At 42.7% G+C, this 282,570-nt stretch overlaps 3 protein-coding genes across 6 annotated transcripts; 2 read left to right on the top strand and 1 right to left on the bottom strand.

The window, feature by feature from the left end:
* Positions 1 to 66,149: 66,149 nt before the first annotated feature.
* On the top strand, positions 66,150 to 211,009 carry LOC129699009 (extended synaptotagmin-3-like). Its single transcript, XM_055638569.1, has 22 exons — positions 66,150 to 68,023; positions 128,934 to 129,068; positions 138,875 to 138,951; positions 143,278 to 143,347; positions 145,922 to 146,011; positions 148,865 to 148,920; positions 164,099 to 164,219; positions 166,269 to 166,445; positions 166,610 to 166,692; positions 167,243 to 167,291; positions 167,800 to 167,889; positions 169,152 to 169,232; positions 176,704 to 176,772; positions 182,934 to 183,008; positions 184,364 to 184,450; positions 189,324 to 189,473; positions 192,595 to 192,944; positions 197,940 to 198,038; positions 198,494 to 198,625; positions 204,149 to 204,254; positions 209,234 to 209,283; positions 210,162 to 211,009. The coding sequence occupies exons 1-22, from the start codon at positions 67,658 to 67,660 to the stop codon at positions 210,208 to 210,210; spliced, it is 2,562 nt and encodes an 853-aa protein (XP_055494544.1). The 5' UTR covers positions 66,150 to 67,657; the 3' UTR covers positions 210,211 to 211,009.
* An 85-nt stretch (positions 211,010 to 211,094) lies between these two features.
* On the bottom strand, positions 211,095 to 254,200 carry cep70 (centrosomal protein 70). Its single transcript, XM_055638570.1, has 16 exons — positions 254,106 to 254,200; positions 244,855 to 244,988; positions 244,563 to 244,588; positions 243,192 to 243,291; positions 240,465 to 240,588; positions 238,358 to 238,538; positions 236,120 to 236,280; positions 225,976 to 226,033; positions 224,235 to 224,345; positions 222,538 to 222,626; positions 220,861 to 220,951; positions 215,071 to 215,169; positions 213,405 to 213,573; positions 213,195 to 213,309; positions 212,009 to 212,088; positions 211,095 to 211,583 (listed from the first exon to the last, which is right to left on the bottom strand). The coding sequence occupies exons 2-16, from the start codon at positions 244,883 to 244,885 to the stop codon at positions 211,513 to 211,515; spliced, it is 1,506 nt and encodes a 501-aa protein (XP_055494545.1). The 5' UTR covers positions 244,886 to 244,988; positions 254,106 to 254,200; the 3' UTR covers positions 211,095 to 211,512.
* Positions 254,201 to 254,689: 489 nt separating this feature from the next.
* Positions 254,690 to 274,736, top strand: faima (Fas apoptotic inhibitory molecule a). 4 transcript variants are annotated; one of them, XM_055638567.1, is made up of 4 exons: positions 262,202 to 262,342; positions 268,400 to 268,628; positions 270,679 to 270,728; positions 271,979 to 274,736. In XM_055638567.1, exons 1-4 carry the CDS (start codon positions 262,232 to 262,234, stop codon positions 272,126 to 272,128), a joined length of 540 nt encoding a protein of 179 aa, XP_055494542.1. In that variant the 5' UTR covers positions 262,202 to 262,231; the 3' UTR covers positions 272,129 to 274,736. The 4 variants fall into 4 exon arrangements, with proteins under 4 accessions (XP_055494541.1, XP_055494539.1, XP_055494540.1 ...); XM_055638566.1 differs by lacking the exons at positions 270,679 to 270,728; positions 271,979 to 274,736 and adding an exon at positions 254,690 to 254,984 and having other exon boundaries at positions 268,400 to 268,831; XM_055638564.1 differs by lacking the exons at positions 270,679 to 270,728; positions 271,979 to 274,736 and adding an exon at positions 254,690 to 255,371 and having other exon boundaries at positions 268,400 to 268,831.
* Positions 274,737 to 282,570: the final 7,834 nt, after the last annotated feature.

The following is a 282,570-nucleotide window of genomic DNA, read 5'->3' as shown; positions in this document are numbered from 1 at the left end:
GGGGGAGAGGGGGGGGAGGGAGGGGGGAGGGAAGTGGTGGGAGGGGGGAAAGAGGGAGGGAGGGAGGGGGAGGAGAGGGAGGGAGGGGGGGAGGGGAAGGTGAAGAGGAGAGGGAGGGAGAGGGAGGGGGAGGGGGGGATGGTGGGGGGGGGGGAGGGGGGGGGGGGGGGGAGAGAGGGGGAGGGAAGTGGGGGGGAGGGGGGGGAGAAGGATTGGAGACAACTTTTAAGAAGCCAGAGGTACATGAAATATACAGCTGTGAAGTTTGGTGGACATTTAACATTACCGGTCGGTTATCCATGGTTCTGAAAACTCCTGCTTACGTTTTTTTTCCCCAATGCGCCAATGAAAATGACTGATCAGCAAAGGCGATTAACTGAAACTACCTACGACTACCTCGACTACTATAACTACATGGCGACCCCATTACAACTGCACCTTATTGATTTTCTCCGTGGCGACCAATTTTTCAACATGTTGGAAAATTTGCGGCGACCGTACTGAGGCCGCGACTAGTTCCCAGAATGCGGGAACCCCTCGCGATCATGAAGGAGACCCACCAGAGACCACCAGCGAACATGTGGCGAGCGCAGCCATGTGCACTCACCTAAAAAGTCGCCTAAGTGGGACAGGCCCATAACCCTGAACAACCCCTTCAACTACCCTTACATTCATTTAATGAAAGGTGTAACGGTATGCCTTCGCATGGGCCCTAGCTACATTTGGCTTTTTATGGACAATAGGTGCAGGAGTAGGACATTCGGCCCTTCGAGCCAGCACCACCATTCAATGTTATCATGGCTGATCATTCACAATCAGTACCCCATTCCTGCCTTCTCTCCATATCCCTTAACCCCGCTATCCCTAAGAGCTCCATCTAACTCTCTCTTGAAAGCATCAAGAGAACAAGCATCCACCGCCCTCTGAGGCAGAGAATTCCACACACTCACAACTCTCCGTGTGAAAATGTTTTTCCTCATCTCCGTTCTAAATGGCTTACCACTTATTCTTAAACTATGGCCCCTGATTCTGGACTCCCCCAACATTGGGAAAATGTTTCCTGCCTCTAGCGTGTCCAAACCCTTAATAATCTTATATTTTTCAATAAGATATCCTCTCATCCTAAATTCCAAAGTATACAAGCCCAGCCGTTCCTATCTAACAACATATGACAGTCCCGCCATCCCGGGAATTAACCTTGTGAACCTACGCTGCACTCCCTCAATAGCAAGATTGCCCTTCCTCAAGTTTGGAGACCAAAACTGCACCAATACTCCAGGTGTGGTCTCACTAGATACATAGATACATAGAAAATAGGTGCAGGAGAAGGCCGTTCGGCACTTCGAGCCTGCACGGCCATTCAATATGATCATGGCTGATCATCCAACTCAGTATCTCGTACCTGCCTTCTCTCCATACCCCTTGATCCCTTTAGCCACAAAGGCCACATCTAACTCCCTCTTAAATATAGCCAATGAACTGGCCTCAACTACCATCTATGGCAGAGAGTTCCACAGATTCACCACACTCTGTGTGAAAAATGCTTTTCTCATCTCGGTCTTAATGGATTTCCCCTCTATCCTTAAGCTGTGAACCCTTGTCCTGGACTTCCCCAACATCGGGAACAATCTTCCTGCATCTAGCCTGTCCAACCCCTTAAGAATTTTGTAAGTTTCTATAAGATCCCACCTCAATCTCCTAAATTCTAGCGAGTACAAGCCGAGTCTATCCAGTCTTTCTTCATATGAAAGTCCTGACATCCCAGGAATCAGTCTGGTGAACCTTCTCTGCACTCCCTCTATGGCAATAATGTCCCTCAGATTTGGAGACCAAAACTGTACGCAATACTCCAGGTGTGGTCTCACCAAGACCCTGTACAACTGCAGTAGAACCTCCCTGCTCCTATACTCAAATCCTTTTGCTATGAATGCTAACATACCATTCACTTTCTTAACTGCCTGCTGCACCTGCATGCCTACTTTCAATGACTGGTGTACCATGACACCCAGGTCTCGTTGCATCTCCCCTTTTCCTAATCGGCAAACATTTAGATAAGATTCAGATTCAATTTTAATTGTCATTGTCAGTGTACAGTACAGAGACAACGAAATGCATTAATAATAGTCTGTTTTCCTGTTTTTGCCACAAAAGTGGATAACCTCACATTTATCCACATTATACTGCATCTGCCATACATTTGCCCACTCACCCAGCCTATCCAAGTCATCTTGCAGCTTCCTAGCATCCTCCTCACAGCTAACACTGCCCCCCAGCTTCATGTCATCCACAAACTTGGAGATGTTGCATTCAATTCCCTCGTCCAAATCATTAATATATATTGTAAATAGCTGGGATCCCAGCACTGAGCCTTGCGGTACCCCACTAGTCACTGCCAGCCATTATGAAAAGGACCTATTTACCCCTACTCTTTGCTTCCTGTTTGCCAGCCAGTTCACTATCCACATCAATACTGAACCCCCAATAGCATGTGCTTTAGGTTTATATACTAATCTCTTATGTGGGATCTTGTCAAAAGCCTTCTGAAAGTCCAGATATAACACATCCACTGGTTCTCCCCTATCCAATCTACTAGTTACATCCTCAAAAAATTCTATAAGATTCGTCGGACATGATTTACCTTTCGTAAATCCATGCTGACTTTGTCCAATGATTTCACCACTTTCCAAATGTGCTGCTATCCCATCTTTAATAACTGACTCTAGCAGTTTCCCCACTACCAATGTTAGACTAACTGGTCTGTAATTCCCCGTTTTCTCTCTCCCTCCCTTTTTAAAAAGTGGGGTTACATTAACTACTCCAGAATCTAAAGGGTTTTGAAAAATTATCACTAATGCATCCACTATTTCTGGAGCTACTTCCTTAAGCACTCTGGGATGCAGCCTATCTGGCCCTGGGGATTTATCGGCCTTTAATCTATTCAATTTACCCGACACCACTTCCCAACTAACCTGGATTTCACTCAGTTCCTCCATCTCCTTTGACCCGCGGTCCCCTGCTATTTCCGACAGATTATTTATGTCTTCCTTAGTGAAGAAGGAACCAAAGTAGTTATTCAATTGGTCCGCCATATCCTTGTTCCCCATGATCAATTCACCTGTTTCTGACTGCAAGGGACCTACATTTGTTTTAATTAATCTCTTTCTCTTCACATATCTATAAAAACTTTTGCAGTCAGTTTTTATGTTCCCTGCCAGTTTTCTTTCATAATCTATTTTCCCTTTCCTAATTAAGCCCTTTGTCCTCCTCTGCTGGTCACTGAATTTCTCCCAGTCCTCTGGTAGGCTGCTTTTTCTGGCTAATTTGTACGCTTCATCTTTTGCTTTGATACTATCCCTGATTTCCCTTGTTATCCACGGATGCACTACCTTCCCTGATTTATTCTTTTGCCAAACTGGGAAGAACAATTTTTGTAGCTCATCCATGCAGTCTTTAAATGCCTTCCATTGCATATCCACCGTCAACCCTTTAAGAATTAATTGCCAGTCAATCTTGGCCAATTCACGTCTCATACCCTCAAAGTTACCTTTCTTTAAGTTCAGAACCATTGTTTCTGAATTAACAATGTCACTCTCCATCCTAATGAAGAACTCAACTATATTATGGTCACTCTTGCCCAAGGGGGCACGCACAACAAGATTGCTAACTAACCCTTCCTCATTACTCAATACCCAGTCTAGAATAGCCTGCTCTCTCGTTGGTTCCTCTACATGTTGGTTTAGAAAACTGTCCCTCATACATTCCAAGAAATCCTCTTCCTCAGCACCCCTGCCAATTTGAATCACCCAATCTATATGTAGATTGAAGTCACCCATTATAACAGTTTTACCTTTGTTGCACGCATTTCTAATTTCATGTTTGATGCCATCCCCAACTTCACTACTACTGTTAGGTGGCCTGTACACAACACCACTAGTGTTTTCTGCCCCTTAGTGTTTTGCAGCTCTACCCATATCGATTCCACATCCTCGAAGCTAATGTCCTTCCTTTCCATTGCGTTTATCTCCTCTCTAACCAGCAACGCTACCCCACCTCATTTTCCTTTCTGTCTATCTCTCCTGAATATTGAATATCCCTGGATGTTGAGCTCCCAGCCTTGGTCACCCTGGAGCCATGTCTCCGTGATCCCAACTATATCATAATCATTAATAGCTACCTGCACATTCAACTCATCCACCTTATTACGAATGCTCCTTGCATTGAGACACAAAGCCTTCAGGCTTGTTTTTAATAACGCTCTTACCCCTTATACAATTATGTTGAAAACTGGCCCTTTTTGATTTTTGCCCTGGATTTGTCTGCCTGCCACTTTTACTTTTCACCTTGCTACCTATTGCTTCTACCCCCATTTTACACCCCTCTGTCTCTCTGCTCACACATTTAAGAACCCCACCACCTCTTATTCTCTGTTTATTATTGGGCCCTGTACAACTGTAGGAGGACCTCTTTGCTCCTATACTCAACTTCTCATGTTATGAAGGCCAACATGCCATTCGCTTTCTTCACTGCCTGCTGTATCTGCATACTTACTTTCAATGACTGATGAACAAGGACCCCCAGATCCCATTGTACTTCCCCTTTTCCCAACTTGACACCATTTAGATAATAATCTGCCTTCCTGTTTTTGCTACCAAAGTGGGTAACCTCACATTTATCCACATTAAACTTTATCTGCCATGTATCTGCCCATTCCCCCAACCTGTCCAAGTCACCTTGCATTCTCATAGCATCCTCCTCACAGTTCACACTCCCACCCAGCTTTGTATCATCTGCAAATTTGCTAATGTTACTTTTAATCCCTTCATCAAAATCATTTATATTGTAAATAGCTGCGGTCCCAGCACCGAGTCTTGCGGTACCCCACTAGTCACTGCCTGCCATTCTGAAAGGGACCCATTAATTCCTACCCTTTGTTTCCTGTCTGCCAACCAATTTTCTATCCATGTCAGCACCCTAACCCCATTACCATGTGCTCTAATTTTGCCCAGTAATCTCCTATGTGGGACCTTATCAAATGCTTTTTGAAAGTCCAGGTACATTACATCCACTGGCTCTATCTTGTCCATTATCCTGGTTACATCCTCAAACAATTCCAGAAGATTAGTCAAGCATGATTTCCCCTTCGTAAATCCATGCTGACTCGGACCGACCCTGCTACTGCTATCCATGAGATATATCAAATTATATTTTGTCTCAGTTCTACTCAGGCCCACTCCTTCAAATGTCTTTCATATCTTTCAATGACTGGATTGGTGTTGCTTCTTACACAAATGCCAAAATCAAAAGTTTCACCTATTTTGGAGCCAATTTCCTCTCTACTCCCTTTCACATGTTCATCTCTATTTCTCCCCTTCCTTCTCTGATTCTCTGCTCTTTCTTAAGGGTACAAAAATACCCTTGGATTCAAAATATATTTTGGATACAAACATATATTACAAGCCCACAGATTTCTATAGTCATCTTAATTGTTCTTTTAGTTTAGTTAAATTTAGTTTAGTTTCATTTTCTTATTGTCACGTGTATTGAGGTATACTGAAAAGCTTTTACTTGTGTGCTATTCAGTCAAAAAAAAGACTATGCATGAATACAATCAAGCTATCCACAATGCACAGACAGAGGATAAAGCGTACAACAGAAAGTGCAAAGATATAACATTGATGTCTGATAAAGACCAATTAAAGATAGTTCAAAGGTCTACAATGAGGTAGATGGGAGGTCAGGAATATCTGTACACTCTATCTGATGAAAGGACTCTTCAGTTGCCTGATAACAGCTGGGAAGAAACTGGAGGTATCCGTTTTCAAACTTCTATACCTCTTGCCTGATGGGAGAGGGGAGAAGAGGGAGTGACTGGGGTGGGACTGGTTCTTGATTATGCTGGCAGCCTTGTGTGAAGTGTAGATGGAGTTGATGGAAGGGAGGCTGGTTTGTGTGATGTTCTGGGGCACATCCACAACTCTCTGCAATTTATTGTGATCTTTGATGGACCTGTTCCTGATGATGCATCTGTGATGCATCCGGATAAAATGCTTTCTAAAGGGCCTGTCCCACTTGGGCGTCCTGTCACGTCACCATGCACCAATGCGTAATGCGCACCATGCACGCATCATGTGCACGTCACGATGCACGCGTCGTGCGTTGTGACGCGTAAATTTTGGCACTTAAATGATGGGCAAATGACGCCCAGGTGGGACAGGCCCTTAAGGAGCATCTGTGGTGGTCGATGAGGGCTGTTGGGAACATGCGATCCTCCTATGCCTTCTAAGGAAGTAGAGGCTTTGGTGTGCTCCGAAGCTTGTGTTCTCGGAAGACAAAGGAAGTTCAACATCCTGATCTTTCACCCTACCTCATTGCGGTTCTTGGACTTTTTCTCCATAACTATAGTCCTATAGTACAGTAACACCATATTCTGCACTCTTTGCACAACCTGCTGTATTTTTATAGTACCCATGTATAGTCTGATTTGATTTGAGCAGATAGCATGCAAACAAAAGCTTTTTACTGTATCTCAGTACACATGACAATAATAAAACCAATACCAACATCAATCAAGGGTAATTAAGGACGGGCAATAAATACTAGCTTTGGTAATAAAGCTCCAAAAAGTCTGTTAAGACTCTTTAATCTGAAAAGTTAACTCTGTTTCTCCTTCAACATATGTTAGCAGACCTGCTGAGAGTTTCCATTATTTTCTGTTTTCATTTGAAAATGAAGCAGTTTGATTACCAGGACCTGTTGCTGCAAGCTCTCTCAACCTAGAGTCACGAAAATCCATCACAACTGGCAATTAATTATCCTTTCTCTTGTCAACAATAGCCAAAATTATTTAGAGCTACCTTTCATACATTTATTTCATGTTTACAATAAGAAGAAAGTGTATAACGAGTGTTGAAAACTCTATTAATACAGTATACTGCTGTTCTTGCCAGAAACCAAAGTAACCACAGATCACACAAATAAAATTGTTTGCATTTAATAAATCAGTCACACAAATCATCTAATCATGGACTTTTGCATGTCAAAGCTATCAGCTATTTTTACAATTAAACAGAAAAGATCATCAACCGATTTGAGGCACAAGAACCTGCAGATTCTGGATTCTTGAGCAAAACACAAAGTGGCAGTAGAACCCAGAGGGCGGGCAGCATCTGTGGAGGAAATGGACAGAAGATTTACCAGGTTGGGATGCTTCTTCAGGATTAATTTCCTCCACAGATGCAGCCTGACCCACTGGGTTCCTCCTTTTTGCTCAACTGATTTGAGTTTGAGAAATAAAGTGCAATTTAACAGAAGTAATTCCTCCTCCTCTTATCATTCAATTTTACTCACTCTCCCCATTATTTGACAACATGAAGTGAAAAACTCCCCCAATTATTTTGAAAAAGAAATTTACAGCTGTTCATTCTCAGTAAAGAATTTTCCTCAGTGCTTTTATCAACTAATATTTCCTTCAAATGGTTTTTGCAGAATGTTTCTTAAATCCTTATCAGTTTATTTATAGACCCAAGAAAAGAGTATGTGCTCAATGTGTTCTTACATTCAATCTGTCATATCTTGGCAAAACATTTCATCACATAATTGCACGACTTTGGCTTTCTCTTCCAGACTGGACTTTTTAAATCTTGGGAGGATTGCTGCCATTATTCATAATAAAAAAATAATCCATTTAAACTCCTAAAACGTACTTATAAAATATTTTTATTCTGAATCGTTTACAGTTATTCATTTCAAATATTACTTTGTGCATTTAACTCTTTGCTTCCAGTGCATCCACAACATGCCTCCACATCCCGTACATTCCCAATGGAAGTGGGTCGCTCCCATCTACCATTTTGGTCACATTCCACCTTCTGTAAATTTATAAAGATCCAAATGTTTGCTGACACCATTCTAGCTTGCATGGAATCCATGCATTCATCACTCCTTGATTTGTTAACCTATAATAAGCGAGTTCCGTATTCCGACTATGCATGCCCAGGTCATAGATCACTTGCGATAAACATTCTCAGCAGCTGTGCTGTTGCATGTATACAGACCTGCGTTTCATCCGTAGTCAGGATCAAACCCGGGTCTCTGGTGCTGCACGCGCTGTTGAATTGCTACTGGACCCGGCCCGTCCCTTCCCGAGTATCCCATTATTGTCCAGGGGTGGCCGAAGATGTCCGGGGTGACCCTGGACTGACGGGACACCGGCCCGGAGCAATGGCGGCCCAGGCTTTCAACCAGCGCGGAGAAGAAGCGTTAACTCCAGCTCAACTCTGCCTGTCCTGCCGGGTTAACCGAATGCCTGGACTGACAATAGACAATAGACAATAGGTGCAGGAGTAGGCCATTTGGTCCTTCGAGCCAGCACCGGCATTCAATGCGAACATGGCTGATCATCCACAATCAGTACCCCTTTCCTGCCTTCTCCCCATATCCCCTGACTCCACTGTTTTTAAGAGCTCTATCTAGCTCTCTCTTGAAAGCATCCAGAGAACTTGCCTCCACCACCCTCTGAGGCAGAGAATTCCACCGACGGGACTCCAGCCCAGAGCAATGGCGGCCCAGGCTTACAGCCAGTGCGTAGAAGAAGCGCTAACTCTAGCTCAACTCTGCCTGGCCCACCAGGTTAACAGACAGCCCTGGACTGACATGAAAACACTGGCCCGGAGCAGTGGAGTTAGCACTTCTTCTCCGCGCTGGCTGTAAGCCTGGGCCCCCACTGCTCCGGGCTGGTGTCCCATCAGTCCAGGACTGGACTTTTCATGATTTCTATAATGTCACCCCTCAACTTCCTGTGCTCCAGGGAAAAAAAGACCCAGCCTCCATAACTCAAGCTTTACCAGTACCAGTACCAACCTGGTGAATCTTTTCTGCATCTTTTCCAACTTAATGGCATCATTCCTATAGCTGGGCAACCAGCATTGCACACAATACTCCAAGTGTGGACTCACAAATGACATGCAACAATCGTAACATAATGTCGCAGCACCTCTTCTGATTAATGCAGGCAGGAGTGCCGAACACCTTCATCGCCCTGTCTACTTGTGTTGCCACTTTCAGAAAACGATGTAAATGTACTCAGTCTCCCTGCTCTACAACACTCTCCAGAGCCCTTCCATTTACTGTGTATGTTCAGCCCCGATTTAACTTACCAAAATGCAACACCTCACACTTGTCTGCGTTAAATTCCATCTGCTATTCCTTGACCCACTTCCCCAGTTCATCTACAGTAAATCGTGTTGCAATCTGAGATGCCTCTTCACTATCCGCTGCCTGAACTTACAAATGCTATTAACAACATTATTATCCACACCATTAATATAGATTACAAATAATAGTAGAAACATAGAAATTAGGTGCAGGAGTAGGCCATTCGGCCCTTCGAGCCTGCACCGCCATTCAATATGATCATGGCTGATCATCGAACTCAGTATCCCGTACCTGCCTTCTCTCCATACCCTCTGATCCCCTTGGCCACAAGGGCCACATCTAACTCCCTCTTAAATATAGCCAATGAACTGGCCTCAACTACCCTCTGTGGCAGAGAGTTCCACAGATTCACCACTCTGTGTGAAAAAAGTTCTCCTCATCTCGGTTTTAAAGGATTTCCCCCCTTATCCTTAAGCTGTGACCCCTTGTTCTGGACTTTCCCAACATCGGGAACAATCTTCCTGCATCTAGCCTGTCCAACCCCTTAAGAATTTTGTAAGTTTCTATAAGATCCCCTCCTCAATCTCCTAAATTCTAGAGAGTATAAACCAAGTCTATCCAGTCTTTCTTCATAGACAGTCCTGACATCCCAGGAATCAGTCTGGTGAACCTTCTCTGCACTCCCTCTATGGCAATAATGTCCTTCCTCAGATTTGGAGACCAAAACTGTACGCAATACTCCAGGTGTGGTCTCACCAAGACCCTGTACAACTGCAGTAGAAACCTCCCTGCTCCTATACTCAAATCCTTTTGCTATGAAAGCCAACATACCATTCGCTTTCTTTACTGCCTGCTGCACCTGCATGCCTACCTTCAATGACTGGTGCACCATGACACCCAGGTCTCGCTGCATCTCCCCCTTTCCCAATCGGCCACCATTTAGATAATAGTCTGCTTTCCCGTTTTTGCCACCAAAATGGATAACCTCACATTTATCCACATTATACTGCATCTGCCAAACATTTGCCCACTCACCCAGCCTATCCAAGTCACCTTGCAGTCTCCTAGCATCCTCCTCACAGCTAACACTGCCCCCCAGCTTCGTGTCATCCGCAACCTTGGAGATATTGCCTTCAATTCCCTCATCCAGATCATTAATATACATTGTAAATAGCTGGGGGCCCAGCACTGAGCCTTGCGGTACCCCACTAGTCACTGCCTGCCATTGTGAAAAGGACCCGTTTACTCCTACTCTTTGCTTCCTGTTTGCCAGCCAGTTCTCTATCCACATCAATACTGAACCCCCATGCCATGTGCTTTAAGTTTGTATACTAATCTCTTATGTGGGACCTTGTCGAAAGCCTTCTGGAAGTCCAGATACACCACATCCACTGGTTCTCCCCTATCCACACTACTAGTTACATCCTCGAAAAATTCTATAAGATTCGTCAGACATGATTTACCTTTCGTAAATCCATGCTGACTTTGTCCAATGATTTCACCACTTTCCAAATGTGCTGCTATCCCATCTTTAATAACTGACTATAGCAGTTTCCCCACTACCGATGTTAGACTAACTGGTCTGTAATTCTCCGTTTTCTCTCTCCCTCCCTTCTTAAAAAGTGGGGTTAGGTTTGCTACCCGCCAATCCTCTGGAACTACTCCAGAATCTAAAGAGTTTTGAAAGATTATTACTAATGCATCCACTATTTCTGGAGCTACTTCCTTAAGTACTCTGGGATGCAGCCTATCTGGCCCTGGGGATTTATCGGCATTTAATCCATTCAATTTACCCAACACCACTTCCCGACTAACCTGGATTTCACTCAATTCCTCCAACTCCTTTGACCCGCGGGCCCCTGCTATTTCCGGCAGATTATTTATGTCTTCCTTTGTGAAGACGGAACCAAAGTAGTTATTCAATTGGTCCGCCATATCCTTGTTCCCCATGATCAACTCACCTGTTTCTGATTGCAAGGGACCTACATTTGTTTTAACTAATCTCTTTCTTTTCACATATCTATAAAAACGTTTGCAGTCAGTTGGCCCTGCAGGCACTGATCCCTATGGCACATCACAGGTCACAGGTCTCCAATCTTTTTAACAACCCTCCACTACCACCCTCCGAAACATTACACCAAGCTAATTTAGTATCCAATCGGCCAGCTCATCCTAGATCACACGTGATATAACTTCCCAGACCAGTCTACCATGTGGGACCTTGTCAAAAGCCTTGCTAAATTAGTGAGATGCAAAGAGGGTGGAAAAATCACCATCCTGGCAGAAGATTGGATAGTGTCTTCCATTTGAACAGGCCACACACAAATAAAATTAATGGTCTGTGACATTCTCTGAGAATGCAAAGAAAATGAATAACAGCTTAAATGGTAGAGTGTTCTCCAGCAATGATTGATTGATGGCAGAATTGTGCATTGGGAGTTGATGTGAAGCCATCTGTGGCTGTTAAACTATGAGGTTCAAACTGAAACCAGATCTCATGAGATTTAAAAATGGAGCTGCAAAGTAACAGTCATACACTCTTTATTCTCTGTGGGAGTTCCTAGCTCAAAGCGACCGAGACCTAATAAATTGAAAACAATAACAGAGTAATCATTTGGTTGTTGTGAAATGAGAAACTGAAACATACAAGCAGAAGGGCTTGTTGTCACTATGATAATAAGAGAAAACCAGAGGTCTACATTTAAACAGTGAAATACCATGGGGGTGGATCTCAATACCCATCAATTCCATGCTCCACTGGGTCATTGCCTTAGTCGGAGTTTGAGGAGCCACCGCATTCTGAAAAATTAATATAAAAGAAGAAACATCATTTATATCAGCAACAATAACCTGAAAACAACTATCCCAGAAGGAAAACCTTCTCAGAACTTAGTGAAGACTGCGATCTATTAGATTGAGCCCAACCAGTTCATCTCACAAGTAATATCCAAGTCCACAGTTTGCATTATCCTGATACCACAAGGGTATCAGCATTTAATCTGTTTCGTATACAAACCAAAAATCTTTTTAAAAAAGTGCTAAAAGGCACAACGATTTAAAATAAAGTGTGCAGGAGAATAGAGAGTGTCTGTGGACGGAGCTAATTTAAGATATTTAAGATATTGCTATATTTAAGAGGGAGTTAGATGTGGCCCTTGTGGCTAAAGGGATCAGGGGGTATGGAGAGAAGGCAGGTATGGGATACTGAGTTGGATGATCAGCAATGATCATATTGAATGGCGGTGCAGGCTCGAAGGGTGAATGGCCTACTCCTGCACCTATTTTCTATGTTTCTACGTTTCTAATGTTTCTAGCAAATTTGTAAACTTTAAAAATGTGCAAAGGGGAGGGATGAACAAAAAAGAAAGTAGAATATATTGTGGGAGGTACGAGAGGTTAAAGGTCAAAAGTGACGCGGTACATGGTGAACAAATCTTGTAATGAAACAAGGCAAATAAAACATTTGTCTAAGGTAAATGACAACAGTCAAATATACTAAGGAATAAATGGCTGGAATAAAGGAATTGCACTATTCTATTTCTCTAATATCTCCTTGATGGTTGGGGAGATTTACAATGGGTGGAGGACCTCAATCTGCATATTAATATGACCTGCTCCATGCTGAGAGTTGGTTCTGTGCAAAGAGATTATTGATGGAATTCTGCTTGTCATACTCTCATACAAAGAAAACGCAACCAGTAATTTTAAAGATGGCCCATTTTAGAAGAAATATCTGAAGTACTCACTGCAAAATTAAATTAATTGCAATCTTTATCATGATCTTTTTCACACAAAGGGTGATGAGTGTATGTATGAGCTGCCGGATGAGGTAGTTGAGGCAAGTACTATTGGTACGTTTAAGAAACATTTAGACAGGTACATGGATAGGACAGGTTTAGAACGATATGGGCCAAACGCAGGCAGGTGGGATTAGTGTAGATGGGACATGTTGGCCAGTGTGGACAAGTTGGGCCGAAGGCCTATTTCCACGCTGTAAGACTCTGATTCTTTGACCTGTTAAGAATGAACTGATTGCCTATATGTTCCATCTGACTAGTGCCTGCATTATTAGTGGGATGCAGATTTTTAAAGCTTCATTCATTCTAGATGTTGTGTTGGAATTCTGAATCTTCTGGACCTTTCAAATGATATAACAAAAGGACTACATTATGTAAACAAAGATAAAGCAAGTTGCTGGAAATCTGAAATAATATCAAATGAATAGCATCAGTCGAAGGGTCAGTGATAATAACAATGCATTAATACCAATTTTTTCTCAACATATATGCTGGCTGACTTTTGTATATTTTAAGCAGTTCTGTTTTGTACTTATGCATTGTTATATACTGCCTTTTGCTTTGGGTGATCTGTATTTAAGGAAATACAAAAAAATAATTAACATAATTATTTTAAATATTAGAGAAACTGGGCAGTATTATTTCCAAGAATGTGGTTGAAAATAACAATTATTGAAAGGAATACTTTCTCATAAATTACATTCATGTACAACAGGAACTATTGAGGCTCATCTAAGGGTTCAGATGAAGGTTCACTTACAGAGGGGCAGCCAAACCCGAACAAAGATCCAATAATTTTAAGCATAGATTATGTCTAGTGGGACTTACTTGTTTGCCTTTTGAAACATTGACAAGAAAGCCCCCTCCCCATAAACAAGAACACCCCACTTGGTGACACAACACATGGAATTGCTCACATGTCTGCTTTCCCATTGTGAACTGTTCCTCTGACAGAACAGTAAGAAGTTACTTGCAGGACTATTCTATCTGCTGCAAAAATATCTTGAGACAATATCCCCAACAAACACAGCACAACCATTGGCAAGTTCTGTTAGCAAAACGGAAAATACCATTAATTTTCTCCTTCTACCAGACAACTACTGCCTCTTAAATATTATTTATCTGCATCAACCCCTCTCAATTTACAGCTGCATTAAATTAGCATCTAGGCCAATTGTTGAGCACATCGTTAAAGTTTGTCCCTTCTAAACATTTGGTCATTTAAATTATTTAATAATGTTATAGCGGGGACTCACAGGATTCCAGCTAAAAAACTAAGCGGACACAAGTTGTGTGCTTGAGACGTGTTTTAATCGGTCAGTTACAGCTCCCTACTCCTCGAATGGGCACGGGTGTTGCCCGACCTTAAATACCCCTAAGGGTCAACCCCGTGACCAGCGTCTCCCACACCGAGACACCCAACTCCTCTCTCCAGAGCCGAGGGTTCGCTCTGCCAGTGGCCGACCACCAGGTGCGCCACATTACCCCCCTCCAGAACCAGAGGCACCGAACCAGAGGGACGCTGACCGAAACACACGGGGATGAGACGAATAATTAAAGGGGAACGACAGGCGGCCCAGATGGCATGTAGATACGTCCCACGCGCACAGGGGACTTGCCCCAGTGGTCCAGAATAATTAAAGGGGATCCTGCCAGCCACCGCACACGGGACAGTGGCGGATGCCAACCCCAGCGTAAAATCTCCACATTGTGGATCCTGCTCACCCATCCTCCTCTCCTGATTGTTTTGCCTGTGGCTTTTGTGGACGTGGTCTTGGGTCGCTAGCGGTTCGATCTGGTCCAGGGGGGACGCTTACCAGCACGCGTGTCCACTCCGGAGGGGGACAAAATGCTGACCTCTGCCCCAGTGCCCACCAAGAACCTGAGCACACTGAGACACCTAACTCCTCCCTCCAGAGCCGAGGGTTGGCTCTGCCAGTGGCCGACCACCAGGTGTGCCACAATGTATGTCCCGATCAGAGTTCTGAAAATTATATCTTGATTTTCCACATCCCTCTTATCCTCCCAAGCCTGTACTTACCTTGTCCGACATAGCTAGCTAACAACCAGAGTTATGTTTCTCATGTTGATGCTGTGGCTGCCATGGACTGGCATAAGCAAATTTTACTACTGGAGCCATGTGTTTCTGTCTTTGTGGAAGGAGTCAGTTGTGAAGAGCACACCAGCCTCAAGATTAGGGCCCAGGGCAGTGATGGGCCAACCATCACTAATCCCTCTCCTCCCATTTCCTCTCTGGCTAGAGCAAGCTACATAAATTTCACGTTACTGTTTAATGCCTTTGTTTGGCTCCTGGTTGCTTTTTGATTAAACTTTATTTTATTGGGACATCTTTTTTTGAAAATGTTATTAAGAGCAATGCATCTTTAAATCTAGCACACATCCAATTAAAAAAAAATATGAGAAGAATATTTTGAATTATTGTATTCATTCTGCAGATAAATATGTCCTTCTGAAACAATAATTTCTCATATGTATGAAAATATTTGAGCTAGACTGATCAGCATGAAGCTGGTGCACAAATGAACCCAGCAATTCTAGAATAATTTCATTTGACAATTCTCACAGTCAGTCACGTCCCTTTTTTCCTTATAAAATGCTTGGTACAATATTGAAGTGGTGACAGGCCTGTCTCCAACCTTTTATGGTCTAGTTCATTCAATGCAAGGCAAGAAGACAACAGCACCAATGTAATCATTTAAAAAATGTATATGTTATGTTCTTGAAATCCTCCTAAAGTCATAAGGTCATAAGGAATAGGAGTAGGCCATTCGACCCATCGTCTACTCTGCCATTCAATCATGGCTGATCTATTTCTCCCTCCTAACCCCATTCTCCCCATAACCTCAGACACCTGTACTAATCAAAAATCTATCTATCTCTGCCTTAAAAATATCCACTGACTTGGCCTCCACAGCCTTCTGTGGCAAAGAATTCCACTGGCCCTCCAAAAACTCTCGACATTAATTTCCCTCCCATACCCTCCATCAACCAAACTAGTCACCTCATTAAAAATAAAATTAATTAACTGTACCTATTAGTACAACATATTTGTAGTTCTAACTGCCCAAAAGATATATTCATGCTGGCATCTGAAGTGTGTGAACTACAGATATCCCTCATTTAAAAATCATAAAGAATGCAAGGATATCTATCAAACTGCAAGTTGGGAATATGTTACTAAACTTTTTATTTAAGAGCCTTTGCCTGACAGCATTGAATTGATTTTCTTTCGTAGTAAGAGGTACTATTGTAAGATTGAAATCCGGTGATGTTAATCAACGCCATTACATAATACTCGCCCAATGTGCAATGTTCTCAGTTGACAAATATCAACGTATAATGAATTAAAACAATCTCAGGATTAGCCATTAGTAATTCAATGGCTAACCTGGGCAGTCACGGTGGCTCAGCGGTAGAGTTGCTGCCTTACAGTGAATGCAGCGCAGGAGACCCGGATTCAATCCTGACTACTGGTGCTGTTTGTACAGAGTTTGTACATTATCCCCGTGACCTGCATGGGTTTTCTCTGAAATCCTCAGTTTCCTCCCACACACCAGGTTTGTAGGTTAATTGGCTTGGTAAATGTAAAAATTGTCCTTAGTGAATTTAGGATGGTGTTAATGTGCAGGGATCGCTGGTCGGCGCGGACCCGGTGGGCCGAAGGGCCTGGTTCCGCGCTGTATCTCTAAACTAAACAAACTGCAAAATAGAGCCATCTGCTGTTCACTTGATAAACTTCACTTTAAATCAAGGAGTCATGCATTATGGTAAGAAGCCCTTCTGCACATAGAGTCCATGCCAGCTATCAAAACTTCACCCATAATAATCCTAGACCATTGCTCGTTTATTCTCTCCACAATCCCATCAACTCTGCCAAGCAATCTCCCCCTCCCCCCATCATCCTGTCAGACTACAGCACACAAATGTAAATTTACAGTTGTCAATTAAAAACCAATGCACACATCCATGGAAAGTGGGTGGAAACCACACAGGTAGTCACAAGGAGAATGTGCAAGCTCTAAAAGACAGCACAAGAGATTGGATAGGTAGGAAAAGAGACGAGGTTGGGTAGGAAAAGAGATGAGGTCCTGCAGTGTTAAAATAGAAAGTTAGACAAAAAAACGTGACCACGAGTGTAGTAATCCCCAGATTATTCCAGGTGCCACGTGCGAATGAGGATAGAAATAGGAAGATAGGACTGATGAATGCACGGCTCAGAGGTTGGTGCAGGGGGCAGGGTTTCATTTTTTTAATTGGTATCTCATCTGGGGTAGAGGTAACCTATGTAAGAGGAACGGGAGGAGGAGACCAATATAATTGCAGCAAGTTTGGCTAGTGCTGAGGGTTTCAACTAGAGTGGCAGGGAGATGGGAACCAGAATAGTGGGTTTGCCCACTTTACCTTCCCATTACTTTTTTCAATTGAGCAAAGGTTAAGGGCCTGTCCCACTGCGGGGACCTAATTTGCGAGTTTGGAAGAGTTTGCGCTCGACTCAAACTCGCAGCATGGTCGACATGTGGTCCTAGGAGGTGTATGTACCTCACTTTCATGCTCGAGAGAAGTTCCCGCATTTCTGCCTTATGTCTCTCTCCCCCCCCCCAACTCCCACCCACACACGCAAATGCTGGAGAAACTTAGCGGGTGCAGCAGCATCTATGGAACGAATGAAATAGACAACGTTTCGGCCCCGCTGCACCCGTTGAGTTTCTCCAGCATTCGTGTGTGTGGGTGGGAGTTGGGGGGAGGGGATGGATGGGTCGCCTGTCCATTTCCCTCCGTAGATGCTGCCTGGCCTGCGGAGTTCATCCATTCATGCCTGTGTGAGAGGGAGGGAGGGAGAGAGAGAGAGAGAGAGAGGCACACACAAGGTGGATGTGAAATCTCACCTGCCTGTTTCAGTGACAGACACCCACCGCCACTAAATGAAGACACCCCCATCTGTCTCCCCCTCCTCTCCCTCGACTCCCCCACCTTTCCCTCCCAACTCCAGTCCCGTCCCAAGTTCGGTCTGTCAAACGCAACACGCCAGCCCCGACAACCAGCCCGGTGGTCAGTCCTTTGAAGATAGACACCAGTTGCTTGGAGCAACTCAGCGGGACAGGCAGCATCTCTGGAGAGAAGGAACGGGTGGCGTTTCGGGTCGAGAGCCTTCTTCAGACTGAAAGTTTCACCTCTCAGTAGATCATAAAATAACACAATCATCACGGTCAATGTGAGACACAGTCTTTATTCATATTTGACAAAATAAAAAGACGACTTCTTGCACATATTGAGAGAAGGTGCATCACACCAAACAACATTTGTCTAAAAAAACACAGATTATTCTTCAGCTCATTAAAGAGCTCGGGTGAAAAAAACCAATAAACATCATTTGTGCCACGTGATTAACTACACTCCACGATGTTCATTCACGATTAACGGGAAAGATCGGGAGACGGACAAATCACTCGCACAAATGACAGAATTGCCGAGTACCGTGGGAACTCTTTATCTACCCCCCGTTATATCGTGCGGAACTCGTGCTGGACCACGACCACTTCACTCTGGTGACATCTTGTGTCAGGTCGCACCGTGAGAACTGGCTGAAGCTGATGGGCTGAAGTGTGTTTATTTCAATGCATGGAGTATCGTGGGAAAAGCAGATTAACTTAGACCCTGGGTTGGTGCTTGATACTATGATGTTGTGTCCACTGCAAAACGTGATTTGGATGATCAGCCATGATCATATTGATCAGGCTCAAAGGGCCGAATGGCCTACTCCTGCACCTATTTTCTATGTTTCTATGTGATTGCAAGAGGGAGACAATTACCAGCTCAACGTTTCGAGGTATCAATGTTCTTCTCCCTGCCAGGGAAAATGTTAGGGTGGCACTCAGCGAGTACCTACAGAAGGGTTTGTCCACTGAGGCGATATAGGTAGAGCTCAAAAATAAGAAAAGCGCAAAACACTCTTGTGGCATTGTACTATAGGCCTCCCTTAAAACAACAGGAGATAAAGGAACAGATACGTAGACAGATTACTGAAAGATCCCAAAGCAAAAAAGCGCAAAACACTCTTGTGGAAGAGGGATAAAAACCCTTTTCACGGGGCGACTTGACGCAAGAGGTAACCAGAGTTTTGACATCGTGGGAACCTCGTGCGGGTAACAATACGGCATTCGTGGACCACCATTGTACTTGTCCAAGAGTGTCTTGTGCACTTGTGGTTGAGCATTGCAACATTTTATGAACGAAGTATATCGGTAACCTCCCATTTCATTAATGTCAGTGTGTCTCTAAAACAACAAGGAGATAAAGGAACAGATACGTAGACAGATTACTGAAAGATGCCAAAGCAAAAGGGTTGTTTATTCAGAGTTTACTTGGAAGGGTATGGCCCGAGAAGGGAACCCGAGAAGGGAACATGCTGGGCCTTGTGTTGGGAAACAAACCTGACCAGGTGACTGGTGTTACAGTAGAAGAGCATTTTGATAATAGTGATCACAACTCCATAAATGTTTAAGATTATTTTGAAGAGGGATAAGTCTAGATCTTGTGAGAGGGTAGAAAATTGGGGTAATGTAAATTGTAATGTTATTAAGAAAGAGTTCAGGAAATGGAAGCATCGCCGAAAGCCAAATAACGGACATGACGTCTGGTTAGTTGGCTTTTAGGCGTCTTGATCTTTTGGTTATTTGGCTTTTTGGCATCTTTTCCGTTGGTTATTTGGCTTCCATTTCTTCGCTTCGGCATCTCGTCCTTCGACGCCACGTCCACACACGTTGATGAAGAACTGTGCATCTTCTCTAGCCCCAGGCAAGGTCCCAGTGGCCTAGAGAATGAGTAATTTTATTTCTTTATAAGAGTAGTGAGAATCCATGGAATTATAGACAGGTGAGCCTCACATCGGTGGTAAGGAAGCCACTGGAGAGGATTCTTCGGGGTAGGATTTACTCCCATTTAGACAAGAATGGGTTAATTAAGTGGCTTTGTACACACTGCAGGTCGTGTTATACTAATGTGATCGAGTTTTGTGAGAGGTGACAAAGGTGATTGATGAGAGTCGGGCAGTGGATGTTGTCAACATGGATTTAAGTCAGGCATGTCATAAACTCCCTCATTGTAGAGTGATCCAGATTACTAAATTGCATGGGATCCACAGCGACTAAGTTGTTTTGATTCTGAACTGGCTTCCTGATAGAAGACAGTGGAGTTCCACAGGGAATTGTATTGAGACCTCTATTTTTGTAAAATACATAAATTACTTGGACATTAACATAGACGGGCCGATTAGTAAGTTTGAGATGACAGCAAAATTGCTGGGATCACAGACTCTGAAATCAAATGTCATGGGAAGATTTTACAACTAATGGCAAGATAACTGCATTGATGTACAGAGGGACCCTATAGTCCATGTCCATAACTCCATGAAAGAGACAACGCAAGTATATAGAGTGGAAAAAAGGTGTGCTGTGTGCCAGTCTTCTTTAGGTGAGGTATTGATTATAAGAGTCAGGAAGTCATGATATTGCTATATTGGACTTTAATTAGGCCGCAATTAGAGTATTACGTGCACTTCTGGTGCTTGGGCAATTCTCCATTACAGGAAAAATGTGGAGGCATTAGAAAGGGTGCAGAGGAGATTTACCAGAATGCTGCCTGGATTAGAGGATATTAACTACAAAGAGAGTTTGGACAGACTTGGATTGTTTCCTCTAGAAAGCTGGAGGTTGATGTTGGGCCTAATAGAAGTATATTAAATTATTAGAGACATAGAAAGGGTAGACAGTCTGAACCTTTATCCAGGATAGAAATATAAAATACTAGAGAGCATAGCTTTATGGTAGGAGAGGCAAAGTTCAAAGGAGCTGTGCAGGTATTTTTACACAGAGAGTGGTAGGTACCTGGAACTCACTGCATGGAGTGGTGGTGGAGGCAGATACAATAGGGGCATTTCAGAGACCCTTGAATAAACACAAAGATATGCAGGAAATGGTGGGATATGGACTATGTGCATGCACATAAGAGTTGGTCTTGGCAACATGTTCAGCACAGTCATGTGGGCCACAGGGCCTGTTGTATGATCAATATCTTAAATCTAAGTCACTAGAATTGTGACGCAGAAGCTGCACCACTATGCCACCTCTGCATAGAACATTGGACCACATTTTGCTGTGTCAGATTATTTTGTGAAAACTATCTTTATTTGGACAACTTCCTTCAAACCTTTATTAAATTTTCCACATGGCGTTGATAAAAATACAGCCTGATATTGTCACTATGAGAGGAAACTAGGCATCTGTGAGATGAGTGTAGCAAGGGCAAGGAACGGTGCATCCCCTTTACCAAGTAGATTGAAGGAATGGGAAATCAATGCTGCAGAAACAGAGAACTAGATGGAAAACTGGAATCCACTTAAATAGCAACTTTACTTGAAACAACAAGACTTAGCTTTCTGTGGCAAGTTTAGATCACATTTACAATTCAAACATAGCACTTCACCCTTCTCTGAACATTTCAGATTTGGGACAGAATGTGAAATGTTGTTTTCAAGAAACAAATTGTGGAGATTGTGCACATCTGCCTCGGGTCTGATGTCTGATGTCATTCCAGCTTGATAGATAAATTACAAACAACATCACCAACCTAACTGTTGCTTTGACAACGGAAACAAGACCAATCATTGAACTTTGTCAGTTATTTATTGTGTTGAAAACTCAATTCAATTTTCTTTCATTCCGGAAGAGAGGGCTCAAGGTGGATGACAGGAGACCTCCATCACATCAGCTGTGTAACCACTTAATTCCTATGTGTCAAGATTTTCTTATGTCAACCGATTTCAGAGAGTTGACTGATGAGTGGAGGACAGAGCATGTATACTAACGCTCCACTTCCAGCATTTTCTGCCAAAAATCATTGCAACTTTAAATGCCTTGAACCAGGTGTGTTTGAATATAAGTTACTGATGGCAATAACAAATTTCCCAACAGTAATAACACAGCAATACCACACAATCAAACGGTCGCTATGTTCCTTTCTCTCAATGATAATTGATAGCTGGGAAATGAAATAGACTTGGCCAGCATACAAATGTTATTTTTGCTTGACCACATTTAACCGCTGGAATGTTGAACTTCAATAGTGCAGATGTCCAAAACATTCCCTCTTCATTTCCTCATTCCGCTCCAAGGGAAGATCTTCGTTGCTGATTAAAAAAACACACTGTCACACATCCAGCTAATTTAGACAACTGAGAATTACCACAAAATATCTGTCAAGGGACATGTGTTAATTTTGTACTTTGATGGCCTTTGGATAATGGAAGGGATCATTCATGCTTAATTCAGGAATAAATGCCTCAGCTATTATATATCAGCCTGAAACTCTTGGCACTAATCAATGCACCCTTCCAATCTAAGGTTATCATACATAGATTAGGGAATGAATCTATATTAATGAATATCACGTATACTTAGGTTTTACTTAGAGGAAGATAGAAGGGCTTTTCTCAATAAGAAAGTCTAACGTCAATGTTTTTGGATTACATTTCCAATTTTTGCTGAAATGGAAGTTATTCAAGAAAATGACCACACATCCACCCCAGGTTAATCCAGGGTTCTGTTTCTTTCCGAACAGTTTGCCAGTCGGTAATGCAGCTGCAAACCGAGTTTTCATGCAGCAGAAGAATTGTACGGCTGTGCAACAGCCAGCTATTCCATCCCGCCAGTCTTTCAAACGCTTGTTCTTATATACAGGCTGTACATAAGTTGAGCGTTCACAAGATGGGGAGGACCTGGACCTACATTAAGATGTATATATTAAACAAAGTAAATTTACAGTGAAGTTGAATGACCCGACTTTAGAGCTAACAGCAAATGACTAGATTTTAATTATCTGATGAAAATCACAATTCATTGTCCAGAGTTTAAACATTAAATCATCTTTAATTGAATACAGCACACATCTTATTTTATTAGTTCCAAGTGAAAAGGGATTTAAAAGGTGATTCATATTATAGTGATTCTATTGACTTCAACTGCAACAACTGTGAGGTCACAAAGCTTCAGGACAAAATGAACAAATAGCAAATATTTCATCCTGTCTGCCTGTTGCCTAACCTCTATTAAATGAGTCATAACTATTTTCCACATCAGCATGAAGCAGGTTATATGCCAAGCAATTAAAGAAAAAAAACACTTTGTAGTTTTAACACTTCTACTAAACTTACAATTCTAGTTGAGAAAGGGACAACTTTATAGCTATGATGTAAATGGGTAGATGAGGCAATTTGTTATCCAGCACATTGCACAATCAACAGGGGAGTTGATTAGGACACTTTCAAATTGCCATTTATCTTCTGTTTGCAATATTTAGAGTGGTTTGGAATGTGCTCCACCTAGGTTATTTCCCAATCAGGTGATGGGTGATCGACCATGATAAGGTAAAAGCATATTGGTCTTGGTTTATATTTATCACATGTACCAAGATACAGTGAAAAGATTAATTTGCATATTATCCGGGCAAATGACATCATACATGAGTATAATCAAAACATACAAGCTTACAACATGTAGTCCTAGAAGAGAAAGGAAACAGAGTGCATAAGGGGGAAATCCTTTAAAACCGAGACGAGAAGAACTTTTTTCACACAGAGAGTGGTGAATCTCTGGAACTCTCTGCCACAGGGGGTAGTTGAGGCCAGTTCATTGGCTATATTTAAGAGGGAGTTAGATGGGGCCCTTGTGGCTAAGGGGATCAGAGGGTATGGAGAGAAGGCAGGTACGGGATACTGAGTTGGATGATCAGCCATGATCATATTGAATGGCGGTGCAGGCTCGAAGGGCCGAATGGCCTACTCCTGCACCTAATTTCTATGTTTCTATGTTTCTATATAGTGTTAGATCGATGGGAAAACGTACAAACGTATAGCACCCATATTTAGGATCATACCCGGATCTCTGGCACTGTAAAGCAGTAACTCTACTACTGCACCACCATGCCCTCCTTTTTTTCCACAGTTAGTAACAGCTAACATCTAACATGTGCTTGGAAAATATGTTCCAGATTTGTAGTTAAGGGATTTATAGACATAATTGTCTCTTTTTAGGACCTTTGATATGAAAACATCTTACCTTTCATCTGAAGATAAACACAAAAAGCTGGAGTAACTCAACAGGTCAGACAGCATCTCTAGAGAAAAGGAATAGGTGACATTTCAGGTCGAGACCTTTCTTCAGACTTAGAGTCAGGGGAAAGAGAAACAAGAGATATAGATGGTGATTTAGAGAGATATACAACACATTTTTGGATGAGAACATATAGGGCAAGATTAGCAAGTTTGCTGATGATACAAAAGTGGGTGGTTTTGCAGATAGTGAAGGTGGTTGTGAAAGATTGCAGCAGGAACTTGATCGATTGGCCAGGTGGGCTGAGGAATGGTTGATGGAATTTAACAGAAATGTGAGGTGTTGCATTTTAGGACATCTAATATGGGCAGGACCTACACAGTGAATGGTAGGCCTCTGGGGAGTGTTGGAGAGTAGAGGGATCTAGGAGTACAGGTGCATGGTTCCTTGAAGGTGGAGTCGCAGGTAGATAAGGTGGTCATAAATGCTTTTGGCACATTGGCTTTCATCAGTCAGAGTATTGAGTATACAAGTTGGGAGGTCATGTTGCAGTTGTATAAGACATTGGTGAGACTGCATTTAGAATATTGTGTTAGGTTCTGGGCACCATGTTATAGGAAAAATATTGTCAAGCTTGAAAAGGTTCTGAGAAGATTTACGAGGATGTTGCCCGGACTAGAGGGTCTGAGCTATAGGGAGAGCTTAAGTAGGTTGGCTTTCTATTCCTTGGAGCGCAGGAGGATGAGGAGTGATCTTACAGAGATGTATAAAATCATGAGAGAAATAGATTGGGCAGATGCACAGAATCTCTTGTCCAGAGTAGGGGAATCGAGGACCAGATGAGGACCAGGCTCAAGAAGAAGGGGAAAAAGATCTAATAAGAATCTGAGGGGTAACTTTTTCACACAAAGGGTAGTGGGTGTATGGAACAAGATGCCAGAGGAGTTAGTTGAGGCTGTAACAATGCCAACGTTTAAGATACAGTTAGGCATGTACATGGAAAGGACAGGTTTGGAGGGATATGGACCAAGCGCAGGAAGGAAGAGACTAGTGTAGCTGGGACGTTGGCCGGTTTGGGCATGTTGGGCCGAAGGGCCTGTTTCCACACTGTATCATTCTATGACTCTAAATGAATGAAAGATATGCAAAAAAGGAAACAGACCATTGTTAGCAGTGGGCTTGGTGAAAACAAGTTGCAGCCAATGAGATTCATAAAGACAACTTTGAGCCTAGTACCACGACTTCGGTAAGGAGGGACGGAAAAAGATGAGATGCAAGGATTACTTGAAGTTAGAGAAATCAATATTCATACCGTTGGGTTGTAAGCTGCCCAAGCAAAATATGAGGTGCTGTTCCTCCAATTTGCATGTGACCTCACTGTGACAATGGAGGAGACCCAGGACAGAATGGTCAGTTTGGGAATGGGAAGGGGAATTAAAGTGTTATAGACAATAGACCATAGACAATAGGTGCAGTAGGCCATTCGGCCCCTCGAGCCAGCACCACCATTCAATGTGATCACGGCTGATCATCCCCAATCAGTACCCCATTCCTGCTTTCTCCCCATATCTCCTGACACCTCTATCTTTAAGAGCCCTCTCTCTTGAAAGTACGCAGCGAACCGGCCTCCACCGCCCTCTGAGGTAGAGAATTCCACAGACTCACAACTCTCTGTGTGAAAAAGTGTTTCCTCATCTCCGTTCTAAATGGCTTATTCTTTATTCTTAAACAGTAGCCCCTGGTTCTGGACTCCCCCAACATCGGGAACATGTTTCCTGTCTCTAGCGTGTCCAAACCCTTAATAATCTTATATGTTTCACTAAGATACCCTCTCATCCTTCTAAATTCCAGAGTATACAAGCCCAGCCCTTCCATTCTCTCAGCATATGACAGTCCCGCCATCCCGGGAATTATCCTTGTAAACCTATGCTGCACTCCCTCAATAGCAATAATGTCCTTCCTCAAATTATGGGACCAAAACTGCACACAATACTCCAGGTGTGGTCTCACTAGGGCCCTATACAACTGCAGACGGAACTCTTTGCTCCTATACTCAACTACTTTTGTTATGAAGGCCAACATGTCATTCGCTTTCTTCACTGTACCTGCATGCTTACTTTTATTGACTGAAGAACAAGGACCCCCAGTTCCCTTGTACTTCCCCTTTTCCCAACTTGACACCATTTAGATAATAATCTGCCTTCCTGGTTTTGCTACCAAAGTGGATACTGTTAGGTATGTGATATAATTGGCATATATAATTAGTATATGTGATGTCTTGTGCAAGTACGCATGTGCGGGGAGACTCAAGTTGGCATCCTGGAATAAAGAAGCTTGTTAGTTTATTCCCGTGAACGAGCCTTATTAAAGTCTGTTCCGAGCATCCAAATACACAACAGCTACCTCACATTTTGATTTGATTTGATTTGATTCAACTTTATTGTCATTGTCTTCAAGTAAGAGACAACAAAATGCTATTTCCCATACAGTTATATGAATTTTAAAAAACAAAAACACAGAACATGATAGTCCACAACACAAACATCCCCACAGCGGCACCAAAGTTCTCCACTGCGAGGGAAAGCACCAAAGTCCAGTCAACCTCCTCACTGATGTTCCCCGATGTTCACCCGTGGTTGTGGCCTCCCCGAGCCCCCCGCAGTCGCCGCTACGGGCGGCCCAATGTTCAGGCCCTCTCGCCGGGAACGATGGAACCCCGACGTCAAACAGAAGAACGTCCTCAACGGCCCGTACCTCTGAATTGGCCACCTCCCACCTGAGTCCACGGCTCACGAAGTCCACAGGCCGAGCTGGGTGGAGATTCAACGCTGGCGGCCCCCAGCAAAAGGTCCCAGGACTCCGCGATGTTGGTCAGCGCCGCCCGCGCTGGGAGCTACACAAACCACAGCTCCGCGATGTCGATGCAGCAGGCCCAACACTCCGGCATCAAACAGCGACCCCAGGAGAGGCATCGACGGCTCCACAATGTATCCAGCGCTGCGCTGCCGCTGCTGAAGCTCTGGTCCGGTCCCCGGCAGGAAAGGCCGCACCAATCCAGTTGGTAGACCGTGATGAGGGGGGCGAGGGCACGACTCGGATAATAGTCGCATCATCGCCAGGAAGTGACTGAAAGACGGTTCCCCCCTTACCCTACCCCCCTCCCCCACATAAAATACATGGAAAAAAACCTCCAAAAACATACTTTAAACAACTAAAAATAAAAAAGATAAAAAGACAAACAGACTGTAGGCAGAGGCAGTCATCCACATTAAACTGCATCTGCCATGCATCTACCCACTCACCCAACCTGTCCAAGTCACCCTGCATTCTCATAGCATCCTCTTCACAGTTCACACTGCCTCCCAGCTTTGTGTCATCTGTAAATTTGCTAATTTGCTGTGTTTGACAATTTAATCTGATTTAATTTACATGCTACAGTATATGCAGTTGAATAACGTCTTCTCTCTACTGTATTTCCTCCAATCTTTAAACAAGTTACTTGCTTGGAGATCAACAGTCGGAACTTCTTTATTTTGTTCCATTCTGTTCTACTTCAGTGGGATCACACACCTCGCTATCTCTCCATATAAAACCATATAACCATATAACAATTTACAGCACGGAAACAGGCCATCTCGACCCTTCTAGTCCGTGCCGAACACATATTCTCCCCTAGTCCCATATACTCTGCGCTCAGACCATAACCTTCCATTCCCTTCCCGTCCATATAACTATCCAATATATTTTTAAATGATAAAAACGAACCTGCCTCCACCACCTTCACTGAAAGCTCATTCCACACAGCTACCACTCTCTGAGTAAAGAAGTTCCCCCTCATGTTACCCCTAAACTTCAGTCCCTTAATTCTCAAGTCATGTCCCCTTGTTTGAATCTTCCCTACTCTCAGTGGGAAAAGCTTTTCCACGTCAACTCTGTCTATCCCTCTCATCATTTTAAAACCCTCTATCAAGTCCCCCCTAACCTTCTGCGCTCCAAAGAATAAAGCCCTAACTTGTTCAACCTTTCTCTGTAACTTAGTTGCTGAAACCCAGGCAACATTCTAGTAAATCTCCTCTGTACTCTCTCTATTTTGTTGACATCCTTCCTATAATTAGGCGACCAAAATTGTACACCATACCCCAGAATTGGCCTCACCAATGCCTTGTACAATTTTAACATTACATCCCAACTTCTATACTCAATGCTCTGATTTATAAAGGCCAGCACACCAATCACATTTACACGTTATCTCATTTGGGTGGAACCACACCTGGCAGTTACTCTTCCAGTTCAAGCGGTGTATACAAGTTTCTGAATTTCATGAACCTCCACTCTGCATGCTATGTCTCCATAACTTCCATCACTCTTGCGCTAAGATAACAGGTGATGGCTTGAATTTAAGCCCAAAAAATCTTCATTAAACAAAAGAACATTCTGTGAACCAAGCAACAAGTGTCTACTCGTCAAAGTGTACTAGATTCTTATGGAGCTTTGTATGGTGGAAGAAAAGAGAATGTTTTCCCTGTGTGTTGTGCCTGGAACTAACTAATGGTTCCAATTTCACAATGAAGAGTCAGTCATCTCAGACTAAAATGAGTGAAAAAGGATATGGAGGCCTAGTCACTGAGTACGTACAGATAAAGATTGATAGACTGCTGGTGCCACTGGCTATACAACTGTGGAAAGTGTGTCCAGGTTCAGCTCTTGAAGGACGTGTTGGGGCACTGGAGAAGCAACTGGATGACCTAAGGATCATCCGGGAAAATAAGTTTCCTGGGCTGGATTTACAGCAAGATCTTTACACCGAAGGTACCAGAAGAGAGAAGGTGGATGATGATGGGGAAGGGAAGGAAGCTTGGCGTACAGGATACCCCGGGGAATGTACCTCTTGAAAACAGATTCACCCTCTGTCAGGACCGAAGACACTGTCATTCTGAGTGGGGGACAGGTCTGCGAGTCAAAACGTGGCGCTGAGGCAAAGCCTGGGATTCCATCGTGAAAGGTACAGATGGGTCTCTGCGGCAACAGGTGGGATTCAAGGATGGTGTGTTGCCTCCCTGGTGCCAGGATCCAGGACGTCACATTCATTGCAGGGCATCCTCAAGTGTGAAGTTAAGCAGCCGGAAGTGATAGTGCATGTCGGCACAAATTACATCGGGAAGAAGTGGAAAGGGATTCTGCAGCGTGACTTCAAAGAGCTCGGCTGAAAAGTAGGGCCTCCAGGGTGGTTATCTCTGGTTTGCTCCCAGTTCCTCATGCTGGCGAGGGCAGGTCGGGGGGAGTTCCCCCTGACACGGGTACCATGTAATCCCGTACTACCTGCTCCATCGTCGGATAGTCGGCGATTAAACTGTCTCCCCCACCTGGTTTGCCAGGTAAGGAGGGGGCTGTGGACCCCCAGCTGGACCAAAAACAAGACCTGTCAAAGGATGGATGAGCTCCTAGAGAGCCAATGGCCATCCACACTTCAGTAGAAGTCGTATATAACATTGTAAGGCATCGTGCCCGTTGATGTTTTCAACGATGATGATGATGATGTGAAGGCAGGATCAGGGAGATAGGGGATCTGAATGTGTGGCTGAGGAGCTGGTGCAGGGGGCAGGGATTTAGATGGAGTTAAAGGGAAAGAGAGTTTTTAAAAGTTAAGAAAGACACCAGAATTAATGGGGCAGAAAGCTCACAAAGGGACAGGAGAGTATGGCCAAGTGAAATAGGAAAAAGGTGAGGGGTTAAAAGGATTATATATGAATGCACGAAGTATTAGGAATAAAGTCGATGAGCTTCAGGCTCAGTTAGAAATTGGCAAGCAAGTTGTGGGAATTACAGGGGTCAAGGAAAGAGCGTTGACGCCGCGGCCTTGTTTTCACCAATCTTTGCACCACCACGCACAAGAAGCACAAGAAGCGCAAGACAGACACCATTGTATGCAGATGCTGAAAAGTGTGTTCAGATTTGGCTGAACAACATCTAATCTTGTTTATGGACTCGACAAGAAGAAGTGGGAATTACAGAGACATGGCTGCAAGGTGACCAAGGCTGCGAACTGAATATTCAGGGTTATACGTCCTATCGAAAAGAGACAAGTGGGCAGAGGGGGTGGGGTAGCTCTGTTGGTAAGCAATGAAATTTAGTCCCTTGCGAGGGGTGACATAGAAGCAGATGTACAGTCAGTATGGATAGAACTGAGGGTAATGGTAAAAATACCATAATGGGAGTTATCTACAGGCCCCCAAACAATAGCCTGGATATAGGGTGCAAGTTGAATCTAGAGCTAAAATTGGCATGTCGCAAAGGTAATGCTACGGTGGTTATGGGAGATTTCAACATGCAGGTTGAGTTTAGTTTATTGTCACGTGTACCGAGGCAGAGTAACAAACTGTACCGAGCTCTACCGAACTGTACCGAGGTATAGTGAAAAGTCAAGATGGAGTCCACATTGCCTTATGCTGAAGAACTGCCTTTCAACTCTTGTGCCAATTGCAGGGCTGAGGATTTGGTGGCACATAGGATGATGAGTTACTTACTTAAAATTATTTTAATTTAAATCTTTTCATTATTTAGAAATGTTTTATGCATTTTAGTTAACTATATTTTTATTATTTCAATTATCGGTATGCATTGCAATTTTAATCCAAAATCCTTTCATTAGAGTCAAGTATCATATAGTCATCTGTCCCAGATAGAACAATGAAATTCAATGAAAAACAATGTCGAGCAACCACTTAAAAGCACTGTGGATCTGCTCACTTTTGTTGCCTCCATTAATATTCAAAGGAAAATATGGATTCCCATGCACTGACTGAAGTACAACGTTTTGCTTCAGTTATGTGTCTGGCCAAGAACCTCAGCACTGTGTCGATGGATTCTTGGTGATGCCCAACGTAGCAACATTGTCCTCCCCATATTTCCCAAGTCTTAAGTAGCAATGTTACAACATTTTGAGATTTAAAAAATCAAGTCTGCAATTTATCCCATCAGAAAAAGCATAAAAATAAGTTTAATTTGACACCAAATTCACTTTCATATCTCAAGTATTAAAAAAGTGTATGGCCATTTTCATACTCGGAAATTAGGATCTTGTTCCCTATTGCTATTCCATTGACTTATCTCAAAAGCTGTGATCGTGGACAGTCAAAAAAGCCCATAACTTTCTTAAAAATTAAGAGAACTGAATGAAATTTTCAGTTATCTTAGATTGAACCATTCTGAAACAAACATAAAACAATCTTACTTGGATGACCTGAAATTAAAGCATATAATTAGTTAGTTACCCAATTGTAGCTAATTACAAACTTTAATTACTAGATCTAAACATCTATCCATTTCTTAAGAAAACATTAACATTTTTAAATAGCCTAAGTGTCCAAATAACATTCACAAAGAATTCACAATAAAACAAGATTTTAAAATCTCATTGACATTCATTTATAGGCCAAATGGAAGGAATTTAGTGTTCAATTGCAGTAAATTAATGGCCATTAATCAGCTTTCGAGTGGGATCCTGTGGAACGTGCTGGTTTAGAACGTTCACATTGCGGTAATTTTGTGCCCCAAATGCCCAGATAAATACTGCGGGATTTAATGGGGCCCCAAATTAGCTACTCGCAACATTAAACTTTGTATAAAGGGATCTTAAGAAGCCCTTTTTAACGTAAAAATAAACAACCTACCTTCTGTTGTCCCCTGTATGAGATCCGACCCATTGTCGGCGGTCGCGGGTTTAGAGGTTAATTTTTAACTTACTATAATAATTAAATAAACCCCTTAAACGTAAAAATAGCTCAAGCGACGGAATCTTCCAGCGATTTTTCGTCAATAATAATTAACTAGGCTGAACAAGCCCGATTTGAACAGCCTAGGGAAAATCGCGTTTTAAACCCGCCCCCCTCTAAACGGCGCCAAAATCGCTCACACGGGCTTGGACAGATTTTCAGCGACGCTTCAGGTAGGTTTTGCAACATACCTATGCTAAGGATGATAAATCTGCCCAATGAGCCTCTGATACAATAAGACCTGACACAACTATAGTGACATCAACAGGAAGAACCACGACATAGCAGGTAAATCACTTAATTTTATTCAAATGCAAACTCAAATCTATTTCCTTGTTTCTAATTGTGCATTAGGGTTTATGTATGTTTGACACTTTAGAATTGTTAATAAATCATTTAAAGTTTTTTTACTATTTTTAATTTTGTCTTTGACCAATACACTGAATCTCAATGATCGGCTGAAAAGAACCCTGTCAATAGAGGTGAAAAACAAAGGTTACATTCCTCCAGCTGTTCACTTTTTGCTCCAGATTCCAACACCTGCAGTCCCTTGTGTCTCCCAAAAGATGCTGAACAGAAATATATCAGGGTTGATGACAGATGACTCCATCTAATCTATACACTGCTAATCTATACATAACTAAAACTCTGATCTTGTTATCTTCTGGTTTGGCGGTCTTTCTATTTGCACTAAAATAGTTTGCGATAGCATTACGATTTTTTTTTGCCAGTTCACTCACCATTCTCCTGCGCTGCGATTGCAACAAGTTTCGTTCCAATAGGTTGAATGTCGTAAAAGTTAGCGAGGTTTAAAAGGGAGGTTTCAAGGGTCCCAAAGCAGCCCAGCCCAGGCCCAAGCAGCCCAGCCCAGTCCCAAGCAGCCCAAGTAGCCCAGCCCCAAGCAGCCCAGCCCCAAGCAGCCCAGCCCCAAGTAGCCCAGCCCCAAGCAGCCCAGCCCAGCCCCAAGCAGCCCAGCCCAAAGCCCCCAGCCCCAAGCAGCAGCCCAGCCCCAAGCAGTCCAGCCCAGCCCCAAGTAGCCCCAGCCCCAAGACCCAACCAAAGCAACCCAGTCCCCAAGCAGTAGCCCAGGCCCAAGCAGCAGCCCAGCCCCAAGCAGTAGCCCAGCATCAGAGACCCCCTGGCCCAGCCCAGCATGGGAGAGACCAGCCCAGCCCGGAGTCAGAGATGTCGCCGATGTCGCCAAACAGAAAGCGGATACTCTGATCCTGGCAGAGGAGAACGACCAGCGACCAGCGCCTGCTGTGAGTCCCCACCAATTCCAGCCATTACCCCTCTGGTCTCCCTTGCTGGCTCATACACCCCACCCCCATGATGCCGCTCTCTCTCCCATGGCTCTCCCCCCGTCTTTACTCCGAGCTAACTCCCCCCCACACACCACACCCCCCCCCCCCCACAACCCCCTTGGCCCCCACAACAACCCTGCCCCCATTACCCCACCCCCACAATCCCCCCCCACCCACACAACCCACCCACCCCATAACTCCCCTGCCCTCAGAACCCATCCCCCCCCAGAATCCCCCCGCCTCCACGACCCCCCGCCCACACAATCCCCCCCCCAGCCCCCCCGACGACCCGGCCCCGCCCCCCGACCCCCCCCGCCCCCATGAGCCCCCCCGTGCCCCCACAACCCCCCCACCCCCTTAAGCCCCTCACCACACCACTCCCACCTGCTCACACACCCCTAATCGCCACAACCCCTCCACCCGCACACCCCCTTCCACACACACACCCCCCTGCCCACACATATCCCACTCCCATACACACAACCTCCCCCACACACCCCTCCCCCACACACGCCCCTCTCCCACATCCCTGCTCCCACCTCTCCCACACTCTGCCCGCCCAAATGCACACCTCCCTCCCACTTAGTCTAGTCTATGATAGATCTGACCCAGAAAAATCTACTACAACTTTTACAGCCACCAATGATGCACTCAGGCGTTGTCAGCAGTCAAATCCTGTCAAAGATATTGCTGGACCACGTCACTAGAAATCTGGAAATTAGGTTAGCATGATCTAGCCCTGCATATCTTTTTTAGCACATACAACTGTAAATTTTGCTGCCTCAAATGGTGTCTCCCAATCTGTCCACTCAATTCCCTTATTCCTACATGCTTCCCGCAGTTTGTCGTATCTCTTGCAGGATGTTTCTGCTAGTGGGAGGCTCTAGGGCCAGAGGCCATAATCTATATAATTAAAAGTGTCATCTTGACCACTTCCTGTTTGCACTGTGCTTTGATTTTAGAAAAAACACTACCACATATGGCTGTGATTTTTTTGGCCATCTTACTCAGAGTACTCCTCCGCTGCGCAGGTCCCGAATATTTTTCCCCGCGATGAAAAATAAAAGACTTATTAGTGTTTAAAAAATCTTGAGATTCTCTTTCCTGTCAATCACCGCCATGAAGGCCACGCCCCTTCCGGTGGGAGGGGGAGGGACTATAAAACCCAGAAGTGTGGGCGTGGCTCAGTCTGTCTGCAAGATGGTGAGGGAGAGGTCACAACTCTCTGTCTGAGCTGGGAGTATGCAATGTAGTATGTAATCATGAATAAATGATTTGTTAGCCCTTAATGAAAATGAAATGAGTTGTTTGGCCTGCCCTGTGCTTGAAAATGCAATGGCAATAGAAATGAAGTGAAAATGCAATTAGCTGTTTGGCTTGGGCCTGCCATGTACTTGAAACTGCAATTGCAATGGAAATGAAGTGAAAATGCAATCAGCTGTTTGGCTTGAGCCTGCCCTGTGCTTGAAAGTGCAGTAGCAATGGAAATGAAGTGAAAATGCAATCAGCCTGTTTGGCTTGAGCCTGCCCTGTGCTTGAAAGTGCAATGGCAATGGAAATGAAGTGAAAATGCAATCAGCTGTTTGGCTTGGGCCTGCCCAGTGCTTGAAACTGCAATGTCAATGGTAATAAAGTGAAAATACAATCCGTTGTTTGGCTTGGGCCTGCCCTGTGCTTGAAAGGGCAATGTCAATGGAAATAAAGTAAAAATGCAATCAGCTGTTTGGCTTGAGCCTGCAGTGTGCTTGAAAGTGCAATGACAATGGAAATTAAGTGAAAATGCAATCAGCTGTTTGGCTTGGCTTGCCCTGTGCTTGAAACTGCAAGGGCAATGGAAGTGAAATGAAAATGCAATGAGCTATTCGGCCTACCCTGTGCTTCAAACTGGAATGTAATTGGAAATTAAATGAGTTATTTGGCCTGCCTGAAACCACTAATTTCGGCCCACAAGGCTCCTATTTGCTGAGAAACCAGTCCCTTTTGCCCAAAATGCCCGTATTAGCCCAGGAGAAGCATTTTGGCCGAAAAGGCCCGTGCCAGGCCAGGGAAAATCCAGAAAAAGTGCCGTTCACTGAGATTTCACTCAGATTTTTTTTAAAGAGCCCCTTCGGCCCATCAGACCTGTACTAGCCCAGGATTCCCTTCGGCCCATCAGTAAGTATTGCCCCTGCAAGTATTAAACCTCATCCCAGTATTTTTCTCCCTCCCTTCATTTGCTCCCTGTGAGATCCAGGCCAGGATAGACTTTCCTCCTTCATTGCTGTGATCTGCAGAAAAAGATGAAAAATGTCTAAAATTGATTCTCCACCCTTTCCCCCTTCTCTCTCACAAAGTCTCTCACCTGTTTTGGGCAGAATTTCTGGCAGTTTCTGAGCTGCCAGCCCACCAGGCCTGAGTGACTGAGGTGCCAGCCCACCAGGCCTGAGTGACTGAGCTGCCAGCCCTAGAATCCATTCGACCCACAATGTCCATAATAGCCCTCTGGAAATCAGTCAATTCGGCCCACAACACCCATACTAGCGCTCCAGAAAGGAGTCCCACTTAGTCTAGTCTCAGAATAAAAGGAGGTACCTTCAGAAAATAGATGAGGAGGAATTTCATTAGTCAGAGGGTGGTGAATGTGGAGTTCATTGCCACAGACAGCTGTGAGGCGAAGTCAATGGATATTTTTAAGGCAGAGATTGACAAGTTCTTGATTAGTATGGGTGTCAGGGGTTATGAGGGGAAGGCAGGAGAATGGGGTTGAGAGGGAAAGATAGATCAGCCATGATTGAAGGAGTAGACTTGATGGGCCAAATGGCCTAATTATGCTCCTGTGGACATGAATTTATGAACTAAATTTGGCAACTTCAGCAAACTTCAGTGTCAATTAGCTCTTGATTTTTTGTTCAAAATCTTTATTTGATGAGTATTTAGCATTGAATGTTGTAGTGCACAGTTAGAAGTGCCGTTTCTGTTCAAAATCCCAGTGATAGAATTTAGGGCTCCTCGAAGTAAAACCAAACTTAATGGGATAGAGAATTGACTGCACAATGCTGATACTTTGTGCAGTAAATAAATCTTTAAGGATCTCTTGCTGCAATCATATGCTTGATTATGACAGAAATCTGCCACCCACAAGAATCTTCTGGGAAAATTATTGACATCCAGGATGCATTACCTGGGCCAGTAGACACAAATTAACAAAAGCATAGAGCAAAATTGAGTAATTCTGAGGCAGCCAATACTGCCAATAGCCATGCTCAGGAATCCCAGCTTTCCACATAGCTACACAATCCAGAGCAGGCCTCCAGGGAGAAGAAAAGGTTAGTTGATCATGGAACTGGAAAGTGAAGTTGTTCTTTACGGACCATTGTTGGCATCTGCTCACATCTGAGAATGAGGTGAGTGTCAGAGAGCTTTGCAATTAGAGTAATCAAATGAAAATGTAAAGCAGAGAAGGCTCCTCAAAGCCTAATGGGCCTGTCCCACTTAGGCAATTTTTCAGGCGACAGCCGGCGACTGTTAAGTTGTAGCAGGTCATTGGAACGGCGACTATGTGTGTGGAACACACACACACACACACACATCACTTCCTTCACCAGCCAGTTATGCAGGTGGGGGGCAGGGCAAGCGGGGGGAACGCTGTCTGAGTGAAATTCACATGGTACAAAGCCAATGTGATACAGACACACACCACGATGAACAGGAAGGTTGGTGCTGTAATTAAGACGGTGAAAGCACATTGTATGGGAAGGGTCACTTAAGTCCTTTAAAAGATGAGGGGAGAGGGGGGCAGAGAGGGGGGGGGAGGGGGAGACAAGGGAGGAGAATGGGGAGACTGGGTGGGGAGAAGGAGTGGACAACTTTTGTCAGAAATACACGGCTGTGGAGCTCGGAGGACATTAACATTACCAGTCGGTTATCCTTGCTTCTGAAAACTACTGTTTACGGTTTTTTTCCCAATGAGCCAATGAAATTCACCGGTCAGCACCGGCGACGACCTACGAGAACCTACGACAATCTATGACTTCCTGGCGACCCACTACTACTGAACCTACAGCACGAGAATTCTTGCTACTCTCCATGGCGTCAAAATTCTGGTCGCCAGTAACTTTTCAACTTGTTGAAAAATTAGCGGCGACCAGAATGAAGCCGCAACTAGTTCCGAGAATGCGGAAACTACTCATGACCATGAAGGCGACTCCCCGGCAACCACCCGCGAACATGTGGCGACCATGTGGCGACCACATAGTCTCCTGTAGTCGCCTAAGTGGGACAGGCCCATAAAGGTAAGCATGAAGAATATTTGATACGTTGCCTGTCTGAAACCTAACTGTAACAAGATTTTACTGGGCATATAAATTAGGATAAAAAACTGTAATCCCGTTTACCACTAAAATCCTTCACGCTCCTCACCTCACTTACCAATAAGCTGTCTACCTCAGTCTTAAAAATGTTTTACATTTTGTTACTTCCATCTGCCAACGACTCAAAATGCTCAGGGAGAGAATATAACAATAACCTAATCTTTATGATTAATGAGCCACTCCTTATTTTAAACCATGACATCTGGTTCGACTTCTGGTTCAAGGAAAAACATTCCTCCCACATCCACACTGTCAGGAGCTTTTGGATTTTAAAAATGCTTCAAGTTGCCTTTCGGTCTTACAATTCTCACACATATAAAACCAAACAGTCTAATCTACTCATTCCAGATATGTTGGGGATACAGCAGAAACTGCACAACTGGGGGTTTAATCTCTTGCCAGGACTGGTTATACTAGGTTATCAAGCAAGATTAAAATCAGGTCTGTATTTTTTACATATTGAATAACAAATATAAAATATCCTCAAGGGCAGTTTCTGTCCCAAGTGTCTTCTATAAGATATATGGGGATGTTCTGATGAAATGTTTTCTGCTACCCAACCTTCCTAAAGACAGAACATGGCGCTCTATCTTTCAAGAATCTTCTGACTTTGCTTCCACTGCTGTGAAGAATCCAATCAGAGGTTCATTCAGATAGAATGAAACAAACCAAAAATCAATATTGACCAATTTTTTTCAACAATCTAAAATAATGTGAAATATTAATTTCTCCCAGTAACATTATTTAAGCAAACTCAATTTACAAAATCTGGTTTGATAATGTTTAGAGGCATTCTGCATAGTTATTGATGCCACTCTTCGGCATGGTAAATGCATTTTGGTTGTGGCAAAGCCATGTTAGTTGGTGATATTCCTTCCATTTTTTTGTTAAAATTGATTTCCCCACAATTTGCCTATTTTCAGAAATCTATGTGCAGACATATTTCGTACCACAAGGTGGCATTCATGGATAATTTTGCAAAAATATTTCCAAAAACCTTTTTTTTTAAATTATCACAATCATTAGTTTGATTTGCCATCATGTAGAGTGAGATTACAGTAAATTAAGTCTCCTGATGAAAACCCATATAGACCCATATATGCAATGTATGCGTTTAAATTTCAAATTCAATCAAGAGAAAGTGAGTGTTTGGATAATATTGGATTTGAAAACAATTAATATTTTCTAGCTCACAATTTATGATCAGATGGTAAATGCAATAATTAAATCAAAACCAAGTCTTTGAGATTCCCAGGCCTGCAGAGATTCCCCATAAGACTCTCTCCTTCCCTACTGTTTACCTGCCCTGGCAGGGATTGCATAGTGGAACCAATATAATTTCACATCCTTTCTAATTAACTGAATCATCACACAAACACATTATGATAGAACTGAAGGCCTAAAACTCTCTCTTAACAAAGGGGGTCCTTAACTCCATGCCTACGGGCAGGATTTTGGTGGTGATCCAGAGAAACAGCTCTGGAGGCTTTCTTGTTGACAATGTAATTCCTCTAAGGATTCCACCAGGAGAATCAACACCTAAGTTCAAGGTGTGGATAAATATTCACTGGAGTGTATGAATTATCCCCCTGTGATTCTGCTTCTTAGAGTTTAACGGTGTGCCCTACAAGACGTTAGTATTAAATTATGCAGTGACAGTATTTCTACCTTGACAACCTATTGCAGTTCATTAAACTTATTCCCAATGAAAGCAACATACTGGGGATTAAAAAATTAAAATATTAAAATGCAAAATACTCAGCAGGTTAAGGAAAATCCATAATAAAACAATTAAAATTTAAGCAAATATTTATTCTCAGGTGGGACACACTAACTTCACAAGTTCCAAGTTATTATAACTCTTCACATGCTCCAAGATATTATGCATATACCCTAGACTAAAGGGGGCCACATTGTTCCCAAACCACACTCCTTTCTACAGTACTGATACTATAGTGGCATTTAAGATGTTTTAGATAGATACATGTATATATCGGGAATGTAGGGATATGGATCACATGTATGCAGAGATTAGTTTAACATGGCATCATGCTTGGCATACACATTGTGGGCCAAAAGACCTGTTCCTGTGCTGTGCTGGTCTGTGTATAGTATATGTTTAGTACTGTCTGTGCAGGCACATGCATCACAATTGTTCAGAATGGCTCCATTACACCTCTGCACTTTCTTACGTTTAACATGGAGTTAGTTGTTCCTCAAAGATGTGAGACATTCCTTCCCACTCTTCCCTGTTCAACTTCCATACAATTTAATGCTGAATGTACTGTAATATTATAACCCCTCAGCCTGTATTAAAATCATCACAGAATCAAGACAACTTAATGAAAGAATTGGGGTACTCCATGTGGTAATGTTCTTGGTACATCTGCCAAACCACATATATTTTTATTTGGGTCTGAACTTATCTGAAGGGAAGAATGTCATGACTGCTCAACTGGAAGCAGTGTATTGAAAGCAGTAATTCTTCAATATGCATTAGCCTTGGTCAAGGTTACATACTGCTATCACAAATCCAGTAGAGCATTCTGCATTTTTTGACATGGCCCAAATGTATGGCTCTACTTTGTCTTCAGAAAATACTGTTTACTCTGCACTCTGACCTGGTGGATTGCCACACATATATCAAGCTATGTTGATTGGATAAAGCAAAGGATCTCAATGCAAGAAAATATACAATATCAGATAAAATTACAACCATATTCTTGCCTCTCAAAAATTCAATTGCTTCATTACCATATAACCATATAACAATTACAGCACGGAAACAGGCCATCTCGGCCCTTCTAGTCCGTGCCGAACACTTACTCTCACCTAGTCCCATCTACCTGGACTCAGACCATACCCCTCCATTCCTTTCCCGTCCATATACCTATCCAATTTATTTTTAAATGATAAAAACGAACCTGCCTTCACCACTTCCACTGGAAGCTCATTCCACACAGCTACCACTCTCTGAGTAAAGAAGTTCCCCCTCATGTTGCCCCTAAACTTTTGTCCCTTATTTCTCAAATCATGTCCTCTTGTTTGAATCTTCCCTGCTCTCAATGGAAAAAGCTTATCCACGTCAACTTTGTCTATCCCTCTCATAATTTTAAAGACCTCTATCAAGTCCCCCCTTAACCTTCTGCGCTCCAAAGAATAAAGACCTATCTTGTACAACCTTTCTCTGTAACTTAGGTGCTAAAACCCAATTAGAACTGAGAAAGTCATATCGACTAGGGGAATGGTCCAAAAGGTTAGGGCCCATGGGATAGATGGTAATAGCAGAGGGTGACAGTCAAGAAAAACACAAAATGTTGGAGTAACTGAGCGGTTGAGGCAGCATCTCTGGATAACATGGATAGGTGATGGGGAGGTCTTGCTTGACAAATTTGCTGGAATTTTCTAAAGAGGTAAATAGCAGGACAGACAAAAGAGAGTCAATAGATGTTGTTTACTTAGGTTTTCGAAAGCCTTTGATAAGTTGCCACACATGAGGCTGCTTAGGAAGATGCCCACTGTATCAGATACTAGCATAGATAGCAGGTTGGCTGGATGGCAGAAGACAAAGCATGGTAATAAAGGGAACCTTTTCTTGTTGGCTGTCAGTGGCTAGTGGAGTTCAGCAGGGGTCCGTGCTGGGGCTGCTACTCTTCACGTTGTATGTTAATGATTTGGACGAGGGGATTGAAGGCTTTGTGGCCAAGTATGCGAATGATATGAAAATAGGTGGAGGGGCAGGTATCGTAGAGAAAGCAGGGACTCTGCAGGAGGACTTGGACAGGTTTAGAGAGTGGGCAGATAAGTGGTAGATGGAATATAGTGCAGCAAATTGTAGTCATGCATTTTGGTAGTAGGAATAAAGGTGTAGACTATTTTCTAAATGGGGAGAGAATCCAGAAATCAAAGGGCCTTGGGAGTGCTGGTGCAGGATTACCAAAAAGTTAATCTGCAAGTCTCAGTGGTAAACAAAGCAAATTCAATGCAAGTATTTATTTCAAGAGGGCTTGTATACAAAAACAGGGATGTAATGTTGAGGCTCTATAAGGCGCTGCTAAGGTTGCATTTGGAATATTGTGAGCAATTTTGGGCACCATTTCTGAGGAAGGATGTGCTGGCTCTGGAGAGGGTCCAGAGGAGGTTTACTAGAATGATCCCAATAATGAGTAGGTTAATCTATGATGAGCATTTGTCGGTACTGGGCCTGTACTCGCTGGAGTTTAGAAGAATGATGTATTCTTGTATGGCTTGTATTCACTGGGGTATAGAAGGATGAGGGGATATCTTATTGAAACATATAAAATTATAAAAGGACTGGACAAGCTAAATGCAGGAAAAATGTTCCCATTGTTGGGAGAGCAGAACCAGGGGCCACAATCTTAGAATAAAGGGGAGGTAATTTAAGACTGAGGTGAGAAAAATGTTTTTCACCCAGAGAGTTGTGAATTTATGGAATTCCCTGCAGTGGAGGCCAAATCACTGGATGGATTTAAGAGAGAGTTAGATAGAGCTCTAGGGGCTAGTGGAGAAGGGATATGAGGAGAAGGCAGGAACGGGTTATTGATAGGGGACGATCAGCCATCACAATGAATGGCAATGCTGGCTTGAAGGGCCAAATGGCCTCCTCCTGCACCTATTTTCTATGTTTTTAATGAGGGGACCTCATTGAAACATTTAGAATATTGAAAGGCTTGGATAGAGTGGATGTGGAGAGGATGTTTCCACTAGTGGCAGAGTCTCAGAAAAGAGGCCATAGCCTCAGAATTAAAGGATGTTCTTTTAAGAAGGAGATGAGAAATTATTTTAGTCAGAGGGTGGTGCTGTGGAATTATTTGCCACAGAAGGCTGTGGAGGCCAATTCAGTTGATACTTTTAAGGCAGAGATAGATTTGTGATTAGTACAAGTGTCAGAGGTTGTGGGGAGAAGGCAGGAGAATGGAGTTAAGAGGGGTAGATTGATCAGCCATGATTGAATGGTGGAGTAGACTTGATGAGCCCCGAATGGCCTAATTCTACTCCTATCACTTTTGACCTTATGACATGAGATGTTCCGGGTTGGAACCCTTCTTCAGTGATTGCAAGGAAAGCGGGAAAGAAATCTGGAAAGGAGGAGGAGCAGGACAGAACATAACCAGTAATAGGTGAACAGAGGCGAGTGGGTTTTTTGATATGCAGATTGTTGGACCAAAGCCAGAGATGAAAAGACAGGTCTGAGCCCGAAAAGGATAGAGAGTGGCAAAGTATGAAACTTGTGAAGCTGCCCAAGCGGAATATGAAGTGCTGCTCCTCCAGTTTGCTTGTGTTATAGCCAGTTTCCATGGGTGATAGTCAGAGGTTGTTTTTGTGATTTGTTGCCTGTTCCAGTGGGATTGGTGTTGAACCCCTTGCTGTTTGTAATATACGTGAACGATCTGGATGTGAATGTAGGAGGCCTAATCTTGGTGATCTTATCAGAACTGAACGAGGAGGAGGAGGAGGAGGACTCAAATGCAGGCTCAGACACAGGGCAGATCAGTTTTCAGAGTTTAATCGGTCCAAGTCGGTACACAGGTAAGCAAAAACGGAGGCAACAGTACAATCAAGGAGCAGGCAAAAACAGTGGTCGAAAAACAGGCAATGGTCGAGATAACAAGGTCAAAAGATTTCTAGAGCTGGCACGAGGTGATACGAAGTAACATACACAACGAACTGGCAATGAGAACTAAAACACAAAGGGCTTAAATACACAGACTAACAGGGGATAACGAGACACAGGTGAAACACATCAGGGCGGGGCCAACAATCACACGAGGGGAAACGACATGACAGGAAATGGGACCTGAAACGAGAGGAGATGTGAGACACCAAAATAAAACAAGAATGCAAACAAATAATAATAAAAACAATAAGAAACAGAAACTAGATCAAATGTGAGACCTGACAGATCTTCACAGACACACCAAGATTAGTGGAGTTGTTAACAGTGTGGCTGGTAGTCAGAGCATACAGAATGATATTGATGTTGGTGAAATGGACCAAGAAATGGCACACGGGGTTTAATCCAGATAAATGTGAGGTGTTGCATTATGGAAATATCAATAAAAAATCAAACACCATGAATCAGCAGATCCTATGTAGAACAGTATCGGGGAGCAGACGGACCTTGGTGCACGTGCAAAGATAGTTGAAAGTGACAGTGCATGTAGATAATGTGGTAAAGGGGCTTTGGGATGCAGGCCTTCATAAGTTGGGACATTCAATACAAGAGCATAGAGATGCTCCACTCTTTTTAAAACTGATCAGACCACAGCTGAATACTGTGTGAAGTTTTCGTTACCACAATATGGGAAAGATATGATAGTGCTGGAGAGGGTGTGGAGGAGATTTGCCAGAATGTTGCTCAGGATAGACTGTTCCAGTTATGAGGAGAGAATGGAGAAGCTAGGTTTTTTTTTTCCCGGAGCGGAGATTAAGAAAATACATGATTGAGAAATGTAAAATAATGAGGTGTATGAAACTGCAGGAAACGTTTTCCCATATCAGAGGTTGACAAAACTAGGGGATATACATTTAAAATTTAAGATAAGCGTTAAGAGATTGAAGGGGATCCAAGAGAGATCTTGTTCACCCAAAGAATGGCAAGTACCTGTACTATACTGCTTTAAAGAGTGTTGGAATGCAGTGTTACTGACTGCATTTAAAAAGTGTCTGGATGAGCACTTGAAGCAGGCATAGATGTCTACGTGACGGATGCTGAACGATGGGATTCAGCTGGAAGTTGCAGGAAGATGTAGCTCTATAGGCTTTTGGTTAGGACACATTTGGAGTATTGCGTGCAGCTGGTTGCTCCATCACAGGAAAGATGTGGAGCCTTTAGAGAGGGTGTGGTGGAGGTTTACCAGAATGTTACCTGGATTAGAGAGTTTCAACTACTGGGAGAGGTTGGATAGACTTGGATTGTTTTCTCCGGAATGTCAAAAGTTGAGGGGAGACTTAATTAGAAGTATATAAAATTATGAGGCATAGATAAGGTGAGACAGTCATAACCTTTTTCCCCAGGGCGGAAATGTCCAACACTAATGAGCATAGTTATAAAATGAGAGGGGAAAAGTTTAATGGGGATGCGTGGGACAAATTCTTTACACAGAGAGTGATGGGGACCTGGTACGTTTTACCAGGGATGTGGGGGAAGCAAATACGATAGTGCCTTTTAAGAGGCTTTTCAAAAGGCATATGGAAGTGCAGAGAATAGAGAGATATGGATCGTGTCCAGGCAGATGAGATCAGTTCAACAGGGCATCATGTTCAGTACAAACATTGTGGGCTGAAGGGAACATTCCTGTGCTGTACTGTTCTATGTAACTTTGATAGGTGCCCACTGGTCAGCAAGGACATGGTGTACCAAATGACCTGTTCCTATGCTCTATTGCACATTATTTGAATATCCAAAATAACCATATAACCATATAACAATTACAGCATGGAAACAGGCCATCTCGGCCCTACAAGTCCGTGCCGAACAAATTTTTTTTTCCCCTTAGTCCCACCTGCCTGCATTCATACCATAACCCTCCATTCCCTTCTCATCCATATGCCTATCCAATTTATTTTTAAATGATACCAATGAACCTGCCTCCACCACTTCCACTGGAAGCTCATTCCACACCGCTACCACTCTCTGAGTAAAGAAGTTCCCCCTCATATTACCCCTAAACTTCTGTCCCTTAATTCTGAAGTCATGTCCTCTTGTTTGAATCTTCCCTATTCTCAAAGGGAAAAGGTCCAATCAGCGTTATCTTTCATTAGTATCAATAAATTATGAAAATAATTGACTATTATTTCTTTGCTTTATTATCAAAATCTCCACGATAAAAATGTAGGGTAGGGAATAGGCATTTATCGCTGTAATTAATATCCTGCTAATTAAATACTGAATTGAATCACACTGTGTCGAAGAACACCATTCATTTTATGGCTCATTTTTATAATCAGAGGGTTTGGGGAAGTTCTTTGGTTATATTATTGAGAGCTGAACTCACACAACCTGAAATTAGTGAGTACTTCCGATGCCTAAAATGTTCTTAATGTAAGGTAACTCTTCTCCTGTTGGGCCAATTAATTCTACTATTTAGTTGCTCCTGATGGAACTAGGTGCTTTCAAAGTTAAAGGTATTGCCCTCCCCACCGTTGAAGGATCTGCAGGAAATGCTGTGTCATGAAAGCAGCTAATAGCATCAAAGACTAACACCACCCTGCTGTGCTCTCATCTCGCTCCCACCATCAGGAAGGAGGCACAGAAGCCTGAGAACAGCTTCTTCCATTCAACTATCAGGATCTTCAAACACACTGCATGACCCTAACCACAACCTTACCTAAGCAACGATCTACTATGGGCTTTACTTAGTGCTTCAGTTTGCACTATTATGGTCTGGAAACCTAGCATTATCAATAATTTGTGCCGGAAAGAACTGCAGATGCTGATTTAAATCGAAGATAGACACAAAATGCTGACATAACTCAGTGGGACAGGCAACATCTCAAGGAGATGCTGCCTATCCCACTGAGTTACGCCAGCATTTTGTGTCTATCGTCGATTATCAATAATTCATTGGATTATCAATTAGTGTATATTTATTGTTTTGTTGCTGGGTTAATGTACCTGTAAAGCTGCAGCAGGTATGAATTTAATTGTTCTGTTCCCAGTTTACATGACAATTAAACACTCTTGACTGCTGCCTGACCCGTTGAGTTACTGCAGGTTTTTGTGTCTCTCTTCGGTGTAAACCAGCATCTGCAACTCCTTCCTACTTAAGTGGTTTATGCATCCTATTTTAGGTGGTAAAAATTTGAAGAAATCATGGTGAATTACTTTGTGCGTAGTGCACACACCATCACAGTCTGCCAGAGGTTGAACGTTTAAGGTATAGGCATGGGATGACTACTGAGCAGTCTGCTTGGTCCAGAATTATGTTAAGCATAAAAAAAGACACAAAATATTGGAGTAACTCAGCAGGTCAGGCGGCCTCTGAAGAATATGGACAGGTGCTGTTTCAGGTCAGGATCTTTCTTCAGACTTCTGAGAAATGCTTCTGACCCGCACCATCATCTACCCACATTCTCCAGAGATGCTGCCTGACCCGCTGAGTTGCTCCAGCACTTTGCGTCTTTTGTTTATATGCTAGCATCTACAGTTCCTTGTTTCTAAATGATGTTAAGTCTGAAGAGGGGTCTAGACCCGAAACGTCACCTATTCCTTCACTCCACAGATGCTGCCTCACCCACTGAGTTTCTCCAGCATTTTTGCCTTAAGCATTCTCAGTGACTTTGGATTTGTTCCATCACATTCTCAAGCTGTGACGTGGAAAATGCTAGCAAAGCTTTGAGTCTTGAGGAGAGCCTCTCACTGCAGGACTACACCTCTCACCAGCTCTTATGGTTACACTAATTGTGTGGCTTATCCAATTAAATATCTGGTCCCTTCAAACCACCATAACCCCAAACCCTGCACATATTTCTCCAGGAATGTATAAGATTTAATTAAGTTTATGCTGTTTAATTTAATGATGCAGTTAGACCCGCTGTTGTTGAAGATGATCATTTGTAGGTAATTGCATGGTTCTGCCATTTGCCACTTATCAACCCCTGCCTTTTTTGTGTGTCTATAAACTGTTTAATTCTCTAGGGAGCTGAGGATTGACACACGATTCTCTCTTTAGTTTAGTATACAGATACAGTGTGGAAACAGCCCCTTCAGTCCACCGAGTCTGCACCGGCCAAAGATCACCCATACAATGGTTCTATCTGATGCACTAGGGATAATTTATAGAAGCCAATTTACCTACAAACCTGCACGTCTTTGGAATGTGGGAGGGAACCAGAGCACACAGGGAAAACCCATGTGGTCACGGGGAGAACGTACAATAGATAATAGGCAACAGGTGCAGGAGTAGGCCATTTGGCAACTTCGAGCCAGCACCGCCATTCACTGTGATCATGGCTGATCATCCACAATCAGTACCCTGACCTGCCTCCTGCCCATATCCATTCACTCCTCTATCTTTAAGATATCTATCTAACTCTCTCTTGAAAGCCGCCAGAGAATTGGCCTCGACTGCCTTCTGAGGCAGAGAATTCCACAGATTCACAACTCTGTGTGAAAACGTTTTCCTGATCTCAGTTCTAAATGGCCATTCCCCTTATTCTTAAATTGTAGCCCCTACTTCTGAACTCTCCCAACATCGGGAACATGTTTCCTGCCTCTAGCGTGTCCAACCCCTTAATAATTTTATATGTTTCAATAAGACCCCTCTCATCCTTCTAAATTCCAGAGTATACAAGCCTAGCTGCTCCATTCTATCAACATATGACAGTCCCGTCATCCCGGGAATTAACCTTGTGAACCTACGCTGCACTCCCTCACTAGCTAGAATATCCTTCCTCAAATTTGGAGACCAAAACTGCACACAATACTCCAGATGTGGTCTCACTAGGGCCTTGGACAACTGCAGAAGGACCTCTTTGCTCCTATACTCAACTCCTCTTGTTATGAAGGCCAACAAGCATTTCACTTTCTTCACTACCAGCTGTCTGCATGCTTACTTTCAGTGACTGATGAACAATCACCCCCAGATCTTGCTGTACTCCCCCTTTTCCCAACTTGACACCACCCAAGGGTGCGTTCTGTCACCTCAGCTCTTCTCACTTTACACCAACGACCTCATATCCCAATGCAGCTCAGTCAAAATGTTAAAATATGCAGATGACACAACAATAATTGGCCTCATCTCAGACAGCAACGAATCACAATACCATCAAACAGTCAACAGCGCAGTCAAATGGTGTGCCGACAACAACCTCCAGCTTAATTCATCAAAAACCTTGGAAATCACCATAGACTTCAGACGCAAACAAAACCCCAAACCCCCGGTCCATGTCAACTCCCATCCCATAACCTCCACGAACTCATTCAAGTTTCTGGGCACCTATATCTGCAATAATCTAAAATGGCACATCAACGCAGACCACATCTTTAAGAAAGGACAACAACGCCTATACTTCCTCAGACAGCTCAAAAAGTTCAGAATCCACACACACCTCCTGGTCCGTTTCTATCAATCCATTTTTGAAAGCATCATCACCTCCTCAATCACAGTCTGGTATGGAGACACTGACAGTCACTCACTACACAGAATACAGGGCATTGTCTCCAAGGCCTCCAGGACCATCAACTCCCCCCTCCCCTCAATCCATTCCATTTACCTCCAACGTACCTCAAAACGGGCAATAAAGATCATCTCTGACCCCTCCCATCCAGCAAACCACCTTTTCCAGTCTCTCCCTTCAGGGAGGCGCCTCAGATCACTTGCCACAAAATCTACCCGTTTTAAAAACAGCTTCTTCCCCTCAGCAATAAGAACACTCAATTCCCTCCAATGACAGACAACACTAAGGACTCTTGATGTATATAGTGTCTTGTCTATGGTCTTTGTCTGTTCTTTTGCACTATGTTCTGTTAGTGAGATTTGTGATTTGTGATGTGGTATGGATGCACTTTATTACTATGATCTGTGTTGTTATATGTGTTAATGTGACTAAAGCAGTGTACCATCATGTACCGAACCCAAATACCACCAACCCTGGTTGCGTGACAAATAAAGATTCTATCTATCTATCTATTCGGATAATAATCTGCCTCCCTGTTTTTGCCACCAAAGTGGATAACCTCACATTCATCCACATTATACAGCATCTGCCGCGCATCTGCCGATTCACCCAACCAGTCCAAGATACCCTACATAGCATCCTCTTCACAGTTCACACTGCCACTCAGCTTTGCGTCATTGCAAATGTAATAACATTACTTTTAATTCCTTCATTTAAATCATTAATATATATATTATAAATAGCTGCAGTCGCAGCACCGAGCCATGTGGCACCTCACTAGTCACTGCCTGCCATTCTGAAAGGGACCTGTTAATTCCTACACTTTATTTCCTGTCTGCCAACCAATTTTCTATCCATGTCAATACCATAACCCCAAAACCATGTGCTTTAATTTTCGCCCACTAATCTCCTGTATGAGACCATATCAAAGATTTCTGAAAGTCCAGATACACTACATCCACAGGCTCTCCCTTATCCATTTTAATTGGTACATCCTCAAAAATTTCAGAAGATTAGTCATGCATGATTTCCCCTTCGTAAATTCATGCTGACTCGGACCAATCCTGCTACTGCAATCCAAATGTGCCGCTATTTCATCTTTTATAATTGACACCAGCATCTTCCCCACCATCAATATCAGGCCAACTGGTCTATAATTCCCTGTTTTCTCTCTCTCGCCTTTATTAAAAAGTGGGATAACATTAGCTACCCTCCAATCCACAGGAACTGATCCTGAATCTATAGAACATTGGAAAATGATCACCAATGCATCCACAATTTCTAGTCATTTCCTTAAGTACCCTGAGATGCAGACCATCAGGCCCTGGGGATTTATTAGCCTGGGCTATTTACAAACTCTGTTTGTTTGCTTGTCTGCACTTGAAGTCGAATGGATTAATCTTGCACCTCCCCACACATTCTGCAGAATTTAGGGTGCATTCTTAAATGGGCAATAATACCCACTCACTCCTAAGATTGAAGTTTAGCACTAACGCCACCTCCTCCCAGAATTTAGAATAGTCAGATAATCAGGTTCTCCTCACAGCTGCCTAAAATATCTGTTAATTCTGGTCCCAACACCAGTTTCAGAACCCAATCCACAAATACAGGTAAGTTTTACAGAAACATATACAGTAACAATTTTAAGGGATTGAACAGGTTAGATGCTGGAAAAATGTTGGGGGAGTCCAGAACCAGGGGTCACAGTATAAGAATAAGGGGTAGGCCATCTAAGGACTGAGATGTGGAAAAGCATTTTCACCCAGAGAGTTGTGAATCTGTGGAATTCTCTGCCACATGTGGCAGTGGAGGCCACTTCACTGGATATATTCAAGAGAGAGTTAGATATAGCTCTTAGGGCTAACGGAATCAAGGGATATGAGGAGAAGGCAGGAATGATTTTGGATGATAAGCCATGATCATATTGAATGGCGGTGCTGACTCGAAGGGCCGAATGACCTACTCCTGCACCTATTTTCTACATTTTTTAAATGTACTTTCAAGTGTAATTCTGAGGGCCAGGGATGTACCTTTTGAATTTGGAACATTGCTGCATTTTGCAGCTTGCAACTAACTGGAACATCTTGTGATGGTGATAATGAATGTGTGACATGATTCAGAATGGTATACCTTGCAGAGGAAACTAAAAAGGTCAGCAGTTTTTACAATATTACTCAGTTAAGGAGATGCCTTAATCAAAGATAGATTCTGTAGGAACGAACTACAGATGCTGGTTTACACCGAAGATGCTGGAGTAACTCAGTGGGTCAGGCAGCAACTCTGGGGAAAAGAAATGGGTGACGATTCGGGTCGAGACGCTTCTTCAGACTGATGAAACAAAGTTGATGAATGATAGATTGTTATATTCAGCCAAATCATTATCATATCTATATAATTAAAACTCAAATCTTGCACTGCATATTGATTTCAGAAAAAACACTACCACTTACGGCTGTGATTTTTGGCCATCTTACTCGGAGTCCCCCTCCGCTGCGCAGGACAAGAGGATTTTTCCCATCGATGAAAAATAAAAGACATTAATGTTTTAAAAATGTTGTTATTCTCTCTCCCGTCAATCACCTGTATCTGCAGATCTTTCCTACAGAATCTATCTTTGATTAAGGCCACGCCCCTTCTGGTGGTAGGGGGAGGGACTATAAAACCCAGAAGTGTGGACTTCCTCAGTCTCTGCAAGATGGGGGAGTGAGTGGTCACAACTCTCAGTCTGAGCTGTGAATAACATTGAACACATGTCTACTAAACTGTAACCGGTTTTACTGACCTGTGAGTGCCCTTAATGTAGTTTGAAAATGTAGTTTGAAAATGTGGTTTGAAAATGCAAAAGTAGTTTGGTTTGAAAATGCAAAAGTGGTTTGGTTGGTTTGAAAATGCAAAAGTAGTTTGGTTTAAAAATGCAAACGTGGTTTGGTTTGAAAATGCAAACGTGGTTTGATTTGAAAATGCAAAAGTGGTTTGGTTTGAAAATGCAAAAGTGGTGTTGCCTTTGCCTTATTGAAAAGTGGTGGTGCCTTTGTCTTATTGAAAAGTGGTGGTGCTTTTGCCTTATTGAAAAGTGGTGTTGCCTTTGCCTTATTGAAAAGTGGTGTTGCCTTCTATATAATTAAAAGTCTAATCTTGACCACTTCCTGTTTGTGCTGTATATTGATTTTAGATAAAACTCTACCACGTACAGCTGTGATTTTGGCCATCTTACTCGGAGTCCACCTCCGCTCATCAGGTGCTGAGGATTTTTCCGATCGATGAAAAATAAAAGAGTTATTAGTGTTTAAAAAAATTTGAGATTCTCTCTCCCGTCATTCACACCATGAAGGCTATGCCCCCTCCAGTGGGAGGGGGAGGGACTATAAAACCAAGCAGTGTGGGCGTGTGGGCTCATGACTCTCTGTCTTTGGTGGTCTGACACCCTGCTTGAAATGGTATGAAACTGCACTTGAATTTGGTGGCCTTGCACCTTGCTTGAAATAGAAATTTCAAGGAATAGCCGTGAGTTAACTGCCAGCCCACCAGCCGTGATTGAGTGAGCTGCCAGCACCAGGCTTGAGTGACTGAGCCTCCAGCCCAAGAATCCATTCGGCCCACAATGTACATACTAGCCCTCTGGAAACCAGTCCCTTCAGCCCACAACACCTATACTAACGCTCCAGAAAGCACCCCCCCCCCACCACCCCCAATTTTGGAATTGGTGGAGAGGTGGAATATTGCGTTCAGGGACCAGCCCTCCCATGTGAAGCTGAGACCCAATGGGTCCAACTTAGTCTAGTAACTATGAAAACTCTCTTTGTTAGTTCATTTGTTTGCTTGTTTTGTTTGTTTTTACATCAGTCATATCTCCTCGAAAACCCCACGCCGTAACGGAGACATTTTTACAAATTCCGGTAGAGATTTTCCTCATGAATTCAAAAATCTCCACATCTGAAAATGTGTTTAATTAGTTCCTGACTTTTGTATTAAAATTCATCACCAATTTTTCAAATCAAACTGTTGCTGACGTCACAATGCCTTTGCTTGTGGCCCAGCCCCCCCCACCCCCCCGCCTCTGGATTAAAGCGGCTGCTGTCAACGAGCAGGCGCACTTTTTTCTACGAGTTACATCACCACCCTCCTCTCCTCCCCGACTGAAGGTCCGGTTATCATCGCGTGGGCGCGGGGCAGCGCGATGGGAAGGCGCACATTCTGCAGATCCCGAGGTCACCTGCGCTCACGCGCTGAAGAACTTTCTCCTCGTGGCCTGCACCGGGTTTCAAGATTGCGTTGCCGGCCCTCCACTGTTTTTCACAGTCCTCAGAGCGCTGCGGGCCTCACTCTGGTCAACGACGCCGCAGCCTACCTCGGGCCCAACTCCTGATGGGGAGGCTTGTGCTCTACGACTTCGGTAGGTGCTGCCTCTACCCCTCCCACCCTCTGCCCCCCTCCTCCCCACTACCCTCCTCCACCCCCCCCCACTCTCCCGTCCTCCCTCATTCACCCCCTCTCCCCTCATTCAATCTCCCTCTCTCCCCCTCATTCAATCCCCTCTCCCCCTCATTCAATCCCCTCCCTCTATCCTCCCCTCCCCCTCTCTATCCCCCCCTCTCCTCTCCCCCCCCCCCTCTCTCCCCCTCTTCTCTCTCTTCACCTCTCTCTCTCCACCTCCCCCTCTCACCCTTCTCTCCTCCTTCCTATCTCTCCCCCTCCTCCCTCTGCCCCCTCCTCCCCCTCTCCCCCTGTGTGTTTGGGGGGGGGGGGGGGTTAGTGTGTGTGTGTGACGCCCCTCCTCCACCCCCCCTCTCCCCTCCTACAACCCCTTCTCCGATTATATATATATATATATATATATATATATATATAATTGGAGGATTATTGATAATCCAAGCAAAAAAAAGGAAAACATAGAGCTTGTACTTGTGATCAAAAATAAATTACAACTTATTGCGAGTTGGCCTCAGGTGATTTTGGATTTCTTCAGTTAACTGAAAAACTAAAGAAAATAAAACTAAAAAGAAAATAATTATCATAATAATAATAATTGTAACATCAATGTGGCAGAAAGATAGAAAAGGGCAGAACTTGTGTAGATTTTGGAAAGATGATAATATATAAGAAAAGGATTGTTGCTTTCCAAAATCATCTTATTCTCTCATATTGATATAATACTTTTAATTAAGTTTGATAAAATTTGTGTGCTGATGTGTGAGCAGTCGAAACAAATATAACTCTAGGAGTTGGAGCAATTGAATTAAAATGCACTTTAATGAAAACTTAAATTAGTGCCAACCTGTATTGGTAATTGGTGATTTAGACTATATGAAACAAAACAGTTTCTTTAGTAGAGCTGAATTAAAACAAGATTTGTTTAGAAGCTCAATTTAATTAAAACCAGAAACTCCAATTCTGGATTTCAACTTCAAGGTCATATCTTATGCCTAATTCCCTGCAGTGTCAAGAATTCTGCCGGTTAAAAGAAAACATGCCAATGTTTGTAGTTATAATTATCTTTTAAGCTTAACAATTTGAGTGTAGAGAACTAATTTCGCACAATATATTCTTCATATTTAGTTCATAATTCCTTCCAAGTAAAGTTTTAAATAAATTAATATAAAATAATTATGTGGATGTAACAGCCATTAATTCAAACCAAAAACCAGTCTTCAGAATATCTGTTCTAATGTTGTAAACAGCTATAAAACATGTTAATTTCCACTATAAAAACTGACACTATTACCAAAGGACACATGACAAGGATTATAGTGGGTGGAGCCTTCAGGTCTCTTAATTACTCTGCTTCTCAAAGAGACACTGCATTTTAAGATCCAGGATTTTGCAACTTACCATTACACGAGATAACATCTATCATCTTAGTACTTAGTTAATTTAGACAAGATAATGGATTCATTTAAATTTTCTCCCAACAAAAAATCTCTCTTTCTTTCTCTCTCTCTCCTAAAACTCTCATCTTGACCACTTCCAGGCCGCGTTGTAATTAGATTTGTGCATAAAACTATCCCCCATAGCGCTACGATTTTTTGCCACGTTACCATTCTCCTCTGTTGCAAGTCAAATAAGTTTTGTTCTGATCGGTGAAATATTAGAAAAGTTATTGGTCTGTTATTGGCCAGGACGGCGACGCCCCTTCCGGCACCCGCTATCAATCACCGGCCGCGAGAATAAAGCTGAAGGAGCGTAGTGAGCAAAGTGCGAGCGGGGTCTGTGTTCTGTGTTCTGCGAGCGGGGACTGTGCTCTGTGTTCTGCGAGCGGGGGCCCACACCACCCCCTCCCCCATACACCGCCTCCCCTACCACTACTCCCACAACCACAACACCCCCCCCCCCCCCCCCCCCCCCCCCCCCCCCCCACCCCTCCCTCCCTACACCCCTTCACAATGGATAGACTAGCAGGGGGCGGGTGAATTGCAGGTGCAATTGGATTTTTTTTTTAAATCCCGTTTTTGCGCAAATTTAAAAAACAAAGCAAACCGGAAGTGGTCAAGATAAGAGTTTTAGTAGTAACTAGACCAAGTGCAGACCCGTTGGGTCTGTTCCCCCAACGGGTGATTGAGGCACACCACTTGCAGAGACTGATTGAGGCACACCACTTGCAGAGACTGATTGAGGCACACCACTTGCAGAGACTGATTGAGGCACACCACTTCTTGGTTTTATAGTCGCTCCCCCCCTCCCTCCAGCAGGGGCAGCAGAGAGAATGGGGAATGTTGTAAAAACATTAATATATCTGTCAATTTTCATCGACGGGAAAAATCCTCGGCACACACGCGGCGGAGGGGGGCTCTGAGCGAGGTGGCCAAAAATGACGGCCGTAGGTGGCGATGTACTCTCGGAAACCGCAGCACAGAAAACCGAAACTGGTCAAGAACATAGTTTTAGTAATATATAAGATATAGATATAGATAGATAGATGGTGATGTATAGGCTGTTCCCCGCTAATACTTCGGACACTTGGCTTATTTCCCAAGAGGCAGTCGAGTGTTCCCTCTTCTATACATCATTGATTGGGAAAAGTTTCCTGAACACACAAAACACACTTTTCCCCTACCCTCAGTCGCTCCCTCTGCCCCTACATAACTCCTCTCCCCTTCCTCCCCTCTCCTCTCCCTCAATCCCGCCCGTCACCCTCCTCATCTCCCCCCACTTTCCCCCCTCTCCCTCCGTATCCCCTCCTCTCCCTCAATTCTCCCACTCTACCTCCTCACCTCCCCAGGATCTCGAGGCTGCCGCTCCTCTGTACGCAGGTTGCCTTGACCGGAGGCCGCGCCGGGCAACACCGGCAGAGGCGGGCAGGTGCCCGTGACTGACAGCTGATACGGCCGATGGTGCAAGACGAGGCGTCGCCATCCCAGCAGTGACTGACAGGAGAGGAAACCAAATTGCCCATGCGCGGTTATAAAGATTTTTAAACCTTTATAACTTTTAAAATATACCACCAATCGGAACAAAACAAAGTAAGGTGGCGAAAAATCATGTGCCATTTTTGTGCAAATGTAAAAACAGCACAAACTGGAAGATAGTTTTAGTTATGTACTAGATAGACGAAGTGGGACCCATTGGGTCCCTGTCACATGGGAGGCCTGGGCCCCAACGCAACCCGTTCCCCAATGCAATATTCCACACCTCCTCCATTCCCCCAATGCAACCCATCCCACCAACGCAATATTGCACCACTCACGCATAGCCTCCAACTGAGCAGGCACGGCTCATTTCCCCTCATCCCCCAGCATTCCTTCCTCTTCACCCTTCCTCTTCTTTCCCCTCCCCAATCCCTCCCTCACCTTTCCCCTACCCTCAGTCACTCCCTCCCTCCATAACCCCTCTCCCCTCCCTACCCCATCTCCTATCCCTCTATCCCCCACTCACCTCCCTGTATACCCCCATTATCCCTCCTGACCTCCCCCACTGCCCTCCTCTCCATCTATTCCCCACTCCCTACCTCTACCACTGCCCCCCTCCCCCATTCCCCCTCCTCCCCAACTCTCTCCTCACCTCACCAGGAACTGTCCCCTCTCCTCCTCCTCTCCTCCCCATCCCTCCCTCACCTCCCCCCCCTCTCCTTTCCCATACCGTCAGTCACTCCCTCCATAAAAAGCAGCATCTGTAATTCCTTCCTCCATAGGTCATTCATTGCTAGCTGTGGTTTCGATCCTGTTGACTTTACGATTGGACCAGGTGACATTGTGTGTGTGTCTCCGTGTGTGAGTTACTCAAACTCCTCGCAAACTGCTCGGCAAACAGGGCGGGCCGGGGAGAGGTGTGAGTGATGAGGGAGAGAGAGGCGGGACCAGGGCCTTCACTGAGCCTCCACTGAACCCCCCGCGGTCGCTGCCGGTGGTGCGGGAGACGATAGACAATTTACTGTGTGGAGGGGAGAGAGGAATTTGTGAGTCGGGACAGGCCACTGCCCATGGGGCAGGAAGGGGTGTCACCATCCCAGCCATGGCATTGACTGACAGGAGAAGAGACCAATCTGGGTGACGCAGACTGAAGGTATCTGCGCACGAGTGGTTTTTTAAGATTTAAAAAACTCGATAACTTTTACAATATACCACCGATCGGAATGAAACTTGTTGCACTCGCAGCACAGGAGAACGGTGAGTAACCTGGCGAACAATCGTAGTGGTATAGCATAACGTTTTTGCGCAAATGGAAAAACCCCGCAAACCGGACGAGCACAAGATCAGAGTTTTAGTTATGTATAGAAGACAGACAGACAGACAGACAGACAGACAGATAGATAGTTATTGCAGCTATGAGTGATCTCCCAGCATATTGCCTGCTCTAACTCTTGCTGACTATGGGGGCCTGTACCATAATCCCATCAAAGTGATCATTCCTTCTATCATTCAGTTCCACCTTTATAGGACAATCCCCAGAAATATTCTCCAACTACTGCAGTGATATTTTCCTTATCGAAAATGCAATTCCTCCTCCTCACTTACATCCACCTCTAATCCTCCTCGAGCATTTGAACCCTGGAACAATGAGCTGCCAGTGCTGTAACTCACTCAGCCACATTTCTATAGTAGCTGAAATATTGCAGTCCCATGTTCCTAACCGTGCCCTGAGTTTAGTTTCGAGTGAGTTTAGTTTGGTTTATTATTGTCACATGTACTGAGGCACAGTGAAAAGCTTTTGTTTACATGCCATCCAGTCAGAAAAAAGACTATATACGGTATGAATACAATCAAGCCCTCTACAGTGCAATGAGTAAATGATTCAATGATACAATTATTAATTGCTCATTTTCCCCGAGATATATTTTATCTCTATCAAATCCTCTAACCACTTCCAAGAAGTGCATTTGAATGAATAGACATACACTTGTTTGTAAGCCATTCTTTTTGTAAAACATTAACTACTGACATTTTCATTCTTCGGTATTCCCATTGAAAAACTAATTGGTCCCTATTTTTTACTAAATATAGCTTTCACATTTGATTCTCCAGATGAAAGTCACCATGAGCTGTTTCAATGCTTTTGACTGTTCAGAAACTCTTCCTATGGCATTTTCAATTTTTGATAAAATCTTTGCCAATTATTCTCTTATTCTTCAGTGAATATTAGAAGTCAAGTTACAGAAAACAACTTTCCAACAGCTATGAAAATTAAGCTACAGATGCTAAAGATCGGAACTAAAAATCAGAAATATAGTGTTGGAAACAGTCAAGAATTTGTGGAAAGAGAATCAGTTAACATGTCAGGTTGAGTATTTACTCTATTTTCATTTTGGTGCTGCCTGACTAGTTTTGTATCTCTGGGATTTTCTGTTTAAGTGGCAATTCTTAAAACATTCTTCAAATTTTCAGACTAAAGTTAATAAAAATTGGTGTCCTAGCCATCAAGATGAGACCTTTGAAATGAAACATTATAATAATATGCTAATATTCAGAGGTTCAAAGGTCAGTTTATTGTCACGTACCAATTAAATTGATATTCAGAAAATTTAACCCCAGCCTGGGTGATCCTGGTGTTTCTGTTCCACGCAGCCTACTCCTAACCCTAATAGCACACGATCTACAATTTCTATTGTGTATTTTCCTTTCCATAGATCGATGATGAATTAAAGAAGACCCATAAGTTAAAATCATTAAGTCAATGAATAGTGAAGGATTGCAATCCAATCAATGGATCGTTGGATCATGAAACTAAATTTACTGAGCAAATCTACAAAAAGATAAATAATTCAACCCATGCCTTATTATTATTCATCTGTGTTAGAAAAAGAAAACCAATATAGATGACCAGTGAAATCCAGATTGTAACTGTCCCTCTGGAATTGCATTAGAACAGGAACTGCTGCCTTCATAAAACAGGGGCAGGATGATCAATTGCCCAAATACTAACTTTAGCTCCAGTCAACTGCATTTACAGTTAATTGCACATTTCTGCGCCACACCATGATTTATTTATATAATTTAGATTTGTTTCTATTATCCGTCTGCTACTCAAGGGACACCAAATTATGGTGAATTAAATAATATTATATTATTCTTAAACCTTCTTAGGCTTCTTAGACTTGAAACTGAATTGTATTTTAATTTAGACACAGGTAAAAATAAGCAGATGGCAAAATTAAGCAATTCACATTAGAGCACCTGACATTTTCCTATCATCAAATACACACCAAATGTCACTTTTTGCCAAACTTTGCTTTGATATCACTTTTGGCACCCTTTTGAGGCAGCACAGCGTGCAGCTGATAGTGCTGCTGCCTCACAGTGCCAGTGACCCTGGTTCAACCCAGGACTCGGGTGGTGCCTGTGTGGAGTTTGCACATTCTCACAGTGACCACATGGGTTTCCTCCGGCTGCTCTTGTCTCCTCCTACATCCCAATGATGTGTGGGTTTGTAGGTTAAGTGGCATGTATGAATTGATCTCAATGTGTAAGGAGTAAATTAGAAAGTGCGACAACATGGAGCTAGTTTGAACAGATGATGGATAGTCAGCATGGACACGGTGGGCCAAAGGTCCTGTTTCCATGCTGTATTTCCAAACCCTAAACCCTCTTCTGTCCAAGGTGAGATACATAGAAGAAATTCCCATACAACAACTATCATTGGACAGTCAATGAGGAACCAATTGTACAACATAATGCCTTTTGTTCTTTAAAGCAGAACTTATTGGGCACCTAGAAGCCTGGCTACACAGCTTTATAACCCAAGGTGAAACGTTCATTACAGTGAGTGTTTTTTCCAACATTTAGCTGCTGAAATATTCATTCCATGGATGTCTCAGTGGAGACATTGCTGACAACATTCCATTCTTGAAAGCAATTTTTTGAGCATTCCTCACCACTCAAGTTGGGTCAGAGACCTTGGGGTTGAATTGAAAGACACATCCTTCAGTGACGCCTCTGCTCCACAAAATCATTAAAGGTATTACATAATACTTGGAGCCCTTAGGTTTTCCAAGCCTGCCATCTCTGACACCCGCAATATTCTGCAAGAAAACCCTTGGCCACTACCTCATGCCTGGACTGCTCTGTCTGTTGAGATCAAGATTACATTGTCATAGGAACATTCAAAGGTGACATTGCAGATCTTAACTGTGTTTTTGGCAAGCTGCCGCTTACCATAACATCAGAAAAGATAGCCAGGTTTTCTGCGTCTAAAATAATTAGTTCATCTCCTTTGATTTCAGATGAAAACAGGGAAGCCACTGGGAATTGATGAATTGATGAATTTTCAATTGTGTAGATCACCATTGATGTCTGAGTGCCTATAATGGCTCTTCTTACTGCCCAGATCATTTTATGAGCTGGAAAGGTTTCCATTCCATCAATGTGCAGACTGCAGTAGGCCACAAGAAGAACTTTCGCATGATGAATGTCAAGTTTCCAGTGCCATTTCTGACTCCTTCATCCAGAAGGATTCCATGCTGCTGTACATCTTCACTAATGGCACCATCTAAAAGTTGAATCACTCAGCATGTCAGGCAGCATCTGTAAACAGAGAAACAGAGTTAACTTTTCAGGTCTAAATTCCTACAATACATTCCAAACAGGTTACAACGGGAAGTTATTACTTCTTTACATCTACTCAAATCAACTGCTGAATTTTTTCTATGCATTGAGATTTAGACAAAAGGTTATTGATACCATAACAACAAAAAAGTGACAATGGAAAATGAACCAATATTCTCAACAGCTTGCTCCCTGTTGACTTAGCAAGTCACGTACCTCAAGCTTATTCCTCAAGCACTGGTTCTTGAGTTGAGGACAAAGTCTAAACCCAACCGTTCTTAATCTTTAGCATAATTGTTACATTATATTAACGCATCAATACCAATTCATGTCCAACAAGAGATCATTCGCTCCAGTTCTCATTTCTTTAATAAAAGTGCATCGATTTTAAAAACAATCAATATCCAAAATAAATGGTGAATGATATAAACTTTACCGTGCTATTACTTTGTTGTGATAAGTTGCTCCTACAATAATATCCAATGTGGAAGTGGAAATCATGCAAACATGTTTGTTGAGAATCGCAAAAAGCAATCACTGATATCCCGGGTGGAGGTGAGAGTTTGAATTTGTGAATATTACCCTCGAGAAAAGGTAAACATAAGTATTCTTATTAATTTTTTAAAGGTTCATTTTGCTTTTGGCATTACAATTATTGCAGGTTTTGTCACTGAACTTGACAAATTTATCCAAATACTCAATAAACAAACCATTTTTTTCCTTTTTAAAAACAGACCACTGTTGAAATCACTAGAGAAGAACAATTACCAAAAGCTGATTCAATCACTGCATTCCATCTCATTCCTTTTATCATTATCATCTCGAAGCTGTTGCTCTCTTTTTAGGAGGTTTTACTTCAAAGTTAACTGTAGAAAGGAACTGCAGGATTATACAAATATACACAATTGTAGATAGACACAAAGTGCTGAAGTAACTCAATGGGTTTCATAAGAATTTCATTGTCCCATCCGGGACATATGGCAATAAAACACTCTTGACTCTTGGGTCAGGCAGCATCTCTGGAGAAATAGGATGGGTGATGTTTCGGGTCAGAACCCTTCTTCAGACTGTCTGAGGTCTGATGAAGGCTTCTGACTTGAAACGTCACCCATCCTTTTTTCTCCGGACATGCTGCCTGACCCGTTGTTACTCCAGCATTTTGTGTCTATTTTAAATCCATAATGATTCTAAATTCCACCTACATTGTACAAAACAACACAATTGTCACTATATAAATGTTGGTGTGAGTTTAAAAAGATGTAGTTGTTAGAAAGATAGGATAATGAGGACAGTTCTTTGTAATCCCACCTGAGGATTGATAGATTGGGGGAAGGAAGAATAATGAAAAATTTGAGCAACATTGCCTACACCTTCATGAATTATTACTTTTCTCTCACCAAACCTGTCAGGAATACTTTGGTCATTACTTGTACTCTTCAGAAATGACAGCGACACGTGAGCTCTAAGTATCTGAAGAATTTCTCCCCTGGAATTTCATTGACTGCAAGGAGTGGGGAAGAATCTTCCTCCTGATGGTGGGAATCCAGCCAAGAGACAACCATGCACCTGAAAAAGAGTCTCCAACCACAGAACAAATGAAGGTTGAGGTGGATACAGCAGAGAGGTGGAACTGGAATTCAGGAAAGGGAGTCCTTTTTTATGAACCTAATTACTGTACAACTTTTCTCTAATAAATTGAATATCTTAACTGAACCAAGTCATATTGTGCCTTCTAAAATTTCTGACTACAATACTACATATGGTCATAATAATATTTTTTTCTAAGTGCCCATTTGTTCTTTGTCTGAACCCAATCTGGATGAATTTGCCTGAATTATCCATAGAGTATCCCCTAATGGCCCTTTAGCTCCTTTCAGAATACCAACAGCAAATGAAGTTTACAGCTAGAATTACTCTGAATGCACTTACATACTGTTCACAATGTAATAAAATAATAGGTTTATTTTTGAAGATGAAATATATTACTTTTCTGTTAATGGCCCAGAAAGCAGGATATAAAATAAGGAAAATACCCCAGGAAACAACGTGACAAGTATGAGGGATTATCTTGGTCAGTAGTAAATTTCAATTTACACCTGAGCATCATAGCTCTAATATTTCTTGGCATCGTCTTGTCATGCTCTTTCATCTTTGTGTGCCTTTGGTTTGATAATTTAAAACATTTGATAGAAGGTTCAATTTCTAGATAGAAAATTCAACATTTCTAATCTTTGATAGTCCAAAATATTTTGTTGTCAAGAAACAAATTCTGTTTCAAATCACTGTTTTTATTATAGATTTGATCATTTCTGGAGAACAAATTATTATTACACAATAATTTCTTTCAATTTATTTATTTTTCTGCATTTCTAGTCTCACTTCCTCCTTTCCCCTCACATTCCCAAGTGTCTTAATCCCCAAATGATCGATCTTGTTAAATTGGAGAATTTTACCAGAATGGTAACAAATTTACTCTGATCCATTTAACCTTTACCAAATCTAGAGCATTCAGACTGAGATCCATGAATCAAACAGAACTAAACTAAAATACAAATTAATATTTTTCTTGGTGCTATAACTGTACATACATTGAGGCCGGAAAGACAATGCATGTCACTAGGAGCCAAATGAGGCAAGTCTCCAGGGCATTAGTAAAATAATTGCTTAATTCAACCATAGCTGTTTCATCTGGGTATTACAAAACTAGAACATGAAATATCTAACGGCAGAATCAAAATATGTTATCCACAGGAAACAAGGAGATGCAATCTATCTGATTCTATAACTGCCTCTTGGGAGCCTCCTATCTATGTTGCATATCTAAGGGCTGGGAATTCTTCTGTATGGTGCAAGATTTATGATCATGCAATGTAAAAAGGAACAGGTGAGTTCTGGAGGCAGGATGGAAAACAACAAATACCACACAACAAATGGTCTTGTAAAATGGCTATCAAACTATTAATTCAAATTTCAACTTGGCAACACTTATACAGTTTTTTCTTGTTTTGACCTTTGCATGCCCATAAGGCACTTAAGATGCTGGTGAGGGACCTTATCAAACTACTGCAATTTTTCTATATTTTTGACTCAATTCTTTTGGGAAGGTTGCTCAAGATTTAGACCTAACTTCAATAAAAGGACTTTTTTTGCATCATATTACATTGAACAGTACAGCACAGGAACATTTAGGCACATTGACTATCCATAACATCCTTTGAACTAAGCAGCCAAAGAAGAGTCAACCATGTTGGAAGTTGATAATCAAAAAAAAATGCAGATGCTGATCCACACTGCACAACCCTAACCACAACTTTACCTTATTTATAGGATTTCTAGAACAACTATGGATTTTGTACAGATTACTTACGATAATTAAACACTCATATCTTTTGAGATCTAAAATAAAAACAGAAAATTATTCAGCAAGTCAGCCAGCATCTAGAGTCATAGAGTGATACAGCGTGGAAACAGGCCCTTCAGCCCAACGTGCTCACACCGGCCAAAATGTCCCAGCTACACTAGTCCCACCTGCCTGTATTTGGTCAATATCCCTCCAAACCCGTCCTATCCATGTACTTGTCTAACTTTCTTAAACGTTGGGATAGTCCCAGCCTCAACTACGTCTGGCAGTTTGTTCCATACACCCACCACCCTTTGTGTGAAAATGATTCCCCTCAGATTCCTATTAAATCTTTTCCCCGTCACCTTAAACTTATGTTCTCTGGTCCTCGATTCACTATTCTTGGCAAAAGACTCTGTGCATCTACCCAATCTAATCCTCTCATGATTTTATAAACCTCTATAAGATCACCCCTCATCCTCCTGCGCTCCAAGGAATAGAGTCCCAACCTACTCAACCTCTTCCTATAACTCAGATCCTCTAGTCCTGTCAAAATCCTCGTAAATCTTCTCTGTACCCTTTCCAACTTGACAACATCTTTCGTATAACATGGTGCACAGAACTGAACACAATACTCTAAATGCGGCCTCACCAACGTTTTATACAACTGCAACATGACCTCCCAACTTCTATAAGTAATACTCTGACTGATGAAGGCCAATGTGCTGAAAGCCTTTTTGACCACCCTATTTACCTGCGACCATCTTTAAGGACTCCTAGATTCCTCTGTTCTATAACACTCACCAGAGCCCTGCCATTCACTCTGTAGGTCCTAATATGTTAGACTTCTCAAAATGCAACACCTCACATTTCTCTGTATTAAATTCCATCAATCAATCCTCAGCCCACCTGGCCAATCGATCAAGATCCTGCTGCAATTTTTCACAACTATCTTCACTATCTGCAAAACCACTCATTTTTGTATCATAAGCAATTTTGCAGCACTTTTGTATCATCTGAGGGAAATAAAAAAAATAATTTTCTGTTTCAAGGTCCTGTTTTTTCTATTTCTTAGTTCTGTTGAATAGTTGTTTCTGCTTCACTTTACGTAAATGACACCTGACTAGCACTGAGTGTTTCTGGCATTTTCTGTGTTGTTGACGATATTGATAGACCTGCAGTTACATCTATAATATATAAGCCAGACCAGGCAAAAGATGCCAAATATCCTTCCCTGAACAACTGTAGCAAACCACATGGGTATTCTAGCAGTTTCATGACTACTGTAAATAAGACTAATTTTTTTGGTTGTAGAAATTTCAGATGTTTTACTTAATTACTTTAACTCGTGTTGTACTTCCGGTGGCGCTGGTGCCAGCAGCCTCCACCTACAGCCCGGTATCTTTTTGTTTTTTTGTTTATTTAGTTATGTAAAAGTGTGTTTTTTTGTGTTTTTTTGGTGTTTTTATGTGGGGGAAGAGGGCACGGTGCGGGGGATACCGTCCTTCAGCCGCTTCCTGGTGAGGACGCGACTATTATTCGAGCCGCGTCCTCGCCCCCCCCCCCCCCCCCACAGCGGCCTACCTACCTGGATTGGCGCGGCCTTTCCTGCCGGGATCGACCGGAGCTCCAGCAGCGGCGGGACAGCGCTGGAACATCGCGGGGCTGGCGATGCCTTACCGGGGGTCGCCGTCTGGAGCCCGGAGTGCTGGACCTGCTGCACCAACATCCTGGAGCTGCGGTTTGCGGAGCTCCCAACGCGGGCGGCGCTGATGGACAGCGCGGGGTCCTGTGACTCTGCCCGGCTCGGCCTGCGGACTCAGGAGCTGCAGACTCCGGCAGCGGGAGGCGGCTGATCAGAAGGTCCAGGTGCTGAGGAGGAGGATGCTCACCGTCGGGGTTCGGCGTCGGCGTTCCACCAGCCCGGCGTGATGGCCTGAACATCGGGCCACCCGGGGAGGCGACTGCGGGTGCTCGGAAGGCCCCGACCACGGATGAACACGTAGGGGAGGCTGGCTGGACTATGGTGCCATCCTCACCTTGGTGCCATTTATGTTATGTTGTGTCGTGGACTTTCTGTGTTTGTGCTTTTTTTATAATTCAATTTCAATTTTATTTTTAATATGTTTTATTATTTATTTTTTATTTATTTATTTTTTTATGATTTTTTTTATTTTTATGATACTGCCTGTAAGGGAAATTCATTTCGTTGTATCAAATTGAGACAATGACAATAAATTTGAATACAATACAATACAACTTGGTGAATGTGGTACCTGTACCAGTTTTAAGTTGTTTAAATGGAGAATATTCAGAGGAAAGCAAACCTTTTGGAAGCAAGATCAATAAAAATTGCTGGACTAACTCTGTGGGTCAGGCAGCAACTCTGGAGAAAAGCAATAGATGATGTATAGGGTCGAGACCCTTCTGTACTGTACCTGTCACCCGTCCCATCACATTTTTAACCACATCCAACCTTGGCAAAATTGCTAAAGTACTGAGCAGAGCACCAATCCTATCTAAAAGTCTACATTAACGAGTCCAAATATTATTTGGAAGGGAATGAAAGAAAGTTGCATTATGAATACACTGTGAATCCAGCATTGATTCTGCTAGCAATTCATGGAATAGGACATAGTCTGATTATGTATTTCACTGGGCCAGTTTGCACCTGGGATCAAATGTGTCAATGAGTTATGTTTTGGCCTTTTGTGTAAGGGAGGAATAGGAGTGAATTCCACTATTGTTAGAGAGTGATCCTGTGTTTAATTAAAAATTATTTGTATTTTAGGCAACTTTATTTGTAGATACATACAATGGAGTTGGAATAGGGCCTCCCCATTCCAACGACATGTAAATTACAATGACATACAATTCAGAAACTAATATTTTTAAAATAGTTCCTACTCGTTGTTTAAAGAAAATACTCAGATTGCTCATCCACGTGCTGCAAACCGTCAGCCCTCCATTAAATAACGTCTTAAAAATCAATATTGACAGCCAACTGTATGCTTTCACTTTCTATGTTTCAAAGTGGAATATTAAACAATTTCCAGGAACCAAAACAATTATTCTCCTTCAACAGACCAGCTCCACAAACATTTGAAAATTATTACAAACGCCACAACCCAATCAAAAATGGCTGTTTAATTTCTGAACTAAGTTCACCCGCACCTGCCAATTTGCAAACTTCGGTCTCACTTCCACGAATGCACCTGTTGTTTTGATCTGCTGAGTCAGGGGAACTGATTTGCTTGCGCAAACGAACATTAGTAGCGAAGGCAGTGTAATAACTTGCTGCAAAGTGAAGTGCATTTTTAATGGTTTTTCGTTACGTGCGGTTGTGGGAACAGGCAGGACCTTGGGTTATGCACAGACAATACTCAGTGAAGAAGTTACCGAACCAGTCGCCATGGACCGCCCCTTGTTAGCACAGCCGGAGGCGGAGATTTGCGCTTCGCTCGGCGATGAAAGGGTGAAGGGAGACGCTGTGTTTACATCGCGAGTGCAACCAGGAATACTCCCGGAGCAGGAAGAACCGGAGATTTGAGAGGAGGCGAGGCGAGAAAGTCCTAAACGCCGAGGACAGGCTGGAAATGCGGAGGTGCTTATTGGCCAGGAGAAGTTTGATTTCAAGAAGTGGAAGGTGCGCCCGGGAGGAACGTGCAGCGTGACGGTGCTGTCTGCGAGCCGGCCACGGGCATGAGAGGCGCCGCGGAACGGAGGGGGTCCCGGGCCAGGGCGAGCGCCTGGTCCCCGGAGCGACGCACTTCAGGCTCCTCAGAGTTACTTGGTGACGGGACAGGGGACAACCCGGACAACTCCCAGCTTCCGGGCTTGATGGACCTGCTGACCAACTTCGCCAAGGCGTTCGTCTACCTTTTCCCCATCTACCTGACCGGCTACTTCGGACTGAGCCTGACCTGGATCGTGTTCGTGCTGTTCTTCTGGGTTTGGTGGAAGAGGAACAGAGGCTGGAAATTTGCTCGTCTGCAAGCAGCGTTTCAGTTGCTGGACGACGAAAAATTCGTGATCACTAATGAGATCAAGCAAGATCTTCCTCCGTGGGTACGTCTATTAGAAATTAAACTGAAATGAGATCAATTTAAAACGAGTTGTGGCCATGTAAGTGTGAGGGTATGTAAGCCTATAAGTGTCCGTTTTAGGAACCTGCATCACAGTTTCTTGTGTATTGGCCCTTTTCAGTTTTGATGTTTGGGCAGTAGTTGGCAGCACACTGTTCGTGCTTCGCTGTATCCGGGATTCGCCAGCAAGTCATTTAAAACTTTTTAAAGGATTGCGTCTTGTTGATTGCGAAATAGACTCTGCCTCTATCTATTCAACTAGATTTAATTGCTGCAATAATATAGGTCGCTGCAAACACGGGTAGGTTAAGCAGCATTTGTGTGAGAGAGAAAAACACAGTCGACGTTTCAGGCGAATGATGCAAGGTTGGTTGTAAACGCGAGGAGACGAGTGCGTTTTATTGCTCATATTCTTTGTCGCTCTTCTATGGAGATGCGAACTGCTTTTCGTTGTCTCTGTACTGTACACTGCACAATGAGACAATAAAGTTTGAATCTGAATCTGGGGTTTGAAGTTTGGGGCACGAGGGGTATAAGTGATGGGGAACGGACCCACGTTGTCAATGTAGTTACTTTTTTTTAAACAACTGAACAGGAATTGGGGTGGGAGGGGCGGATAATTACCTATAATTGTCGCGTGGAAAATTTAGTCCGAAAGGCAGCAGGCGCGATGCAGCCTGATCTTGCATTTGGACATTGGGACGACGGAATGGGCTGAAAGTGGATTCGAATGGAAGTGGGGCAGAGACTTAATGACAGGAGAATGGAAGTTCGGGTTCGACATTTCAGACTGCGCAGCAATATTGTGTTGCTGTTTGAGAAGGAATGTGTGACATTTCGGGTCGAGACCCTTCTTCAGATTGGGGTGGGGGCGGGAATAAGAAAGGAAGAGGCGGAGAGTGTGCTGTGGGAGCACAGGTAACAATATGTTGCTGTATCATTTTTGAAATGCTGATAACATTAATTCTGGAGATGTGTTGAAACAGCATTTTATGGGAGATTCAGAACGACGTGTCTATATCAGATACCACCAGTTTGACCAAGTGTCTCTTGATTTAACACCCCTTGCTCAAACATTGAGCTGGCATGTAAATTAGAGACCTGCATGGCCGATAATCTTGTTCAAGAAGGAACTGCAGATGTTGGAAAATCGAAGGTACACAAAATTGCTGGAGAAACTCAGCGGGTGCAGCAGCACTGGATAAACTCTGCTGCACCCGCTGAGTTTCTCCAGCAATTTTGTGGCCGATAATCTTATCCATAATGTAACAGTAACCCGGAGGCAACCACGTTGAGAAATGGGAGCATGTGACTGTCCGAAAGTCGGAGGCAAATACTATGTTCAGGAAGTGTTCCTGTGGGAACTGTGTTGTCTAGCAGGTGCAAAAGCCTTGCAGAAAGGGATAGAGAGCAAAATGACAGGGGTTCGATTACTCTGCAATTGTGGACTGCATCAGTGAGGGGAAGGAAGCTAAATACAAAGGTATAGTCAACGACTTTGTTGAGTGGTGAGGGCTGAATCACCTGCAGCTCAACACCGACTAGACTAAGGAGTTAGTGGTGTACTTTAGGAGAAGAGGAACACCCCTATCTCCTGTCTCCATCAATATTATGGATGTGCAGTTTACCAAGGAGTACAAATGTACAAATACCTTGGTGTTTACCTGGACAGTAAATGGGACTAGTCCATGAACTCTGAGGCCCTGTATAAGAAGGAACAGATCTGGCTGTACTTTTTGAGAAGACTCTGCTCCTTCAACATCTGCAGTAAGATGCTACAGATGTTCTACCAATCGGTGGAAGCCAGTACCATCATCTTCGCTGTCATGTGTTGGGGCAGCGGTCGCCAATAAGATTAACAACTTCATCAGGAAGGCTGGCTCCGTCCTGAGAGTGGAAGTGGATGCATGAGAGGTGGGCTTGAAGGGGAGGATGCAGCCCTCCCCCCCCCCCCCCCCCCCCCCCCCCCCCCCCCCAAATCTTTGCACACCCCCCAATCCTTTCCGCTCGTCACTTTAATTTCATGTTTCATGCGTTTTGTGGCTGTTGGGAGATCAATTTCCCTTCTGGGATAAACAGTTCTATCATATCATATTAGGGGGGTAAATGGTCCTTGGCAGACATGAATCATAGCCCATGGATATAATGCATCCACAGGGCTGGGGCGGAGGTTGTGACCTGGTCAGTCCGGAAGATGGGTGTTGCCTGACCTGCTGAGATACTCCAGCACTTTGTGTTTTGCTGCCATTTCGAATTACTTGTACACTCAAACCCCAGGGCCCCCTGCTCCTTTACAGCATCCTTTATTGCCTCTCGTCATTCTCTCTCCACCAACTTTATCTCACAACAAAGACTTTCCATTCTATCAGCGTGTTTATATCTTTTACAATACATACAATTTTGGTCTCCAAATCTGAGGAAGGACATTATTCACAGAGAGTGGTGAATCTCTGGAACTTTCTGCCACAGAGGGTAGTTGAGGCCAGTTCATTGGCTATATTTAAGAGGGAGTTAGATGTGGCCCTTGTGGCTAAAGGGATCAGGGGGTATGGAGAGAAGGCAGGTACAGGATACTGAGTTGGATGATCAGCCATGATCATATTGAATGGCGGTGCAGGCTCGAAGGGCAGAATGGCCTACTCCTGCACCTAATTTCTATGTTTCTATATTATTGCCATAGAGGGAGTGCAGAGAAGGTTCACCAGACTGATTCCTGGGATGTCAGGACTGTCTTATGAAGAAAGACTGGATAGACTTGGTTTATACTCTCTAGAATTTAGGAGATTGAGAGGGGATCTTATAGAAACTTACAAAATTCTTAAGGGGTTGGACAGGCTAGTTGCAGGAAGATTGCTCCCGATGTTGGGGAAGTACAGGACAAGGGGTCACAGCTTAAGGATAAGGGGGAAATCCTTTAAAACCTAGATGAAAAGAACTTTTTTCACACAGAGAGTGGTGAATCTCTGGAACTCTCTGCCACAGAGGGTAGTCGAGGCCAGTTCATTGGCTATATTTAAGAGGGAGTTAGATGTGGCCCTTGTGGCTAAGGGGATCAGAGGGTATGGAGAGAAGGCAGGTACGGGATACTGAGTTGGATGATCAGCCATGATCATATTGATGGCGGTGCAGGCTTGAAGGGCCGAATGGCCTACTCCTGCACCTAATTTCTATGTTTCTATCAATGTCATCTTTGCAGGTCATGATACTGCAAGGTTTTGTGTTATCTGCAAGTTTAGAAATTATGGTATGCACTTTCTAGGTCATTAATATAGATTTTTAAATAGCAAAGGCCATAACATTTAAACCTGCAAGCACCATAATCCAACTTCTGCCAATCCAAGAAACAGTTTATCATCGTGCCTGTTACTTAGCCATCTTTTTATCCTTGCTATTAATAATCACTGCCATTTTATGCTAAGATAGATAGACACTGATCCCATCAACCCCCAGTTTCCAACTCTTATATACACACACACCCGCACACGCGCACACACACTCACTCACTGGGGGGCAATTTACAGTGGCTGGTTATCCCACCGACCCCTCGTGTCTTTGTGATGCGGAAGGAAATCAAAGAACCCAAGGGAAATAAGTAGTGACAGAGATTGTGCAAACTCCACATAGACAACACCTGAGTTCAGGATCAAACCAGAGTCGCTGGTGCTGAAAGGCAGTGGCTCTACCTGCTGCACCACAGGTAGATGCAATGTTAGGAAGGCAGAAAATGGTAGGAACATTCAGCAACCGTAGAAAGAAAACTAGTTAATGTTTATAGTCATGGAGTGATACAGCACTGAAACGGAACCTTTGGCTCAACGTGTCCATCACCAAGTCCGTGCCGAACAATGATTACCCCGTACACTATCACTATCCTACAGAGAATGGACAATTTACGATTTACTGAAGCCAATTAACCTACAAATCTGCATATCTTTGGAGTGTGAGAGGAAACCAGAGCACCCGGTGAAAACCCATGTGGTCACAGGAAGAACATAAATTCTGAACTGATGATACCCATCAGGATTGAACCTGGGTCTTTGGCGCTGTAAGGCATCAACTCTAGCGCTGCGCCACCATGGCGGCCCTTTTGTGATGTTTCGTGACTTCTTCATACAGTCTTCGTGTCTTTTTTTTGTAAAGCAGCATCTGCAGTTTCTTGTGTCCATAAACGCATAGACTTTCCTTTGGAACTGTAAGCAGCAAGAATTGATAACAGATGGAGAAATGTGTGCTGTTGTGGTCACCCTACCACAGAAAGGATGTGACCGTGTTGGGGAGGGAGCAGATGAGATAAAAAATGATGGTGTCATGGCTTGAGATTTCTAGCTATGGGGAAAGCCTACACCTGTGTACCCGCCCCAACTATCTTCTCTGGCAGCTCGTTCCATATTCCCACCTAATTGAAAATGTGCCTGTCTGTCTGTCTGTCAGTCGTCTCCACCCCCAGTCTCTGCCTGTTCTTGCAATTAGAGAAGCAACTATAAAACTATAAATAATTAAATATTCTCTCATTAAAAATCGGCGAAGGCACTTTTATAACTGATTTAATCATTACAGAAAATTGAGTCACTCTTCCCTTTGGGTAGAATTGGGTATAACATGTACTCCACCCTAACCCTCAATACAGGTGCTCCTCACGGTAGACACAAAAAGCTGGGGTAACTCAGTGAGACAGGCAGCACCTCGGATTGACCCTTCTTCAGATTGAAGTTCAGTTTCAACCCGAAAGGCCACCCATTCATTCTCTCCAGAGATGCTACCTGTCCGGCTGAGTTACTCCAGCTTGTTGTGTCCAAGTGATTCCTGGGATGGCAAGACTTTCATATGAAGAAAGACTGGATAGACTCGGCTTGTACATGCTAGAATTCAGGAGATTGAGGGGGGATCTTATAGAAACTTACAAATTTTTTAAAGGGTTGGACAGGCTAGATGCAGGAAGATTATTCCCGATGTTGGGGGAAGTCCAGAACTAGGGGTCACAGTTTAAGGATAAGAGGGAAGTCTTTTAGGACCGAGATGAGAAAATATTTTTTTACACAGAGAGTGGTGAATCTGTGGAATTCTCTGCCACAGAAGGTAGTTGAGGCCAGTTCATTGGCTATATTTAAGAGGGAGTTAGATGTGGCCCTGTGGCTAAAGGGATCAGGGGGTATGGAGAGAAGGCAGCGATGGGATACTGAGTTGGATGATTAGCCATGATCATATCGAATGGCGGTGCAGGCTCGAAGGGCCGAATGGCCTATTCCTGCACCTATTTTCTATGTTTCTATCTTCGGTTTAAACCAGCATCTGCAGTTCCTTCTTACACATTTTGTCTGCTCCTCAGGGTTGTGTGCTCAGTCCATGACTGTTGCCAAGTACAGTGCCAACTTAATCTTCGTTTGCTGATGATACAATCTTGTTGGCCAAATCTACAAAGATGATGAGATGAAGTACAGGAAAGAGATGGAGAATCTAGTGTCATAGTGTCAGGATAATGACCTAGCCCTTGAAGCCAGCAAGCCAAACAGGTTGATTATTGATCTAAGGAAGTGGGAAGTGTCCACATCAACAGAGCTGCTGTAGTTAACAACTTTAAATTCCTTGGCATCCATATCATCACATCACTATATCATCCCAATGATGCAGTAAGCAAAAAAGTGTCAACATAAATATGTACTTGGGCATCTTACAGGAAGCATCTCAGCATGGCATGGCAATTTCTCTGCTCTTGACAACCTGAACCTGCAGAGAGTGGCGAACACAACCCAGTCCATTGCAGGCTCATCACTTCCTAAGTTGTTCTTCATGGTGATTTGCATCATGAAGGCGGCGATTATCGTCAAGACTGCCTGCCACCCTTGCCATTCCTTTACCCCCCCCCCCCCCCCCCCCCCCCCCCCCCTCATGCCCCCCCCCCCCCCCCCCTTTCCCCCCCCCCCCCCCCCCCCCCCCCCCCCCCCCAACCCCGCCGCCCCCCCCCCCCCCCCCCCCCCCCCCCCTCCCCCCCCCCCCCCCCCCCTCCCCCCCACCCTCACTCCCCACCCCCCCCCCCCCCCTTCTGGGTGAAGATGCAAGGTCTTGAAAGCTGCAATGTCCAGATTTAGGAACCGCTTCCACCCCACAGCTATCAGACTCCTGAACCAATCGCCTTTTTCACACCCCCTTCGTGGAGGTGTTGCCATGTATTTTTACTCTTAACTCTACCTTATTCAGTTATTCCGTTGTACTATGCTAAATATTTGTGTAGTGCAAATCTTGCCCCGATCTGAAACATTGCCTATCCATATCCTCCAGAGATGTTGCTTGACCTGCTGAGTTACTCCAGCACTTTCTTTTATTTTTATAAACTAGCATCTGCAGTTCTTTATGCCTAACATTCAGCTGTTTTGCACTTGTATTTATCATTACTGTTTGCATACTATTTAGTCCGTCTGCTTCACCACGTGAACAAGGAATTTCAATGCACCATGGTGTATAGGACAATGAACTAATCTAATCTTTGTCTCCTGATTTGAAAGACTGGCATCTCCATGGGAATTGCTGTGGTCTCTGACCCTGTGCCGAGTTTGAGCGGGTACTCCACCAAGAGGTGTTTGTTTTCCATTTTGCTTTCATCCCCTGCCCCCCCCCCCTCCCTCTAGCACCTCACCCCTTTTCTTACCCTTGCACTGATTATCAGCCTCTGACTCCAAGATACATTTCTGATTTCAAAACAATTGAGGGGATTATTAGGCTTGTGTAATGATTAGCAGGAAAATGATGGCTTCACAAGGTAACCAGTTACTTTAAGATTTTATATATTCTACATACCCTCTAAATGCAAAGTGGGACTATGTGATGTCACTTCTATAATCTTTTCTGTCTGGAGCAAATCTGACCATACAAATCTTCTAAGATTCTTTATCTTTGTTTTTTTTTATACATTCTTTTGTACTGGTGAAACATTGATAAAAGGATGGAATTCAAATAAATAATCCTTTCTTGTTAAAATCCAATGAAATCAACTTTTGCAGTACAGGTAGTTCTGTTGTAACATGACTGTTGTGTTCCTAAGAAACCGTGTGTTAATAGAAAATTGCATTATTTAAAGGTAGACAAAAATGCTGGAGAAATTCAGCGGGTGAGGCAGCCTCTATGGAGCGAAGGAAACAGGCAACATTTCAGGTCGAAACCCTTCTTCAGACTGATGTGAGAAGTGGGGGGGGACGGGAAGAAGAAAGGAAGAGGTGGAGCCAGTGGGCTGAGGGAGAGCTGAGAAGTGGAGGAATAAGTAGGGGCTGAGAAGGGGAGGAGAAAGATGGGGTTGAGAAGGGGAGTAGTAAGTCGGGAGCTGCAATAGGGTGATTTCACGAAAGGTCACTGGAGCGTAGATCCGCACCCACGTGACCGAAAATTTAAAATGGAGTACACTTGGTACATCCGGTACATGTTAGTGAATGGGAAAACATGCACTTTCACATCCGTTAAAAACATCGAAAACGGCCAGTTTTTGAGCTGCAATTTACTGTGCCAGTCAGGGTGATCGTGAGGCATAGCTACCTAAATTTACAGTCCAAAAAAAAGATAGAAACTAAGGTAAATTCAAGAGGGAGCTGAAGGTGCAAAACCAGCGGAAGTGCTTTGCGGACATTTGTCGTGGAGATTTAAAGATCCAAAATATCGGGAATTATCTCGTTTGCTCGCTGCATTTCATCAAAAGTAAGGCATTATTGACTTTTTTATCTTTATTCATTTGTTATATGAAAAGTTTTAAAAGTGAAAAATCCGTCAGTAAAATTGCAAAATCGCCCATGGTTCTCAGGTGGGTTTTAACATGTAAAATGAAAATGCTTCTGAAGCTACATTTACCATTTAAATAATCGTAAACTATCAATGCGTTTTGAAAGAAATTTTACTCAGATGCAAGCTAAGGAATGGGATAATTCTCAGCTGTTAATTGGACAAAATCAGGACATTTTATTATTTGCCAAAATCAGGATTGTTGACATCATTCCATGCTGCAGGCTTGTCTGTTATTAGATGATAAATAAATAAATAAGTAGTTTGGGTGAATGTGCAGGCTTTAAACAAGAAACATTGAGAAATATATTTTGGCACAGTAAATTGCAGCTCAAAAACTGGCCGTTTTCGATGTTTTTAACGGGTGTGAAAGTGCGTGTTTTCCCATTCACTAACATGTACCGGAAGTACCAAGTGTACTCCAGTTTAAATTTTCGGTCACGTGGGTGCGGGTCTACGCTCCAGTGACATTTCGTGAAATCACCCTATTGTGTAGTGGGGTTCGGAGCTAAAGAATTTCAGACTTGCTAACACAAAGTTTTCTCAAAGGATTTTCATTAGCCATAAGTTTAGTTGTGTTAGTGTAGGGTTAAAATATAGGAATATCACTAGACTAAGTGGGTCCCAGCATCACACGGGAGGGCTGAGCCCCCAACGCATTATTCCCCCTCTCCACCAATTCCAATATTGGTGGCCAGTGGAAGGGGGGGGGGGGGGGGGGCTTTCTGGAACGCTAGTATATGCTGAAGGGTCTGGTTTCCAGAGGGCTAGTATGGACATTGGGCCAAATGGATTCTTGGGCTGGCGGCTCAGTCACTCAAGCCTGTTGTGCTGACAGCTCACTCACTCATGGCTGGCAGTTGACTCACGGCTATTCCTTGAAATTCCATTTCAAGCAGGGTGCAAGGCCACCAAATTCAAGTGCAGTTTCATACCATTTCAAGCAGGTTGCAAGGCCACTAAAGACAGTGAGTCATGACCTCTCCCTACTCCATCTTGCAGAGACTGAGCCACGCCCACACTGCTTGGTTTTATAGTTCCTCCCCCTCTCACTAGAAGGGGCATGGTCTTCATGGCGTGATTGACAGAAGAGAGAATCTCAACATTTTTTGATCATGAATACCTCTTTTATTTTTCATCAATGGGAAAAATCCCCGGGACCTGATGAGCAGAGGGGGACACTGAGTAAGATGGCCCAAAATCACAGCCGCACGTGGTAGCGTTTTTTCTAAAATCAATATAAAGCGCAAACAGGAAGTGGTCAAGATTAGACTTTTAATTAACTTTAATTAGGCAACACAGCTTTAGCATTTCCAAACCATAGGCAACACAGCTTTAGCATTTCCAAACCAAAGGCAACACAGCTTTAGCATTTCTAAACTATATTTTCAAACAATACAATACAATTTATTTGTCGTTTGGACCCCGTTGAGGTCCAAACGAAATGTCGTTTCTGCAGTCATACATACAAAACGAAAAAGACCCAAGACACAATTTACACAAACATCCTTCACAGCGCATCTTCTCCTCGCTGTGAAGGAAGGCAAAAAAAAACATATCTCTCCCCTGCACTCCACTCTCCCCCCCATGTCAGAGTCAAAGACAGTCAAAGCCCCCAGCGGGCAATGTTAAATGTCCCGCAGCCATTAAAGCCACGCCAGGTGATGCAAGGCCAAGCACCGGGTCTTGGTGTTGGAGCCCCGGCGGGCTCTTGGTGTTGGAGCCCCGGCGGGCGCTCACAAAGTCCCGCGGCAATTCCAAGCCGTGCGGGGCAGGGATGTAACCAAATTAAGGGCACTGACAGGTCAGTAAAACCACTCGCCGTTTAGTAGACATGTGTTCAGTGTTATTCACAACTCAGTCTGAGAGACGTGACCCTCTCGCTACCCCATCTTGCAGAGACTGACTGAGGCACTCAACACTTCCAGGTTTATAGTCCCACTGGAAGAGGCGTGGCCTTTGGGAGGGAGAATCTCAACATTTTTTAAACCCTAATAATGCTTTTGTTTTTAATCGATGGGAAAAATCCTCTTGTCCTGCGCAGCGGAGGAGGACTGAGTAAGATGGCCAGAAATCACAGCCGTAAGTGGCAGCATTTTGTCTAAAATTAATATACAGAACAACAGGAAGTGGTCAAGATCAGACTTTTAGTAATATACTAGACCAAGTGCAGACCCGTTGGGTCTGCTCCCCCAATGGTGTGATTCCCCCAACCCAATATTCCACCGTACACCTGTCTCGTCCAACGGAACTGAACCCGTTCCCAAAAAATAAGATTCCAGCACTCCCCTGCCTCCCTCAGCAGTGGATTAAAAAAAAATTCCAATGTCACCTCCCCTGCCTGCTGCAGCAGTTCCAATTGCAATACCAATTGGCCCTCCCCCTCCTGTTGAAGCACTTGCTGTGATATCCCATTGAGGTGAAAAGTTCAGAGTGTTCCTGTCTTGCAACTTTGTTTTGAAGTGTGTTGGAAGCTGATAGGAAGGAGCAGCGAATCAAAAGGAAGAAAGGCAGCCGGCCGGACGGCAGGCGGCAGCCACAGACTTTTATATAATATTAGATAGATAGATGGCACAAATGTCAATTGAAGTGATCCGTGTCAATTTCAATGGCCATATGTGGTGAACTGTAGTCTTCATTGACAATAGTGTCTGATTATTGCAGAAAGATTACATAGAAATAGTTTCTTATCCCAGGACATTTTTTTCTACTTTCCATTTTCCCCCGTCAGCTTTTTTTCTACTTTCCATTTTCCAAAGCAACTCTTAAGTGGTATATAGTTCTCAAAACAAATTGAGTAATTGCTAATTTTGCATACACAATACTAATTCATCAATTGCTTTGGGTCCAGTTCATGTCATAAAATGTGTTACGGCAGAAACAGAGATGGTGCCTGACCTGCTGAGTTACTCCAGCATTTTGTGTCCTACTTTATGTGTTTCTTGGTATAAACTTGTAATCTGCAAGACCATAATGGATCTTAAAGGCATGATTAGTTGTGAAACCAAGACTCAATGACAGAATTGTTTGTGCAATGTTGGAATTGCATAATAAATCTTCAACTATGGGAATGTTAGCAGGATATTGTCTGGATAACATTCTACTATTGATCCACTTGTTATGTAATAACTTTCTATCCATCTGGTAATCATGTAATTTGGTATCCTGGACTTTAAAGCATCTAATCGCCACGTTGAATCATAATACACACTTCAATATTGGCTGAGATTTCAGTAATTTTTTACATTAAACTTTATAATGGAACTAGGGGAATCAAGACGAGGAAAGACTTCAAAATTCACCCAAGCCTGTGCATTACCACTTTGTTCAATCTTGTACTTTGAAATTCTTTTTCTTAATGGAATAAATATGTGTTGGAATAACCACAGCAGATGTGAGCAAACAGTTGTTAAGGTTTTGTATGGGCATTTGAACCTATTGAGACAATGACAAGCAGTTTTGGAAGACTTTCCAGATCGGTGAAGGTTTGCAACATTCTGAAACCATGTCTCCCAACAACCTCCTCTATCACTGCATAACGTTGTTATTCTTCTTCACTAGAGTTTCACTGGATATTATATATGAAAGAATGCAAAAAGGCAATTGGCTCAAATTATATTAAACTGTCAGTAGCAGCATTTGGCCAGGTTGCCCATATCAAATCCTTGCTTGTTTCCTTGCACAGTGAATATGTCAACATGGTCAAATTAAGTGACGTTTGTCCAAGGAACTGAGAGCTGCGCAAATATTAAAACCCCCAAATAATCTGTGTGAGATTTAGACAAATGATGCCCATTCTCCCTGTATTGTATCCATAAGTTTCACGCAGTCCCATCAGGAATGTGAGCTTGAGACACCTCAACTATGTTTGCAAGCCTCTACAAACTGTGCATGCCCTCTTTCCAAATGTTTACCGTTTCCCTGGATGCGATTGGGATTGATAGAGAAGTTGTGAAGAATTCAATTCAAGAGCCAGTACCAATCAAAATTACATTAGCACATTATACTGGAAATAATTTATTTTTTATTGTTAACCAATTTTTGTATTTAATTCCTCTCACTAGAACTAATGTTTTATTTTAAATCCAACTGGTTAGTTGATGTGAAATAGCATAGCATTTAATTGTTTAACCCAGTGGAATGCTTTTTGAATTTAGATGGCCGGGATTAGATTCCAGCTTTAAAATATAACCATATAACCATATAACAATTACAGCACGAAACAGGCCATCTCGGCCCTACAAGTCCATGCCGAACAAATTTTGTTCCCCTTAGTCCCACCTGCCTGCACTCGTACCATAACCCTCCATTCCCTTCTCATCCATATGCCTATCCAATTTATTTTTAAATGATACCAATGAACCTGCCTCCACCACTTCCACTGGGAGCTCATTCCACACCGCCACCACTCTCTGCGTAAAGAAGTTCCCCCTCATATTACCCCTAAACTTCTGTCCCTTAATTCTGAAGTCATGTCCTCTTGTTTGAATCTTCCCTATTCTCAAAGGGAAAAGCTTGTCCACATCAACTCTGTCTATCCCTCTCATCATTTTAAAGACCTCTATCAGGTCCCCCCTTAACCTTCTGCGCTCCAGAGAATAAAGACCTAACTTATTCAACCTATCTCTGAAACTTAGTTGTTGAAACCCAGGCAACATTCTAGTAAATCTCCTCTGTACTCTCTCTATTTTGTTGACATCCTTCCTATAATTTGGCGACCAAAATTGTACACCATACTCCAGATTTGGTCTCACCAATGCCTTGTACAATTTTAACATCACATCCCAGCTTCTATACTCAATGCTCTGATTTATAAAGGCTAGCATACCAAAAGCTTTCTTTACAACCCTATCTATATGAGATTCCACCTTCAAGGAACTATGCACGGTTATACCCAGATCCCTCTGTTCAACTGTATTCTTCAATTCCCTACCATTTACCATGTACGTCCTATTTTGATTTGTCCTGCCAAGGTGTAGCACCTCACATTTATCAGCATTAAACTCCATCTGCCATCTTTCAGCCCATTTTTCCAAATGGCCTAAATCACTCTGTAGACTTTGGAAATCCTCTTCATTATCCACAACACCCCCTATCTTGGTATCATCTGCATACTTACTAATCCAATTTACCACACCTTCATCCAGATCATTGATGTACATGACAAACAACAAAGGACCCAACACAGATCCCTGAGGCACCCCACTAGTCACCTGCCTCCAACCCGATAAACAGCCATCCACCATTACCCTCTGGCTTCTCCCATTCAGCCACTGTTGAATCCATCTTGCTATTCCTGCATTTATACCCAACAGTTGAACCTTCTTAACCAACCTTCCATGAGGAACCTTGTCAAAGGCCTTACTAAAGTCCATATAGACAACATCCACTGCTTTACCCTCGTCAATTTCCCTAGTAACCTCTTCAAAAAATTCAAGAAGATTAGTCAAACATGACCTTCCAGGCACAAATCCATGTTGACTGTTCCTAATCAGACCCTGTTTATCTAGATGCTTATATATATTGTCTCTAAGTATCTTTTCCATTAATTTTCCCACCACTGAAGTCAAACTAACAGGTCTATAATTGCTAGGTTTACTCTTAGAACCCTTTTTAAACAATGGAACAACATGCGCAGTACGCCAATCCTCGGGGACTATTCCCGTTTCTAATGACATTTGAAATATTTCTGTCATAGCCCCGGATATTTCTACACTAACTTCCCTCAATGTCCTAGGGAATATCCTGTCAGGACCTGGAGACTTATCCACTTTTATATTTTTCAAAAGTGTCAGTACTTCTTTTACTTTGAACCTCATAGTATCCATAGCTACTCTACTAGTTTCCCTTACCTCACATAATTCAATATCCTTCTCCTTGGTGAATACCGAAGAAAAAAAATTGTTCAATATCTCCCCCATCTCTTTTGGCTCTGCAGATAGCTGTCCACTCTGTCTCTCCAATGGACCAATTTTATCCCTCCTTATCCTTTTGCTATTAATATAGCTGTAGAAACCCTTTGGATTGACTTTCACCTTACTTGCCAAAGCAACCTCATATCTTCTATTAGCTTTTCTAATTTCTTTCTTAAGATTTCCAGATGCAAAGTAAATTTCCAGTTGCATGCACCAAACGTTTTCATTAACTTTTAATTAATAGTGACACATTGAAGCAGGAGTCCAGCCAAAAACTAGTCTGACACTAGTTGTGTGCACTAGACGTGTTTAATCTCTCTAATACAGCTCCCTACTCCTCCAAGGACACGGCCTTAAATACCAAATTAAATCCTCCCCCCCCAGAACCAGAGGCACCGAACCGGACGGGACGCCGAACAGGGTGGCCCGAACGCGTAGATACAATCCCACGCCCCGGGGGCTTGCTCGGTTCGGAAGAATCTCCTGGAGCCCCGGACGGCGGACGCCTGCGACGGGGCGGTCGAGCCACATAGACTGGCTCGCTCAGGTCCAAGTGGGCCGGTTTTAAATGAACCACAGACAGTTTCACACCGGCCTCCCATGTCCAATGTAGTAGGCCCGTGCCGCACGTAAAAGGGACATTCATACGGGCGCTGCAAGGGCAGCCTGTGGGAGGCCTGGTGATGAAAATCGTACGGACAGCCCATCAGCGGCAGTGGCGCATGGAAAGGGCCATTAGGCGACGCGACGTTAGGATGGGAGACTGGGCGCCGACCCTCTCCAGCAAGCGGATCAGCACCGATGACGGGGTTCCTGGGACCCATCAGCAGCAGGGACAAACTCCCCGGGGACGGTGAGTGGAGCACCATATACCAACTCCGCGGAGGACGATGACAGATCCTCCTTGGGGGGCCGTCCGAATCCCCAACAGGCCCCATGGCAACTCGTCCATCCATCCAGGGCCTGTGAAACAAGGGCGGCGATCAGACAGCGGTGGAACCGCTCCACCAACCGCTTTGACTGGGTACGCTGTCGCGTGGTGGGCCATGGCGGACCACAGTTCAGACATGATGTGGAACCCCAAAGCGGGCAATCCAAGTTGCCATGAGGGCACGAGCGCACGACGGAGTGGAAGTGTCCGTGAGCTGGATGGCCTCCGGCCACCGCGTAAAATGGTCAACCATCGTAAGCAGGTGTGAAACACCCTGGGACGGAGACAGTGACCACCTCCCCCCGGTGTCCACCAAGAACCTGAGCTCCATGCGCCAGTGCCAGAAATAGTCGATGGATCCTGCCGGCCATCGCGGTGACTATCGGCGGCCGGCGCCGCTGTTTCCCGGGCAGAAACATGGCTGGCAGCATTGGCGGGCTACTGAACCCCAGTGCTGGTGGTAAAAACACCACATTCTTCTCCTTGGATCTCCTGGGTCCTGCTCGGCCATCGGCCTCTCCTGTGCCACTTGTCTTGTCTGGCTTTTGTGGGAGTGGCCCTCTTGTGGGCGTGGTCCTGGGTCGCTTGGCCTGCCAGTGCGTTGAATCAATCCGGTCCAGTGATTCTGGGGATTCCAGCAGTTCCAGGTATTCCAGCATGCCCATCTGCTGCTGGTCAAAGAGGCACAGCTCATCAGTGCGGACGACTAGCCGGATGGGATCCTCAAAACTCTCCCTTGAGCTGCTGGTGGATGTCTCACGGCAACTCCTGCAGGTAAGTAAATTCCGAGAATGGGCAGGGCAGGTGGTCGCCCATGAGCGTGAGCATCTTGCTCATGAGGGCCGAGGGCATCCATTCGCCAAGCCCACCCATGTTAAGGACCTGACAGGCGCACTGCATTGGGCTCGGCCCGGTCGATCTGGAGCAGCAGCTCCTTGAGGCCTGCGTACTTGCCCACCACCGGCAGATTATCCAGGTAAGGAATGACCTGACTGGTGGTCTGCTGGTCAAGGGCACTTACCACATAGTGATAACGAGTCTTGTCGGCTGTAACTCCGCGGATGTAAAATTGGGATTCGGCCTGTCGAAACCAAACCCCCGGCTGCGAGGTCCAAAATGTCGGTCGCTTTAGGGAGACCGCGTTGAGTCTGGCCTCGTAGGCGGCAGTGGCAGAATGCATTGTTTCCTCAAATTTCCCAGGATTACACTCCTGGGCGTCGGGGATCACCAGTGTAGCGGGGACTCACAGGAGTCCAGCCAAAAACTAGTCGCACACGAGTTGTGTGCACTAGACATATTCAATCTCTCTAATACAGCTCCCTATTCCTCCAAGGACACGGGCGTTGCCCGGCCTTAAATACCAAATCAGGTACCGACCCCGTGACTAGCGCCTCCCAAGACGCCGCCCTCTAGAGCCAATGGTTCGTTGTGACCTTGGGTTGTCAACAGGTGCCGCCACAACATAGTGATTTATTTATTGATCTGAGACACTACTTCACGATTACTTGATATTTTCTATTCACTTCTTTCTGAACTGAAATCTATTCTCTTCTATGCTTAACTTTGCTAGTGTGTACTTTAATGAAATTGGCAGATTAGTTATGATCTGACTGAATGATGGAACAGCCTGAAGCATTGAATTGCCAAGTTATTGCTTTGTATGCAGTGCATAAGTTGAATCAACATTTGCATAATTAACCTTGTGCTATACAAGCAACCTCTTCATTCCCCATCAAGAAACTGTAGATGCTGGTTAATACATAAAATGACTTGGTGCTAGTCAGGCAGCATCTCTGGAGAACATGGAGTCATTTCGATTGAGACCTTTCTTTAGACTGATTCTAGCGTTGGAGCCAAAAGCTCGCAGAGGGGAGAGGCAGGACAAGTGTTCTCCAAGCTATCGGGCTTTTCATCGACAAAAATAAATAATAGGAATGTGATCAACTAGCACTAGGGTGACGTTTCGGGTCTCGACTCGAAACGACGCCTATTCCTTCTCTCCATAGATGCTGCCTCGCCCGTTGAGTTTCTCCAGCAGTTTTGTCTACATTGATTTGTCTATGGTCATATAATTGATGTAATCCTACAAATGTAGAATAAATATGTTCCATGCTATAGTGTAAATTTATTTAAAATCTGCAGACATTCAACCTCTTTGGAGATTAACAAATTTATAAATATTGTTGCTTGCATTTTTTCATTTTTAATGAAAGTATGATAGCCACATGTGTGTGAAATAAACATGTCATTCAAACAGGCACAAATAAAGCAAACAATTGCAGATATTGAATATCTGAAACCAGAAGCAAGAAACACAGATCAGCTTGCATCCAACCATTGAATAAATGAGTTTGCCAATTTTTTTAAACAACTTTATTTACTATCACGATCAATTAATTCAATACCTCCTGTTTTCTGCCTAACAGCTGTGTTGGTATCAAATATCAATTGAATGCTAGTCGAATATCAAATATCAATTGAATGCTAGTCTTAAATTGAATTGAATAAATTTTATTAGCCAAATATATATATACATACAAGGAATTTGCCTTGGTGCTTTGCTCGCAAGTAACAATACGATATACAGTAGACAATTAAAAATGAAACTATTTAAACATGTGAAGAATGAAATAAAATACCAGAGCAAAAGGAGGCTACAGACTTTCGGCTGTTGTGTAGAGCTACTGCTCGTGGGGAAAAAAGCTGTTTTTATGTCTGGCTGTGGTGGCTTTGAGTTAACAATTAATTGTCAATGGGCTGGATGAATGGAAAGTGGATTTCCAACAATAAAATGTGTTTACACTAAGGTAGCATTGCAATTGACATTGATGGTTCAATAAATCTCAATAGGCTTTAATATTCAATGGATTTGGATTAACGCTTCTCTGCCAAAGCCAGCATTTAGTATGCATTTCAATTAACCTTGAGAAGGTGGTGTTGGTGAAGCTGCCATCTTGAGGTGTTGAAAGCTATATTGTAAGTTGCTTCCAACCATGGGCAGGTAGGGATTTCCAGGATTCTGACTCCGTGATGTTGATGGACAAGTGATATTTGTCCAAGTTAGGATAGCTTCATTCTTTAAGGGTGCTCCCATGTCAATCTTGTCCTTCTAGTGGGGCAGGTTGTGAAACTGGGCAGTGTTCCTGAAGAACTCTCAGCAAGTTACTACTTGTGGCCATTGCATAACTCTAGCAAGATTTGCTAGTGAGAGTGGATGTTTAAGAGGATGGTTTAACAAGTATAACTGATAAATATTATGTGCAGTTGGCATGGTTTTGTTAGCATGGGGACTAGTGAGGGTTCAAGGTAGTAGGTGGAGTGCTGTTCATGTTTTGCGCAAGGTGGTGAGTTGGTTGAGTGTTTTTTGAGCTGCACCCATCCAGGCATGTGTATATCAACATAATAATGACATGCAGTTGGTGTAAAAATCACTCTCGGGAAATGTGGTGATGGTACCCAATGTCTGACCCACTCTTCCAGCTACAGTATTTATCTGGCTAGTTAAGTTTCTCATCAGGATCAACAGCTCACTGGTGGCTCGCTATGACATTACTGTGTGCAGTTGGATAGTGGAATGACCCCGCAAAAGGAGGGCCAATGTTAGGGGGAAAGGGTTTGGTTTTGCTTTGCTTTTTCCTCTTTAGTCCCTAAACTCGTTCTTCCCCTTTCTTTTACTATGCTCTTAACCACAACTATCGATTGCTGGTTACTCAGCCATGTTGACAATCGTAAGTGTGGCCTTTCCTCATCAACAGGCCAGACCAGTGTGTAAGACTACTGATGGTAAATAACTTGGAGCTGTGCAAGCAGCAGCTGAAGAGAGGAGAATGGGAGTCATTTGCTAAACATCTGCAAAACAAAGTTCCTTCACTGACCTGACGCTCCAATCCACTGCTAATGTACAACATCACCCTGGGAAATTTTAACCATTTCTCATATCTGGGGAATTGTATCTCGGTCTACGCTGCTAAGAGTAACAGTCATTTGGCCCATCGCGCCTGCTCTGCAGTTCAACCTGATTGAGGCTGATCTTCTTGATCAACAACATTTTCCTGCCTATTCCCATATCCATCGAGTCCTCCAAGCTCCAGATATTTATCAATCTGTTTTGAAAGAATCAATGATGTGTTCCCACAGGGGTAAGAATTTCAGTTTGCCTCTGACATTGAATCCATGACTTCCTGATCAATAGACCACAACCAGTGAGGATAGGTGATAAAACAACCTCCACTATAATTCTCACCACCAGTGCTCTATGTGACTGTGTTCTTGGTTTCTTGCTATACTCCCTGTGATCTGTAACAAAATTCTACTTTATCCCCATCCACAAGTTTGTAGAAGACACCTCTGTTGTGTGTCAGATCTTGAACAATGACGAGAGTAGAGTAGGAGAGTTTAGTAACAGAAGTGGTATCAAGAAAGTGACCTCTCCCTGAAAGTCAACAAAACAATGAAGAGGCAGAGGGTCACCTGCACCTCCTCCAACCTCCTCTATTGCATCCACTGCTCTAGGTGTCAGCTGCTCTACATCGGTGTGACCAAGCGTAGGCTTGGCGATCGCTTCGTCCAACACTTCCGCTCGGTTCGCAATAACCAACCTGATCTCCCGGTGGCTCAGCACTTCAATTCCCTCTCTCATTCTGAATCAGACCTTTCTGTCCTGGGCCTCCTCCAGGGCCAGAGTGAGGCCCACCGTAAATTGGAGGAACAGCACCTCATATTTCGCTTGGGTAGTTTACACCCCAGCGGTATGAACATTGGCTTCTCCAATTTTAGGTAGTCCCTGCTTTCTCCTTCTTTCCCTTCCCCTTCCCAGCTCTCCCACAGCCCACTGTCTCCACCTCTTCCTTTCTACTTCCCGCCCCTCCCACCCCCACATCAGTCTGAAGAAGGGTCTCAACCTGAAACGTGGACTATTTCCTTCGCTCCATAGATGCTGCCTCACCTGCTGAGTTTCCCCAGCATTTTTGTCTAAAAACAAAGAAGCTAATTACTGACTTCAGGAAGTGAAATGGAATACATCTGGGGCCATGAAAGCACACCAATGCCTCTACTCTCTAGGAATACTAAGGAAGTTTGGCCTGTCTCCAACGACTGTTACGAACCTCGAAAGGAGCATGGTAGAAAACAACTTGCTTGGGTTGGCAACAGCTCACCAAGACTGCAAGGAATTGCAGAGAATTGTGGATATAGCCCAGTCCATCACATGAACTAGCTTCCCCACCATCAACTTAATCTACACTTCACACTGCTTTGGGTAAAGCAGTCAATGTAGCCACCCTGGTCTTTCCCTTGTCTCCACTTTTCTGTTGGGCAGAAGATGCAAAAGCTTGAAAGCATGTACGACCAGATTTGGGAGCAGCTTCATCCCCGCTGATGTCAGATTACTGAACAGTCATCCCATAAACGAGGGTGTAGATCCAATCTTTCAACCTACCTCATTGTAGGCCGGACTTTTTCTCTAACTAATGCTAAAAATGCTGTAACACTACTTTTTGCAGTGTGGTATTTTTCCCTTTGTACTATGTTGTACGTTCATGACTTGATTGTACTTATATATAGTACGATTTGATATGCAAATAAAGTTTTTTGGTGTACCTTGGGACTCATTATAATAATGTACCAATTCTCTCTGGAGAAACTTTCCCTGGACTAGACTAGTAGTTTCTAGACTACTGAACGTTATTTGTATTACCCCAACATACCTTCATGCCCTTAACTCCAGACTCAAGTTCTTAATCCCTGATAATGACAATTCCCACTCCATCTCTAGCCACATGTACTCTCATTTGACCATGCGGTGGATAATGTCGGAGTAGCATACTAATGAGTAAGCTAGATGAATACTAGATTATCCAAGTTTTACTGCGTACAAGAATGCTCGCTTGTGATATGGAATAAAGTATTGCAAAAGTCTAAGTTGAATATTATTTTCCTGCGTGGACTTTGTCATACAAACATATGGTCATAAATTCCAAGATTGTAACTAGTAGCATGAGTGAGTTGCACTGGAGTTGGTTGTATGCGCCATCTTGAATCTCTCATGGTCTTTTATTAAATTCTAAATGCAGATTTTCTTGGATTGTGCTAAATTTTAACATGATTACAGTTATCTATAATGTTGGTCTGCATGTTTGACGACGTTGGAGAAGAATAAAATTGAGATTTCCAACCAAAAATGTGCAAAATGGTTTTTAACACGTTGAAAAGAAATAATTCCTGACATTTGTTAAACTGAGAGACTAAAGCAAGTGGTAAAAGTCATTGCTTCTGCATCTAAGTTCAATTGAAGTAATCTGGGTATGTCTCCAGAAAAAATCTGTCCAAACCATATTAGAATTCTCATCCAGATGTGCTTTGTAAAATGTCATGTAATTCCCCTTCTTTTTTGTGGTAACTTTAAAAAAGAATCTGATTTTTTTTTTTAATTGGCCTGTTGAATCGTCCTGACTAGGATTACAATTTGAGAAGCCATGGTAACCAAGTTTTGTTTAGTGTTACAAGACACGCATCACACGAGGGCTGGTTCCCGAATGCAATATTCCACCACTTACACATAGCTCCCAACTGCGCGGGCACGGCTGATGGGTTCCCGTTGTGACATAGATGATGGAGGCATTACTGTGCAGACTAAGTGCATTACTCTGCTCCCCAACATAAGATTCCCTCACTCACCCATTCCACCAACACAAGCCGTTCCCTTAACGCAATATTGCACCACTCGTGTGTTGCCCCCATCTGTGCAGGCACAGCTCATTTCCCCTCGTCCCCCAGCACTCTCTCCTCATCCTTTTCATCCTCCCTCTTCAATCCCTAGAGAGGGAGGGGTGGCAGATGGAGGAGGATGGGGTAGAGAGGGAGGGGGGGGGGGTGGGAAGGGAGGGGTAAATAAGCACGGGGTAGAGATGGAGGGGGGTAGGGAGGAGGGTAGAGAGAGGGAGGGGAGGGGTAGGGTAAAGAGGCGGGGGGGTAGAGATGGAGGGGGGTAGGGAGGAGGGTAGCGAGGGAGGGGGTAGGGAGGGGGAAAGAGGCGGGGGGGGGTAGAGAGGGAGGAGGGGTGGGGAGGGGTAAAGAGGGCGGGGGAGTAGAGAGAGAGGGGAGGGGGATAGGGAGGGAGAGGGGGGCTGCAGCCACGGCACCACCCTCGCCACCAGGTGTCTTGCATCGGAGGTCACGACCCCTTCCCAAACCCCGCGCTCGGCTCGCACTCCAGCTTGAGCACCAGGATCGTCTCCAGCCAGGGCCCGTGGCTTCACCCTCGCCACCAGGTGTCTGGCTCGGGCAGTGGCCGCCATGAAAATGTGCTGGAGTGTTCCTCCCAGAGTGTCCCGTCCTGCCTTGCGTGTGCATTGTGATGTCACTCGGGTGCGCTGGCGTGCCCCTCCGTCCCGGAGTATCCCGTCCTGCCTTGCGAGTTGATTGTAACATAATTCGGGAGGGTTTTTGCCAAAATGGGTGAGTTTTATCGCCTCAAAGGGAAAAATGTGAATAGAATGGTAGAATGTGTGAAAATGGAAGGCTGTGGCTTAGCATTTGGAAGAAAATAGGAAAATAGAAATTGGCACATACACATACAGCCACAAACAAGACAAAGGGTTTCAGTAATGGTATATAGATAGATAGATAAGACACTTTTACTGATGAAGTTTTAAAAACAAAAGATTCACTTTTCTAAGCATTTTAAAGTAGTTATTTCTGCAACACTTAAGTGGTGTTCCTGGTTGTGAGCTTTGAATTGTAGACCTTGAAAATTAGTAAGGTTTAAATAAAAGATGTAAATCCTTGCATTTATCAATTGTTAGAAGTTTCCCAGCCAGGAAGGAGCCAATTAACCAGAGACTCAACAAACCCATATTTGTTAATTACTAAGTTTTAATTAAAGCCTTGAACAAAATATCCGTACTTACTCCACTAAACTTTTTAATGTATGACATCCTTAAATAGGGACTAATTTTGAAAATAATGGGTGTTAAGGAACATGTCTTTAATCTGTGCTGTCAGTGAGGCTTGAGCACATAAATCTACATGTCTGTATTTCTTGTAGACCTTAATCCTTTTGTGCTGGGCATTTGCTTAATGTGGCAATTGAAGAGCTGACAACATAAGCATTAGGGTCTGAAGAAGGGTCTCGACCTGAAACGTCATCTATTTTATCCAGAGATGCTGCTTGACCCGCTAAGTTACTCTTGCTTTTTGTGTGTATCTTTGGTGTAAACCAGCAACCAGCAATTCCTTCCTCCACATAAGCATTAGTACATGGTTAAGCATGCATGTTCAGTGTATTAAAATATCTGTTATTTTGAATGATACATTTGTTATGATATTCCAAGGTGAATACATTTGTAAATAAATATTTATGGTCGCATAATTTTTGGAAAAAGATAGCAATCATAATAAAACAGTAAAGTTTCATATAAATAACTGCTGTGATTTGGCCACAGAATCCACACCTTGGTGACTTAAATATTGCCTGTTTATTATTCAAAGCCAATGGTTTTGAAGGAAATGTTTTGGAGGGAATACATTTTTCAATATGATAGAAACATAGAAAATAGGTGCAGGAGTAGGCCATTCGGCCCTTCGAGCCTGCACCGCCATTCAATATGATCATGGCTGATCATCCAACTCAATATCCCGTACCTGCCTTCTCTCCATACCCCCTGATCCCTCTAGCCACAAGGGCCACATCTAACTCCCTCTTAAATATAGCCAATGAACTGGCCTCAACTACCTTCTGTGGCAGAGAGTTCCAGAGATTCACCACTTCTGTGTGAAAAATGTTTTTCTCATCTCGGTCCTAAAGGATTTCCCCTCTATCCTTAAGCTGTGACCCCTTGTCCTGGACTTCCCCAACATCGGGAACAATCTTCCCGCATCTAGCCTGTCCAACCCCTTAAGAATTTTGTAAGTATGATGAATTGGAACATAGTGGGTGGGCGGCGCGACTCGCGCCGCAGCGGCCTTTGCAGTCCGTCTGTCGCCTTTTATTTTTTGTCTCGTTTGAATGTAGTTTAACGTGGGCTTTTTTAACTGGGTATGTGTGTGGGGCGGGGGGTGGGGAAACTTTTTTAAATCTTTCCCCTGCACGGAGAACCCGACCTTTTCTCTGTCGGGTCTCCGTTGTCGTTGACGCCTAGCACCGTGGAGTGGCCTCCAACCGGAACGACCTGGGGCTCCCGTCGCGGAGCAGTGGACCTACTTACCATCGTGGAGCTGGCCGAGTCCGGAGCGGGAGGAGCGGTGGTGGCGCGCTGCTGTGACCCGACCCCGGAGATTCGGAGGCTCCAACCGCAGGGTCCCTGCTGGGAGACCACTTTTCGGGGCTTCCGCAACGGCGACTTCTCCTGCCCTATTTGTGGGGTTGATAATTACCTGGAGCGGGGCCTTACATTGCCCGGCACGGCTTTAAATGGCCGCGGGACTTGCTAGCGCCCGCCGGGGGCTCCGACACCAAGAGCCGGAGCGCGGCCTTGCATCGCCCGGCGCTGCTTTAATGGCCGCGGGACACTTACCATCGCCTGCCGGGGACTTTGACTCTGACATCGGGAGGAGAATGGAGTGCAGGGGAGAGATAAGACTTTGCCTTCCATCACAGCGAGGAGGAGATGCACTGTGATGGATGTTTGTGTAAATTGTGTTGTGTCTTGGTTCTTTTTCTTGTGTGTATGACTGCAGAAACCAAATTTCGTTTGAACCTCAATGAGGTTCAAATGACAACAAATAAATTGTATCATTGTGTCATCTCCAGATACATGATATCTTTCTGAGGGATGAAAGGCTACTTTTTCTATTTCTTCAGTTTCTTTCCAGAAGAATGTTTTTATTATGCAGTAACTGGGGGTCAGTTAGATTTGGGGATATTCCTGGCTTTGCTTTTGTGATAAAACGACTTTAAAATTCTGCATGTTTTTTGGATTGAATGCATTTACTTAGGAATGAAATTTGTGAATTTTATTCCTTATTTTTTTAAGTGTGAAAATTGTCAAATGCAATTTTTTTAGACAATTGAATTTAACGAACAGCATTGTTTAGGTTTTAGTTGGGCTGCTTTTTACTGGCCGGAGTATCTGCTAAATAATCACTTCATTTATTAATCATTTGATTTTATATTTGACTTTTGTATTTCACCAAGTTTTGTTGGGAATTTCTGTTTTATAAATGAATGTCTCATTGTTATGGACAGCTGAGTGCAGTTGCTATTATACCAAGTGAAATACAGCTTTCTTTCAAAACAGTAACTGTGACTGCAGTTTTTGTTCCATATACAGTGCCCTCCATAATGTTTGGGACAAAGACCCATCATTTATTTATTTGCCTCTGTACTCCACAATTTGAGATTTGTAATAGGAAAAAAAATCACATGCGGTTAAAAGTGCACATTGTCAGATTTTATTAAAGGGTAATTTTATACATTTGGTTTCACCATGTAGAAATTACAGCTATGTTTATACATAGTCCCCCACATTTCAGGGCATCATAATGTTTGGGACATGGTTAAGGATGAAGATGGTTGAGGATGACCTGGCTGAGAATTTTACTGGGTACAGAAATTAGGGTGATCACTCGGTAGTTGTCATGTTTTCTTAGGCCACCTTTTTATTGCAGTTTCACCATGTATTCCCCTGCACATTCTGTGGGTGTCTTTCCCCTTCCCAAATTCTCCCAAAGAAGCCATAGAGCATATCTGAAGAAGGGTTTCGGCCCGAAACGTTGCCTATTTCCTTCGCTCCATAGATGCTGCTGCACCCGCTGAGTTTCTCCAGCTTTTTTGTGTAACAAGCCATAGAGCATGTCTGTTGATAAGTCTATATCTACTTTCAGGGCTTCATGTGGAATATTGTCAGGGCCAGCAGCCTTACCTGTTTTCTGTTGCTTGATTGCAGCCTTTATTTCTGATTTTGTTGGTCTGTCACACTTAATTTGTAGTGGTATCCTGGCTTTGGGAATGTGTGTCTGTACAGCCGGTGGTGGCCTGTTTAGGGCTGTTTCGAAATGTTCTACCCATCTGTCGAACTGCGCCTCCTGGGTTGAAAGCAGTTGACCGTTCTTGTCTGTAATTGGTTTATTACAATGCAGATATGTCCCGGACAATTTCCTTGTGATGGTGTATAATTCCCTCGTGTTCCTTTGAGTCGCCGCAATTTCTGCCTGTTTGGCTAGCCTCTCCACCTGTATTCTCTTGTCCCTCCTGATGTTCTTTTGCACTTCTTTGTGGCTTCTGTTGTATTCCTTTTGGGCCAAAGCCTTTTCTGCTCGTTCTTGAGTTGTTCACTTTCTCCTTTAAATTTCTCTTGTGTTGGATTGTGTTGAGGGTTTCTGGTGTTATCCACTCTGTGCTTTTGGGTCCTTCTCCCTAGGGCCTCCTCACTGGTTGAGCTCCAAGCAGCTTTTAGGTGTTCTCTCTCATTTATTGTTCATCCTTCCTTCCTCCTCCACTGTAGCTCCTCTATGTTTTCACTTGAGATGGTATCCTTGAACCTCTTTACCACTTGAGTACTACTGAGGTATTCAATGTTGTATTTAGCTCTTTGGCATCTGGCCTGGTGGTGTGTCTTCAGCCTGTGCTTGAATTCCCCAGCCAGGAGGTGGTGGGCTGAAGCTACGCCTGCTCCACTTCTTGTACTGACATCTTCCATGGACTTTCTGAACTTTTTACAGATACAGATGTGGTCAATTTGATTTTCTGTGACATGATCTGTTGGCACCCAAGTTGTTTGTAGTTTGTTTTATGAGGGAATACAGTTCCCCCCAATCATTACATTGTTAACACGGGGCTCAGCAAACATCTCGCCATTTTCATTCATATTCCCCACTCCATGCTTTCCCATTACTGCCTCATATCCCTATTGGCTTCACAGGTGTTTGTAATTGCTCAAGTGCATTTAAATGCCCCCTTCATGCAGGTATAGAAGAGCTCTCAGCACCTAGTCTTTCCTCCAGTCTTTCCATCACCTTTGGAAACTTGTATTGCTGTTTATCAACACAAGAACCAAAGTTGTGCCAATGAAAGTCAAATAAGCCATTATGAGACTGAGAAACAAGAATAAAACTGTTAGAGACATCAGCCAAACCTTAGGCTTACCAAAATCCACTGTTTGGAACATCATTAAGAAGAAATAGAGCATTGGTGAGCTTACTAATCGCAAAGAGACTGGCAGGCCAAGGAAAACCTCCACAGCTGATGACAGAAGAATTCTCTGTATAATACAGAAAAATCCCCAAACTCCTGTCCGACAGATCAGAAACACTCTTCAGGAGTCAGATTAGGATTTGCCAATGCCACTATCCGCAGAAGACCTAATGATCAGAAACACAGAGGCTACACTGCAAAATGCAAACCACTAATAAGCTGCAAAAATAGGATGGCCAGGTTACAGTTTGCCAAGAAGCACTTAAAAGAGCAACCACAGTTCTGGAAAATGGTCTTGTGGACAGATGAGACGAAGATTAACTTGTATCAGAGTGAAGGCAAGAGCAAAATATGGAGGAGAGAAGGAACTGCCCAAGATCCAAAGCATACCACCTCATTTGTGAAACACTGTGGTGGAGGTGTTTTGGCCTGGGCATGTTTGGCTGCTGAAGGTACTGGCTCACTTATCTTCATTGATGATACAAGTGCTGATGGTAGTAACATAATGAATTCTGAAGTGTATAAAGAAGTTTTATCAAGGCTAGAAAATGGTCAATTCTTGAGTGGCCAAGTCAATCACCCGATCTGAACCCATTTGAGCATGCCTTTTATATGCTGAAGAGAAAACTGAAGGGGACTAGTCCCCAAAACAAGCATAAGCTAAAGATGGCTGCAATACAGGCCTGGCAGAGCATCACCAGAGAAGACACCCAGCAACTGGTGATGTCAGATTCAGATTCAGATTCAGATTCAATTTTAATTGTCATTGTCAGTGTACAGTACAGAGACAACGAAATGCACAACGAGATGTCCATGAATCGCAGACTTCAAACAGTCATTGCATGCAAAGGATATGCAACAAAATACTAAACATGACTTTACATGGCATTTCTGTGGCCCAAACATTATGGTGCCCTGAAATGGGGGGACTATGTATGAACACTGTTGGAATTTCTACATAGTGAAACCAAAATGTATAAAAATGGCCTTTATTAAAATCAGACAATGTGCACTTTAACCACATGTGATTTTTTTTTTTTTTTTTTTTTTTATTACAAATCGCAAATTGTGGAGTACAGAGGCAAATAAATAAATGATGGGTCTTTGTCCCAAACATTATGGAGGGCACTGTAGGTTGGTATCATATCAATTTATCATTGTACTTGTGTTCAATAAGAACTTTTCAGTATTTTTCTCTTTTTATTGGGGAAAAATAGATATTTATAAAGCCATTTTAGGAACTTATCACCATTTGCTGAAAGTGATAAAGAAAGAATAAATAACTCGGCACTTACAACATCATAAAATAGTTACACGTGATGCCTGGTGATTGACCCCTTTGTTTCTTTATGCTTGCCAAGAATCTTCCAGGGCAGCACGTATTTTTAATGAGATATTTATGGTTAAGCAATGATAAAAGTAGCAAACATGGTAATGTTCAAAACCCTAACATAAAATTGGTTATTTAATAATCATTATTTTTTTTGGGGGGGATATGTTACCATGTATGAAAATGAAACAATCAAACCAGAAGCCCTTTTGCCATAAACCAATAAATTCTACAACACAACTAAAAACTGAATGAAATAGGTGTGTATTTCTGTTACACTCTCTGTGATTTCAGTTTTTCACACATGTTCCTGGAAAACCAGGCAATTGTGTTAATTTTTGGCAATATGCAAGACAATCAAACATTATCCTGCTTGATTTTGTTGAATTATACATTCAAACGCAGATTAGTGTCAATGGTGAAATGATGTTGATCAGTATTAACATCTCAAAGCAGCCCGACAAAGACACGCTGCAAACATAGAAAATTGGGACAGAAGTTGGCCGTTCGGCCCTTCGAGCCAGAACTGCCATTCAATATGAGCATGGCTGATCATCTAAAATTAGTGCCCATTCCTGCTTTTTCTCCATGTCCCTTGATTCCTTTAGCAGTGAGAGCTAGATCTAACTCTCTCTTGAAAACATCCAGTGAATTGGCCTCAACTGCCTTCTGTGGCAGAGAATTCCACAGATTCACAACTGTCTGTGTGAAGTTTATTTTCCTCATCTCGGTCCTAAATGGCCTAACCCTTATAACCCTTAGTCATCTAAATTCCAGTGAATACAAGCCCAGTCGACCCGTTCTTTCATCATATATCAGTCCTGTCATCCCTGGAAGTAACCTGGTGAACCTACGCTGCACTCCCTCAATAGCATTAATGTCCTTCCTCAGTTTAGGAGACCAAAATTGCACACAATACTCCAGGTGCCCTGTACAAGTGCAGTATGACCTCCTTGCTCCTAAACTCAAATCCTCTCGCAATGAAGGCCAACGTGCCACTAGCTTTCTTCACTGTCCACTGTACCTGCATGCTTACTTTCAGTGACTGATGTACAAGCACACCCAGGTCTCTTTGCAGGCCCCCCCCCCCCCCCCCCCCCCCCTTTTTCGTAATCCGGCACCTTTTAGATAATAATCTGCCTTCCTGTTCTTGCCACCAAAGTAGATAACCTCACATTTATCCACTGCACCTGTCGTGCATCTGCCCACTCACCCAACCTATCCAAGCCACCCTGCAGCCTCATAGCACCCTCATCCTCACACTGCCACCCAGCTTTTTGTCATCTGCAAATTTGGAGATGTCAGATTTAATTCCCTCATCTAAATCGTTAATATAAATTGTAAATAACTGGGGTCCCAGCACCGTGATTTGCAGCATCCCACTAGTCACTGCCTGCCATTCTGAAATGGACCAGTTAATTCCTACTCTTTGTTTCCTGTCTGCCAACCAGTTCTCTATCCATGTCAATACCCTACCCCTCATACCATGTGCTCTAATTTTGCACGTTAATTTCTTTTGTGGGACCTTGTCAAAGGCTTCTTGAAAGTCCAGATGCACCACATCCACTGGCTCTCTTATCCATTCTACTTGTTACATCCTCAAAAAATTCCAGAAGATTAATCGAGCATGATTTCCTCATCAAAATCCAAGCTGACTTTGACTGATCCTGTCACTGCTTTCCAAATGCGCTGCTATAACATCTTTAACAATAGACTCAAGCATTTCCCGCACTACCGTTGTAAGGCTAACTGGTCTATATTTCCCTGTTTTTTCTCTTTCCCTCCTTTCTTAAAAGGTATTGGCTACTCTCCAGTCCACAGGAACTGATTCAGCATCAAGAGAACATTGGAAAATGATCACCAATGTATCCACAATTTCTAGGGCCATCTCCTTGAGTTCTCTGATGTACAGACAATTAGGCCCTGGGGATTTATCTGCCACCAGTCCCTCACACCATTTCCTGACTAATGTGGATTCCCTTCAGTTCCTCCCTCCCACTAGATCCTTGGTCTGACTAATATGGATTCCTTTTCAGTTCCTTTCTCCCACTAGATCCTCGGTCCCCTGATGTTTCTGGGAGCTTGTTTGTGTCTTCCTTAATGAAGACCGAACCAAAATACTCATTTAACTGTTCTGCCATTTCTTTGTTTTCCATTATGAATTCATCTGTTTCTGATTGTAAGATACCTACATTTGTCTTCACTAATCTTTTCCTTTTTACATATCTAAAAAAGCTTTAAGAGTCAGATTTTGTATTCCCCACAAGCTTTCTTTCATGCTTTGTTTCCCCCCTCTTAATTGACCCCCCTCTTAATTAACCGCTTCGTCCTATTGAGCTAAATTTCTCCGTCCTCCGGTTTGCTTCTTCCTCTGGCCAATTTAGTGAAGACAGAACCAACAACTAAGTTGTTTCAACAACTAAAGGTTTCAACAACTAAGTTACAGAGGAAGGTTGAATAAGTGGGGTCTTTATTCTCTGGAGCGCAGAAGGTTAAGGGGGGACTTGATAGAGGTCTTTAAAATAATGAGAGGGACAGATAGAGTTGATGTGGACAAGCTTTTCCCTTTGAGAATAGGGAAGATTCAAACAAGAGGACATGACTTCAGAATTAAGCGACAGACGTTTAGGGGTAACATGAGGGGGGACTTCTTTACTCAGAGTGGTAGCGGTGTGGAATGAGCTTCCAGTGGAAGTGGTGGAGGCAGGCTCATTGGTATCATTTAAAAATAAATTGGATAGGCATATGGATGAGAAGGGAATGGAGGGTTATGGTATGAGTGGAGACAGGTGGGACTAAGGGAAAATAATTGTTCGGCACGGACTTGTAGGGCCGAGATGGCCTGTTTCCGTGCTGTAATTGTTATATGGTTATATGTCTTTTCAATGGATTTAACACTATCCTTGATTTCCCTCGTTTGCCACGGTTGAGCCACCTTCCCTGTTGTAATCTTTTCGCGAGACAGGGATTAACATTTTTTTGGAGTTCATCTATGTGGTCTTTAAATCTTTGCCATTGCATCTCCACCGTCAACCCTTTTAGTATAATTTGCTACTCTATCCTAGCCAATTCCTGTCTTATACTTTCAAAGTCTCCTTTCACTTCCCCTCCTAATGCAGAATTCCACCATATTATGGTCACTGTTGTTCGGGGGCTTTGCACCACATGATTCCTAACTAATCCTTTCTCATTACTCAATACCCAGCCTGGGATGGCCTGCCCTCTAGTCGGTTCTTCTACATATTTGTTTAAAAAAATATCCAGTACACATTCTAGGAAATCCTCCTCAGCTCTGCTACAAATTTGGTTGGCCCAATCTATATGCAGATTAAAGTCACCCATGATAACTGCTGTACCTTTGCTGCACCCATTTCTAATTTCATGCTTGATGCTATCCCCAACCTCCCTCCTGCTGTTTGGTGGTCTGTATACAACTCCAACAAGTGTTTTCTGCCCTTGGCTATTTCGCAGTTCTACCCATACTGATTCTACAGAATCCAAGCCAATGTGTCTCCTTGCTATTGCATTATCTCCTATTTAACCGGCAATGCCACCCTACTTGCCACCCTACCTCCTCTACCTTTCTGTCTATTATTCCTGAATATCAAATACCCCTGCATGTATAGCTCCCAGCCTTGGTCACCCTGAAGACACGTCCCTGTAATTCCAACTATATCATATTCCTTAACTACTAACTGCACATTCGATTCATCCACCTTATTGCAAATGTTCCTCGCATTAAGGCACAAAACATTCAGGTTTGTTTTTCTTATCTCCCTTCTACCCTTTGCTTCTGCCCTCCTTTTATGTCCCTCTGTCTCCTTGCATTGGTTCCCATCCCCCTACCCTGTTAGTTTAGACGTGACTTTTCCTATACTCTCCCGTTAACTGCACGTTTACGCTTCAATGTCGTTGATTCCGACTCCACACCCCCGCCCCACTGTTTAATTTAAAGCAACCTGTGTAGCACTAGCAAACCTGCCTGCCAGAATGTTGATCCCCCTCCAATTAAGTTGCAACCCGTCCCTTTTGTACAGGTCACCCCTGCCCCAGAAGACATCCCAGTGATCTGGAAATCTAAATCCCTGCACCAACTCCACAGTCACATATTCAGATCCTCTATCTCCCTGTTCCTATCCTCACTCACACGAGGTACTGGCACTATGACATTCTTCTTCTTGCATATCGCCTCCTTTATATTTTTAACAATAGATTATGATGATAGATGACGTGGATCTTTGTTTTTGACGTCAGATACTGACAGATGTCATTTCTAGAGCAACTTGGAATGCAGCTATCATACTGTTAATCCTGGCCAAATTGGAGCAGCCATGGTATTAAAATTGAGTAAGGGCTGATGTACTGCTAGGCCATTTTGGTCAAGTTAAATGTGCCTTTGCAAAACAAGACAAGATGCTGAATGGTGCCAGTTTGTCTGTGGCCTAGATAAGAACTGCAGAGCAAGAATGGGACATATGCAGCAGTCTTACAATGAGGTGTAAAATGCATGGAACTGATTGGGTCAATGCAAACCAGATATACATAGTTTAAGTAATGTTGCAAAGCCTTGTTTGGATAGTTGTTGATTGGTTGAAATGTTAAGCTTTGTCTGGGTTGCCTGAATCTCAGGGCACACGTTGCATTATTCATATATGTTAACTTCCTTCTAGAAGCTCCTTTCGAATACAATATATTAGTTACTGTGTTATTGGATTGGGGAACTGTCCACCATGTACTGTTGTAATCGATTTGTGTTATTGGACTGTACAGAGATCACCGCCATTTGGTTTGGCCCTGTAAGGTTCGGGGATCTATAAAAGGTAGCTTCCACGAGGTCCGATGTCGATCTTTTGGAGGAACGCTTGGGACTGCGTGAGCTTTTGGAGTGTCTCTGCTTGCACGAGGCTGGAAGGGCTTGGCCAAGCAGATACAAGGATCAAACCCGTGGTGGTTAGGTATTGTATAGGGGAATTGTTACTGTGTTATCCAAAATAAAGTTTAGTTGCTCGTGCTTGATTCAGTATTTTATTGACCGAAACTAGACTGAGGGGAGCTTAGAACGAGCAATTTACAATACCAAAAGTTTTAAACAGATCAAGAGCCAGGACAAGAGTGTTTTAATGTCAAATGTCTGAAACTGAACAATAAAATTCTGATTTGCAGCAGTACAACACATTTGTAAACATAAAACTTAACAAATAATAATAGTGCAAAGACTGAAACAATGTCTCCCAAGTCTCGGTAGTTTGAAGCTTATTTGGAGGTTGTACTATTTAATAGCCTGATGGTTGTTGGGAAGAAGCTGCTCCTGAACCTGGACAATAGTGTTCAGGCTCATATACATCTTTCCCAATGGCAGGAGTGAAAATGAGAGCATGGCCAGGGTGGTGTGGACCTCTGATGATGCTGAGGGCCTTTTTGAGGCAGTGACTCTTGTAGATCCCTTCGATGATGGGGAGGTCGGTATTCCTAATGGACTGGGCAGTGTTCACTGCTTTTTTACAATCTTCTTCATTCCTTTGCCAAAACATGCATGGTGTAACCAACCAATATGCTTGCTACTGTACACTTGTAAAAGTTCAAGGGAGTAATTAATCGTCGACATACCGAGTCTTCTAAGAAAGTTGTCATTGATAGAATGATAAGGAAAACCCATCAATGTGCTGGGTCCAGGATTGATCTTTATTAACATACTCCCAAAGGATGGTGAGGCAGGGGTACAATGAATATTTTCCTTTGAAGCATCATCACAGGCATGTGGATAACAAACAAAATCATAAGTGTAAAATGATACATCATTCTGCTATATTCGATGATCAATTATAAATTTCAAACCCAAATTAGTGTCGGTGATGAAATGATGTTGATCATTTTTGTTTTGCACAAGTAAATGGGATTTGGAATGCTCTGTGAGATAGTAATGGAGAGAGATTTGATTATAACACTCGGGAGGGCACTGGATCAATGCTTAACAGGAAAGAAATTACAGGACAGCGAGGAGAAGCTGGAGAAGTGGGATGAACTGGATTACTCTAACTTGGGCTAAATGCTTGCTCCCGTGCTGTAACTGTTGCGACATATTGATAGTTTTACATATCATCAAGGTGTGGCACCGTTAACAAAAGAACATTAATCATCATTTGACACAAATATTAATCCAATTAAAGACATTCATTAAACACGACTCAACCAAAAGCAGAGATGGCGACGAAAGGAACTGGAGATGCTGGAATATCAAGTAACACAAAGTGCTGGAGTAAATTGGCGGGTCAGGCATTATCTGTGGTGGAAATAAATGGATAGATGACGATTCTGGTCAGGATTCTTCAATCTTGAAGCAGCCTATAAATAAATTAGCAGTTCTGTTAATAAATTAACACCTTCTGTTAATGCAACATTCCAGGCACGTAGACCCAAACAACACACAAAAACATAACTTTATAGATAAATTGCACAAATTCTGAAAAACATTAAAACAAAAAGATTGTGCAAAATGCAATTAGCAAAGAATTCCATTGTAGTGCATGAGGTAGTCTGTAATATTACTTTGCTGAAGTAGGATTGAGCTGTGCAGGTTGTTTTAAGAACCTGGTGTAGGAAAGAAGCCCTTGCTGAACCTCGTGGTGTGAGATTTTGGGCTCCTGTACCTCCTACCCATGGTAGCAGTGAGAAGAGGGTATGGCAATGGAGTTGCCACACCACGCCTTGATACAACCAGTCAGGATATTTTTTTACTGTGTGCCTAAATTTGTTAGAGATAGACACAAAATGCTGGATATTTTCAGTTTGAAGAAGGGTCTTGCCCTGAAACATCACCCATTCCTTCTTTCCAGAGATGCTGCCTGTCCCGCTGTGTTACTAGCATTTTGTGTCTTCTATTTAAACCAGCATCTGCAGTTCCTTCATACACAAATTTGTTAAGAGTATTAGGTGACATGCCAAATCTTTTTGTACTTCTTGGGAAGTAGAAGCACTGGAGCACCTTTATTAGATTACGTCCATATGCTGGGCCCAGGAGAGATCATGCAAGTGTGTAGGAAGGAACTGCAGGTGCTGGTTTACACCGAAGATAGACACAAACTGCTGGAGTAAATGGGTTACTCTAGCATTTTTGTGTCCATCCAAGATGTTAACGCCCAAGATTTTGATGCTACTAATTTTCGCCACCATCAACCTACCAATAGAAACTGGCGCATGATCTCCTGACTTCCCCTTTCTGAAGTCAGCAGTAAGTTTATTTTGCTCAAGTTGAGAAAAGCTGTTGTTGTGGAACCACTCAAACAGGTATTCTATCTCACACCCACAAGCTGACTCATCACCCGTGATTCCTTTAACAATAAGTCACGTTGATTAAATTGTAGGTTACATTGAAGCTGTACGGAGCCACACAGTCATGGGTGTGAAGAGTGTAGAGCAGCAACTAACCACGTAGCCTTGAGGTGCACCTGTGTTAATGGTCAATGAGGAGAAGATGTTGTTACCGATCTGCACGGATTGAAGTCTGCGGATGAGAAAGTCAATGATCCTGTTGCAAAGGGAGGCACAGAGGCCCAGGTCTTGGAACTTAATGATGATTTTGGAGAGGATGATTGTGTTGAACGTCAAGCTGTAAGTGATGAACAGCATGTGTAGCCGTTAACCAGATGGTACAGGTGTGCAACCAGAGTATAGAGCCAGTGAGATAGTATCTGCTGTTGTGGTGACAGGCAAATGAAGTGGGTCCAAATCACATCTGAGCCAGAAGCTAATTTGCACCATATCCAACTTCTTCATTACAGTGGATGTCATTGAGGGTGGCGCCATGCTCCTCTTGGGCAGCAGTAGGATAGATGCCATTTAAAAGCAGGTGGGAACCTCAGACTGCAGAATGGAGAGACTGAATACATATTTTAATACTCCAGCCTGTTGGTCTGCAAAAGTTATTTATCACTCTGCAGGTACGTCGGCTGTGCCAAACGCTTTGCATTGATTTGCCCTCTTGAAAGATGCTCTTCGAAAGCCTCAGAGCCTCCTATTATGGCTGTGGGAGCTCATGTAGGTGGGTAATTTTTCTCCCTTTCAAAGGCATTGAGGTCATCTTGAAATGATGCACCATTGCACTTATGTTGCCTTGTTGGAGGTAATGTCGTGCAAGCCCTGCCAAGGTGTCGAGAGTCTGTCTGTGACGATCTTAGTCTGAATGGCAAATCTGGATGGGAAAAGCACTATTTTTATTTATTTAAATTATGTTAGTGAGTTTTAAGTAAAGTTTAATGTGTGGAACGCACAAACAAATTAGAAGCAAAAAAATCATGAAGTTTTACATATGCATTTCAAATCAATTAAAAAGATTAAGAGGACAGGATAATCTATAATTAAGTGTGAAGTTCAGATGGTGTTCCAAGTTGTAATTGTAGTTTTGACCATTGGTTTTGATTATTTGCATGGATTTCTTGCAAACCAGGGTAAAGATTTTAGGTGCTTTAAGTTCATAAGTTATAGGAGCAGAAGTAGGCCATTTGGACCATGTTGAGAATAGATGGTAAATATTTTTAGTTCACGTCAATTTAATTTTTGCTAATTCATCGGCAAAGGCTCCAAAACAACCGCCTGTGGGAAGCCGATTTGCTGAAAACAACCAATAGGATTTTTTCCATTGTACATCTGGAAACTAAAGTTGCTGTCAAAATATGGGCCAATACTACTACTGAGGCAATACTAGCTTGCAGTATTTGTTATTTCCAAATTGGAGGAAGATATTTTAATTAGAAACATTCAATGGAGACAAACTACTAGGACAGGTGGCAAGTGGTCTTTGTACTAGCTAGAGGAATATGTAGTACCTTTTCAATTTACACAAAAAGAAAGGTGATCTCTGCAATAAAATGGGTCAATCGGTAGGGCACTGAAGAGTACCACAGGTGGTTCTGTTATAACATATTTCCATGCCGCGAATCAGATATAATGCAATTGATGAATTAGAGAACACTATTTGTATCACACGGCTGAATTGGTTAAAGCACGAGTTTGATCTGGAACTCGACACCACTTAAAGAATATGGAAATTGCTGAGCAGAAAAATATTGTCTTGCATAAAACCTGTTTCCATGTAACCTCCCCACAGTAATTGGACACCAATGTTTCTTAAGAATTAATTCCATGCTAGTTTTATCACAGTTTGCCATTACAATTGTCAAGCACTCAATTTTAGTGACATTTATTTATGCAATGATAAACATTTAGCCGATGTAACATGCAGCTTTTAGTATTTATAGCTTGCAGTAACTAAACTAGACTTGTAGCTATTAAAAATACATGTATCTTTTAAAATCCTGCAGGAATAAAACGTTGTTCTTGCGAGTCTAAAATTCGCCAGCCCCTAACACTCTTGTTTTTCTCATGTGTTACATGCATTCTCGTGCATTACAGCAGATCGACCTGCACTGTTTCTCCTGATTTAAACAAAGCAACTTAACATACTGGAGATAGACAGTCCCGGAGTAACTCGGCGGATCAGGCAGTATTTCCGGGGAAAAGGAACAGGTGATGTTTCAGGTTGGAACCCTTCTTCAGTCTGGCAGTTGCCATACTGTGGATCTCCTTACCAGCGCAGTTGATTCATGACTTTGTTGGAGAAATCACAAATTAAAAATTACATCACATCTTTATAATTTTATTTTAAGAATTAATTATTAAATGTGATCAAGTATCACACGTGGAAAATTTGTTGTGGATCTTCCATATCATTTAATCCGTTACAACATTCTTGTGTTCCCATGAGGCCAAGTGGATACTCATTCTCTTTTTAGAAAGTAAACTTCTTTATTAAAAGTGTTATTTGTTAATATTTAAAGTTTAGTTTAGAGATACAGCACGCAAACAGGCCCTTTGGCCCACCGGGTCCGCGCCGACCAGCGATCCCCGCACATTAACACAATCCTACACCCACTAGGGATAATTTTACATTTACCAAGTCAATTAACCTACAAACCTGTACGTCTTTGGAATGTGGGAGGAAACCGAAGATCCCAGAGAAAACCCACGGAGGTCACGGGGAGAACGTACAAACTCTGAGGGGACTGATTTAATAGGAACCTGAGGGCAACTGTTATATTTGAGTGATTGTAGGTATATGGAATGAAATGCCAGAGGACGTGCTTGGATAAGAAAGGTTAGAGGGATATGAGTCAAACACAAGCAAATGGACTAACTTAAATGGGCATCTTGGTTGGTATGGATGAATTAGGCACTCTTGCTTTCTTGTGCATTGGAATTGCCATGCCGGGCCATGATTCAACTAGTCAGGATACTTTCTGCAGTGTACAAACAAACAAAATTATGAGAGACCTCTTCCACCCCTGCAACAGACTGTTCCAGCCGCTGCGGTCAGGCAAACGCCTCCGTTGCCATGCAGTGAGAACGGAGAGGCTGAGAAGGAGTTTCTTCCCAGAGGCAATTCGGACTGTAAACGCCTTTCTCACCAGGGACTAACTGTACAGAACGTTTTTCCTTCTATTATTTATTACGTAAAATAATATGTGTGTTATGATTGTGTTTATAATTTGTCTGGTTGTTTTGTTGTTCCGCGAGCATTGCCACTTTCATTTCACTGCACATCTCGTATGTGTATGTGACAAATAAACTTGACTTGACTTGACTTGTAGAAGATCTGTTACAGTATTCGGTGACTGGACTGGCCATCCAAGATGTTAACACCCAGGAATTTTGAACTGCTAAAGGGCCTGTCCCACTTGCGTGTCCTTGGCACGCAAATTAGGCGGCCTCGTGGTCGCGTTGAGCCGCGATGGCCCTGCGACGGTCGGGCACGATTACATGCGTAAGCACAGCCGTCTGGAGCGCGTGACGTAATTTGAAGATGGACACAAAGCTGGAGTAACTCAGCGGGACTGGCACCATCTCTGGAGAGAAGGAATGGGTGACGTTTTGTGTTGAGACTCTTCTTCAGTCTGAAAAGAAGGGTCTTGACCCGAAACGTCACCCATTGCTTCTCTCCAGAGATGCTGCCGGTCCCGCTGAGTTACTCCTGCATCTTGTGTCCATCTTCAATTTTCTTGGCCCAGCTCTGGGAGTAGAAGTGGGGGCAGATCCCGACCGCAACCTCCGTGAGCCCCAGGCCGAGTTCGGTGATCGTTTGCCTGCTTCTGCTGCTGTTGGAGGTGAGGCGTTGCGTCGCGCCAGGGTCTTGGGCCTGTCCCACTTTGGCCGTCAGTCCCGCGACAGTCCGTTGGCACGCAAAGATTTTGTTCACTACAAAAATTTCGGAGCCCCGCACGATGTAGCGCTCAACTACATACCCCTCCGCGCTTCTAAATGGGACCGGCCCCGTGCGGCCATACGATGCCCGTACACCTCAACGCGACCACGAAGTCGCGTAATTTGCGTGCCAAGGACAAGTAAGTGGGACAAGCCCTTAACTCTCTCCAGATGTGACCCATCAATGAAATCTGACACCTGGGCTCTTAACTTTCCCTTTCAAGAATCAACAGTTAGTTGCTTTGATTTGTTGTTGATGAGTGAGAGGTTGTTGTTGTGCCACCATTCATCCAGTTGTCTATTTCTCTCCTGTAAGCTGACTCATCAGCACTGGTGGTTGGCTAGCCGCAGTGGCGAATTTATAGATGTTTTGGAACTGTGTTTAGCCACACAATTATGGGTGCAAGAAGAGTAGATAAATGGGGATAAGCACACAGCCTTGAGATGCGCCCATGTTGATGGTAAGTGAGATGTTACCGATCTGCACTGATTAAGGTCAGCCAATGAGGAAGTCAAGGATCTAATGGCAATGGGAGATACCGAGACCTTTGACCTTGGTAATGAGTTTGGAGTGGATTATAGCAATGAACACCGAGCTATAGTCGATGTACAGCAGACTAATAGATCCTGGTGGTTCAGAGCAGAGTGGAGAGCCAATGAGACATTGTGGCAATAGGTAAACTGAAGCAGTTCCAGGCCATTTCGGAGGCAGGAGATTGATTGTCATGGTACACCAGTCATTGAAGGTAGGCATGCAGGTGCAGCAGGCAGTAAAGAAAGCGAATGGTATGTTAGCTTTCATTGCAAAAGGATTTGAGTCTGGAGCAGGGAGGTTCTACTGCAGTTGTACAGGGTCTTGGTGAGACCACACCTGGAGTATTGCGTACAGTTTTGGTCTCCAAATCTGAGGAAGGACATTATTGCCATAGAGGGAGTGCAGAGACGGTTCACCAGACTGATTCCTGGGATGTCAGGACTGTGTTATGAAGAAAGACTGGATAGACTTGGTTTATACTCTCTAGAATTTAGAAGATTGAGAGGGGATCTTATAGAAACTTACAAAATTCTTAAGGGGTTGGACAGGCTAGATGCAGGAAGATTGTTCCCGATGTTAGGGAAGTCCAGGACAAGGGATCACAGCTTAAGGATAAGGGGAAATCCTTTAAAACCGAGATGAGAATAACTTTTTTCACACAGAGAGTGGTGAATCTCTGGAACTCTCTGCCACAGAGGGTAGTTGAGGTCAGTTCATTGGCTATATTTAAGAGGGAGTTAGATGTGGCCCTTGTGGCTAAGGGGATCAGGGGGTATGGAGAGAAGGCAGGTACGGGATACTGAGTTGGATGATCAGCCATGATCATATAGAATGGCGGTGCAGGCTCGAATGGCCTACTCCTGCACCTAATTCCTATTCCACTAGCTTCTTGAAGCAGGTGTAAAATATAAAAGGACAGTAGTTATTGAGGCTTATCACCGTGCTATTTTTGGGCACTGGTAAAATAGATACCATTTTGAACCTTGGACCACAGATTGTGCGGCACGGTGGCGCAATAGTAGAGTTAATGCGTTACAGAGCTTACAGCACCAGAGCTCAGAGTTCGATCCTGGCTAAGGGTGCTTGTCTGCCTGGAGTTTGTGCATTCTCCCCAAGACTTGGGTGGATTTTCTCGAATTCCCGCACTCCAAAGACAGGTTTGCAGGTTATTAAGAAGGAACTGCAGATGCTGGAAAATCGAAGGTACACAAAAATGCTGGAGAAACTCAGCGGGTGCAGCAACATCTATGGAGAAGGGTCAGTCTGAAGAAGGGTCTTGGCCCGAAACGTTGCCTATTTCCTTCGCTCCATAGATGCTGCTGCACCCGCTGAGTTTCCCCAGCATTTTTGTGTACCTCAGGTTTGCAGGTTACTTGGCTTGGTATAAATGTTTAAATTGTCCCTAGTGTAGGATAGTGTCAATATGCGGGGATCGCTCGTCGGTGTGGACTCATGCTCTCTAGTTTTCAATCTGCAACACTGGGAAATGAACTATGTGCATTCACCATCTGTTCTGATGATTTTACTCATCTCCAATGTCACTCCTCGGATTCCTACATTCATCGAGTTGTACAGTCAAACAGCACGGAACCAGGCCCTTCAGCCCAACCTGTCCATGTCGACCAAGGTACCCCATCTAAGCTAGTATCATTTGCCCACATTACCCACTCTAAAGCTTTCCTATCCATGTACCTGTCCAGTGTCTTTTAAATGTTGTTATTGTACCTGCCTCAACTACCTTATCTGCCAGCTCATTGCATAAACCTACCACCCTCTGTGTGGAAAAGGTTACCCCTTGGTTACCTATTAAATCTTTCCCCACTCACCTTGAATTCTCTGGATTAGAGGGTTTCAGTTACAAGGAGGGGTTGCATAGACTTGGAATGTTGGAGGTTGAGGGGAGACTTGATAGAAGGATATACAATTATGAGGGGCATCGATAGGATAGACAGTGAAAATCTTTTTCCCAGGGTCGAAATGTCCAAGACTAGAGTATAGCTATAAGGTGAGTGGGGGAAAGTTCAAAGGAGAAGTGTGGAGAGGCAGACACAATAGTGGCATTTGAGGCTTTTATATAGGCACATGGAAGAGCAGGGAATAGAAGCATATGGGTCATTGCAGATAGATGAGATCAGTTCAGCCGGGCATCATTTTCGAATCAAACATTGTGGACTGAAGGGCCTGTTTCTGTTCTATGTTTAAACCTATATTCTCTGGTTATGGCTTCCCCTACCCTTGGTAAAAGACTTTGTGCATTTAACCTATCAATTTCCCCCATGATCTTATACACCTCTCCAAGAAATAAAGTCTCAGTCTGCTCAACCTTTCTCAATAACTGAGTACCATCTGTAATTAATTTCTCTTTCCACTCTTTCCAGTTTAATGGCATCATATAATTTGTTCTTTAAGAATGTCAGCACTACTAGGCCCAGCTTGCGTTACTGATACCAAGTCTCTTTGAGAAGATGGGTAGTTGTGATCAGTGTTGCAGTGCTAATTCTCACAAGAGAGTCAAACAAGATTATGGCCTATCACTACACCCAAGTGTATAACAATAAAATATGTAATACTTTATAATATGACAATATTGCACGGTTGCTCTCACTAATTATCATGAAATATAATTATTAGGCAAGTAAAGTAAAAGACAGTAATCATGTTTTTTTTTACAAATGTGCCGGTCCGGCATCAACTCTCCCGCAGCTCTGGGCCCACACACACACACACACACACACACACACACACACACACACACACACACACACACACACACACACACACACACACACACACACACACACACACACTCACACACATTCACGCACACACCTGCACAACTGGATTTCATTCGACGCCAGATCCACACCCTCAACAAACGGTTCCTCGCCTACCTGGACACAGGCTTGCCCGCCTCCAGACCGGTCCCTCCACCAACACTCCTCGACCTGACCGCCCGCCCGCAGGCAAGGAGCTGGACCGTGGAGCCGCCTGCCCGACCACCCCGAGGCCAAGATGGCCACCACGAGGAGCAGCAGCAACATCCACCACCTCTCCGCCCCTCACCGACTTCCCGTCCAAACCCAGGCCGCTGTTGCAGAGCTTCACTGTCTCCCCGGGGCCCCCGATGCTGCTGCCGCTGACTCGTATCTCTACTCCAGCCCCCCACGGGCATCCACCAGTGATTCCGCCAACCCTCTCCTCTCCACCGGCCACCAGCGGGCCAGAGCCGTCATCTCACCAGAGTTCCAGGCTCAGCACCAGGCCCACAACCTCCACGATGCAGACAGCACGTGATCTGACTCTGCTGGGTCCTATTGTTTTCTCCCTCCCCCTATCTCCTACAGGGAACCTCAGTAGTGATTGGTCTTCCCACTCTTTCAACCAGGTTATCCCGACCAAACACCCATTAGTTAAAATTCCCACTGTTTTCTTATGGCTTTTTTTACAGAGGTGCCAGAGCGGTGCTCCGGCAGCACTGCACCCCTGGTTGTGATTGATCAGCTTCACTGCTGCTACCATCAAATATGCTGTTTAGAAATTCAATAGTTTTTATCCAGTCGTGAATAAATGCAATGAACAAAACTAATGCTTGGTGTGTATTTTCATGTTTTGCAAATGATGTAATTTAGTAAAAGATGATGTTCTGATGACGTATCTATCATTTAATTAATTTTAATATTCTATAAATTTCTCTGTATCCTTCAGAACCATAATTGTGCCTTGTTAGATCCTTGAGTCCATTTGTTTTCAACCAATGTTTTTGAGAACAAAATGTCTCCAATTTTGATATTAACATATTTAGTCATAGGAAATATGTTTTATTCATATCATGTATAAACCAGTGGCTCGGAACAATATCTTCATTCACTGCTTCATTGCCATTGAAGGTGCATTGAAGGAATTCCAAGGTTTTGATCTAATGTTGAAAGAATGCAATAAATTAATGTCTGGTCTGCATTTTTTTTAATTCCATGTATGCAAAGGACCTTGCAATTCACTAAGAGGAGGACATTTTTGGCAATAGATGTACACTTATTTACTCCCGAACAATAGCAAACTTGTCATGAAAAGTAAATGGGGAATAAGGCAACCAAGCTGAAATTTAGCATTTGATATACTTTTTCTAATTGTGATACAATAGTCTGTTGCATAAAACCTTTAAATATGTAATTAGTGACCAAAAGCTTCAAAGATCAAAAATGGCAGTTGAATTCTTGTACGCTTCTTAAATACTGGTGATAGAATCATAATCATACAGCACTGAAGTCGCCCTTTGTCCCATTGAATCTGCACTGACCAAAAACACCAATTTGCAGTAATCCTTCAACTCCTCCCACTTCCTCCAAATCAAAGTTCTAGCCATGGACACTCGCATGGGCCCCAGCTCTGGCTGCCTCTTGGTAGGCTACATTGAATAATCCCTGTTCCAGGTGTGCACTGGCCCTATCCCCAAACTCTATCTCTGTTACATTGACGACTGCATCGGTACTACCTCCTGCACCCATGCAGAACACATAGACTTCTTTAACTTCACTACCAATTTCAATCTTGCACTCAAATTCACTTGGATCATTCCGATACCTTCACGCCCACGTTGGTTTTGTATACAACCTGTCACCGCTGGCGACTCGCCAGCAGCCTCACGAGAAGGTCCAGCCACAAAGGCTCAATAACAACTCCAAGGTCAGATGCACTAATTGGCTTTATCTGCACACGGGTTATGATTGGTGAGAATGTAGGCAAAGGGGGTTTCTGGAATAAATGTCTGGCTCAGCTAAGTGTCGTTTGTTCTTTGCTTTCTGTCGTGGGATTCAAAAGACCCTGCAACTCCATCCGGGGACTCTGACAGTCCTTTCAGATGAGGCAGAGGTGATGGGGAAAAGATTTAATAGGTTTAAAGATTAAACCTATGTCCTTTGGTCCTCGATTCACCTACTCTGGGCAAGAGACTCTGTGCTTCTAGCTGATCTATTCTTCTCATGATTTTGTACACCTCTATAAGATCACCCCTCATCCTTTTGTGCTTCTCATAGATTCTACCATTCACCTCTACATTAGGCCAGTTAACCGATCAAAGAAACATCTGTGGAATGGGGATTAAATTAGAGTACCTAGAAGAACCCCACACAGTGACGGGGAGAATGTGCAAACTCCACACAGGCAGCACTGGGTGTCAGGATTAAACCCAGCTGCTGGAACTGTGAGGCAGCTGCTCTTCTAGCTCTGCCTCCCACAGGTGAATGTAACTCGAGGAAACTATGAATGGTGATCAATTTTCTTGGGAGGGGTTGGTGTTCTATGTTTGCTCACATCTATAGACCTGTGAAGTAGTGCGCAAACCTCTGAAACTTTGAATTGTTTACTTGGAGCTATTTGTACTCACTCTGTCGTCTTGTACACTGATAATGGGATTTGCTCTAGGGGAAAAAAAGGGAAAATTTGCAGTAATTCCAAATTGAGCTGTACGCTGCCCGCAAATATCATTATCTCTCTGAAAGTATTTTTTTTTTCTTCCTTTTTCAGGTTCATTTTCCAGATATAGAAAGAGTCGAATGGTTTGAACAAGGTAAGGTGAAAATAGGTCTCCAAACTAAACCTAAAATAGGAATCATGGCTTTGTTTAAATATTGAGGTTTAAATTTCAGAAAATGTTGTTGCAATACAGTAGAATTTGTTCTCGGTATTTGTCTGATCCACAATGTGAAAACTGCAGTAACATTTCGCTCATAAATTTGCCCTTCAATTTCAAGGCTTTCCTTTCATGTTCAAGCATTTAAGGAAATAGTTTTTCATCACGGCAGACTGTGCTTTCCTCGAGATCGTGCACTGTTTCATTCAATGTGGTCCTGGCTTCTGCCTCATCAATGAGACCTCACTTGGTGCAAGGGGCCTAAGGAGCAGAAACAGGCCCTTCGGCCCACCGACTCCGCGCCAACCACAATCACCCCATACACTAACATTATACTAGACACAAGGGTCAATTTACAATTTTATCAAAGCCAATTAATCTATAAACCCAGATAGATTTGGAGTGTGAGAGGAAAACCCACCAGTCACAAGGAGAACATACAAACTCCATACAGACAGCACTCATGGTCAGGATTGAACCTGGGTCTCTGGTGTTGTGACACAGCAGCACTACTGCTATGCCACTATGCCGTCCTCACTAACCATTTTTCCACCCTCACTTCTGTCCTGACTCTGGCCATCACGTCAACCGATTTAGTTGTATGTCTCTGAATGTTGGAATTTTTTCAAAATTATTTTGGGCTAATTTTTTCAAGAAGAAAAATAACATTTTATAAACAAAATTTAGTTTATAAAACGAGAAGATATTTTTATTGATAATTTCCCCAAGAGCAAAGATTTTATTCCACTTCCAGTTTTTTTTTTTTTTTCTCCTCTGCCACCTCTGGACCCACAATGCAGAAGCTGTTGACTTCCAACAAATGTTGGTGATGCCTCATGGATAAACCAATAAGGTGGTTTGTGAGCAGGAAATTGGCTGAGGAACTCAATGGACCAGGCAACAACTGTTCAAAATATAGCCAGTACACTCCATTTTCAATGTTACCGGAACCTCAGTGGTTAATCTATGCATGCAGATGACATTCATGTTTACACTTATTTGTCAATTGTCAAATTGTTCTCTCAAATATACGTGAGCCTTACACTCAATATTCTCGAGACACAAAAAGTTCTGGGGGGGGGGGGGGGGGAGTGGAGCAACAGTTGGAAAAATATGGGTGGATCCAAGTTATGAGGGGATGATTAGCAGACTAGTCGGGAGTGGTGGGGAGACCACTCCTAGGCTTGAGTTGGAGAAAACGTAAAGATGACAATGGTGGAATCTGAGCAAGGAAACTGGAGAGTGAAATGTAGAACAGGGCGGGGAGAGACAATGGGGGATCCAGGCGAGGGAGAAGTCGCATCCCATGATAAGACTTCCCTAAACCCTAATAGAGCTAGAATTGGGGTTTAGTTTTGGCTGGGGTTGGAAATGCTAATAAGTTGACCTACCCAAGATAGTTGACTGATTGTAATGTAAAGGATTTGGCAGAGACTGTATTGGTACTTTTCCAATGCCCTGAGATATCTGTTGTAGGTAATTTGTGTCTTAGAAATATTTAGGGCAGGGATCACTGCCTTCTGGTAGACCGTGAGTTTTGTGCCAGTTGTGAGAACGTGAATATTCAAATATCCTTCTCAATCAGCCAAAGATGTGATGGCACCTTAAGGCAGTGACAAATTTCATCATCAATATGTGCCTCTGCCAAGAAATGGTTCTGCACATATGGAGAGGGGGGTTTCAGCATAAGCCTTTACAGTTAGAGATCCATGTGCTGCAGGGACAGATTGGTACAGGACTTTTTTTGTCTCGAGAATATTCAGTGTAAGGCTCACGTACATTTGAGTGAACAATTTGACAATTGACAAATAAGTGTAAACATGAATGTCATCTGCATGCATAGATTAACCACTGAGGTTCCGGTAACATTGAAAATGGAGTGTACTGGCTATATTTTGACCATTTTTGAAGATTAACTCCACACCCATAGAAAGTTTGTTGGAGGTGAAATGCAATGTTATGATGATAAAGTCATCCACCTGCTGATCACCCTTCATTGCTAGGGGTGAGATCATGGATAGAAGAGGGAAATGTTCCCACGTGCATGCAAGAGCACACGCATGAAAGCTTTTAAACCAACTTAATGGAATTAAATCAAAAGCTTCACTCATCTTTCTGTTAATACCTAATTTTTCCCATTCCTCTGAATGGCTTTCTATTCTAGTCAGTTAATCTGCTGCAGATTTAGCGACTGAATTTTGAAGCATGAGTATTGGGGAATGTGCAAAGGTTCACCTGTTCCATTAGATTCCCTCATTGGGAATTAGCACTTTCTAGACGTATTCATAAGACTCTTGGGACTAACCTCCAATGTAATGAATTAAAAGATTAAATGTATGCAATTTTGTGTTGATTATTCACCTACTCTCATGCTGATGAATCCAGGGCTCTGCTTGTGCTCGTGTTTATTTCAAGAAAATAGCAAACTGACGGTAAGAATGAGAAAAAATGGAAGGAATTTATCCATGTTTTCTAGAAAATAGAATCCCTATCTCAAGAGTCCGAATTACTAAATTAATTTTCAGTGAAGGTAAATCTGTTAAGATTTTTATTTGTTGTACCTTTATATGGGAATATTCCTTTCAAGGTAAAATGGTAACCTCATTTGCCACAGGTTAGTGTGAACTTAAAGGGAAATTTAGCAGATTGAAAACATCAAGACATAAAAATAGAAAGATGGATAATTTGAATTAACTGGAATATTATTTGAAGTTCAAAGGCCAACCGTTGCCAGTATTCAAACCGCACCTTACATTAAGAGTCATTTCCAGCATCTGACTGAAGTGTCAACACATTTCCATTCTCTCAAGGGAAAACTTCAAATTATCATAGAAACATAGAAAAATAGGTGCGGGAGTATGCCATTCGGCCCATCGAGCCAGCACCACCATACAATATGATCATGGCTGATCATCTAAAATCAGTACCCCTTTCCTGCTTTTTCTTCCATATCCCTTGATTCTTTAGCCCTAAGAGCTAAATTTAACTCTCTCTTGAAAGCATCCAGTGAATTGGCCTCCACTGCCTTCTGCGGCAGAGAATTCCACAGATTCACAACACTCTGGGTGAAAATGTTTTTCCTCATCTCATCCTAAATGGCCTACCCCTTATTCTTAAACTGTGACCACTGGTTCTGGACTTCCCCAGCATTGGGAACATTTTTCCTGCATCTAGCCTGTCCAATCCTTTAAGAATTATAGATGTTTCTATAAGATCCCTTCTCATCCTTCTAAATTCCAGTGAATACAAACCCAGTCGACCCATTTGTTCATCATATGTCATTTCCGCCATCCTGGGAATTAACCTGGTTACGCTGCACTCCTTCAATAGTAATAATGTCCTTCCTCAAATTAGGAGACCAAAATTGCACACAATACTCAAAGTGCAGTCTCACCACGGCCCTGTACAACTGCAGTGCTGCTCCTAAACTCAAATCCTCTCCCAATGAAGGCCAAAATGCCATTAGCTTTCTTCACTGCCTGCTGTACCTCCATGCTTACTTTCAGTGACTGATGTACAAGCACACCAAGGTCTCGTTGCACCTCCCCTTTTCCTAATCTGACACCGTTCAACCTATCCAAGTCACCCTGCAGCCTCATAGCATTCTCCTCGCAGCTCACACTGCCACCCAACTTTGTGTCATCTGCAAACTTTGAGATGTCAAGTTTAATTCCCTCCTCTAAATCGTTAATATATATTGTAAATAACTGGGGTCCCAGCACCGAGCCTTGCTGCACCCCACTAGTCACTGCCTGCCATTCTAAAAATTACCTTATTCTTCGCTTCCTGTCTGCCCAATACCATGTGCTCTAATTTTGCACACTAATCTCTTGTGTGGGATCTTGTCAAAGGCTTTTTGAAAGTCCAGATTTACCACATCCACTGGCTCTCCCTTATCCATTCTACTTGTTACATCCTCAAAAAATTCCAGAAGATTAGTCGAGCATGAATTCCCCTTCATAAATCCATGCTGACTTTGACCGATCCTGTCACTGTTTTCTAAACTCGCTGCTATAACATCTTTAATAATTGACTCCAGCATCTTCCCCACTGCTGATATAAGGCTAACTGGTCGATAATTCCCCGTTTTCTCTCTCGCTCCTTTCTTTAAAAAGTGAGGTTATATTGGCTACCCTCCAGTCCACAGGAACTAATCCAGATTCAAGAGAACATTGGAAAATGATCACTAATGCATCCACAGTTTCTAGGGGCCATATCCTTGAGTACTCTGGGATGCAGACCATCAAGCCCTGGGGATTTATCTGCTTCAGTCCCAACAATTTACCTACTACCATTTCCCGACTAATGTGGGTTGCCTTCAGTTCCACCCTCCCACTAGATCATCGATCCCCGGTATTGACATAGCAATGGGTAGAATGCTATGAGTGCACTACAGTGTCAGAAGCCCTTCTCATAATGCAAGCAGATTACAACTCTCTCTAGAGCAGGCCTGAACACTTGAAAGCCTTGTCATAATTTACTTCTTTACTTTTTGTACCAATAAATAAACAGCAAATATGCCTTGCGAGTTCCAGAGCAAGATATCTCGTGTCGTTTTGCATTCTTCCTCCTTTTTTGCTGAATGGATTCAATAAATTAAATCTTTGTTGCAACTAAGTCAGGCTAATAAGAATAAGAATTTGATTTGCCAAATGATAAGTTTGCTGTGGGGTAAAAAAATATGTGCAGTCTTATATGTACATCAAAATTTGTGTCGGAAACATTGGTGTCACATTATTTTCGCTTTTTTTGTGGGTGCACCATGCAACAGTAGGATCCATGCCAACTTCTATCACTTGACTGGGTAATATCTCCATTGCTTTCATGACGCCTATGTTGATATACGTATTTCCAATACCAATCTCTTGGTCTCCAATACCTCTTCCATTTTCTCCACGCTGCTAATTTCTCAATGAAGCTGTGAATTAACTTTGGTAGGCATAAAAACAGAAAATGCTAGAAACACCCAACAGAACAGGAAGCATTTGCAGAAAGAAACTGTTGAACTTTTGGGTTGAAGACCCAAGTCGGGTCAGTAGATGTATAATGTAAGGCGACAACATTCCTGCTCCATCAGTAAGGGATCGTATTAAATTAGTTTTGGGATGCTCCAAGGTTCAAAATGACAGCGTGTCCATGCACAAGGGCCGGATTGACCTATAGGCTTCATAGGTTGAAGCCTAGGGCCTCAAAATCTAGGGGGCCTCCGGCCAAGGTGTTTATTTCCCAGAGTAAAAAAAATCCCGAGGGAAAAAAAAAAAATTGGAGAGCAATTCCACTTTGACGGAAATTATCCAAAATTCTGGTTCTGGCCCGCTGGGAGTTTTGGGGGGAAAATTGCGACCATCCGTGCCTGCGCAGTTGGGGAGAAGCCGGTGACGCAGCAGCATCACAAAATGATGCTGTCTCTCCGCGCAGTGGGCACGGGCGGGTTCAGATCGCCATTTGCACTCCACACAATCACCTCGATGCCTCGTGTCTGCTCTAGATAAGTAGTGGAATATTGCGTTGCGGGAGTGCCCGTTTCTCCGGGCCGGGGGGGGGGGGGGTGCTGTGGTGTCTGCGGCGTGGAGTTGGAGCCTCACTGTGTGGGGGGGAGAGAGCTGTGGGGGGGGGGGATAGGAGCGAGGGGAAGGGGGAGGGGAGAGAGGGAAGGGGGAGGGAGAGGAGGGCAGGGGGGGGGAGGGAAGGGGGGGGATTATCTTTAGTGAGATTGCAAAATTAAGGTAGGTTTTAGAGCAATTATATTTTCTTCTCCACATGAATAATATCAAACAATTGGAACTGCTTTATTTTCCTTGATACCAATACTGAAAAATATGAATTCCATAGTTTGCGCCTTTTTGCATCATTTTTAATGTGCACACACTAACACAATCGAACAGTAACAGGCAATCAAATCAACACGCAAAACATTTTCCAAAAAAAGGTTTTATTTACTGCAAAAACTTACAGTATTTTATTTGCAACGTTTGCATATTCTTTTATACCATTTTACATAACATTTTACAGTACAACTTGATTATTAAAACAAGGACAACTTTAATCCTTGATTTAAAAAAATGTATACAATAGTGTCCCCAATCATCCCATTCCAACCACTCATTACTCTTGACAACCAAAATTATTTCTGAAATATTGGTCATAAATTTGGTGCAAAAATGCTCCAAAATAAGGCTCAGAATGCACCAGAGAGCTTCTAAAACCCCAGAACCAGGCTTTGAGCTTGCAGGGCTCTCATTTTTTTTTTCCCCGCTGCTAACCGGGCAACTTAAGCAGCATTTTTGTTTGGTTAATTTAAGACAGCTTGCATGACGCATGCGATAATGTGCTCAAATGAATTGCGTAGTTACCAGTCGGAATTATGCTCAATGAAGCATTCACATATTATTTCTGCTTCAAATAATGTCACAAACTAAACATATTCACCAATCAAGCCATGATATATACCACAATGACATGCAGCAAAGTTACAATACAGTATCTCAACTATTTTTACACATTGCAATTAATGCAATTTCTATTATTTCTTTTCACTTCCCAACAAAAATGTGGTTGGATTTTTCAGCGTATGATCAACCAGTGTCAATAAATCTGAGAGGGGATCTTATAGAAACTTACAAAATTCTTAAGGGGTTGGACAGGCTAGATGCAGGAAGATTGTTCCCGATGTTGGGGAAGTCCAGGACAAGGGGTCACAGCTTAAGGATAAGGGGGAAATCCTTTAAAACCGAGATGAGAAAAACTTTTTTCACACAGAGAGTGGTGAATCTCTGGAACTCTCTGCCACAGAGGGTAGTTGAGGCCAGTTCATTGGCTATATGTAGGAGGGAGTTAGATGTGGCCCTTGTGGCTAAGGGAATCAGAGGGTATGGAGAGAAGGCAGGTACAGGATACTGAGTTGGATGATCAGCCATGATCATATTGAATGGCGGTGCAGGCTCGAAGGGCTGAATGGCCTACTCCTGCACCTAATATCTATGTTTCTAAATCCTGGACCATGGTAACATATATACTTAACCATACACACTACAGATTGATGCAAACATGTTTTCTGTGAAGGACCGAAAATTACCATGACATGGGTCGTTATTGCTATTGGTACAGAAACACTCTTGCTTCCCACATAATGTATCCACAACAACATATACAGGTTGCAAGGAAATTTCTAAAGGCATTTTATGATAATAGCTGTTAAAGTCAACTATACTCATCTGACAAGTTAAACATTACACTAACTGCAGCAAATGGTCTTTTGGTAATATGTTTAAAGGTGTCAAAATGCCACATTACCGGACATTCAGATTAAATGTATGTGTTGTGAACAGCAATGAAGATACCCTGTTTGTATGCACCAGATTTTTTTTTAATTATTGATAGACGCTGTTTCCATCATTCCCACTTCAGAATTAATGTTAAAATTTCAACCGAAATATCTCCTGACCAAATTTGTGATGTATATGACCGACTGTAGAAGTAAATCCTGGATAAATCCAACATATAGTTGTGAATGTTGCTCATTAAATAACAGTACTGATACTCCATATGAAGAGCATTGATTTGCCGTTAAAATGAATTGTGTAATAATGTGTCAATGGTAGCAGTGACAATCGATCACTGCGGTTTTAATGTTTCACATGTTCACAATTTAATTAATGCATATCTATGGATTAAAACAAATAATAACATTGGGATTTAAAACACATTTGATTGCATTCCCTTATCAAACTTTTTTTTCTTTTTTGTATGGCTTTGTAAATATTTGATTAGTGTTCAAATGTAAATAATTTGGTGTACATATAGTGGCTGGTGTACATATGGTGTACATATAGCTGCTAAATTTGTATGAGATAATTACAAGCAGTTGAATAGGGGGTGGGAATTAATAAGCTTTGGCTTCTTCCTGCTCCTTTTTGGACACATATGATTTCATTTATTTATAGATATTGTTTATGACACTTTATAAATATTTGTGTTTTGTTTTTTGTATGCTGTTTCACATTTGCTTTTTATTCTTTTATTCTGTCCGAAATAAATAACTAATAAATAAATAAATAAAAAAACAGTCAATTTTCACTCTGAAGACATTTCAGCACAGTAGGGTGGGGGGGGGGGGGGGGGGGGGGGGGCGTCAGGGGGAGGTGAGAAGGCAAGTTGCGGGATGGATGGAATCAGGCTGGGGAATTAGTGCGTGTTGGTTGGAATAGGTAAAATTGTGAGGGGAGAGCGCGGGGGATGTCAGTCGGGTTGAATGGGGTGGATCAGTATGGGATTGATGGGGGCCATCAGTACAGGGGGTCAGTAAAAGATGAATGGGAGGGTCAGTAAAAGATGAATAAGGGGATCAATACAGGATGAATGAGGGGATCAGTACATGATGAATGGGGGGAGGCAGTGCAGGAAGGATGGAAAAGTGGGAGAGCAAAGGATGAATTGGGGGACCAGTGTAGGATGGATGGGGGGGGGTGGGGGTGGCAGGAGAATCAATGCGAGGTGGATAGGGAGATCAGTGCAGGATGAGAGGAACACAGGGGATGTCAGTGAGGACTGAATAGAGGCGGGAATGGAGATCAGTGGAGGGATCCCAGGATAAGGGGGAGGTGGGGAGGAAGGAAGGTCAGCGCGCATCGGATAGGGGCGGTATCATCGACCCGCTGCATTGGCCGTCCCTGTCCACAGCCAAGTGCCACCACCAAAGGGGGAGGCAGTTGGGATCTCCTTGCCACCGCCTCCCCTCCTCCACCAGCCAACAGAAGGTGCGGGGCCGAGCGGTGCAGCTGCTTCAGACGGTGGAAGGAGGCCTCCCCATTTCTCCCTCCCTCCTCCAGGCCTCGGCATGCGGGAGGGTTTGTTTTGAAAGAGGTATCTCGGTTAGCGGATTGGCAAGCAGTGGCCGCTATCAGGGCGGGCAGGATGCTGGAGGAGGAGCCGCTTTTGCTGCTGCTCTCGCTGCCAAAGATCCTATAGGCCGCTGGGGTGCGGGGCCCGTCATTCGCTCCGACCCTCCATCATCCCACACCCCGTATCTTTGCTCCGCACTACGTCGTCGCCGCCGATACGAAACGTCATGTTCCTTTTCTCCAGAGATGCTGCCTGACCCACTGAGTTACTCCAGTTTTTCGTGTCCATCTTCGGTATAAACCAGTATCTGCAGTGCCAAGCCGGGCAAAATGACTCGGCATTTAGGTTGCCCGGCGGCACTTTGGGTGGTCATTGGCAGCCGGGCAACAGCTAATTTCGAGCCCTGGCTTGTGATATGCACTGCGTGCACTTATTTCACATTAAAATTTTGTAATCCTGTCATGCCACCCCCCTTTTTGAAAATCTTCGTACGGGCCTGGTGTATAATATTTTTGACACTGTCATAGGCCTTTCTTACATATGCTGTAAGAAAGCACTGTAGTCTCTAAACAACACTTCAGTAATTTTCCTTGCCCTCCATTTCAGAATAATAGTGCTTTAAGCCGATAACTCGACACTAGCACTGGCAATAAATAAATAAATAAATAAATAAATAGACAGTGCGGCTTTCCAGCCCTTATCTCATTGGCCACGCGCGGCTGCATATCTGGTGGACTCCTCCATCTTCCTCTCATAGAAACATAGAAATTAGGTACAGGAGTAGGCCATTCAGCCCTTTGAGCCTGCACTGCCATTCAATATGATCATGGCTGATCATCCAACTCAGTATCCCGTACCTACCTTCTCTCCTTACCCACTGATCCCTGTAGCCACAAGGGCCACATCTAACTCCCTCTTAAATATAGCTAATGAGCTGGCCTCAACTACCTTCTGTGGCAGAGAATTCCACAGATTCGCCACTCTCTGTGTGAGAAATGTTTTTCTCATCTCGGCCCTAAAAGATTTCCCCCTTATCCTTAAACTGTGACCCCTTGTCCCCAACATCGGGAACAATCTTCCTGCTCATCAGCTCTTCCAAACCCACTACCTGCTCCCTCGACCCTCTCCCCACTCCCCTGCTGAAGTCCTGCCTCCCCATACTCTGCCCCTACCTCACTAATCTCTTCAACTCCTCATTGTCCCAAGGAATTGTCCCCTCCGCTTTCAAAACTGCTGCTGTTACACCAATCTTAAAGAACCCTGGTCTTGATCCCTCCTCTCTCATTAACTGCCGCCCAATTTCAAACTTCCCCTTTCTTTCAAAAACCCTGGAGCGTATCGTTGCGTTGCAACTTCATTCCCACCTCCTTGCGTATAACCTACTTGAACCCCTCCAATCTGGCTTTCGCCCCCTCCATAGCACAGAATCTGCTCTCCTCAAAGTCCTCAACGACCTCCTCACCTCTGCTGACACTGGTTCCCTCAACATCCTCACCCTCCTCGACCTGAGCGCAGCCTTCGATACAGTGAACCATAACATCCTGCTCACCAGACTCAAAGACCTTGGCATTGAAGGCTCTGCACTCAGCTGGCTCTGTTCCTACCTTTCCAACAGATCCCACTTCATCTCTCTCCACAACCACACCTCTGCTACAGCCACAGTCAGTCAAGGCGTTCCCCAAGGCTCCGTACTCGGCCCCCTCCTCTTCATCATCTACATCCTCCCCCTTGGTCAGATACTCTGCCACTTCAACTTGGACTTCCACTGTTACGCTGATGACACCCAGATCTACCTTTGCACCAAATCCCCCCACAACCCCCTCCTCTCCCATATCAACTCCTGTTTGTCAGCTATAAAAACCTGGATGCAACATAATTTCCTCAAACTCAACAGCGATAAGACAGAATTCTTCCTCATAGGCTCCAAAGCCACACTCAGCAAAATCAATAACCCCACTCTCACCATCGACGGCACCACTGTCTCCCCATCTCCCCAGGCCCGCAACCTTGGCGTGATCTTTGATTCCACCCTCTCCCTTTGAGCCTCACATCCGCCATGTCACTAAAACCTCCTTCTTTCATCTCCGCAACATCGTCAAACTCAGACCCTCTCTCACACCTCCCGCTGCTGAAAGACTCATCCATGCCTTCATCTCCTCCCGACTGGACTACTGCAACTCACTTCTCCTTGGCATCAGCTCCACCTACATCAACCAACTCCAACTGGTCCAGAACACAGCCGCCCCATTCATCACCCACACCAAATCCTGGCATCACATCACTCCAGTCCTCAAACAACTTCACTGGCTTCCCATCTCCCATCGGATCAACTACAAAATCCTGATCCTCACCTACAAAGCCCTCCACCATCTGGCCCCCCCCATCTCACTGACCTCCTCCCCCTACCAACCCTCACGGTCCCTTAGATCTACATCAGCCGGTCTCCTCTCCATCCACAAGTCCAACTTCCGCAGTTTTGGGGACAGAGCCTTCTCCAGGGCAGCTCCCAGTCTCTGGAACTCCTTCCCCCAACTGATCCGCAATTCCATGTCCCTCACCATCTTCCAGTCCCGCCTCAAGACCCATCTCTTCACCTCTGCCTATCCTTAGCCCCACGTCCCCCTCCCTTTTCATCTGTGCATTAATTGCCTCATACTGTGTTTTGCATTGAATTCTGTCTTCACTTTGTGTACTAGTCATGTCTCTACTGTTTATTTCATTCCCCTTGCATGTTTTTCCTCTACCTGCTAAATTTTTGTAAGGTGTCCTTGAGACTCTTGAAAGGCACCCATAAATAAAATGTATTATTATTATTAGTCTGTCCAACCCCTTAAGAATTTTGTAAGTTTCTATAAGATCCCCCGCTCAATCTTCTAAATTCTAACGAGTACAAGCTGAGTCTATCCAGTCTTTCTTCATATGAAAGTCCTGACATCCCAGGAATCAGTCTGGTGAACCTTCTCTGTACTCCCTCTATAGCAAGAATGTCTTTCCTCAGATTAGGAGACCAAAACTGTACGCAATACTCCAGGTGTGGCCTCACCAAGACCCTGTACAACTGCAGTAGAATCTCCATGCTACTATACTCAAATCCTTTTGCTATGAATGCTAACATACCATTAGCTTTCTTCACTGCCTGCTGCACCTGCATGCCTACTTTCAATGACTGGTGTACCATGACACCCAGGTCTCGTTGCATCTCCCCTTTTCCTAATCGGCCACCATTCAGAAAATAGTCTGCTTTCCTGTTTTTGCCACCAAAATGGATAACCTCACATTTATCCACATTATATTGCATCTGCCATGGATTTGCCCACTCACCCAGCCTATCCAAGTCACCTTGCAGCCTCCTAGCATCCTCCTCACAGCTAACACTGCCCCCCAGCTTCGTATCATCCGCAAACTTGGAGATGTTGCATTTAATTCCCTCGTCCAAATCATTAATATATATTGTAAATAGCTGGGGTCCCAGCACTGAGCCTTGCGGTACTCTCATCGTGAGGGATTGGGAGGGGCCTCTCTTCATCTAAATCCGGCCCTGCCATGCACATTTCTAGCTGGAAGGATAATGACTGCCAAATTGGCTGAGGTCAAACAAAAGATTTTCTGCCATGTGTCTGAAGCTATGTTTTGCATATCTGTTTTTAATGGCCTCGGGCTGTGAGAATTCCCAATGCAACTCTATAGATAGACACAAAATGTTGGAGTAATTCAGCGGGTCAGGCAGCATCTCTGGAGAAAAGGAAGAGGTGATGTTTTAGGTCAAGACCCATCTTCAGACAAAGAAAGGTCTCGACCTAAACTTCACCTATTCTGTTTCTCCAGAGATGCTGCCTGACCCAAGTTCAAGTTCAAGTTCGTGAGTTTATTATCATGTGTCTCTGTATAGGACAATGACATTCTTGCTTTGCTTCAGCACACAGAACATAGTAGGCATTTGCTACAGAATAGATAAGTGTGTCCATATACCATCGTATAAATATATACACACATGAATAAATAAACTGATAAAGTGCAAATAACAGAAAATGGGTTATTAATAATCAGAGTTTTGTCCAAGCCAGGTTTAATAGCCTGATGGCTGTGGGGAAGTACCTATTCCTGAACCTGGTTGTTGCAGTCTTCAGGCTCCTGTACCTTCTACCTGAAGGTAGCAGGGAGATGAGTGTGTGGCCAGGATGGTGTGGGTCTTTGATGATACTGCCAGCCTTTTTGAGGCAGCGACTGCGATGGAAGGAAGGTCAGAGCGATGATTTGACTGGGCAGTGTTTACTACTTTTTGTAGTCTTTTCCTCTCCAGGGCGCTCAAATTGCCGAACCAAGCCACGATGCAACCGGTCAGCATGCTCTCTACTGTGCACCCGTAGAAGTTAGAGAGAGTCTTCCTTGACAAACCGACTCTCCGTAATCTTCTCAGGAAGTAGAGGCGCTGATGAGCTTTCTTGATTATTGCATTAGTGTTGTCGGACCAGGAAAGATCTTCAGAGATGTGCACGCCCAGGAATTTGAAGCTCTTGACCCTTTCAACCATCGACTCGTTGATATAAATGGGGCTGTGTGTCCCCCTCCTACTCCTTCCAAAGTCCACAATCAGTTCCTTGGTTTTGCTGGTGTTGAGGGCCAGGTTATTGTGCTGGCACCATATGGACAGTTGCTCGATCTCCCTTCTATACTCTGACTCATTCCCATCAGTGATACGCCCCATAACAGTGGAGTCGTCAGCGAACTCGATGATGGAGTTCGCACTGTGATTGGCTACGCAGTCATGGGTATAGAGTGAGTACAGCAGGGAGCTGAGCACGCAGCCTTGAGGTGCTCCCATGCTGATTGTTATCGAGGCTGACACATTTCCACCAATACGAACAGACTGTGGTCTGTGAATGAGGAAGTCGAGGATCCAATTGCAGAGGGATGCGCAGAGACCCAGTTCTGCGAGTTTGGTAACCAGCTTGGAGGGGATGATTGTGTTAAATGCCGAGCTGTAACCTATGAATAACAGCCTGACATATGAGTTTTTGTTGTCCAAGTGGTCCAGAGCAGAGTGGAGGGCCAGCGAGATCGCATCCACCGTTGATCTGTTGTGGCGGTAAGCGAACTGCAGTGGGTCCAGGTTTTTGTCGAGGTAGGAGTTGATTTGCTCCATGGTCAACCTCTCAAAGCACTTCATCACCACCGGCGTTAGTGCCACTGGTCGATAGTCATTGAGGCACGTCACCTTACTCTTCTTGGGCACTGGTATAATTGATGCCCTTTTAAAGCAGGTGGGGACCTCAGATCTCAGAAGTGAGAGGTTGAAAATGTCCGTAAAAACTCCAGCCAGTTGGGCCGCACAGGTTTTTAGAACACGACCGGGTATACCATCAGGTCCAGGTGCTTTTCGGGGGTTCACCCCTCTGAAGGATTTCCTGACGTCGGCCTCTGTGACTGAGACTGAAATACCATCACAGCGAATGGGGGCTCGGAAAGGCACATCAGTGTTCTCCCTATCAAAGCGTGCGTAAAACGCATTGAGCTGGTCAGGGAGTGATGTTTCGCCGACATTGGAGCTGCCTCCTGGTTTCGCCTTGTAGGAGGTGATTGCATTCAGGCCCCGCCACAGCTGCCGAACATCTGTCTCATCCTCCAATTTGGAGCAGAAGTCCCTTTTGGCCTTTTTGATGGCCTTACCAAGGTCGTAACCCACTGAGTTACTCCAGCATTTTGAGTCTATTCTCTGTGTAAACCAACATCTGCAGTAACTTCCTATACCACTTCAGTTCTGATTTGCACAGTGGCAGACTTCTCCATTGTAATCGTGTGCTGAAAGACCAAGCTTGATGGCCCAATGTTAAAAGACCCTGTTGCTGTCATTCCAGCTGGGATATTTACTGGAAGCTTCCCCTTGCCGCACGCATTTCTTGTTAATACCCAGGGCCTAATACCTGTACTGTTTGTAGGCTGTTTCCGACACATTGTTAAAGTTATACACTCATCCATTTGAGGTGTGACGAAAAAGCAATCTGTCTCGCTCATTGATGTATCCCTTGGGTTGTAGACCATTGAGAAGGAAGCTCCTAGGGTAATTTTGTGGTAAGTGTTGAAAATTTGTTTTCCATGCAAATAAGGATATAAAAAAATACAGCTTTACTGGTTTTGATTGGATAGGTTCACTCAGATACTCCTTGTTTTAATGTTAGAAATCTTCAATGGATTAAACCAGAATGTTCAGATTTTCATCTTATGTAGACCACATCTGTGTATTTTTAAAAGAAAAAGACACAAAGTGCTAAAGTAACGTGGATGGGTGATGTTTCAGGTCAAGCCCCTCCTTTAGAATCTCGGCTTGAGTGAGAGCCACAGGTTCTTTTGCTGTGGGGTCAGCAAGCCTGAAGTTTACAATGGAGCAGCCTGCCACTGTGCAAACCAGGGTTGAAGTGGATACTTCTCACAGCCCAAGGCCATTACAAGTGGATATGCAAAGCCTAGCTTCAGAACCATAGAAGGATGGCATTTGTTTGACTTCACCAAATTTGGCAGTTATTCTGTATATGTGCCCTCTAACCTTTTTTTTTAAATTTTTCTGAACTAGATTTTAAAACAAGCATGGCCATATTTTGGGATATACCTGGAAAGAATATTTAAAGACGTCATTGAGCCTTCAATATGTGGATCAAATGTTTGCTTGAAAACCTTTACGTTTGCAAAACTTAATTTTGGTGAAAAGGTAAGGATGTTTTTACTTACTCTTTACTATTGATTTAATTTGCTTCAATGTGATTGATCATAAAATGAAACATCTTCAGATTTTCTTTCTGAGTAGCCATATTTACAGTGACTTGGCCAAGTTTGCACTTAATTTGCTTTACCAGATTGATGAGATGTAGATGTGGAAAATCTTATAATTTCTTGAGATTCTCTGATCATCAATTATTAGACCAGGATTTGCACATTTTTAAAACGTATTTATATTCAAATTATTTTCCTGTCGTTTTCCTTAAATAAAACAGCAAGATCCCATGACATAGGTGGGGTTATTCCATATTGTACAATAATATAACTACATGAAGCTGGAATAAATTTGTAAATTCTCTCTCCTCATTATGTACTTAATGTTGACCCTCTGATCATCCTTGTAAAAAATGTCACCTCAGCATTTTCCGACGATCAAGAATCCTCCCTTTTCTGAACTCCAACAGATCGAGCCTACTCAACCTAATTTTCGCAAAACGAATACCCATTCCAAATATATTCTAATAAACTGCTTCAACACATGTACATTCCTCCTTAAATAAATAAACCAATGCTGTACACAGTTCTTCAGATGTGCTCTCACCATTGCCTTCTATTTTTGAATCTCTTAACTTCTGTCTTCATTCCTTCCAGCAATAAATAAGAACATATTCCCTTATTGGATAATCATGCACAAATCATGGTTTGTAGAGATCTGTGCCAAATGCAGGCAGATGAGGCTAGTGTAGATGGGGAACTTGACCTGCTTAAGCAGTTTGGGCCAAAGATACTGTTTCTATGCTACAGTATATGACTCTATGAACACCAAGATCCACCTGCATCTCAGAACTTTACAATCTCTAAACATGTAAATGATGTACTTTTTTTCCCTGCCATAATGGACAATTTTACACCAATTTCATTTATCACACCTTTACCCACTTGATTAACCAAAAGTACGTCCTATTTGGGGACTCTTATTCTTCAACTTTATTTCCTTGCGTATCTTTGTGCCATTGGAATATTTGCTGATCATACCTTCATCAAAGTCATTTAAATAAATTGTAACAAGTTTTGGCATCTTTACCACTCCCTGGGAACACTCATCTATATCTTGCTTAACAGTCAAGTATATTTTATACCCTGTACTGTTTCTGTTAGTTAGTCAGTAAACCTTTCCAGCCAATATATTATTTCCTATATGATATTATTCTCCTCCATCTTTATGGGATGTCATCAAATGGCTTTGGAAATCTGAGTTGGATACAACTGTCGGTTTCCTTTTAGCAATAGCATTACTTTAAAGAATTCTAATAATTTGGTAAAACATGATTTTTCCTTTAATAAAATTATGTTGACTTTGCTGGATCGCCTCAAATCTTCCAAGTGTCCTGTCATACACATCTTTAATAATAGCCTCTACATTTTTCCAATGACAGATGCTAAATATGTATGGATGTTGGGAGGTCTATGTGTGTGAATGATTAGTCTTCAACCATTTAATCTATTCTTTGTTTTACTACTTTTTAATCCATGCTTCTACTGTATTTAATGTGGACACACCATGACCTATCTAGCAAATGGCAATAAACCTTTGCCATCAATGGCTTAGGCTGCGTTTAAAATGAGTATTCATTCAATTTCCTCGTGTCGTTCTTTTAGTCTCCTTTATTGAATCTTTAAACTGATATATAGGTAGTTGCCTCAGTGATGCTTCTGCAAGTAAGAACGGAACAATTTGGCATATTGATGAACATATCATTTGAAGAACATTGGGTCTGCTTTGATGATTTACTTTACGTCTGTATTCTCATTATACTTTTAATTTAATTGGGGAGACTAAATGGCTTTAAAATTTAAAAAGAGCTTTGAAAATGTCATGTCCTTTGTGATAGTTAATATTTTGAACATTTTTCATAATCCGAGGAACCAATTTCCTGATTTGAAGGCTAAAATGCAAATAAAATGTGAAAGCCAAAGATCTTAGAACAGAGCAAGATGCTCCACTCCTGCAAAATCTAATGGAGCGTAACTTCCACCATCTCTGTAAACCAGACCCGACATCAGTTATGCCTCTCGCAGTGTGATGAGCGTTGCGGGCATACACACACACATACACACACTCTCTCTCTCTTGTTTCTTTCTTGTGATCTCTAATTATTTGTTGAGCAACCTTTTTCTTTCATTCATTCAACCTATCTCTCTCCCTCTATGAAATCCTAATATTGTGAATAAACTATCAATGAACACAAAGGCTGGCAGGACAGGATCAAGAGTTTGGTTTAGTCCAGGGGTCGGCAACCTTTTTTGCATAGGGGCCAGGACCCTCCGGGACTAGCTGTAGGTCGCATGCAAGCCCCGGGTCTAGCTGCAGTTTCCAGGTTGCCTGCGAGCCCCTGGTCTGTTGTCCGGTCCCGGCAGCTGCTCGCAGCCACCCGATCTACTGAGTGAGTTGCTGGCATGATTCCCCGACCCCCTCCTTCTCAACACTTCTGCCCTTCCTGCAACTTTACCTCTGGCGCACCAGCCGTGCTAACCCGGGCCAGATTCCCCACGCGCTGTGAGAGGAACATAGGCACATTTTGGCTTTTTATTGTGATTTATGGATTATGCACCAACCCACTCAATTTTAAATAATTCATAAACAAGGATAACACTTTTTATTTCTGTCATTCATGGTAAGATTTACATAGTTGACATTTTTGTGTGCGTGATATACAGGGTTGCAGTGTTTCGAATATCAGTTAACCAATGACGGTAGTTGACAAGTACTCCGTAGTTCAGTGTAGGAGATCATTTCGACGAGTATTCTGATGACAAGTATTGACAGGTACTCCGTAGTTCAGAGTAAGAGATCTTGTCGACGAGACATATCATATAGGATTAACATAAGAACAATCTTATTATACGATTAACATAAGAATATCATATTGAATTAATTTATAACAACAAATTTGATTATAACTACATACCTGCAGGATGGATGACATCTGTCTATTCTATCTATATATCTATAAAACTCTGGGGCTATCCGTCCGGCTGCCGTCCGGATCCCTTTCTGCCTTTTGATTCGTGCCCGATACTCGCAGATGTCCAATCGGAATGGCCGATGCTCGCAGATGTCCAATCGGAATGGATCCATTTGCATGTGTACGGCTGCCGGCTGCATTTCTTCCTTTGATTCATTGCCACGCCCAATCCAGACGCTCAATCTCCGACATCTTTTCCATTTCGGTAGAGATTTCGCTTTTCTTTCTAAGTATCCGCTCCTCATTACATTTCGTCGTGTTGAAGTACACGTTTTTAATCAAATCCTTCTCTTCTTCTTACACTAGCATGCATGCCTTACAACAAGAACAAAACCAAAAATGTACAGCAGGTACATAAATCCTTCTACAAGGTGGGGCAGGTTAACAGAGCAATTAATGAAGCAAATAGGATGCTGGACCTATTAACAGAGACATTAATAAAAAAGTTAAAAAGTGATGTCATATAATATAATACAATGTTGGGATCATAAGAATAGAATCATATATGGTTATATATTATGTATATGGTTAGTCATCATACATTGGGAAGGAAATTAAGGCTTTAATGTGTGCTCCTCTTGGCATGTCGTTGTTCCCTTAGATGTGGGAGCTGCACAAGTGCAACAGAGTCTAGATCAAAGATCATAGTCCCTTCTATGATGTTTGGTCTAGTGGTTCAGATGAATTTGTATGAGAGGCTGAAAGAAATTACATTATTTAGCCTGCTCGATCTCTCCCACTTGATAGCACAGATAGTCGAGTCCTGGCAACGACTCGACTATCTGAGCTATAGGGAGAGATCGGGCAGGGTAAATAATATTTTCACCACACGACAGAAAGTAATAATTTTTTTTCTCACCTTTCGTTTTTCGCGGGGAACCTGCAGACAGGTCGGGTTGTCTACATTGACGATTTAAGCAAATTATAGCTCCGCTTGTAGGTGACGCCGCCATGACAGAAGCCGGTTAAGGGAATGTCGCTGAAGATGACTTGGACTTGGACTTAGACTTAGACTTAGATCCTTTATTTGTCATTCAGACCTTTCGGTCTGAACGAAATGTCGTTGCCTGCAGCCATACATTTAATAATAAACAACAAAACACACAATAAACACAAATTAACATCCACCACAGTGAATTCACCAGGCACCTCCTCACTGTGATGGAGGCAAAAATCTTAGGGTGACTGTCTCTTCCCTCCTCTTCTCCCTCTGCGCAGAGGTGATACCCCACCGGGTGATGGTAAGTCAGTCCCGCGGCTCACCGAGCTCCGAGATTACCCGTCAGCTACTGCAGCTTTTTTGTGGAGTGAACCATCTTGCTCCGCTCTAAGATCTTTGGTGATAGCTATTGTGGTACAGGTGCACAACCTTTTATCCGGTGTTCCGGAAACCAAAAACCTCCGAAAACCGGCCATTTTTTCCAGGATGTCATCGGCACACCAAAGTTCGCGTTTGGCGCCAAACTTGACCCGAAACGACCCACGGTCAACCCAGGTCTGTACTACTGTAGCGGCTGCCTCCTCCCCGGAGACCGGGGAGACACTTAAACATCTGTAAATCATTGCTTAAATGTTAGTCAGTTAGTTTGGAGGGCTTTTACGTGAAGGGGGGGTTGAGGGGGTAAACTTTAATTCTTAGTCCCCTACCTGGTCGGAGAGACGGGGAGCGGTCAATGCCTTACCGGGTCGCCGTGCAGTAAGCTCCGCAGCGCTGTGGCTGGTGGGGCTGCGAGCGGCGCCGGTTGTAGCTCCGACCCCGGCAACTCTACCCCTGGCTGCGAGACGCTCCAAATCCACCGCCGCCCGCGGCCGGACGCCCCCCACCCCAGCTCCGCAAATGTTGGGAGTCGGCGGCGTCGCAGCGCTGGGATACCAGCGGGGAGCGGACAATGCCTTACCGGGTCGCCGTGCAGTAAGCTCCGCAGCGCTGGGATACCAGCGGGGAGCGGGCAATGCCTTACCGGGTCGCTGTGCGGTAAGCTCCAGGGCGCGGAGGCCGCCTTCTCCCAACATTCGCGGAGCTGGGGCCGCGGGCGGCGCTGGATTTGGAGCGCCTCGCAGCCAGGGGTAGAGTTGCCGGGGTCGGAGCTACAACCGGCGCCGCCCGCGGCCGGACGGAGCCCCCAGCTCCGCGATGTTGGGAGTCGCCGACCAGGTAGGGGACTAAGAATTAAAGTTTCCCCCTTCACCCACCCACCCCACCACCACCACATAAAATCCCTCCAAACTAACTGACTAACATTTATGCAATGATTTACAATGATTCCCCGGTCTCCGGGGAGGAGGCAGTCGCTCCAGACTTTTCAAGCCGCCCGCGCTACCTACCTAATCTACGCTAAAAATCTTCCATTTGGAAATCCGAAAATGTCCGAAATCCGACAAGTGTCTGGCCCCAAGGCTTTCGGATAAAAGGTTGTGCACCTGTAATTAGGCCAAGTTTTATCAAATTGATAAAAAATCTGTAATAGTGCAGAAATAACAAGACAATAGGTTAATAATGATCAAATATACCAAATGCTACTGACTATTGCAAATAAGACACAATTTTACCTTCTGCTTAAGGATGAAACAAACCATTCATCCAATAGCAACCTACTTGGAGGATAGGATGCTCTCCCATCCACTTCCATATGTATTTGCTCCCAAGACAAGTTAAAGTTTTCCAAATTCTTTGCTCTGTACAGAAATCCAGTATGTTTCACATTGCTCTTTGCTTGCATTTTTTTTTTTTAATTTCCTTGATAATCAACTTTAATACTATTGCAAAAATTTAAGTATGTTTTTTGCCAAACCTCTAACTGCTTTAATATTAAGCTGTATGTTATACATTCATGAAAATATCTTCCATGTAAGTTTGAATATTTGAATTCTAAGATGTTTGTGCAGACTCCTTGTAACGTCTAATATAGAGTATGAGCTTTTTGTAACAGTTGAACCTCTGTCCTCTTGACCAGAATAGGCCACTGTTCCCAAGCTCTAGCTAACAATATTTTGCTAAAATTAGATTAGAAATTCTTATGATATGCTTTCTATTTTAAAACTTATTATTTTGTCGCATTGTTGATTATTGGAATAGGGGCACAATGTTTGCTAAAACATGGTCTTTTACATGTTTGCTAAATTTAACAACTTTTTCTTGGAGAATTTGTTGTCCAGTCTGGTGCAGTGGCGCAGTAAGTTACTGTGTAGGAACTGCAGATGCTGGTTTAAACCGAAGATAGACACAAAAAAGTGGAGTAACTCAACGGGACAGGCAGCATCCTTGGAGAGATGGAATGGGTGATGTTTTGGGTCGTGACCCTTCTTCAGACGTGGTCTAGACTGGTTATTGGACTGGTATTCAGAAGTGTGGAGCATTGATTGGAGATGAGTTCAAATCTACTCCAGCAACAGTGCAATTGAAATTCAGATAACTTAGTGCTGGAATCTAAAATATTAGTACAGGTGCACAACCTTTTATCCGGTGTTCCGGAAACCGAAAACCTCCGAAAACCGGCCATTTTTTCCAGGATGTCGTCTGCACACCAAAGCTCTCGTTTGGCGCCAAACTTAACCCGAAACGACCCACGGTCAACCCAGGTCTGCACTACTGTAGCGGCTGCCTCCTCCCCGGAGACCGGGGAGACACTTAAACATCTGTAAATCATTGCTTAAATGTTAGTCAGTTAATTTGGAGGGCTTTTATGTGAAGGGGGGGTGAAGGGGTAAACTTTAATTCTTAGTCCCCTACCTGGTCGGAGAGGCGGGGAGCGGTCAATGCCTTACCGGGTCGCCGTGCAGTAAGCTCCGCAGCGCTGGGGCTGCGGGCGTCCGGCCGCGGGCGGCGCCGGTTGGAGCTCCGACCCCAGCAACTCTACCCCTGGCTGCGGGGCGCTCCAATTCCACCGCCGCCCGCGGCCGGACGCCCGCAGCCCCAGCTCCGCAAATGTTGGGAGTCGGCAGCGTCGCAGCGCTGGGATACCAGCGGGGAGCGGGCAATGCCTTACCGGGTCGCCGTGCGGTAAGCTCCGGAGCGCTGTGCCGCCGACTCCCAAGATTCGCGGAGCTGGGGCTGCGGGCGTCCGGCCGCGGGCGGCGCTGGATTTGGAGCGCCTCGCAGCCAGGGGTAGATTTGCTGGGGTCGGAGCTCCAACCGACGCCGCCCGCGGCCGGACGGAGCCCCCAGCTCCGCGATGTTGGGAGTCGCCAACCAGGTGGGGGACTAAGAATCAAAGTTTTCCCCCTTTACCCCCCCCCACCACCACCACATAAAATCCCTCCAAACTAACTGACTAACAATGATTTATGCAATGATTCCCCGGTCTCCGGGGAGGAGGCAGCCGCTCCAGACTTTTCAAGCCGCCCGCGCTACCTTCCAAATCTACGCTAAAAATCTTCCATTCGGAAATCCGAAAATATCCGAAATCCGACAAGTGTCTGGTCCCAAGGCGTTCGGATAAAAGGTTGTGCACCTGTAACGGTGATTGTGAACCTGCAATGACTGTTATTTAAAAACCTATCTAGTTCCAAAATGTCCTTTGTGAAAGATAATCTGCCATTCTTTCTGCCTCAAATTGTAGGTGACCCCAGCCCCAAAGCATTTTGGTTGACTCATAACTGCCTCCTGAAATGGTTTAACCCCATCAACATCAAAGTTGGCTTAGCATCCTATGAATAAATATTAATTCTCTGTATTTAATTTTATCAGAGATTTATTTTTGTTTTGCTCACTCATTTAAAGTTCTGAAGTTTTAGGCTATCACTTTCTTCCACTAACCCCTTAGATTTGTATCCACTGTGAATGTAACCAAATTAGTAGGGTAGAATCCAAGTCGCTGAACCAAGCAAAAGTCAGTATAGGAGGGAAATGCAGATGCTGGTTTAAACCAAAGATAGATACAAAATGCTGGAGTAACTCACAGCATCTCTGGAGAGAAGGAATGGGTGACGTTTTGGGTTGAAGAAGAGTCTCGACCCAATGTTAGTCTGACAACTTAGCTTGAGGAGTCCATTTGGGTATCCCACTTCTCTGTGACCCATCCTTCCCATTTTCCATTTTCCTATCCATACCCTGGATTATTAGCATCTGCCTAACATTTAGTTGTGGCGGCTCATACATCAACTGCATTTGCATGCATTTTCGCAATCTTTGTTGTAGAATATTTCATAACTGACAGTACCTGAAAGGAAATTTAAATGATTGTTCATGCAAGACCTTTCCTATTTAATGCTTGAATGCTGTTTATTAAAATGATTTTCTGCTGTCTGTATGTGTATTCTTGATTGCTTCCATTCTTAACACAGAAATGCATGCATTTTGGAAAATAGGTTTGTATAATCTATTTTTTCCTATGAGGAACTGTGATGAATTGCAAGGTTATTCTGCAATTGTAATGATTTTTGATATGCTTAATTGCTTTTATCCTACTTATTTTTAGTCAAAATTGTCAATAACAGATATTTCATTTTTATAAAAATTGAATAATAAAGATACCCAACAATAATAGACTGCACAATCTTGCTCATTCTGGCTTCAAATACTTTTAAAAGCGTTGGAACATTAAAATCTACACTGGTCAAAACATATCATAGTAGGATCCATTTAAGGTGTAGCATCCCCTCCTGGTAATACGCCACATTGCAACTCAACATTGTCGTTTTAGCTTATGCTTTAATCTCTCTTGTATTTTAACTTTACAGTACCCAAATGCAATGTAAAAGTAGCTCAAGGGATTTTATTGTTCCATACTCAAAATATATTCCTCAGTGAATTTGTTTCAATTAATTAGATTTATTTGCTAAATTGCAAATTTTGAAAATACTCTTGGAGGGTTAAGTGAGCAGTTGCTCCTGTCCTCAGCACAATCATTTTTACAATTGTGCTGTTACTAATTTATCAGTTTTAAATTCCTTTTTGACTTCTAGGTGTTGGAATGTAAAGATGTAAACTTGCTGCAGTAGTCCATTTTCAGCTTTGGTAATATCTCGCCTTAATAGTTCCAACGCACATGTCTGTACCCAGAAGATGTTTGTTGATCAAGATTGTTCAATAATGCTTGGGTTTATTAGGGCCAGTGGAGAATTGTGCTTAATGTATACATATACATTTTATATAAACATCAGTCAGTGGCTTGCTATTAGGGTCCTCTTAAAATTGTATTTCAATGAATGAGCTAAAGGTTTTCTTCACATACGAACAATTCTGAGAAAAGGGTAGAATAATAACTTGCTCTGAAACACAGAATTGAATTTGAGCCTTGCTTTAAAGCAGATGAGGCCAAGATGTCCCAACTAGCTGTCTACTTGTAGAGGGAATGTGATAGTAGAGGTTTGCCTATCTCCTTTTCACCTCGGTATTTTGGACGTGCAGCTCTGATGAATGGTCATTGAAGCATTAACTCTGTTTCCCTCTTTCTCCATGAAATATAGCCTGACCTATTGAATATTTCCAGCACTCTTTCCTTGACCCCCCACAAAAGAGCCATAACGCCCCTATTTTTTGGCTTTTGTTTCTGACAGACACAAACACCCATAGTGCAAGCAGCCATTACATCAAGGCACATAACCACAAAAGTGCATAATTTTAACACCATGAAGCAACTTTTAAGCTATCACCTTCTCCGGGTTTTCCTTCAAAAATATTAAACGGACATGAATAAAAAAACACAGGGTTAATTGTGCTTCCAATGAACCAAAGTGCAGATTGTTGTTTCAAGATTTTTAAATAAATGACTTGTAGCAATGACCTTTGTATGTGGAACGGTTATTAATAAATGTCTCTTTTTATTTCCAGTCACCTAAAATCACTGGTGTTAAGGTGTACACTGAGGAGGTGGACAGACGGCAGGTGATCATTGATTTGCAAATTAGGTAACTTCTATTTTATTAAAGGTTGCATCTAATAATCTGTTGCATTGTTTATTTAGTAAAGATCCGTGTATATCAAATTTCTTTACCCTTTTATGACCGTAATTATATTTCCAATGTATTGTTCATGACAGCAAACCAATGTCAACAATCACTATTGTTACTCTCTTGGGAAAATCACAGATGTAGGGACTATGCAGCTGAAATGAAAACCCTATTGAATGGATGTGAATTGAAGCTAATCTAATTTAATTTGCCAGTGAGTAGTCTCCATGAAATAAATCATTGGGACCAAATGACAAAATACTTTGAAAATAACCTGATTTTTATTTTGTACTATATACATGATTATATGATATACATGTAGGCTAGTCAAAACAAGCTTAATGTTGGCTTTTTAATCTGTCAGTTCTAAGAACATTTTGTTCTCCCCAATCAACAATATTATTTAATTCATGTTCTATGTAAAATATCCATTAATCACTGAGATTGTTTTGCTTATGTTGTTATACAGAGAAAAATTAGGTTCTGAGGACTTGCTTGGCTTCCGTTTAAAGTACATATTAAATTGTTTCTCACCACGTGGAGTTGCTTATGAAGCTTGGTTCCCTGTTTTGCCACCAAATATTGATGATGTATACCTTATGCCTATGTACAGATTAAATGATAGAACTAGATTTTCCTGGTGAGCAACAAAAAGATTGTAGAAACAGACATGAAAGCTTGCTGTGATGCTTCTGAAATTAGCTGTAGCTGGGTGCTGTTTGGAGATGGTCTCTACCGTTTCAATAACAATTATACAATTGGTCTGATGAACAGATGCAGTCTGATGGCATTAATTTAAAAAAAACAATTAATTTGCTCTCCATAAAATGTTTGAATATCTCTGCTTTTTTTTAAATGGGTAATGGGGTAAAATATTAAATATCAGACACGTAAAACAAAACATTATCTTACAATTCATGGAATTGTGGAATGGTTGCACAAATTAGATTCCACATAGCATTTAGTTTTCCAGTGCCATGCAGAGTAATCAGTAATTAGTTAGTAAATTTATGGACTTGGTTTAATATCATTCATTTTGAAGCAATGTGCTGTGTATTAAAGACGGCTTGAAAATGGGTGAGAACAACAGCACAATTAGAACTTGGAAACAAATAAAACAGAATCTAAAATTAAGAAATCTATCTTTTAATGCCAATAGTCAATAATCCGTCGTTTAAACCTTCAATTATAGATAAATCATTTACACAATGGGAAAGAATGGGAATCAAAACGCTCGGAGACTTGTATGATTTAGGAAAATTATTATCATTTTAACAATTACAACTGAAATATAATTTGAAAAATAATCAATATTTTAAATATCTTCAAATCCGTGACTATCTGAAAAAATACACAAAAGACTATCATAACATGCCCCCAGACTTATTGGATGAAGCCATGAAGACAAAGGCTGAATCAGCAAATCTAATATCATACTTATACAACATTATTTTAAATATAGAAATACCTACAACCGATGGTATTAGAAGAGACTGGGAACAAGAACTAGCTATAAAAATTTCAAAAGAGAGCTGGGATAAACACTTACTATATGTGCATAAATGCTCGATCAACGTACGACATACTTTAATTCAATTCAAAACATTACATAGACTATATTATTCAAAAACTAAAATAAATAAACTTTTCCCCAATGTCTCACCCACTTGTGATAAATGTCAGTCACAAGAAGCTACCATAGCGCACTCTTTTGTTTTTTGTATAAAAATCCAAAAATTCTGGAACTAAATATTTGAAATCTTCACAAAATTAATTAAAATAAAACTTGTACCAAAAGCAGAATGGATCATTTTTGGAATATCGGAAGGTAACCCCGAACTAAACGTGTTTCAAAAGAACTTACTTAATTACGGGCTAATAATGGGAAAAAGCTTATACTCAAATTCTGGAAAAACGCTCCAATACCAACAATAAAAATGTGGATTTCAAACATGTTCGAAACATTACACCCGGAAGAGATGAGACTCCTCCTAGCAGGCAAAGCAGACCACTTCCAAAAGACGTGGTCTGCATTTATGGAACTATTATAAGCATAAGGTGCAATAGTAATTTAAAAAATAAATGGTACCATGATCTGGTAACGGGGGGTAAAAAAAAAAAAACACGGTTGGTATATCCTTTTTTGTGGAGTTTTGTGTTATAATAGAGCGATTGATTCTCCTTTTTTTTTCTTTTCTTTCTAGGGTCCATTTCCTTTCTTTACTTCCTTCTCTAACTTCTTTCCTAAGGGGCTTTCTTTTCCCAACACTTTCATGCACTCTTGCTCACTTTCCCTACTACTTTTATTTCTACCTTTTTTAAAGCTCGAAAAACGAAGTGGTACAACAAATGTAATAAGATGTACGTGATTATATTACTGTAATTTACTGTACTTCTAATAAAAATAAATTAAAAAAGAAAAAAAAAGAAAATGGGTGAGAAGTGGGATAGATTTAATTAGTTTAGAAAAGCTTAAATACGTGGTTAGTACCGAAAAAGCCTTCTACAACTTATCACCATGGCCTATATAAGTAACCTATTGATAACCAACCAATCAGCAATCCATATGGTTTCCTGAGAGGTATAGTATTATGTACAATGGTACAGACATCTCGCGTTTTACGTTGGGGTTACAGGATTGAAAAGCAGCGCATAAATTAAACATGCCCACACTCTACCAATTGAAATAAATTAGGGTAAATTACATCAAACAACTTTATACTTTCCCTTCCGTCTGAACAATGAATGCATGACACTAACTGTTGGAGCAAAACATATGGAAAATTATCCCTTGCTCTGTAATTGGAAAAAGTATTTCACATAGGTTGATACATTTAAACAAACAATATCTGCAGGCAATCGTTTGGGTTTTCTGTCTGTTAAGCAAAACTGAACTTAAAGGATAACTTTGAAAGCTGATTTATGTAAGTTTGCGGGCATGACTATGAGTGCATTCTTTTGAAACTAGGAGTGAGGGCATCATACTTTGGTAGTAATTAGACAAGGTGTTCTTCTGAAAACACATAAACCAGCACACATAAAACATGAGGTGCGTGCACATAATTTATGAATTAACATTAAGGTTAAGGGGGAAATCCTTTCCAAACCCAGATGAGAAGAACCGCAAATTGGACAGAGTGGTGATATTCTGGAACTACTTTGCCACAGAGGGTATTGAACATGACAGTTCTTCAATTTCAGAGGGAGTTTGCTTGTGGCCCTTGTGGCTAAGGGGATCCCCCCCCTCCCCAGCTCTCCCAAGCCTAGGTACGGGCCTTCTTTTTGGATGATCAGCCTTTGATCCCTATTGAATGGCGGGGGAGAAAGTTTGAAATGTGGTGATGATGGGAAAAGTCACATGCAAAACATGAGGTGTCTGCACATAATTTATGAATGAACATGTATCAACTTTGTAGAAAAGTGGATATTTTCAAAATGTTGAGCTCATTTTTTTTCTGCAGTAGTGGAATTAATATCATCATGGCTTGCATTTGGAGATTATTTTTGGAGAATAATAAAACTTCCATTTCCACCCAACAGTAGATAACCTACCGCTTGTTTGTTTGCATTTAGACTACTTTTCTGGTAGCTTTTTAAACTGGTTTTCCAGCTTAAAAGATATATATTGCTTGAAACTTTAAAGCTCCTATTTCATTAAATGTGAACAAACTGGTTCTACCACTATTTGTTGCTGATGATTAATCATCGTTTACAATTTGCCACAGTTTTTCTTCCGATTTTCCTGACTTATATTTCAGTTGTGACGCCCAGCTCATAGCAATTTCTCCTGTAATCTGCATATTAATGTAATTGTATACTACTGATGTTCATAGAGCAACCAATTTTACTAGGGACAATGTTACCAAAGCGAATTAATCTACAAACCTGTACGCCTTTGGAATGTGGGAGGAAACCAGTGCAACCGTAGAAAACCCACAGGTTCACGGGGAGAATGTACAAACTCTGTACAGACAGTATCTATAGTCAGGATCGGTCCCGGGTCCCTGGCGCTATAAGGCAGCAACTCTACCACTGCGCTACCCTGCTACCCGCCATATCGCCCCAATTATTTTTGTAAATGGAAATGGTAGAAATTGCAACGTAACAGTTGTGTAGAAACTGCGATTTCCTTGGGAAATCATATTAAGCACTTTGTAAATCTCGGCATTATTATCTGCAAATTACAAAAGTAAATGGGTTTCACTGGTTTGAGGCATTGTTTTATGCTTCTTGGCATTGATTTGACAAACGTGCATTTCATTTGAACTATTGTTTCTGTTCTAGCTACATAAGTGATTGTGAAATCAATGTAGAGGTGAAGAAAGTATGTAAAGCTGGCTTAAAGGGAATTCAGGTAGGTGAAAAATGTTTAAATCTGGTTCCAGGTATAAGTTATGCTATAATTTATTCATGCGTCTCAAATCTCCTTTAGAGTTCCTTTATCTGTATCTCCACCCCACCTCTCATTCCATATAGGGTTTAATCAATCCTTTCTATTCAAGTGGTTGCTAGGTATAATGTCATGAAGAAGGTTCCTCATTATCCAGAGCTTGAAACTTTGGGAAGATAGATATTCATTATTTTCCTGTCAAGTATTAATTGATAACCAGTATAAAGAGAAGGAGAATAATGAGACCAAACCATTGGCAGTTAATAGACTAAGGAGGGGATGAAGGATGATGGCCAGGTTGGGGAAGGGGTGGACATGGGAGTTGGGAGATGGGGGCAGGTAGATGAATGTGGCTAGAGAACATTAGAAACCACAGAAGGGGAGTATTGAGAGAGGGCCTCGCAAAACCTCTGTTGAAGAGAGTTGGAAAACCTCTTGTCATCATTCTTTGAAGAGACTTTGCAGTGGAGTTTTAAAATTGAGATGTAAGGGACTGCAGATGCTGGAATTTCTAGTTCGGTCACTGCTATATAGTGCGTGTGTCCCTCCACTATTGCAGATATTTTTCTCTAACTCCTATTCATTATTTGATGGTCCATAAAATCCACTACTTTTCGTAATATGTCCTTCAATGGTTTGTCAACTATAGCAAGATATATTTTCTCTGGTTATAAACACTTTGGGATCTCCCATGGTCATGCGTGGCACAAAAATGTAACTAGTGGTGAGATGATGGAGGTGATGAAAATGTCAGGCAATGATGTGTTGGATATGAAGGCTGGTGGGTGAAAGGGTAGGGGAACTCTGTCCTTGTTACATCTGGGGAAGGGGAATCGAGAGTGAAAACTACAGGACCAGAGGAAAAGCAGGTGAGGGATCTACCTATAATAGTAGGGGGGGATACCATGTTTACGAAAGAAAGAGGAAATTTCTGATGTCCAAGAATGGAAAGCTTGTCTTGGGAGCAGATATGACAGTAACAGAGATATTGAGAATAGTGGATAGTCATCTATCCATGTTCCCTAGAGATGCTGCCTGACCCGCTGAGTTATTCCAGCAATTGTATTTTTTTATAACTCCTTGTTTCTACTCTCTCCTTATCGCTAATTCCCTCTATACAGACAGCATTCTGGTAAACCTCTTCTGCATCCTCTCTAAATCCTCTACATTCTTCCTGTAATTAGGGCAACAAGAATTGCACACAATACACCAAATAGAGCCTTACCAAAATGTTATGAAGCTGCAATTAGGTGAACAGTAATGATTGCCTTCTACAGTCTACAATCATGTGGATTTAAACAATCAAAGCATTGGATGATTCTGAAAGAAAAAATAAATATTCCAAGTGTTGATAATTATTTAAACTGTTATTTAAATACAATTTTTTTGAAATCTCAAACTAAAAAGTTGAGTATTCAAAACAATTAAAACATACTAAAAATACTATCATCTAGACACTCGCAGCCACTCTCATTAGTCATAGGAGCAGAATTTGTCCATTTAACCCATCGGATCTACTCCGTTATTCACTTATGGATGATCTACCTTTCCCTCTCAATTCCATTCTGTTGCCTTCTCCCCCAACCTTTAACACCCTTACTCATCATTCCCTTGTATTCAAATCTATAGAGAACTTCCTGCATCCAGATGTAAAATTGGATTAGTGTAGGATTGGTGTAAGTTATTTCTTGGTATCTGTGTGGACATAATGGACCTTTTCCCTGCTGCATGTCTCACGCACTGAATTAACAACATAATTTGCAATTCAGATTTTGCATGTAATTACTATGTTGTTTAAGCAAATTCCCAACCATTGATGGGAAATCTCGGCTACTTCATAGAGTGATGGGGCACAGTGGGAGGAAAATGCATGCCTGGAATTCCTAGAATCGTAGCACTGTTGGTGGGGATTTACTAACAAGTGGAACTCTATATAGTTCCTTGCAAAATCTGGGTCAATGTTTCCACCCTGCCAGGCATTGTGCCAAGAGATGAGAGGCAGCCAACGTGTCTCTACTTCTGCTGTCTGCCATTTCACTGATCTCTGTATTTTTTTCAGTATCTTGTTTGTTTTGCAAAAGATTATTACTATGGTATATATTTTAAAATTACTAGTTAAATGTCATTATGATTTTTCAAGAACAGAAGTTAGCTGCCTCTTTGTATAAACACATTTATTATACCTTAATGCCCAATTACTCCATCTGTATAATCTTGAGAGTGATTTGAACAAGCAGAGCAGCATATTACAATTTGCATTCCATGCATTGAAGTTTATCTTCTTCTTGCGTATGGCGTGCACAGCCTAAAGTTGTAGGACAACTTGTTCTATTTGATCTTATTTTATTGTGCACGCCAGGTTGATTGCATTCGTTGAAACACGTGAAGGTTGCAATCTCCCACCCCGAAGTCTATCTAATGCAGTGCTCAACTTCTATCCTCATTAATTGCTTTGTTTAGCATGCATTATTGTATCACCATTTAGAAAGTAATGTTTTGTAAAGCTGCCATTTGTAAATGCATGTGTTTGTGTTACAGCTGCACGGTACACTCCGAGTGATACTGGAGCCCCTCTCCAGTCAGATGCCCCTGGTTGAAGCTGTGACTTTGTTCTTCCTTCGCCGACCAGTATGATGCTTTTCCTATACATTTCATTTGCTTTGTATTTTATTAATATTCTAACAAAATTGACATCCTTTCATTAAAATTATGCCATTCCTTTTAAAGTCGTTTTCATTGGTAACGAATTGTGATTTCAAAAGTGATTATCACTTATTTCATCCCAAAACGTTGAAGGGATTCCTTTGATCTTTCCCCAAAATTGGCATTAATTTATTACTGTCATGTTCACTGAGATGCAATGAAAACATTTTGTTTTGCGAGCTATACAGTTAAGACACACACACATGAATGCAATGAAACCATGCAGAATACAATGTTACAGCTCAAAAGATGAGGTACTTAATAGAAAGCCTTATTTATCAAATGCATTATTATATTCTAATATGAATTGATATTTTCTAGTCAGAAGGTTGTTTATAATAGTTTATTGTTCATTTACTGTATCTAAAATGACATATCTGGTTATGCTCTTTTGTATGTTGTTTCATGTGTAGTCTTCCGCAGGCTGGATAGCATCCCACAAACAAAAGGTTTTCACTGTACCTCGGTACACGTGACAATTATAAACTAAGCTGAACTAAAAACGTGTGCTTTCTATCTGACATTTTGATTGCCCATGTGGACTACATGCGATGAGATCCACCATCAGTCATGAACCACGAGTGCATGTGTAAAATGCCGCAAAATAAATTCGGCCTTAGCCTTGCCACACCTCGGAAGTACAGGGTGTTGCAATTTATGTACTGACCTTCATTAGAAAATTTCCCAATTTTTGAAAATATGTTTGTCAGGTGTGATAACATTGCTTCCAGCTAAAATGTATTATTTATTCTTTCCCTATCCTGAGCACTGTGAGGTGAGCAAAGCTCCACCTTTTAAAAGAAAACAGAAGTGGCTTGACTATAAACTTGGTTATTCCGGTTTTGAGTCACTTCTCATCAGCTCTTAAGTTGCATGGCAGTATACTTTTTATGTGCATTTGCTGTAAAACATCCTTTTTTTATGCACTAAAGTCACTGCACAGATGCAGGCTATTGCGGCAGAATATGTATTTTAATTATTTATTTGCCTGGATTTTGTGGCCATAGGAAAACAACAGCATTTGCTTTTGCAAAGAAAATAACTAAATAAATAGCGAAGAGGAAAGATTACGAGTATACAGTCGTACAGTGGTCAGGGAACAGGGGGGCGGGAGGTGGATGGGATAGAAGCTGATGGGAGAAACCAGGTGAGATTAAGGACAATTGGAACCAGGTGTGGGAGGGAGATAGGATAAAAGCTGTCAGGTGAATGGTGGAACTGGATGGGGCACGGAGGGTAAATGGGATGGCAAATGTGCACAAAGAAAGGAGAAAACAAACTGAGCCGGTGGGCGGCGCGACTCTCGTCAGCAGTGGCCTCTGCAGTCTGTCCGCGTTTTATTATTTTCTGTCTATGTTTTTATGTAGTTTTTGTTATTTTTTTGTTGGGGTGTGTGTGTGTGGGGGGGGGGGGGGGTGGGGTGGGAACTTTTTAAATCTCTCCCTGCACGGGAGACCCGACCTTTTCTCGTCGGGTTTCCGTTATCGTTGGGGCTGCAACGAGGAGCGGCCTCCAACAGGAAGAGACCGGGGACTCTGGTGCCGACGACTCACCGTCGCCGTCGCGGGGCTGGCCGAGTCCGGAGCGGGTGGAGCGGTGGAGGAGCGCTGCTGCTGCTGCGGCCCGACCGGAGAGTCGGAGGCTTCAGCTGCGGGTCTGCGGACGGCGGCACCGGGAGCCCGCAGGTCCCTGGAGGGAGACCGCTTTTCAGGGCTCTCGCAACGGCGACTTCCCCCGCCCGAGTTGCGGGGTTGAAGAGCTCCTGGAGCGGGGCCTACATCACTGCCCCGCGCGGCTTGGAATGGCCGCGGGACTCTGCGAGCGCACGCCGGGGGCTCTAACATCAAGAACCCGGTGTGCGACCTCGCACCACCCGGCGTGGCTTTAATGGCCGCGGGACAATTGCCATCGCCAGCCGGGGGCTTTGACTTTGACTCTGACATCGGGGGGTGGGGGAGAGTGCAGTGGAGAGATAAGTTTATTTGGCCTTCCATCACAGCAATGTGATGGATGTTTATGTAAATTATGTTGTGTCTTGGGTCTATTTGTTTGTAATGTATGGCTGCAGAAACGGCATTTCGTTTGGACCTCAAGGGGTCCAAATGACAATTAAATGTATCTTGTATCTTGTGTGGGAGGGGAACATTTTCCGGTGTTGGTTAAGTGAAATTGGAAATTTTAGGATTTATTCCATTTGGCTGCAAACTAGCCAAGTGGAATCCGAGATGTTGTTCTTCCACTTCGTGTTTAGCCTTCATTGCAATGCAGAAAGCTGAGGACATACAGTTAGTGCGAGTGTGGGCGTGTGAAGGAGAGTTAAAATGAAATGCAACCAGTAGCTCAAGATGGCCATTGTGGACAGAGTGCAGCTGCTCTACAAAATATCGGCAAGTCAACACTTGGTTTGACTAGTATAGAGAAGGTTACCATACATACATAGCCTAGTCAACCACTTTGTGGAACAGCTGTATTCTGTTCTTATAATCTGCTAATGTTTTTTCTGTTTGATTACGGATTAAAAAAGAAATTTAAGAAAGAACAACCAACTTGAAATGGGAGTTGGGGGAAATCTGGTTAATAACTGAAAAATTAAACTGATTCTATGATTAGAGTGAGAAGTAATGTCCAGATACAGTTAAAAATATCTTTCAATGTCATTTGTAGGTATTTCTCGTATATGGTCAATGTGATTTTAAAAGACCCAAGCAGAAAAAAATGTGAGAATACAATTTGGATATAATATGTTGTGGAAAAAAAAAATGTTCTGTTTCACCTCAGGTGCTGGAAATCAACTGGACAGGACTAACCAATTTACTGGATATTCCTGGACTCAAGTAAGTACAATTGCACGTGTAATTTTGAGAGTGAGAATTTAATTTGACATTGGCTTTATCATGAATTGAAAGATCAATGTATAGTTGGGTAACTCTGCACACAATACACACAAGCTTGCAATCTGATATGTACACCCATATTTGTAGATCATGCATTATTTGTGTATTGCGCAAAAGTTCATTATTAAACAAGATTCATGGTGTGAATGGCCTGATACAAGATTCCTCTTGGTAACAAATAGAACAGTACAGCAAACGAACATGCTCTTCGACCCATCATGTCTGTGCAGACCATGATGTGAATCTAATTCTTCCCATCTGCCCACATTGATCTATCTATATTCCTCCATTCTCTGTCTAAATGTATCCTGAATGTTTCGATCTAATTTTAAAAAATACACTTGACTCGCAGCTCTTCTTTAAACGTTCTCACTTTAACCTTAAACCTATAACCTTCAGAAAAATACTCAGGTTGCCTACCTTATCTATGCTTTTTATAATAATATATGCTTCAATCACCCCTGAACAAACCTCTGAGTTGAGAGAACAATCAAAGTTTATTCAATCTCTCTGTATAGCTAGAGACACAATTAGGGTGGCACAGTTGCGCAGCAGTGGAGTTGCTGCCTTAAGCGCAGGAGACCCGGGTTTGATCCTGACTATGGATGCATGTCTGTGCGGGGTTTGTTCGTTCTCCCCATGACTTGCGTGTGTTTTCTCCAGGATCTCCGGTTTCCTCCCACATTCCAAACACATACAGATTTGTAGGATAATTGACTTGGTATAATTGCAAATTGTCCCTAGTGTGTGTAGGATAGTGTAAGTGCACGGGGATCACTGGTTGGTGTGGACTTGATGGACCGAAGGGCCTGTTTCCGTGCAGTTTATCTAAACTAAACTAATTTTGGAATTCTGACTAAAACACAAAATGCTGGAGTAACTCAATGGGTCAGGCAGCATCTGTGGAGAGAATGGACAGGCAATGTTTTAGATCTGGACTTTTCCTCGGACTGATTGTAAAAGGGGGAAAAAGCTGGAGCAAAGCCTGGCAAGTGACAGGTGGATACAGGTAGGAGGGGGAAGAGTTTGAATGGAGCGATAGGTGGATACAGCGGAGGGGTTTGATTGCAGTGATGGGTGGATACAGGTGATGGCATTTGATTGGATCAATAGGTGGAAACTGGTGAGGAGGGTTTGATTGGAGTGATAGGTGAATACAGCCGAGCCCCCCAACCTCACCTGTAATCACATCACTTGCTTGTCTTTGTCCTTCCCGCACCTCTCTTTTTCAGCCTTCTCTCCCAACCACGATCTGTCTGAAGAAGGGTTCTGACCCACATTGTCACCTGTCCATTATCTTTGTAGACGCTGCCTGACCTGCTGAGTTGTTCTGCACTGTGTTTGACACAGATAGCCAATATATTCTAATCTGGGCAACACTCTGGTGAAATCCTTCTGCATTTCTCCCAGAGCTTCCTATAGTGTAATGACCCGAATTGCACATAATGCTCGACCTGGCCACAGTTTTAGACAGCTGCAACATGAGATATCGACTTTTGTCCTGTGCTTTATTGGATGAAAGCTAATACAATGTCCCAACCACCCTATTTACTTGTGGTGCCACTTTTAGGCGCTAGGGACTTGCACTCCCATGATCGCTCTATGCATTAATGGTCCTGCCTTTTGAACGTCCATCTTTCATTTAATTTATGAAAATGCATCAGGTTAAACATTCTGTTTCCCATTTCATTGCCCAAAGCTCAAACTGATCCATGCCCTGCTGTATCCTTTGACAACACTCTGCACAATGCCAGCAAATTTTCATGTTGTCTGTAAAGTTACTGATTATACCACTTAGATTCATGCATAATTATTATTATCATTATTACACATCATTATTTAACATGCAAATACACCAGTGGCGGGCTTTGAAAACTTTCAAATAGTAAGCAATATTTACTATTTCAAACAATTGATACTAACTAGTGACTAGAATTGTATAGATTTTAAGTCATTTTCAGTTTGATTGAATTGATTGAAAGATAGTCAAGAGTCGAGAGCGTTTTATTTTCATATGTCCTGGACGGGACAATGAAATTCTTACTTGCTACAGCAGAACAGAATATTTGAATATGTAAATATCGTATATAACGGGGGGAAAAAAAGAAAAAGTCCAATAAATAAAATATAGTGCAAATAACAAATAATAATATAGACTTTTGCAGCTCATAGCTTATTCATTTTGTTTAATAGCCTGATGTCTGTGCGGAAAAAGCTGTTCCTGAACCTGAACGTTACAGTTTTCAGACTCCTGTACCTTCTTGCTGATGGCAATGATTAGATGAGTGTGTGGCCAGGATGGTGTGGATCCTTGATGATTTTGGCTTCCTTTTTGAAGCAGCGACTGCGATAGATCCCTTCGATGATAGGGAGGTCAAAGCCAGTGATGGATTGGGCAGTGGTCACAACATTTTGTAGTCTTCTTCGCTCCTGGACGTTCAAGTTGCTGAACCAGGCCACGATGCAATCAGTCGAATGCTCTCTATAGTGCACCTGTAGAGGTTTAGGAGAATCCTCTTCGACATGCCAAATCTCCATAATCTTCTAAGGAAGTAGAGTCACCGATGTGCCTTTTATACAATTGCATTGGTGTGCTGGGTCCAGGAAAGATCTTTTGATATATGCATGCCCAGGAATTTGAAGTTATTGACCCTCTCCACCATCATCTCATTGATATAAACAGGATTGTGGGTCCTCATCCTTCCCCTACCAAAGTCCACAATCAGATCCTTGGTCTTATTGATGTTGAGAGCCAGGTTGTTGCACTGGCACCATTTGGTCAGACAGTCAATCTCACTTCTATACTCTGACTTGTCCCCATCTGTGATTCGTCCAACCACAGTGATGTTGTCAGCGAACTTGATGATGGAGTTCACATTATGACCGGCTACGCAGTCATGGGTATAGAGTGAGTAAAGCAGGGGGCTGAGCACGCAGCCTTGAGGAACTCCCATACTAATTGTTACCGAGGATGAAGTAGTTCCTCCAATTCGAACAGACTGTGGTCTGTGGATGAGGAAGTCGGGGATCCAATTGCAGAGGGATGCACAGAAGCCCAGTTCCGTGAGCTTGGTAACTAGGTTGGAAGGGATAATGGTATTAAAGTTCGAGCTGTAGCCTATAAACAATAGCCTGACATAGATTTTTTTATTATCCAAGTGGTCCAATGCGGAGTGGAGAGCCAATGAAATTGCATCCTCCGTTGACCTGTTGTGGCAGTATGCAAACTGTTCTTGTATGAGGTTCTTGTCGAGGTAGGTGCTGTTCCCGGAGGTTGCAGGTGGTTGCCGGAGGTGGCAGGTAGTGGAAGCAGGTAGGAGGACTGACAAAAACCTCCGGGAACCACATGGAAACCATGGGTGGGGCACAAAGTCTCCAGAGGTTTCCGTTCAGGTTTCCTAAGTGGGACAGGGGCATTACTCTTCTTGGGCTCCGGTATTATTGATGCCCTTTTAAAGCAGGTGGGAACCTCAGACCTCAGAAGTGAGAGGTTGAAAATGTCTGCAAAAACTCCCGCCAGTTGGTCTGCACAAGTCTTGAGAACTGGACTGGGTATACCATCAGGTCCAGGCGCCCCTGAAGGATCTTCTGACGTCGGCCCCTGTGACTGTGACTAACCGTCAGGGCGAATTGGGGCTCGGGAAGGCACATCAGTGTTCTTCCAATCGAACTGTGCGTAGAACGCATTGAGCTCATCAGGGAGTGATGCTTCGCTGTCATTTGAGCCGCCTCCTGATTTTGCCTTGTAGGAGGTGATGGCATTAAAGTCCTGCCACAGTTGCCGAACATCTGTCTCATCATCCAGCTTAGAGCAGGTCCCTTTTGGCCTTTGTTATGGCCTTACCAAGATTGTGTCTGGAGTTCTTATTGACCTCTGCATCGCCAGACCTGAATGCCCGGGATCTGGTCTTCAGGAGAATGCGGATCTCATGGTTCATCCAAGGCTTCTGGTTAGGAAACACTCGGAATGTTTTTGTTGGAACGCATTCCTCCACACATTTCCTTATTAAGTCTGTGACGACTGTGGTGTATTCATTCAGGTCCGTCGCCCAGTCAGTTTGGAAACAGGCCCTTCAACAAAGTAAGCTCACCCCATTGACCATTGATCACCTGTTCATACCAGTCCCATATTATCCCACTTTTTCCTCCACTTTCTGCACACTAGGGGGATTTTACAGAGGCAAATGAAAATACAAATCCTCACGTATGGGGATGTGGAAGTAAACCAGAGCACCTGGTGGAAAACCATGCGGTCACAGGGAGAAAGTGCAAACTCCACGCAGACAGCACTCGAGGTCAGGATTAAACCCAGGTCCCTGGCACTCTGAGGCGGCAGTTCTACCAGCTGCGCTATTGTGCTGCCTTTATTTTCACTTAATTGTTTTTATTGTTACTTAAAAATTGTACTACACAGATATTGTTAACCAAATTGAACTAGGTTTACGCTCTTAAATACATCAAGCAACATTTTAATATAAACAACAAAGAATATCAAAGGTTTCAAAGGTCTTTTAATATCACATGTAGCAATTAAGGTACAGTGATATGCGAATTACCGTACAGCAATACGAAAAAAAAAGCAACAAGATACACATCTACATAAAAGTTTACGTAACATCCACCACAGCGGATTCCTTACATTCTTCACTGTGATGGAATGCAAAAAATTCCAATCTTCTTCCTCTTTATTCTCCCGTGGTTGGAGCAATTGAAACATCCGTCGGGGCGATCGAAGCTCCCACAACCAGCGGTCTAAGCTCCCGCGTTGGGACAGAGTAAACTCCTGCGCCCGGGCGATCGAAGCTCCTGCGGCTTAGAGTTCCCGAAGTCGGTCTCTGACCAGAGACCGCGAGCTCCTTGATGTTAAGCCCGCAAGCACCCATGGTTGGAGTTCCGAGGTCGGTCTCCAGCAAAGACCGGCAACTCCTCGATGTTAGGAGGTAGTGCAGACGGGGATACAATACAGTAAAAATTAGCATCTCTGTCGATATAAGAAATTAGAAAACAGTTGGAATTCAGTTGTTGACAGATTTATTGTTTCTTTCATGAGGGTCACAAGAAATAATGGGAACAGATTATATTTTGGTGATGGATAGTTAAAACCTCAGTTACTTATTTGTGACATTTCAACATTTAATACTAGCCCTTTGTGTCAAAGTTGCATTTTTTTTTAGAAGTTTTGCAGTTTTTAGAAACTTGTTTTATAATTTAGCTACACATGATCTGCAAAGGAAACACTCTGAGGTAAGTGTTTCAGTGAACTATTTCATCACTGAGAGGCATTGTCAGCAGGACTTGCTGCCTATTATCCACTTATTGAAATGAGCCAAGTGTAGCTTTTTCCTTGCCTTGCAATAATTGAATCTTTTTTTAAAGGTTTTTGGATTAGTAATATTTATTTTAAATTTATGCAATGTCAGTTGTCCTATATCCGATTAGAGAGAGAACAACATAGGGAAGGTTGTCTATGGGACCACATCAGATTAATTAATTGATGATTTGGGAAAATTGCAAAATATTGGGTCTTGTGAAGATTACAAAATCATTATTATCAGTTTATGGAATTATTCCTACTTTTGAGAAATTGGTGAAAATAGACATTACAATTCTGCAGTTTATTTTACACGTTACCTGACTTTTCTTACCCATTGCTTTCTAAACCCTGCATTCCCTCCCCACTCAAGTCACCTCACCAGCAAACAGCTAACAATGGTCTGTTTCCCTTATCATCGTTACTTTTTTTGCATATCTTCCATTTATTTGTTCTACATCTCTCTCGTCCCTTTCCCCTGAATCTCAGTCTGAAGAAGGGTCTCCACCTGAAACGTCACCTATTCCTTTTCTCCAGAGAAGCTGTCCGACCCGCTGAGTTATTCCAGCTTTATGTATCTACCTTCCTGGTACCCTAATTATGCCTGTAGAAAAGTGCAGAGCCTATTTTTTTTAATGGACCAAATGTGGGTAAATGGAATTAGTGTAGAACAGCAAAAAGGTTGAAATGGATGTGATGGATCATCTAAGCCAGACTTTTGGAAAAATGTTCAATAATGATAGTTGCTACACTGTGATGCTTTGTTCCTTTCCTGTTATTCCATTGTGTTTACTTTCATTTGTTTGCCATGAAGTAAACATGTCAAACTGGTTGTCAAAAAATACAGTCAAGTACTCTTGAGAGCTTTGAATTGAAAACCCAAGTGTTGCAGGAAAAAATATGGCTGACTGAAAATGCACATTAATTTGCCGAGCTTTTGAGTAATATTCTACAGGGATTCTACTGTTTACAACATTATTTTATGAAATGCAATTGATAATGAGACAATTCACACACAAATTTTCATCTCAAAATACTAGTATGCTCAAAATGCTAGTATGCATTGTATTCATATTTGGTGGTCTGCTGAGTGAAATTAATTTAAATTAATTAGCAGTGCACGTTTCAGCAGCAGTCTCTAGTCCGTATCAAATTACAAAACCTCAAAACAAGACCGGAAGTGGCGGTGCGGTGCAGCTCACCTGGTAAAACATAGAAACATAGAAATTAGGCCCTTCGAGCCTGCACCGCCATTCAATATGATCATGGCTGATCATCCAACTCAGTATCCGGTACCTGCCTTCTCTCCATGATCCCCTTAGCCACAAGGAACACATCTAACTCCCTCTTAATTATAGCCAATGAACTGGCCTCAACTACCCTTTTACTTTTTTATGGTTTTTTTTTTCGTTTTGGCTAGTTAGTTTTTGTTTTTAGGTTGTGTTTATGTGGGGGGGGGGGGGGGGGTTGAAACGGGGCTTGCTGTCTCTCCCTTCAGGGGAATGCGACTTTTTTGTCGTATCCCCCTTCTCTGCCTCCGTCTGCGCTGAGGCCTAATGGCGGAGCTGGCGGCCTCGACACTCCGGAGGCAGAGTCGGTGAGGACTTGCCCTGGGGTCGCTCCCTGTGAGGGCGGCCCAGCTCAGGGCTGAGACTCTCCCGTGAGGGCGGCCCGGCTCGGGGCTGGAACGGCACTCCCGTGAGGTGCTGTGACGCTCCCATGAGGGCGGCCCGGCTCGGGGCCGGAACGGTGCCCCCGTCGGGGCGGCCCAGCTCAAGGGAGGTACGGCGCTCCCGTCGAAGCGGCCCAGCTCAGCTCGAGGGTGGAATGGCGCTCCCGTTGGAGCGGCCCAGCCCAGCTCGAGGGAGGTACGGCGCTCCCGTCGGAGCGGCCCAGCTCGCTCGAGGGAGGAACGGCACTCACGTGAGGGCGATCCGGCTCGGGGCTGGAACGGTGCTCCGGTGGCTGGGACGGCGTTCTGGCGGCGGTGACCTGAGTCCGGGGTTCAGCCACGGGCCGGCGACTGCGTCCGTTGGACTGGAGGGCGGCAGCTTCGACCACCCCGGGCCGCGGTGTTTGAACCGGCCCGTTTGCGGGGTTCGGTGAGCCGCAGGACTGTTTGTACCATCGCCCGGTGGGGTATCGCCTCAGCACAGAGGGAGAAGAGGAGGAAAGAGACTGCAGCCCTAAGATTTTTGCCTCCACCACAGTGAGGAGGTGCTTGGAGGACTCACTGTGGTGGTGTTAATTTGTGTTTATTGTTGTTTATTATTGTATGATTGTATGTATGACTGCAGGCACGACAATAAAGGTATTCAATTCAATTCAATTCAATCCTAGATTTTCAAGTTAAATACAACCATTAAGACTATGGGGGAAAATTATGACCATTATAAATATTATATGTTCAATTACCTTAAAACTGTTTTAACATGGACTTTATTTGTGTGACTACACCAGGTATGGAACTCAACGGGTCAAGCAGCATTTGTGGAGGATATGGACAGGCAACATTTAGGATGGGGACCCTTCAGACTGATTGGAGTGCAGGGGGGAGGGGGAGGGACAAAGGAGCAAATAAAAATGGGGTGTGACAAAACCTGGCAAGTGATAGGTGGATAGAGGTGGGGGGGGGAGTAGTTGACAGATGGGTGGAAGTGAAAGGGGCAAAGGATTGTCAGATGAGGAAAGGGCAGGAGTGTGGTGAAAAGTAGACGGGAGGGATATGGGTTGGAGGGAGGGGGAAAATGGGGGATTAAAGGGAAATATGGGAGGGATGAAAAGGGAGGGGAAAAGAGAAGGGTGATTGCAAGTGATGTGTGACACTTGAGCATGCATGGCTGAGGAAGGGGGGGGGGGATGAGAAAAGTAGCGAGGTTTTTACTTGAGAATTCAATTTTTTCCGACTGTTGGGTTGCATGGAAATTTAAATAGGAAGGAACAGAAGAATACCATCACCATGGGAGCAAATGGAATTAGTGAAGAGGGGCAAAAATGTTTGGTATGGACATGATGCTTTTTGTTTCTCATCATGGACATGATGCTTTGCTTCTTCTGTGCAACACAATTCTATGACTCACTAATCCTTGGATGTTCACTTGTTTTATTCATGGTATATGGATCCTTTCTATTCACCTTGTCAGGGTTCTCAATATTTTTATGTACTTTGTTCTCTGGGCCATTCGCCATCTCCTGCATATCTGAAAGCACGCACTCCAATTCTATATTTCACCATCATGCTTCCACTTTGCTTTCATCTCCATGTCATATTGAGTTTGCCTAACATCATGGAATTACATTTGATCCATTTGAGCAGAACAAGGGTCACGTAATAGATTACCAAGCCCTGTTCACCCTCAAAGCCAACACCAGCGTACTCGACTATGTCATAGAGCAAGCCAGCATAAAGTCAAGCCAACATGGCACCGATTATGATATTGAGAGTGGTAGCATACTATTTGATTCATTGCCGCCCGTTCATCAGACCAAATCTAATCTGGCCATTTTGGGCATACGATCCCAGTAATGTGCAAGGAAATGTGGAGCGTAAATTGGTGGATAGAAAACCAACATCTACCTTTCTGCACAGTGACTTTATCAACTTCCTCGAACCACCAACAATATCAATCCCACCACCATGGATCTCGCCAGATACCTTGCCCGCAGTCAGCTTGTTACAACGGGATTGACGACCTTTAATGACAAGCCTGAGAATTACTGGGCTTGGAGATCCTCCTTCCAAAACGCCATAGCAGGCCTGGGCCTTTCACCCGGAGAAGAGCTAGATCGTTTGATAAAATGGCTTGGAAAATAATCCCTGGAGCAGGCAACAAGAATTAAGGCTGTCAACATGAGGAATCCATCAGCAGGTTTGAAGATGGTTTGGCAGAGGCTCGAAGAAACTTATGGTTCACCCGAGTCTATTGAGCATTCTTTACCAAGCTTGAGAACTTTCCCAGGATCACCATCAAAGAGCCATACAAGCTACGTGAGCTCGGGGACCTTCTGTCAGCAATCGAAGCGGCTAAGGTCGATGGGTATCTACCTGGTTTGTCTTACCTTGACACCTCCAGGGGAGTTGCACCGATTGTTTAGAAGCTTCCTCATAACATCCAGGAAAAGTGGATTGATTTTGGATCCAATTATAAACGCCGCCACCACATCTTTTCCCCCCCATTTAAAGTGTTTGCCGACTTTATCCGCATGGAGGCAAAAACCAGAACGGATCCCAGCTTCAATCTTTGCCTCTCTCATCCAGCAATCGTCCAGAGGGAAAACATAGAGAGATATGGTAAAACTCTCATCTCCGTCCACAGGACACAAGCATCTCCAACAACTCCTGAGACACAGAAATCCAGTGACCCATCCAAGCTGTGTCCCATTCATGCCAAGATTCATCCATTAAAGAAGTGCAGAGCCTTCAGAGAAAAGAGCCTGGAAGACCGCAAACACTTCCTTAAGGAACATTCCATTTGTTTCCGCTGCTGCTCCTCCACAAGTCATTTCGGCAAGAACTGGGTAGCAGAAGTGAATTGTACTGAGTGCGACAGTGACAGACACCTCTCTGCCCTACATCCAGGCCCAGCCCCTTGGAAGTCCGAGCCATCTCCCCACGCATCTGAGCATGGCGGGGAGGAAGAGGTAGCGGTAAACCAGGAGATCACCTCCAGATGCATAGAGGTGTGCGGTGATGGGGGTCAGCGCGAGAGCATCTGCTAAGATATGTCTTATCTCAGTCTATCCAGAAGGACGTTACCAAGAGGCATGCAGGATGTACGCCATCTTAGATGAACAGAACAACCGCTCTCTTGCAACATCTGAGTTTTTCAATATCTTTGAGATCAAAGGAAATCTTAAGCCATATTCACTGCGGACATGTGCCGGGCTCAAGCAGACTGCAGGTAGAACAGCCTGCGGTTACATGGTGGGGTCTGTGGATGAGAAGACATTGCTCCCTCTTCCTCCACTCCTAGAATGCAATCAAGTGTCTAACAACCGTGCCGAGATCCCCACTCTCAATGCTGCGCGGCACCATAGCCATCTCAGATGCATTGCCAACGCGATTCCTCCACTGGACCCAAACGCCAAAATACTGCCTTGGTTTTCTGCACCCCACGGTTACTTCCCTTTCTCTCAGCTACACACCTTCGTTCTTCCTGTAACCTTGGCATGACAACCTCACTGTAGGTCCTGTCCAGGAAACTCTCGTTATCCCGAATCGTCCTGAGGTCATCAAGCTGCTTCTCCAGTGCCCCAACATGGACCTTCAGGAGCTGAACTTGGACACACTTACCACAGTTGTAGCAGCCCGACGATCCATTGGTGTCCCTGGCCTCCACATCCTACAAGCATCACACTGCCTCATCTTACCAATCATGTGTTCATCGCGTCCCGTCCTCTCCAGCTTTTTGCGTAGTCTCCTCTCCTCAACCTCCACGCCGAAGACTCTCGAGCCAAAGACTCACACTTTTCTCACAAGGCATTTCCCTTGACAAGGCGCTCCACGACAGCAAACCTTGCTTATGTTGGCTGCCAAATTGCCCAATTTGCTACTTAACCAATTAACCAATTTGTGAATTGAATTCCTCAGCCAATCACCGAACTCCCTCCTGCCGCTCCCGAACTTGAAGGAATGTGTTCCTAGCTGGTCACGCCCGGTTTTAAACTAACCGTTCCTGAGAAGGAACACAAAGAAACTCCCAAGAAAAACGCCCATGACTGCTTGAAGTCTGCAATTCATGGACATGACCAGTTACTGGGTGTCTTCTCTGGTGAAGCTCTGACAGTCCTGTATTGCAGCCATCTTTAACCTATGCTTGTTTTGGAGGCTAGTCCCCTTCAGTTTTCTCTTCAGTATATAAAAGGCATGCTCAATTGGGTGTTTGACTTGGCCACTCAAGAATTTACCATTTTTTAGCTTTGAAAAACTCCTTTGTTGCTTTAGCAGTATGTTTGGGATCATTGCCTTGCTGTAGAATGAACCGTTGGACAATGAATTTTGAGGCATTTGTTTGAACTTGAGCAGATAGGGTGTTTATACACTTCAGAATTCATTATGCTGCTACCATCAGCAGTTGTATCATCAATGAAGATAAGTGAGCCAGTACCTTCAGCAGCCATACATGCCCAGGACATAACATCCCCACCACCGTGTTTCAGAGATGAGGTGGTATGCTTTGGATCTTGGGCAGTTCCCTTTCTCCTCCATACTTTGCTCTTGCCATCACAATGATATGTTAATCTTCGTCTCATCTGTCCACAAGGCCTTTTTCCAGAACTGTGGTTACTCTTTTAAGTACTTCTTGGCAAACTGTAACTGGCCATCCTATTTTTGCGGCTACCCAGTGGTTTGCATCTTACAGTGTAGCCTCTGTATTTCTGTTCATGAATTCTTCTGCGGATAATGGTCATTAACAAATCCACTCCTGAAGAAGGTTTCTGATCTGTCGGACAGGTGTTTGGGGATTTTTCTTTATTATAGAGAGAATTCTTTTTTCATCGACTGTGGAGGTCTTCCTTGGCCTGCCAGTCCCTTTGCAATTAGAAAGCTCACCAGTGCTCTCTTTCTTCTTAGTTATGTTCCAAACAATTGATTTTGGTATGCCTAATGGCTGATGTATCTAATGGTTCTGTTCTTGTTTCTCAGTCTCATAATGGTTTCTTTGGCACAACTTTGATCCTCATGTTGATAAACAGCAATTAAAGTTTCCAAAGGTGATGGAAAGACTGGAGGACAGACTAGATGCTGAGAGCTCTCTTATATCTGCATTAAGGAGGCAATTAAACACATCTGAGCAATTACAAAGACCTGTGAAGCCATGTGTCCCAAACATTATGGTGCCCTGCAATGGGGGCACCATATGTATAAACACAGCTGTAATTTCTGCATTTTGAAACCAAAATGTAAAAAAACTGCCTTTATTAAAAGCTGAGAATGTGCACTTTAACCACGTGTGATTTTTTTTTTCCGATTACAAATCTAAAATTGTGGGGTACAGAGGCAAATAAATAAATTATGCGTCTTTGTCCCAAACAATATGGATCGCACTGTAAATTGGAACCAGTGCTGTATACCATATTGATGCAAAGGTGGTGACTACTGATCTGATGTAGACTGGTAAATGCTGCCACCTGAACCATATGAGAAATGTGTATTCACCATTATGAAACTATTAATTCATTCAAGGCTCTTATCTACAATATTTATCAAACTTTCTAGAAAATGGAAGTACACTGTGGAATCAGTCGATTAAGCAGCTGGTCCATTAATTTCAATGGAGAGGAAAAATTGTAAGGGATTAAAATTTGGCTACCTTTTTTCTAATTAATTTGTCCGTTTTCAATAACATTTGAATGTTTCCGTCATTTCAGTGCAGGGGTTATTCAGAAGCTCTCAAGGCTTTTTTTTTTACAACAGATTAAATGTGGAGGAGTTGCCTAGCCTTTGGTTTGAGGGGCATCTTGTTCCAAACCACCCACATAATGGGGTTAGGCTTTTTTCCACAATTACTTTCAAAATAAAGATGCAGCATAATCTTGCTACTGGTCGGATAGATGTCTCGGCTCCAGAGACCAGTTTTGATTTTGATAATCACTGGCGCTGTCTTGTGAAAAGTATAACATTCTCTCTGTGACTACATGGGTTTTCTCAGGTGCTCATGTTACCCACCTATCTACAGATGTGCTGGGTGCCAGGTTAACCGGTGACTGCAAATTGCCCCTAGTGTAGGTAGTTGGCATGAGAATCAGTGGTTTGTTGATAGGTATTTGTGAAAGATTAGGATGCAGTGAAATAGGTGGAGGAATGGGATTGTTCTGAAAGGTGGCGTGCATGTGATGGGCTGATTGGTCTCCTATATCATAAGTAAATTTGACACTAGGTGGCATTGTGCAGCAAATTAACATGCTATTCTGAAGCAACTGATTTCTTTTCAATTTAAATAAATATGGATTATCACCTTATGAATTCGTGCCATCTGCAAATTAGCCATTGCATTTCTTTTGTCATAACAGTAATTACATCTCGAAGAAAAAAAAATGCTTTGGAATGCCTTGAAATAATGAAATGAACTCCATAATAACAAATTTGTCTGTCTTGAATCTGATGAGGGCACATCAGTATTTATCCAGTTTTGACAAAAGTAGTATTGGAAAGCAGCCATGATAATGCAAGAGACTGCTTATCTTATAGCAAATGTATATTTTAGATTTGCTTGCATTTCAAACTGAGAAAATGTTTATTTTTATTATTTTTAATATCAATGAAAATTTGAAATGATTTCTAAGGAAACAAGACCATATATGTTTTTCGATTCGACACATTGTTCTGTTCTTTAACTCAGCACTTCAACTCCCCCTCCCATTCCGTATCCGACCTCTCTAATAATAATAATAATATATGTTATTTATGGGCGCCTTTCAAGAGTCTCAAGGACACCTTACAAAGATTTAGCAGGTAGAGGAAAAACATGTAAGGGGAATGAAATAAATAGTAGAGACATGATTAGTATACAAAGTAAAGACAGAATTCAATACAAAACACAATATGAGGCAATTAATGCACAGATGAAAAGGGAGGGGGACGTCCTGGGCCTCTGTCCTGGGCCTCCTCCATGGCCAGAGTGAGCAACACCGGAAATTGGAGGAACAGCACCTCATATTCCGCTTGGGGAGTCTGCACCCTGGTGGCATGAACACTGATTTCTCACAATTTTGTTAACCCTTGCTGTCTCCTCCCCTTCCTACCTCAGCCCTCGGGCTCCTCCTCCTCCTTTTCCCTTTCTTCTCCCCGCCTCCCCCCACCCCCTATCAGTCTGAAGAAGGGTTTTGGCCCGAAACGTTGCCTATCTCCTTCGCTCCATAGATGCTGCTGCACCCACTGAGTTTCTCCAGCATTTTTGTGTACCTTCGATTTTCCAGCATCTGCAGTTTCTTCTTAAACACTTGTTCTGTTCTGGTACAAGTCAGTCGACAGCCAATTCAAATTATTAATTTCATTGATAGGAATTGAAAATGTATCCAATTGCTTCTTAAGATTCATCTCTAGTATCACCTGGTACCCCCTGCTGTGGTTTATGTTTAAAAAATGCTACTGTTTACTGTAGGATTTGACTGACTGCTGCATTGCCTAGTTTCCTGTCTCCCGATAAGCAAACAGCCTGTTGTGAACAGGTTTCACTCTGGCAGGTTACCATCTGTGCAATGATTAGTGTTGTTCCAGATAACCGCAGGCATGTTGCACAGGCTTCTCTGTGTGATATTCCTCAGGCCGTGTACAAACAATTGCTACAGATGACAATTTTGTCCCTGGGTATCTATAGTAATAATTTTAATGCTTCATTTATTCTAAAAGTAAGAAAAATAATTTCTGCAAATCCATAAATGAAATAAAGCAGAAATTATTGGGAACAGGTGTCAATTGGCTTCAGTAAAGATTGTAAATTGCCCCTAGTGTGTAGGATACTGCTAGTGTATGGGAATCGCTGGTCAGCGCAGACTCAGTGGGCCATAGGGCCTGTTTCCACAGTGTATCTCTAAACTAAACAAAAGCAAAAGGATTTATTCAATTTTATTATTTTCAAATACCAAAACCTTTTATTTCCAGGATTTTCTGATTTTACTTCAGTTATATTATTTTTTTTAAATGTGGTGTGAATGGTGGAGATTAATTATAATTACCCCTACTCATCCCAGCGGTTGCAATGAGAAGAAACATTTTAAGCATACTTAGAGATACAAGTAGAGTATATTGTCGGACATGAGTCTAGCTGTTTTGCTGCTTCTGATGGCTGTTATTTTTCCTTTCAGTGGGTTGTCAGACACAAAGATTCTCGACACTATTGCTTCATATATGGTGTTGCCAAATAGGTATACTTGCCCATTGATTGATCAAGTCAGTGTTTCTCGGCTAAGATTTCCTTTACCACATGTAAGTACTTTATGAATTTGTAGTCACATCTGCTTATGACTACAAATTATATTCTGTGACTAATGCAACTACCGGTCGATAAGCTAAAAATATCTTTGCCGCATTTTCCAACATCTCATAGTAGTTTTGATTTATACATTTTTCAGTTGTGTCATAACTGAAAATAATGAGTCAACTTCTTGGGTCACCTCCGATTTATTTGTAAGTTGAATACAGGTACATTGATGTCTCTGAAAGAGTGAAGAAATTGTAGCAACAGTCAAGGATTTGCAAAATGTTTTCTCTTAACTGAAAATATCTACAAAAAATATATTCTAATCAGATTAAATTGTAACATTTCAAGCACTCCAGAATTTGAATAGGATACAAAATAGTTACAAAAGTAATCTACTTCAAATTCGTTATTAAAAAAGTTACATTGAAATAGAGCAAAACTCCATTAGTCCGCACCTTTTTGACTGGCATATTTTTCTGAACTACTGGATATTACTTTCATTAATATATCAACACAGTTTTATTTCACTTTTTAAATTACTGACAATAGTTTGATAACTTTTTCAGTAAACCAGGTGAGTTTAAAAGGGTGCATGGGAAACTGGGCCCCAGTGAGTTTAAAATGAGCAGGGGATTAGTGACGGGCTTTAAAAGGAGATTGAGAAACAGGCGGTGAGCCAGCTGCCAAACTTTCTGAATACCAGATCAATCAGATAACAGATTATTGTCCTCACTATTCAGGGAACGGGGGTTCCCTTCCGCCACCATAAATGAGGCTCGCACCAGGGTCTCTTCCATACCCCGCAACACTGCTCTCTCTCCCCATCCCCGCACTCGCAACAAGGGCCGAGTCCCCCTAGTCCGCACCTTTCACCCCACCAGCCGTCACATACAAAAAATAATCCTCCGTCAGTTTCGCCACCTCCAACGTGACCCCACTACTCGCCACCTCTTCCCTTCTCCCCCCATATCTGCCTGCCGCAAAGACCGCTCCCTCCATAACTCCCTTGTCAATTCTTCCCTTCCCTCTCGGTCCACCCCCTCCCCGGGCACTTTCCCTTGCGGCCGCAGGAGATGCAACACTTGTCCCTTGCCTCCCCCCTCGACTCCGTTCAAGGACCCAAGCAGTCGTTCCAGGTGCGACAGAGGTTTACCTGCATCTCTTCCAACCTCATCTATTGCGTTCGCTGCTCTAGATGCCAGCAGATCTATATCGGTGAGACCGAGCGGAGGTCCGGCAATAACCAAGCTGACCTCCTCGGCTGGCTCAGCACTAACCAAGCTGACCTCCCGGTGGCTCAGCATTTCAACTCCCCCTCCCCACCCGCCTCCGACCTCTCTGTCCTGGGTCTCCTCCATGCCCACAGCGAGCAGCACCGGAAATTGGAGGAACAGCACCTCATATTCCGTTTGGGGAGTCTACACCCCCGGGGCATGAACATCGAATTCTCCCAATTCTGTTAGTCCTTGCTGTCTCCTCCCCTTCCTCAGCTCCCCTACTATCTCCTCCCACCCTCCAGCCTTCTGGCTACTCCTCCTTTTCCCTTTCTTGTCCCGACCCACCCCCACCCCCGATCAGTCTGAAGAAGGGTTTCGGCCCGAAACGTTGCCTATTTCCTTCGCTCCATAGATGCTGCTGCACCCGCTGAGTTTCTCCAGCTTTTCTGTGTAACCTTCGATTCTCCAGCATCTGCAGTTCCCTCTTAAACAGATTATTGAAGTTATACTGCATTATTTAAGTCCTGTCGTTTGAGTTTTAATTAGAAAATAATTCTTATGGTGTTGCTTCTGAACAATTCTTTGACAGTGGGAACAAAAGTTAAAATTACAATGAGGATTCTAGAATAACACTAACAAAAATACAAAGTGAATTTTTGCTTTGCTATTCAAAATAGAGATAATTATTGATGCTTAAAGTACAGTCTATTTGCCAATGTATCAGGGATGACAGAAATTGGATTTGAATGCTTTGTCAAATAATTTAATAATTTTGACGGAGAAACATTATTCTTATTTGTCTGACAAAACATTGGAAGGTTCCTTATTGTTTTTCAGGGTGTTGTGAGAATACATCTTAATAAAGCTGCTAATTTAATAAGGAAAGACACATATCTAATGGGTATGGTGCAAGGAAAGTCTGACCCATATGCTGTTATTCGAGTTGGGACACAGACCTTTCGCAGCAAAACTATCAAAGCAAATTTAAATCCCGAATGGTATGAAATGTATGAGGTAGGTTTTTTTTTAATCAAAACATTTACAACTGCCCTTCATTTATCATTCCCCCTTCCCAACAAGCTATAACATAATGTTTTTCATTTTTACTTTAAAGTATAATCACAGACATTTCTTAAGAACAAGGGATGGCCTCTAATTCTTTTATTTTTTATCTTTAGGCTGTAGTTCATGAGGCTCTTGGTCAAGATTTGGAAATGGAACTTTTTGATGAGGACCCTGATAAAGATGACTTTCTGGGAAGGTCAGGTGTAATGTCAATGTTCACAATATCACTATCGTTTTCTGCATCTCCCGACGGTGGTGAATTAATAATTTGCTGAGGCATTCTAATGCATGGCCTTTGTGGAATATTGCCAAGGAGCCCTGCCAAGGAACCCAATGTTGTCTCACCAAAGCCCTTCTCTCCATCACCCCAACAGTCACCTTTCCGAGAATCATGAAGGATACTGCAATATTTCTTTTTCCATCTACTTTTCATGTATGAACCTTGAAAGTGAATATCCGTACATTATTTGGGTGGGAGGGAAATTTTACTCGAGTTTTCTTGCAGTAATTTTATTCTGACATCTATCCACTCGAAGTGCACAGGAACGGATTCATAATGAATAATTAGAAAGCTCTGTTATAGGATATTTGAGTAGCATTCAAACTGATGCATGTGTCCACACATTATGAGAACTTATTAGTGCACTCTGTTTGGGCTATTGTTATTTCAACAATTAAAGCATGAACATGTTAATTAGTATATGTATTTTGTGGTATAGTAATTTATTTTATATTCTGATTTACAGCCTTGTTATAGATCTTGGTGAAGTCATGAAAGACAGAATTGTGGAAGAGGTAAAGAATAGTAGCTGCAATATTGATGTTTTAGTTTGGATAGGGAACATATAGCAACTGATTGATGCATAACTGATAGATACCATTTCATCAGGTTCTATTATTTGGATTTTGAAAGCAATTCCCACTAAAAGTCATGCAAAAATGACATTCATAAATAGATCTATATAACGATTCACTTTTGAGAACCAATTGTGCTATCTTTTGTGTTTTATTAGAGCCGGAAATTTCATTTTATGGACAAACAAGGGTACATTTTAAATTTTGCATCTGAAAAAATAGTAGAAATAATTATTTTTCATTTCATGTATTTAAAGTGGACCTTTAGTCCAATAAAGTATGTATGACTGTGCTTTGATATTTTCCTTGCAAGTTATTGTTCCAATGGATGCAGTTAGTCTATATCTTCAATAGAGATTCAGTGTGAGCAATCTCTTGCTTTTTAACAAGACTGTTTATTATTGTCACTGTATTAAACTCATATAAATCTTCCTTGTCTTTTGACCAGTGGTTTCCTCTGAGTGATGTTGAGCATGGAAAAGTTCATCTAAAACTTGAATGGCTGTCCTTGCACACTGCCTTCGAAAACAAATCTGTGGTATGTTTTAATAGCATGGATCTAGATTTTTATAATACTTTTCCTGTCACACTTCCTTGGTAGATCTCTTGGTTTTGAATACTCCATACCCTACAATTTGTAAGTAACGATACTATGGAGACCCATTAAGCTTTCTTACAATAGCATTTAAGATACCATTGCTTTTGGACGCACAGAACAACTCTCCCCAAGGTCAAAAGACCAATACCTGATCTCTATATAAGTAAAAAATTGTTCATGAATACTGAACTCGTATTTAAAACGTAACATTTGAAATAATGAATCAAAATGTAATAATGTCAATGTACATATTTCCAATCATGCATATTAATTGAATATGATTAGCAGACAGAGGATTGCGGTGGACGGATAATATTCAGTTTAGAGGTCTGTGACCAGTGGACTTCTGCAATGATCTGTGTTGGGACCTCTGTTCATGATATATATAAATGACTCGGATGTAAGCATAGATGGTTATTTTGTACATTTGCAGATGACACCAGGATTGCTGGGGTCATGGATCACCCTGAACAGTATTGATGTACAGAGGGATTTTGGGGTTCAAGTCCATAACTACTTGAAAATGGCAACACAAGTAGATGGAGTGGTAAAGAAAGCGTGTGGTATGCTTGCCTTCATTGGTCAGGGCACAGAGTATAAAAACCAGGAAGTCATGTTGCAACTTTATAGGACTTTGGCTAAGCCACATTTGGAATATTACGTGCAGTGCTGGTCCACCATTACTGGAAGGATGCAGAGGATTTGGGTAGGAGGCAGAGGTTTACCAGAATTATGCCAGGATTAGGGGGGCATTAGGTGAAAGAAGTTGTTGAACAGACGGATAATTTCCTGTGGAATGCTAGAGGTTGTGGGGAGACATGATAGAAGTACATAAAATTTTGAGAGCCATGGATAGGGTAGAACCTTTTTCCCTTGATTGAAATATCAAATACTCCAGGGCATAGTTTTAAGGTGAGAGGGGAAAGTTTAAAAGAGATGTGCAGGGCAACATTTTATTTTAAGAGGTTGATGAGTTCCAAGAATGCACTGCAGGGGTTGGTGGTGGAGGCAGATACAATAGTGGCATTTAAGATACTTTATAGGCACATGAATATGCAGGGATGGAGGCATTCCGATTGTGTATAGGCAGATAAAAGTTGGTCATAGCATCATGTTTGGCACAAACATTGTTGGCTGAAGGGCCGTTGCTGTACTGTTCTATGTTCATGTCAAATAGGAAAATCTTATCTTATCATCAATAGGAAAATGCTCTGAAGCAGACTATACCTTGCAAATCGAACGCGGTACTGGTTGTTTATCTGGATAGTGCGTATCATCTGCCTGTAAGTAAATCTGTATATACTTGCAAATATACACAATATTTATTACGGAAGAATATTTTAAAATAATATTTATTTGATGCACACCATTATTGTTTGCAAATTACCCTGGAACAGTTGAGGGAGCAATACTCCCTAGATTTTGTGTTGTTGCAGTTTATGCTTAATATTGTTCTCGCCCTTCCTGTGACTTTCATTTCAACCTATACCATGAAATAGTCACTATTAAATTAAATTTAAATTTAATTAAATCTAATATTATCTATTTTACGGAAGCATTCATTAACTTAACCACCGTTGGGTGGTATTCACCAGCAGCATTCTTATATGCTGTGATTTTTGTTGTTTCTCTTTTTCACTTTCTAATTTCTTTACTAAATATCTCATCTATCTTTATAATGCACATTTTTCTTGGAGATATCTCTGGGGGAAAGGAGAAATGCGGATAGGGCTCACCCACCCAGCATTTAAAGGAAATATTTCAAATAATGTGTTGGACCATTTAAATCAAAAGAGACTATGTAAGCTTTAAAATGCAAGATGATGTAGCTAGGAAAATAGGAGGAATCACATTTTGTAGTTGGAACGTTAGGGGCGTTAATGAACCAATTAAAAGGGGTAAAATATTAGCCCATTAAAAATCTATTATTACTGATATAATATTTATTCAGGAGACGCATCTCAAAAATGGAGCTCACAACAGACTGAAGGATAGGTGGATTGGACAATTATATCACTCTACGTTTTCTTTCAAACCAAGAGAAACAGCAATTCTAATTTGTAAAGGTACACCATTCAAAGATTACTCCATTATAGCTGATAAGGAAGGCAGGTACATTATAATATAATGGGAATTATATTCAACTCCATTGACCATGGTGAATATTTATACTCCTAATTGCGATATCTCCAATTTTTTAAATAAAATATTTAATACAATTTCAGACTGGTCAGCATAATTTGATAATTGGGGGACATTTAAAATGCGTATTAGATCAATACTTGGATAAATCTGCACTTCAAAGGAAAAGTACATCAAAATCGAGTGACCTTTTAACATCTATATAAACAACACAAACAAACAGAGACGTATGGAGGATTGCCAATCCGTCTGGAAGAGAATACTCTTTTTATTCAGGTGTTCATAAAGTTTATACACGAATTACTATTTCATGGTTGACGCCAAACTTATCCCTTTTACCTACACCCAAAATATCACAACATTATTATTTTGGATCACTGTTCTCTTACTTTTTCAGTAAAATTGTAAGGAATGTATAATAAACAACCATTTTGGAGATTTAATCCACAAATACTAGCTGAGGCAAGTTGTTGTGACTATCTGAAGCTACGGATGAAAACATTTTTTGAGACAAACGACACCCCCGGTATTTCTCCATCTTTGCTGTGAGAAACTTTTAAAGCCAATGTCAGAGGTTGTATTATCGCATACCAAGCTTTTCAAAACAAGAAAAATAAGGCTGAACAATTGGAATTAGAAAAACAGATTCAATTCAATTCAATTCAACTTTAATGTCATCGCACAAATACAAGTATCAGTACAACGAAATGCAGTTTTGCGTCAGTCCGTAGTAGTTGTACATAAAGAAAAACAAAAAAAAATAGAAAGAGGGAAGATACAGAATAATCAGGAAATACAGAATGATTAAACAAAGGGGAGAGGGACAAAAATCAATCGTCGGGACTCCGAGTTCAGCAGTGTGATTTTGTTGTTGTAGAAGCTTTTCCTCATCTACTAGCACGTGACCTGAGGCTCCTGTGCCTCCCTGATGGGAGGAGGGCAAACAGTCCATGTTGGGTGTGTGAGGGGTCTTTAATCTTCCCAGCCAAGGGCATCCATGAGCGGGGCACCGATGATGTGCTGCGCGGTTTTCACCACCCGTTGTAGTGCCTTCCTGTCTGCAGCAGTGCAGCTGCTGTACCATGGTACAGCTTTTGGTCAGGATCTGGTGGGAAGGTGGGCTTTCTTGAGCAAGATAAAGGTAATAATGAGCCTCCTAAGGAAGTAAAGGCGCTGCTGTGCCTTTTGATCACTGAACAATTGGAATTACTCCGAGGAGCTGGAAAATGGATGGCGGTATGACAGCCCCCTCTGGTCTGCCTGAAAACAATAATCTCCTTCGTCTTTTGGAGAGGACGAGGTATTGTTGGCAACCAGGTGGTCAGGTGCGGATCTCATCCCTGTACTGACCATCGTTGTCGCTGATCAGTCCATACCGTGCAGCAAACATAATAATGGCGTTGGATCCGTATATGCAGTGTGGGTGACTAGAAATTTTCAGTGTTATAGTGGAGGAGGTGAGGTTATTGACCCTAACAGACTGAGGAGGTGGAGATGCCAAGTCCACTTAGTTTGGTGGACTTAAAACAGTTAGACCTAGAAAATGCGGCTGACCCAACCAGTGCAATACATAATAAGATAGCTGCACTAAAATTTAAATTAAACCAGATTGTCTCAGCAAAAATTATTAGGGTATTTCAATATACTAAACAAAAAATGTTGAATTTGGTGATAAACCACACAAGCTACTAGCACGCCAACTTCGCAAATTAGAGAATGACCGTACTATGCACAAAATTAGATCAGAACAAGGAGATATGCTTACATTGCCTAAAGATATCAATGAAAGATTCTTACAATTCTACCAAACACTATATTCATCAAAAATAACAGTCGATTCTGCAGATGAAAAGCTTTCTTGAGAATTGCAATCTCCCATCTCTTAATGAGGGGGAATGGGATGAATTAGGCCAAGAGATAACAACAAAAGACATTGTAGAGACTATTAAATCATTGAAAAGTGGAAAAAACCCTGGCCCGGATGGGCTTAATAACGAATTTTATTAAAAATGTAATGATTTAATTTCTCCACGCTTACAAGCCCTTTACATTCAAGCATTTAAAGAACAGACTTTACCACAAATTCTTGCTGAATCAACTATTACTTTAATTCCAAAAAAAGTTAAAAATCTCGAGGAGCCTGGATCCTATAGGGCAATAGCCCTTTTAAATAGGGATCAGAAGATACTAGCTAAGACTTTGGCTCGTAGATTAAGCCTAGTTATCGGTAAACTAATACATCCAGATCAAACTGGGTTTATACGTAAACGACACTCGTTTTATAATTTGAGACGTTTGTTTAACATAATATATTCGCAGAGAATGCCAAATGAAGATCTATCAATTATTTCTCTAGATGCAGAAAAAGCTTTCAACCAAGTGGAATGGTCTTATCTTTTCACAGTCTTGGAAAAATTCCAATTCGGAGAAAACTTTACTTTATGGGTGAAGCTTTTATACACTAATCCGACAGCTAGAATACTGACAAATCAAATGCTTTCACCTAAATTTTATTTATCTAGGGGTAACAGACAAGGATGTGCTCTTTCTCCAATGTTATTTGCTTTCGCCATAAAACCTCTTGCCGAGAGTATCAGGTCCCATTCAGGCATTTATGGATATAATACCAAATATACCCAATAAAATCTCATTATATGCAGATGATGTACTTTTATACATTACTAATCACCAAGTTAGTATTCTAAATGTTCTAAACATTATAGAATAACTTGGTTCTTTTTCTGGATACAGAATAAATTGGAACAAAAGTGTAATCATGCCAATAAAAGAACAAGACCCTTCTCAACGCCAACAATTTCCTTTCAGAATCGTTACTGAAAAGTTCAGATATCTTGGAATTTACGTGACAAAGGTATTCCTCTCTGTTTAAAATAAACTTCTCACCATTAATCACTAAATTATATGCCTACATCCAATTTTGGAAAACATTTCCTATCTCCCTTATTGGTAGATTAAATGCCATAAAGATTATTTTCCTTCCGCAACTTTTATACTTATTCCAATCAATACCGATATATCTCCCTAAAAGCTCTCCCTAAAAGCTTTTTTTTTTTTAAATTGACTCTATTGTCACTAACTTTATTTGGGACTACAAAACCCACAGAATACACAAAAGATATTTGTGCAAATCCAAAGAAAATGGAGGATTAGCTAATTTTCTTTTTTATTACTGGGCAATATTAAAAATATAACTTTCTGGTTGGACGATACATGTCAACATGTAAATTGGGTAAAAATGGAGAGGGAAGATTGTTTGCCTTTTAGTATAGGCTCGATCCTCCTATCTCCAATACATTTGAATAAGTCAACGTATGAGCAAAATCCGATAATACAGAGTACCATCCATATCTGGAAACAGCTGAAGTTCAGTCTTAAATTGAGAAATATCTCTCTCCTTCTTCCTATTGCAAATAATTCCTCGTTTAAACCGTCTACTTTAGATGTGGTGTTTGTTCAATGGAAGAACCTGGGGATCAATACTGTGGGAGACCTCTATAAAAAGGGGACTCTCTCGTCTTTTCAAGAACTAAAAGAGAAATATGACTTGAATGCCAATAATTTTTTTAGATTCCTTCAACTCCAAGATCACTTGAAAACATATACACGAGACTGTCCTCTTATGGGTCCAGATATATTAGACGTTTGTATACTGTGGGACCTTGTCGAAAGCCTTAATAGACCCCATGCCATACTGCAGTTACATCCTCGAAACATTTAGTAAGTTGATATCTTTGTCATTTATAACACTATCTTCTAAATACTCTGACACCCCACCCTCTCCAGAGATTTATAGGCGGAACTACTCCAGCATGGGTTTTGAAAGGATGAGCTGGGTTCTGGGGATTTATCGGCCTTTAATCCATTTCGAAAGATATATTTCCGGGGAATTTTATATGTCTTCAAGATAGACCTAACAATACATACCACTACTGTTCCCATTTAAATGCTAGGCATCTGCCTGATACAATTTAAAGTATTGCATAGGCAAGAAGCCACCCTAACATTCTTTTGTATCCTGTATATAATTACAAAACTTCTGGACGGAAATATTCAATATAATTTCTAAAACATTTCAAATTCAATTGGAGCCAGATGCAAAACTAATAATATTAGGAATGTCAGAGGGCTGCCCTAATCTAATGATATCTCAAAGACGCTTCCTTGACTATGGTTGAATAACTGCGAAAAAACGTATACTTAAATTATGGAAAAAGATAACAGTCCCCACAGTGAAGATGTGGATTACAGAAATGACCGAGACTCTACATCTAGAAAAACCAGGTCAATTTTCCAAAATATGGTCTCCTTTTATTGAATTTCTTCAACAACATAATGGTTGAACACAAACTCAAAACCGACGCTAGGGTCGGGTGAGCGGGCATATGGAAGGGCAGTGGGATATATCTCCGCTTCTTTCACTTCTTCTGGGGTTAGTTCTGGGTTTTTCTTTTTCGTATCTTTCTCGAAATTCTTTCTTCTTTTTAATTTCTTTCTTTCCCTCGTTTTCCTTTTTCCTTTTTCAGATTTAGCTATTAGTTTATAAAATGTTAAAATTGAAGCAGTACGAAAATTGTATAACTGTTATGTTGATTACTTTCTCTTTGTACAATTGTTTCTAATAAAATAAATATTAAAAAATTAATTTAAAAAATTAATATTGTTAAAAGCAATCCATCGCCATCTTTTTGCTCCGAAAATAAGCAACTGTGGTTCTGATAGATTTAGTTAATTTTTACATTTATTTGAAAATGGTAAATCTGTACATGGTTTTCTTATCCGACATGAAAACCCACACTGACATATCTCAGCTGCGTCCCTATTTGTAGTGGATATAGTTATAAGCGCCTTCCCTAGCATAATAATTGACACACCCAAGAACCATGGCCAAGGGTTTCCCTATTAGTCATCTGAGAAAATACTATTACATCATCAGTATGCTCTATGTGAGATGAGGTGAGGGTGGGTGTGTCCACAGACACCCCATCCCACCCTATGCACTAGTGTTCAGCATGTAGTAGATCCCATGAGTAGACATCAAGTGGACAATCTGGCCTCGTCTCAAGCAATAATTGAATTGGAAGTGCACAGCTTTGTCAAGCTCCTGGTGGTCCACAAATTTACAAAAAAAGATTTTTAATTTGAAACTTGAAATTGTTGCATCCAAATATTTAAAAAAAATAAGCAATAAAAGGCATGAAAGAGGGGATCAATCATATTTGGACAATTCTTCTTAAATGATACCGAATTAACAAAATAACTTATTGAAAACAGAGATAAATATGCAGTAAAAGTACACCCAATAAATATTAAAAGGCATGAATTAAGATGTGAAGATAAAATATAACAATGTGTTATGTCTTTGTGGAAGAAGAATGGGCAAGAGAATTAAATTGTAACATTGATTATTAATAAAAACATTTCTTTCAGCCTTTCTTAATTGACTCCAGTAACACTATCTGCATCCTTTTTTTCCTCAATGGTCTCTTGAACTATTGTGGAGCTTCCGTCTCCACGAAGAAGTCCTTTTCAAGTTTAATCATGCCACGCGTGGGGAAAAACTCCTTTTGATATTTGTCCAGAAATTGCATTTAATGAGGATTGAATGAATTAAAGGACACTCCGTTAGGAAGCAGATGACGATGAATTTCTCTAGTCAGAAGGTGGTGAATCTGTGGAATTCATTGCCACAGAAGGCTGTGGAGGACGTCAATGGATCTTTTTAAGGCAGAGATGAATAGATTATTAATTAGTATGAGTGTCAAGGGATATGGGGAGAACGCAGGAGAATGAGGTTAGGAGGGAGAGATAGATCAGCCATGATTGAATGGCAAGGTCGACTTGTTGGGCCAAATGGCCTAATTTTGCTCCTGTCACTTATGACTTGAACTTTGTGTGCTTGTCCTATTCCTACTAATTTAAGCAAATTTTTTTAAATGTATATTTATTTATTTATTTTTAAAAATAAAATACATTGGTACAAAAATTATGTTAACATATTACATTCTCTGTACAACTTCCTTTTTTTTTAAAGAGAGAAATGAGAAAAGAGGAAAAACAGGTTGTGAAAAGTGAAGGATAGACTAGTGAACGTGAGTAAAAACAGATAAAGAAAAAGTGAAAAAAGGAATAAGTGAAGAAGGAAAGCAGGAGGGAGATTATTCAGTCGCCACAAAGAGATGAATTTTTAATATTCTGAATCATCTTTCACCCATACCTGAAACTTTTAGTTTTCATGATACTATGTCACCACATGAATCCAAGAAATCGATAAATGGGGACCAACTCATTAAGAATTGGTCTTGTTTGTCTATTAGGAGGAGTCTAATTTCTTCCAAATTTAAGCAATGTTATAGATTAATATCTTTTCCCACATTCGCTACAGTCAGTACCTCTATATGTTAATCTCTCCACAGCTTCTTTTGCATTATTGATAACTTTAATCTATTCAGATTACTTTGGAGCACAGAACTCTGCCACTAGAGTTTAGTCTCTGGGTTTTCACTGCTCTGTGTATTAACAGAATATATTCCAACTGAAATTTGGCTTTATTTTCTTATGTATGTTGAATAATATAATTTGTTTTTGTTCAAGAGAAATCAGTTTGAATATACAAACAATGAATACAGCATAAAGAAAAAGAGCAAGCCAAAATACATCAAGGTAATTTTGTTGTGTTAGTTCACGGTTTGATTGTCATATGCACCATGAATGGGACAATGCAATTCATTTGCCATGGCTTTTAAATGGACGTTATTACAATAAATGTCAGAAATCATCATTTCAAGTTCAAAACTTGATGTTCAATGCAAAGATTGAATAGAAAATCACAATCCAACACTACTACACTGGTGCCAACACACTATCCCCATTAGATCTTTGCTGACTCATAGCAGGCGTGTCACTAATATCCCAGGGATACACTCATGAGACCTGCTTCATATTTTCCTCTGTTCTCCCATTACATAGTTCTGGAAAACTGTATGTTTACTCAAAGCACCAATCCATGTAATTGCTTTGCACTTGTCTCTAACTTCCCACCATGCAACTAGATCTGATCAGTAGGCTCCAGCCCCGGGTCCGTCACGCTGCTGATGGAGTATCCTGTGGAAAGGATCTCTGGTGTTTCTCATGAAGAGTGTTTCCAACCATTTTCCCTGCTATACCACTGCCCATTTTCTTATACAGCACCCTGCACCTTAAATGCTAAGGCTGCCATTTTTTTAAAGAGCTTCTGCTGTGAAGATTAGTTTGTTCCTCAGCAAACCATGATTCAGCGGTACATCATTGACAACGTCATGCGCAAATAGGACTAAATAAGAGGAAAAGACCCTTGTTGGAAACCTTTGCCCTGCTTGTAAGGCCAATCCTCTAGTAACACTGGTTGGGCCATTGGTACGCACTTCGACGTTTCAGCAAACAGATTGCAGAAATCTGATAATACCTTTAGACACTGTAATGATTATGTTCTATTCAGATATGCAGGCGGATATCTTGTTATTAGACATTAATCATCCAAATGTGTGGGCATGGTTTAGAAACATAGAAAAACAGGTGCAGGAGTAGGCCATTCGGCCCATCGAGCCAGCAATATGATCATGGCTGGTCATCTAAAATCAGTATCCCGTTTCTGCTTTTTCCCCATATCCTTTGATTTTTTTTTTTCACTTAAATTTTTATTGATTTTTCACAGAGAGATATATACAAAACAGTGCAGCACCATCACCATAAATAAAACAAAATAAGAAAAACAACAATCAAAATAAAAAAAATAAATAGATAGGGGAAAAAAAAGAAGTAAATAAATAAAAAATTGTTATAAGACCGTGTGTTTCACTTACCAAATCAAAAAAAACGTTACATTGATTAGTTATCTGGAGATATTTAAATATTCACACAAACATACCATCTATTTCTATATAACACAATCTTCCCATAAATAGCTCGGCATTTATCTAGTTGGTCATGGCTCAAATAAACGGTCCATTTTTCCCAGATCTTCTCAAATGAATTCTCCTTGACTCTCAAGGAATATGTCAGTTTCTCCATAGTAAAGATGTCTCGCACAATTTCTAACCACTGTTCCTGTTTTGGACTTTTTTCGTTAAGCCACTGCCTGGTAATGGCCTTCTTACTTGCTGCAAGCAAAACTTTAATCAAATAGGTATCCTCTATCTTTACAATATCTTTAATGTGCCCCAGATACATCACAGGGCAGGTATTTGGGATTTTATAACCCAAGATATTTTTAACAACTACGTTAACATTTTCCCAGTATGGCCTTATCTTTACACAGTTCCAGAAAATATGCTTCCATACTCCCGCACAGGCTCCAACAGTGTTGTTGTACAGCAAGTTGTCTGCTTTTTATTTTGGATGTTATAAAAAAGCGAGATAGATTCTTCCAGCAAAAATCTTTCCATACTAGTGAGCTTGTGGATGAACATTGTGTTTCACACATTTGATACCATTCTTCTTCTGTTATTTGAATCTTTGATTCTGCTTCCCATTTTATTTTTATGTAGAGCGTTGATTCTCCCCCGCTTCCCACCAGAGCTTGGTAGAAAGCAGATGACCCAAGACCCCTTCTGTTGTATGCATCCACAATCACCTTGATCACATTATTTGAAGTTTCATCTAGTTCTGGCCTTATCTCTTTAGTAAAGTAGTCTCTTAATTGCAAGTAACTAAAAAAATCTTTGTTTTCAAGACCGTACTTTGACTTTAAATCTTGGAAGCTCATAAACTCGCCATTTTCTGAAACTGTATATATTACCGTTATGCCATTTTGTGCCTTTTTGTGCCCATTGTTTGAATTTTGAATCATACACCCCTGGCTTAAACTTTGAGTCATATGCAAACCACTTCAATGCGTGAACCCCTCTTTTTAATTTGTATTTTTCCACTATAACATTCCATATTTCTAACGTAAATGCTACTATTGATCCATAGCTTGTCTCAAAGCTCCTCTCAGATATTTGTCTCCCACTAAAATCTGGGTCTGGTAACCCTGTATTTTCCTTTCCATTTCTTTCCATTGAGATTCATAATCAGCTCTACACCAACAAGCCAGAGGTCTGAGTTGAGCTGCATAAAAGTATTTCCTCAGTTTGGTAAAGCCATTCCACCCTTGCTTTTCGGCAGTTGAAGTGTTGTTAGTTTTATTCTTGTTTTTTTGCTATTCCAATGAATCTAGAGATCATCTATGAATTTGTCTTGGGGAACGTTAATTGGTAGAGATTGGAATAAATATAGTAGTTTAGGTAGGATATTCATTTTTATCATTTGTATTCTGGCACTGAAGTCTAGAGGAATGGTAGACCACCTTTCAACATCCTTTTTTGATGTTTTCTTCAATTTTGTTATAATTAGTTTCAAACATGTTGGAAAGTGTTTTGGTTATAGTTACACCACGATACTGCATCGTTTTAGAATTCCATTTCAGATTATATGCATCTCTGATTTGTTGGGATGGAGAATAATTGAATGAAAGAATTTGTGTTTTTGTTATATTCAGTTTATACCCTGAGTAGTATCCTTATGTTTCAAATAGGTTCATTAGATTTGGGAGACATATATCTGGTCGTTCAAGAAAAATAATGACATCATCAGCGAAAAGACCAATGATATGTTCTTTCCCCCCTATTTTGACCCCTGCAGGTCTTCTCTGCCTTATTGCTTGTGCTAAGGGTTCAATGTACAAAACAAAGAGAGTAGGAGAAAGGCAGCATCCTTGTCTTGTGCCCCTCTCTAACTGGATCCTTTTTGATAGGTTTCCATTTATCTTTGTCCTAGCTATAGGCTCCTGATATATTGTTTTATTACACCAAATTGCATATCCCTTGATTTAGCCCTAAGAGCAAAATCTAACTCTCTTGAAAACTTCCAGTGAATTGACCTCCACTGCCTTGTGTGGCAGAGAAATCCACAGATTCACAACTCTCTGCGTGAAAAAGTTTTTCCTCATCTCAGTCCTAAATGACCTACCCCTTATTCTTAATCTGTGACCTCTGGTTCTGGACTCCCCCAACATCAGGAACATTTTTCCTGCAACTAGCCTGTCCAATCCATTAAGAATTTTATATGTTTCTATATAAGATACCCTCTCATCCTTCTAAATTCCAGTGAATACAAGCATAGTCGACCCACTCTTTCATCTTATGTCAGTCCCGCCACCCCGGGAATTAACCTGGTGAACCTATGCTGCACGCTCTCAACTTAAGAGACCAAAATTGCACACAATACTCCAGGGGCGGTCTCACCAGGGCCCTGTACAACTGCAGTAGGGCCTCCTTACTCCTAAACTCAAATCCTCTTGCAATGAAGGCCAACATGCTATTAGCTTTCTTCACTGCCTGCTATACCTGCATGTTTACTTTCAGTGACTGATGTACAAGCACACCCAGGTCCCATTGCACCTCCCAGTTTCCTATTCTGACACCATTCAGATAATAATCTGCCTTCCTGTTTTTGCCACCAAAATGGATAACCTCACATTTATCCACATTATACTGCATCTGCCATGCATCTGCCCACTCACCCAACCCATCCAAGTCACCCTGCAGCTTCAGCATCCTCCTCACAGCTCACACTGCCACCCAGCTTTGTGTCATCCACAAATTTGAAGATGTCACATCTTCATCTAATTCCCTCATCTAAATCATTAATACAATACAATACAATACCTTTATTTGTCATTTGAACCTCACATGAGGTTCAAACGAAATGTAGTTTCTGCAGCCATACAATACAATAAAAGAACCAAAACACACACCAACACTATTTCACATAAACATCCATCACAGTGGCTCTCCTCCTCACTGTGATGGAAGGCAAAGTTCTTGTCTCTCCCCTGCATTCCATTTCCCTCCCGAAGTCGAGGTCAAAGTACAAGGGCGGCGCGACAATATATATATTGTAAATAATTGGGGTCGCTCAGTGAAGAAGGGTCCCGACCCGAAACATCACCCATTCATTCTGAGATACTGCCAGTCCCGCTGAGTTGCTCCAGCATTTTGTGTGTATCTTCACTGTGGATGATATCTGAGCTCCACAGTTACAGTTCAAGTCAAGTTTATTATCATGTGCACAAGTATGGTGAGGTCCAACTACAATTAAAATGTTGATTGCAACAGCATCGTAGGCCCTTAGATTGGACAAACACATAAAACATAAATTATACGTACACTACACATAGACAGTGAAAAGAACGTCACCAACAATCTGTCAAGGTCCAACAACAAAGAAGCCACTTCAAAAGAGCACACTGACACCTCTACATCCTCAGAAAACTGAGGTAACTTGGCATGTCAACAATGTCTCTTACCAACTTCTACAGATGTCTCCTAAAAAGCATATTGTCAGTTTGCATCTCAGCTTGCTTTGGGAACAGATCGGCCCAAGATTGCAAGAGAGTGCAGACAGTAGTGGATATAAACCAGTGCATCACGCAGATCCGATTCCCCATTATTAACTCCATCTACAACACTTCACACTGGCTTAGGGAAGCAGCTAACATAATTTAGGTTCTTTCCCACCCAAATCTTTCCTCCTTCTCCATTTTCCAGTTGAACAGAAGATACAGAAGCTTAAAAGCACACATCTCCAGGCTCAGGAACAGCTTCTTCCCTGCTGTTATAAGTCTTCTCAACAGTCCTTCCATGAGCTTCTTTCAGGCTATATATAAAGGACATATTATGGTATTACATGTGAAAAGACAAAGCTTGATCTACTCATAGGATATTGGGATGGGCAAGTGACTGAAGTCTGTGGGCAAGCGTTTTGGGATCAATGTTACAAAATTTTGAGATTTAAAAATTCAAGTCTGCAATTTATCCCATCAGATAAAGCATAAAAATAAGTTTAATTTGACACCTAATTCACTTTCAGTATTAAAAAAGTTATGGCCATTTTCATGCTCTGAAATTAGCACCTTGTTCCCTATTGCTTTTCCATTGACTTAACCCAAAAGCTGTGATCAAGGACAGTCAAAAACCCATAACTTTCTTAAAAATTAAGAGACCTGAATGAAATTTTCAATTATTGTAGATTGACGCATTCTGAAACAAATATGAAACAATCTTACTTGGATGACCATATAATTAGTTAGTTACCCAATTGTAGCTAATTACAAAATTCAATTGCTAGATCTAAACATCTATCCATTTCTTAAGAAAAAGTTAACATTTTTAAATGGCCTTAATGGTTCAAATAATATTCACACAATAATTCAGAATATGACATGATTTTTAAATCTCAATGTCATTAATTTATAGGCCAAATGGAAGGAATTTAGTGTTTAATTCCCGTAAATTAATGGCCATTTTAATCATCTTGCGAGTGGGTTTTTGTGGAACGCGCTGGTTTGGAACGTTGCATTTGCTGTGAATTTAAACCTCATATCGGCAGGAAAAATACTGCCGGTTCGTATATTTACATAATGACATTTTTGCAACGTGAAATTTAGATTAAAGAAGCAAATTTATATATAAAATAAACGGCTTTCCTTTACCTGTGAATAGGCTGGAGAAACAAGGCATTTTAAACCCGCATTTTAAAATTTTGAAATGGGGCAAGGCTAACTTTAATAATATTAGACAGGAACTCGCTCGTTGATTGGAATATGTAGTCTGCGGAGAAACGGAGGTCCGGAAAGCAGGATGCTTTTGAAACTGTGATATAAAGAGTGAAGGGCATCAAGAGTGAAGGGCAACAAGAGTGAAGGACATCAAGAGCTCAGGGCATCAAGTGCAGCTGGGAGTAAGGTTGGTTGATGAGGGAAATTGAGATTTTGCTGAGGATTGTGCTTTTTTTTCCATTCATAGTCAATAAAGAAAACAAACCTGGAACCTAGCTGCTCTGTTCAGCTTGTGGTTGAAAATATCATGCAAGAAAGTAAGGTATGTGATATCCATTTTCAGAACTGTTCATTTGTGTAAAAAGTCATATAACGATAATATAAATTAATTGAGTTGAATTTCTCAGAATTCTTAACACCAGAATAATTTTTATATGGAGCACAGTAGTTCAGCAGAAAGTGCTGTTGCCTCACAGCTCCAAGGAATCAGGTATGACCCTAAACATAGAAAATATAAAAGGAATCGGCCCTTCGACCCACAATGTTTGTGCTGAACATGATGCCTAGCTGAACTGATCTCATCTGCCTGCAAGTAATCCATATCCCTCCATACCCTGCAAATCTATGTGCCTATCTAAATTCTTCCTAAACGCCACTATCATATCTGCCTCCACCACCACCCTTGGCACCTTTGACAAGTGCTTTTTTGAAATTGCAATGTCAGGTAATTTATGTACTTATTAAGCTTTTAAAACTTGATCCTTTCAAAGATTGTGCATGATATGTAAAGGACTGTCCCACTTGGGCGACCTAATTGGCAAGTTTAGAAGAGTTTGAAAAAATGACGTTAAAGACCTCCTTCGACTATGTTGAAGACCAGCTACGACTAACTTCGGGAAAATTGGACAGTGGAGAGTGAAGACGACCTCCTTCGATCTCCTTCGACCTCCCTTCGACTATGATGAAGACTATCTACGACTACCTTCGACTACCTAAAGGGCCTGTCCCACTTTCACAACCTAATTCTCGACCTTTTTTACTCGTGGACATTTTTCATCAGGCTAGAAAAACGCCCCGACCTGCTTGATGCCACGAGTACCTACGACTAGCATCACGACCTACCTATGACCTCATGACGACCATGCTACGAGTATGAGTCAAGGGCAAACTCGGCAGAGGTCCTGAATTAGGTCGTGAAAGTGGGACAGGCCCTTTAGACTACGCTCGATTACCTACGACTAACATGCCGACCTACTATGACTAAACCTACGAGTAAATAAAGTATCTATTTTTTCCATGGCGACCTTTTTTTACTTGCGGGCATTTTTTAACATATTGAAAAAAACGTCGCGACCTAGCTGAGGCCTCGAGTACGCAGAGACCACTCTTGAGCATGTAGGAGAGTTACGAAGACCTCCTAAGACCTCGTGTCGACCATGCTGCGAGTATGAGTCGAGGGCAAACTCGCCAGAACTAGCGGAATAGATCGTCCCAGTGGGACAGGCCCTTTACTGTTTAACTGTGACTCCGATTAATGACTTATTCATTAGATAGTCCTTTCCTTGTCACTGGAATGTTCATGCCACTGTTTAGCAATTTAAGTAAATCAAGTAACTATTTAAAAAAATGTTAATTATTGAGTGAGAGTTGAATTAACACACAATTCTGAATTTGCAGATTTGCTACAATACAAGTGCACCAGTCTGGGAACAAGCGTTTACATTCTTCATCAAAAACTTGCATTCTGAGGGGCTAAACATAGAGGTAATACATGATTTCCTACATTAAGCTACCACTTGTAATTGGTGTGGAACAAGAAAATAGCCATTATATATATTCAGGCTCATTTTCATAACTGGCCGAAGGGCCGAATGGCCTCCTCCTGCACCTATTTTCTATGTTAAAATGTGTGAAGTGTGAAGGAAATTTAGAAAATGTTGAAATATTTTTGGATTGCAGGCCCTATCATGATTACTTAGATATATGCATTTTGTTTGTCATATTGGATTGTACTTCCTATTTGTAGGCAGTCTCTTAGAATTGAGGACAACTTGGTTCCATTTCACTTCTGTGGATTGTGCAATGGCTAGTGAAATAAATGTGAGATTGCCAGATTTCAGCAGGGGTATTGAAAGGCAGTGATTGGCAGGATGGGTGGGTTATGGGTAGGGAGGTGTTGGGGTCCTGCTCATTATGTTGGCCTGCTGTGAGCTCACATTCTTCTCTAAGAGGTTGAGGGCCAATGATATCCAGATTGTCAATGAAAATGTTGCAGCTTTGCAACAAGGTTTTCAATCCTCTGTAGATAAAGTATATCTTCTTGTGACTGAGTTCAGATTAGAATCTGTTTTGGGATTCTACCCTTGGCCATTGCAAATGGCTGAGCATCATTCAGGCCTGGGAGAGTATACTGATATTGGTCTACTTGTGCCGCCAGTGGATTTTGCAGTGACAGCATGGATGGTATTTTCCCACTGCTTTGAAGTTGTCCAAGTCTCATAAACAATCTGAAAGGCACAGGCCACTGCCAGCTGGTAGTCAACAGGTTTTGTGTTGGGGTTTAGGCCTTAATTCCCAAACACTTTTCCTAAGATGGTGGAAGACTGTCTGGTGCAACTGAAGGCACTGGTGAATTTCATCATCAATGTCTGCCTTTGAGAGATGATTTCTAAGATTTGGGTATTAGTCCCCTTTTTGTAGGCCTTTTTAAGGATATTTATTGTCAGAGAATGGTGTATAACCTGAGCTGGTTGGTAGGGGCCCTTGTTTGGTGAACGTTGAATTTAACACCCATCCTCTCTTCAGTGATTAAATTGACGAGGGCAATTGGTCTATGATCAGTGAAATTGCAATGGTGTTTTTTTTTAAGTAGAGGTCAAAGATGTTGAAGATTTTGTAATGGAGAGAGTACATCAAACGTCTGTTCTCACAACTGCTGGCCAGGAGCCTGGGTACTGAGAACCTGTCAATGTTGTTGCCTCTCCTTTGGCACTTTCTCTGCCATTAATTACCCCACAGCTCAAGATGGAGAGGCTTCCTCTGAGCGCTGCTAGGTGAATTGAGGTAAGCAAATATATCGAAGTGGCTGGTGTGTGAGTGCAGCCATTTCTATTAGCAGCAACTTGATCCTAGTCTCACTGATCTTGGATGTGATGAGAGATGCTACATTCCCTCCCATCTGTGAGGCAAAACAGCTCTAACCAGCCTGGAGACTTCTATACGGTAACAAATTCAAATGGTGGTCATTGGTCATTGACGTTATTACCATAGAGATAGCAAGCTGCACAGCTCTCTGCAAAAGGAGGGATAGCAGTTTGAATTGCATCTAAGAGGAGGTACTGGAAGAGAGAAGGTGGGAGACAGTGAGAAAGGGAGGGAAGCATCGAATGCCAACGTCCCCGGGTGTTGTACCTCTTGTGAACAGGTTCACCCACTTAGAAGCTGTCGGGACAGAAGACGTGTTTGCACTGAGCGGCGGACTGGCTTGCGATGCGAATAGGGCTGTTGAGCCAAAACCAAAAAGGCCTAAGGCAGGCAACGCCATTGTAGTGGGAGACTCTATTGTGAGAGGTACGGACAGGGGTTTCTGCGGCAACAGACGGGATGCGAGGATGGTGTGCTGCCTTCCTGGTGCCAGGATCCAGGATGTCACGGACAGAGTGCAGAAAATCCTCAAGGGCGAAGGTGAACATCCGGAAGTGGTAGTGCATGTCGGCACAAATGATGTCGGAAAGAAGGGGATGAATATTCTGCAGCGTGACTTTAGAGAGCTCGGAAAAATGCTGAAAAGCAGGACCTCCAGGGTTGTTATCTCCGGTTTGCTTCCAGTTCCTCGTGCTGGCGAGAGCAGGAACAGGGAGATACGGGACCTGAACGTGTGGCTGAGGAACTGGTGCACGGGGCAGGGATTTAGATTCTTAGATCACTGGGATCTGTTTTGGTGTAAGGGGGAACTGTACAAAAGGGACGGATTGCATCTTAACAGGTGTGGGACCAGCATTCTGGCAGGCAGGTGTGCCACTGCTACACGGGTGGTTTTAAACTGAATAAGGGGGGTGGGGTGTCGAATGGGATAGTGGAGGATGGTGTTAAAGGGAAAGGGTTTCTTAAATGTGTGGGCGTAGAGACAGAGGGGTGTAAAATGAGGGTAGAAGCAATAGGTAGCAAGGTGAAAAGTAAAAGTGGCAGGCAGACAAAACCAGGGCAAAAATCAAAAAGGGCCACTTTTCAACATAATTGTATAAGGGGTAAGAGTGTTGTAAAAACAAGTCTGAAGGCTTTGTGTCTCAATGCAAGGAGCATTCGTAATAAGGTGGATGAGTTGAATGTGCAGATAGCTATTAATGACTATGATATAGTTGGTGTCACGGAGACATGGCTCCAGGGTGACCAAGGCTGGGAGCTGAACATCCAGGGATATTCAATATTCAGGAGGGATAGAGAGAAAGGAAAAGGAGGTGGGGTAGCGTTGCTGATTAGTGAGGAGATTAACGCAATGGAAAGGAAGGATATTACTTTGGAGGATGTGGAATCGGTATGGGTAGAGCTGCGAAACACTAAGGGGCAGAAAACACTGGTGGGTGTTGTGTATAGGCCACCTAACAGTAGTAGTGGAGTTGGAGATGGAATCAAACAGGAAATTAGAAATACGTGCGACAAAGGCAAAACAGTTATAATGGGTGACTTCAATCTACATATAGATTGGGTGAATCAAATTGGCAAGGGTGCTGAGGAAGAAGATTTCTTGGAATGTATGCGGGATAGTTATCTAAATCAACATGTAGAGGAACCAACGAGAGAGCAGGCTATTTTAGACTGGGTATTGAGTAATGAGGAAGGGTTAGTTAGCAGTCTTGTTGTACGTGCCCCCTTGGGCAAGAGCGACCATAATATGGTTGAGTTCTTCATTATGATGGAGAGTGACATTGTTAATTCAGAAACAATGGTTCTGAACTTAAAGAAAGGTAACTTTGAGAGTATGAGACGTGAATTGGCCAAGATTGACTGGCAATTAATTCTAAAAGGGTTGACGGTGGATATGCAATGGAAGACATTTAAAGACTGCATGGATGAACTACAAAAATTGTTCATCCCAGTTTAGCAAAAGAATAAATCAGGGAAGGTAGTACATCCGTGGATAACAAGGGAAATCAGGGATAGTATCAAAGCGAAGGATGATGCGTACAAATTAGCCAGAAAAAGCAGCATACCGGAGGACTGGGAGTAATTCAGAGACCAGCAGAGGAGGACAAAGGGCTTAATTAGGAAAGGAAAAATAGATTATGAAAGAAAACTGGCAGGGAACATAAAAACTGACTGCAAAAGTTTTTATAGATAAACTTCTACAGGTGCATGGTAGAGAGCATTCTGATTGGTTGCTTCGTGGCCTGGTTTGGCAATGTGAATGTCCAGGAGTGAAAAAGATTACAAAAAGTTGTGACCACTGTTCAGTCCATCACTGGCTTCGACCTCCCCATCTATCGTAGTCGCTGACTCAAAGGTAGCCAAAATCATCAAGGACCCACACCATCCTGGCCACACACTCATCTCACCATTGCCATCAGGAAGATGGTACAGGAGCCTGAAAACGGTAACATCCAAGGTCAGGAACAGCTTCTTCCCTACAGCCATCAGGCTATTAAACACAACAGCGAATAAGCTCTGACCTCTGAACTGCAAAATACTATATTATTATTTGTTATTTGCACTATATTTGTTTATTGAACTTTTTTTTCTCTTCCCCCGTAATGTACTATGTTTACATATTCACATATTCTGTTGTGCTGCAGTAAGTAAGAATTTCATTGTCCCATCCAGGACATATGACAATTAAACACTCTTTACTCTTGATATTACTGTATCTAATTAGCCAAATCAGTTCAGCCTCTTTTAAATGGAAGTCACTCATTTTTGTCAGGTGGTAGCAGAAAATATAAATAATAAGCAGCAGAGCAATTTATAGATGTTCGTCAGCAAAAGTCAAGATGTTTGTGCTCAGAAATATTTGTATGAAACACAGTAATTGCTTGTTTAAATATTTAAATATTCAATGTTTAATAATATGAAGGATTTTTGCAAAAATACAATTTATTCTAGCCAGTCTTACACTAGCACAGTTTATGCAATTTATCTTTCAACACATCACATTCAATTAAGTATTTTTAGAATATATTTAATTTAATCCTCCTGCATTGACTTGTTTATGAATATCCTGCATTTGCAGCCTCAAGATGTGCTCTAGAGTAGCATTCTACCCCTTATCTAAAATGGCTTTCTATGATTTAAAATTTTTTAATTGGTTTTTCTAAATAATTGACATGTCTTTGTTTCAGAAAAATAACAATTTCCAAATTATTAGAACAGCTCTGAACACCCGTACCCATTTGGTAGTATTGAATTTGATAACATTCAGTTTTCTATTCCTTCAGAATTAAAAATTATTTGTCTGTGTGTATTTTAAGGAAGTGATTTCATGTATGAGCGATTAAAAAAAAAAGCCCAATATTTTCAGGAATTGAAGGGTATTGGCTACTTCTAGATAGAAACATACTAAATGTTGTATATTTGGAATAGATGTATTAACTGTTCAGCTGTATAATGTATGCTTTATAAACGACATGCAAATTATTTTGAATAGATCAAAGACAAAGACCGGGAATGTGCTCTTGGGGTCTTGACTGTCCTTTTCTGCCATTTGTTGAAAGCTTCTGATATGACCCTGGACCAAAGGTTCCCACTAGATCATTCAGGACCCAGCAGCCTTATAAAATTGAAGGTGGTTCTTCGGGTAAGTTAAATGTACCAATGAAACCAATATTAACCAGAACCAGGGGCCACATTTTAAGAATAAGGGGTAAGCCATTTAGAACTGAGATGAGGAAACACTTTTTCTCACAGAGAGTTGTGAGTCTGTGGAATTATCTGCCTCAGAGGGCTGTGGAGGCCAGTTCAGGAAACTTTCAAGAGAGAGCTAGATAGGGCTCTTAAAGATAGCGGAGTCAGGGGATATGGGGAGAAGGCAGGAACGGGGTACTGATTGGGGATGATCAGTCATGATCACGTTGAATGGCGGTGCTGACTCAAAGGGCCGAGTGGCCTACTCCTGTACCTATTGTCTATTATTTTAAGGCATTCTGCTTTTATGGTCATATATGTTTTTGTGAACGTGGATATCATAATGTATTTAATTACCTTATCTGAACTGGCATATATGCTTCCTCAGCACTATGGCAGCTGCACTTTGAAATACTTTACGAATTCTTAGTAAAATAAACAATGGGTAGACTAGCCGACAAATACAAATTCTTTATTGAATCCCTCAATTCTCTAATGGTAATAGAATTATAGAGATGCAGCATTAAAACAGGCAACTTCGAACATCGACTTAGCATGGACTGATCAAACAGCCAATTTTCATTAAACCTATCCTAACCCATTTTATTCTACCCATACTCCCATCAATAGCCAACCCCCACATCCCCAGATTTTAGCACTATTTTGCTCGAAACCCAAACGGAGAACTCAGGCAGCAATCAGGACTGAACCCAGGTTGGTGGATATATAGCAGGTGCAACTTAAATTAATTTTAATGTTAAATGATTAACAAACAAATTTTGTGAAACTAGAAATCTGCACCTACAACAACCAGGCTTTATAACTGTTTAAGAAGGAACTGCAGATGCTGGAACAATTGAAGGTAGACAAAAAATGTATCCAGCATTTTTGTCTACCTAGGCTTTATAACTGATTCTGTTTAATGGTCAGAAACTAAATTTACCAGCTAACAACTGAATCTCGTTACTCCATGTGGAAATTTGTGTCCAGCATGTTAATTAAAGAGATATAGAAACATAGAAATTAGGTGCAGGAGTAGGCCATTCGGCCCTTCGAGCCTGCACCGCCATTCAATATGATCATGGCTGATCATCCAACTCAGTACCCCGTACCTGTCTTCTCTCCATACCCTCTGACCCCCTTGGCCACAAGGGCCACATCTAACTCCCTCTTAAATATAGCCAATGAACTGGCCTCAACTACCCTCTGTGGCAGAGAGTTCCAGAGATTCACCACTCTCTGTGTGAAAAAAGTTCTCCTCATCTCGGTTTTAAAGGATTTCCCCCTTATCCTTAAGCTGTGACCCCTTGTCCTGGACTTCCCCAACATCGGGAACAATCTTCCTGCATCTAGCCTGTCCAACCCCTTAAGAATTTTGTAAGTTTCTATAAGAATATACTGTAAAATATCTAATTAACAGTAGTTCACCATTAAATTCCTCATTCAATGTTCTTGCATTTTGGTGTGTTCCATTTAAAATAATTCTGTAAAGAATTATATATTACAAGTTGAACGCTGATTTTCCGCCACCCTCAGTTCCAGAGCCTTTATGGATTGTCTGTTTTTCCATCAAACAGAAGTCACATGATAATTAAACGACAATGCACCCCTCGCCCGCTACCGATACCGCTCCTGTGTGCACCATGGAGTGCCAGAAACTAAATGTACCTAGAGAGTTGGAAAGGGAATGATACCTTTGGAATTTTGAAAAGGGTGAGCAGAGAGTACATTAGATGGTGAAGTCCTACAGGAGATGCCAGGGAATAATTTGTGATTTTGAAGACTAGTGGGCAGAAGGCAAAGATACCAGGTTCTAGAAGGTAAACATAGACTTTATGATGGATCTTTCAGGGCACATCCATTCATTCGTAACTATGATTTGAAATTTCCAATGACCAATCAATCCTCCTTCAGATTTCCTCCGCTTCATTCACTAATCCAATGATACCCAGTATAAATTCCGGAAACAGCACCCCATCCTTCATACTCAATATGGGTTTCCACAATATTTGTTGATTCTGCTCCTCTTTTGAAGTCCATCTTTAGCTTTGTTTCCCATCTTCATTCTTTTTTGACCTTTAATTGATTGCCTTTCACCAGACAAACCCTTTCTGTTAAAGTCCCCCCCCCCCCCCCCCCCCCCCCCCCCCACCTTCTGTTTTTGTTTCTCTGCTTCTTGAAAAGTACTATCTCCAGCTTCATTTTTCAGCATTTCATTTATTTCATCATCCTCTGTTTGCCTGGAGCAAATTGCTTTGGATTTGTGATGCTGAATATTTAAAACAATGCAATGAATTGTTGTTGCTACTACTGTAAATTACTTTTGCCATGTTGATGTGAATTGTTCCATAATACTGAAAAGATTGAATGTTATTCAAGCATACATTGTAATTAACCTGATTTACAATTATGAATATGAAATGTTAAGAATTTAATTTTCTTTGTGCTCCTCTGGCAGTATCTCACAGCAGTGCTACGCTTCCTACAACATAGAAATAAGCTATTTTAGCTCATTGTGCAATCACATTGACCACTAATGTTCCCTGTAACCTATTCTTCCAACTTTCCCATTAACCTCTCCCAGATTCTACCAGCTGCCCAAACTAGGCACAATGTTCAGTTAATTTACCAACATTTGGTATGTCTTTGGATTGTGGGAGCACCACAGGGAACCTGCACACAGAGAGAAAATGTGTAAACTCCATGCCAGGATTGAGCATGGGAATAGCTTCAGTTATCTTCCTTGTAAAACACGATCATCAGGAATAATAACAAAATATGCACAAACCCCTCCTGACACTTTCTCCCTTGCTTTGTTTAAACATTGATTTAAGTGAACGGTTATATGCTGCTAACTGGATAAAATTGGATAATACCACAGACTGGAGCATAATCCATGTGATGCCTCATTAGTGTCATGTCCCGCCACATGGTGGATTTATCTCAAAACTGCTGCGGTGATCAATCATTCATGGAAAATAAGTATTAAATTGTTCGGAATATTAGTGCTTAAATACCAAAACGTATGACTGGGAGTTGCTTGTTGAAGTTTGTTCTATTTGAAATACACACAGGTGCTAACTAATGAGGAACCCGATGCTGACAGTGTCTACGCAGGCCTGAATGCCCTTAAAAAAGGTCCCATTTCAGTGAAGAAGAGGAAAACTGGAAACAAACCCAACACTCCTCCTTCAACACCAATATTACCAAATGTTTCAAAGATGTTTGAAGATAGCATAGCATGTGACCAAACGGAGAAAATAGAAGATAATAAACAGTCTAAAAATACTGATGAAATTATACCAAAACTGCAAACGGCCCCAACGCAAGTCAGTGCCTCAGAGGCCACAACCGAGAAATCCAGTACTATAAAAACTGCCAGTTCCATTGTTAATCTTCAAGATGGTGATCTTCATCTGCAAAAGTAAGGCTTTTAGTATATATTAGTTTTTCAAGAGATTGAATCAAAATTCATTTAGCTATAAGCATTTGATTAGTAATACAAATCTAGAATGGGCTAAGCTGAAATTGTTACTGCAACACATTAACTTTTAACTGCAAGAGCCATAAAACAATTCATACAGTGGATTATGGTCACAACAGACTAAAATATGTTACTCTGATCACCACTGATTATAACAAGTTATAAGCTCTAAGAGTTGTTTTTGTGTATTATCTGTTATAACATACCCTTCTCATTAGATGATCCTTCAGCAACGAAAATAACTTGCTTCCTGTCATATTTTATGGGTTTCAAGGTGTTTGATCATGTCAATGTGAAACCGCAGCGCTTCCACAGATGGGATGGGTAATGGCTGGGAAGGTGGGTGGGTAGGAAGCTTTAGCCATCATTAACACTTCCGGGTGTTACCATACATGGATTCATTTCTCAATGCCTTTATATAGGTTCTTCCTCCATTTTGAAGAAATGTCAGCCAGAGATCCCCAGGAGTCAGAGCTTTGAGCTTAATTCTTTTCCTCTGTTTCTTCTTAATATTCTATTTCCATGAAAAGCTCAAATTAGTGTTTCATTTAGAAATCAGGTATTGTGTAGGTAGTTAAGATCTCAGTTTGCCAAACGAATGATAGATTTAAAAATGTCAGGCAATCTTGATAAACCATATATATAATTTTACTTCGGAGTCACGTGAGTGATTCCGTGAAGAACCCAGCTCTACTGCGCATGCGGCATTACGCACAGCTGTGCAGAACGCGGCCAGCGGGAGTCGGGCAGCTCCCGCATCCAAGGACGAGAGGTAAGTACTTACCTTAATCGGGCCTTGTGGTTTTTGCTCCAGGGGGAGCAAAGTAGAGAGGCATGGTGAGCGGCCCCGTTTCGACTCCAGCGTGGAGCCGACAGTGGACGGGGAAAAGGCGCTACCCGGACCGCAAACGCTGCGGACCGCTGCAAGGAGCTGCGCTAATGCCGGTCCGCTGAACAGCTGTTTGGTAACAGCAGCGGACCGGCGGGAAGTTTTAAAAACCCGACCGGCAGCCCTGCAGACTCCTGACAAAGAGAATCGCCGCCCGGGAACCGCCACAATGCCGCCTGGAAAACGGCAGGCAGCCTCTACATACAGGTAAGATAAAAATCTTCCCAATTCAACAGGTTCTACAGGAGCCAACTTCCTCCAAAACTGGAACAGGTTGGAGACAGCAAAAATAAGTATGTCTGTCTCCCCAAGCCAGAGGAGGTCATGGAGTTCACCTCCAGGAATAAAGGGGCACTGGCTGAATGCCAAGGGAGCTGACTCCTACCCCAGTGCTATTGCACTAGCCATCTCCCTTGTCGAGGGATTGATGCAACAGCGGAGTTTGAGCTATGCCTCCTCCAATTTATAGCACACCCTTTTGCTCCCTCTTTTGAGGCTAGCTAAGGATGCCAGGGCTGGGCTGGCTTAAACGCTGGGCAGGCGGACGAGAACAGCAGTATGCCAGGGGAGCAGGATCAGGAAGAGCTACTGGGTGTCGTGGGCCACTACATGGCTCCTCCACGCGACCATCTTCCCAACAAAGCCCTGCAGGAGCAGGCCTTTCCAGAGGCAAATCCGCAGGCAGCTGGGTCAGCGGACTCGCAGACAAGCAGCGAATTCTACAGAAGGGTCAAGATGTTACCGCCTTTGCTCGTTTTTTCCACGGATTATACTCTCCCAGGATGAGACTATCCCATTGCACTACCAGGGTGCTGACGCCTAAGATGTTCCCAAATTTGGGATACTCGACTGAACAATGGTGCATATAGACCTGCCTGCAACCCCAAATATATGGGGCTATGCAAACCGCTGCTGCGGGAAGAGAGGCAGCTAAACCTGTGCGCCTCATGAAGGCAGGCCATGGAACGAGCAGGACATCGCATCCAACACCCAGCTGGCAGCACCCCTCGGCATCCACCAGCGATATCAAACAAGGACTGGTGAAAGCCTGGCGACCGCTTCACATTACCCCCAAAGTTCTTTTTAGACGGGGCCCAGAGCGGAGCCGTGGGAAGATGCGCCGCCCCACCGACAGCACCAGCATACCAGCAAACTACGCCTTCATGAAAAAACAACAAACATGGAGGTAGGCAGTCTGGTTCCTCCCAGTTTACACATAACAAGGGTGTTCTACTAACTGCGGGGGGGGGGGGGGCATTACACTTGTTAATAAAGCATGGGATGCTGTCACAAATAACTAAAATATACTCAACAGTATTAGAGGATAAAAACGAATTCAAATTGGGCATATTACCGCCAGTTCAGCAATGCGCCCAAAGGGCACTTTCTCCCTCTAAGAAAAGAGAAGTGAGAAGGTCAAGCTGAACTAGAAAGGCTCATTACTAAACGGATCATGGGAGTAAACATGAACCATTGGAAACTACAAAAGATGGTGAATGTAGCATCATCATTGATCTAATATCACTAAATAAATCTGTTGAGTATATATACACTTTAAGATGGAGATGGGTTTTTGTCACTGCCAGGCATCTGATCTCCCAAGGATACCTAAGGGGAGCATTGATATGGAAGATGCTAACTATCTTATACCCATACACTAGGATCATTATAGATACCTAAACATTTTACCTGGATAATGGATATCCCGGTTAGGGCAACCATGGGAGCATAGAGCAGTCCCTATGGTCTAACTTCTGCCCTAAATCTATTATAAATATCAAACGGCCATGAAAATATTAAGAAAACAAGCATAATCATGGCATATATTGGATGATATCCTCATATTAGGGGAAACAAAGGAATTAGCTGTGGCAGCAGTTCTAGCTACGAAACAGCTCCCTAAGCTCTGAGGTTTATCCCACGCCCAGATAAACCAGTATTGAAGCGTTAACTACCAAGGATTATCTGGGCTTCAATAATAATTCCGTCCATATGACTGTTACTTTGCCTAGGTACTTGGGTCACTATGAACCCACTGAAGCTATATCACAACTAAGGTGGTGGGTAGACATCTATTTGCCATAGGTTTCAGCCCTATTATCATCACCAATCCCAATTTGGTTATTAAAAACCGATGCCAATACTTTAGGCTGGGGAGCAACTAAACTCCATATCCAGCACAGGTAACAGATGGACCAATTCACAAACATCGTTACTACACATACCGGGCATCAACTACTTGGGATTGGTGAGCGCCTATTGGGCTAAAAAACATATGCATTTCAAATGCAGCACGTACATACGCCTTATCTGCTTATCTAAAACAGCATGACAGCGGAACATGGGATCCCATCCACTGAAGGTAAACTTATGAAGGGCAACTATAATATAAGCCCCAAACACCCAGGTATATACCCATGTATGGGATATTGGTGTGATATTGACATATCTCAGAGAATGGCACCAGCCAGATCCCTCAGCTTGCTTAATCTATGTTTAAAAAACGCTCATGCTTATGGCTCGTACACGCTCACAGAGTCCGGTCACTCCATAAACTAGACTAGATACATGGTGATTACCCCGGACGCATCACGTTCATATTTAGGTCTGGTAAAATCTAACTCGCAGGTATTTGGGACTAGGCGAGATTATGAGTTCGGCACGAACTAGTAGGGTCGAGATCGCCTGTGTTTTCCGTGCTGTAGTCGTTATATGGCTATATGGACCAGGAACGCCCAATTCACTGGTGGGGTTCCGGGCCTACCCACCAGAGTCCAGGTTGAGTGTGGTGACCCATCTACTACTATATATAGACACAACACACAATCTTAGAGGGAGAGGAAAGCCTATGGGTCAACCACAGTAACCCAAGACGGGGTACGAGCCAAACCACTCCAAGGTGGCTCAAACAGGTACTGAAAGCTGCCGGAATAGATAATAATACATTTAATCCCATTCCACTAGGGCAGCATTGGTATCAGCGGCTGAACGAATGGACATCCCGGTTGACCACATTTTCAATACAGCAGGATGGTCAAGGGAACGACGTTCTGAACATTTTTTATTATAAACCGTTGATAAACCTGATTTAATTGCAGGAGAATATTACAAACTGCAATATTAATTTAAGCTCAGAGGAGCTCTTTATGTTGTTATTGTTAACAAATACCTTTCTGTTTCTTTTGAAAGCAGATCCACTGGTTGATTACGATAACACTTCCTCCCTCATAAACTTCGGCAGTGAGTGAAATAAAAACTGTTACACGGTTTGAAATCACAGACCTTTGAAGTCTTCACGGAATCACTCACGTGACTCCGAAGTAAAATAGTAGGATTAAACGAGTACTTACCAGTATGAAGTTTGATCTGTATTTTATGAGGAGTTACGGTGAGGTATTACGTGCCCGCCGCTCTCACCCTCATTATATAGATCAAACTAATAAACTGATGTCTCGTGATCTTTACTATCTTACTTCAAATATTGTGTCTATCCTGTGATTTCACACCGCTGCTTCGAAGTATGCCGCATGCGCAGTAGAGCTGGGTTCTTCACGTAATACCTCACCGTAACTCCTCATAAAATACAGATCAAACTTCATACTGGTAAGTACTCGTTTAATCCTACTATTTTCTGTGAGTGAAGGAAATTCTACCTGACCTTGGAGATTTCCAGAATTGGGGACATCATTTACTCTCTGATGTCATCCTGGAATAATAGTCTGTCAATTATGCACAGACAGTAAGCTATTTTTGAGTTTATAAATATTCTAAATATCAATTTTGATTGCAATATTTTGGAGGTTTTAATTCAAAATTTGAGTGTAATTTGGAGAATACAAGGTAAAGAATAATTCTGAACTCAACAAATTGTTCTTTTAGTTTCAGAAGTACCATTGTAAAGTTAATTAAATTGAAAGTTTGTAGAATGTTTTTTTAATATTGCTTGCAAATATAAAGTGTAGTGTTGCCAGTTGTGATATCATTTCTAGACTTCGATTTCCATTTGTAGAGATAAGGTAAATAAGGAAACGTTTAATTTCTTCCAGTGGCACAGGACTGATTGAAGAACCTCTAGGCAAAATCCAGCTGACTGTGCGTTATTCTACACCTCGCCATTCTCTGATTGTAATTGTTCACTGTTGCAGGTAATTTTCCTCATGGGCGATTACTTTATTTGTAAAACTTGTTGCATTCCAATGCCAAAGCACAATCAATCGTTAACTTTTATGTCGTAAATGGTAAATGAGTCAGAGATAACAAATGAATGACATTTTTTTGTTTAAGGGGTTTTTTTTAGCTAAGATTTAAGAAAGTCTCCTTACAATGTTGAACAAATATTCAAATTTGTTATTTAAATAACCCATGCCAAATCTCATATTAGGTAACATTAGGTCACAAACCTTTCCCACATAAAATATGAGTGTATAAAAGATCCAAGATCCACCCAGATCAAGTATCTCTTCAACCCCCTTAAGATATTGTTCTTACCTTGTGCTATTATAATATTATGGGTTAATACATAGATGTTCTGCGTATGAAATAGCTGAGTTGCTAAAGGTATCCCAGAATATTTCATATAATATGAATTTATTTGACACAGAAGCCTAATACCCTGTTCCACTGATGGATCAGATCCATATGTCCGAATTTATCTTCTTCCCGACAAAAGCTGGTCAGGCCGGAGAAGAACACAAGTGAAGAAGAAGACTGTAGATCCACAATATGATGAAAAGTAAGTGTGATAAATAATATGTTGGCATAAATATCTTATTCCTAGTTTCAAAACATTAGAAATTAATGTGGCCTACAGTTGGAACTTGAGTGGGCTGATACTTCATTCTCAGTGATTGACAACCAGCTTTGTCATTCAATATAAAATCAAGGGATCGAAGGAGTGATAGCTGACTAGATAGAAAATGAGTGTGATGGTGGAAGGTTGCTTTTCAGACTGGAAGCCTGTGACTAGTTATGTGCCTCAGGATTTGGTGGTGGGCCCATTGCTGTTTGTCATTTGTATCAATGGTTTGGATGAGGCATGATTAGCAAGTTTGCAGATGACAGAAAAATGTGTTGCATTGTAGATATTGAAGATGGTTGTCAATAATTACAGCAGGATCTTGAGCAGGTGGGCTGAGGTATGGGCAATGGAAGTGCAAGGGTGATAGGTATATGGAATGAGCTGCCAGAGGAGGCAGATACTATCATAACGTTAAAGAGACATTAGGACAGGTACGTGGATAGGATAGATTTAGACGGAAATGGGCCCAGCACAGGCACATGGGAAGAGTGTAGATGGAGCATGTTGTTGGCATGGGCAAGTTGGGCCGAAGAGCCTGTTTCCACACACTATATGACTTTAAACGCGAAATAGCAAGAGTTCAAGGCCCACATGTTCCTATTAGAATGTATAGCAAGGCCAGCAGGAGTAGGGAATGCTAGATTACAAGAGATATTGTGGTTCTGGTCAGAAAAAAGTAAGCATGGGTCAGGTACATGCACCTGGGATCAAGTAAATTCCTGGAGTATATGGAATGCAATATACTTAAGGAAGAAATAGGGAGAGCTAAAAGGGGGACGTGAGATAGCTTTGGCAGAGAAGATTAAGGAGAATCGAGAGATTTTATAAACATACTAGACCAACTGGGACCCGATAGGTCCCTGTCAGACAGGAGGCCTGGTCCCCCAATGCAATATTCCACCACTCACCCATTCCCCCATATTCCAGCACTCACCCATGGCCCCCAACTGTGCAGGGGCGTATCCCCAGGACTCCCTCTCCCTCCTCTTGCTTTGAGGACTTTAAAAAAAAAATGCAATTGCTTCCACTCTCTCCTGTTGAGCTAAAAACTTGCTAAAAGGACGGAGTGTTGCTCGATTGCAACTTTGTTGCAAGCTGGGCCAGCAAGGGTTTGGATCCCAATAGCAATTGCAGAGCTGCCAAGTAGTACAGATTTTCCATATTTTGTAAGGAAATGCGATAAGAATACTGATGTACGATTTTTTTGTTGTTAAATACATATTTTAAATATGGAGTTCAGTTCAATTTCAAGAAGGGTCTCGACCAGAAACGTCACCCATTCCTTCTCTCCAGAGTCGCTGCCTGTCCCGCTCCAGGTTTAAACAGAGCACTGTCAGTTTAACGCATGGGAATTTAAACAAAGAGCTGTCGGCTACAGCGCTAGGGGTTCTAAAAATAGCGCTACTGGCTGGAGCACTATGGGCTTTAAACATAGCGCTATGGGCTTTACACACAGCTCTGTGGGTCACAGATTGTTCATGAAAATTCTCGTATAACAATGAGTCTTTAGAATTCACTTTGAGCCTTTGATTATTTTTCAGGCAGTGGTAGAATTCTGGATAAGGCTAGTGGTGAAAGGTTCTAAGAGTAAACCTAGCAATTATAGACCTGTTAGTTTGACTTCAGTGGTGGACAAATGAATGGAAAAGATACTTAGAGATAATATATATAAGCATCTGGATAAACAGGGTCTGATTAGGAACAGTCAACATGGATTTGTGCCTGGAAGGTCATGTTTGACTAATCTTCTTGAATTTTTTGAAGAGGTTACTAGGGAAATTGACGAGGGTAAAGCAGTGGATGTTGTCTATATGGACTTTAGTAAGACCTTTGACAAGGTTCCTCATGGAAGGTTGGTGACCTTGGTGAGACCAAATCTGGAGTATGGTGTACAATTTTGGTCGCCCAATTATAGGAAAGATGTCAACAAAATAGAGAGCGTACAGAGGACATTTACTAGAATGTTGCCTGGGTTTCAACTACTAAGTTACAGAGATAGGTTGAATAAGTTAGGTCTTTATTCTCTGAAGCGCAGAAGGTTAAGGGGGGACTTGATAGAGGTCTTTAAAATGATGAGAGGGATAGACAGAGTTGATGTGGACAAGCTTTTCCCTTTGAGAATAGGGAAGATTCAAACAAGAGGACATGACTTCAGAATTAAGGGACAGAAGTTTAGGGGTAACATGAGGGGGAACTTCTTTACTCAGAGAGTGGTAGCGGTGTGGAATGAGCTTCCAGTGGAAGTGGTGGCGGCAAGTTCGTTGGTATCATTTAAAAATAAATTGGATAGGCATATGGATGAAAAGAGAATGGAGGGTTATGGTATGAGTGCAGGCAGGTGGGACTAAGGGAAAAAGGTTGTTCGGCACGGACTTGTAGGGCCGAGATGGCCTGTTTCCGTGCTGTAATTGTTATATGGTTATATGGTTACCAGTGGGATTGCAGTTACATTGGGATTGGCCTTGATTTTACAGAACGGTGGGTGGGCTCAAGGGAGGGGGGGGGGGGGGGATAGAGGGAATAAGAGGTAGGGAGAAAAAAGGAAGGAGGGAAAGAGGGAGGGGGAGGGAGAGAGAGAAAGAGGGAGAGGGGTGAAGGCTTCCAAAATGGCTTCTACATCATTATCTGGTGCTAAAGGCAGGAAGCAGCCATTCAAACAGCAACATACAAAGAGATGGTAATGAATGCACTGTAAAGTAAGGTGTGTAGAAGACATGTCAATTGGTAGCAAAGTTATGCAATTGTGTATGACCGCACATTTAAAAAAAAAAAAAAATTCTGCAAAACGGCACTGCGTAAAAATACTGATTTCCTCAGCAAAATACTGATTTTCAGGTACTACAGTACTGAAATGCTCTGACAAAACTTGGCAGCTCTGACAAAAATTGGCCCCTCCCCCTCCTGTTCTGGTAAAAACTTGGTGGAAGGACTGAGTGTTCCTGGATTGCAACGTTGTATGCAACTATGTTGCAAGCTTGGTCAGCAAGGATTTAGCTGTTAAATTCTTCTTAAACTTGAAATTTTAAACTTAAAAATTAAGAATAACTTGTGCAATATAAGATCAATCTGAACAAAACTTTATAGGAACGACCACGGGACAAAGGTGTGTAAGGTGGTGGAAAATCTTTAGCGTTACTGTGTACCGTTTTGGCGTAGGTACCATCTCAATCTCATACACACACACACCAACAGAAACAAGACGAGACATTTAATAGTATACTAGACCAAGTGGGACCCGTTGTGTCCCTGTCAGACTGAGGCCTGGTCCCCCAACGCAATATTCCATCACTCACCCATAGCCCTCACGGGAGGCCTGGTCCCCAACACAATATTCCACCACTACCCTGCCTACCCCTAAAAAAAAAATCCAATTGCACTTCCCCTGCCTCCCCCGAGCACTTCCAATTCCACTGGCCCCTCCCCCTCCTGTGCTGCCAGGACCATGACGAAGTGTTCTATGATGGCAACATTGTTGCAAATGTCGGGTGGAGGACTGTGAGATTCCATTCAGGTGAAAACTTGGTGGAAGCACAGAGTGTTCCTGGATTGCAACTTTGTATGTAAGTTTGTTGCAAGCTGGGGCAGCAAGGATTTAACAGTAAACATATTTTGTTGGTTTTTTAAACCTTTAATTATCAATTACTTGAAATATAACATCAAATTTGAAGGAAACTTGACAAGGGCGACAACGAGAAAAAGCTTAGTAACGTTGTGCAAAAAAATTAGCGCTACCATGTACCATTTTGACGTAGATATGATCACAATCTCACACACACACACACACAAACATATATATATATATATATATATATGTATATGTATATGTATATATATATATATATATATATATATATATATATATAGAGAGAGAGAGAGAGAGAGAAACAAGACGAGACTTTTAATAGTATATAGATAGATTCATAGGAAAAAGAGGAACCAGGGAGATCAAAGTGGACACCTCTGTTTGGAGCCGCATGAGATATGCATCACAATTAACCATTGATGAGTTGCTGGTAGACTGGAGGGTGTCTACAGTTGTGCTTTTATTTAAAAAAGGTGGCACACAAAAATGTGGAAATGATAGATCAGTAAGCCTAACATCTGTGGTAGGTACATAGAAACATAGAAATTAGGTGCAGGAGTAGGCCATTCGTATATATCGAGCCTGCACCGCCATTCAATATGATCATGGCTGATCATCCAAGAGAGAGAGAGAGTACCTGACGAGACTCTCCATACCCCCTGACCTAGCCACAAGGGCCACATCTAACTCCCTCTTAAAATAGAGGAATGAACTGAGATCAAAGTACCCTCTGTTTGGAGAGAGTTCCAGAGATTCACAATTAACCATTGATGTGAAAAAACTGGAGTTCTTCTCATCTCGGTTTTTTAAAGGATTTGGCACTTTATCCTGGAAGCTGTGACCCAATGACTTAAGGTACTGAATGGGATTCAAAGGAATACAATTATAATATACATTTGGAAAGATGGTTGTGCTTCAGTATAGAAGTTGGGATGTTATATTGTATAAGGCATTGGTGATTCCACACTTGGAGTATTGTGTTCAGTTTTGGTCACAGAGCTATAGGAACAATGCTGTTAAGCTTGAAAGAGTGCAAAAAAAAAAAAGTTTGCCAGAAAGCAAGGGACAGTTGGAGCACAAGGTAGGGCAGTCTAAAACTTTATTCCTTGGAGTGTAGGAAACAGTGCTGATCTTACAGAATTTTATAAATCATGATGGGAATAGATAGTGTGAGCACAGCCTTTTTCCCAGGGTGGGGAAAAACAAGGGGAACTTTTCACACAGAGGATGATGGGTATATGGAATGCCATGAGAGGATGTTGTTGAGACTGGAACAATAACAACAGTTAAGTACCATTTAGACATGTACATGGTTAGAAAAGATTTGGAAGAATCTGGGTCAAATGCAGGCACATGGGACGAGCACAGATGGGTAGCTTGAATGACATTATAAAAAGTTAATTAATTAATATTTAATGTTAAAAATGTGGTATGGAAAGATGCATCAATTACATTTTGGAAAGATGGTAACATAGGTATTAATCCTTTTTTGACCCATTTTGTTCTTATGTACATATCATTTGTTACGTACCAAAAGTATGATATTCTTAGAAAACATGTTAAATTGATCAACAGACAATAGAATAGCAGCATTATGGCGGCACTGGGTGGTGGCCCACGCACTATACATAACCTTCAGCTCCTGAAGAGGGTCACGTGTCCCAGTGACGAGAGGCAGGGGTCACAGTGTGGTCACAGGTGCCCCTGGGGAGTATTTAAGGTGTTAATCGCGTGCGCACAAGGTTGGGGAGTGAGAATTAGCGTAGCACTTAGCGTAGCAATAAAGAACAGTATTTTTGGACAAACTTCAAGTCTGCCTCGTTCTTAACGGACAACTCTGCGACAGCATTAAAATATAATTTTGCCCCTTTCAGATTTGAATTCTCAGTTTCATTGGAAGATATTCCTAAACGAAAATTAGATCTTGCCGTAAAAAACAACCGGTCATTCCGATCCCATGAGAGGAAAGAACTTGGAAAGGTGAGGTGACTTCTATTTTTTCACAAGATTTAATTCACCCTGGACTAAATTTTCTTATGTTTTTTGGTAATTTTCATCGTCTTATCCCTCGTGTATAATTTTATATATAATTTATTTTGTCACATGAGCAAAGAACATTAACTCATTTCTTAAGTGTTTATTTTATTCAACTTTTTGAACATCCTAAAAATATGTAAAGAAACCATGGGTAGAGAGAAAAAAAACATCACATTTCCAGCTCCACTGCCATTAAAACAAATAAGATCTTTTTAACCACTTTAATGGCAATGCCTTTTTTAAGTATAGAAAGAAATATATAAATATCTGAATAAATTAAGTCATTCACCCTAAAATAATTCCATTCGCCCTTAGGTGAATCATTCACCAGTTTAAGAAGCACTGGACTATCCCATCGTTTAAGAAACAAAGGTACATGGATAGGACAGGTTTGGAGGGATATGGACCAAGCGCAGGGAGGTGGGACTAGTGTAGCTGGGACAAGTTGGCTGGTGTGGGCAAGTTGGGCCGAAGGGCCTGTTTCCATACTGTATCACTATGATGCTATATTGGGGAATAGAAATATCCTGCCATGCTGAGATTCCATCTGTTCACCACATTGCAAAGGAATAGTCTGGCCATTTCATCCCAGAATGTTCCTTCTAATTGTACAATTCCACATTGTATCATATCTGTATCTCATTGAAAACTTAATTGTATTTTGCAAATAAGTGAACATTTTGTTTGGCATTTTCCTGTACAAAACACAGGTGCTCAAGGAACTCAGTGGGTTTGGCAGCATCAATGGAGGGAAATGGACAGACTATATTTCTGAAGAAAGACCGTCAGTCTAAAGATTATCCCAATCCAAAACATCAGTCCAATCCCTCCTCAGATGCTATCTGACCCAAGTTCCGTCCAGGACTATTTTACCCAAGATACCAACATCTGTAGTTCCTTGTGTTTGGCATTTTCTGATCTCTTTTTTTAAATCTGAATATCAAGTGGTGCAACAAATGTCAGCAAATTACATCAACCATATATTAGAGTTCTTTCTACATGATTCCACATACTTTAACCTTCTGTTCGATAGTATATCAAGTTCTCCATTTAGCTGCAGATGTGTTTGACAGCACAGTACCTCCTGGAGTTTAGAAGGATGTGGGGAGGACCTCATTGAAACTTCTTATTATTAAACCCTTTGCACATCTAGGGAGCAGAGGCCATTGACAAATGTCCTCCATCTCACTCTGTTGTTGGCAGTTCTTTCGAGATCTTCCCAGTTGAGCCCTCTCTCAGACATTTCTGTCTGGACACTTCTTCTCCAGCTGTTCCTGGGGCGACTTCTTTTCCTTTTTCCTTGGGGGTTCCATTTCAGGGCTTGCCGGGTGATGTTTGTGGCAGGTTTCCTGAGGGTGTATCCAATCCAACTCCATTTTCTCCTTCGAATGTGTAAGTCAATGGGCTCCTGGCTTGTTCTTTTCCACAGGTCCACATTGCTTACCTTGTCTCTCCATCAGATGTTAAGTATTCTCCTAAGGCAGGTGTTAATGAATGTTTGCAGCCTGTTTGTAGTGTGTTTTGTTGTTTTCCATACTCTGATCCATACAGCATCACCTGTTTCACATTTGAGTTAAAGATGCATATTTTGGTATTGATTGAGATGTGTTTTGAGCTCCAGATCTTCCTGCGCATGTTAAAAACCACCCTAGCCATATTGGTTCTACTTTTTATGTCTGCCTCTGCCCCTCCGGTGATGTCCACAACACTGCCTAGGTATGTGAATGTTTTTACCTCCTCTAGAGCAGTGTTGTGCATAAGGATAGGGTTGCTGGTTTTGGAGTGGATCCTCATCTTCTGTATCTTTGGGTATTGGATGTAAGACCAAGTTTTGTTGCAGCTTGTGAGAGTCTGTCTGTCTTCTCCAGCATTTGTATCTGTGTGTGTGAAAGGAGAACTATGTCGTCTGCAAAGTCAAGATCATCTAGCTGCTCCCACATTGTCCACTGAATTCCATTTCTATTCCCTTTGGTTGTTTCCATCATGACCCAGTCAACTGCCAGGAGGAATAGGAATGGTGACAATAGACATCCCTGCTTGATGCTCGTCCTGACACTAAAGCTCTGAGAGAGCTGGCCTGCATGCATAACTTTGCATGAGGTTCCATCATACGGGTTCTTGGTGGCAATTCCATAGTGGTCCATTAGGCGCCATTGTGTTGTCCTGTCTAAGCTGTCAAACCCTTTCTCAAAGTCAATGAAGTTCATGTACAGGGACTTGTTCCATTCAATAGACTGCTCAATGATGATGTGTAATGTTGCTATGTGGCCTGTGCATGAGCGATCCTTCCTGAATCCTGCTTGCTGGTCCCGTAGCCTCTTGTCTACAGCTTCCTGAAGACAGTTGAGGATGACCCGGTTGGGAATTTTACTGGGTACAGAAAGTAGGGTGATTCCTCGGTAGTTGAAACATTTTCGTAGGCCACCTTTTTATTTTTGGCAGTTTCACGACGTATCCCTCTGACCATTCTGTGGGTGTCTTTTCTTCTTCCCAAATTCTCCCAAAGAAGCCATAGAGCATGTCTGTTGATAAGTCTATATTTACTTTCAGGGCTTCAGGTGGAATATTGTCAGGGCCAGCAGCCTTGCCAGTTTTCTGTTGCCTTTATTTCTGATTTTGTTGGTCTGTCACACTTAATTTGTAGTGGTATCCTGGCTTTGGGAATGTGTGTCTGTACAGCCGGTGGTGGCCTGTTTAGGACTTTTTCGAAATGTTCTACCCATCTGTCGAGCTGCGCCTCCTGGATTGAAAGCAGTTGACCGTTCTTGTCTGTAATTGGTTTATTACAATGCAGATATGTCTCGGACAATTTCCTTGTGATGGTGTATAATTCCCTCATGTTCCTTTGAGTCGCCGCAATTTTTGCCTCTTTGGCTAGCCTCTCCACCTGTGTTCACTTGTCCCTCCTGATGTTCTTTTGCACTTCTTTGTGGCTTCTGTTGTACTCCTTTTGGGCCAAAGCCTTTTCAGCTCTTGTTCTTGAGTTGTTCACTTTCTCCTTTAACGTTCTCCTCTGTTGGATTGTGGTTTCTGGTGTTATCCACTCTGTGCTTTTGGGTCCTTCTCCCTAGGGCCCCCTCACGGGTTGAGCTCCAAGCAGCTTTTAGGTGTTCCCTCTCCTCATTTATTGTTCATCCTTCCTTCCTCCTCCACTTTAGCTCCTCTGTGTTTTCACTTGAGAGGGTATCCTTGAACCTCTTTACCACTTGAGCACTACTGAGGTATTCAATGTTGTATTTAGCTCTTTGGCATCTGGCCTGGTGGTGTGTCTTCAGCCTTAGCTTGAATTCCCCAACCAGGAGGTGGTGGGTTGAAGCTGCGTCTGCTCCACTTCATGTACCGACATCTTCCATGGACCTTCTGAACTTTTTACAGATACAAATGTGGTCAATTTGATTTTCTGTGACATGATCTGATGACACCCAAGTAGTTTTGTAGATTGTTTTATGAGGGAATACACTTCCCCCCAATCACTAGGTTATTGTGAACCCAGGTCTCAGCAAACATCTCGCCATTTTCATTCATTTTCCCCACTCCATGCTTTCCCATTACTGCCTCATATCCCTTGTTTTGGCCTCCAACCTTAGCGTTGAAGTCACCCATCAGGATAATGAGGTCTCTGCCTCCAATACTACCAAGTAGGTGGTTCAAGCTGTCATGGAACCTGCCTTTAACCTCATCCTCTGCATCGTTGGTGGGTGCATAACATTGGATTATGTGGGCTTTCACTCTTGTTGGTTTTGAAGGTTACGAAGATGAGGCGAGAGCTGATGGGTTTCCGTGCCGTTAGAGCCTTTCTAGCATCCTTCGTCATCATGATGGCCACTCCCTCTGTATGCTTCGCTCCCTCTTCTTCCTGTCCGGAGTAGATAATGGACTGCCCGCTGACCAATTTGATCTCCCCTGACTGACCATCTTGTTTCAGCAAGCTGAGGACTGAGAGATTGTAGCGCACCATTTTGTTGGCAATTGTGGCAGCCTTGCCAGCCTGGAACATGGTTCGGATGTTCCATGTCCCCACAAGGATGGATTTCTTTGGTGTGAGAAGGTGTCACCTTCTCAGCACCCTTGCAGGTTTGGCTGGGAAGTGTCATGTTCCCCATCGCTGGGGCACTTTCTTCAACCAAGTGTGTAATTTGGTTTTCAATCGTCAAAGTTTCTCTAACTCACACTTTTTTCCAGGGTGGGGTAGTTAACCCCACATCCAACCCCCAACCTGGAGGACCAGGGACAGCTTCATCTGCCTCCTCACAGGAGACCTGTCCGGTTTGGTTGAATTGCCTGAGATATGGAACTCCAGCCGGCCTCCACGTCAAGGTTGAAGTCCAGGAGAGGTCATTTACTGAATAGTGAAAGGCCAGGTTAGAGTAGATGTTTTCACTAGTGGGAGAGTCTAGCAGCAGAGGCTTCGAATAAAAGGCTGTACATTTAGAAAGGAGATGAGGAGGAATTTCTTTAGTCGGAGGGTGGTGAATCCGTGGAATTAATTGCCACAGACAGCTGTGGAGGCCAAGGTACTGGGTATTTTTAAGGTGAAGATTGACAGATTTTGTGAATTGTAAGGGTGTCAAAAAGTTATGGGGAGAAGGGGGTTGAGAGGCAAAGATAGATCAGCCATAATTGAATGGCCTAATTCTGCTCCTATTACTTATGAACAATAAAAGTAGTGATGAATGGCCAACAAATCAGTTTTGGTGTTGTCAATTGAGGGATAAATTAAGTTACTAACTGCATGAACCTCTTTGAACCATGATTGAATGGCAGAGTAGACTCGATCGGTTGAATGGCGTAATTCTGCTCCTATGACTTACGTGACGCATCAGGAAAATCCTCAGTGTTTTGGACTCAAAATAAATAATCTTATAAGTGCATTTTGAGTTACTCCACAATTCTACATGACCATTTTTTTTTCTTTATTTAAGGTATTGATAGACATTCCAAAGGATAATTTAACCCCAGGTATTACACAATGGTAAGGCATATACTTTGATTTTAAATATTAAGTTATGACTTAAGTCTTGAGTAGATGCACGTTCCGACTATACTTAAAAGTAGTAATTTTATAATAATTTAATCCAACTGAATACAATTTCCAGATTCCTTACAAATGGTCCTAGAACGAACTTGGCAGCAGAGCAAGTGATCCTTTGCCAAGCAGACTTATGTCAATGATATCTATTTTTTTCTTTTCATATATTCTAATATTAAAGCATTTGTAGTGTAATTCCTGATATAAAACTGTCCATTTAATATGTTAATTATTTAAACTGAGGCAGGGAAGTGATGAGTGTGTTCTAGATTTAAAGTTTTATGAGAAACAAAACATTTAATATCATCAATGTGATAGGACTGAAGTATACTTTGTTCACTATGTCACTATTCACCACAGGAGCGGGGTGGGAGATTGCAACCTTCACGTGGTCCACCCTGTTTTGACTTATACAACCAACCAGACGTGCACAAACAAATAGAACAAGTTGACCTACAACTGTAGACTGTGCACATCATACACAAGAAGACCATAGTAATGCTAGGTTCATAAAGGGGCTATAACAGTCCATCAAGGAATTCATATTTTCATTTATTAATTTTCTTAAAATTAGCCTCGTATGAAATCAATGTAAATAAACCTTTAACTGTTTCTGGAGGGGGTAGTGATCGAACATTGAAAACCAATAATTGCAAGCTTGTATTAGCTAAAATATTCAGGCAGGTGTGGAGAGAAAATTAAAATGCACTTATAAAATGTTTTAAATATACAATCTTATGGAAGAATGTATTTGTTTTAAACAAATAGTAAACATATTTCCATTAATGTGTAATAATGACATTTACCTTCTATGTTCTCAGGTATAAATTAACTGACGATGGATTGCCAAGCAAAGAAAGAATTGTTTGATATACCTGTATACAATTAACCTAAAGCCTAATTTGATTTTCTACATAGAGTGAAGGAGGATTTTGAATATGTTTCTGTTTTATTGCTTGGTAAGCTGGCTGTCAAATGTGTTCTATTCATTTCTTTTCGATAACAAATTATCCTGTTTTTTGAAAGATGCTTGGAATATATGCCTAAAATGTCTTAAATTGATCAAATTTTATGTCAGTTAAGTTCAACATAGTCTAAACTGGGCCATCTACTGTTAAACTGAAGGAGCACCTGTTAAACTGGATGTAACAGAAGGGAAGCTTGTATATTGAAATAGGATTTTACATGGAACATGGTTTCTTTAATGATATTTGTAAGACTTCTCTTAAACATTTTGTTCTCCCATTGGTTTGTGAACATAACATTTCATTCTTGATGTTAGCCTGAGGTGTATAATATGGATTCACGTGGGCAGTTTAAATGCCTGCTTTTTAATGTGCATTTTCTCTACATTTAATTTAATTTTTGCTTTAATACAATGTGCAATTATCTTTTTGGGTATAATACCAGTTTTATATCAGTCCCTTGAATCAATTTTGCTATCAATGTGATGCATGTTAACAAGAGTAAAGTCGTGGATTTCAAAAAGCTGGCAAAATAGTTAATTACAAATAGAATTGTGTCCCTTCATGTTTTATCTATTGTCCACAATTGTAAATATCATGTGATGCTGGTTATTTCCCGAGCCGAAAAGGCTCTGGGCATGGCTACTGGAATATGAATTCCTATTTATTAGCTGCTGTAAATAAATTAATCTAATTTCAAACAATTCAAATGCTGTAAATAAATTAATCTCATTTTAGTTGGCTATTTTGTTAAACATTAAAATTACATAAAATAAGCAGTATTGAAACTTGATGTCTATTAGTAACTAATGTTATTTACTAAATATCAAGAGGTACAGAGAATATCACAATTTTATGGTGCTACACAGCCCAGTAAGATTTTTCATAATTAACAGTTTAACATTGTGCACTTAATTTTAACCTCCGTGGATGAGATTTGTTGAGACATAAAAATCAAAAATTGCAAACTATAAATAAATGTAGGGAATTAGTTATTTTACTTGACATGGTGCTTATTGAAATATTCATGGAATTAATATTTTCGATTTTAAGGTTTGCCTCATGTGGGGGGGGGGTGGTGATCGAAAGCCAAGTATTCTGCAAGATTGTATTAGTTAAAACGTTTACTGAAAACATTCAAAAGTAGACATTTCTACAGATTACAAATAGGATTATTAAAAAAAAACACAAATAGAAATTCTTAAATTTAAATTTGTTTTCTAGCTTGTAGCTTTATAGCATGGACCGCTGGTAACACATGATCTATACTGTCTACCTCTGTAATAAAGAGAAAGACACAATTAGAATGTTTGTACTTAATTGCCCTAAATAAGCATTTACTTTAATTATTCTTAAATGCAAGACATCAGGTAGCTGCAATTAAACTCCAATAATCCCTAGATTTTGGGGATGGTAAAGAGGATTTTCCAAACTTTTGGATGTTACTCTAAATATCCAAATACACCATTATTTTTACTTATTGCACAGTAATATAATAAATTGAGTGAACCCAATGAGTTTAATGGAAACAGAAAATATACAAGCATTTTGGGGACAAACCTACACAAGTTCACATTCCGAATTAATGTACAAGCAGACACTGGATTATCAGGATTTCAACTGGATTATCTATTTTAAATATTTGGATTTGAATCCCATACTCTCGGATAAAATTAATTATTAAGATATAAACTAATTCTTACCCAATATCTGTAGTAAATCCTGAAAAAGTGTGTAGAATGCTGGAAAGAATTCTGCATGTTCTTCCACTATATTGATTATACTAAAATGTTAAAAATTGCATTTTTTTACAATGTAAAATACACACCACAAACCGATTTAGCAAGAACAAAATGACTGATTATAAACAGCTTTCCTTTTAACTTTAGCTATCTCACACCCTACAAATTATTTGCAAAGTTGGCATTTCGTTCACTGGAGGACAACAATCTTCCAAGTACCATTCTAGGATCTATTGTTTGAAACTCGATTTTCCAGCATCTGCAGTCCCTTCTTAAACATAGGTAAAATACTAATTGGTCTTGATTGTGCATTAGTACTGCAATTTACATCTGAGCCAGAAAGCCAGGAATTCAAGTTCTAGAGTTGAATACACTAACAGATGGATCTAACAGACTAGATCAAGTGTGCGCTTCAGCTATCTTTCCTTTACAATTAGACGAGGCTCTTTAATACCTCCAAATCATTTTGCAATGATTCCACGGTAATAATACAAAGGATGCGGGAACTCCTCATGACCATGCAGCCGAGTCCATGGCAACATGTGGTGACCCGCAAACATGTGGTGACTGCATAGTCTCCTGCAGTCGCCTAAAAAGTCGCCTAGGTGGGACAGTCTCTCAATTTGCTTAACTGCATGCAGATAATTTTTTTGCCCCCATGCATGAATTAAGCGCACTCAATGGAAGCAGTTTCCAAATTTTGACCGAAATGTTGGGTCTAGAAATAAAGCTCAAACTAAATATAACAAGAAAATGACATTCAGGCCAATTTGTTTATGTTAATTATATGTTCTGCACACCTTTATTCCTGTGTGGTTACATAACTTTCCCTAAAAAGTATCCATGCTTTCAGCTAAACTATTTCACATGAGAGTTAATTAAATAAAACATTTAGCGCATAGAACAAAAATAACATTTTTTTTCATTATATTACAAGAACGGTGCTTCAGTAGGATTGACCTTATTAATAAATATATATTCTATAACAAAAAAATCTACAATGCCAGAAGTTAGTCTACTTTCAGGAATATATCTGGCTGCCTTATACTTGGTGATTAAGTATGGACTGTCCTGTTGCTGGTTTTTGACAAACTAACCAATGATTTAAACCAGCATCTGCAGTTCTTTCTTAGACAAAAATATTTACCTGTGTATGTCCTCAGTACCCAAGAGTTGATGCACTTGGCTACAGGTTTCAGTGGTAATAGAGCTACAAAGTTTGCCAACTGTATTCACTACCATATTAACAGAAGTAGATTCATCTGAAAATAAATACAACCATTAATCTTTCAAAGCATCTAATTTGATTTAATGATCCATTATTTAATTTTTTGGTTAAATTATATTAAATATTTACCAAATCCCAAAATTTCTCTAAGATTTCTCATGGCATTGTTCAGTTCACCAAGTTTAGAGTACACCTCGTTCATTCGTGGATAGACACCACTTAGAGAACTCACATCAAAAAGCTTCTGGAAGTGAGACACGATAGCCTCCAGAGAGAGAGGTGAAGCACTTTTACATCCCTAGAAAGATGAAGAATTAGTTTCTTCTTCTGCCTTGACCACTTCAAACGCATGTTAATAAATTAATCACTGACCTTCAGTCAGGAACAGGTAAGTGCAACCTGGATGTGCACAACTTAGCAGCAGTGCCCAAACGTGCTGATGTTTATGCATTTGAATGGGAATTTGTCATTAAGAGGAAAAGGTAAGTTATGTAGAAGGTAAGTCAGATCGGCCGACTTGGGGCTGCTGAATATCCCGCGGTCTAGGCATAAGCTTAGGGGTGGCCGCGCCTTTGCGGTTGCAGCTCCTAAACTGTGGAACAGCATCCCCTTTCCCATCAGAACTTCCCCCTCCATCGATTCCTTTAAGTCAAGACTAAAATCTTATCTATACTCCCAAGCCTTTCCTGACGTCCATTGAGCGAGGGCTATATGTATATATGTATGTAGTTTATTTGCTTATACTATTCTTATAACAAATGTTAGGCACTTTGGCCAACAAGAGTTATCTTTTTAAATGTGCTATATAAATAAATATGACGACTATATGACTTGACTGATGTAACATTCTTAATATTGTTGAAGCTTTCTTTTAAATCAATTTTAATTTTTAAATATCTGAATATCGAATAATTAGATTCCAGTACAAAGCAAAACGAGCTTTAACAGAAAGGAAAGTTCTAGCTCGTCTGTCAATTATTATCATGATTTCCAGATGCAGAGGCTCGACAATATGACAGTTGAAGCCTCAACATTATCTCACCAGCTGGCTCAGCATAATTGGACCCACTCACCTATACAGTTGTTGGATATAGAGTGAGCATTGAGGAGAACCCATGTTGAGAATATAATTCGGCCTAATCAACTCTTACTTCTTGGAAAATCAATAAACTAAATTTGCCTTGACACCAGTTAAATGCCAGTGATCTAATCAAGCGAAGAATCTATATATTGAGCCATGGTATGATTGTCATTAATATAGGATTTCTTCTAACCACTCTTCACCTACCCTCAATTTTACAACAGCTAAAATTAACTTGAACTTAGATAAGGAAAAAATTACACAAGCATACGTTCCTAGATTTTCCAAAACTGCATCTACTGTAAACACTGTCATTGACAAGTGAATGACAATCTGAATCACATTTATTCCTATTCATTTTTGATAAGATTGGTGGAACCCGTAAAAAGTCACCACAAAATGTGCTCCCAACATCGTAGAATTTCATAACTAGCAACCAAAATTTAGTATTTCGAAGATTTAAGTACTTTCAACCAATGGCACCATCATGAACCCAGTTCAATTATCTACTTCTACGTCAATACAATTCCTGCTCCCTACATGTAATTAGTTAATTTTAACAAACCCCCACCCCCCCCCCCCATTCTCCAGGTGTTGTATTTTGTTAAATGTGGAAGTAGAGACAAATTCCTGTTGAAACCACCTAATAAGCGGTAAAAGTCTGAATTTGCTGAACAATTTTATAAAACCAAGGATATTTTATTTGAAATTTACCTTCTGTAAAATGGAATGAGTTGCCGCTAATCTATACCCTTCACTGAGTGTTGGTAGAAGATCGTTTACAAAAACAATTCCCATTTCTTTGCAGGTATTCTATTAGGATAGCATGGGGAAAAAAAACACAATTGGAAAAGAATACCATTTGAAGGCTTTTTTTGGCACACCACAAACTATAATTTATATGGTAGTAATTTTATCTTCAAACTAGTTTGAATGTTTTTTAATTATAAATGTCCCTGAAGTGAAAAGCATTCCCAGGAATTAAAAATTGTTCAAGGAAACTATTTCACTAGATATCAAGAGATCCATATTCATAGAAGCAAGATCTATATTTTTCAGTTACTAAAATAACTGGTATTCTAGCTGCAACTTTTTGAAACTCCATAAATGCAATGGTTCAAGTAAAATGAAATATGTGTGCCATAAAGTGTGCCATACATACATTCAGTAATGTAAGAATATATAGATAAGTCGTCAAGAGTCAAGAGAGTTTATTGTCATGTGTCCCAGATGGGACAATGACATTCTTGCTGCTGCAGCACAACAGAATATTGTAGGCATAAATACAGAACAGATCAGTGTGTCTATATACCATAGAAAATATATTTACACACATAAATAAACAGATAAAGTGCAATAGGCTGTTATAGTTCAGAGTTTATTTGAAGTTGTGTTTAATAGTCTGATGGCTGTGGGGAAGAAGCTGTTCCTGAACCTGGATGTACCAGATTTCAAGCTCCTGTACCTTCTACCTGATGGCAGTGGAGAGATGAGTGTGTGGCCCCTTGATGATGTTGGCAGCTTTTTTGAGGCAGCAACTGCGATAGATCCCCTCGATGGTAGGGAGATCAGAGCCGATGATGGACTGGGCAGTGTTTACAATTTTTTGCAGCCTTTTCCACTCACTGCAAATATTTATATGTATTTGAAAGAATTAATTCGATTTAAATTGATATTATTGTTAAACTCAAGGCAATAGATGGCAACATTATTTTTACCAATGTACAGTATCAGGTCAGTTACAGTATGTAACAGATGCAGTGTAAAGCTTCCCAATAATGCCTGAATCCCAACTTCCAATTATTTCCCTTCACCCAATCCCAACCTCCCTCTGATATTTGGCATTTATTTTCAAAATCAAAACAGTTTTTTACAATTTTCTAAAATTAGATTAATGACTGCTCAAACCTGGCTACTGAATTTCCTTAAAAGCTCTTCCAAACCAATGACCCACAGAATGCAAGAAAATATAATGGAAGTGCATCCTATCAAATCTTTCCTCCAAGTTGTATATAATGTTGACTTTTGCATTTGTCATCTCTACATCCTGGAATCTTCCACCCTACTCCTTCGTTCACCCTGAGGAACTGTGCAGGTTAATGGCTGAGCCACTAATTACCTTTACAACAGTATGTATGACTTTGCCTCTGTCACCCACATCCAGAAAATATTTTCCAAAGATTTCTCCAATCATATTTTGCAATCTTTTCTCCTGAGAACAAATTATATGCTTACATTCTTCTATTTTAAGAATATTATATCACCTGTGAATAGGTGTGCAATGTTAGTAGCACTACACTCTATGGTGAATAAATAGAAATATGGAGTCACAGAATATACAATAGAATAAATAATTCTACACATTTGTGTGGCAGTTCTAAGCAGTAAGGTACCAGCTAGTTGATTTGAAGGAATCTTGCCTATATCTAATGATTTTCAAAGGCAAGTTGAAATATGCATGGTCCAAGTTTGTAGCACTCTCCCATAGGCACTTAAGATTTGTTTTCATGTTGCAAGCTCTAATTATTGGTGCAAAGAAAATTCATAACTAAGAGGCAGAATACAATGGAAGAAACATCAGAAACAAGACACTTGATGGGTGCAGTTCAAAAAACATGGCATAAATAAATATTAGGAATTGACAGGGTAGATGCACAGATTGTTTTGTCCAGAGTAGGGGAGTCTTGGATATATTTTTGGGAACAGAAAAGGCTTAACCACCCGACCCGTGGAGCTGGAGACCGCCACCCAACCCGTGGAGCTGGAGACCACCACCCGACCCGTGGAGCTGGAGAACGCCACCCGACCCGTGGAGCTGGAGACCGCCACCCGACCCGTGGAGCTGGAGACCGCCACCCGACCCGTGGAGCTGGAGACCGCCACCCGACCCGTGGAGCTGGAGACCACCACCCGACCCGTGGAGCTGGAGACCCCGACCCGTGGAGCTGGAGACCACCACCCGACCCGTGGAGCTGGAGAACGCCACCCGACCCGTGGAGCTGGAGACCACCACCCGACCCGTGGAGCTGGAGAACGCCACCCGACCCGTGGAGCTGGAGACCACCACCCGACCCGTGGAGCTGGAGACCACCACCCGACCCGTGGAGCTGGAGACCACCACCCGTGGACCCGTGGAGCTGGAGACCACCACCCGACCCGTGGAGCTGGAGACCGCCACCCGACCCGTGGAGCTGGAGACCGCCACCCGACCCGTGGAGCTGGAGACCGCCACCCGACCCGTGGAGCTGGAGACCCCCACCCGACCCGTGGAGCTGGAGACCACCACCCGACCCGTGGAGCTGGAGACCACCACCCGTGGAGCTGGAGACCACCACCCGACCCGTGGAGCTGGAGACCACCACCCGACCCGTGGAGCTGGAGACCACCCGACCCGTGGAGCTGGAGACCACCACCCGACCCGTGGAGCTGGAGAACGCCAGGTAAGCCCCGGGGCTGGAGACCATCAGCAGAGCCGCGGGGCTGAAGACCGCCTGCGGAGTAACGCAGACGCGGAGCAACGGAGCGGCAGAACACCAGCGCGCACCAAGCCAGCTCGGCCCACCAGAAGCACAAACAGACGGCGACGGGTACGAAAACACCGCCGGGGACGCAGAGGTGGGTTAAAGGCCAGGTTAGAGCTAGCCCCACACAGGGCAGCGATTCCTAGCCTTTTCCTCGCCAACGTGCGCTCACTGGCAAACAAAATGGATGAACTCCGGCTAAGGATCACCTCCCACAACCGGATCAAGGACTGCAACATCTTGATCTTCACTGAAACTTGGCTCAACACTGACGTTCCTGACAGCGCCATCCAGCTATCGGGGCGTCATTTACTCCGAGCGGACAGGACATCAGACTCTGGTAAGACCAGAGGGGGGGGTCTGTGCATTTATGTAAACAAAGCATGGTGCACGGACTCCACCATCATCGAGAGTCACTGCTCAGCTAACCTTGAATTCCTCTTGGTTAGATGCAGACCGTTCTATCTGCCCAGAGAGTTCACCTCCACTGTTGTGACTGCAGCCTATATCCCTCCTGATGCTAATGCCAAGCTTGCAATGAAAGAGCTGCATACTGCCATTAGCAAACAACAGACGCACAACCCCGAGGCAGCCTTCATTGTTGCGGGTGACTTCAATCACTCCAACCTGAAGACTGTACTCCCCAAATTCCACCAACATGTATCCTTCCCCCACTAGAGTAGACAAGACACTGGACAAAGTCTACACCAATATGGCTGAAGCTTACAAAGCCATCCCCCTCCCCCACCTTGGTCAGTCTGATCACGTCTCATTGTTCCTGCTCCCTAAGTACTCCCCACTCATCAGACGGGTTAAACCAACTGTAAGGACAGTTAAAGTCTGGTCAGAGGAAGCGGACTTCACACTTCAGCAGTGTTTTGGAAACATTGATTCCTTGATTCCTATACATCCTCTGTTCTGGACTTTATAAACTCCACCATCAATAGTGTCACCTCCCTCAAACAGGTGACCATATACCCGAATCAGAAGCCATGGATGAACAGCGAGGTCAGGCTACTGCTGAAAGCACGGGACACCGCTTTCAGGTCAGGCGATGCTCGAGCCTACAGTTCATCCAGGGCTAACCTGAAGAGGGGCATCAGGAAGGCCAAGCACTGCCATAAGCTCAGGATTGAGGAGCACTTCAACAACAACTCCGACCCCCGACGCATGTGGCAAGGCATCCAGGCCATCACGGACTACAGACCCTCCAACATCACCCCCACATCCAGCGACGCCTCCTTCCTTGAGGAGCTGAATCACTTCTATGGCCGCTTCGACAGGGACAATCTAGAGACAGCCATCAAGGCTGTGCTACCTGCCGATCACCAACCCCTCACACTCACCCCCTACGACGTGTACGTGGCACTGAGTAGGACTAATGCACGTAAGGCTGCTGGCCCTGACGGCATCCCCGGGCGCGTGCTCAGTGCCTGTGCTGCGCAGCTGACAGACGTCTGGACTGACATCTTCAACCTGTCACTTGCCCAAGCAGTTGTCCCCACTTGCCTTAAAGCCACCTCCATCGTGCCAGTGCCAAAACACTCCACTGCGGCAAGCCTCAACGACTTCCGCCCAGTTGCACTTACCCCCATCATCACCAAGTGCTTCGAGAGGCTGGTCCTGGCACACCTCAAAAGCTGCCTACCCCCCACACTGGATCCCTATCAGTTTGCCTACCGCAAGAACAGGAGTACGGAGGATGCCATCTCAACGGCACTTCACTCCGCCCTCTCCCACCTTGACAACAGAGACACTTATGTAAGAATGCTGTTCATCGATTACAGCTCAGCATTCAACACCATTATTCCATCAAAACTGATCACCAAACTCGGTAACCTGGGCATCGACCCCTCCCTCTGCAACTGGATACTGGACTTTCTAACCAACAGACCCCAGTCTGTGAGGTTAGACAAGCACACCTCTTCAACCCTCACCCTGAACACCGGCGTTCCTCAGGGCTGTGTGCTGAGCCCCCTCCTCTACTCCCTCTTCACCTATGACTGCACACCTGTACATGGTACTAACACCATCATCAAGTATGCAGATGATACAACGGTGATTGGCCTCATCAGCAACAACGATGAGCTGGCCTACAGGGAGGAGGTCCAGCACTTAGCAGCATGGTGCGCTGACAACAACCTGGCCCTTAACTCCAAGAAGACCAAGGAGCTCATTGTAGACTTCAGGAAGTCCAGAGGCGGCACGCACACCCCCATCCACATTAACGGGACGGAGGTGGAACGTGTTTCTAGCTTCAGGTTCCTGGGAGTCAACATCTCCGATGACCTCTCTTGGACCCACAATACCTCTACTCTGATCAAGAAGGCTCATCAGCGTCTCTTCTTCCTGAGGAGACTGAAGAAGGTCCATCTGTCTCCTCAGATCCTGGTGAACTTCTACCGCTGCACCATCGAGAGCATCCTTACCAACTGCATCACAGTATGGTATGGCAACTGCTCTGTCTCCGACCAGAAGGCATTGCAGAGGGTGGTGAAAATTGCCCAACGCATCACCGGTTCCACGCTCCCCTCCATTGAGTCTGTCCAAAGCAAGCGCTGTCTGCGGAGGGCGCTCAGCATCGCCAAGGACTGCTCTCACCCCAACCATGGACTGTTTACCCTCCTACCATCCGGGAGGCGCTACAGGTCTCTCCGTTGCCGAACCAGCAGGTCAAGGAACAGCTTCTTTCCGGCCGCTGTCACTCTACTAAACAACGTACCTCGGTGACTGCCAATCACCCCCCCCCCCCCCCCGGACACTTATTATTTTTTAAATTTTTTTTATTCAAATCGTTTGCTATGTCACTCTTCAAGGGAGATGCTAAATGCATTTCGTTGTCTCTGTACTGTACAATGACAATGACAATTAAAATTGAATCTGAATCTGAATCTGAATTAAGTTATATAATTAACACTTCTAATATGGAAGAAACTATCAATGTTAATTTGTCTTAAGGGAAAATAAAATCTAATAAAAATACCTTTAAGAGTTCTTTACAGGTGGCTTCTGGCAAACAGTCTATGTCTTCTACTTTAGCACTGTTGAGCTTTTTGTTCACACAGCAGCCACTGCTTGAAAAGTTGAACTCAAGATATAAGTAAAATATTGATTGTGAAAACAGAGATACAATATTTTGTCTATGATGACCAGACAGTGATATATCAGAGTAAAAACAAGAAGACTGAAATACAAAGTCATGTCTCAGCAAAACAGAGCCACACTGTTTTCATCAAAAGATAAAAGGTGGGGGGGGAGTGGATCGGAAGCTGGGGCTCTAAACGGTGGAAGCCATGGATGCGTTGGCAGGTAATTCCATTCTCCATCAGTTTACAGTGTGTGTTTGTACTTTGTTTAATGTTTCTAGCACTCAATGGTGCTTTAGACACACAGGAGGGGTGTCAGTAGCAGGTCAGGGATGCATTGTTGTTCCATTATCATGCTGTTCCAGAAAAACAGATAACCCAGCAAGGCTCTGGAACCGAGGGTGCTGGAAAATTGGTGCTCAACCTGTACTTCCTTTTCTTTCCGAACCTAGCGAGACAAACCTTTCAGTTGTTTTGGGAGGTTATTCCACATCGGCATACCATATAACCATATAACAATTACAGCACGGAAACAGGCCATCTCGACCCACCTAGCCCGTGCCGAACACATAATCTACCCTAGTCCCATATACCTGCGCTCAGACCATAACCCTCCATTCCTTTCCTGTCCATATAACTATCCAATTTATTTTTAAATGATAAAAACGAACCTGCCTCCACCACCTTCACTGGAAGCTCATTCCACACAGCCACCACTCTCTGGGTAAAGAAGTTCCCCCTCATGTTACCCCTAAACTTCAGTCCCTTAATTCTCAAGTCATGTCGCTTTGTTTGAATCTTCCCCACTCTCAGTGGGAAAAGCTTATCCATGTCAACTCTGTCTATCCCTCTCATCATTTTAAAGACCTCTATCAAGTCTCCCCTTAACCTTCTGCGCTCCAAAGAATAAAGCCCTAACTTGTTCAACCTTTCTCTGTAACTTAGTTGCTGAAACCCAGGCAACATTCTAGTAAATCTCCTCTGTACTCTCTCTATTTTGTTGACATCCTTCCTATAATTAGGCGACCAAAATTGTACACCATACTCCAGAATTGGCCTCAATGCTCTGATTTATAAAGGCCAGCACACCAAAAGCTTTCTTTACCACCCTATCTACATGAGATTCCACTTTCAGGGAACTGCACAGTTATTCCCAGATCCCTCTGTTCACCTGCATTCTTCAATTCCCTACCATTTACCATGTACGTCCTATTTTGATTTGTCCTGCCAAGATGTAGCACCTCACACTTATCAGCATTAAACTCCATCTGCCATCTTTCAGCCCACTCTTCCAACTAGCATAAATCTCTCTGTAGACTTTGAAAATCTACCATATTCATACCACTACTTCAACATCTTCCCAAGAATATCCTCAACCATACTTTTGTTATCATATTTTTGAACTGTTCAAGGAACATGCATATCTCTGTCCATCTGCAGTTTTATTTGAGGACTTGGCTTCCTTTGACATTAACATTTTCTTTGATAATTACAATAGCTAGAAATTGTATTTAAAAGTATATTTCTCAGTTATTACAGGTAATGTCAATGAACAAGGAAAACACTTATTTTACCTGTTTTTCAATGCTTGTTTATGATTTTGATTGTTCTGCAAAGTATGATGATTTTTAAAGTTTGTTTCCAATAAATGTTCGTCACAGGCCTAAAAGAAACATCACCTTCTTAACAGAAAATAGATCAAGGGTCAAGAGCGTTTTATTGTCATACGTCCCAAAATGCAACAATTAAATTATTATTTGGATCAGCACAACAGATATTTAAATAAAGTATATAAAGTAAAGTAAACCAGACAAAAAAGTAGAAATTATAATATTTAACCAATATGCATCTCCAGTTTAGTATACCGCATTCAGCGTGCACGAGATGGTCTCCCCTACAATGGAAAAACCAAACACTGATTGAATGACTGCTTTCCTTCGCACTTCAATTCAGAGTACAGGGGCAGCCTTGATGTTTTTCGATGCCCATCACTATACATGCATCCAACCCCGTTCTGTGTCTTTGATCTTTTCTACAATTAATTCTACAATTAAGTCTGAAACGTTAAAGAAAAATCTCATCTTCTGACTAGACTGGATAGTTCTGATGAAAAGTCATCAACATATATGATTAACAGTTGTTATCTCTCTGCAGATGCTGCTCAAGCTGTTGGGTATTTCCAGAATTCTTATTTCAGATTTCCAGCAACTGCAGTGTTCTCCCTTATGGGCCTAGTCCACTTAGGGGATTTTTTGGGTGACTACAGGCAATTGCCGCAAAATTTCCAACATGTTAAAAAAATGTTGGCGACTGTGGCGACAATTTTTGCTGTCGTAGGTTGTTGAAGGTGTTGTCGTAGGTGCTGTCGTAGGTTGTTGCCAGGTGTCGTAGGTGAATTCCGTTAAAACTAGTCCCTGACAGTCGCCTAAAGAGTCGCCTAAGTGGGACAGGCCCTTTAATTTCAGCATTATTTATTTTCCCCCTCTCTTCTATTTTTGTTCATCTCCTTCCATTAACATCTCTTCCAGACAGATAGCCTGCTAATCAACTTTCATCACATTCTCTCAGATAGATGGCTTTGCCAGTGTCTCTTGGGGCTCAAAGTTGATGAGTGCTTATCCTGCTGATTCAGATATGGATCCCTGCTAATTGGGGGACTAATCTGACACCTCTTTCCCACATAAAATCTGTTACAGCCACCTCTCACTCAATCAGGATGGCTGTGGGCATGAGTGCAATGGACATTCCCTTCCACTCCACCCTCCCTCTGCAACTTAAACATGCCTGTTTTTTTTTACTTTTACCTGTTCCAATGAAAGGCATTGACCGGAAATATTTTTCCCCTCAGCAGAAGTTGCCTGAAATGCTTAGTATTTCCTGTTTTTACAGCTAAAATAATTGTAAAAAAAGGAGGGCATAGTTAGGAAAGAAACAATCCTTCTTTGCAGGTTATCATAGCCTAAAAGGATCATAGGAGCAAAGTCAATCCTTAACGTTTTATAAGTGAATCGGTTATATGTGATGTGGAGAAATTTGTAGGGTTCCCAGAAAGTCAAAGAAAATCTGTCATCTAGTCTTATCCAAGACCGAATCTCCTTATAACTAATTGTTCCACAATCCTGCTATTTTAATTGATCAAATACACTTTAAGCAAAATATTCTCCCACAGGATTATTGTTAATTTACATCTTAAATGCATGAATATGATGCAATTATTTGTTAACTGTTAATTTTAGCTATTGTAACAAAAATAATTTTCTCCAGGTCATACCATTTCCCGTTTGTCATCCTCTGGAATTTCACGTGGAATTAAGTATTTTCGGATGTTTATGTATTCACCTTTTTGGGCACTGGAAACATTTTCAATCTTTTTGTGAGCACTATATAAATAAAATAAACAATTTCAAATGATTCATTTTCCTTCAACAAGACCATGGATGATGGACCAGTAACTTAAATATAGTTTCCTACCCAACCTGATTACCATTTATTATAAATATTCATTTTTACGATCTCAGTTTCACTGAAAAGGTAGCATTTAATGCCCACCCCTGCCTACTATTCAACTGCTGCTGATATTCTGCCGAAGATGCTGTAACTGGTTAAAGAGTTCCATGGTTACAATCCAGTGATGAAAAATGACCATGTATTTCTAAGTGTGGATGGTGTATTAGAAGGGAACCAACAAATGGCAACACGTGCCTACTGCCCTTGCCCTTATTAGTAGTAGAGGTTACAGGTATAGGAAATGCTGTTAAGGTAACCTGGGTAAGTGTAGCTTATTTTGCAGATGGTCCAACACTGTATCTACAGTAGAAGGATGGTGGAGGGTATAAATATTTATAGTGGCTGATGGAATACCAAATAAACAAGCAGTTCATTCTGGATGCTATCAAACTAATTACTTCTTGGGAATTGTTAGTATGGCACTCATCCAGGCAAGTGGAGAGTATTCCTTCATAATTCTGATCTGTGTTTTATAGATAGAAGAAAAGCCTTTGAGCATCAGGTGGAGATTTACTTGTAGTAAGATTCAGAATTGTTCTCACTACACAATAGTTGCAAACAATAAATGCAACACCAATTCTGCAAGACTGTCTCAAATGTTGTAATTTTATTTACAGCATTATCAAATAGTGTAGGAAATGTACCGTATTTCCGAGCAATGAAGACGCACCCCCAATTTAAGTTGCTAAATTTTGGGAAAAGGATGGCGGGACAGGATCGAGGGTTTGGTTTAGTCCAGGGGTCGGTAATATCGGACTGGCTGCAGTTCCCAGATCCCTCGCGTCCCCGGCACTGGCTGCAGTTCCCAGCTCGCCTGCGAGCCCCGGGACTGGCTGTAGTGCCCAGGTTGGCTATTTTGCCCCAGGTAATGGCTGTAACACATAGGTCTAGCAGTTGCGCCCAGGTCGGTTCGCTTGCCCCGGGTCTGGCTGTTGTGCCTAGGTCGGCTCGCTTGCCCCGGTAATGGCTGCAGTTCCCAGGTCAGCTGCGTGCCCCAGGGGAGAGGGAGAGAGAGAGTTTTGTGTAAAGTATAATTCAAATGGACACTGGCGGGAGAAACAAGACAATCTTTACTATGAAGCTCTGTTTATACATCATATTTTCTACATCTTCTGCTCCTCTAAATTTGTGCCACAAAGGAAGTGTAGATAAAATTTCAATGTTCCTCTATCAGAAATACAAAGGTTTGGCATCGAGCTCACAAGTGATGTTTGCTGCACCCCCTTCCCACTCATGGTGCCCCAGATCTATGTTATTTTTCCACTCAAGGGGATCCTCGTTCTTGTGCTTACCTTCATCGGAAAATGTATTGTACTATTGAATAACATACAAAAATGAATTCAAAGTATATTGGGGTATTAATAGAATCGACATCCAAGAATTTGAAAAGCTTGCCAGTCTGGCACCACTAATATCCCCAGCATGTCAGATTACAGGAGTTTTACTGTAAATGTTAGCATATATACATTCAGTATGAAGTGATATGATGTGAATACAGTTTATCTCAACTCCTGTGGTAAGCAGCTAGTTTGAGTTTTGTGGGCATCGACTGCTTCAAACCATCTGCAGAGATCAGAAAAATGGCCATTAATTCTAGATCTTGGGAATTACAATAGCATAGGTACAACATAGAGGGGTGTAAATGCAATAGGGCAAGGAATTTAAATGGTGCATTGGGTGGCGCCGCGAGCCGGCAGTTCGTCCTTTCAATTTTTTTTTTTTTTTTTAGTATGTCCAAAAGTGCTTTTAGTGTGTTTTAGTGTATGCGAGTGGTGGCGGGGAATAGGGGGAAACTGTTTTTCAGTCACTTACCTCGATGGAACGCGACTTTTCTAGTCGCATTTTCGATCCCCCTCGCGGCCTAACAGCTTGGATTGGTGCAGCCTCTCCCGGAGTCGGGCCCAGAGCTTCAGCAACGGCAGCAGTTCTGGGAATTATCCTTGTAAACCTACGCTGCACTCCCTCAATAGCAAGAATGTCCTTCCTCAAATTAGGGGACTAAAACTGCACACAATGCCCCAGGTGTGGTCTCACTAGGGCTCTGTACAACTGCAGAAGGACCTCTTTACTCCTATACTTGACTCCTCTTGTTATAAATGCCAACATGCCATTCGCTTTCTTCACAGCCTGCTGTACCTGCATGCTTACTTTCATAGACTGATGAACAAGGACCCCCAGATCCCGTTGTACTTCCCCTTTTCCCAAATTGGCACCACTTAGATAGTAATCTGCCTTCCTGTTTTTGATACCAAAGTGGATAACCTCACATTTATCCACATTAAACTTCATCTGCCATGCACCTGCCCACTCCCCCAACCTGTCCAAGTTGCCCTGCATTCTCATAGCATCTTCCTCACAATTCACACTGCCACCCAGCTTTGTGTCATCTGCAAATTTGTTAATGTTACTTTGAATCCCTTCATCCAAATCATTGATGTATATTGTAAATAGCTGCGGTCCCAGCACCGAGCCTTGCGGTACCCCACAAGTCACTGCCTGCCATTCTGAAAGGGACCCGTTAATCCCTACTCTTTGTTTCCTGTCTGACAACCAATTTTCTATCCATGTCAGCACTCTACTCCCAATACCATGTGCCCTAATTTTGCCCACTAATCTCCTATGTGGGACCTTATCAAATGATTTCTGAAAGTCCAGGTACACTACATCCACTGATTCTCCCTTGTCCATTTTCCTAGTTGCATCCTCAAATTCCAGAAGATTAGTCAAGCATGATTTCCCCTTCATAAATCCATGCTGACTCGGACCGATCCTGTTACTGCCATCCAAATGTGTTGCTATTTCATCTTTTATAATTGACTCCAGCATCTTCCCCGCCACCAATGTCAAGCTAACTGGTCTATAATTCCCTGTTTTCTCTCTCCCGCCTTTCTTAAAAAGTAGGATAACATTAGCTACCCTCCAATTCACAGGAACTGATCCCGAGTCTATAGAACATTGGAAAATTATCACCAATGCATCCACAATTTCTAGAGCCACTTCCTTAAGTACCCTGGGATGCAGACCATCAGGCCCTGGGGATTTATCAGCCTTCAGTCCCATCAGTTTACCCAACACCATTTCCTGCCTGTAAATATGACATCTGCACAACACGTAACTTTAAGATCATCTTTAATGTACATACAGACTTGACAACATGTTATATAACCATATAACCATATAACAATTACAGCACGGAAACAGGCCATCTCGGCCCTACAAGTCCATGCCGAACAATTTTTTTTCCCTTTAGTCCCACCTGCCGGCACTCGTACCATAACCTTCCATTCCCTTCTCATCCATATGCCTATCCAATTTATTTTTAAATGATACCAACGAACCTGCCTCCACCACTTCCACTGGGAGCTCATTCCACACCGCTACCACTCTCTGAGTAAAGAAGTTCCCCCTCATGTTACCCCTAAACTTCTGTCCCTTAATTCTGAAGTCATGTCCTCTTGTTTGAATCTTCCCTATTCTCAAAGGGAAAAGCTTGTCCCCATCAACTCTGTCTATCCCTCTCATCATTTTAAAGACCTCTCTCAGGTCCCCCCTTAACCTTCTGCGCTCCAGAGAATAAAGACCTAACTTATTCAACCTATCTCTGTAACTTAGTTGTTGAAATCCAGGCAACATTCTAGTAAATCTCCTCTGTACTCTCTCTATTTTGTTGACATCCTTCCTATAATTGGGCAGACCAAAATTGTACACCATACTCCAGATTTGGTCTCACCAATGCCCTGTACAATTTTAACATTACATCCCAGCTTCTATACTCAATGCTCTGATTTATAAAGGCTAGCATACCTTTAGTTAGTAGTCACTGACTCCAGTCTGCTACCAAACTGCGTAGCATAGGAAATGGGTGTTAGTATAAATGAGACAGTAAGGCGGGGTTAGTGATGCTATATATATGATTGGTTGCATGCATAAACCAATCTACATCCTTCCCCTTTAAAGAGTGAGTATTAGTGAGCATCCATGCCATTAAAGTTAAACAAATTCGCCATATCTAACAGGTGGTCTACTGACGCGGCCCGAACACGTACGGACCAAGTCCTCCCCTCCTTCACCGGAAAGATTTGAGGGAGGCGGTGAACCCGGAGGCGAGAAAGCCGTGGAGGAGGCTTGTGGTGACTGAAAGGGGAAGCGTGCAGGAGGGGTAACCCCGCGGTTAGCCACAGCCATGCCTCGTGGAGGAGTATGGAACATGCGAGGGGTGTGGGGCATGCGGGGATCAGTAGAAGTTTCGGCAGCGAATGGCTGGAACTGAAGCGGTGGAGCATAGGGATCGCCGGCGGCGGACAGAGTTCTTGTACAGCAAGCAGATGTTGACGACTTCTGCGGTAGACTGTCCCCTCATAGTCCACAAGGTAAGATCGAGGTGTGTCAGCTGTGCCGACAACAGTAGCCAGACGGGAATGTCCACTGGTAGTTTGTAAACGAATAACCTGTCCCGGCAGTAGAGGCAAGAGAGGTTTGCATGACTTGTCGTGCGACCGTTTCTGAATACCGTGTTTCTCCTGAATATGCATTTGGATTGAAGCAGGCTTCAGCACTTGAGGTATCAGTTTCTGTTGAGCAATCGTAATCGGAGGTTTTGTTGTCCTGGATATTAGTCGCTGGGCTGGTGATCCCAGGGTCCCGTCTCTGGTAATGTTCCTGAGGTTCAGGAGATCAAGGTAAAAGTCTGAATTTGCCAGACGCGATTGCTCCATCTGTTGTTTAGCGCTCCTGACAGCCCGTTCGTCAAGTCCATTACTCTGTGGTTCTCAGGGCTGCTCGTGACGTGATGGAAATTCCATCAGTTGGCAAAGAGCTTAAACTCGTGGATGGTAAACTGTCTACCGTTGTCGGTCTGCAAACGGACAGGTGAGCCGAATGAGGAGAAGTGTTTCCTTAATTTTTGGATGACCTCAGATTTGATGGAGGTCAGGAGGTCTACTTCAAACCAGATTGAAAACGAGTCGGCGAGAACGAGGTAGTGCTTACCGCGCCATTCGAAGATGTCTGCCGCTACTGACGTCCAGGCCAGGGCCGGTGCATGTTGTTGCAGTAGGGGCTGCCTCTGCTGGTGCGGTGCAAGACTGTTGCAGGTGGGGCAAGAGGATATACGGTCCCGTATGTATTTGGCCATCCCAGGCCAGTAGAACAGGTTCTGTGCATGGGTCAGTGTAGCTTCGACACCCGGGTGACCGCTGTGTGCCTCATTGCAGTATTTATCATGCAACGATGAGGGGATCACGACTATGTGACCCTTGACTATGACTCCGTCCTGTATGACCAGTTCGTCGCGAACTAGGAAGAACGGCTGTGCCTCTGTTGGTACGCTAGCGCGCCTGTCTGACCAACCTCCTTTGATCACCGATTATAGTATTTGGAGGGTGGCGTCGGTGGCAGTATGTTCGGCTAGGCTCTGTAGTTGTTTAGTGGGAACGAAGTCAACGCCGAGAACCAGAAGCTCTTCCCGTTCATAGGGGTGTCGTTCACAGGATGCTCGAGGTGCATGAGAGAGTGTATCCGCAACGTACATGTCTGTACCCTTTTTTATAAACGAGGGTGAAGTCTAAGCGTTGGAGCTGCATCATCATGCGTTGCAGGCGGGCTGGTGCAGCATGGATGGGTTTGTTCAGAATCGTCACCAGTGGCTGGTGGTCTGTCTCGACCGTGAAAGTGTTTCCGAAGATAAAGTCCTTGAATTTGGAGCAGGCAAAGACGACAGCCAGCAGCTCTTTCTCGATCTGCGCGTACCGTTGTTCTGTGTCGGTCTGTGTCGGGAGGCATATGAAACAGGGAGCAAGGTACCATCGGCAGACGGTCGTAGGCAGGCTGCACTGAGCCCGAATCGTGAGGCATCACAGGTGATAGTCACAGGGCATTTGAAATCGAAGAATATCAGAGTTGGTGCACTGGTCAGCTTGGATTTTAATGCGTCAAATGCCTGTTGATGTTGCTGGAACCAGGACCAGGCAGTGTCCTTTTTAGTCAGTTGTCGCAGGGGCGAGTTCAATTCGCTGAGGTATGAATTTTCCAAGATAGTTCACCATACCCAGGAAACGCTGCAGGCCGCGCACATCGGTGGGGGCCGGCATCTCAGTGATGGCAGCAGCTTTCTGTGGATCGGGCTTGAGGCCGTCGGGAGTGAATACGTGCCCGACGTAGGTGACCTCTGAAACCCTGAACTTGCACTTGTTAGGGTTGAGCTTGAGGTTGATCTGACGTGCCCGCTCCATGACACGCCTTAGGTTTTGGTCGTGCTCTGTCGCATCTTTGCCATACACCAGGATATCGTTAACAATGATGGCGCACGGTAGGCCAGCGAACAGCTGTTCCATGGTTTGCTGGAAAACTTCACTGGCAGAGTTGATACCGAATGGCATTCGCAGAAACTTGAATCTGCCAAACGCGGTAGAAAATGTGGTGAGGTTGATGACTCGTTGTCCAAACGGTATCTGCCAGAAAGAGCTCTTTCCATCGAGGACAGAAAAGACGGCGGCCTGTCCGATCTGTGCCGCAACATCCTCAACTGTCCTCATGGGATAGTGGGGGCGCCTGATGGCATGGTTCAAGTCTTTTGGATTGATGCACACACGGATTTCATTTTTGTCCTTATTGAGAGTAGCAACCATGGTGGACACCCAATCGGTGGGCTCACTGACTGCTTCCAGCACGCCCATGGAGACCATATGTTTAGCATTAGACTCAACCCTGTCCCTCATGGCGTGTGGCACACGGTGTGCTGCACGAACAACGGGTACCACCTTGGGGTCGGTGGATATCTTGTAGGTCACAGGCAGCTTGCCTAGTTTGTCATCAAACAGATCAGGGTATTCTTTTATCGGGTCCATTGATATCAGCAGCTTGTGGACAGTTTTGTCAAACGAAATCAGTCCTAAATCTTGGCATGCATGGTTGCCCAACAGAGTCACACAGTTAGAGTTCAAGACGTAGAAGGTCAAATCCCTTGTGGTTTTTTTCAGCACACATTTAAAAGTGGTTCTTCCCAGTGGTACCAGCACATCACCCCTGTAAGCATGTAAAGTGGAGCAGTCTGCAATCAGGAGCTCATTATTTCTTATCTTGTTGTAGAGGTTTATTGACATTACGTTAACCTTTGCCCCAGTATCTAACTTAGCATGAAAGTTGAAGTTGTTGACAGTTATCAGAACAGTTGGGTCGGAAAACTTGCCAACTGCATGTAGGAGTGAATACACATTTGACTCCCCTTGCGAATCAATTGGACTGGTGTCGGGGGCTGCGCGGGCAGGAATTGGGAGTAGTGGTTGTTATCGTCTTGCAGCAGCATGTTTAGGTTAGGTCTGGAACTGAATGGCTTCTTCCCACGAGAACGACAGGCAGCAGAGAAATGGTTCATTTTCTTACAATAGTTACAGGCCTCTCCATAGGTAGGACATGGTGATTGCCTGGTATGCAGATAATTGCAATTGGGGCATCTTTTGGGGGGCTCACTATTGGTTGCAGGGTTGGCCCGGGTCATAAATCTTGTACTTTCTGTCTGAGCTTGCGGTCTATTAAATCCAGTCAGATTAATGGTTTTGGTGTCTGCACAGCGCTGACTGTTTAATGGGTCAATGATTTCTGCCATTCTACAAGCATGCGCAGCTTCGTCTAAAGTTAAATCGTTCTTGCGCAGCTCAGACTTCAACTTTTGATCAATCATCCCTGTCACCAGAATGTCTCTAGTTAACTGGTCAGTCATGTTTTTGAATCGGCACCTCTGGGCCATATGTCGTAAATCTAAGATGAAGCTTTCGACAGGTTCGTCCGGCAACTGTCTCCGAGTAAAAAATCTCGACCTTTCCAAAATGTGATTAGAGGGTCACAAATCTCACTAAATTTGCGTAACAAGACATTAGGGTCGTCGGCTGATTCTTCGGGTGCGAGTACCTGATTGTTGGTTCCCAGGACCGCTGGGGCATATCGGAAAGTCCTTGATCTTTTGATGGCATCTGGGCCAGCAAGGTTAAGTAGAAGGGAGGCCTTAACAGCGTCTGGTTCATTTCGATGCGCGATGTTCATATAGTGCCGGTAATCCATTTCAAAAGTAGCCCAGCGCTCACCGATATCCGAATCAAAGATAAGCTGTGCAGGCTTTCGGCAGGAAGAAGCCATCGCAAAAATGAAAATTAAAACTTGATAAAAGGAAATAAAAACCGATAAACAGGAGAAGCGGGTTATCCCAACTTGACACCATGCAAATATGACATCTACACAACACGTAAATTTAAGATCATCTTTAATGTACATACAGACTTGACAACATGTTAGTAGTCACTGACTCCAGTCTGCTACCGAACTGCGTAGCATAGGAAGTGGGTGTTAGTATAAATGATACAGCAAGGCGGGGTTAGTGATGCTAAGCTATATATGATTGGTTGCATGCATAAATTGGATTGGATTGGATTCAATTTATTGTCATGGCACTTTTCAGTGCAACAAAATGGTTTAGCCTGCAGTCATAACATAGAATAAATAACAAACACTCAACACAGTTTAAAGTCCCAAAGTCATTGTCTCTTCCCTCCTTGCTCTCCCTCTGCACTGAGGCAATCCAGGCCTCCGTTGTTGTGACCTCGCCGGGTGATGGTAAGCAAGTCCCGCGGCTGAATCCGCGCTCCGCAAATGGGCCGGTTCAAACTCCGCGGCCCGGGGCGGTCGAAGCTGCCGAAGCTGCCGCCCTCCAGTCCAGCGGACGCAGCTGTAGTTGCAGGAGCTCTGGAAAAACAGGTCACCACCTGTGACGTGCGAGCTCCCGATGATGTCGTCCACTGGCCCGCGGCCGAGCCTCCGAGGCACCAATGTCGGGTCGGAAGTTGGGTCGCACCGCAACCACAGCCCTGAAGTCAGCCAGCCTCGCGTTGGTAAGTCCTGGCTCTGCCTCCGCAGCATCGGGGTCGGTCGCAGTTGGAGGCCGCCAGCTCCGCGATAGCGCAGACGGACATGGAGACGTGGGATATGGCAAGAAAGGTCGCATCCAACCCCCCGAAGGAAGAGTCAAAAAACACACCACACTCACCCTACACACATACACAACTAAATAAACCGAAATAAACTGCAACAACGGGACAAAAGAAAACAAACGGACTGCAGGTGAGCCGCAGCTGCAAGGTGGATTTCCTTCAGTTCCTCCGTCACCCCAGATCCTCTGGCCACTACTATATCAGGAAGATTGTTTGTGTCCTCCGTAGTGAAGACAGATCCAAAGTACCGTTCAATGTACAAAGTACAAGGGGACCAAATGTAGGTCCCTTGCAGTCAGAAACAGGTGAATTGATCACGGGGAACAAGGACATGGCAGACCAATTGAATAACTACTTTGGTTCTGTCTTCAATAAGGAAGACGTAAATAATCTGCCGGAAATAGCAGGGGACCGGGGGTCAAATGAGATGGGAGAACTGACTGAAATCAGGTTAGTCGGGAAGTGGTGTTAGGTAAATTGAATGGATTAAAGGCCGATAAATCCCCAGGGCCAGATAGGCTGCATCCCAGAGTACTTAAGGAAGTAGCCCCGGAAATAGTGGATGCATTAGTGATAATTTTTCAAAACTCTTTATACTCTGGAGTAGTTCCTGAGGATTGGAGGGTAGCTAATGTAACCCCACTTTTTAAAAAGGGAGGGAGAGAGAAAACGGGGAATTACAAACCAGTTAGACTAACATCGGTAGTGGGGAAAATGCAAGAGTCAGTTATTAAAGATGGGATAGCAGCACATTTGGAAAGTGGTGAAATCATTGGACATAGTCAGCATGGATTTATGAAAGGTAAATCATGTCTGATGAATCTTATAGAATTTTTCGAGGATGTAACTAGTAGAGTGGATAAGGGAGAACCAGTGAATGTGTTACATCTGGACTTTCAGAAGGCTTTCGACAAAGTCCCACATAAGAGATTAGTATGCAAACTTAAAGCACATGATATTGGGGGTTTAGTTTTGATGTGGATAGAGAACTGGCTGGCAGACAGGAAGCAAAGAGTAGGAGTAAACGGGTCCTTTTCAGAATGGCAGGCAGTGACATGTGGGGTACCGCAGGGCTCAGTGCTGGGGCCCCAGCTATTTACAATATATATTAATGATTTGGACGAGGGAATTGAATGCAAGATCTCCAAGTTTGTAGTATATTGTGCATAAATGTGAGGTTATCCGTTTTGGTGGCAAGTAGACTATTATCTGAATGGCGGCCGATTAGGAAAATGGGAGATGCAATGAGACCTGGGTGTCATGGTACACCAGTCATTGAAAGTAGGCATGCAGGTGCAGCAGGCAGTGAAGAAAGCAAATGGTATGTTAGCATTTATAGCAAAAGGATTTGAGTATAGGAGCAGGGAGGTTATACTGCAGTTGTACAGGGCCTTGGTGAGACAACACCTGGAGTATTGCCTACAGTTTTGGTCTCCTAATCTGAGGAAATACATTCTTGCCATAGAGGGAGTACAGAGAAGGTTCACCAGACTGATTCCTGGGATGGCAGGACTTTCATATGAAGAAAGACTGGATAGACTTGGCTTGTACTCGCTGGAATTTAGAAGATTGAGGGGGGATCTTATAGAAACATACAAAATTCTTAAGGGGTTGGACAGGCTAGATGTAAGAAGATTCTTCCCGATGTTGCGGAAGTCCAGAACAAGGGGTCACCTTCTCCCTCTCCAATTGTAGATTACATCTGACCATATTATGGTCTCTACCTCCTAATGTCTCATTAACCTTTGGAAGGTTAAATTCTGGTAGGACATATAGAGTAAACGGGAGGAACCTTAAGAGTGTTGATATACAGTCAGACCTTGAAGTACACGTCCATAAATCTTTTAAAGTAGAGACAAAGGAGGATAGCATAACGAAGAAGGCATTTAATGTGTGCATAGAGGAGAGGAGAGAAATTTAAGAGGTCCAAGGGACTAATTTTTATCGCACAGAAGGCGAATATCTGGCTACACAGCGGGCAAATGAGATTAGCATAGATAGGCATCACAGTCGGCATGGACGAAGGGGCCAAAAGGGCCTGTTTCTATGCTGTACATTTATATGATTCTATTATCTTTACTCAACTACTCCAGTCAAGCAGCTCCCTATGCTAGCAGGCATTCTGCCTGCAGGGATCTGAAGGCAAGCAGCAACTCTGGCACTATCTTGTCGTGCCATGGATCCAGATCACCTCCTCCATCAGTCTATCAGCAGAGAGCAGAGGCCACCCCGACTGAAGTCCCATCACCCCTTTGCTCCACATGGAAAACAACTCCTCGCATCCATCCACCCAACTGAGACTAAAGCACACTGGATAGCTACCAAGTGGTCACAGGAGTGGAAGGCACCCTCATCTCCATTACACAGCTACATCTCTTCACCAGTTAAAAGCTGTCCAGGGTCTGACCTCCCCAGAGGAGCATGGGTGAAGCCCAACAGAGCCCAGCCTGTGAATGCGGAGCAGAACAACAGACAGCCAACCATGTCATCTCTGAATGCCCGCTTTACCACCCACCAAATGGAGCTCAGGGCCTGCAGACATTGATGCAGAGACAACAACCTGGCTGCTCAACACCCCGCTTGCGATCTAACTATTCCTTTGATTTATTTATGTTTCATTCACAAGAAGAAGAAGACTCAACTCTGACTATATGAAAGATTTGATTCTTACTGTTTGTTGGGCCTGTTATGCGTTCTGGTGGTTTGCTCAAGTAACTTGCATCTTTCAATGCATTTTTCTTCTTCAGTCACAACCATGTACAACCTTTTCTGCAATTGCACAATGGTCTTCTCTTGCTCATACAATTTATGCTCCAATTCATCACAATATACCTAATGGGAACAAAATTCTCATAACATACTAAAATACAACCTTAACTAATATTGCAGAATAATATCCAATTTTGAATCAGTCTGTCATATATAATAGCATTGTAGTACAATAATTTATTTTAATTGCTTATATAATATGACAATATTTGAAGCAAGTGTTAAAACTAATTTGTCACACACACTACGAGTTCTGAAACTAGCTAACCAGGAAAAATTACCAATATTTACAAAATAATTTTTTTGTTAAATGTGTGTTCCTCAGAACAGAATTTGAATCAAACCGAAAATATGAGTGCTAATTTATTAAAATTATTTAGAAAGATTTAATACTCATCTGGTATTTCATAATTTAGCAAAGTGTGCCTCCAACTAATAATTACTTTTAATCAAGAGAGATTAGAAAACAACATGATCAAATGACTTTATTCACTTAATCATTCCATTACTTACTTTAATTTTCATTAGGTAAACAGTTTACAAGTGCACAGCTATGGAGAACAAAGGTCACATGTAACAGATAATAATGGATTGGTTTTTGATGTCCAATAACCACAGTGCTTTCATTTATTTAAATTGATGTACATTTTTTTTTTAAATTACAAGCCACCAATTAATGCAGTCTAAATCTCTGTTGAACTAGTCTCAACCGTAGTGGTAACAAAGATTGGAGGAGGAATAACTTTTACTATTGTTTAAACTAAGTCATTGTTTAAACTGAGTAATTACGGTAAGTTGGTTTAAATTTAGTGGTGAGCAAATCAATTCTGAAGGACAGCAATTGTTTTCATTTTGAAAAGCACAGATTAATCAAAGATATTCAGCATAGATAGTTAATGTATTTGTTAGTTGTATTTTGTTAATTGTATTTGATTATATTTTTGAGATTGTAGCAGAAAAATTACAGGATTCTTCCTTTCATGTAACAGGACATAGAATATAACAGCAGAAAGATTTGACTCAATAATATGCAAGGCAATAGCCACAGCTAGTCAACAAATTAATGGAAAGATATGACTGCAGTGCAAAAGTTCTTGTTAGAACTGGAAAACATTGGCTCTGGGAGAAGATTGAATAGGCTGAGTTTGTTTTCTTTCAGGATGGTGAGGGAAGGCTAGATTTAAATGTATAAAATTATGAAAAGCTTGAATGGAACAATTATGAAAAAAATGATACACTTAGTTAATTTTACACTTTGGAGCTACTAGATGCTCCATGTGTACTTGGAGCTACACATGTTACTACTGGAGCAGCTTGGGTAAACAGCACAGTTAGCTGTGCAGCATAGTTGTTAGCCATATACCTGGAGTGTTTTCGGGCTCATAACTTCTGCTGTTAATTGAAGGTTGAAATCAGTTAAACCTTTGTTATGCCTGCCTGCAGATGAAAGAAGATTGTACTTAATGTACTTCAGTTGGTTGTTCAAATGGCCACTACTAATCATGACTGGAACATGCAGGACGGCAACAATAAACAGGCCTTGACTACATCAATTGATGGTATAATGCCAACCATTAGATGCTATCGTTAAATGGCCATTTCAGGTATATGGCTTTTCAAGATTTTCAACAAATTAGAAATAAACATGCTTTTTCTTTCACATGTGCTTTTCGAGCTGCTTAGTTTCTCCAACATATTTGGCCTGAATTCCACATGACAGGACTTTTATCTTTTTGGTGTAAGAAACCAAAATTAAGAGGCAGCAGACATTGCTGGTAAGGCCCCATAAACTGCCCATCCCGAGGTACTGCAAAGGTAAAATTGTCTATGCGGAGGAAGGAACTGCAGATGCTGGTTTAAACCGAAGATAGACACAAAAAGCTGGAGTAACTCAGCGGGTCAGGCCTCATCTCTAGAGAAAAGGAAAAGGTGACATTTTGGGTCAAGACCCTTCTTCAGACCGAGAGTCAGGGGAGGCTTGCTAAACAGCTTGAACACTTTCTTGATTATGCTGCTTCCATAATTAGTTGCTTTCAAATATGATCACAGGATCATGAAAGAAATTGTTATTAAATTTACGTACCACAAAACTCCATGGAGAACATAAAATTAAAATTACTATTTTAGATCAACTTATTACCTGTATATCTTGATTATCATGCTTCAGTTGCTCAAGTTGATTTTGGTGTTGACAACACTGCACAAAGTAGTCATCTTGTACCTCCGGACTCTCTGACTTAACAGTGTCATGGACTTGCTTCAGGTCTGACATGCAAAGTTTTTCCACAGACGTTCTGCTCTGCTGCTGACATACGTCCTTTCTACAATAGTAATTATGTGTTTCAAAAACACAATAAAAGCAATAAAGAAGCAACATCCAAGTTTAATTTATGAACCTATGAAAAAATGTTAGAACCAAGTTACATTATGCAGGCCATATTGTCCCTAATGTATTTAACAATATCTATCAGAGCCAATCATGCTACTTGGTTTAAAGGATTATTGTGGCGAGTTGAGCCATTTTGGTATTGAACTGTCGTTGGTCATGCTCGAACTCTCGCGTGGACCCGGTGTGATCTGGGCCGACCAATCATGCAGTCAGGGGGGCGGGCTGCCAGGCGGTTGGAGAACAAAGGATTTGCAGTTGGAGTTTAACTTGGGTGTGCTCAAGAGCGACGCCACAGTAGTAGTTAAATATTAACGATGCACGCGTGAGCGACGGCGCTGCCCCTATTCAGAGGTGTCACCCACCTTTTCACCATCGTGGATCGGTTCACGAAATGGCCGGAAGTCATCACGTTCTTGGATACCTCCACTGCGACGTATGCACGTGCCCTCACTGCCCACTGGATCGCCCGCTTTGGTGTGCCGGTGGACATCTCCTCCGACACAGGTGCGCAGGTCACCTCTGAGTTGTAGTCAGCAATGGCTTGCTGCTCAGCTAAACCACACTACGGCCTACCACCTGCAAGCAAACGGCCTAGTGGAGCATTTTCACTGGCACCTCAAGGCATCCTTAAAGGTATGGCTCACGGGCCCAGACTGGATGGACGAGTTGCCATGGGTGCTGCTGGGCATAAACACTGCCCCGAAAGAGGACCTAGCAATTTCCTCGGCTGAGCTGGTGTACAGTGGCCGCTTATGGTCCCAGGGAACTTTATCTCGGCGGCAAATGGACATCAGGAACCGCCCACGACCATGTTGACGAGCCTCCAGGAGAAGGTGGACAGACTCTCTCCAGTTCCAACGTCCCGCCATGGACTCACCACCACGTACGTCCCACCCGCCCCCCAGGACTGCCAGTACGCCTTCCTTCGCCGCAACTCCCACCGTACGCCACTGCAAAGGCCTTACGAGGGACACGGCACCACGACTTTTGTCATCAACATGGGTGGCAGGCACAAGACTGTCTCCGTGGACCGTCTTAAGCTGGCACACTTGGACATTGACAAACCAGTGCAGGTGGCATAGCCCCATAGTTCACTGTCACAACGGCAACTTTGCCAGCTGCAACCCCGAACACAGGAGATGGGTACATGAGATCAGGCTGCCTCACTCATGAGCCTAACCGCCTCCATTACTCCGGTTCTGGGGGGGGTCATGTGGTGAACCGAGCCATTTTGGTATTGAACCATCATTGGTCGGCTTTGAACTCTCGTGTGGACTGGGCGTGATCTGGGCTGACCAATCACGCGGTCGGGGGGGCGAGTCGTCAGGCGGTTGGAGAACAAAGGATTTGCGGTTGGAGTTTAACTCGTGTGTGCTCATGAACGACGGCACAGTAATAGTTAAATATTAACTTGATGCGCGCATGAACGACAGGGGCTGTATCGGTTAATTATTAAACGGAGTGTTTACACAACGCGTGGATCACTACACTATATAAATATATCAAATTGGCTGTAAACAAGCTGGCCTGCCAGTCAAAAAGAGGAAATTCAACTTCAACACAAGATTGATCCTGACGTCAGGCACTAAATAAAATTAAATACGCAATTTGAAAAAAAATGGCAAGTTTTTGACAAAAGGTAAAAATATTTTACATGTCTCAGATTAGTTCTTAGTGCCAGTAGCAGGTAGCAGGAATAACTTTGGAAACTAATATACATCTTAGATTCACAGACTAGCCAACTGTACATATTCACTGTCACAATGCAGTATTACAGACAGGTAAACACAAAGTATTTAGTAATTACACATACAACATTAATAATAGGATTAGTGAAAGAGTCAAGAAGGCTTCTTACTTCAATTGCTTATTAGATTGGACAAGATCCCAGATTAATGCCTGACGTCGCTCAGTGTCTTTTATAAGACTCTTCACTACCTCTCTGATTTCCACAGCTGACTCTTTATCTAGAAGGATTGCATCTATAATAGTTCAAAAGGGTACAATTAGTAATAAAAGAAAATACTTTTTGGTAAATTGATCCAATTCCTACACAACATTATAAATGTTAAATATTTTGGGAATATAAACAGGCTAAAAGTGGGGAGGGACGGAAAGAGGGGATGCAAAGGTTACTTGTAGTTGAACAAAACAATATTATTACCGTTGGGTTGTAAGCTGCCCAATGAGGTGCTGTTCCCCCAATTTACATTTGGCCTCACTGACAATGGAGGAGGCCCAGGACAGAAGGATCAGAATGGGAAGGGGATTTAAAATATTTGACAACCGAGAGATCACCCAGGCCAAGGCAGACTGAGCGGAGGTATTCAGCAAAACAATCGCCCAGTCTGCACTTGGTCTCGCCGATATATAGGAGTCTACACCTGGAATAGTAAATGAGGTGGGAAAAGGTGCATATAAAACCAATGCATCCTTCTCTCTCTTGATTTCTAATGCACTGAGCATTTAAAAGTAATTAATTGAAAATTTTGTGTGGAAGAAATGAAAATCATGCAATTTGCTTGCAACTGAGCCCTACACTGACTTAATAAAACAGATATTGTTCAAGAGTTGAAACTAGCTTGCTAATTTCTTACTAAAGGTTCCCAAGGAAATAGAATATATATGCCGTAACTAAAGAAATATACTACTTAACTTACACATATCAACAAGATTACTCTTTAGGGAACGGGGTTCCCCTCTTCTACTATGGATGAGGCTCTCACCAGGGTCTCTTCTATACCCCATAACTCTGCTCTCACTCCCCATCCCTCGACTCGTAACAAAGGCAGAGTCACCCGGTGGCTAAGCACTTCACCTCCCATTCCGAATCCGACCTTTCTGGATCTGGATATAATACGCTGAAAAGCTCTAGATAGAGCATCACTCAGCACTATGATGACCTGGGCCTCCTCCATGGCCAGAGTGAGGCCCACCGCAAATTGGAGGAGCAGCACCTCATATTTTGCTTGAGTAGTTTACACCCCAGCGGTATTAACATTGACCTCTCCAATTTCAGGTAGTCCCTGCTTTCCCCCTCTTTCCCCGCACATTCCCAGCTCTCCCACAGCACTCTGTCTCCGTCTCTTCCTTTCTTCTTCCCCGCCCCTCCCCCCCACCCCCACAGCAGTCTGAAGAAGGGTCTCGACCCGAAGCGTCGCCCATTTCCTTCGCTCCGTAGATGCTGCCTCACCCGCTGAGTTTCTCTAGCATTTTTGTCTACCTTCAATTTTCCAGCATCTGCAGTTCCTTCTTAAACAGGATTACTTAGTCATTTTTTAAATCAAACTTGCTATGTAGATAGAAACCATAAATGAATTGCAGGGCATATACAAGCCTCAAACATAATACTACTTCCTTAAGTACCAGTCAACAACTGTACCTAAAGACCAAATAGGAAATGAGTGTTAATCAAAAATAATTCGACCCATTTTCTGGGACGCAAAGATAAAAATGCATTTCTGACCCGGAAGTGATAGTAGTAGTAGTATTAGTAGGCCCCCTTCGGTCATGACTGACCATAGGTGATGCATCCTAGTTTGCAGGTGATGTGTGGTCGGATGCAAGCCTGGGCGATGTCATATGGAGGACAGGCCCATGCAGCACATCCCCCCTCTCCATGTCGCTGATTGATCTAAAGGAATAGCAGGGCCATTACAGTTTGGCACCAGTGCCATTGCAGGAGCTGCCAGAGCGAGGTTGTAGACAACGACAAACTGCCTTAGGGGCTCCGGATCTTCTTGAGGTTTACTCCAGGAGCCTTTTCCATGACTGGATATGGCCACAAGGCAGTGGAGTTTTCCGTCTCCTAGATGGACTGCCTTCCCAGGCTGACCAGGAAGTAATAGGTTTACACTTTAAGAAGTCATTACTCTAGATGGCACAAAAGTGTGAACTCTTTCAAAAGTGAGATTGCATTTCTGTGCAGGAATAATTGCTGTACAATTTTTCACTGAGCATATGAACTTCATCTATTTTTCAACAACCTTAAATAAATTAGGGACATTAATTTTCACAGCTCCCTGCCTCACCTTTTAAAAAAATGTTTGGATATTTTTTGAAAATAACAATAAAATGTTTACATTTTACTCACATTCATAAAAAAATATAATTGCTCAAATTTAAGAGTGTACACCTTTAATTGAGGTAGACAGATGGTGTTTCATGTCAAAACCTTGCAGGTGTTTTGATCTAGGGTCCCAACTTGAAACATTAACCATTTCTCTACCTCTACAGAGGCTGCCTGATCCACTGAGATCCTACAGCAGTTTTCTTGCTCCAAATTACAGCATCTGCAATCGAGTCTCCGCAGATGATATAGTGGTATGCCCATTTACATTTAACATCAAAAATAATTTTCAATATTGTGTCATTTTGTGAAAGCACAGTCAGTTAGTAAAGAAAAGCAGACAGAGATTCATTTTCTAAGATACCTCATTTTACTTTAGTCCAACATGACTCATAGAGTTAATTGACAATATTTCTGCAAAACTGATGTGAACATAACAGCTTTCCAAGTATTGTAATCCAAATGCAGCCTAAGTTTACAGGAATCTAGCTTTCTTGACCTCTCAGTTTTTCCTACCATTTTGGTTTTTGCTCTTCAGTGGAGCCATGAGCTGGATTGGTTTGAATCCATGGCGCTGAAGAAGGCCGTTTAGGATCTGCCATTCTGTTTGTTCATGCTAGAGGATAAATTAGCATTAGATATTTTTAATATATAGGTAGGCACCAAACCTCGTGACCTGGTGTCGAGACAACAACCTTTCTCTCGATGTCAGCAAGTCAAAGGAGATAGTGATTGAATTCATGAAGCGAAGCTGGACACATACTCAAGTATGCATTGACAGCGCCAAAGTAGAGATGGTTGAAAGCATCAGATTCCTAGGAGTAAATATCACCACCAACCTGTGCTGGAACACCCTTATTTAAGCAATGACCAAAAAAGCTCACCAACTCCTCTACATCCTTAGAAGGCTTAGGATGTTTGGCATGTCCTTGACAACCCTCACCAACTTCTACAGATGCTTCGTAGAAAGCATTTTATTGGGATGCATCACAGCATGGTTTGGGAACAACTCCATCCAAGACTGCAAGAAATTGCAGAGAATTGTGGACGTGGCTCAGACCATCACACAAACCAACCTCCCTTCCATTGACCCCATAAACACCTCACGTTGCTTTGGCGCGGCCACCAGCATAATCAAGAACGACTCACCCCTAGTCATTCCCTCTTCTCCCGTCTCCAATCAGGCAAGAGGTGTAGAAGTGTGAAAATGCACACCTCCAGATTCAGAGACAGTTTCTTCCCAGCTGTTTCATACCATAGTAGGTTTCTTTCCAAGCACAGTTTGAATGTAAAAATAATATATTAAATATTTACCATGCTTTGGAAAGTTAACAAAAGATCAGTTTTACAGTAACAATATATACAAATAATTTTCAGGAAACATTCTCCTATCCATATTTAAAATGAATTACCTTTACAATGGGAAGCAAAGATCAATTGCTAAATGAAGTAAAGAATGGGTTGTGCTGCAATTATTAGTTTGACAATAAAATAGGGAACTAGGCTGACTCAAGAGCAAAGTCTTTGATGTCTGGCGACCCTTTGATGTTACATTTTCATACCCTACCCTTCCATATCTCCGTGTCTCCCTCTCCCCGACTCTCAGTCTGAAGAAGGATCTCGACCCGAAATGTCACCCATGTACTTCAAAACCATTTAAAATGTTGATGGGTGCCAAAATATTCTACATCCAAATTTAAAGCAGCGAATTAAAATAATCTCTCAAGATTGCACTAATATCTAAAGGATCTATTGCCTTGACATTTTCCCTTTGCAAAGTACTATACATGAACACATATTTTATGGTCAAAGATATGGTATGGTCAAGTGATTCATTACTATCTTAACTCAAGCCAATTCCAATAATTAAAATTTAAACAGACTCACCTGTCCTAAAGCACTGTTATCCTCCCCTGCAGTAAGAAATAAAATGTCACATGCATCATTTTTAAATCAATACCTCCATCAAAAAACAGAATTTACAATTGGATTTAGTTGATATAGTTTAAGATCTTACCACAAACACATCTTAAGATGATCCTAAATGCTTATTACTTAACCATATTATTTTTATCCAGTATGGAGTCAAACAAATTACATGGACTCCTATAACCATTTTACCTTCTAAATAAAACTTTAAGTAAATAGTTTGAAACAAAATCAAAAGCTAACATTGTACCAGATATGAAGTATTTACTGATGGAGCTCATTTTATCATCATGTCTTTGAGGATAAGTTTTCTTTTTATCTACCAAAATAATGAATAGGCGACCAATAATGAGTTGTTTTTTCTGCCTTCCAACATTTCCTTTTCTGGCAAAACAAAATATGCATCACAATTAAGAATGGTATACATAGACAATGGTATACTTACACATTGGCCAAGAGCAACAACGTTCATTACTACGAGATATCCTACACCAAAAGAAGGTGTTGTAGTGACCATGGGCTTATTTTGTGTGCCATTCATTATGGCATTTGTCTTTAAATTGTAGACTATCCGTAATAATGTGGGTGGGATTTATTACGTAGTCAGGGGCGTGTTTGCTGCTGGGTTTCTTGCACAGAAGCTTAGTTTTAGTTTAGCTTTGGAGATATATGGTGAAGAAACACCCTTCAACCATGCAGAGTTTTGCCGAGACTCGAGGAGTTTTCTAACGTTTAAAAGCAATATGCTGGAGTTTGATGAAAATTAAAGTGTACAAGTCAGAGAAAAAGGTCGGATGAATATCTTATTGTTTTTCTTCAACATTAAAGAAACTATTAATCAAAAGACTGTGTTATGAAGATTTATCTTACGAGAGGCTCTGAAGGTCTCATGGAGAGCTCACATGCGTATTACACATTCCTAAATATACACAACAGCTTTAGCCACATTTATTGTGCAAAAAACAAATAAACGCACTATTCTCTGCAGAGCCTTCTTGTCCTGGGCGGAGCGGTTCCCAAACCAAATTGTGATGTTTCCGGACAAGATGCTTTCCACAGCCGCTGAGTCGAAACACTGGAGGATCTTTAGAGACACTCTGAACTTCCTCAATTGCCTGAGGTGGTAAAGGCGCTGCCTTGCCTTACTCACCAGTGCTGCAGCGTGTGATGTCCTTGTCAGATCCTCTGAGATGTGGACTCCCAGGTATTTAAAGCAGCTCACCCTATCCACAGTGTCCCCATTTATCTTCAATGGTGTGTACGTCCTCGGATGTTGCGTCCTCCTAATGTCCACGATCAGCCCCTTCGTTTTTTTGACATTCAAGAGGAGGCTGACACCAGAGTGCCAGATCAGCCACCTCCTCCCAGTAGGCCTTCTCATCGTTATCGGAGATCAGGCCCACCACCACAGTGTCATCAGCAAACTTGATTATAGAGTTGGAGCTGAACCTAGCCACACAGTCATGTGTGTACAGGGAGTACAGTAGGGGGCTGAAGACACAACCCTGGGGGGATCCTGTGCACAGGGTGAGGGACTTCGATGTATTCCCTCCCATCTTGACTACCTGGGGCCTGGCGGTGAGAAAGTCCAGGACCCAGGCACAGGTGTTGAGCCCCAATTCCAGCAGCTTTTCAGCAAGTCTGGTAGGGACTATCGTGTTGAAGGCTGAACTGAAGTCTATGATCAGCGGTGAAGGATGAAAGTGTTCACAGGACATTGAAACATATAAGATTGTTAAGGGTTTGGACATGCTAGAGGCAGGAAACATGTTCCCAATGTTGGGGCAGTCCAGAACCAGGGGCCACAGTTTAAGAATAAGGAGTAAGCCATTTAGAATGGAGACAAGGAAACACTTTTTCTCACAGAAAATGTGGGTCTGTGGAATTCTCTGCCTCAGAGGGGGGTGGAGGCAGTTTCTCTGGATGCTTTCAAGAGAGAGCTAGATAGGGCTCTTAAAAATAGTGGAGTCAGGGGATATGGAGAGAAGGCAGGAACGGGGTACTGATTGGAGATGATCAGCCATGATCACATTGAATGGCGGTGCTGGCTCGAAGGGCTGAATGGCCTACTCCTGCACCTATTGTCTATTGAAAGCTGTAGGCCCAGATGGCATCTCGGGGCGAGTACTTAAGTCTTGTGCTACGCAGCTAGCTCCGGTGCTCACTACAATATTCAACCTCTCCCTGGCCAAGTCCGTGGTCCCTGCCTGCTTCAAAAGATCCATCATTGTACCTGTACCAAAAAATGAACAGCATCCTCACATAGCTCCCCTTCTGGCTGTCAAGGTCAGAGAGAGCGGTGTGCAGAACCTGGGAGACCGCATCGTCCGTGGATCTGTTCAGACGGTATGCGAATTCTAGCGGGTCCATGTTGCGTGGGAGGAAGGCGCAGATGTGTTTCTTGACCAGCCTCTCAAAACATTTCATGACTACCGAGGTGAGGAGGTAACTACCTAATTATAACTAACTCGGTAACTAACTAATTATAGGCTTTAATTTCAGGTCATCCAAGTAAGATGTTTTATATTTTGTTTCAGAATGCTTCAATCTATAATAACTAAAAATTTCATTCAGTTCTCTTCATTTTTAAGAAAGTTATGGGCTTTTGACTGTCCTCAATCACAGCTTTTGTGTTAAGGCAATGGAAAAGCAATAGGGAACAAGATGCTAATTTCCGAGTATGAAAATGGCCTTAGGCCATGGTATTGGGGGTAGAGTGCTGACATGGATAGAGAAGTGGGCAGACAGGAAACAAAGAGTAGCGATTAATGGGTCCCTTTCAGAATGGCAGGCAGTGACCAGTGGGGTACCGCAAGGCTCGGTGGTGGGACCACAGCTATTTACAATATACATCAATGATTTGGATGATGGGAATCAAAGTAACATTAGCAAATTTGCAGATGACACAAAACTGGGTGGCAGTGTGAACTGTGAGGTGGATGCTATAAGAATGCAGGGTGACGGACAGGTTGGGGGAGTGGGCAAATGCATGGCAGATGAAGTTTAATGCGGATAAATGTGAGGTTATCCACTTTGGTAGCAAAAACAGAAAGGCAGATTACTACCTAAATGGCGACAAATTGGGAAAAGGGGAAGTACAACGGGATGTGGGGGTCCTTGTACATCAGTCTATGAAAGTAAGCACACAGGTACAGCAGGCAGTGAAGAAAGCGAATGGCATGTTGACCTTTATAACAAGAGGAATTGAATATAGGAGCAAAGAGGTCCTTCTGCAGTTGTACAGATCACCAGTGAGACCACACCTGGGGCATTGTTATGTATTATGTGCAGTTTTGTTCCCCTAATTTGAGGAAGGCCATTCTTGCTATTGAGGGAGTGTAAGTTATTGGGGCAAATCCTCCAAAATTATGGAAGAACTCGGGGATGAGGACCATGGACATTTTTAAAACAGACTTGCTGGCTGCAAAGGGAAAACCCCCAATCCACAAAGGAAGAGCCAGTTTAAAACCTGTCTGTGGGCCTGGGCATTACATGACTATGCGAATGGTGTGAACAGGAAAGGCCAGGACGGAGATAACGAGATTATCTTGGAAAGACAAAGGAAGGAACTGAGCCTCAGCAGATGGGGGTAAACAGCCCATCACCATCGTAAATGGCCCATCCATCAGGACAATGGGAGCCCATCCAGGTGATGGGATAACGATCATGCTGAGGCATCACATCCAAGATGGCGGCGCTGGCTTAACAGCTGCGGCCCACCTGCAGTCCGTCTGTTTTTTTTCTTTCGTTTTGTTCCTTGTCATGTTTTAGTTAATTTTGTTTTATTAAGTTGTGTATGTATGTGGGTGGGCAGGGAGAAACAATGCTTTGGCCTCTTCCTTCGGGGGATGCGACTTTTTCTTCGGTCGTATCCCCCGTCTCCGTCTGCGCTGAGGCCTAATGGCGGAGCTGGCGGCAACGGAGCTGTAGCAGCGGCGGCGGAGACCTGACTCGGCCCTGGAGCTGTGGCGGCAGCAGCAGCAGCGGAGACCTGATTCGGCACCGAAGCTGTAGCGGCGGCGGCGGCAGCAGCAGCGGAGACCTGACTCGGCACCGGCTGTGGAGCGGTGGCGGCAGCAGCAGCAGCGGAGACCTGACTCGGCACCGAAGCTGTAGCGGCGGCGGCAGCGGCAGCAGCAGCGGAGACCTGACTCGGCACCGAAGCTGTAGCGGCGGCAGCGGCAGCAGCAGCGGAGACCCGACTCGGTACCGAAGCTGTAGCGGCGGCAGCAGCAGCGGAGACCTGACTCGGCCCTGGAGCTGTGGCGGCAGCAGCAGCGGAGACCTGACTCGGCACTGAAGCTGCAGCGGCAGCAGCAGCAGCAGCAGCAGAGACCTGACTCGGCCCTGGAGCTGTGGCAGCAGCAGCAGCAGCGGAGACCTGACTCGGCCCTGGAGCTGTGGCGGAGGCAGCGGCAGCGGAGACCTGACTCGGCCTCTGGAGCTGTGGCGGCAGCGAGTTTGAACCGTCGCCTCGGCGCAGAGGGAGAACAAAGAGGGAAGAGCCAGAGACTTTAAGATTTTGCCTTCCACCACAGTGAGGAGGTGTTTGGTGAACTCACTGTGGTGGATGTTAAATTTGTGTTGACTATGTGCTTTGTCATTTTCTTAAATTATATGTATGACTGCAGGGAAACAGAATTTCGTTCAGACCGAAAGGTCTGAATGACAATAAACAAATCTAATCTAATCTAATCTAATCTAATCATGACATCAGCAAACCCATTATCATCATAGGCCTATTGTTCATGCCAGATCGAAACTGGGAATCATCTAAAGACCCTTTTGTCCAGAGGACCACCTGGGGGGTTTCAAGGGAAAAAACACGGATATAAAAGGGACAGACAAGCAAGGTTTTGTTCTCTTTTCTGCTCTGTTGGACGCCTGCTGACCCTGTATCGATCCAGCTGTAAATACCCCAGACGATTTGGTGAAGTTCCCGAAATAGGATAGAGGTTGTGGGAAGAAGGGGAAAGGGGGTGCATCTGTAATTAAAATTGTGTAAAGTAAGTTTTTACGATGTGCCTGATAATTTTCTTTCCATAGTCCTAGTTTAAAGCATAAGTTTAGCCACGTATTATGTAGTGTTGGTGAGATTCGATTTCTCATTGTTTAATATAGCCTGTAAATTTTAGACTTGCTTTGAATCCGTCTTGGTTTCTGTTTTCTCTCATCAGCACATCAGCTGCATCGAAGGGATGGACTGTGGAAAAGTAGACCACAACAGACAAAGACAAAACCCCGAATGCCATTATTAGGAGGTAGCCGCTACCGTTGGCCGGTCATACCCCACCATAATTCCGAGGTCTAGAACCCAGGGGAACCCTTTTTTTTGTATTCTCTCTTGAGAACCGCTCGAGTGGAGTGGTGGCCGTTTGACCCACCGACAAGGGAGAGAATCACTCGGGCAGTTGGGCCCGAAGTAGAGTAAAGGGAACCAAAACCCCTACAGGAGTGCAGCATAGGTTTACAAGGTTAACTCCCAGGATGGTGGGACTGTCATATGCTGAGAGAATGGAGCAGCTGGGCTTGTACACTCTGGAGTTTAGAAGGATGAGAGGGTTTGCATTGAAACATATAAGATTGTTAAGGCCTTGGACACGCTAGAGGTAGGAAACATGTTCCCGATGTTGGGGGAGTCCAAAACCAGGGGTTTAAGAATAAGGAGTAAGCAATTTAGAACGGAGACGAGGAAACACTTTTTCTCACAGAGAGTGGTGAGTCTGTGGAATTCTCTGCCTCAGAGGGCAGTGGAGACAGGTTCTCTGGATCCTTTCAAGAGAGAGCTCTTAAAAATAGTGGAGTCAGGGGATATGGGGAGAAGGCAGGAACGGGGTACTGATTGGTGATGATCAGCCATGATCACATTGAATGGTGGTGCTGGCTCGAAGGGCCAAATGGCACCTATAAGCACCTATTGTCTATAACTTTTTTTAATACTGAAGATGTGAAAGTGAATTAGGTGTTAAATTAAACTTATTTTTATGCTTTGTCTCATGGGATAAATTGCAGCCTTGATTTTTAACATTGCTAAAACAAGTCTCCCACAAGCACAGAGTAAAGCCACAGAGTGTAAATGACTCTTCTTTACATGGCATCGAGAACTGAAAAGACAGTGGCCGGGCCAACCTGTGCAGCGGTGGTATTTGCCTGCTCCAAGTTCAAGGACTACATTTTTGGCAACAACTTCACTATCGAGACCGACCACCAGCCGCTGGTCACCATCCTCAACAAGCCGTTCTATGTTGTCTCATCCCGGTTGCAGCGCATGATGCTGCAGCTCCAGCGTTTCACGTTCGAGATTGTCTATCGAAAGGGCAAGGACACGTTCGTGGCCGACACGCTGTCCCGCGCACCGCTAACGTCCACCGATCGCCACCCATATGAAATGTCTGACCTGATGGTGCTCAATGTGAATATTGTGCCTTCACAGCAAATGCAATCCCTGGTGCAGCACACTGCCAAGGATCCTGCCCTGCAGCAGCTTGCTGCCGTCATCCAGCAGGGCTAGCCAGACCGTCGCTCCGCCTTGCCGGCAGGTGCCGTGCCCTACTTCCTGCTCCGTGACGAGCTCGTACTGCACGACAGCGTGGTTGTGAAGGGACACAAGGTTGTTGTGCCTGCTGCGCTGCACGACCACTATTTCCAGGCCGCCCACCGCGGCCACCCTGGAGCCGAAGCCACTCTGTCTCACGCTCAGAGCCAGTTCTACTGGCGCGGCATGGCTCAGTACATACGGGAGAGGGTCTCCGCCTGCTCCACCTGCAACAGCCTCGCTCCCCACCATCAACGACAGCCGCTTCTGCAGCAGCCTGCTCCCGAACTGCCCTGGATGGCGGTTGCCACTGACTTTTTCGTGTGCGTGGCAAGCACTTCCTGGTCCTTGTCGACTCTTACTCCAGCTGGTTCGAGGTTGACCAGCTGCACTCCCCCACGTCTGCGGCCGTTATCGGGAAGCTGCGCCGCCACTTCGCTACCTTCGGCTCCCCGGCAAGCCTGCTGTCGGACAATGGCAGCCAGTTTACGAGTGCCGAGTTCCGGGATTTTGCGGCCAGCTGGAATTTCTGCCACTTCACCAGCAGTCCGGAGTACCCGCAGAGCAACGGCCTGGCAGAGCGCGCGGTCCGCAGTGCCAAGGACTTGCTGGAACATTGTCGATTGTCTCACTCAGATTTTTACCTGGCCCTCCTTAACCTTCGCAACATCTCCCGCGACCCTGCCATGGGCTCCCCGGCACAGCGACTCATGTCTCGCACCACTAGGCCCCCCATCCTGGTGGCCCAGCGCTCCCTCGTGCCCTCCGTCCTCAAGCCCGCTGCTGTCCAAGAGCGCATTGCCCTTAAGCACTAGATCCAGAAGCGCTCCCACGATAAGTCGTACCGCCCACTCACGCGTCTATTCCCCGGTCAAGTCGTCCATATGCAGTCCCCCTCCGGCCACTCCAGGCTCGCCACCGTCGTCTGTACCGCGGGCTCGCCGCATTCCTATCTAGTCGACCACGACGGCACTGTTTACCGTCGGTCCCGCCAGCATCTGCGGCTCGTCAACGAGCCTCCACCACCGCCCGCTGACCCTTTTGCTCCTCCGCTGCAGTCTCCTACACTGCCCGCCGCCCCCCGCATGCCTCGGTCCCTGCCTTCTCAGCTCTACCAGCCAAAGTCTCCTCAGCCTCATCCTCCCTCGCCTGCCCATCTGCTGCTGCACCCGTTTCCCCTCCTCCTTCTCCGTCTTCTCCCTCTCCTCCCGGATCCCCCGTTCTGGTTCAGTCTCCTGCCTCTGCGCCGGTTCCTCTTCTTCCTGCAGGGAGGGGAGATGGCGAGATGCGAACCCGGTCGGGGTCCGCATCTCGCCCGTCCGCTATGGCGACTTTGCATAACTGAGACGTGGTCGCCCTGTCACTACCTTGTTGCCTCTTGTTTCTAAGGGGAAGGATGTAGATGACATGTGCATGTACCTTTAACATAGCAGGTATGTTGCAAAGCCTACCTGAATCGTGGCTGAGAATCTGCCCCAGCCCGTGTGCGCGATTTTGGCGCTGTTTTGAGGGGGCGGGTTTAAAACGCGATTTTCACTAGGCTGTTGCAATCGAAAATGTTCAGCCTAGTAAATCATTAACGAAAAATCGCTGAAAGACCCCGTCGCAAAAGGTATTATTAGTTTTTATGGCCTTGTATAATAGTTATTGTAGTTTAAAAATCACTCTCTAAACACGCGACCTCTCGCAGCCCCAGGGTTTTATAAAGCAAACAATTAAAGGTATGTACCTTATTTTTACATTAAAAGGGGCTTCTTAAGAACCCTGTCTATAAAGTTTTCTATAGCGATTAGCTCATTTTGGGCTCTTTATATCCCGCAGTATTTTTCTGGGCATTTGAGGGCACAAATCCACTGCAATGTGAACGTTCTAAACCAGCGCGTTCACATGAACCCACTGGAAAGCTGATTTAAAATGGACTTTAATTTACAGCAATTGAACACTAAATTCCTTCCATTTAGCCTATAAATTAATGTAAATGAGATTTTAAAATCATGTTTTATTGTGAATTATTTATGAATATTATTTGGACACTTGGGCTATTTAAAAACGTTAATCATTTATTTAAGAAATGGATAGATGTTTAGATCTAGTAATTGAAGTTTGAAATTTGCTACACTTCGGTAACTAACTAATTATATGCTTTAATTTCAGGTCATCCAAGTTAGATTACTTTATGTTTGTTTCAGAATGGTTCCATCTACGATAACTGAAAATTTCATTCAGTTCTCTTAATTTTTAAGAAGGTTATGGCCTTTTGACAGCACACGATCACAGCTTTTTTTGTCTTGTCCATATAAAATCAATAGGGAACAAGTTGCTAATTTCCGAGTATGAAAATGGCCATAACTTTTTAAATACTTGAGATATGAAAGTGAATTAGGTGTCAAATTAAACTTCTTTTTATGCTTTATCTGATGGGATAAATTACAGACTTGATTTTTTAAATCTCAAAATTTTGTAACATTGCTAAACATAGTGACCTCACCACTACTAACCACTCCCCATATCACAAGTATAATTACAACCTCCCCACCCACTGATCTCTCTCTAGTTCCCGTGACAGACCACGTACAGCTAGTGCAGTAATGTATGTACAGTATGAATAAACTGGAGTAAAGCCAGAGTGTAAATGACTCTTCTTTAGTCACACACATATATATTCTGGCTGCCGCTTCGTTGCGCTCTCCCTATATATATATATATATATATCTACACACACACACACACAGGGTGAGAATAAAGGAGCAGCAGAATTGTAAAACAGAGGACAATTCGTCAACATCGAAGCTGAGCCGAGTGTCAGTGACAAAGAAGATAAACACAAAGCTGGAGTAACTCAACGGGTCAGACAGTATCTCTGGAAAGAAGGAACGGGCGGTGTTTCGGGTCGAGACCCTTCTTTCGACGAGTCAGTCACATAGATTCGGCCCCCACACGTTCGTTCATATTGCGTGGCGCCTTACCGGGTGCGGCAACCCTCAATGGTCTCCCTCACTCCGCTGGTCACCGAACAAACCAGCGCCTGCTTGCCGCCGCTGCCCTGGCTCACATGGCCAGGAAACGATCACCAGCTGGCGGGAAGGGAAATGCAGCTTGCAATAACGTCAGCAAAAAAATAAACGTTAAAGTTCACGAAATACAAATGCGATGTTTATTATAATTTATGCTATAAGTGGACAATGTTCAATGCAGTTTTAATGCTCCCATTCGTATCACTTCACCCCTTCCTATCACTCCCTCCCCCCTCTTGTTTTGCTTCCGTTGCTAACGTCCATCCCGGGCACCAGCGCGTGCCCCGGCAACCTTGCCCAAAGCTCTAAGATCTTTGACCTTGCCGCCAACTGCCGCCGTTCCGCGATACAAACCAGCCAATCACATCGCCTCGCGGGGCGGGAGTAAGAGAAGGGGGCGGGGATACAAATCAACCAATCACATCGCCTCGCGGGGAGGGGGAGTGAGGGGGCGGGACGAGGAGAGAGAGGGGACGGGGATCCATACTAGCCAATCACATCGCCCCGTGGGGGTGGGGGAGGTATCCGGAGAGCTCGGCGGCGGCAGCTGTGTTCTCGCGAGGTTCCGGTTGCTGGATTTCTGTCGGTGTCGTTGTCGTTTACCCCCCCCCCCCCCCCCCTCAATTACCGCGGCGCGGGCCCGCAGAAAAGGGAAATATGTCAACGTGTCTGCGCCCACTACACGGCTGATGGCGAATCTGGTCAGATGCAACTCAGCGCCGGATCCCACGGCTCCGGGTTTCGTATTGATGTGAAAAAAAAGGTTTTTCTCGCAGAGGAACTGGAGGCGGGAAGTTGCCATAGTTACCGCCAGGCGCTCGTCGGACGTCGGTAACGTGAGGCGGCGGTGCGCGGAGGTAGTAAACATCAGCGGGCAGTTCCTGCTCACTCACAAACATTCCTAGAGTCAACCCAGCTTTTCATGTGCATGCATTCCCCATCACACAGTTCAACTCAACTCAACACATTGCTCGGATTGACTTTTGTCCGCCATGTACGGTGTCATTATGAAGTACGGAGCCAGACCCTCCGGCCCATCTTCCCCATGTCAACCAAGACGTTACTTCCTACCTGCCCACGTTTGACCCATATCCCTTTAAATCATTCCTGTCCATGTACCATTCAAAATGTATTTTAAATGGTGTTATAGTTAATAACAACCTCAACTACCTCCAATGGCTTACCCACCACACTTTGTGTGAAAAAGCTGCCCCAAAGGTTTGTATTAAATCTTTCCCCTATCACCTTAAACTTATGTCTTGATGTTTTCCTTCCAAAATCTGTCTCTCTTTAGTATCTTAATTGTAAAATGCTTTTGGAGATCTCGAAGGAAGATAAAGACACTATATAAATGCAGCTTTCTCTAATAGCATTCCGATGTTATTAACACAATTTGTTTCATTTTAGATGCCATGCCAGTATGTTGTTTAAATTATATTTAGATTTGTATTGACTGTATGTAAATACATATTTGGCCCGCTGAATTACTCCAGCATTCTGTGCCTACCTTCAATTTAAACCAGCAGCTGCAGTTCTTTCATATACATATTTGATTCATTGCTGTCAATCCTGCAGTACATGGTTTGCCAAGAACTAAGTTGCCATTTTTTTTCAAATGTGCAAGTGATTAAGACTGCAAGGGGGTTGTACTGAATACAGCAATAAAGATGTTTTGCACGATTTTATATGGCCTTGACGAGACCACAGTTTAAATATCGATTGGTCTTCTAATCTGTAAAAAAAAAAGTATGTACTTATACCACAGAGCAAATGAGTAGACTACCTGGTAATCGGTAGAGTTTAGAATAATTACACGGTGATTACGTTTCCCTGGCCCAGAGGGCTAGAATGAGGAGGCAGTCTCAGATTAGGGAATAGGTAATTTAGGACTGAGGTGAGGAGATTTTTTAATTCTTCGTCCACTTCTTAATTTACAAATCTCGATGAAACTACTTAGCTTGGTCAGTCAGCTTTCCTGGGCGAGCAGGGAAGACCTGAGCAGACCAACTGACTGGAATGTTCAAGGACTTCTTCAACCTCTCGCTTTCCTAGTCTGGGGATCACACCTGCTTCAAAGGGGCATCAAGAAGAGCATAGTGACCTGCTGTGGTGGATTACCTATGTCCACTTTAATACTTTGAGAGGTTGGTTATAATTCCTCAAAACCTGGATCCGCATCAATTTGCCCTTAGTCGCAACAGCGTCACAGCAGATGCTACCTTACTGGTGCACCACTGTGCTCTGGAACACCTAGATCACAAGAACACGAATGTCAGGCTGTTATTTGTCGACTTTAGCTTGGCATTCAACATTATCATTAACTCCGAATTCATCACCAAGCTCCAAGATCTGAGCCTCTGTATTTCCATTATAAGTGGATCGTTGACATCTTCATTAGCAGACCTCAATCAGTGCGGATCTGTAACGACATCTGATATGTTGGTGTACAGCACAACTTGTTGAGTGGTGCTGTAACAATCTCTTGCAGAATGTCAAGAACTGATCGTTGACTTAAGAAAGGGAAAGACGAGAGACCATGCTGCAGTTTTTATTGGCAGAGCATTAACGTCTAGGAGGATCTTTTCTGGGCCTAGAACAAGATGCAATCACAAAGAACGAGCTCACATATATACAGATTTTTTAATATATATATATACCGCGCACATGAACGCGCACACATACATACTCATAAAAAACAAACAAACAATAGTAGTGCAGTAATAAGAATAATAGCCTATGTAGTTCAGAGTTTATTTGAGGTCGTAGTGTTTAATAGCCTGATGGCCATAGGGAAGAAGCTGTTTCGGAACCTGGACGATACAGTTTTCAGGCTCCTGTACCTCCTTCCTGATGGCAGGGGTGAAATGAGTGTGGCCAGGGTAGTGTGAATATCTGATGACGCTGGCTACCTTTTTGAGGCATCAACTCCGATAAATCCTTTTGATGGTGGGGAGGTCAGAACCCGTGATGGATTTCACAACTTTTTGCAGTCTTCTTCGCTCCTGGGCATTCAAGTTGCCAAACCAGGCCGTGATGCAACCAGTCAATGTGCTCTCTACACTGGTAGAAGTTCAAGAGAATCCTCTCTGACATACCAAATCGTAATCTTCTCAGGAAGTAGAGGCGTTGATGTGCTTTTTTTAAATAATTGCATCAGTGTCCTGGATCCAGGACACAAACAAAACTGTTTAATGTTTTGTTAACCTGAAGTCCTAGATTTTTAAATAGTTAACAAAGGTATTAGGAAAATGTTTTTACAATGTCAATTGGTAAAATCTGGATTATGTAATTCAATAGGTTTGTGGAATCGGACAATTTGGAGACTTTAAAGAGATGTGGATATCAATGGAAGAAAAAATACTTTTCAGTATCATTGGGGAAACAATATTTTACCAGAGTCAACATGGACATAATTGTGCCATATGGCCTCCTATGCTTCCAGATTCTCTGAACATAGGAAACCTTTCTCAATATCTAGATCCTAAAATACTGACATGTTTTATCTACAACAGATTGTTAACTCAAATTGTTTTGATCCGCCCAGCACTTACTCTTTGCAGAGATTATTCCCATGAATCTGCCAGAAAATTAGGGCAAACGATTATTTGTTACCAAATAAAATCATCTAACAAGGTTTGGTATTGATGTATTGATAATGTGACCAAGGTACAATGGAAACATTTTATTTGCGTGCTCTCCAGTCAAATTTTACTAATCATGAGTATAACCATGTCATACATAAGTACAATAGGTAATGCAAAGAGAAACGTACCAGACAGTAGACAATAGCATGACTGTGTTGTATTGATACAGTTACAGAGAAAGTGCAAATTCAAATAACATGTGCCAGGTCCACAATAAGTTATGTTGAGAGATCAGGATTACACCTTAACTTGTGTGAAGGCCATTCAGTAATCTAATATATATGGGGAAGAAGCTGTACCTCAATCTTCTGTATAGGTGCTTTTAAGTTTTTGTACCTTCAATGAAAGAATTTTGTCTGAATGGACGAATTAAAACAGTCTTGACTCTTCTGCCTGATGGGAGAGGGGAGAAGAGAGAATGACCTGGGTGAAAATGGTCATTTTATTATATTAGCTGCTTTCCAGGGGCAGTATTAAATGTGGATAGAATTGGGGGGGGGGGGGGGGGGGGGGGGGGGGTACCTAGGTATTTTGTGTATCTGGAGTGCTGACTCACAGGTCTCGGAGTTTGGAGATGGATTTGGTTGGGATTATGGTGTTCAATGCAGAGCTTGATGAAGGTGCCCTTGTTGCCTAAATGTTACAACCATTGGTATAGAACCAGGGAGATGGTGTCTGTCATGGATCCGTTGTGACGATAAGCAAACTGCAATGGACTAAGATTGTCTGGGCAGCTGGAGTTAATGTATACCATGGCCAGCTTCTTGAAGCACCTTATGATGATGGATGCCAGAACCACTGGACAGTAGTCATTAATGCACACTACTTTACTTTCCATTGCGCTGGGTTGATAGTGGTCTTCTTAAAGCAGGGGGAATCTCAGAATGGATTAGGGAGATGATAAAGATGTCTGAGAATATTCCTGCCAGCTGGTCTGTGTAGGTCCTGAGAACTCAGCCCCGCCAGTTTACTCTCAGGAAGGCCAATCTGACATCTGTGACAATATATAAGCAAACATGAGGCTGTCAGGGTAGGTGATGTAATTCCACTGACCTGTTTAAAGCAAGCATAGAATGGTCTAATAATGGCATAATTGGACAGTTGCTTGCAATGTTTAGCTAAGATGATTTAACATAATCAGTTTAAGAAATTGGATATTGGAAATAACTTCTGATTTGCATTTTGTTCAGTTTTTAAAGTTTATTCTCTGAATGTGATAATGTTCACAAGGGCACATTTAACTGCCAACTAGTCAGATCCAATACAAGGTGGAACATTTGGTTAACTGAAATTGCCAAATTGAAGGTTAAGCCCTGAGGGCTTGTAAAGGGCCCTGTAAATGTAAAATATATCACCAATTGCTCATGATTTCGCATGTGTATTAACTAGTGTGCTTCACAAGAAAACTAAACGGTTTGCTTTTTGCTGTGAAGGGTGCATAGAATAAAAGGTATAACTAAAATTTATTGTCATTCATCAGTATGGAAAATGAAACGTTACAGAATATTACTATGTTACAAAAATCAATGCAGTCCTTTTAAGCTGCTATTTTATTTAATCTTACACTGATCATAATCTGAAGATGTCAAACACAGCTAATTCAGAGATTTATTATCAGCTACAAATAGTCCAGTTGGTTAGTAATCCTCCATTTCAAAATGCAGATGCATCAGCAAAACAATGGGATGTAATGAGAGATCAAAACAGCATCAAATACTAAAATTGGCAATTTGAAAAGGAGTCTTGACAAAATTATTTTTAATTCATTAATGTAAAGTATCATCATACAACCAATAATAATAGGTAGAAAATCAAGCACTGTTCAGCTACACATCACAAGAAATGCAGGTATTGGTAAAGTAAAGGCAAGACAATGCAACACATGTAAATGCTAAAACAGAGGCATTCTTTTGTCTAATTCAACATTTTTGGGAGGGAACTAGAACAGGTATGATGGCTTCTCAGCAAGTGTTGTGATTCTTCCACTTTTTGTAAAAAATCAGTATAACAACATAGATATTCTAGATGCTCAATGCCGTTGCAGTGGTCCTAGTGGTGTTTAAATGTAGTTTTTGTTATTTTTTGTTGGGGTGTGTGTGTGGGGAGGTGGGGGTGGGGTGGGAGGGGGGGGGGGACTTTTTAAAATCTCTCCCTGCACTGGAGACCCGACCTTTTCTCGTCGGGTTTCCGTTGTCGTTGGGGCCGCAACGAGGAGCGGCCTCCAACAGGAAGAAGCCGGGGACTCTGGTGCTATGACTCACCGTCGCCGTCGCGGGGCTGGCCGAGTCCGGAGCGGGTGGAGCGGTGGAGGAGCGCTGCTGCTGCTGCTGCTGCTGCTGCTGCTGCTACCGGAGAGTCGGAGGCTCCAACGGCAGGTCTGTAGACGGCGGCACCGGGAGCCCGCTTTTCAGGGCTCTCGCAACGGCGACTTCCCCCGCCCGAGTTGCGGGGTTGAAGAGCTCCTGGAGCGGGGCCTAACATCACTGCCCCGCGCGGCTTGGAATGGCCGCGGGACTCTGTGAGCGCACACCGGGGGCTCTAACACCAAGACCCGGTGTGCGACCTCGCACCACCCGGCGTGGCTTTAATGGCCGCGGGACAATCGCCATCGCCAGCCGGGGGCTCTGACTTTGACTCTGACATCGGGGGGGGGAGAGTGCAGTGGAGAGATAAGTTTATTAGGCCTTCCATCACAGCTATGTGATGGATGTTTATGTTAATTATGTTGTGTCTTGGGTCTATGTGTTTGTAATGTATGGCTGCAGAAACGGCATTTCGTTTGGACCTCAAGGGGTCCAAATGACAATTAAATGTATCTTGTAAAAAAAAATCTTGTATCTTGTATAGTTTGATCAATTACAAAGCAGGGATTCCCACGAGTCAATGATTATGTATTTTTAAGAACATATGACTGCAGTGCTGAAATCTTGAACAACAAAGAAAACTGTGGAAGAACTTGGCAGGACAGACAGCATCTGTGGAGAGAAATTGACGTTTTGGGTTGGGACCCTTCATCACTCTGAATGGCTTGGACTCGCTATTTTGCAAGTGTGGAATTTAAAGATTTGACCTGGACGAGGAAGCTGACATTGCTTTGCTTATCCTGCCAGCGAATTTGGAGGCATTTACAGAAACCACACCCATGGTGACTTTCCAATGCTTTCTGGTCTCTGCAGTCGGTTGTTCATCTCTCCAAATCATATATTAGGTGGGGATCATTGCTGCCTTATATACTACAGGGCTTGTGTTGAGTTTCATGACTTGTTCTTTAAACACTCTTCCTCAAAAGGCTGTGTTGTGATGGGCTGAAAATGTATTCAGCACTGTCTACCGTTCCTGGTCATTGAGGTATGGAAAGTGATTCACATTTTTCAATGTCTTGCCATGAACAATCATTGCCAAGAGGCACTATTGTGATGGTGAAGATTCTTTGTTTTGCTGAGGCTTAAGCCCTATTCACTCATATGCTTCAAATGACTTGTCAACATGATTATGAATTTGGGATATATACAAGCATCATCTCCATATAGCAATTGTGAATAAGATTGGAGTGGACTTGGTTTGGAATGGAGGCAACAAAGATTGAACTGCAGGAAACTTGTTGGAAGTGAGGTACAGTATTGCTTTAAGAAAGACTGAGAAAAGAGTTGTTGAACCAGCCTACACTGTAATTAGTTTTGGGGTGGACTCATTGGTTAGAAATATGGCTTTATCATTTGGCAGGTATAAAATGGAAACATTCTTGAGGCAGTCAACTTTGGTATGATTGCATTGTAGTTCACCTTGATTAAAATGTTCAGATAAGGGCATATACAGTGATTGATGTTGCACCCTGCATTTTATTGCAGTTGTTGCATAGTGATAGTTATGCATGTTGTTGATATCTTCCTGTAGTCTATAGCTTCATTCATCACTAATAACTCAAGGTTTCAAGGTCAGTTTATTGTCACATGTACCAATTAAGGTACAGTGAAATTTGAGATAGCAATTCCACTAATGTTGGTATCTTAACTCTGACCACGATACCAAACTCCAAATAACTTAACATATACAATGAAAACCGAAGGCCAAGTATTACGCCCTGGTAGCAGCACTGTTTAGTCACCAATATCTCTATAACCATCCGCAACATGACCATGTTGCTCTTTGCGACTGAGCCAGCTTTTAATCTATTTGGCCAATTACCTTTGGATAACTTTCTGGACCAATCTGCCATATTGAACTATAATAAATTCAGTGTAAAGCACCAGTTATTGTTGTCTTTCAATTTTTAGCTTTTCAGTCCTTCACCTTCTGAAATAAATTGTAATTAACAACAGGTTGTACTAACTTTGCCACAACAGTTTGTGGATAGTTTTATGCTTTCTATATTCTTTAAAACAATGATTATTTTGTTTTATTTAGATCTTGATACATACGGGCACCTTGGAAACAATGGCTGACCTGGTGGCATTGTGGGAAGTAGCTCTGAGTGATGGTGTTCACAAAATAGAATTTGAACATGGCACCACCTCAGGAAAGAGAGTGGTGAATGTCGACGGAAAGGTATGATATTCGAAATTATAGTATCACCTATCTCAGTTATAGCATTTAATTTGTCATATTATGCATACCAGTTTTCTTGATGATTTAACAAACAGTTGCACTTAATGGTGGAATACCACCTTTCCCAAACCAAAAGATATTAGCATGGACCCTTAATTCAAACGTTACTTAATTTATCCAGTGGGCAGAATGCAAAGTAAGGGAAACAATGTTATTACTGTTGACTGTTTAACAACTTGAGTTTAATAAAAACAACTTGAGTTTCATAAAGAATCTATGGTTGATAATGGAAGAAACCCATTGTATAGATGGTAGCACACTTTCCAATGAGTCAGAAGTTTTTATGTTCAAGTCCCATCTGCAAACTTGAGCACAAAAATGGGAGCTCATTTTATTATTGAAGTACTGAGGGAAAGCTACATGATTGGAGTTGTTATCTTTAAGATGAGCTGTGCTGCTCTGCTGGACTGATATACAAACTCCTCTGGAAAAGTTCAAAATATATTTAGGGTTATGTAGCCTTTTATTTATTGCTGATTCAATATTAATAGATTATGTTATCATGACCATGTTGCTGTTAGTGAGAACTTGCTATGTGAAGGTTTATTGCCAGATTTCTGACTTCAAAAAGTATTTCATTGATTATAAAGCACGGTGCATCCTGGTCAGGAAAATTCAAAGTATGCTCTTTTTTATGGTTAGGTAGCCTGCCAGAACTGATATTGTTCAAGAACAATATGTATGTATAACATACCATGCAGAATGTTCCTCATGGAACCAAACTCTGTGAGGCCATTAGGCACTTGGCCATTTCAGAATTAAGATATTCCAGAACTCTCGTCTAGGTCCATTAAACCTGCTTTCAAACAACAGAGCAGAGAGGAAGGTTGCAGCAAAATGAATTTGTCAAATGGGATAATCGACAGAATTAAAGGGAAAGGGAGTAAAAGATAGTTAATGACCCCAGAATTAACGGGAAAGAAAGCTCACAAAGGGATAGGAGAGTGTTGCCAAGTATAGTAGGGATCGATGTGAAGGGTGAGATGCGTAAGGAATTAAAGGTACTTTATTTGAATGCGCGAAGTATAAGAAGTAAAGTAGATGAGCTTGAGGCTCAAATAGTGGTTGGTAGATATGACATTGTGGGGATTACCAAGGCGTGGCTGCAGGAGGATCGGGTCTGGGAACTTAATATTCAGGGTTATACATCCTATAGAAAGGACAAGCAGGTGGGCAGGGGAGCGGGAATAGCTCTTCTGGTGAGGAATGGAATTCAGTCCCTTGCGAGGGAAGACATAGGGACTGACGAGGTAGAGTCACTGTGGATTGAGTTGTGGAATTGCAAAGGCAAGAAGTCACTAATTGGTGTTATCTACAGACCCCCAAATAGTAGCCCGGATGTAGGGTGTAAGTTGCAGCAGGAGTTAAAACTGGCATGTAACATAGGTAATGCCACTATGGTGATGGGGGATTTCAATATGCAGATAGACTGGGAAAATCAGGTTGGTTCAGGACCCCAAGAAAGAGAGTTTGTAGAGTGTCTCCGAGATGGTTTCTTAGAGCAGCTTGTAATGGAGCCGACCAGAGAAAAGGCAATTCTGGATTTAGTGTTGTCCAATGAACCAAATTTGATAAGAGAACTCGAGGTAAAGGAACCGCTTGGAGGTAGTGATCATAATATGATTAGTTTTAATCTGCAATTTGAGAAGGAGACGGTTAAATCGGAAGTGGCAGTGATGCAGCTGAACAAAGGGGATTATGAAGGCACGAGAGAGGAGCTGGCCAAGGTAGACTGGAAAGGGATCCTAGCAGGAATGACGGTGGAACAGCAATGGCAGGAATTTCTGGGCACAATCCGGCAAACACAGGATCATTTAATTCCAAAACGGAAGAAAGATTCTAAGGGGAGTAGGAAGCAACTGTGGCTAACAAGGGAAGTTAGGGATAGAATAAAACTAAAAGAAAAGATGTATAACACAGCAAAGAGTAGCCGGAAGCCAGAGGATTGGGAAGCTTTCATAGAACAACAGAAGGAAACAAAACGGGCAATACGTGCTGAAAAGATGAAGTACGACGGGAAACTGGCCAGGAATATAAAGAAGGACAGTAAAAGCTTCTTTAGATAAGTTAAGGAAAAAAGAATAGCAAAGTCAAATGTGGGTCCCTTGAAGGCAGACACGGGTGAAATTATTATGGGGAACAAGGAAATGGCAGAAGAGTGAAACAGGTACTTCGGATCTGTCTTCACTAAGGAAGACACAAACAATCTCCCAGAAGTACTGGAGGACAGAGGATCTAAGGGGGTCGAGGAACTGAAAGAAATTTTCATTAGGCGAGAAATAGTATTGGGAAGGCTAATGGGACTGAAGGATGGTAAATCCCCGGGGCCTGGTGGACTGCATCCCAGGGTCCTCCGGGAGGTGGCTCTAGAAATAGTGGACGCATTGGTAATCATTTTCCAATGTTCAATAGATTCAGGATCAGTTCCTGTGCATTGGAGGATAGCTAATGTTATCCCACTTTTCAAGAAAGGAGCGAGAGAGAAAACGGGGAATTACAGACCAGTTAGCCTTACTTCGGTGGTGGGAAAGATGCTGGTAATTTATTATAGAGGTAATAATGGGGCATTTGGATAGCAGTAAAAGGATTAGTCCAAGTAAACATGGATTTATGAAAGGAAAATCATGCTTGCCTGATCTTATGGAATTTTTTGAGGATGTGACAAGTAAAATGGATGAAACATGTTCCCGATGTTGGGCGAGTCCAGAACCAGGGGCCACAGTTTAAGAATAAGGGGTAAGCCATTTAGAACAGAGATCAGGAAAAACGTTTTCACACAGAGGGTTGTGAACCTGTGGAATTCTCTGCCTCAGAAGGCAGTGGAGGCCAATTCTCTGGATGCTTTCAAGAAAGAGTTAGATAGAGCTCTTAAAGATAGCAGAGACAGGGCATATGGGGAGACGGCAGGAACGGGCTACTGATTGTGGATGATCAGGAAGTGGCGGCGCTGTTGAACAGCTGCGGCTCGCCTGCAGTCCGTCTGTTTTTACTTTTTTGTTGTGTTTTTTGTCTTGTTTTAGCTAAATTTTAGTTTATTAGGTTGTGTAATGGGGGGGGGGGGTGAAACATGTTTTTTTTGTCTCTTCCTTCGGGGGAATGCGACTTTTTCTTGTCGTATCCCCCTTCTCTGCCTCCGTCTGCGCTGAGGCCTAATGGCGGAGCTGGCGGTCTCCAACCTGCGACCGATCTCGAGGCTCCGGAGGCAGAGCCAGCCAGGACTTACAACGCGAGGCTGGCCGACTTCGGGACCGAGGCAGCGGTGGCCCGACTCGCTGATGCGGCGTTCCAGCTTTCGGCAGCAGCCCGGAGCTGAGGCTGCGGGACTTGGAGCTGATGCAGCGGTGGCCCGACTCGCTGAGGCAGCGGGACTCGGAGCTGAGGCAGCGGTGGCCCGACTCGGAGCTGAGGCTGTGGCGGGCCGACTTGGGGCGGAGACGGCGTTCCGGCTTTCGGCAGCGGTGACATCACCCGGAGGTCCGCTGGACTGGAGGGCGGCATCTTCGGCCTGGATCGCCTCAGTGCAGAGGGAGAACAAGGAGGGAAGAGACAGAGACTAATGCACGTAAGGCTGCTGGCCCTGACGGCATCCCCGGGCGCGTGCTCAGTGCCTGTGCTGCGCAGCTGACAGACGTCTGGACTGACATCTTCAACCTGTCACTTGCCCAAGCAGTTGTCCCCACTTGCCTTAAAGCCACCTCCATCGTGCCAGTGCCAAAACACTCCACTGCGGCAAGCCTCAACGACTTCCGCCCAGTTGCACTTACCCCCATCATCACCAAGTGCTTCGAGAGGCTGGTCGTGGCACACCTCAAAAGCTGCCTACCCCCCACACTGGATCCCTATCAGTTTGCCTACCGCAAGAACAGGAGTACGGAGGATGCCATCTCAACGGCACTTCACTCCGTCCTCTCCCACCTCGACAACAGAGACACTTATGTAAGAATGCTGTTCATCGATTACAGCTCAGCATTCAACACCATTATTCCATCAAAACTGATCACCAAACTCGGTAACCTGGGCATCGACCCCTCCCTCTGCAACTGGATACTGAACTTTATAACCAACATACCCCAGTCTGTGAGGTTAGACAAGCCCACCTCTTCAACCATCATCCTGAGCACCGGCGTTCCTCAGGGCTGTGTGCTGAGCCCCCTCCTCTACTCCCTCTTCACCTATGACTGCACACCTGTACATGGTACTAACACCATCATCAAGTATGCAGATGATACAACGGTGATTGGCCTCATCAGCAACAACGATGAGCTGGCCTACAGGGAGGAGGTCCAGCACTTAGCAGCATGGTGCGCTGACAACAACCTGGCCCTTAACTCCAAGAAGACCAAGGAGCTCATTGTAGACTTCAGGAAGTCCAGAGGCGGCACGCACCCCCCCATCCACATTAACGGGACGGAGGTGGAACGTGTTTCTAGCTTCAGGTCCTCCGATGACCTCTCTTGGACCCACAATACCTCTACTCTGATCAAGAAGGCTCATCAGCGTATCTTCTTCTTGAGGAGACTGAAGAAGGTCCATCTGTCTCCTCAGATCCTGGTGAACTTCTACCGCTGCACCATTGAGAGCATCCTTACCAACTGCATCACAGTATGGTATGGCAACTGCTCTGTCTCCGACCGGAAGGCATTGCAGAGGGTGGTGAAAATTGCCCAACGCATCACCGGTTCCACGCTCCCCTCCATTGAGTCTGTCCAAAGCAAGCGCTGTCTGCGGAGGGCGCTCAGCATCGCCAAGGACTGCTCTCACCCCAACCATGGACTGTTTACCCTCCTACCATCCGGGAGGCGCTACAGGTCTCTCCGTTGCCGAACCAGCAGGTCGAGGAACAGCTTCTTTCCAGCGGCTGCCACTCTACTCAACAACGTACCTCGGTGACTGCCAATCACCACCCCCCCCCCCGGACACTTATTATTTTTTTATTCAAATCGTTTGCTATGTCGCTCTTCAAGGGAGATGCTAAATGCATTTCGTTGTCTCTGTACTGTACACTGACAATTAAAATTGAATCTGAATCTGAATCTGAGAGATCTCCAATCACAGTGAGGAGGTGCTTGGTGAACTCACTGTGGTGGATGTTAATTTGTGTTTATTGTATGTTTTGTTATTTATTATTATTGTGTATGACTGCAGGCAACGAAATTTCGTTCAGACCGAAAGGTCTGAATGACAATAAAGGAATCAAATTCAAATTCAGCCATGATCATAATGAATTACAGTGCTGGCTCGAAGGGCAGAATGGCCTACTCCTGCATCTATCCTCTATTGTCTAATCTCCATTCAAACGATTGGGCTTGCAAATTCTGCATTAGATACCTCTGCCAGTTCAAATGACACGGAGTGTTGATTTACTGGCTGGAGACTTATAGATGGTTTGGGATTTCCACATTTGGATGTGCACACTGCAGAACTCCAAATAGGTTTGCATTGATAGGGATAAATATCAGCAGTATGCTGCAGAACTGGCATTTGCCAGCAAGCTTTGACCTGACATCTATATTTTATAAGGTCATAAAACACAGAAACAGGCCTTTCTGCCCACCAAGTCCACACCAATCATGAAACGTTTACAATTATCCTTTGATTGTTCTCCCCAAATTCACAATAGCCACTCCCAAATTTATGCTGCTCATCTACAAAGTAATTGCAGTTTAGTGTGCCAAATTAACCCCAGCATGTCAGCACGTCTTTCGGGGTTTGAAAGGTATCCCGAACATAATCACAGAATGTACAAATTCTACACAAACTGCACCAGGGAATCATAACTGAAAACTTACAGCTATGCCACTGCGCTGCCCATAGTTTAATATTTTTTGATATTTGGCCACTGCACTTTTATTTTGCATTTTATGCCTTTTAATCTATTTTGCTTTGTTACATTCTCCCATTGGTCATTGTTTTTGCACAGAATATGATTTAATTATTGTAGTTTAGTGTAACAATTAAAGAATTTTATTTACGTAACAAACAGCATTTTGTTGTCAGGAAATCGTAAGAAGGGACTGGATGTTCAAGCTTGTTGGGAAGGAAACCTTCACAGTCGGGGCAACTAAAACAAAAGCAACAATCAACATTGATGCGATTAGTGGGTTTGCATATGAATACACATTGGAGATCAATGGGAAAAGCTTGAAGAAGTATATGGAGAACAGGTCTAAGACTACAAATACATGGCTGTTAAATCTAGATGGAGTGGATTCTCGGATTGTGCTGGGTAAGTGTCCATCATGGTGGGAAGTTTTACAAGATTTTTACTTTTTCACCAGAAGTGAGAGATATTTAAATAACCCTAATAAAGACAGGAAAACAAGTGCTGTGCAAAACAATCCTCCAATGTTAGTTTCTCCAGTATATAGGACACTACATTGTGAACACCAAATGCAGTATACTAGATTGGAATGAATGTAAGTGTATCACTGTTTCCCGTGGAAAGAATCCAGATGGTGCACAGGGAAGATGTGAAAGGACAGTTATTGCAAATCCTGTAGTTGCACCTGAACAACAACTCATTTTCTGACTGGCAATTTTTTTTCCTTCTGGACTCAACATTAATTTTTTTAGATCTTAGATAACATGCTCTTGCTATCTAATTTATCTGGTGGCCATTTCTGCCAATAATGCATGTGATTTTGGCTTTGTTTTTCTCCATTAATATAACATATCCCACAGCCACCCCATCAGCAACATAACACAGATAAAGCAGCATAACCTGGTTCAAAAAACCATTGTAACCCATTTGGTCTCATCCTATCAGAGATATTTCCTTCTATCATCCCTTCCCACCTTCACTAACTTAAATTCTCTCGTTCCTAATTCTGATAAATTATCTGTGGCATAAAGTATTTCAAGCATTTTCAGTTTTTATTTCAGATTTGCAGCGTCTGTATTTTTTTTTTTTCTATCATATTTTTCCCGAAGTGGTAGGAAACTGCACGAATTCGGTGGCCTTGCACCCTGCTTGAAGTGGTAGGAAACTGCACTTGAATTCGGTGGTCTTGCACCCTGCTTGAAGTGGTAGGAAACGGCACCTGAATTTGGTGGCCTTGCACCCTGCTTGGTGGCATGAAACTGCACTTGAATTTGGTGGCCTTGCACCCTACTTGGTGGCATGAAACTGCACTTCAATTTGGTGGACTTGCACCCTGCTTGAAATGGAATTTCAAGGAATAGCCGTGAGTCAACGGCCAGCCCACCAGCAGTGAGTGAGCTGCCAGCACATGAGGCTTGAGTGACTGAGCTGTCACCCAAGAATCCATTTGGCCTACAATGTCTATACTACCCCTCTGGAAAGCAGTCCCTTCAGCCCACAACACCCATACTAGCCAGAAAGCCCCCCCCCACTGGCCATCAATATTTGAATTGGTGGAGAGGTGGAATGTTGCGTTGGGGGACCAGCCCTCCCGTGTGAACATGGGACCCAACGGGTCCCACTTAGTCTAGCAATTTTATACGTTTCTCTGAGATTCTGCCACCACATTCAGAAATGCTCTTCCTCCAAATTTAACATTGGAATTAAACCTGTATTTTGTTTGGCCCTCTGATTTTAAAACCCCCTCATTCCGTAATCTTTATGGCTGCTCATGCAGGCTACATTTATGGTGCACAATGAACTAAACAGCTAAGAATATTGAGGTTTTTTCTCAAGACAACTGAAATATAATGTGACAGTACCTTCATGAAACGTTCTGGAGTTGCTCTATTTAGAGTTCCATGCCAATTTATGTGGAATATATACTTTGTGTACAATGATATTTCTTGTAATTTACTTAAATGTTGGATTCATGTTTTAAAAATAAATGTAATGAGACTATTGTTGCTTACTGTAAATTGGAAGTGAACGGATGGTAATTATGGAAGTAGACACAAGGAACTGCAATTGCTGGTTTACAACTGAAGTAACTCAGTGGGTCAAGCAGCACCTTTGGAAAACATGGATTGTTGCTGTTTCAGTTCGGTACCCTTCTTCAGACATTGTTATGAGGGTGGGAGGAAGCTAAGATCAACTGCCAAGTGTTCTGTCCCTTCTGTATTCCAGCTTTCTCCCCCCTCCCTCCCCCCCCCCCCCCCCCCCCCTTCTCATTACAATCAGTATGAAAAAGGGTCCTGACCCAAACCATCACCTATACATAGTCTTCAGAGATGCTGCCTGGGCCGGTAAGTTACTCCAGCACTTTGTGTGTTATTTTTCTAGTTGTGGGAATAGTTTGACTCGGAAATGGAAACAAAGAGAAATTGAAATCAAATGCAAATTTATAATTACAGAGAAAGATACTATATGGATGTTTGGTGCAATGGGAAGAAGATGGAGACAGCAGTAAGTTTTTGAAATTTATCGATACTTTGTCTTAATTTGCAGCACATACTACAATCAATCCTATGCATGTTGACCTATAATGACTGCCCATTAAATAAGGGTTTCATTAAAATTCTCACCCTTGGTTCTTATATATATTTACGGTTTCTCTCTTCCCTAATTCCCTAATTTCTCACTTCCCCAACACATTTCTTTTCAGATATCTGACTCCAAAACTGTCAATTTGAGCATCTAGAGCATCCCAGATTTTAAATGCTTTACTGGTGATGGCCCAGCCTTCTGGTACAAAACATTTGAATTATTTCCCACTTCTTGAAACCTCATTCTCTCTCTACCTCCTTTTACGAATTTCTTAAAATCAACCTCTTTACACAAAGATTTTTAGTTATTTGCCCTAATTTCTCCTAATGTGGCTCAGTACAAAATTGTGTCTGTTATAGTCTAGTCAAGCATCTGAATACTTTGCTACACACAAATATCATCAAATATTGAGAAATATTTAGCAGGTGAGCCAGCATCAGTAGAGTAAGAAAGAAAATTATAGTTACAATATATTACATTTCTTCAGATGAAAAATACTTGCAATATATTTAGTATTACTTTTTGTTAGATTTGTTATTTAAGTACATTTCTTTTTTAAATCAACACTTTTATCTGGAAATGGAAATGCCTTTAAAAAAAATCCACTTAATTTCATCAGCAATTTCATATTTGGGGATAGTTTATGGTATAAAGTATTTCTCCAAGTTTTGAACTCTAAATATTATATTTGAATTAAGATATTTTTTAAATGTAATGGTTCTCTTACATGGTGATTTGTGCTACAAAATTGTGACAAAGCTTTCGATATTAATTGTAATGGTGCGTCAACTTGGCTCTGATGTTCTTTCACCCCCAAGTGAGAACATTTTGTGTTATAACTCTAATCCAGGATGAGCACATTAATTAAACCTATATTTGAATTATTGCACTTTTCAATTATGTCATATTTCAGGCAAAATCTTATACTGTCTCATTCTACTTCAAGAGCAGTGTGTTCTCCTAGTGTCCTGTCTACATTCTCTATCATCTATCATAATGCAATTTTTTTGCAGGTAATTTATTTAATTATTAAATGTTTGAGATCTATGCAAAAATCAAGTGAATAATTGGCAAAACATTGGGTATACTTCAAATGCAGTATGGAATACTTTCACAGAATGAGGTGCAATTCATTTCCTTTACCTAAACCATTTTACTGTTAATTGTAGGGAGAATTTGTTGAAGATGGTACTGAGACCCACTTTACTATTGGTAATCATGGCTGCTGTATCAAAGCTGTTAGCAGTGGGAAACGAAGAGAAGGAATCATCCACACTCTTATTATGGATGACCACGAAATCCCAGAAATTGTTGAGTAACTTCCTGAATGGCAGCTGTGCAAAGGAACAAACATTTTTAAATATATTGGTATATCAGTTGTCATAATATCAAACATGTGATGGTAATGAAAGAATACAATTTCTGTTCAGTTAAGAACATTCATGTTTCGGTACATAATCACACAATAGGAAGTGAATAGTTGATTTCAAGCTACTTTTGCTTTCAAAACATTTAAAACGAGCATTGGTATTGTTGTTCCTGTCATGAGAAGTGAACAAGATCCGTATACTTCTAGTGTAGATGCAAGAATAAAAAGCCACAGGTACAAATTATGAATTCAAAAACTATGCACATTTGCCTAGAAATTGGATTTCACATTTAGCTGTGCTAAACCATCACTATGCTGGGGTTTGTTTGGGTCCCCCTATACATAGAAAATACTGAAATTAGCATAGTGACTTTTTAGCTTAGTGCTATACCCAGGAGCACGCACTAAAACAGGACAAGTACAATTTCCAGTGAGACTAATCCGTTGAATACAGTTTCTGACACACCAATCTGAGTTAGGCCTTGATCCTTATGGCTGCCAAATAGCAACAGCATAAAATATGGCTGCATGGGAGATGGATTGAATGCTTATATTTGAAAGCACCCTGGACTTCTCTTCAGTGAGATAAACAGCAGGTGAGATCCTATGTGGCAAGGGGCAGGAGAACTGTCTGAGCCAACATAAGAAGAGCCAACAGGATTACTAATAATCTTCTCCGGATGTAAGAGACTACATAAAATGGAGCAGCACGCAAATAGATTTGTTGTTCTCAGAAAAAAACACCAGGATGAACTACAATCCACTGTAAACAGTTGTAGCAGCATATACTTACTCGAATCGGGGATTCAGTTATTGATGAAAGAGAAAAGAGTTAAGTTTCAGGTTTAATTGATCAAATGGTCTTTGAACTGAAATGTTTAGTGTTGCTTTTCCACAGTTGCTCTATGACCTCCTAAATGTTTCCAGCATTTTCTAATTTGTTTCAAGCCTCCAGCTTCTACAGTTTCTATTTTATTTATATATATTGATGTCTTATAATCAGTGAAGATGTAACTGCAGGACTGCAAGTGAGGGATTATTGCGTGTGATTTGGACTCGCCAATCTGATTGTTGGTGTACCATGCTGCAATCCATTGAAATGTGGAGAGGGTCATCTGATCTGTCCTGAGGAACAAGCTCCTTGCAAGAACGACGTCCATCCTATACAGATAAATGCTTGTTTTCTTTGCCTAGTTAGGAGATAAAGCTGTATTTAATGAGACATCTCCCCGCAGTCACACACTTCCTCTCCTGCTACTGCCACTCTTCAGATTCTGCCTCTGGTTCCAGTTTCTTGCAACTTATTCTCCAGCAGTGGCTGTTGTCTTTGGTTAGCTGGGTTATGCAGACATGCCACATGTTGCTGGATGGCTCTGTACCAATGCAGGCAAAATAATATCATGTTTAGGGACTTATCACAATGATTCTGTTACTTGCATATCACTGTATGGCTCAATGCTTTAGCATGTTATAATGATGACTCCTGTAATGGAACTGAGTTGATGACTCCTGTAATGGAACTGAGCCCATTGAATTGAGTTTTCCAGCAGCAAAGTACTGCAGTTGTAGAAATGTTAGTTGTAGAACACTTTGTGCATATGGCAAGGTGCTTGAGCACCCGCAGTCAGTTCTAAACCTACCAAGTCAGGTCAATTCCTGATGCTAGTAGAATGTATCTAAACAAAGAGCATCAAACTAGGTGATGTGCTGAGACGGTTCCTTGTAGTTTGCACTTCCTACTCCTTTTATCTTGCTATGGATGGAAATGGGTTTGTGTAGATGGTGAATATTGTTCTGAATCTGGCACTGGAAAAAAGGTCAGATGAGCATATATGACTAATGCATGTAAATGGCAGATTCAACTTCCTGATAGGAAATAATCTCAAGTGTGATCTACTCTGGGCTGTTGGCCGTGATTTGTATCTAAAAACAGGTACCGACCAATACACTTTGTATGCTGTCATGTTTTTATTTTAACATTTCTAATTTTATTGGTTTTTAATCCTTTTGCTGCATGAATGTTCACTACATTGTGTCGGTAGCTACCATTCCACACTTATCCAATTAAAAATTATGAAACCAAATACAATATTATTAATTTTCTACATTGCACTCTACATTTCACATGGATAAAAATCACAGAAACATAAAATTATATTAGCTAATATTTCTTGCTTAAGTTGTGTTTTAATTGTAATGACTATTAACATGCCATAAACATAATGCAAGATTTTTTTTACGCAGACTAAATGGCATTTACAGATTTGAGTTTATACATGTCCAAGATCAAATCAAATGTTTTCATTGGTACATCATTGGGGAAGGCCAAATTTGGTCTCTCCAAAGGAATTTTATGAATATTTAATTTTTTTAGGTTAGATTCAGCTTTTCATTTTACACTGAGCAATATGGACCCAGGCATATTACATTGCTACAGAGATTTTTATGGAACACTTTGAAATAATTTCTTTTTGTATTGATTTTATTTAATACAAATAAAAATATTGCATTGTAGTTGACTATGATTTTATCTCAACATTAAAACAGAATTCATCTGAGTTTCTGAGTTGATATTTTCATTCTACTGTGGTTCTCAAAGCTGCAAGATTGTGTTGATAGCAAATCACGTTTATATTAAAAAAATTAGAAAATATGTTGCCCTGAAACTTTATTATATTTCATGGAACCAGACTACTGAATCTTCCCTTTGCACTTCCTTTACAGCAAATGTAAATATGCCGCTAAAGCTTACCCGCCTTAGTCTAGTTCAGTAAAAACACTGAGTCAAGCACTGGACCAACTAAACTTTATTTTTGAACGAACAACAAATCCCCCCATATACGATACCTAAACCTTGATCCTTGTCCCTGCCTGGCCAAGCCTTTCAGCCTCGTGCAAGCAGATACTACCAAAAGGTTACGCAGTCCCAAAAGCCCTTCCAAAAGATTTATAGGTCACCGAACCCTGAGGGGCCGAACTACATAGGGGTGGCTCCACTTACAAGCCAATTACACATATCAATTACATTAAAGTATTATTGACAGTTCCTCAACCCAATTACAAAGCTTCTGGAAGAAAGTCAATGAAATAACGCAACATTTACCCTGGCAGTACAAACAATTCAGCCAGGGCTTCACACTTCAGCCAATCACCAAACAGCAGGGCAACTGTCTTGCAACATTATTAACATTATTTACAATCCAATCAAACCCATTCATCTACAACACCTTAGAGTTTCTCTGCTAAGTCCTCAATTGCGAGCCCCATCCTGCATATCAATCTAGGGCTCAGACTGGCTGGCACTATTCACAGCCTGTAATTTTCCACAGACAACGGTTAAGCAAATCTTACAAATGCATGGATCCTCCATTTTATAGTGTCTTCAATTTGGTCAATATTAACACAAATATATCATCTTTTTAAGCTAAGGAAACAAAACGCGTACGCAGTGCCCAAGATGGTGTCATCAAGGTCCAATATAACCATTGTAAACCATATCTTTAATCTTGTATTCAGATCCTTTGGCGATAAAGATCAACATACTATTTTACTATATTTGCCCTCTGCACTTTCAGGTTAACTGTGAGTGACTTCTGTAAGAGGGCATCCATGTTCTTTTGACAGTCAACCTATCCCAGTCTTTCACTATTTATAAAATACTCATGGAATCATCCAGCATGGAAAAAGGTCCTTCAGCCTGACTTGGGGTGGGAGATTGCAACCGTCACGTGGTCCGACCTGTTTCAACGAATGCAATGAACCTGGCATGCACAATCAAATAAGATCAAATAGAACAAGTTATCCTACAACTTTAGGCTGTGCACGCCATACGCGAGAAGAAGAAGAGCCTGACTTATTCATGCCGACCAATATCCCCATCTAAGCTTGTCCCCATTTGCTGTTTCCCCATACATTAGGCTCATACATTCTTAACCTTTCCTCTCGCTATGCCTGTCAAAATATCTTGTAAATGTTGCTGTACTTGTTTCACCACTTTGGACAGCTCATTCATATACACACCACCCTCTGTGTGAAGTTGCCCCCCAGGGCCCTGTTAAATATTTCCCTCACCTTAATAGTGTCTTCAATTTGGTCAATATTAACACAAATATATCATTTTTTTAAGCTAAGGAAACAAAACGTGTACACAGTACCCAAGATAGTGTCTCTGGTTTTTGATTCTCCTTCCCTGGAAATAAAATTGTGTGCATTAATCTTATCTATGCTCCTCATCGTTTTGTACAGCTCTATAAGGTCAGTTCCCTAATGTCCTACACTCCAAGGCAAACCTCTCCAAAACATTACACAAGACTCAAAATGTGACCTCACAGCGCTTGTACAACCGCAACTTAATTTCACAATTCCTGTACTAAATGCCCTGACTGATGGAGGGACAGCAGCCAAAGGCCTTCTTCAATGCCATTTTTCCCTTTGATGATACTTTCAGAAAAATATGGACATACTCTGCTCTACAACACTCACCAGGGCCCTACCATCTACCTTATCTGTTATATTCGGAGAAGTATCCAAGGCTCAAGCAACTTTTGCCTGAAGTGTAATCATCCTCAGTAATTTCACTGGTTATTGCAAAGTAGGCAATTTTACTCTCACCTGCACAGTAAATGAAACAATTCAGCAACATGCAGGCAAGTAACATTTGCACCATAAAGGGACATGTGGTAACCATCAACAGTAGACTCCAACAACTACTTGAAATTCGTTGCAATCACCACCACTGAATCCCCCAACATCAACTCACTGACCCCCAAAGCATTTCCACCATCTGCAAACCCCAAATCAGGACCACGATGGAATAACCTCCACTTGCCTTGTTGAATATAGCTCTACTAACAATAAGCTTGCCACTATCTAGGACCTTAAATATTCATTACAGCATCAATGCACTGTGGCTGCACGGGGTACTTCCCATAAAATTCACTGCAATGATATGCCTGTGGTACACTAAAAGGCCACTAAAATCTACGACCCCTACCAGCAAGCTCAACAACAGGATGCATTGAATCACATCAAATCTAAGTTCCCTCCAAAGCACACATCATCCTGACTTTGAAACATTTTCTCTCTGTTGATTGTGATTGAATCTATCATCCTGAAACTTCCTGTGGAGCTCACGAAGGATTAATATGTTGTGTGAAGATGGAATTCTCTCCATTAAATTTAGATATGTGCAACTAATGAACTTTTTTTTGCTTAAAAGGAACAAATACATTAAATTGTTCCTTTCACAAGAGCTAAAATGCAGAGTTCATTGTCATTTCTGATATTCTGTAATATTCTACTTCACAACATTCTCGGTCGTCACCAGGCCTGCTGTGCTGTAGAGAAAAGGCCAATCAATATATTTTCCGTAAATCTAAGGATGAGCACATCCTGAGAGTTTTTTTAATTCATAAAATAATTATTTGGATGCAAGCAGGAGTGCCTTTCCTGTTTTGATCCTTAAGGGACTATCCACCAGAGACATACCCCAACATAAAGATAGACACGAAAAGTTGGAGATTAAAGGGCCACGACCCGAAATGTCACCCATCCCTTCTCTCCAGTGATGCTGCCTGTCCCACTGAGTTACTTCAGTTTTTTGTGTCTATCTTCAGTTTAAACCAGCATTTGCAGTTTCTTACACACTACCCCAACATGGTTTTCCTGTGTGGTTTGAACCAGAAGAGAAGCAGAGCAGCAGCGGGAAGATTTAAAAGAGTTGTTGTTTGATCATTTTATTGAGAGGCACAGCAGTCAACGAGAAGAAGTGAAAGTATAGTGGAGTGGCCTGTTTGACTGTCCTTTGCAATCCAAGTACGGTGTTTTGAGAGTAAGTGCTAAGACTTTGGCTCAAGAAACTAGCCAGTAGGCTAAGCTATGTGACAGTAAGATAAGCCAGGATCTTCTTTAATTTTCTTTTTTGTCTTAGAGCAGTCAGGTTGTCCATTAGGGCAGTGCTATCCTGCAGGACGTGGAAGGTCAGGAAAACGTCCACAATTCCTGATGACTACACTTGTGAGAAGCATGTCCAGTGCACTTTGTGACTGACTGCAAGGAAACTGGATCTGGATGAACAAGATCATCTAGGAGGCTGAGAAGCCTTATATATTGGGGTTCTAAAGAGGTGGTCACATCTAAGGTACTGGCAGAAAGAACATGAGTGATCACCCAGGAAGAATAAAGAAAATACAAAAGAAAGTCCTGTGACCATTTCCCTTGAAAATAAGTATACCCTTTTGGATACTGTTAGTGGCAATGACCATTCAGAGGAGAGAAGCTCTGTAGCCAGGCCTGTGGTTCTGAGGCATAGTAGGAAATGTGGTCAGCTGTGATAGACAGGAGATTCAGTGAGCGCAATCAACATTACAGCTTGGTGTATTGCCTTCCTGGTGCCAGGGTCCAGAACATCCTGGAATGACTACAAAACATTCTCACGGAACGTGGGCAGCCAGAAATTGTTGCGCACATCAATATCATCAACATTGGTAGGATAAGGGATGACGCCCTGCAGAATGAACATAAAAAGTTAGGAAACAGGTTAAAATTGGAGGATTTCAAAGGTGGTCATCTCTGGATTATTATTCCACACGCTAGTGAGGGAAAGAATAGAATAGTCCAGATGAATGCATGGCTGAGGAACTGATGCAGGAGGTAAGATTCAGGTTTTTGGATCATTGGGTTCTCTTTTGGGGCAGAGGTGACCTGTACAAGAGGAAAAGATGGCAACTGAACTGGTGGGGGAAATTAATATCCTAGTGGGCACGTTTGCAAGTGCTACTAGGGATGGTTAAAACTAGATTGGCTTTGGGTTGGATCCCAAAGCAGAGAGGAGGCAGATGAGAAGTTGGGGGCAAATACTAAAGTCAAGGAGAAAAAGATTGGCAGACGTGCAGGCACAGCAAAAAGAGAGGAGATTAACATCTGTCCATGGGAGATCCAGTCAACATTAAGAAATCTCCCATCATCGTTGTACAAGAGGGACAGGATGCAACTGAACTGGAAGGGGGATAAATATATCAATATCCTGACAAGCAACTTTGCAAATACTACCCTACTATTGTTATAGCTTTCTGCAGTCTCCCTACAAATATGGTCCTCTAATTCCTGCTGACTGTTGAGAGGCCTAAAATACAAACCATCAAAGTGATAATTATCTTCCTGTTTCTAAGTTCTACCCATATACAGTAGTCTCACGGGACGGTCCCTCCAAGAATATCCTCTCCAAACACTAGTCACAGTGCCCTCCATAATGTTTGGGAAAAAGACCCATCATTTGCCTCTGTACTCCACAATTTGAGATTTAAAATAGAAAAAAATCATATTTGGTTAAAGATTTTATTAAAGGCCATTTTTATACATTTTGGTTTCACCATGCAGAAATTACAGCTGTGTTTATACATAGTTCCCCCCCCTCCCCTCCCATTTCAGAGCGCCATAATACTTAGGACAAATGGCTTCACAGGCGTTTGTAATTGCTCAGGTGTATTTAATTGCATCCTTAATGCAGGTATAAGAGAGCTCTCAGCACCTAGTCTTTCCTCCAGTCTTTCCATCACCTTTGGAAACTTGTACAGGTGCACAACCTTTTATCCGGTGTTCCAGAAACCGAAAAGCTCCGAAAACCGGCCATTTTTTCCAGATGTCGTCTGCGCACCAAAGCTCGCGTTTGGCGCCAAACCTGACCCAAAACGACCCACGGTCAACCCAGGTCTGTACTACTGTAGCGGCTGCCTCCTCCCTGGAGACCGGGAGACGCTTAAACATCTGTAAATCATTGCTTAAATGTTAGTCAGTTAGTTTGGAGGGCTTTTATGTGAAGGGGGGTGAAGGGGTAAACTTTAATTCTTAGTCCCCTACCTGGTCGGAGAGGCGGGGAGCGGTCAATGCCTTACCGGGTCGCTGTGCAGTAAGCTCCGCAGCGCTGTGGCCGGTGGGGCCGCGGGCGGCGCCGGTTGTAGCTCCGACCCCGGCAACTCTACCCCTGGCTGCGAGGCGCTCCAAATCCAGCGCGGCCCGTGGCCGGACGCCCCAGCTCCGCGAATGTCGGGAGTCGGCAGCGTCGCAGCGCTGGGATACCAGCGGGGTGCGGGCAATGCCTTACCGGGTCGCCGTGCGGCAAGCTCCGGAGCGCTGTGGCCGCCGACACACAACATCGCGGAGCGTCGCTGGATTTGGAGCCGCGCAGCCAGGGGTAGAGTTGCCGGGGTCGGAGCTCCAACCGGCGCCGCCCGCGGCCGGACGGAGCCCCCAGCTCCGCGGCTCCAAATCCAGCGACGCTCCGCGAATGTTGGAAGAAGGCGGCCACAGCGCTCCGGAGCTTGCCGCACGGCGACCCGGTAAGGCATTGCTCGCTCCCCGCTGGTATCCCAGCGCTGCGACGCCGCCGACTCCCGACATTCTCGGAGCTGGGGCGTCCGGCCGCGGGCCGCGCTGGATTTGGAGCGCCTCGCAGCCAGGGGTAGAGTTGCCGGGGTCGGAGCTACAACCGGCGCCGCCCGCGGCCGGACGGAGCCCCCAGCTCCGCGAGGTTGGGAGTCGCCGACCAGGTAGGTAGGGGACTAAGAATTAAAGTTTCCCCCTTCACCCCTACACCACCACCACCACATAAAATCCCTCCAAACTAACTGACTAACATTTATGCAATGATTCTCCCGGTCTCCGGGGAGGAGGCAGCTGCTCCAGACTTTTCAAGCCGCCCGCGCTACCTACCTAATCTACGCTAAAAATCTTCCATTCTGAAATCCGAAAATGTCCGAAATCCGACAAGTGTCTGGTCCCAAGGCTTTCGGATAAAAGGTTGTGCACCTGTATTGCTGTTTATCAACACAAGAACCAAAGTTGTGCCAATGAAAGTCAAAGAAGCCATTATGAGACTGAGAAACAAGAATAAAACTGTTAGAGACATCAGCCAAACCTTAGGCTTACCAAAATCAACTGTTTGGAACTTCATTAAGAAGAAAGAGAGCACCGGTGAGCTTACTAATCACAAAGGGTCTGGCAGGCCAAGGAAGACCTCCACAGCTGATGACAAGAATTCTCTCTATAATAAAGAAAAATCTACAAACACCTGTCGGACAGATCAGAAACACTCTTCAGGAGTAAGGTGTGGAATTGCCAATGACCACTGTCCGCAGAAGACTTCATGAACAGAAATACAGAGGCTACACTGCAAGATGGAAATCACTGGTAGCCGCAAAAATAGGATGGCCATGTTACAGTTTGCCAAGAAGTACATAAAAGAGCAACCACTGTAGTGGCCATTTGGCCTGTTTTGCATGTTGTTGATGATGGCATGTGCCTTTAAATTTTAGACTGCCCGTTATATTGTGGGTGGGATTTTTGACGTGTTTTTGGGCGTGTTTGGAGCTAAGATGTTTGCGCAGAAGTTTAGTTTTTAGTGTAGTTTGGAGACTGCAGGAAGAAGATTAACCCTTCGACCATGCGGGCCACCTGTGGGATCATGTGAGCCACAGGTGAGATCATGCAGGTTTTAAAGGAGGTCATGCCAGTGTTACGGGGACACGAGGAGTTTTCTAATGTTTGAAGTAATAAACTGGAGTTCGATGAAGATTGCAGTAACAAGTCGGAAGAAATTTGGATGTATCTTACTGTTTTCTATCAACAATAAAGCATTTATTCATCAAAAGACTGTTTTGAAGCCATATCTGTGAAGAAGCTCTGAAGGTCTCTGAGCTAGCTCGCATGCGTATCGAAGATATTCCCCTTATTCCTGCGCATCCTTTTAGCGACTAGGGAGTTAATTTCCCGAAATATATGAAAATCTGCCGCTACAGCCACAGTTCTGGAAAAAAAGGTTGTGTGGACAGATGAGACGAAGATCAACGTATATCAGTGATGGCAAGAGCAAAGTATGGAGGGGAGAAGGAACTGCCTAAGATCCAAAGCATACCACCTCATCTGTGAAACACAGTGGTGGGGATGTTATGGCCTTGGCATGTATGGCTGCTGAAGGTACTGGCTCACTTATCTTCATTGATGATACAACTGCTGATGGTGCTAGCATATTGAATTCTGAAGTATATAGACACATCCTATCTGCTCAAGTTCAAACAAATGCCTCAAAATTCATTGGCCGGCGGTTCATTCTACAACAAGACAATGATCCCAAACATACTGCTTAAGCAACAAAGGAGTTTTTCAAAGCTAAAAAATTGTCAATTCTTGGTCAATGGCCAATGGCCAAGTCAATTATCCGATCTGAACCCAATTGAGCATGCCTTTTATATGCTGAAGAGAAAACTGAAGGGAACTAGTTCCCAAAACAAGCATAAGCTAAAGATGGCTGCATTCTCTGGCAAAGCATCACCAGAGAAGACACTCAGCAACTGATGGTCCATGAATCGTAGACTTCAAGCAGTCATTGCATACAAA

The sequence above is a fragment of the Leucoraja erinacea genome, chromosome 7, assembly GCF_028641065.1.
Source record: "Leucoraja erinacea ecotype New England chromosome 7, Leri_hhj_1, whole genome shotgun sequence".
Classification (NCBI taxonomy): domain Eukaryota; kingdom Metazoa; phylum Chordata; class Chondrichthyes; order Rajiformes; family Rajidae; genus Leucoraja; species Leucoraja erinaceus.
This window is presented reverse-complemented; position numbering and strand designations above follow the sequence as displayed.

Bases quoted from the DNA above. Each gene is read 5' to 3' on its own strand.
- LOC129699009 (XM_055638569.1), top strand. From the start codon at position 67,658: ATGAGAGGCGCCGCGGAACGGAGGGGGTCCCGGGCCAGGGCGAGCGCC. The intron at 146,012-148,864 runs GTATGATGCTTT...GTTTCACCTCAG, and splicing joins TGTTCTTCCTTCGCCGACCA to GTGCTGGAAATCAACTGGAC. The intron at 167,890-169,151 runs GTATGTTTTAAT...TATCATCAATAG, and splicing joins CCTTCGAAAACAAATCTGTG to GAAAATGCTCTGAAGCAGAC.
- cep70 (XM_055638570.1), bottom strand. From the start codon at position 244,885: ATGAGCTCCATCAGTAAATACTTCATATCTG. The intron at 226,034-236,119 runs GTAAGAATCAAA...TGATCTCTGCAG, and splicing joins CATAACAGGCCCAACAAACA to ATGGTTTGAAGCAGTCGATG. The intron at 224,346-225,975 runs AGATAAACTGTA...TTTTATTTATAT, and splicing joins GCTGCTTACCACAGGAGTTG to AGTGCTCACAAAAAGATTGA.
- faima (XM_055638564.1), top strand. From the start codon at position 255,267: ATGTACCATTCAAAATGTATTTTAAATGGTGTTATAGTTAATAACAAC. The intron at 255,372-262,201 runs GTTTGTATTAAA...TGTTTTATTTAG, and splicing joins GTGAAAAAGCTGCCCCAAAG to ATCTTGATACATACGGGCAC. The intron at 262,343-268,399 runs GTATGATATTCG...TTTTGTTGTCAG, and splicing joins TGGTGAATGTCGACGGAAAG to GAAATCGTAAGAAGGGACTG.